This window comes from Talpa europaea (assembly GCF_964194135.1).
Source record: "Talpa europaea genome assembly, chromosome: 10".
NCBI classification, from domain to species: domain Eukaryota; kingdom Metazoa; phylum Chordata; class Mammalia; order Eulipotyphla; family Talpidae; genus Talpa; species Talpa europaea.
Genome location: NC_140077.1, coordinates 70740051 through 71018690, shown reverse-complemented (window position 1 = coordinate 71018690; position 278640 = coordinate 70740051). Strand labels below are relative to the sequence as shown.

At 62.9% G+C, this 278640-nt stretch overlaps 2 protein-coding genes across 2 annotated transcripts; both read left to right on the top strand.

The window, feature by feature from the left end:
- Positions 1-157054: 157054 nt before the first annotated feature.
- On the top strand, positions 157055-223728 carry PLXNA2 (plexin A2; the record flags this gene model as incomplete). The annotated part of the gene is made up of 31 exons (XM_084245516.1): positions 157055-158221; positions 161897-162079; positions 176744-176878; positions 192446-192546; positions 193501-193624; positions 194387-194540; positions 195100-195196; positions 196375-196489; positions 198362-198562; positions 199253-199349; positions 200238-200428; positions 206213-206364; positions 209038-209155; positions 210049-210185; positions 210782-210949; positions 211031-211124; positions 211347-211583; positions 211872-212015; positions 212201-212435; positions 213524-213666; positions 214422-214690; positions 215662-215728; positions 215819-215965; positions 216297-216456; positions 217051-217154; positions 219175-219274; positions 219650-219840; positions 220213-220382; positions 222159-222371; positions 222794-222944; positions 223447-223728. The coding sequence occupies 31 exons, from the start codon at positions 157055-157057 to the stop codon at positions 223540-223542; spliced, it is 5661 nt and encodes a 1886-aa protein (XP_084101642.1). The 3' UTR covers positions 223543-223728.
- CD34 (CD34 molecule) lies at positions 223640-268685 on the top strand (the record flags this gene model as incomplete). Its single annotated transcript, XM_084245515.1, has 11 exons — positions 223640-223739; positions 223878-224030; positions 254213-254419; positions 254591-254740; positions 261397-261597; positions 261940-262208; positions 262897-262977; positions 266648-266792; positions 266963-267015; positions 267181-267345; positions 267805-268685. 11 exons carry the CDS (start codon positions 223640-223642, stop codon positions 267988-267990), a joined length of 1710 nt encoding a protein of 569 aa, XP_084101641.1. The 3' UTR covers positions 267991-268685.
- Between the last annotated feature and the right edge of the window lie 9955 nt (positions 268686-278640).

Below are 278640 nucleotides of genomic sequence, written 5' to 3'. Positions count from 1 at the left end.
AAACATCATCTGCAGAAGTAAAGACAAGGTGGGCAGCCCCAGGTCTCCTGTGGGTCAAGGCCCCCGGTGCACTCCTGCAGACCTGCTCCGGCTCCTGCCTTGCCTGACCCAGCCCACCCAGCTTCAGCCAAGGGCCCCGCCAGCCCCACCTGTCAGGTGTGGGGGTCAGGGGCGGGAGGGACAGGGGTGGGGGCAAATGAGGGGGGCAGGTGAGGGGGTGGAAGGGGCAGGGGTAGCTGGGGAGAGCAGGAGGGCAGGTCCGGAGAGGGCAGGTACAGAGGGGTCAGGTGGGGGTCAGAGGTGCTGCCCACTCCTCATGGGACAGTCACCAGTGGGTCGGTCCACAGAACCACGAGCAGCACTATGTGGCCCGTCCATGGCCAGACTGGACACCACCCCCAGGACTTGACACCCAAACCCTCGATCCCCCAAACAGCCAAGCGCAGGATAGCCAGAGGCCTCAGGCAGCTGACCTCAGGGCTTCAGGGTAGGCTGGAAGCAGTACAGGGCTGGGCTGCGAGCTTACCACCATGTCATGGGTCATGGCTGTGGCCGTGGCTTGTGGCTTGCACACCTGTCTTGCTGTCCACACAGGAGCAAGCTCCCTACTAGTTGACACCACCTTGGACTCAGAATCCCGGATGTCCTGGCCTATCCCACGCTCACAGACAAGCCCGTGGACACATCCAGGGCAGTCCTCGGGGGCGCTCGTGACAGAACAGGTCCTCTGGGAAGACAGAGACCCGCTGATCTTCTACACACATCAGAGAAGCAGTCAGCTCCTGTGATTCAGCATCTTGGGGGCTGCGGAGACAAGGCTGTGGTGCCCCACTCCTGTTCTTCACTCCACATTATAGCCCAAATGACGGAAGCCCCCCCACCCGCCCCCCATAAATGCCACACTTCCCGGTCAGAACTCAGCAGCAGTCACATAATTCACAAGAAGCTTCAAAAAGCCACTTCTCTGCAGCACTTACTGGAAGCTCTAGCCAATTCAAAAATGCAATCAAAAGAATGAAATGATATGATTGTTGGAAAGAAACAGGAACAGTTATCTGCAGATGAAATCATTGTTTGCCAACAAAATACTAAGGATGTCTCAGACAAGCCACTCAGAACAAAGATGTCTGGGAGTTTGTTGGAAATAAGTTCAATCTATAAAACTGATTAAACGTCAGATCTTATTTAGCAATAATTGAAAAATACAAAATGCAATTTAAAATAATATCTCATTCATAACTGCATCCAAATTTGTGTGCTATCTAGAGATAAAAAACCTAACAAATGGTATTAAATAAATTTATGGAGGAAAATTATAAGCCATACAAGGTCAAGGACTGGCTTACTCACACTACCCGTTGGCACTGCAGCCAACACTGGAAACTGGCCCCAGACTGGTCCCAGACGCAATGTAAACCAGTGAGAATCCCAGTAGGTTCTTTCCTGGAAATTGGTCAGTTTATTTTTAAATTCCCATGTAGGAGCTAACGTTCAGTTGTGAGGAGCAGCAGGAGAGTGTGTTTCCAAGACAGGGAGAATAACCTGTGACAGATGCGGGGCAGCGCTGAGTTCCCCTGGCCTGAGTTTATCTGCGAGTGGGCTTAGGATGGAGGCGACTTTAGGAGTGAGAACCTGCTGGGGTAACAGACACCTGAATGAAAAGCAGAAGGAAGGAAACTCAGTGCGTCGCTTCCACATAAAAATAAATCCCAGGGAAGTGAAAGTCCTGAGTGGTTTATAAAAAGTTTTGAGATATAAGGTAGGAAGAAAACGTTACGATCCTGGGGATAAAAAGATACATAGGTACATGGAAAAGCACAAGTCATAAAAACTGGATAAATTCACAGTAAAACTTAAAACTCCTGCATGATAAAGGTGAACAAAGCCTCGAGGGGCAGCTCTGCCTGGGCAGCACCGGTGGGAGACAAGGCACCAGCCCCTAGGGGTTCGGGGCGCCTGACACTTGGCAGCACTCCCTGCTGTCAGGGCATGTTTCCACTCTTCACTACCTCAACACCTGCGCCCTCATCCCCCAGGACCCCAAAATTCCCTCAGCTCCCAGGACCCCAAAGAGCCCTCAGCCACCAGGACCCTCACAGCACCCTCAGCCCCCAATATCCTACTTTAGGGATGGAGAAGCTGGGTCTTGGAGATCTCCTAGGAGACGCAAGGCTGGTGGCCCAGGCCAGAGGCCAGTTTCAGAACAAGAACCGGACCAGAACCGAGGCCCAGAACTGGACCCGGAACTGAGACTCAGACCCACTGGCTAGCCACTAAGGACTTGCTGCTGTCCACCCCGAGCCAGACCCACTCCAGCAGCAGGAGCAGTGGCAGCAGTGGGGTCACTCAGGCTGTGGCACCCCAGGGCCCAGCAGTCTCCCTTTTATGAGTCCTTCCTGGAAGGTAGACTGGACTAATCAGGTATGAGCTATGAGCTGATTGGTGGTACATTGTCCAGTCAGCCACAGGAGTGAAAAGTGATCCAATCAGACTTGTGGGCGGGGCACCCTAAGAAGATATAAGGTAAGTCCAGAGGGGCGGGGCAGGGGACACTGTTCCAGCCTGAAAGGAAAAAGCAGTCTCAGCTGCTGACCTCCCATGGTTCCTGTTCCTCCACCCCCTGAAGGGAGCCCAGAGGCCATACCTGGTGTCTCAGTAAGCTATTTGTTGATGTCATCCAGGCTCTCAGAGAGCTGTGAACACTGGGTATCTCTGTTACCATCTCTGGGGGACCACTGGGGACCAGCAGTACTGGCCAGTGCTGCCCAGCACTCCTGGTGACTGGTGGTGATGGGGGTGACCATCACTACCTGTGCTGTCCAGCTCTGCTGAGAGGTGACCGGCACTCTGCTTCCATCTGTGCTTCTGGTGGACACTCTCTGGGTGAGGGAGCCACCACCTGTGGCCACAGTGAGCACTATGTCTCCCTGTTTATAAGATAAACCCCAGGGTGGTTGTTCCTAGAGCCCAGGATCTCTTGCAATTGTGCACAGGTGAGACCCACGGCCCTGGGCACTGCTCCTTTTCTAGTGGCTCTGGCCGACCTGACGTCTACCCACTGCTCTCCCCTGCCATGGCAGCTTCTCACCAGGTGGGCTGTGGGCAGAGGGCGCCCCATTTTAGCAGCAGGGCTGGTCCGGCGGAGGCGCTGGCCCTGGGGTGAGGGCGGCTGTGGGGGATGCCGTGGAGCCTGCTGCGTGCACCACTAAGCCAACGCCCACTGTCGCCACCCTGCCTTCTGAGGATAGTCCATCCTCTCCTCCAGAGCAGAGCGTGGCCTGGACACAGCCCCCCGCAGGCCACAGGGGCCAGGCAGGACCAACTGCCCTTCCAGAAGGTGAACCAGAGCCCACAGCAACCCAAACCACAGCAGAGTGAGGTGGTCTCCAGCCTCTGGCTTGTGTGGCCCAAGGGGCCACTCGGGCTCCTCCTCCTGCATGGGCTGGCCCACAGTCCCCATCATCCCCTGTGACCCCTGCTGTCCTTGGATCCCCTGTGCCCCATGAGGCCTGCAAGGGCCCCACTCACCCTGCTGCACTGAGGCCAGGTCCAGGGATGCGGGTCCGTGCCAGAGGCTTTGGTGCATCTGCTGCCATGCTGTCCCCTGCATCCCCAGCTGCCCCCTGGGTCCCCTGCAATCTCCTATGTCCCCTGCATCCCCATCCCCAGAGTCCTGGAGAGCCCCGTGCCAACAGCCTGACCCTCGATGTCCAGATGGACAGACAGACACGTCACCTCACCGTCCAGCTGCTGGTGGCAGAGCCAGGACTTCTGTCCTCGCCACACCAGCTGGTGCCAAACCGTGGCTGCATCTGCCAGGCAGCTGCTGTGGTCCACCTGGCCAGGCTGGGCACAGGAGGTGGTGCCGGCTGCTTCTAATGCCCCTGGCTCCCTTGGGCCAGGCCTTGGCAGCAGGCAGGAGAGTAGCAAAAGGGTGTTTCTGGGCCATTGGTGAGAACTGATGCCACCAATTATCTTCCTTCACAGAAGCAGTGGGGATGGGATATCAAGCAGCCCCTGAGGACGTCAGCCTGAAGCCGTCCCCACGCCTTGCTGCTCCCACTGTGCCAAGAACAGACTGCGCTTGGCGTCGCGGCTCTTGGGAGTGGCTGTGCCAGCCCCGCTCGGTCAGGCCCAGGCAGTGGCCCCCAGGCAGACGCCTCTCAGGCTGGTTGGGGTGGTCAGGGCTGAAAGAGGCCCAGACGGCTGAGGCGGCCTTGGCTGTGGAGACGTACGGTGTGGCAGCCAGGCTTGGGCAGGGGGGCAGCGGCACTGTCTGCATGGCCACAGGTGCGCTTCCTGGAGGAAGGGTGTTCAGTAGCATGGCCAGGGCCTCCGTGAGCTGCAGCCACAGCCGTTGTGGGGCCTCTGGCAGCCACGTGGGTGCTCAGCTGGGCCGTCTGTGGAGCCCTGGACCAGTGCCAGCAGGCCACACCAGTGCCAGCAGGCCACCCCACATCCTGCATGTGCCCCTCCTGGCAGGCTGCTCGGGGCTAGGGTCCCCTTGTCCACCCCACGGCTACTCTGGGCTGCCTGACCACAGACGAGAGTCCCGGCACCAGGGGCCATGGGTGGGGAGAGCTGCACTGCCCCTCCCTGTGGCCCTATGACCTCGTGGCCCTGTGACCTTTTGGGGCTCCCATGACCTTGTGGAGCCCCTGAGACCTCGTGGCCCCGTGACCTCAGGCCGTGTGTGCAGACTGAGGAGGTGGATGTGTGTTGGGTGAGCTGAGCTGGAGGACAGCCAGGGCCCAGTGCACAGGGCAGCGTCTGCTCAGAGGGGCCAGCTGGCGGGCATAGGCAGCCAAGGAGGACAGCACTACAGACACAACCTGGCAGATACAGCTCGGAGGGGACACATCAGGACACCATCCACAGGGACACCATGCAAGCTGCCTGGTGAACTAGGAAACTGAAAGCAAGCAGGCCACGGGCACAAGCTCAAGGGCGAGGACACCTCAGGGCAGTATATGGGGAGCACCCTCAGGGCAGTGTAGAGGGAGCACATCAGGGATGTGTAGAGGGAGCATATCAGGGCATTGAGTGGGGAGTACCCTCAGGGCAGTGCAGGGGCCATGAGGGAGCATCCTCAGGGCAGTTTGTGAGGAGCTCAGGGAAGTGTGGGGGAGCACCCTCAGGTCACTGGGAGGGAGCGTCCTAAGGTCAGTTTGGCAGGGAGTACTCTCAGGGCATGTATAGGGGAGCATCATTTGGGCAGTGTGGGGGGAGCACCCTTCAGGGCAGTGCAGGAGGGAATATCCTCAGGGCAGTGAGGGGGAGCACCCTTAGGGCAGTGTGGGGCTGTGTGCAAGTGCTGGGCAGACCATGACCCCAGAAGCCATTCCCTCACCCTTGCTCTCCTCCCCACCTTCCCAGCCATGTGCCAAGAGAAGCAAGGCCATCTCTTCTGGACAATTTCCTGGGTCTGAGTCCAGTTCCCTCCTCCTCCCCTGTCCTGTCTTCCCTGAAAGCCACGCTGAGCAGGCTCCACCCTCCCTTCCTTCTGTGCAGGGCTGGCTGGGCCTGACTCATCCCCAGACTCCAGGACATGTGGCTCCCGAGCCTTCCTGCCACCAGGGACGGCTTGTGGTGAGCAACCTTCTTCCACCATCGATGGCGTTTTGTCCAATCAGTCACCTTTCCCACGGGGTCTGGCAGCTGCTGCGGGAGCAGCCGCTCGTTCTTGTCTTTTCAGAGCCGTCACAGGGTGTGTTGGGGTCGGAGGGGCCTGCACCCCAGGCTGCCTGCGATGCGCAGCTGGGCGCCAGCACTATCTGTGGCTCCAGCCTGGCCCAGGACAGCCTGCAGCAGCCACACTCATCATGGGTGCTTCCCTTCCCCAAGTTTAGCTCAGGGCCTGCTCCTGTTTGCTGCCTGGGATTTATTTTTTCATTAAAGTAATTGACTGGGATGTCGCTTTTATTCTTTCGACCTCACTGCTCTCTGACACTCTGGGGCTGTGTGGGACCAGGCTTCGGGGGCCTGTACTGTGGCGGGTGCAGGGTGTAGGGTGCAGGCCTGAAGTTGGGCCCGAGGTCCAGCCTGCTCTATGCCCTCCCGTGCTGTGCCCTGGGCTGATCCGGCCCCTTGGGTCCCCATCCCTGACCTGCTAACGGGTCTGCACCGGCGCCTGCATGAGGCTTGTGAGGACATCTCCCCAGAGGGGAGCCCCATCACCCTGCTCCGGATGCCAGCAGTTAACCACGAATGTCTGCAGCCAGTGCCTGCTGCCGCCCACCCGCCCGCACGGCAGCATTTCCAGGTCCTTCTGCTCAAGACAACCAGACAGTCCGGTGCCACTGGCACCCTCTCTGCAGCATCAGAGGGCTCTGCACCTCCCTGGTCCTCCTCAGAGCCAGCCCTGGAGCCGGCATCCCAAGCTGGCTCCCCCCCAGCTATCACCCCTGGAGTTGCCCCCCACAAGCTAGCCCCCCTGAGCTGGCCGGCCCCCCTAAGCTGGACCCAAGAACGGGGTCCCCCAGAACTGCCCCCCACGCTGGCCTCTGCCCCCCCAGCCGGCCTCCCAGAGCCGGCCCCTACAGCTGGCCCCCACAGCCGCCCCTCCCTCTGTGCCCCCACCGCCCCCAGCCCCTGCCACTGGGCTCTTCTTGGTTCCTGACTCCTAGGGAGTGGGTGCCTCTGAGTAGCTGCTGGGTGAGAAGGTTTAAGACAAGAGGGGCGGGGGGCCACCCTTCCCTGTGGGGTCAGCCTTTTGTGGGCTTGGAGCTGGAGGCTGGCTGTTGGGGGGCCGTCTCCCCTGCCTCGCCCTCACAGTGGCCCAGGGGAGGCAGCTCTGTGCCTCACCCCAGGGGGCTGCGGTGTGTGCTGAGTGGAGCTTCATGCGGGAGCCCGTGGAGGCCGGAGCCCCTTCCGCCCGCCCTTTGCAGGCGCCATCAGCCACGAGCCTGCCCCAGCGCTCCTGCCCTGCTTGGCTCCTCCCAGCCTGGCATCCAGACCTTGGGCCAGGGCACACAGCCACAGAGGCTGCTGTTCTCTGACGGTCACTAAAAAAGGTGCTTTCCTCCTCAGATGCCACCTCTTGCCAGGACCCCAGCTCCGGCCTGCACCCAGTGTCTGTAGCCAGTGCCTGCTGCACCCAAGGCAACCAGCTCTGCGGGGCCCCTGCTGGCCCAGTACCCCCCCAACCCCATCCTGAGGCCAGTTCGTGCTCCTGCAGCCCATTCCCAGGTCAGGGAGTCCGGGGAGGGCGGGGAGGGCCATCAGCTGGGAAGGACTGACTCCAGAGGATTTGACGTCTTGCTTAAGGCTGGCAGGAAGGGCTGAGGTGGGCAGGGCCCAACTCGTAGCCTTGCTGGGTGCCCCCAAGGTCTGGCCCCCCAGCCCTGACCCCACACAGCTACTCTGGGGCTCGTGTCCGTGACTTGACCCTTTGCCAGAGGCTCCTGGGCAGGCATCTCCGGCCCACAGTGTCCCTGGTGTAGGAGCAGCTGCAGTGGCTGTGCTGTGCTGGCCCTGGCCGCCTGCGGGGATGGCGCCTATTCACTGGACTCAGGCTTCTCTGGGCCGTGCAGCCGCTGGGTGGGGTCCCTCACGAGGGGTGCTCCCCATGTGGGGTCACAGGGACAGGGAAGCCCAACCCCCAGAGCCTCAGCGCAGGTTGGGGCCTTGGCGTCTCAGGGCCAGAGCGGGCATCTGGACATGCTGGGCATGGGGTGGCCGTGGGTGGTGGCTGGAGATGGGCCAAGGGGATAAGCTCCAGTCACAGCTCCTGCGGCCTCCCGCCTGGTGGCCAGTGTGCATAAAACAGAGCAAAGTGGACACACCAGCTGTGGATGAGCCTCAAGTGGACACCGCAGGGGCTCCAGGCTCCGCCCTCCGTGCAGCGCGGCCCCAGCCTGGGGAGTCGGGGCAGGCGGTGGCCCCGGTCAGCCTCGCACCATTGCCAGGGTTCTGCATCCAGCGAGGAAGAGTCATGTTTAGAGTGCTGATGTCCTCCCTAATGGAGCGGGCAGCCCTGGGGGTCCTGGGGTGTCCAAGGGATGCCTGGGTCCATTCATGTCCACCCACTGACAGGAAACAGGAGCCACTTCCTGGGGTGGGTGGTGCGAGGCGCAGAAGGGCCCCGGCTTGTTGGCAGTAGCTCTAAGGGGCGTCCTGGGAGGCCCCAACCCCCGGCACCTGCAGGCGACTGGCGTTACAGGCCTCGGGCTGATCCAACCCGGCTAGCGCCCCGCCCAGTGTCCAGGGGCACCCCTGCTCTGCAGTGGGCACTTGGAGAGCAGTGCGAGGCATCTCTGATAGCCCATCACAGCGGGTGCCCCCACGAGCAGCGCTGTTTTCAATGGAGCCCCCAGAAGAAAGACCCACCTGTCTGTCCACACCCACGGGAGACGCCCCCATCCATGGCTCCTGCTCTCTCCAAGCCAGCACTGCCAGGACAGCCCATGTGTCCTCTGACCTCAGGCCGCACACCACGGGCTGAATCATGGTGGGGGCAAAGGGAACAGCAGGCAGGGCAGGGGCTGGGCTTAACTGCCGCGGAGGCTGCCAACGGCAGATGGACGACTTTTATCTGATTCCGGTCCAGATAACAGCTTGTGCTCACTCACACACGCACGCATAACCACGCGCACACACACACCACACACATGTTCAGACACATGTACACACACACACATGCACATCCATCATGCAGTGCACACACACCCCCCGCATGCACACTCACACATACACACACGCACATACACCCCCTCCCCCCCACACACACACATGGGGGCCTGACTCCAGAAGGGCTGGCTGGGTCCAACCGGGAGGGTCCAGGCTGCCACCCCAGGCTCTGGAGCACCCACAAGCTGCATGGTGGACGCATCCCTGAGGCGTGAGGAGGACAAATCTTTTTAATTAAAATGGGAAGAGCCAGTGAGCGGAGCGGGGGTGGCCGGGGATAAATATTTCAGGAGTGCCCAACACTGGCCGCCCAGCCCCATGGGTACGCACGTGACGGGTTGCTGGGGGCCGGGCTGAGGCTAATTCCATGTAATGAGAGGTGAGTGGGGTTCCAGGCCTCTGCAGCCACCAGAGACCCCGTTCAGAAGAGCTGCTCTTTCAGTCATTAATTTTTTATGAAGTTTAATAGGCCTGAGCCTGGAGACCTTCTACAGTGTTGATTAGCTTCATATTTCTCTCATTAATGAAGAATCTGATTAGCTCCTGTAGGAGGCTCGTCCTGGCCAGACTGGCCCGCGTGCTCTGATCCGGAGAACAGCAAATTTGAGGCCCCAGGGAGGGCGTCAGGGGGGCCGGGCCTGGCTGTGATCTCGGGCACCGGACATGCATGCTAGGCGTCTGGCGGGCAGTGCCCGAGGCCAGCAGAGCCGGGCCTGAAGCGAGGCCCAGAGGCTCAGCATCCTACCCCGGGGGCTGTTGGGTCGGGTGGGCTGTGGGCCGGCTCTTGGCTGGGTGCCCCACTTTCCTGCCTCCGCAGAAGCCCCGGCTGCCTCCCCATGGGGACATGCTCCGGGGCAGGGTCTCCAGTATCACATCTGTATAGACGCTGAGCCGAGTCAAGGACCAGCGCATGTCCAGTGTGCCATCAGAGCCCATGTCGGGGGGGATCCCCAGGATGCCACCCCTGAGCAGGGCCCCAGCAACCCAGGGCCAGCGCTGAGGAGCCCGGGCAGGAATGCTGGGCCAGGGGACCAGCCGTCGGAGCTGAACGGGCTGCAGGGAGGCGGGGAGGCCCTGCTGCCAGGCCCAGAGCCTCTGACACCCCAAAACCACAGGTGCACCCCTCATAAGCTCTCCCCCTGCACACATACCCCCAGGCACAGACCGGCGGTTCCTCTCATGGGGGACAGAGCTAATGGCTCTCCTGGGCGCCGTGTCTGACGGGAACATGGCTCTAGTCCCTGACACCGTCACCCTGATCTGGGGCTCATGCTGGGTGCTTCCCTCTTGGCCTCTGACCCCCAGACAGCCCTGCCCCCCACCCTGCTTTCAGGCTCCAAGACTGTCTCCCTGCCTGGCCCCTGCCCGTCCTTGGGGCTCCCCACAGGCTGCCGTGCTTCTCCTTTTCAACCGGCCCCATGGCTGCGCAGGGCCTCACCGTAGGCACCCCCACCGGCCTCCTGGCCAAAGGGGCCCCTGCTGCCGGGATCCCTCCAGGACCAGGAAACAGCTGGAGCAGAGGGCGTCCTCTCCCTCCCACCTCTAGGCCTCCCGCCTACCACGGAAGGGTACAGGAGCTCGGTGCGCTGGGGAGGAGCCTGACCAAGAGGCTGTACTCTGACGGCCGCTCAGGGGGATGCTGAGACCCTGAGAGTGGGGTGTCGAGGCCCAGCTTGGGGTTTAAGCTCAAGTCTGAGGACTTTCCTTCCTCCCAGCTTTGCTAAACATCCTGCTGGGCCGTGGGGCACCGTGGGGCTGAGTGAGGGGGCTTTCTGTGCCGGACTCCTGGCTCAGGCCCCTGTGCCCCGCAGGTGCTGCCCGCCTCCCTTTCTGCCCCCTCACTGCCACTGGGAAGACGTAGCACTCACCCTCACCAGTGACAGGCCGACTTCAGCTCAGGTCAGAGCAGGCCTCTGATGGCCAGGCAGTGTGCCCGCAGACTGGAGATTTGGTTGCCACGGGAATGCTCGATTAGTGGGTCAGAGGCAGCTGGAGGGGGTCAGTGGAGCCAGTGGCCCCTTAATCACGAACCTCCTGGACTTCTTCAGGCAGGGGTGGGGGAAACCCCGGACATGGACACCTGAGCTGGCCCCTGCCAGCAGAAGCGCAGCCCATGCACCCTCCAGGGCCCTCGCCACGCCAGGCCAGGGCCCCGCACCGGCGCTCCCAGCCTCCGGCCTATCCTGGGGACAGACCATCGGGGTGCTGAATGGCCAGCGGCTGCAGAGGCGAGAGGGCAGCAGGAGCGCAGGCCACCAGACAGTGCCTCCCTGCGCCCTCCCGGACATCCCCAGCGGCCGGCCAGGGTCAGGCCTGAAGGCGGGCGCCGTGTTATGTGGCTCCCGCAGCAGATCCTCTGGCCGACTCGCTAGTTGTCCTCAAGGCTGCCCTGGGTGGGTGGCAGGGTGTGGGGGAATGGAGGGGACAGGGTGCAAGTCTGGGCCGGTGGGGGTGGGGGGTGGAGGGGGTGGGGCCTGGGGAGGGCAGCAGGGGGAGGGCGGGGAATGAGAGGGCTGGGGGGTGGGGGCTGGCCACTGCAGGACCTGGGGATGACCGCAGGGGAAGGGCGGTGGGGGGGGTAGGGAGCAGGAAATGGGGGTGGAGGGGCGGGGCCTGGGGGAAGGCAGGGCCAGGGATGGGGCAGGGGAGGGCTGTGGGGCTGGGGAGGGGGTTATGGGGGTGCACGTGGGGGTACGGGGGAGGGCTGCTGCAGCCACTGGAGGTCCCGTCCCCGCACACAGCCGGCTCCGCGGTCACTGCGTGTCCGCCTTTGTGCAGCACCAGGAATGACAAGTTAATTGGGGCCGAGAGCCTGGCCAGCCCGCGTGACGCAGCTGCGTTTTCCCAACTGCAACTGGCTCTTGGGGCTAGCACCTCCTGCTGCCCGGCTCCTGGGCAGGCGCTGGCCTGTCTGGGCCCCTCCATGCTCAGCCCCGGGGGGAGCATCTGTGTGAGCAGGAGCATCTTCGCGGGAGGGAGCACTTCTGCAAGCAGAGCATCTTCGCGGGTGGGAGGCTTTAGGAAGACAGCCTGGGAGAGGACAGATGTGCTTTCCTGCCCTGGCGTCTCCCAGAGCTGGCTCACCTGGGGGTATCTGCATTTGCCCAGGGCAGCTGGGGTGGGGGTCCCTCTGTCTGCCCAGGGCAGCAGACTTCAGCTGGCCCAGTGGTGTCCAGGCCAGGGCCAGTCCCCTTTGGGTGCCTTGACTTCACTCCTGGGCCTGGGCTGGGATCTTCCCAGGTGGCTGTGCCCACCGCCCCCCCCCCCACACCCCCATTCCCCAAGAGTCTGTGAGGGCTGGTTTCCACAGCCCCGTGGAGAGGGGACCCCAGTGGCCAGGGCTCCGCCTGTCCCTGCTGTGGCCCAGGGAATTGTGGCAGAGACCCCTGGGGAGGTCCGCACCAGGAGAGGTGCCTGCTGGAGCTGTGGCCACAGGACCTCCCTGTCCTCCACCTACTGCAGGCGGGAGGACCCCCGCCCCCCACTCTCTGCAGGAGGGAGGAGCGGCCTCGGGGCCTGACAAGCTCTAATCTCTGTGATTGAATGGAATCGTGCTGGAGTACATAGTGATTGGGAAGCTGGAAATTCCCTGTCACATCCTGGCTGCAGTGGTCACGTCCCTTGATGTTCTGTCGACACTCCCACACTGTGACATTGGCAGATGGGGCAAATGGTGACACAGTGTCGGGGACAAGGGCAGAGGGGTGAGGGGCTCATTAGCAGCAACGACACTGGGGCCTGCGGACGGGGGTGGCTGTCAGAAGGTGCCGGGGGCGCCGCCTGGTAGCTCTCCTGTCTGCTGGACCTTCCTGAGTCAAGGTCATACCCAGTGAGGAGGCAGCTGGGGAACGGTCCAGTGGGAAGCACCTAGGGGGATAGTCCAGTGTGAGATGTCCAGGGGGACAGGTGTGAGGCAGGGCTTTGTGTCCACGACTGAAGAGTAGCAGCCTTGCATGTCCAGCATCTGTGTAACTTGAAGCAGCCCCAGGCCTGGACACCCAGCAGGAGTCCAGAGCTGTCCAGGGTCCCAGTTTGCTCAGGGAAGCTGTTCAGGTGTGAGGGGAGGTGGGGGCCGGCTGGCAGAGGACAGTGGGGGCTCTGGCCAGGCCAGCAGGTCATCTGTGACCTCTGCTCGGGGGTGTGCGGGGCCTGGTGACCCTGTGGCCAGGAGCACAGTACCAGGTCTCTAGGGAGGAACCACATCTGTCTCCAGGTGCATGCCATGGGGTCTGGGTGCCTTCTTAGGGCTGAGGCCGATCCAGCCAAGGAGTCACACCGGGCTAGGCAGGTTCACCCCTCAGAGCAGGCGGGCGGTACGGACGGTGCAGGGGAGCGAAGGCGAGGAAAAGACCTCGGGCAGGACACAGGGCTAGAAAGGAACTTGAGCACACAGGGATGCAGCAAGTCCCCACAGGCCTCTTTCCTGAGGTCAGGCTTGGCCCAGGGGCTCAGCTACAGCCCTGGCTGCAGGACAGAGCAGAGAGGTACAGCCAGGAGAGGCCTGGCTGGGAGCCGAGGCTCAGGTGTTTCAGAGAAGCAACAAGTACCCTCTACACACCAGTCCACAGACACGGTGAGCTGAGACCCCCCCACTCCCCCTGTGACAGCCCCCCCTCATTATCACACCCAGGGCCTGTCCTAAGCTCCTTGCGTGTGTCCAGGGTCCCAGCACATAAGTCACTTTACAGACAAAGGGCCTGGGGCCCAGGCATTTTATCTAAGTTGACTCGGTCTGTGGTCTGTGTCCCCGAGGGACACACCTGTCCACCGGCACTGCCAGGTGAGTGGAGCCGGCCAGTGTGGGGGCCTGGCCAGGGAACATAGACGCAGCTCCCCGCAGGGCAGTGCAGGGCTAGGGCAGCAGGCCCAGCCCCTCCTCCACTTCTGATATTCTCATCAGCATAGAAATGTACAAAAAATATTTTGATCTATGGTCCCTTTGTAGCTACTGTCCGTGTTTCCCTCCCTGCCCTTATAAAAGCAAAACAACTAAACAATTAAAAACAAACATACCAGCCTTGGAGTCGTGAAAGGAAATGATAAAATTAGGAATCTTAAGACATCAGGAACAAAAAGAATGTAAAGAGTGAAAACTCAGGTAAATACATTCCCCTTCTCTTGAGTTTTTGAAATAATATTTAACAATTGAAATAAAAAATTTAACAGACTAAGGTGATTCAAATATGCATAGAGGAAACACTTAAGATAATAATAATGGGGTGCAGAGAGGCCAGAAATCACACGAGGAGGCCATAGGCCACCTGACCTGCTGAGCCTGTGCACCATGCGTGCGGATCTCTCGCTTAGCACAGCTGGGTCTGCTACTAAAATGCAAAAGAGGGGCACAAAGAGAGAAAGTAAAAATGACCAAAACCGGTAGCAGTGTCAAATGTAGGTGCACATATTAAAAAAGTGCTCAAGGGCCTCCCCAGTGGCACAAGGGCCTCCCCAGTGGGTTGAGCGCAGCGTTGTGAAGCTGTTCACAGCTTCTGAAGTGTGGGTTCAATTCCCTGCCAGCGAGGGAGAGACCCACATGGTGCGGTAGATGGACAGAAAACACTTGCTAGCTGCTCTTCTCAGCAGTGTTTTCTGTCCATCTGCCTATTCTGTTCCCTGCTCTGTCTCTGGTGAATTCTCTCACCCTCCTGTGCCTCTGGCCTGTACCCCAGTTCTTGTATAAATAAATCAATCTTTTAAAAAAATAAAAATAAAAAAGTACTTGAGTAATAAAATTACATGCTTGAAATAGCAGAGAGGGCATCCATATTAGGAAGGAAGAAATAAGATGTTCCTTGTTTGCAGATGGCCCAAGGAATCTGCATTAAAAAAACCCAAACTGAGAGTGGGTTCAGCGAGGTTGGAGGACCCAAAATAAATAATGACCTGAGTGCAAAGGTGCCAGTCGCTCGGGCCTGGAGTTGGTGCCCTGAGAGTCTGGGGCAGGCCATGTGGGTGGCATACCGTGTCCATGGACACAGGACCACATGCTAGGTGGCCACTCTCCCAGCTCTGCACGGACACTGAGTGAAATTCCCAGCAAAATGAAGCAGAATATTTTGTAGAGATGAGATTATTATACAATTATATGGAAATTAAAAAGGTGTTAACTGAAACAATCTAGACATGGAGAATAAAGTGGGAGAAATCAGCTCATCTGAGGTCAAGCTCCAGTAACTAAGGGTGTGGAAGAGGGTGGGCAGATAGCTCAGGGACACAGGAGGAAACCCCAAAGCGGCCGCCAAACAGCTGGGCTTTGAGAAAGTGTGAAGGACGGTCACCAAGGGATGGGGGCGCTTTCATTAAGTAGTGCTGAGAAACTGAACAGAGGCAGGGGAAAAAAGAACCTTGACTCAAACCTCACACTTAATATAAAAATTAGCTCAAAAGCTATCACGGATTTAAAAGTTAAGCACAAAACTACAGGACTTCTAGAAACACACACACGAGAAAATGTGTGGGGTGGAGACCTGGGGAAGACCTTTTTAGACTCAGCTCCAAGGAGCAGATCCATAAACTTCTTCACAATTGCAAGGCTTTGTTCCGTGGAGACCCCATTAAGAGGACGGGGAAAGCATCTCGTCAAGGAGATGAGAAGTGCGTGCTTGGCCCAGACGCGGGGTCAGAAGAGCAGCCAGTCCCTGGGAGTGAGATGCAGCCCTTCCTGGGAGAGACAGGGACACATTTTCACAGGGAATTCATCAGAGCAGTCACAGCGGCCAGGAAACAGCCTCGTGTGTGATAAAGGAAACATAAATGAGAACAGAAGGTGTGAATTAAAACCGCGGTGAGGCTGAGTGTAGCCTGGCGTCCAAGGCAGCGGGAGTGAGGTGGGGTCTCAGGGTGGCCGGGCAGGAGCCGACGCAGGGACAGGACACTGACAGTGTCCACTGGAGAGCTGCCCCCGGCCAGGCCAGCCGTGGTGCCCGGCTACTGTGGTCTGCAGGGCAGAACCTCAGTGAGCCACGCCAGGAGACGCCCAGACTGAGCCAGGAGTCCTCCAGACTGGGCCAGGCCCTGGGACACGCAGGCACCATGTCCTCTCAGCTGGCCCCGGCTGCCTGCAGGGAGCAGCCCTGGCTGGGTCAGCAGGTGGCCAGGCTGAGAGGGCAGCCCCGGGGAGTTAGGCCACAGGCCATGGGGCCACCAGGCAAGGGTCACTGGAAAGTATGTTGAATAAAGCCATAGGCTGGCGGGACACACTTAGACATGGGCATGGCAGGTCTTCAGCGTTCCTCATCCAGCCAAAGTTTTTTCTTAATTAACAAAACCCAGAATTCTGAGCTGCTGACAGTCCACAGTGGCTGGCCTGCCCTGCGGGGGCTAAGCTGAGGTCAAGGGGGCCTTCAGGGCTGGGAGGCTGGGCTCCCATGTTGCCTTGGCAATGAGGGCCAGCGTGCTGGGTGCTGGGCAGCCCAGGAGAGGCGCAGTTGCCATCGGCCTGGCCCAGGCAACAGCATGGGGAGGCAGCCCCACGGCTCTGATCCGCCGAGCTGCTCGTCCTCCAGGACACCATGATAATCACAACAGAGCAGGAAGGAGCCAGGCCCATCCCTCTTGTAAATGCCGACAGCTTCCTTCGTTATGTTACAATCCCAATTAAAGGGAAATTCCCCACCAAGCCATAAACCTAAAATGAAAAAAACCCTATGGGGAGGCATAAGCCTCTTCCATGAGCAAATCTGCTATTTATCCTGTTTTTGTCACTGCTTATTGTGCTCAATCCTGCTGCCCGGCCCGCCCGGACGGCCCCGCAGCCGTCAGCAGCTCCTCGTAATGAGTCTCCCATGGACGCGGTTATTATTGGGGATTAATTATTAATGGTGTTTCCATCAGGAGGCCCGTGTGGGTTTCTTCCCCCAAACTCTATTTTGAACTGGAATTAAAAAATAACTAAAAGTCTCCTTCAGTTCGCAGAAGAAGAAAAGGAATGGAGAGGCCTGCCCTTGCTGGGGCAGCCCTCTGGTGGGGGCCTGGCCCAGGCCACGGCAAGTGCCCCTGAGCCCTGGACATTCTGAGCAGCGCTGGCTCCACCTCCCGTGCTGCTGAGTCCCCTGCGAAGCCGCATTGATCCATGTGGCTTTCTAAGGATCAGAGGGATATGGGGGATCAGCCTCATCTACGTTCCTCTCCTGGAGGTGGGGGGTGCTCAATGGCCAGAAACCACTGGAAGAGACAAGGTGAGAGCTGCATTTTGGACGCTCAGCCTGGACAGGGGAGGTAGATGCCAGTTCGCAGTGGGACATGATGTTGGGCTGAGCACGGGGCAGCCCCCCATGCCGCCGGCCTCGCCTGCCGGCCCAGGCCCTCCCTGGTGGCCCTGGGCAGTGGGTGGGGAGGTGGGCAATGCTGACGACCAGGCCAGGAGGCGAGTCCTATCTGCTGGGGGCTGTGGTTCCCGAGTCCCCAGGCCCCCTCTATCCTTGCTCCTCCCTCTTCTAGAAGGCAGGGTGTAGGGGCAGGAAGACCACAGTGCAGGTTTTCTATGATCCAGCAGACCGGGTAAAGGAGGAATCAGAGTCCTCAGAGGTTTTTGCAGGTCTTTTATTAGGATTTACCTGGTACACAGCAGGCAAGGGTGCTGGGGGGCCGGGAGGCTGGCAGGCCCACTCTATCTGGGTTCTCCACTCTATCTGGGTTCTCCGGCGTTCCTCCCTCAGCATTTGCTCCTCCTCTCTCGCAGCTCTTCTAGGCGCTCCCCATAGGACACTCCCCTACGCCCGCCCTCTGCCCTGATATGTGCCGTCTCAGCCCAGGTGTACCCACTCCCACCGCAGCTCACCAGGTGCTGCCTCCAGTCCTGGCCCTGCCCCCAAGCCGTCCCTGCAGTCAGAGCCGCAGGTGGTAGCCAGAGGCTGCAGCGCAAAGGCCCGAACATCTTCATCTGCCTACACTGCACGCCCACAGGGGTGCCCCCCACTAGCCCCCACGCCCATGGCGGTGCCCCCCACTGGACCCACGCCCACCGCAGGCCCCCCTGTTACAGGGCAGCCCCCATATAAAACGCGTTGGTGTATGGAATTAGCTCAGGACATCCTTTCCCTCTAACACCCCCACTCTCCCCCCATGCCCACGGAGAGCCCCCACGCTGGCGGGGGCGTGGCCATCCTCCCAGGTAACGGGGCGTCTTAGTCCAAGAGAAGGACCTCCGTGAGGCTGCGGGGTGAGGCATCTGGGCCTTCCCCAGGGAGCTCTTTGTGTCCCCTCCAGCTCCAGTCTACCAGGGGTCCCCACGGTGCACAGTTCGAAGGGTGCTGGGCAGGCATTTTTCCGTGGACTGAGACAAGAAGGACCCTCCCACTGAGCGCTCCCGATAGCTTAGGAGAGCATGTCCCTGGCTGACGGCCCTCAAGTACCCAAGGAGCCGCCTCATATTTGCTGGGTGACGGCGCTGGAGCCAAGAGACTGGCCCGGTCAGGGAGATGGGGTGCAGGCCTCGGCTGGGCGCGTCTCAGCAGAACTTGTGACCGCCCCCCTCAGGGGAAGGGTCACCCAGACTAAACACCCCCAGGACCCCGGCTCCGGACGGGGAGCCAGAGGCTCGTGCTCAGGGTGCGGGGCATCGGCAGCCCTTGGGCCAGGCTGGCGGGGGACATGCTGAGACCCCACGGTGGGCTGCGAGGGGCCAGTGCTCGGCATGTTGGGGCTCCTTCCGGCTCAGAACTGCGCGCTCAGCTTCTGGCGCACACACCGGGCTCCACGGGGCTGCTCGGAGGGGGCTGTTCAGCAGGGGCGGGGCGGGGAGCTGCTGGGGTGGGGGCTGCTCCAGGGGGCTGCTGCCGCCTGGCGGCCACCTGAAGGGGGAGCCCGTGTAGTCTGTTAGCTGCATTCTTGGCCTGAGAGGGATTTACTGGGAAACTGCCTGGATTCAAAATGCAGGATGGACAATGACCCCCAGTGAAAAGGCAGCCCAGCAGACGCAGAAAAATAACCATTTAAATGTGCTTAAAAATTCAAAGAAAAACAAGAACACGATGAGGTGGGAATGAAAGATGTGAAAATGAATCAAATGGAATTTCTGGAGCTGAATAATAAAACCTCTAGAATGAAAAATTAACTAGATGGGAGCAGTTACAGATTAGTCAGGAGAAAACACTGGTGAGATTGAAAACAACAACAGAGGGTGTGCTAATTAAAATGTAGAAAGTAAAATAGGAGAGATATTTTGGAAAAAAAATATGAACTACATTAAAATATGTAATTGGAATCTCAGGAGAAAAGAGAAGGGAAAGAAAATATGTTTGAATAAATTAATCACATATTTTCCAAAAAGCTATGAAAACTATAGGTCTCCAGATACAGAAATCGAACCAACTCCAGGATAAACACAAAGAAACCACACCTGGGGTGCTGTCGTCTCTATGAGGCACCCAAGGGGGACAGGAGACATTACTTACAAGAAAGGAAAGGAGAGACACAGACGCCTGGTCCGGGCCTAGCGCTGAGGGCAGCCCAGCAGCCACGACCCTTCAGAACCCACCAGGAATGTAGCCTTGAAGACTGGCGAGAAACTGAACCTTAACAAGACTGAAGAGGGCCGACAGTGACATCTTTATGACTAAATGCATTTTGTTTTCATTTTTTATTTAAAAGATAAGTGTCTGCGTAAAGACAAATAGAATAACAGTTACATAGAACTGCAAACACATGCAGGAGCATATCCACAGCAGTAACAGCCAGAGCTGGGGAGACAGAGTCCTCCAGAATATGTTTTTCATAGAAACAGTGATTTATTTTTTTTAAATGTAGGTTGGAATAAGGTAAAGATGTAGCTTCTAAAGTTAGTGGCCACCACTGTTTTAAAAATAAGTCAATAAAGGAGACACAACAAAATCCTAACATATTTACAAAAATCAAAGAGGACAAGAAAAAAAGAAAAAGAAATTTGTAAGATAGAATCAGTAAAACCAATCTCGACATGGCAAACTTACATCTGCATGTGTACTAAACAGTGAGTTCCAGTGAAGGGCAGGTGTTGATCATGGGTGAAGGAACAAACCTGAACTAATGTGAGCTGCAAGAGACCTCTGCAGACATGAAGACAGGGGAGGGGGGACAGGGGGGACAGGAGCGAGGGGGGCAATGGCAGAGACCCCGTGGCTGTAAGTGGATTTGAGAGCAGGAGACACTATTGTGGACAAGGGAGACATTTCACAAGAATAAGAGTGAGATAATTTGCAGTGTCATTGAGCAGCTTGACAGTCACATAATTATAGTAGGAGATTTCTATACTCCGTACTTGGCAGTGGATAGCCAGTCAAAGGGAGCGGAGCAGGGAGGGATGGAGCAGGCATGGCGGAGTCATGAGTTGCCTTATCCTGACTGGCACCCGCACACCCCAGCTGTAGGCACGGGTGGTGGTGTCATGCACACATTTGCCCAAACGGTCACGCAGGACAAACGGGACGGGCTTTATAGATTTAAATGGACTGGAGTCATTCAGGGTAAATTCTCTGACAAAAACATAAATGAGGTGGAAATAAGTGACAAAATTCTGGAAAATCCCTCGAAATCTGAAAGATACACAATAGGCCTCCAAATAACTCAGGTATTAAGGATGAAACATGAAGGGGCAGAAAATACGTCAACTTATAAACAGTGAAACTTAATATAACTTGAGGGAAGCCCTAAAGCAGTGTTGGAGAACAGTTTGAAGTTTTATATTAGGAAATAAGTCTAAAATCAATGCTTTCTATAAAAAGCTAGAAAGCAAGAACCAGTTAACCTCAAAGTCGGTGGAAGGAAGGACATAAAAATAATAGTGGAAATAAGTGAAATAGAGAACAAAAGTAGAAAACAACCCAATCTGGGTCTGTAGTAAAAGAATTAGTAGAAGTCCTGCTAGAATAACTAAGAAAAGGAATTTATAAAAACATGCTAGAATTGATAGGGAAATTCAGCAAGGTCAGGATTCAAGGTCAACAATGGAAAAGCAAGATTGAAAAAGTTAAGTTTTTACAACCACATAAAAGACATGAAATGGGGCTTCCCCTGTGGCCTAGGGGCTAAGTCTCAGCGCTAACACCCTGAAGGTCTGAGTTCGACCCCCAGCCAGGGAGCTGACCCACATGGTGCAACAGACCTCTCCTGTCTCCCCGCTGCAACCCTCAGCAGTGTATTTCAATGGATTGCTCCCACTCTGTCTCTGGTAGTTCCTCTCGCCCCTTGCACCTCTGGCCTGCACCCCAGTTCTTCTATGCATAAATAAATAAATTCTTAAAAAAAATAAAAGACATGAAATGCTTATAGATATACTTAACAAAATATGTAGAAGAGTATCCTGGAAAATTTAAAACATTGCTGAGAAAAAATAAAAGGGAGAGACATACTGTATTTATGGATTAGAGGACAATTTATTCAGATGTCAGTTCTCCCCAAAATGAACTATAAATTCATTTCAATTTTACACAAATTCCCTACCAGGTCTTTTAAATAGCATACTCTAATAATAATAACATGAATATTAAAAAACCTAGAGTATCCAAACCATTTTTGAATACATACAGTTTTAAGACTGACAGTTGGTGATTTAAGTCTCATTGTAGCATTTCGGTGAGGCAGAAATATTTATGTAAACACAGAAACACACACCAATAAAGTAGGACTAAGACCATGAAAGGCTAAAGACAAATGATGAATTTGTTTGTGAATTGATTGCCCAGGCCGATGGATGGGGGAGGGTGATGCTTTCAAAGCCTGGTGCTGGAGTAAGTTAGTCATCTCTAGACAAACACAAAGTGAAAACAATAACGAATGCTTACCTGGCCCCTAACCTGACCCTTACTTGGCCCCTGACCTCACACCACACCTAAAAATTAATTCAAAATGCACCATAGACCTTGTAGACATATTAAACCTGTAGACCTTCTAGAAAAGAAGTGCACAAACAAACACATTTGTAACTTTGGGATAGGCAAATATTTTTCAGACAAGGCACAAAAGTCTTGAAACAAAGAAAAAATTGAGAATTTGGACTCCATCAGCATTTTAAATTTCTATTCCTTAAAAAATACCATTGGGAAAATTAAGACAAGTCTCAATAGGAAGATGCATCATAGCAGCCACCTGACAAACCTTCGTCCAGCGTTGGCAAGGAGTTGCCCTTGGTGAATGTGAGCACCTGCTTCCTCACAGGGCAGAGTATTTGAGCAGACATTTTGCTAAGGAGATTCACAGCAGACGGTGAGTCGTTAAGGATGCTCAGGGCCCCCACATCTCCGGGAGGATGACTGGACCCCGTGTTCTGGCCCAGCCCTGTGTGCCATCTGGGTACTCTCTGGAGAAGCCACTCGCACACCCGCTGACTAAGCGCCATGTCCCCCCACAGTGGCCAGCTCAGGAGTGACCTCAGAGCTCGAGTGACAGAGGACGCCAGCGCTGTTCTGGGAGTATGGGTCTCCCAGGGACACACTCCCCACAGAGCAGCCTGAGGGCCCAAAGCAGGACCCGAGAGAGCAGCTGGACACGAAAGCCAGCTCCAGGTGGGCCAATTCAGAAGGAGTTCCGGACAGACCAATCACCTCTGCTGACAGACAGCAAGTCGGCGCCTGCTGGTCTCGAGGGGGCCCGGCACTGGCTGGTGCAACCTTGTGTGACGGTGCCGTGTCTTGATGGATGGAATCATCTGTCTACAGACATGTCTACCTCCCCTGAGCCGCACGCTTTAAACGGACATGCTTTATAGGCGGCAAGTGGAATCTTCCTGAGGCTGATTTTAAGGTTAATGGAAGGGAGGGGTGGACTCTTGCAGGACCGTCACCCTCACGTCCACGCGTGCTCTGGTGTGGCTCTGTAGGAGGAACTTGCACCCCTCCCTCTACAACTACAGATCTGGTGGCGCCGTGTTGAGAAAGCCAAGTCTGGCATTAAACATGCTCTTAACCCCCACCTCCACACATGGACTTCACCACCAGCCTGGCTAGACCCCAGCACCCCGGATCCTTGGAAGGGGAGCGGCAGTATAGACACCCAGCCTGGCTGACCCTAGCCCCTTCTGCCTGCCTATGCCCCCAGAGCCTGTGCACCGACTCACACGTCAACTCTGTTCTGTGGCCCTAGCCTGCAGCCCCCACTTCCCAGTGGCTCACGGGGGCAGTGGCTGCACCACAGAGGGCAGCACAGCTCTGGGGAATCTCAGGGTCTAGACGATGGGGGGCGGGGAGGTCAGGGATGGCCCTGGGACACCTGCCTGGGGCAGCGGGCTGTGTGGGACAGCCCCAGCCTACCAGGGCCACCTGCAGGCCCCCTTGCCTTTCCCGACCGGTGAAGGTCGTGCCCTGCGAGTGTGCTGGAGAGCAGCCGGGAGAGACTCAGCTCATTAGCTAGGAGAGCAGATGTAATTTCAGTAAATGGAACAAAAATGAACAAGGTTTCTATAACCAAAGGTCTCCGGTCTCGGCTGTGGGTTTGTGACAGGTCTGGCATGGAAGAAGGATGTGATATTTCCAATAACTGAGCCATTAAACTCCCCAGATATCATTAAACATTATTTAACAGAGCGCCCTGATGAGCGGTGAAGGCAGCGCCAGTGCCCGCATACCAAGCAGGCGGTGGCACACCCGGGTCTGTGGCGCGGGGCTGAGAGGGGCGGGCGGCTCCGGACCGGTGCCAGCGGGTTTCCGTCCGCCCCTCCCACTGCGCGCTACAGCCCCTGCCCTCACGTAGCTCCTACAGGTTTGCAAACGGCCAGGGCTGGCCAGCGGCATCGGGACCCGTCGCAAGGCCCGGGGGGCGGTCATCTCCTCGTGCTCAGCTCGTCCTAGGTCTCGCAGCAAAAACGCGTGTCTCTGGCGACCGCGATGCCTCCCCTTCCCGCGCCTCTGTCCAGGGCGCGAGAGGTTTGGTTCCACCTCCTATCCTGGGTGCCGAAGGCGGGGACGTCCCAGGCCCTGCCAGCTGCGGGGTCTCCTAGCTGGCCACCCCGTGCCCGCTGGGCCCCAGCACAGGCGGTTTAGAGGCCTCAGCCCGGGTTCGGGAAGCCAGCTGCTTCCCGTAGGTGGCAGCTTAGACCGCGCTCCTAGGGAGGTGGCCCGAAAACCATTTCAACATCGAAAGGGGGGACCTGTAATTTCGGAGTGGGGGGCACAGCGCCGTCTCGGGCAGAACCCCGTGGTGTTGTTGCGCCCGCCCTGTCACCTGGCGCTGACTGCGATCCGGCTCTGACTGCACCACCATCCTCCAGTGCGTGGGCCTCTCCCGGGGTCACTGGGTGGGCCCGGCTGCCTCAACCAGCCTTGCGCCCGGTGCCAGAAGCTCACCCCACAGTGGGCGGGCGCATGGCAGAACAGGAGGACAAGCACGTCAGGCGGGTCAGGCCAAGAGCCGGGCTCCTGGGCTAGCGTGTGGCCTGGACGCCTGCGCCACCGGCTCTAAGAGACCACGAAGCGGGGTGGCGCCACGAGGCTTCTCCCAGGGAAGGGGGTGTTCCCGCAAAGCACCTGCGGTGTCTCCAGCAGCAGCCCCTGTGCCTGCGAGCAGCTGCGTGCTCACCGCGGCTTGGATGGCCCCCGGTGGAGTGCCTCCTGTGGGGGCGGAGGATAGGTGAGGGGCGGGCGAGTGAGGGGCAGGGATGAGGGACAGGGTGGGCGGGGTGAGGGGGTGCTTCCTCGGGTGGGGGTGGACAGCTGGGGGAGGGCAGACTGATGTGGGGGCCGGGCGAGTGGGGCGGGCGGGCTGGTGAGCACGGGGAGCTCCACCCACCCCAGCCCTCGACTGCGGTGTCCACGAGCATGCAGGAAGCCTGGCAGGTCAACTCTGCCCTGGAAGGTCAGCTTGTCTGAGATGCACTGGGCTGTGGTCCTGCGCCTGCTCAGGGGAAGCCGCCTGCCCCACAGTTCAGCCGCAGGTGTGTGTGTCTGTGAGTGTGCGGTGAGGCATGGCTTGGACAGGCGCTCATCTGCCCCCCCCCACCTCAGATGTGGCTCCATGGGCACCTTGTCACAGCTGTGGCTCCCACCATAGCTCGTGGGCCATGTCACGGGCACACCCGCCCCTTAGGGCCCCTTGGTTTCTTCCTCAGGGGTAGCAGGGTCACCAGGCAGCCATTGGGGTGGGAACCTCCTGGGGGCCCATAGGCGGCCCCACCTGCAATCGGAGCACAGAGGCCCTGGGTCTATGGTCAGTCTCAGCATGGGTGGTGGAGCTGGCCAGGGGCTGTCCCTGACCGGCTGCCTCCTGAGCAGACGGGGCATGGGCAGGAGCAAGCCTGAAGCCTGGCTGGACACTGGTGCCCCGGGTGTGGGGGCCCAGGCGGGGTTGACAGCCGCTCATCCCAAGGGTCCTGTGGCTGATAAGGGCGGCGCTGGCCCATCACCCCCAGGTTCTGGGCCCATCTTTTAGAGTGTGCTCTCCCCAGCGTCCCCTGCTCGCACCCCTGCTGGGCCTCCTGCTGGCCTGGCCCTGCCCCTGCCAGCCCCTCTGGGAAGACAGAAGAACCAGTGACCAGGACACCCCCTTTGCCAGCCATGCCCAAGGCCTGAGGTAACTAAGCAGAACTGTCAGGGGCTGCTTTGGCTGCGGTAGGAACCACACGAGGGTCTGCATGTCGGGGTGCCTTCCTCTTGCTCATTGCGGTTGCCTGGGGAGGGGATTTCCAAGAAGCAGAACCCCCCCTCTGCTTCCCCATGGGCCCCTGGGCCTGCGGCTCCGGCACCAGGGCTGAGTTGGAGGAGGAGCATGTGTGCTGAGTAAGGACGGCAACCAAGAGATAGGCTGTCCAGCTCTGGCCTCCCCAGCCCGCAGGAAGAGGGTGCAGGAGGCAGCTTCAGACCGACGTGCCTCAAGATGCCAACCAGACTGCCCCAGCGCTCACTAGCCACCCTGTCCTGCCCACCCCAGCGGTTACCAGCCACCTGTCCTGCACCCCCAGTGGTCACCAGCCACCCATTCTGCCTGCCCCAACCCCGCCACCACCCCTATCTTGAACATTCCTGTGTCTCTGGGCAGGTGGGCGGTGGTGAGACAGGCAGTAAGACAAGCGCCAGCAGTTTTCCTCTGGCCAGAGACCCCAGGCTAAATCCAATATCAGAGGAAAACATTTGCTGACCAAGGAGAAAAACAAAAAGGAGAAAAAAGCTGGGAATGAAGCAGGAGACTGCAGCAGTGTCTGACGCAGCAGGAAGCTGAGCCCGGCTGGAAGGAATACAAAGTGGCCTGAGAACCCCCTCCTGGACACCTGTCTCTCAGGAGCTGCCCTCCTCCTTCCCCTCCCAGGCACCTGTCTCACAGGAGCTGTCCTCCACCCTCCCTGCCACTTAGCCCCGTGAATGCCCCTCACAATCCTCCTGAAACCCCCAGAACCATGTAACCCTCTTCCACATGGGGGTCACAGGGGCCACAGGGTCATGCACGGGGGTCAGGGGCCATGGGGGTCCATGCCTTGGGAGTTGGGGGGGGCCACACCACGGGGGTAGGGGGGCTGCCCCACTGGGCTCCGTCCTCCCTGTCGATGCATTGGCCTGGGCTGGGCCGGGGAGCTAGTGCATGACATGCTTCAAGCTGACCCGGTGCTGCGGGCTCAGGACCTGGCTCTGAGGGCAGGTGTGGACGTGAAGGCCACCACCCAGCTGCACTCAGGCTGCTTGGCCGGGGTGGACAGACTCCCTATTCCTCAGGGCGTGTCTCGGACCCGCCTTGGAGCCTTGGGTCTGTCGTGCATGTCTGCTGGTCTCTCCGTCTTTGGAGGCTGCCCCTTCCCACGGGGAGACGCTTGGCCTCGGAGGTCTCCAGCAGAGCTGCCAGTGGTGGGGTCTGACCCCCACTGCTCAGGGCACCTCTGCCCCTGCCTGACGCTGAGGGCATGTGGACCAGCACCAGAGTGAGAGCAGCGGAAGCAGAACCGCCCCCTGCCCCGGCTGCTCCTGGCCTCTGCTACTCCTGGGACCTGCGTCTGGTTTTTGTCAGGAGGAAGGGGAGGTGCCTGGGCCAGGGAGCATGAGGGCCTGGCCCGCAGAGGCCCTGAGGCCAGGAGATCTGTCCCAGGCCCAGCTTTTATAAGAAGTGGCTGAGGGCCACTTGCAGACCCACTGGCGCATTGACCTCAGATACCCCCTCAAGTGACCCCGGGCTAGTGCCCAGTGCTCGGCCCTCGGTGTCCGGAGCGTCTGGGCTTCCCTGGGTCCTGGGTGGTGGCTTTGCTGCTGTGGCTCGGCCAGGGCCACCCGCTGCCCCGGGTGTAAGCAACAGGCGCTGCTGTCACCGAGACTCCGCTCAGCTCTGGTCTGGTGCGCTGAGTGACAGGCGGCGTAGGGAAGCATCAGTGTGCTAACTGGTGTTACAGACACGCCACAGCCACTCGGCATGCATGCAGAAAGCACTGGGCACTAACAAGATAAAGACACTTTGCAAGGAAAGTCACTGCTATTGACACGTGCGAGTTTACAGGGCTGGGGCTGGGCTGGGCTAGGCTGGGCTGGGCCTGGGCCTGGGCTAGGGCCTGGGCTGGGCTGGGCAGGGGCTGGGCTGGTGCTGGGCTGGAACTGGGGCTGGTGCTGGGGCACACTTGGCCTCTCTGGATGAAGCTTGCTCTGGAGGAGCAGGATGCATGTCAATCACAGCCAGCACTCAAGCCAGCAACAAAGCCTTATATCCCTTCCCCCCTGCAGGTCCTCCATGCACCGTCTCTGCCCTCAAGACATCTGGTCCACAGAAAGTGGTCCATGGCTCAGCCTGTGGCCTGTCACACCGAGGTTGCCCAGGCACACTGAGACTAGGTTGCCCAGGCATTGGGTGCAGGCTCTCTCCAGCTCGGGGCTCTGAGGAGGACAGGGGTGGAGAGCCAGTGTCAGCTTGGGGCACACTGGAAGGACCCTGACTTCTTCCTGGTGAAGTATTTGCCTTTCTTGCCCCCACCCGGAGCTGCTTTCATTTCCCACATCGGCGGGGACCTATTTCAGTTTTTAATTTAAGAAACTCCCTGCGCCTCACTGGCTACCTCCCAGCACCCTGGCTCCTGTGAGGCTTCTCCTTGGAAATGTTGTTGTGGCTGATGAGGAATTTCTTCTGCCATTTTATTCTCGTAGTCGTCCATCTGAAAAGGAGAACATGGCCACAGCGCTTTAATTTCCCAGACTTTATTTCAGATCTTCCTGAAAAGCAATTCGTAGTTTCTGCTTCTGCCTCCAAACCCAAGCACGAGAGCACCCCACGGCTGGCACCCTCGGGGGCAGGTGGGCGGAGGGCACAGGATCCCAGTATAATGGCCTCCACACAGCATGGAGGGGGGGGCGGCTGGTGCTGCATCCAGTGGGGCTGGCGACACAGCTGGCCAGCAGCCACAGCCCCCAGCTCTCTGTGCTGTGCTGGTTCCTCCTGGCTCCCCCACCTCAGGGCACCCACCCTCTGCATCTGGGTAGGACCCTCCCCTGGCTGCTCACAACAGGTTGGCTGGGCCGACTCCTGGACACCCCATGTGCTCCCAGGAACCCTGACTCCAAGCCAAGTCCAGGCCTCCAGCCCCCAGGCCAAGTTGCCTAGGCCCCACCCCGGGGTTCCTGCAGGATTCTCACCCAGACACCCCCACCTCTCCTACCCTCCCTCGCCCTCGTCCTCCTCCCTCCCCCCTCCTACAGTCAACAAGGGACTCATGGGGGACATCTGGGGTCCCAGCTCAAATGCCCCAGCAGTCCTGGACGCAACCTGAGGGCGTCAATCCAGCGCGGAGTGCAGAGTCCAGGAGTTGTTACGCGGGTGTCATCCTGGACAGATATGTGGCCGGGCAAGGCCCAGGCCCCACCCTCTTGGGAGACTGTGGTGGCCTTCACTGTGCCTTAGGTGCCAACTGCACCTGCACTGTTGGGTGTGGATCAGCCACCAGAGCAGATGTCAGGGCCGGACAAGGGTCACAGCCTGAGTGGCCACTCTACTCTGCGTGTGCCCAGCCCCTGATTCTGGCAGGGATGAGCCCGTCTAACGTGTGTGGACACAGCCACCTCACCTGCTGGCCAGGGGGATGCCTGGAGCCCCATCCCGGGGTGGAGGTCACCCTGGGCGGAGCGTGTTTGGGTGTTGGGTGCTGCTTGCGTGGGCAGTGGCCTGTTCTCCCCACACCCGCAGGACTGGAGACTGTATGTCCCTGTAAGTCAGGCGGTGTCATGTCTGTCCTGTCCTTCAGCGCTCCCTGCCCAGGCCTGGGGGAGATTATGCTCTCCTGCCCATGAAGGCCCCAGGCTGGGGTGTGCCCACACAACCTCTGGACAGTTACATGCCCATGTGCATCCCCATGGGGCGGGGCCCTGCCCCACACTGACAAGCTCCCCACGGGGACCCCCTGCCCGAAGCATGGAGCCTCGGGCCTGCCTCCGATGGGTGCATTTCACAGAAGTTGGTTGGGCAATAAATTTTGAGACTTTATACTCATCTTTGAATAAAGTAATAAAAGTCTGTGGGCTTAAGAAAGCAATATTCCCGGAATTGCCACTGGGGATGATGGAGCAGCTGAGAACGGACAGTAATCTCTGAGGCCGGCCTCCAGGAGAGGGGCAGAGTGCGGCGATAAAGTAGGATTTAACACCCGCCACACTGAAGTCATTTCAGCTCTGACCAATTTCACACAAAATTGGGACATATGATTAATATCAAGGCCAGGTCCTGGGAGATGCAGGAGGGGCATATCAGAGGGACAGTGACAGAGCCGCCAGGCCTGAGGTCAGTGCCCAGCCCCCGCAGCCCTGCCCACCCTTGCATCTGACTGCTGTGCACATCGATGTGTGTAGTGGGGACCTGGGGTATGTGTGCATTGGGGAAGCCATGGGGCCTAGGGGGTCTGTGTACAGTGGCGGGGATCCGGGGGGCCTGGAGCTGTGCAGTGGGGAGTAGTGGGGGTCCTGGGGCATCTGTGTACAGTGGGGTGGGCCTGGGGAGCTGGGGTGTCTGTGTGTAGTGGGGGTTACGCAGGGGGCCTGGGCGTCTGTGTGCTGTAGGGTGGGCCCGGGGAACCTGGGGGTTTGAGGATTCCAGGGGTCTGGGAGCCCAGGGCTTGGAGGCTGGGGGTTTGGATGGACTGGGGTTCTGGGGCCAGGGCTCTTGAACACAGTACCCTGTCCCTCCCTTCCAGGGGAAGGAGCTGAGGGCCAGAGGGGTGTCTTGGATTTAAAAAGCTACAAAAAGAAAGGAAAGAGAAATGTTGTAGTTCTGTGCGGCCCTCGCCCTGACTGGATCTCCTGTCTGCTTCTAGGTAGCTAGAGTGGAGGGAGAGCCACTCGGGACAGGCTGCAGCCAGCGGCTTCCTGTTCCTCTGTGAGGTGGACACTCAGGGTGGACACCTGCTGCGCTGCTGGGGTCCAGTGTCTGTGGCACAACAGGCATCCGGCTGGTCTCAACCAGCACCTGCCTGTCCTGAGGGCCAGAAACAAACAGATAGGCCCCAAAGGCCCTTTCGCTGCCCACCTTGCCTGGATCCTGCCCCTGCCCCCTGCGGGGATGTCTGCACCCCAGCCCACCCTGGGGCCCTCTTGTGACTGGCTGCCTTGTCCCTGCCACCTGCCCCCCATGGAACTCCCTGACCCCTGCTACCTGGGGCTATGGGGGCACTGAAGCCTGGGAAGCCAGGGGCTCCCTGACTCTGCAGCCTGGGTCTCTGCAGGGAACCAGTGCCTCACCCCCAGCAAGGCCGAGTCCCAGGCCTCCTCAACAGCACCCCGCTGGGACTCTGACTGCCTGGCCGGGAAGGGCATGATGGAGACCATGTCACAGCACGGGGCACAGCCCATGCTGTGAGGCTTCTGGAAAGCACTGGCTGTCCTCTCTGTTGCTCCGCTGACCTCGCCAGGGGACCATAGCCAGTCCCCGAGGGCAGTCCTACAGGCCAGTGGGAACAGCTGTAAAGGTAGGTGGGTTGAAGGAGACGTTTTTCTGAGCTCCTTGCTGAGTTTCTGTGGCAGCTGCAGCCAGTGTCAGTTGTAGCTGGATTTTCCTAGTGGCTGCACATTTTGGGGAATCGTGCATTGGGGTGTGAAGATGAGTGTTTCTATGGGTGGGAAGCGTCTCATGAGTGATGGTCTCCATCGCTCCTTATTGCTCATAAATCCAGAAAGTTGTCTTGAACTCCGGGTTCACAAACTGCAGAATCAGGAGGAATGTGGGCCTGGGTCTGCCAGTGCCCTCGTCCATGGCCCAGGGCCACCCACGGGTGGGGCAGGAGGGAAGGTCGCCCGCAGCTGTGCCTGCCTTTATCACACACAAACAGCGCCTCCCGCACACGTCCGGGTCACTGCGGCTTGTCCAATGCCTGTGGCCAGCGCTTCCATGGCGGCAGAACTGGTGGGTGAGGGGTGCCGATCACAAGCCTCCCAGGGGCTGCTGGGCTGAAGAGCGCCGCCCCCCGCCCCCAGTCTCCCTCTCGTCCTCTGTAACTCCAGACACAAATCGCTTTTGTCCAGTGTGCCAGCCCCAGGCCTGGCTCCGCCCCCCAGCTCCCCTGGGAGCACCACTCTTGCCATGCACCCCACAGGAAGGCCCCAGGAAACTCTTGGGGTCACCTTCGTTGGGGGCTGAATGAGTCTGGCGGCTGCACTCAGGTATCTGGTCAGCCCCATCCTTTGGCTCCAGATACCTGCTGGGTGATTGAGGCTGCCCTTCCCCCGGGTCCCTCCCCTTCCATAGGGCCGGCCCACCCCTTGTCGAATGTGGCCCCGCCCCCCCACCCCCTACCCCACCCCCACCACCCACTCCCCCGGTGCCCTGCCCCACCCCACCCCACCGCAGAGGGGAGGAGCCCTGACAGGGAGACCAGGAGTGAGGGCAGGTTCGGATGCTTCTGGGTGCGGGCCCAAGGGGTGGCTGGTGGGGCTCGCAGAGTCCTGACCTCACAGACCCTGCCCTGAAGCAGGGCCCTTTGGGGCTCCTGGGGGGGGGGTCGCCCCCTGCGCCAGGGCCGGCAGGGCCTCTCCCTGCCTTTCCCAGCACACCCACCTCTCATCGCAGCCCTACCTGTCCACGACTTCCTCTCCTGGCGGAGGCAAGGTGGAGTTGAGAGAGGTTCTCCACTCACCTGGGGGGGATCCAGGACCCCCAGCAGCCCAAGCCCTAGCATCGGGTGAAACAACATCACCACTACCTGCCGCCCCCACACCCCCCACATGACCTATCTTCTCGCCTGCCCTCACCTGCCCCCACCCCCAACCCCCCCACACACCAGGTCTTCTCTCCTCCCCGCCCCTGGCCCCTGCTTCATGTCTTCAAGCCACTCAACTCTGTCCTTAAATTAAATGGAAGCTTTCTCATGGGGAAGTCCTCCTTGGGCCTTGATCAATAACAATGTCTTTTTTAAAGAAATGGGAGGCCTCGCTGGGGAGGGGAGATACCTGAGCAGAGGCTACCCGGGTTCTTCAGGGTCTGCTTCTGCCAGGTTCCAGCACCTGCCTCACGCTGGGCCATATGGGGGGGGGGGCAGGTGTGGGGGAGCACAGGTGTTGGGGGGCCCAGCGGGGAGTGCACTCACATGCTGGTGCGGGCCAGTGTTGGGGTTCCCAGTGCTGTGTGTGTCTTATCATAACTGACTGACCTGGGGCAGCTGAGAAGGGGACGCTGAGCCCCCCACGTCTGAGGCTTGACCCCTTTCCACAGTCATGGTCGTGACAGAGCCAAGCAGGATGCCTGGGCCCTCCCTGCTCCAGCAGAGGCTGCCGTGGGTAGCAAGGGTCCTCGGCCCTGGGCGGGCAGCTGCCCTCTGGACAGTGCAGCCCTGGGTGCCAACTGTCAGGGGCTGTGACCTCCGGAACCCGAGGGCAGCAGCTGTGGGTCCTGGGGATGTGGTGCTACCCGCAGGCCTGGTTCCTGGAGCAGCCCCCACTCTGGAGCCCGAGTGGCCTCTGCCTCACCCACACCCTTATGCACGCCACCTCGGGTCACCAGGCTGGACTCGGCTGCCCCAGAAGCTGCGCAGGTGTTCCCAGGAAGCCCACCCCCTCTCGCTGTTCCCCTCCTATGCAGCAAAGTCCCTCCAGGAAGGTTGCATAGGAGACTGAGGTGCCTGAGTTCCAGGCCGCTGAAGCTTCCTTCGTTCAGACAGAACAGGACATGCTCAGTGCATCCGAGGGTCATGGACTGGACATACAAGAACATCAGCACATGTGGCTGGGGTCTCATCAGAACAGAGAGCAGCCAGCTCACACCTGAGCTGGAACGGTTACTGACAGGAGCTTCCTGATGCCATGGGTGAGCCTGCCACAAGGTAGCACGAGCCAGGGCTCTGAGTGGGAGGAGGTGGCACAGGCTGGGAGCCCTCAGAGAGGAGGTAGCACAGGCTGGGCTCTGAGTGGGAGGAGGTAGCACAGGCCAGGGCTCCCGAGGGAAGCCTCTTAAGCTGAGATGTCTGCTGTGAGCAACAGCTCACCATGTGGGGGAGGGAGGAAGCCTTCCTCGAAAGAGTGGAAAGATCAGCCTCCTGGGACAGGTGCTCCCCAGAGCCCCCTCTGCTTGCTCTCCTGGGGCCCCCTCTGTTTGCTCCCCCTAAGCCCCCTTTGCTTGCTTCCCTCTCTGTCTGCCTGACCCCCAGGCGGCCACAGTGGCTCCAGTCACGACGGGTGGCAGCCTACTTGTCCCGGTGCTGGGAACTAGCACTGTGGCCAGGGTGGGCCGCAGCCAGGGTGGGCTGTGTTTGATCTGAGGTGGCTGGCAGGGCACCAACCCGAGGCTGCTCCCTTTGTTCCAAGGTCAAGTGCGGCTTTCTGAGCAGTGATGGGGACTGGGAGCCACCCTGGAGGTGCATGCCCATGGGGATGTGGGGAACGGGTGGGCGGAGCTGGGCAGAGGTCCCCCTGGTGGTGAGGAGCAGGTGGCTCCCTGGAGAGGCTGGGCCAGGCACATGTGACAAGAGCTGCACACACGGAGGCTGGGGCCCCGTCCACCCAAGGGCTGAGGACAGGGGGGTGCATCCGGGGAACAGGCCTGCAGACACCCAGGTCCATATGAGGCAGGAGAGAGGCACAGCCTCTCCCTCCCCTTTGCCCAGAGCAGGGGTCAGCGTGGATGGCATGGACGGGGGTGGGTGTCCACACAGGACTGTGCCAGTCAGCATGGACGGGCAGGGCCTCAGTAACTGCCCAGTCAGGGGGACTGGAATCAGTGTCCGCAGAGGGTTCTGTTCATGGCAGGCAGAGGTGGCCTGTGGGGCAGGATCTGGAAGCACATCCTCTCTGTCGGGGTGGACGTTCCCTGCGCGCTCTGCTGCCTTCTTGGGACCATCCTCGGAGGTCCTGTCAGAACACTGGGCTGTGCTGGGTCCAAGGCAGGACTCCAGAGAAGGACACAGCATGCAGGAGAGGGGGGCAGGGGAGGGACATGCAGGGGAGTGGGGAGCAGGGAGGCCACAGGGGAGGGGGCTGCAGGGGAGCAGGTGCAGTGGAGGGGGAGCAGGGGAGGGGGTTGCAGGGAAGGGGGAGCAGGAGATGGGGCCAGAGGGGAGGAGGAACAGGGGAGGGGGCCGCAGGGAAGGCGGTGCAGGGGATGGAGGTCATAGGAGAGGGGTTACAGGGGAGGGGCGTCGGGGAGGGGGGCACTGGGGGCATTAGGGGGGCTCCCAGCAGCTTCTGCCTGCACCAGCTTGCCCCACGTTCATCACGATTATGAATCTTGGCAGCAGCTCAGCAGCCTGTTATCCAGCTCCCCAAGGCGGCTGCTTCCTGACTCTGCAGTGAGAGGCCCCTTGGCAACAGTGCCCAGCGAGCAGTCCTAGCTGCAGCGGCTGGTCCCAGGCCTCAGCATAGCTGCAGGCTGCTGGCCAGGCTGCCCCCTTGCAGCACGGCTGCCCATGAGCTCCAGCAGAATTAGGTTGGGACGTCTGGTCCCTGGAGACCCAGGAGTGCCCCAGTGTGGGCACAGGGAGGAGGTGGGGGGGGGACACATGGCCTGGAGAGTCTGACCCACACAGAGGTCACAGTGAGTGACCTTTACAGGATTGGGCCCTGGCAAGGCAGGGGTCAGGCAGTGAAGATCACAGGTCACAGCAAGTTTGTAGGGGTGTGGGAGGAAGGCTCTGTGGGGAAACCTTGGCTTCCGGGGCTCTAGGGGGGGTGGGGGGAGGTGCTGTGGAGAGGCTTTGTGGCCCTGGGAGGGGCAGGGGGGGTGGCAATGCAGGAAAGCCCTGGGTTCCTGGGCCCTGGGGGGCGCTCGCCCTCACCGCAGGTCACTGTCCAGCCTCCGAGTCAGTCTTTTGGTTTCCTCGCTCCGAAGCCAAGACAGTGCCAGTAATTTAGGGTTTTCATCCTATCTGACAATTTTTCTATTTAAGTAAGTGCGCCTCCCACCGACAAGCCTGGAATCGCCTTCACTTGGCGGCAGTGCTCTGCGAGCGGATGGGGGAGGCTGACGCACGTGCGGGTATGGGGGACCCCAGGTTCAGTCTCCATGCCTGATTGAGCCCCAGGCTGGGCCAGGCCACCAAGGAGGGTCTCGCAGCGGGAGGGCCAGGCCGCCCCCTGCCGCAGCGCGTGTGGACTGGGTTGACAGGAGGCAGGCGGCGGTCCAGCGCCGGCAGGGCAGGGGGCAGGCAGGGACAGGTGGAGGCCCTTGGTGGGGTGAGAACAGTGGGTGCAGGATGCAGGTGGTCTCCACACGGGGAGGGGCTGGGCCCTGCCAGGTGGCCAGAGGACCTGGCAGCCCAGGGCCGGCATCTCTGCCTTGTTCCAAGCAAGCGGCTCCGTTCCCAGATGTCAGTGGACCAGGCATGGCTTGCCTTGAGGCCCTGACCATCCTCTTGAGGAGGCAGAGAGGCCTGGAGAAGAGGGGGGGTTGGCGCTGACTGGCAGGTCAGCGCGGGCGGCCCTGTAAGCAGAGTGTGGTCACAGCATAGCCCATATGCTACTCCCAAATCAGCCACTGACGTCTGGCTAAGGGCTGCCGGTCCCCTGTAGGGTCTGGCCCTGGGCTGCAGCCTAGTTGGGCACTGAGAGCTTGGCCTGTGCTTGGACCAGGGTTGCTGTTGCCGGAGGCCTGGCTTGGGGTCACCCCGGCAGACCCGCTAAGGGTCTGGGCAGTGTGGACGGTACTTGGGACAGGTGAGGCACTGATTTGGAGAATGTGCTGTTCCACCCACAGCAGTCTTCTGGACATGAAACCCAGGCTCCCCGCAGAAGCCCTTCAGAAGATCCAGACTGGCAAGGAGGTGGGGGTCTCTCCCGCGGGGCAGCCCACTGGGCTTCGGTTAGACCCTGGGTTTTAGAGGCTGAGCAGGGGAGGGAGCCATGGCCTAGTCAGCAGTTGGGAAGAGGGCGTCGGCCTGCTGAGGCCCACCCATCCTCTCCCATGTCTGGGCTGGGCCCCGGTGCCACCCACTGCAGGAGGGACAGAGGGAGGCCTCTGCCTCAGAGCGATGCAGCTGTAGGCCCTGAGCAGGGCGTGAGCTCCATGACAGTCGTGCTGGCCACGTCTGACCTCCATCTGCCCTGCTCATGCTTACATCTCAATTTGCCTAGCCCTCAGCAGGCTAGGAGCCCCCTGGACCTTCCACCAAGAGCACCTGGCCACAGAGGCAGGCCTCCCCAGGTGCTCCATGCACCCCCAGCCCCACCTCCCACCCCGGTGCGCTGGCGCTGTTTGCAGGAGGTTTATGTGTGAGACACAGGACTCCAGGTAACATGAGATGAAATAGGTGTTTTCATTGCACGACTTGGAGCCTTGAAGCCCTGTGAATTTTATTTTTTTATTTTTTTAATTTTTTTCTTTCTTTCTTTATTTTTTTTAAAGATTTATTTATTTATTTATTCATACAAACACGGTACAGTCAGAAGCGCGGGAGGGTGAGAGAATTCACCAGAGCCAGAGCGGGGAGCAGAGCAGGCAGAAGGACCGAAGTACACTGCTGAGGGGAGCAGCGGGCGGCAGGAGAGGTCTGCGCGACATGTGGGACCCTCTTCTGGTGGCCGGGGAGCAGCCGGGGATCGAACTGGCGCCGCAGAGGCTGAGGGCAGCTTCGGAACCCAGCGCTCAATCACTGCGCCACCGGGGAGGCCCAGCCCTGTGAATTTTAATGGAGAAATCATTATTTATCATTTATCAAGCACATGTATACTGGAAAGACCTTTTTTCCCTTCTAGAATCCTACTAGGTTAATGTCCCAAGGAGCGCGTTTAGGGAAATACCAAGTAAGTCCATAAACAGTGTTGGTCAACTGGCAATTTACAGAGGAAAAAGCAAAATAGACAGGCAGTCCCACCTGTGCAGCAAGCAGAGGTAAACTACAGATGGATTTTAGAAGTTAGGCATAAAAATAGAAAGTATTGGTGAGCAGGACATTCTAGAACAGGGAAAACTTTCCAAATGTAGCACAGGAATAGCTAGCCAGAACAGCTGACTTGGCTTCTTCGTCACCAAACATTTATACCAGTAACCGCAGTCAAACAGATGGCAGTTGTGGGACAGTGAGCCCCAGCAGCCAACTGCAGGGATGGGGGGTCCTCGAACTGGCCCTCCCCAGGGTGAAAGTACAGTGACGGTGACAGTGACATGAGTCTCTTCCCTGATTCTCTGAGCTTTCCGTAGCATTCTGCATTGTTGGCTCTGGAATGTCAATTACCAGATAAAAGTTTTCTGGGGAGCAAATTGACAATTTATTCCAAAGTCTTTAAAATGCACATGATTTTTGACTCAGAAACTTCACCTCCAGAAATTTATTACAAAGAGATGATCATAGATGCCTGGAAAGACTCACAGTCACGCAGAAGCCCACTGATCGTTGCTTATACTAACAAGGCGGAAAGCTCCCTCTCACCCCCTAATGAGCAGGGCGTGGTCCCATGTTGGAGTACTACGCAGCCATTAACAGTCGTGTTGTACAAGAGCATTAATGATGCGAAGAGATGATGATGACGGAGTAAGTGGAAAAGCCTGTTTTAATGCCAGAAGTGCAATTAACCTCATCTCACTGAAACATGTGTCCAACAACCCAGCTTGCTGTTACACTGTGACAATATTGCCATCTGGGTGTGTCAGCCCCAAGGCTCCACAGCTGGGGCCCAGCACCCCCAAGCTGCCGCAGCGGGGCTCTGCCGTGTCCTCTGGCCTTTTGGATGGCTGTGGGCTGGGTAGTCAGCCAGGCAGTCAGCTGTCCTCCCCAGGGACATGTCACTTTCTGATATGAGCAGACCCACTGATGCAGACTGCCCAGTATTCCCGAGACCCAGACTTGCTGTTGGTTCAGCCAGAGCTGTCCCCAGCTCCCCAGAGGAAAAGGCCCATGGTCCTGGGTCTCCCCACAGCCATGTGCAACTTCCTTGGGGCCTGGGGAAAGGGCTGGCAGAGAGGACTGGGGATGAGCGTTAGAGCCTGTGGTGACATTGAGGGGCCTGGGTGGTGTCCGGACCACTGCCTGGCCCAGAGGGCAACCCTCCCACGGAGTGCCCCTGGCGGCCTCGCTTCTGGCCAGCTCTTCCCAAGCACGTCTGTGGAATTAGAGGCACAAGCTAACGGGAGGCGCCAAATGCTCAGATCAATTCTTCAATCACTGCACTTTCTTAGCTGTGATTAAAGACATGTGTCCCCTAATTAAGCTAATGAGAAATTGTTAATTGGCACGAAGCCCCCTGTGTGCACCAGTTAATGTCACCCTCGCTTTGACAGGCAGAAGGAACAGAGTCAGGAGGGGTCTGAAGTGACTTCTGCTCTGGATCAGTGGGCAGCGGCTTGCGGGAGGGGCTGCCCCCCACCCCCGGCAGGGAGCAGGCTCATGTCTGGGGGGGACGTCCAGGGCCCCCTGCTGGGGGCTGCCTACTGGCCTATGCTTGTGGGAGTGTGTCCAGTGCTGAACTGAAGCCGGGGGAGTGGCCCTCCCCTGGCTGCAGACTCTGCTGGGCTGGGGGCTGTGCTAGGCAGGGCTGCGCTGGAGCGGGGCCGTCCTGGGGCAGGTGGGGCCTGTCTTCTCACCCAGAACTTGGCGGTCTCCTCCTCTGGACTTCTCCCAGAGCCCTTGCCAGCCGACACAGTGCGTCTTAAGCTGCAGGAGCCTCTGTACATGAGCAAGGCCTGTGCCCAGGGAGGGTGGAGCACATGGGGGTCCTCTTGGGCTGGGGGTGTTGACTAGAGGGGGCAGGAAGCCTGCCCAGCCTCCTAGGACAGGGACGTGGGCCCAGTCCTGCCCAGCAGGGCTTTCCCTTCCCCCTCCCTGCCCACCCTGTGCAGAGCCCTGCCCCTGGTCCGCGAGCCTGGCCCTCTCCATGAGGGAGCCTCACCCCCCATTCCTCCGCCCTCCCAGCTCCTCCCTCCTCACAGGTTCAGTGTCCTCCCAGTGCTACACTCATTACCACACCTGGCATCCTCAGCGTCCATCCTGGGGCAGTGGCAGCCCAGCTGTCACAGAACCGCCTCTGGACCTGTGATGGAGGAAGCCAGAAAGCAGGGCCTGCTGGGCACCGGTGCCCACACCCGCCTTGGCCTCAGCTCCCGCCGGGGTCACCCAGCAGCGGGGAGGGACACGGGCCCAGAGGGACAGGCTGGTCCCAGCCCCAGCAGACCACTATGGCCATGTGGTTCTATTTCCTGCCTTCCTGCAGGGCTGGGGGACTGTGTGCTCCCCGCGGGTGGGAGGCTGACCAGGGTGCCTCTGGGGCGGTCCAGCAGGGAGGAAACAGGACCCGGTGAAGGACCTTCCCGCTGCTCCCTGCGTGGGCCAGGCCCAGTTCTGGGGGTGAGGGGGGGAAGGAGCCGTGGCCTGAGCCGCCCAGGATCCCTCAGCGCGCCCTCCACTCAGGCAGGCAGGGTTCAGGGTGCCTGGCAAGGCAGGAGAAGCTCCACAAAGTGTCTCCTAGCCTCAGCCCCACGTCGGCCTGGGAGGCAAGGGACCTTCCCAATCCCCCAGTCAGCACCCTGGTCCTAGCCTCCTGGGGCATGCGTGGTCTCCCCATCCCCAGAGAGGGTGGCCACTAGGGCTCTGCCTACCATCCCCACCCTCACCGCCGGCCCAGACAGCTCGGCACCAGCGCTCAGACAGATGCTGGGAGCTTGGCTGCAACGCCCCCAGAAATGCTCCCAAGACCCGGGGTTCAGCGCTGAGCTGGGCCCAGCCTGTCCTGGGGAGGCCACCCACGCAGAACCTCACTACAATTTCTGGTGTGTCTAGCAGCAACCACTCCCCTTTGTCCTCACAGGCCACAGATCAGCCCCGGACCCCAGTGCTGTGCTCCCCGAGGCCCGTGGCTGGGGTGATCGGAGTGTGCCGTTCCTCGGGTGGTGTCAATGTCGCCCTTAAATGGTGGTTTGTTTTCTGAGCTTTTCCCCATCGCTCAGAGGCACCTGCACCTCGCCCAGCTCCCACTGGGTCCCCAAAGTTCTCCTCAAAGGAGTCTGACCTGGGGGCATTTTATTTTCCTTCAAAACTGCGTTTCTCCATCTGGACCCTCTTTGCTGCCACCACCCCTTGTCCACCGGCCCCTCCTCCTCCCTCCCAGCCCAGGTGCCTGGCGCCCCACCCCCACGACACTCAGGGCCCCTCCAGATGTGCACGGCCACCCAGCTTCCCACTCTGACCCCTTGGCTGTCCTCAGAGAGCAGCTCTGCCGCGGAGGCCCTGTGGGGCCCAGCTATGGGCTCAGGCTTGCAACCACTTCCCTACCTGCGTCCTCTCCTCCAGGAGCAAAAGTTGTGGCTGCTGGGCACCGGCGGCTCAGCGGCCACCAAGGACAGCATCCGCCTGCCTGGGCCCTCAGGGTATGGGAGTCTGGCAGGCTGGGCTGGTCAGGGGCCACCTCCACTGCAGGGCCCCTCACTGGCTGTCCAGGCACAGCTTTGCCCCAATGGCTGCCCATTGGGGTCATGTCTTAGGCTCCTGCAGCCCTGGCCATGGGCACGATGCCTCGGCCACCTACCCTTTGGGGTCTCTGCCCGCCCCACTGCCCGATCAGACTCAGGTGCGCCTGGGAGAGGAGCCGTGGCCAACACCTCCTGCAACACTGCTGCCCTCCTGAGCCGGGACAGGCAGGGCAGGGCCAGAGTGGCTGGGGAAGTGGCAGCCTGCAGGCCCCACAGGGAGGCAGACAGAGGTGCAGGGAGGTGGCGGTGTCCAGCCCAGGGGAGATGTCAGCCTCGTCCACCCTGCTCATCCCGCCCCAGCACAGACTTGCTTCTGTGCGTCTAGACACCGGGTCTTCCCACCTGTGTGTGCGGCTTCCTTGAGGGAAGGCCAGCAGAAGCTGGGACTTCCCCTGCTCCTGCCAGGACACCCCCACACAAAGGTGCCCCTCTACCCCACCAGGGTGTCCCCCACACCAGGGCACCCCTACACCAGGGCAACCTCCACAGTAGGCCACCACCACGCCAGGGCGTCCCCCATGCCAGAGCACCTCCCATACCCCACCAGGGCATCCCCACACCAGAGCACCCCCACACCCTGCCTGGGTGCCCCACCACACCTTCCAAGCAAGGCTGTTGTGACCCTGTGTGCACTTCTCTTTTCTCACCCCCCTTCCTTCCTTCCTGTATCACCAACAAGCAAGGAGGAAGAGCTGCTGGTGGGGCCCTCGCTGCCTCCCAAGAGGTTTTAGGCACAACGTGGCATTGCCAAGTCCGGTGAGGCGGGAGCACAGGGCCCCGCGAGCCTCTGTCCCTTATCCCCCACCTGGCATCCCTGGCCATCCGCAGGCTCGCGGGGAGGGACAAGTCCAGCAGGACCTCTGCACCCGCCGAGCCTGCTCCCTCCGCCAGCGCACGGCCCAGATGCAGCCCCAAGCCTGGCCCTGTGTGCAGCTACGCATACCTGAACCTGCACCCTGGGGCCCTGCACCAGGAGACTGGTGAGAGGGCCGCGCTCTGCAGAGCCACCTTCCTGTGCTGCCCCAACTGCACGCTCTGTTCCTCCCTCTTTGGCTGAGGAAGCTGCCAAGTCCCCAGCGCCCCCCCTCCCCACACCCGGTGGTCACCGCTGCCGCTGGCCCTGGCCCCCTGGACACCTGCCAGGAGCGCTGTGCAGAGTCACCAGCCCTGTGACACGCGGGAGGGCTCTGCCTATGCTGTCACTAAATGGTGTTTATTTTCCACAAGGAGCTGACTCCAGCAGAGCGAGCGGCGTGGGCCAGCCCTGGGCTCCAGGATGCAGGCTGATGGGTGGCGAGGCCTCCCTGACTCCCAGGAGCCTGGACCCTCCCACTGGATGGGACAAAGCAGGAGGCTCTGTGTGTGGTCAAGTCCTGGCCGGTGACACCTCCAGGACGGCCGGGCAAGGGGGTGGCCACCGGCCTGATGACAAGGTCGGGAGTGCCAGGCTGAGGCCGCAGTGAGCACAGTGATGAGCCATGGAACATCATTCAGATCTCCGTGCTGAGCAGACCGAGCATTTAATCATCATCCCTCACCACACGCCCAGACATGGCAGCACCGGGCCTGTCAGGACTACAGCCGTAATTCAGGAATTCACCGAATCCCTGCTCCAGCGAGCAGGCGACAGGCCGCTGTGTAACATTTCTATTCACACGGGCTTCGGAGGCGGCCATAAATCCCCTCGCAGTATTTCCTGCGTCAGAACATAAAGACAGCTTTACTGCGCTGATAAAATAGAAATTACTTTCTCTCTGAGGTCTTGCTGGAATTTTAATGTCTGTTTTGCAATAAAGCAGCTCCTACACAATTTGATTTGAGGGAAAGAAAACAAACGGTCTAATTTAGTTACAATAATGACTCTCCTCTGCTGCCGGCCTCTAGCTGGCTCTGGCGCAGGGCTTGGAGGGGAGCAGGGGGTGATGTTTATGAGAATATTAAAATGGGTGCTTTATTATTTAAAGATACATTGTCTCCATCCACCTCTCCACAGCCACTAAAAAGAGGTTTTTAAAGGAAATTGAGAGAGAAGGAAATAAAGCCGGACCTCGAGTGTCTGTGAGATCAGTGCCCGGATGGCAAGCGCCAGGCCCGGACCAGTGGCCTCATGAGTCCCTTTCCCACATGCTGCTGTCCATGGGCCTCGGGCTGAGCAGAGCCTTCTCCCGTGACGGGGCTGGGAAAGAGAGGAGCTGGGGTTTGCTGGACACTGGAGCTGGTTGGCAGACATGTGCCTGGGTTGGGAAGGGGCTGTATCCCCAGACTTCCCACAGGGTCAGGCTGGAAAGAGGGTCATTGGGCTCTGGGCCCCAGTGCCTCATCCCTACACTGGGAAAGGACCCCTCCCTCCTTGGAACACCGGGACGCCGTAATTTCTCCCACTATCCTTGGAGGCAGACGCCCTAGCAGAGCCCCAGTTCTCACCCATGGCCAGCCCCTTGCATGCACACCTGCTCCCCAGGCTTACAGGGGAGCCCATTCCACTGGGCCCTGGATGGCCAGCTGGGCCCTGGATAGCCAGGTCCCTCACCTAGGCCCGCCCCTACCCCGAGCTTCCTGACTCCGGAGCCCCGGCTCTGTGCAGCTCAGGGCTCCGATCACACCAGTGAGGTGTCAGGGCAAAGGGGCTGCCCTGCTGTCCCCGTCATGGGCACAACCCTGTTCCCTGTGCTCTGCATGCTTCCCTCAGAGGCCCCGGTATTCCCTGCCCAGGAGCCAGGGCTGAGCCCTGCATGAGCACGTGACCGATCTGTCACCTACTGACTTAGGAGGGACTCCAGCCTTTTCAGAGGTATCCTGCTATTTCAAAATTACGGACAATGTTTAAAAATGTAGACAATATTTTTTTAAAAGATTTATTTATTTATGCATACAGGAACTGGGGTACAGGCCAGAGGTGCGGGGGGTGAGCGGATTCATCAGAGGCAGAGTGGGGAACAGAACAGGCAGATTGACTGAAATGCACTGCTAAGGGGAGCAACAGGGAGACAGGAGAGGTCTGCTGTGCCTTGTGTGTCACCTCCCTGGCTGGGAATCGAGCTCAGCCGCAGTGGCTGCGGACAGCTTCACAGTGCTGTGCTTAACCCCTTGTGTCCCCAGGGAGGCCCTAAACAATATTTTCTGGCAGATGCAAAAATCCTCAACAAGATATTAGCAAGCTGAATCCAAGAACACAGTAAAAGGATTACACACTCGACTGAGTGGAGTTTATTCCAGGGATGCAAAGATGCCTCAGCCTCCCCAAAATGGCGGTGACATGCACATTAACAAGGAGAGGGCAGGGTCACAAGACTCTCAGTCCATGGAGAACATCACGTGGCAAAGTTCAGTACCCACTCACAGCAAAGCCCTGGGCAGAGGAGCAGTGCAGCATGTTAAAGGGCTGGCTCAGCCACCCACAGCTGGAAGCAAACTGACAGCCTGTAAGGCATCTCTGCACGCTTGGGAACGAGATAAAGATGCCCACGCTGCCATGCCACTGACAGCATTATTGGAGCCCAATCAGAGCAATTAGACAAGACAAAGAAATAGATTCATATAAAGTGAACAGGAAGAAGAAAACCACTTGCAGATGATGTGATATTATATTAAAAAATGACTCCAGTGACTCCATCAAACATTGTCAGAACCGATAAGCAAGATCAGCAAAGTGCAGGACACAAAATCAATAAACAAAAGTCTGATGTGCATCTGCACATCACGGCCGAGCAGTCAGGGGGAGGAGCTGAGGGCAGGTCCCCTGTGCAGCTGCATCAAAAAGGACAAAATCCCTGGGAAGAAACCAAATAAGTGAGAGACCTTCATGCTGGAAATTATAAGATGCTGATGAAAGAAATTCAAGATACAAAATAATGGAAAGATATTCTATGCTCATACATTGAAAAGATTAATATTATTAAAATGTTCAAACCAACCTAAACAGCCCACAGACTCAATGCCATTCACATCAAAACCCCAGTGACATTGTGTACAGAGATAGAATAAACAATAGCTAATTTTGTTTGAAACAACACAAAGACCCCAAATAACAAAAGCAATCTTGAGAAAGAGGAACAAAGCTGGAGGCACCACATGTCTTGATTTTGGACTATATTACAAAGCTGTAGTAATCAAAACAGTGTGGTATTGGCATAAAAGCAAGTGTGTCGATCAAAAGAATTGAATAGGGTGGGCCCTTGCTCCTCCCCCATGGCGTTTGCGGCCTGTTGTCCCCAGCATGGAAGTGTTTTGAGGACTCTGCATCTGTCAGCCACCCTGCCACAGTCTCCGCCCTCTGAACCCCTCCCCTGATATGGACTGGACAGTGTCCTGGGCACTCAGGACAGTCAGGTTCTCCTTGCCCGCTCACAGATGGGCCCAGGGCCACGGCCACCCACTAGGGCCATGGCCTTCCAAGGCCACAGCCCCCCAGCCCCCCAGGTCCCCAGAGTTAGGAGGAGGGAGGAGGAGGGAGAAAGAGGAGGGAGTGGGGAGGGAGAAGAAGGAAGGGAGGAGTAGGAAGCAAGGGGGAGGAAGGGGGAGGGGAGGAGAAAGGTGGAGGGAGAAGGGAGGAGGGGGAAAGGAGGAAGGGGGAGAATGGAGGAAACAAAAAATAACAGAACCTCTGGGGTCAGTCCCTGGGGTCTCTGGGGCCTCTGGGGTCCTGTCTGGGGTTGGGGGCCCTGTGCACCCCTCCCCTCCCTCAGCCTCAGACAGCAGGACCCACTGAGCAGCATGCTCGACCATGGCTGTCCTGCTCAGGAGCCCACCGGGCATCCTCTAGTGAGGCCCCTGCTGTCCATCTCGTTAGGAGGCCCTACAGCCTTGGGGCGCTGGCCAGGAACACTGAGGGGTGTGCTCTGGCCTTCTTCAATCCTCATCCTGGTGCTGGACGCCCTAGCTACTGCTGGAGGGCCGCGGCTCCTGCTCAGAGGCTTCTCCAGCCTCACTTCCTTCATCCTCCTTCCTCACTAGGCCTGCCCCGGGGGATGCTTCTCAGAGACCTACGCGGAGCCCAGCTCTCAGGACCCACCTGACAAGGCAGAGGGTCAAGGGGCCCAGCCTGGCTAGGGGTGTGAGGGGGCCCTGAATCCCCAGCCCCCCATGTCTCCCTGACCCCACTTTCCTCTGCCCTCATGTTCCCCGCCCCCATATCTGGGGGGCCTCACACCACCGGGACCAAGCACCCCAACCACGGCTGCAAGCCAGCTCCTGTTTTCAGGGGTACCAGGGGGACCCACTCTTCTTTCGCTCTGGCTGTTCCTGGCCGTGGCACACTCACCCCGCATTCAGTGGAAGGAATTTCCAAGCAAACATGTCGCCTAAGATTCGGGGGCTCGGCAGCAGCCCGGGAGGACTGTGAGCTTAGAATAGAGCAGCCTCATGCCAGAACACGCCCTCTTGGGGTCCACCTCCATGGCAGAGTGGGAGCGTCCACCCCCGACAAAGATGATGGCCTCTGAGACTGGCTGCCTGGCTTGGTGGCTGCCTGGCAACTCAGACCCGGCAAGCACCCCGGGTGAGGGGGGCGTCCGCTGGGCATCCCTGTATGCCCATCTGGGGCACCCACTACACTCTTTCTCTCACAGAGGGGAACCCGCCACTCCACCAGTCATGAGGCCCAGAGTGGGCGCCTGAGGCCTTGCTCCTGCCCTCTCCTGCTCGCTGGCCCAGGCCTGGGCAGGACAGACGCTGCCAGACAGCAGACATGGCATGGGATTTAGACATGAGGTTCAGGGCCAGGGAGGGCCTGGAGGCTCTCAGGCCTGACCGACTGCCCAGACCCTTGTTCACATGTGTGAGGGGATGGGGTGCTGCGGGCAAGCATCCAGGTTCCGGCCCCCTCGGCCCAAGAGCACAGGGTGATGCCGTCTGGGCCTCCTCCTGCCAGCCCGCAGGGACTGCCCTCCCTGGGCATGTCCGGCCCTTAGGCATGGCTCCGTGTTCCTGGGTGTGGGGGTGTGGTTTTCCGGGCACTTGGCTGTGGCGGGGACATGGGACATTCCGGCATCCTTAGGGGACATCCTGGGAGATAGCTCTGTCCCAGAGCAGCCCATCCTGGCCGGCACCGGCCAGCCCCGGCAGCCCTGCAGCCCTCCTTGGCAGGGGGCGTGATGTGAGGGGAGAGAAGGCGCTGGGGGAGGACAAGGGGCTCATGATGCAATTCATTGATTTGTGTTTGGAAGTAGCCGTTACTGGGTGTCTGCAGCAGGCACCGGGGCCTCTCTGTGTGGCCTCGGTTGGGGGGGGGGTGTCTGGGCCCTGGGGACCTTGGGGGATATCTGGGCCCTGGGGAGTCTGGGGGGGTATCTGGGCCCTGGGGAGTTCTGGGAGGGGGTGTCTGGACCCTGGGGGGCAATCTGGGCCCTGGGGGGATCTGGGAGGGGGTGTCTAGGCCTGGAGGGTCTGGGCCCTGAGGGGTCGGGGGGTCTGGGCCCTTGGGGGGGTCTGGGAGGGGATGTCTGGGCTCTGGGGGCATCTGGGGGGGGTCTGGGCCAGGTGGGGGCAAGGGGGTTCTGGGCCCAGGGGGGTTTGTGGGGGTCTGGGCTGGAGAGCTCTGGGCCAGGGGCTGCCCATGCCCCTTGTGCAGCCCAGGCTCCTTCTCTTGGAACTTTCTGGGTGGGGTGGGCGCCCTGTGCTGGACTTGCCCGAGGGCGACAGGCCAGGCTCACCCACCAGGTGCCACCACCGGTGTCCAGGAAATCAGTGTGGTCCCAGGGACTCACTGCGCTGGTGATGATATGACTTGTGGGGTAGGGGTGGGGTGGGGGAAGGAATCAGGGGGAGCCTGTGGGGCACATGCGGCCTGAGCATCAGCCACTTGTTTCTCCCTGGAGGTCACCCCCCACAGGGGATAGTGTCCTTTGCAGGAGGCTGGCTGTTCCACTGAAACCACGAACACATGGGTTACCCCAGCGCGGGGAGCCCCAGTGTAGTACTGCGAGGTTGTCGCAGCCCCAGGGGGACCACGGAGACCAGGAACTGGCCGACCTGGGCCTCCATGTAGTCATTCGTGGCCAAGGGCCCAGACCAGGTGGCTAGGACAGGGGCCAGGTGGGGGTGGCCAGGACTGGGACCAGGGAAGGTGACAGGTTGGGGGCTCACTGGGGAGGTCCATCCTGGGGTGCCCACAGGGCCCAGCAGGAGGCCGGTCAGGGAGAATTCAAGGTGGACAGTCCAGGAGCTGCTGGGGGCCTGGGGCTCCTGAAGGAATATGGTGTCCTGGTACGGACACGGTGTCTAGCTGGGCCCCCGGCTCTCACCCCTGCACCTGCCGGGTGAGCTCTTTGTGGAGAGGAGCAGGATGGTGAGGAGATGCTGTCAGCTCAAAACCTGCCCTTGACCTGCTGTTGCCAGGTCCAGATGCTGGTGAGCAGGACAGACTCATCCACTCCCAGAATGAGGTTCATGAGTCTCGAGGCCGAGGAGTGGCTTGTGACTCTAAGGTAGGGAGGTAGAGCATACACGTGACTCAGTTTACCCTGAACCCATCTCCAGACCCCATGGAGCTTGCTTCCCCCCAGCAGGTACCAACAGGTGTCTCCCGCGGGGGCCTTCCCAGCTGTTGGCCAGATGCAGGGACAGCAGTGGGCCCAGCTCGCCCTCAGGGGAAGCCACGAGACCTGGGACCTGGGACCACAACAGGCACACCCGCAAGGGGGTGTCAACCCCTCCTGCAAAACAGGAGCCCTCAGAGAGCGTCCCCTCAGCTGGAGGGGCTCAGCTTCAGCTCCTCCCTCTGTCCTCCCTCCTCCCTCTGTCCTCTGTGGCCCATGCCCACCAGCCCGACCCTGCAGAGACTGGGAGCTCCACTCGGGCACTGGACGATGGCCTGGCACTGCCCCCGTCTGCAAGCTGCAGGGAGGGGCCTCCTTCGCCCACCCCAGGCTGTACTTCGCAGCTCTGTCCACCTAGCAGCGCAAGGGAGACTGGCAGCCACCATCAGCATACAGCATTGAAGTCCATGTTTGTAGCCAGACCTGTTCAAATGTCTTTTTTGCCTTCACTGGCATTGAAGGGGGAAGAGGTAGAGCTGGCCTGGCTGGCGGGGTGCAGAGGTGAGTCAGGGCCTGTGGCCACCACCCCTCCGTCACGGTCACTGGCCTCCACCAGGTCCATGGCCCGCGCAGCCTGGCACAGGCCGGAAGGGGCGGGAGCCTGGGGGCAGTCGAAAGAGGTCTGCCTGCCCTGCTCCTGTCCTTATTCTGAGGCCCGATGAGAAGGAGTGAGAAACACCAGGGCCTGGGCTGTGCCCCACCCACCCACCCGTGGCAGCCCCGCGCTGTACCCCACCAGCCTGTGCTACGCCCCGCTCACCCACCCACGACAGCCCCGTGCTGCAAGGACAGCGGCCGCTCACTCGGACACGGCATGGGGCAGCCTGCGGTAGCGGCAGACTCGTGCACGTAATGATTTTCTCCAGATAATGCAAACACTATATTTTCCTGCAAAGCTGAAATATGGACGTGCCACGTGGCTGCGGTGTTGGGAGACGCATAAAGGACTTTCATCTTTCCTTGTCAGGCCGCGGGATGCAGGCGGCCATCCTAGCCTGCCCAGGACTTCTAATTGAGAGGCTGCATCAATTATGCATGTGGCGCTGCTGGGGGGAGGCAGAATAAATATTTGGGGGTGTCATTAGCGGAGCATTACTTCATCTTGGTGTTGCCACGATTCCCACATTGTTGCTTTAGATTAGAACCTACGGCGGGAGGAGGATGATGAGGACAATTTGCCGAAACAGCATGGCGACGTTTCCCGCTTTATGCTGACACTGAGGTGTGAATAAAAGCAACCTCAGCGAGAAGGGAATTCAGGGGACAAGACTGGCGGCAGGTACTGGGCCGGCCCCACCGCTGCCCCTGCAGCAGGGAGCCTGGGACCTGCCGTGTCCACACCTTAGTTCCCAGAGGCTGGGACAGGACCCCGAGGAGGCATGTGCTCCTGGAGTGGCAACCCCCTGCAGCTGCCCTACCACTCCCCCAACCTTGTCATCTGCAGGCCAGGCTGAAGGTGCCCAACACATTGAGAAAGGCAGGGCTTGGGTCCTGCGGCCCAGCCACCTGGAGCATTGGGCGCCTCTGCAGGCTGCACCCCAGAAAAGTTTCTTTATCAGACTCGTGTGCGGGGCCCTGTCCCTGCACCTCAGCGCCAGAGTCATAAGCTCCTGGTCTGCAGCTGCCCAGGTGGACTAAGACAGCTGGCTTCATGTGTTTTAGCTATTACACTATTGTTACAAGATTATGATTTGATAGTTAATTGATGCTAATTATCAGGAAAAATAGAGATATGCTTTTCACCAGGTTATTCAGAAAAAGTGCAAGCATCATGGTGACCTTAAGTGAGGATGGGGGTGTGATGCCTTCAAGGAAGAGACATGAGTGAAAGTCAGCCCAACAGCTTTTCACCAGGATTCTCAGAAAAAGTGCAAGCATCATGGTGACCTTAACTGAGGATGGGGGTGTGATGCCTTCAAGGAAGAGGCAGGAGCAAAAGTCAGCCCAACAGCTCAGACGTGAGGCATTAAGGGGTGGTATGGACTGTGGCAAACTGAGAGCATATTTGCAACCTTCTGCTTCGTGGGTTTGAAAACAAATAGTAAAGTCTCCAGATACACCCTGCCTCTCTGGATGAGGACCCCCTACCCCTCAGAGGTGCCTCTCTGGGTGAGGACCCCCGCCCCACAGAGATGCCTCTCTCCACCCTCCGTGGTCTCTGCGCCCCACCCCTCCGTTGTGGGCAGAGGTGACAACTCGGCTCCTCGCAGCAGCTGTCCATGGTGCAGCCCAGCTGTTCACACTGTTTAGACTTCAGCAAAGGCGCCAAATTCAGAACCCTCCTCCCAGCCGCCCACAAAGCCTGCTATGAACTTACCGGGGAGATGCTTCCCCCACACACTGCTGGAAAGTCTGTGTCATAAACGTATTGATCCCGCCTCCTGTTCCCAAGCCAAATCTCATGTCGAGGCACTTCTTTAATCAAAAGTAAATTATGTGCGGGCCGCTGGGGTCAGCCAGCTAGCCTCACGCAAAAGGCAATCCATCATTTATTCGTGAATGTCAGTGAAATCTGGGGGTCGATATGGGCGCCAACGTGGATTATGTTTATTATTTTTCTGTAAATATCAAGCTGAGAATTATTCTGCAGGAGCCAGCAGTGCCCTGGGAAGTTGGAACTTCAGGGGGGCTGGAGCTCCCCCATCCCCGTGATGTGGAAGCCCCCAGGGTATGCAGCTCCCAGCGTGTGGAGCACCCCCATCTGTGCAGCGCCCCCCCCACCCCAGACATGCTCCCAGGTTACGGAGCTCTGCCCCAGACATGGAGTCCCTGGGACATGTAGCCCTCAGGGCAAGCTCCTAAGCTGGCAGGAGCTGGGCCATCCCTAGTTCCAGGAAGCAGGAGAGGCGCATCCTAGCGTGATGGTGATGGGGAGTCTGAGAACATTCCAGAAAGGCCCTGCCCTCCGACCCAGTTGCTTCTGCTGACTCATTAGGAAGAGTGAGCTGAAAGTGTCCCCAAGGAGCTGGCCCTGCGGAACTGGGGACAGAAGTCTGGCCTGGGCTCTGGGTCAGGAGGGCAGTGGGTGTGAGTGGACAGTCAGCAGGGGCTGGGTACAACTGTCGGGGTCCCTCTGTGGGGGTCCCAGGTGCCGTGGCGCAGGACAAAGGGTGGTATGGGTGCAGACGAGCTATGCGGAGATGGACGAGCTGCCGTAGCCCCTGGGGCCCTCGGAGAAGCCCAGCCCAGCCCAGGTGCCAGGCCAGGTGTGTCCTTGCTCTGTGGCCGCAGGCACCAAGGCCTGGGTGGTGTCACCTCGGGTGTCCTCTCAGACTGGCTAGCTCAGGGCCTGCCGAGTGGGGCCGACTGGTCTGGGGCCTGGGAGGTTTCTCTCTCCTTGCGCTCAGGGCAGAGTCCAGGGTCCTACCCGGAAGTGTGGGCGCTGGCTTCTCCTGGATTGGGGCCTTCCCCGAAGGCCTCTGAGGAAGCTCTGTCTTGCGCTGTGTCCAGAGGGGGATGTGAATCCCCTGAGAGTAGGGGTTGGAGCCACAGGGAGGGCACATGGCCCGGGGGAGGTCAGGGCCAGCAGGAATGCCCACAGGTCAGGGATCCCTGAGGTGGGGCTGGGGCTGGGCTGGGCTGGGCTGGGGCTGGGCCAGGGCTGGGGCTAGGCCAGGGCTGGGCTGGGGCTGGGCCTGGGTTGGGGTTGGGGCTGGAGCTGGGCTGGGGCTGGGCTGGGGCTGGGCTAAGGCTAGGCTGGGCTGGGCTGGGGGCTACAGTTTGGTGGCTAAAGGCTGTGGCAGGGCACCTGGTTTTGCTGCCAGGTCCCCAGCACTGAGCCTGCAGAGGGCCCCTAGGTTTCGCCCTGGGGTTGCTGGCACAGCTGGGGAGTGCACAGCTGACGTGTGAGTGGTAGAGGACACAGCCACCCAGCCCCCTCACTCCTCCCAGTCCCTCTGGTCTGGAGCCACATCCTTCTCCCTGAGGTTCCTTCCTTCCAGCCCCAGGCACAAAGCCCTAAATAATCACTTAATCCTCCAGCAAGTCTGACAGACAGCTGCTGAGTGGCATCAAGGCACCCATTGGCCGAAGACTCCCAGAGAAGGGATGCAGCCCCCAAGCCCCAGCCCTGGCCAGGGGTGCTGGCCTTCCTCCCCGGGAAGGGTCCTGATGAATGTAGGAAGGATCATGCCATCCTTCCTGGGGTGCGTTGTTGGCTAGTGTCCACGGCCCATACGCAGCCCCTGACCTCGGCCCTGCTCCTGACGTGCCGAAGGGGTGGTCCGGCTGCAGCTGGGCAGCCGGGGCTGCCAGGACTCACCATCGGTGGCTGAGCAGGAGTCCGTCCAGGCTGCACGTCCCAGGCTTTCTCAGCTCTGGGAGGTGACCGGCCAGCAGACAAGGCGCCCCGATGATCCTGCTGCCCCCAGTGACATGCGGGCTGGTCAGGTCCTGCTGCCATGGGGCCAGGCCAGCTGAATGCTCCAGGCCTGCCATCTGCTTTAGTACTTCTGCCACCGACGTGTGTCTGCTAAGGAGGCACAGTCTTGCTGGGGAGCCAGGGGCAGGGAGTTGGTCTGCGCTGCAGGGGCACAGGGGACGGGGACGTTGGCCTGGCCTGATGGGGCAGGGGGCAGGGAGACGGTCTGGCCTGCAGGGACAGGGCAGCGGGGAGATGGGACGGCCTGCTGAGGCAGGGGGGCAGGAGACGGGCTGGCCTTCTGGGGCAGGGGCAGAGAGAAAGGCTGGCCTGCTGGGGCAGGAGGGTGGGGAGACGGGCCGGCCTGCTGGGGCAGTGGGGCAGGAGATGGGCTGGCCTGCTGGGGCAGGAGCAGAGAGAAAGGCTGGCCTGCTGGGCAGGTGGGCAGGGGACGGGATGGCCTGCGTGGAGCCTCCAGGCAGCCCCTGAGAGGACTGGCCCTGTGAGGAAGGCCCACTCTGCGCACATCCCTCCTGCTGACCCTGCTGCTCTGAGCCTGACACACACAGTGGCCCCCATCAATGCCCATGGTTATCTGGCCAGACAAAGCTGAAGTCTCCGCACACTGAGAGGGGAACTGGGTAGCTGAACTCTGGGCCAGAGCGCGTTCAGGGAGGAGGGAAACCCCAGCCTGTGACCCAGTTGCGCCTGCAGGGACCTGCCCCAGCACCGGCATCTCCTGGAGTTGGATGTGTGAAGGGAGGTCAGCGACCCTGGTACCCAGTCCGTCCTCGTGGTGCCAGGAGCAGTGCGGGAGGGGGTGGTACCAGGGATCCTGAGCCCCAGGACCCCTTAGCCACAGCGGCTGTGCCTCCTTTGTGGAGCTGGAGGGTCTGGGACAGCCCTGCTGAAGCATCTACATAGAGGTGCCCGCCCCAGGGTTCCGGGCCCTCCCCGCTGTCCTTCCGATGACTCAGACCTGGGCTGTGCTCCAGGGCCCCGTGATCCCCAGGTCTGGGTACACTCCATGGAGTGGGGGGAAGGGGGGAGCCCAGAGGCCCTGGAGGCAGCCGTGAGAGTCCCGTGGTGTTCACCACCGGGAGGTGTTCACCACCGGGAGGTGTTACACAGCGGTGGCAGCTCCTTGCTTCTGGTCACCACTGTGTCCACTGTGCCTGTCATGTGTGTTACATTTGCTGTCACCAGTGATGGTGGGTGCTTGAGCTCCTGCTGTGGCTCCTCCCGTCTGGGGTGTGGCTCCAGCCTCCTCCCTAATTTCAAAGGTCTTGGGTCTTGGAAAGGGCTCAGCCTCTCGGGGATGCTGCCTATGTCAGGTCCAGACCTGTCTGCACCAACCTGTGCTCAGCTTCTACAAGGATCCACCAATGGAACAGTTTCAGGAGGCGCCACCTGGTGATAGTGGGCCTCAGTAGCAGGACAGCCTCATGGCCTCCTACTCCACCGAGCCGAAGATTCTGGAATGCTGCATGGGGTCCCATGCAGGGTCCCGTGGAGACTGTTGCTGAGTCACCACGAGCCAAGCCCCACCCTCAAGAGCTGAGCACCCTCGTAGTGCCTGTCACGTCTGACCAGCGTGGACGTGATGCTGGGACCTGCCCCAGCAGCGGGAGCGGCAGCAGCAGTGGGGTCACTCACCTACTGCCCCAGAGCAGGCCACTAAGGCTGTGGCCCCCAGGAGCCCAGCAGCCTCCCTTTTATGAGTCCCTCCTAGATATTAGACTGGGCCAATCAGGTGTGAGCTATGAGCTGATTGGTGCTAATGGTCCAGTCAGCCACAGGAGTGAAAAGTGGCCCAATCAGACTTGTGGGCAGGGCACCCTGAGAGGATATAAGGCAGGGCCTGAGAGGCTGGGGCACTGTTCCAGCCTGGGAATGAAGAAGCAGCCTCAGCAGCTGAGGAGGGAGAGGAGCCAAAGACCTTTGCAGAGATGGGGAGGTCCCATCTCTCCATGACCTGAAAGGGGCCCAGAGGGCCCGGCCTGGGGTCTCAAACAGCTGTTGTTGCTGGTGTCATCCAGTGTCTCAGAGAGCTGTGAACACTGGGTGTCTTTGACACTGCCTGTGGGGGACCAGTGGTGACCATCCCCACTGGCCACTGCTGGCCAGCACCCCTGGTAACCATCACTACCCATGCTCTGCTGAGAGGTGACTGGCATTCTGCTTCCATGGACTCTCTGGGTGAGGCAGCCACCACCTGTGGCCACAGTCAGCTCTTTGTCTCCCCTGTTTATAAGATAAACCCCAGGATGGTTGTTCCTGGAGTGTGAGGTCTCTTGCAATTGTGCACAGGTGAGACCCCAGACAGTGACCGTCCCCCATGGCCTGTCCCACTAGCCGCAGCCCCTGGTTTGCAGGTGCTGTTCTGGCCCTTGGCTTGGGTTTTTTGCTGCTCTTGTCTTGGGGGGCATCAGGCCTCCTGGCCCTGTTTCAGGTAATCCTCTCTAAGGGGAGGCCAGGAGGCCCCATACCTCACAGGTGTCTCCCCCAGGTGTGCTCTGGCCAGATCCCTGCCCACAAGGCAACTGGGCATCCAGCCCGGATAAGGGGGCCCTTGTTCCTGCACCCGGACCCCCACAGTTCGGGTCAGTGTTGGAGCCCATTTGTGTAAAATTCTGGAATTAGAAGGGGGTTCATCTACTGCAGACTGCCCCAAACCTCCCACATGCAGGAGTGGCCTTGGGGCAGAGGCAGCCTGTGCTGGGCTGGGAGACCTGGGCCTGGGAGGCCAGTCCTGTCCCTGGCTCCCCCTCCTCAGCTCCCCCCTGAGACCGGGCAAGACCCGCCCCCCACATCGCAGATGCCCAGAACCCCCGGACTCCCTCCCCACCTGCCCCTGCCAACAGACAGCAGCCCTCTCAGCTCAGGGAAGGGGTGCTGCTGAGCAGCTGTGAATGTCCACATCTTGGCCAGTCTCAGGACACAGCCGTCTCTGAGGGCGCCGTGGTGACCAAGGCACTGGAGCCCAAAGACTTCCCACAATGGACCTTGGCAGGTGGGTTCTCTGATCCCCGGAGATTGGCGGGTCTCCCGCCGTACAGACCAAGGTGGGCGCTGACCACTGTGGGGTCAGCAAGCGTCCCCGTTCCCACCCCAATTGACGTAGCAGGTGGCTGCTGCTACTGCCTGTGCCACGTGTGGGCAGTCCCCGCCGCTGGCAGCCGGGGAGGCTCACGGGGAGCTCAGCTGAGCCCCACCCACCGCTGGGCCTGGGTGAGCTGGGCCAGGGCTCTCATGAGCAAAAGGCTCACGGGGGCAATTGGAGACTGGAGAAGCCGCGTGGGGGATATGCAGGGGCACGCAGGGGGCAGGTGGGGCAGGCGGGTTCACACAAAGACTGGGGGAACCAAGCAGGAGCAATCAGGGGGTATGCAGGGGCACACGGGGGCAGGCAAGGGCACTGCTCCCCATGCAGCAGATTTCCCTGAACTGGGGTCCAAGCCCCTGCTGTGGCCCGGGGGGCCTGGGAGCCGACTGTGCTGTCAGGTGACCTGCCGCACGTGAGTGGTCAGCAGCCTCTGGGTGGGGTTGGGCAGCTTGATGGTGGGACACACTAGGTCACAGGGGGCACAGGGACATCTGGGCACCCGCCCTGGATGGGGAAGCAGCATGGAGGGAGAACTGAGGGGCCTCACCTGAGCGCCAGGCAGGATCTGGTGGATGCAGGCCTCATTGCTGCCAGAGGCGGTAGATGGGCCTGCTGGGAGTGCCAATTGGGTACACCGGAGAATGGACCGTGACCTCGTATCTTCATGCTGCCCTGGGCACATGGAGGTGGATGGGAGCTGCCTGAACAGGCAGCCCTGAGGGGATGGTGGGGGGCGCACAGCCTCCAGGGAGGGGGACTAGGCGCTGGCCGCTGGCCGCTGTCTGGGCCTGACTGGCTGTGGAAAACGAGCTAATTCAGAAGAGGCACATTTAAATAAATATAATGCACAGGCATAATGGCACGAGATAATAGTTTTGAATGGGAAATTCTAATGACTTCAAGTGCATTTTGCAGGGCAATTAATACACATGCGATGTTGCCTCGTTCAGCAGGAGGGAGGAGAAGCCGGCAAGCGGGAGACGGCGGCGGCTGATAAAAAAGGATCTGATTTTCTTTACAGAAGGAGTAATGCTTACAAATATAATAAAAGAGAAAAATAAGTGTGTCAGGTTTTATAATTCAGCTTGTAAAATTCAGAATGATTAGTTTTTGAAGAGGACAATTAGTCCTCCTTTGCATATTCATGAGGCTCTAATGAGATGGGGTGGGGCTCCTTCCCTGCTGTTAGGTTACCCCTTCCTCCCCCTTCCCCATCCACAAACTAAAAATAATCTGAATCCACCAAACTGAGGCCCACCATCCAGAGGGTTTCTTCTCTGGTACCTGCTAACGCCCAGGGTCACCTCTGAGAAATGTTCATCTGCCCTGCTTCTGTCCTGAGTTAACAGAAGAGGCTGTGTCTCTTTTAGAGGCTGAGGGAGGACCTTTGGTGAAGGCAAGGGGGAGGTGGCACAGGCTAGGGGGAAGTGGCACAGGCAAGGGGGAGGTGGCACAGGCACAGGAAGTTGGCACAGGTAGGGGGAGGTGGCACAGGCAAGAGAGAGTTGGCACAGGCAGGGGGAGGTGGCAGAGGCAGGGGGCGGTGGCACAGGCAGGGGGAGGTGGCAGAGGCAGGGGGCGGTGGCACAGGGAGGGGGAGGTGGCACAAGCAGGGGGAGGTGGCACAGGCAAGAGAGAGTCGGCAGAGGCAGGGGGTGGTGGCACAGGCAGGGAGAGGTGGCACAGGCAGGGGCTGGGCCCTGGCACAATGAGAGGGCACCATGTGCATCTACTTCTTTGTTGCTGTGGGAGGGGTGGGGGTGGAGAGAGGGAGAGGGGTGGGGAGAGGAAAAAGTGAAGAACCGGGAGAGAAAGAAAGGAGCAGATGGCAAGGGAAGGAAGAGGGTGGAAGCAAGAAACAAAGTGTGAGGACATCGGCCCCTGGGCTCTTGACTGCTGGCGCCTGGAGGGTAATTTCAAGGCAACCAGCAAGAACCTCTTCTTTCCTCTCCCTGTTTTGTATATGTTCATTTCAAGCATCGCTTAGAGCAAACAAAACTGGAAACAAGGAACAAACAGACACCAAATCCACAGCAGTGGAAGCCCCTCCAGGCCACCCTCCGCAGCCACAGCCGGCCTGGCCTGGCCGCCCTTCCCGCCATGCTCAGCCACCAGCTCCTGGAGCTCAGCCTCCCTCCCGTGCCCGCCTCAGTACCCCCACCTCAGTACCCCCAGGCTCTTAGCCCATGCTAGCCCCTCTGGGCCGCCCCATGCTCACTCAGGGGAATGGGCATGGCCAGCCAAGGTCCTGCTGCTGGAGGAACGTGGGCCATGGTCAGCCCGTGGTGTCCGAAGCCCCTCCCTGGTCCCAGGTCACAGAGCCGTGCGGCTGGCCTTGGGGCCTCAGTCTGGCCTCCCTCCATGTTGCCAGGCCCCTGCTCCCACTGCGGGTCCTAAGGGTAGAGGGGGAGACTGTTGCACGCTCCCTGAAACCCTTTGACATCCCTCGCCTGGGCAACCTCTGGGTGATGCCTGGGTATGTCCTGAGCTTGGGCCCTGTCTGCCCGGGGATGGCCATCCTGCAGAAACATCCTGAGCTGCTCCCTGCAGGCTCCCGCATCCAGCCGGCTGGCCCCCTCCCCCGCATGCACCAGCCTCCCTCCGCCCCCATCTCCTGTGTCCTCTGTGTCCTTCAACTGGCTGGACAGGGCCATCAGGCCCCATGGGTGCTGGGCTCTCAGGGCATACCAGGCCTCACCTGGGGTTTCCAGCCCCAGGGCCAGGCAAGGGCAGTAGCCTGGACAAAGCTCTAAGAAGCGGGTGTCTGCCACCTCCAGGGCAGCCAAGCTCTCCATGCACTTGGGGCTCTGGCCCAGGAAACCCTGAGCAAGGGTTCAGGACTGGGTTCAGGGCCGGGCACAGGAACGCTGCATGTGTGGGGTGGGAGGGTGGGCAGACTTCAGTGACTACAGGTGCTGGTCTGAAAACCATGGCTGCGACTGGGGCTCAGGCAACTCAGCAGCAGATTCTGGATAACAGCTGCAGGGAGCCAACCTGGGGGCCAGGCCCACCCTGTCCCCACCCCTGCCCCACAGTCCTGGCCCCCTCCCTCCAGGGCCTCACCCCCCCCACCTCTCCCCTCCCCCACAGTCCCTGCTTCCCCTCAGCCCCACCCCACCCCGCCTCAGCTGCCCCCAACAAGTGCACACCGCCCCTGGACCCAGCCTGTGTGGTCCCGCCCGACCCCGGCCTCTGGGGCCACTTTGCGAGCCTGTAGGCCCTGGCCCAGGGGAGGACGGAGGACTCAGTTCCTGGCTAATTCATACATGAGTGTGACCTGTGCCCCACGGGTCATCAGCCTGCTGTTATGGCAATCAGTGTTCCAGCCAATTAAAGACCTTCCCAAGACCTTAAAATATGTCAGTGGTGGAAGGATGAATCTGTGAATGCAGCAGCCTCTGTGCTGGAGGAGGAGGGAGAGAGAGGAGGGAGCAGGGGATGAGGAGGAAGCAGGAGAGTAGGGAAGAGGGAGAAGCGGGGGAGGATGAGGGAGCAGGGGAGGCAGGAGCTGGCTTGAGCAAGTATGGGTCAAGGCAGCGTCCCAGCAGCCTGGGGGCAGAGGTGAGGCTCCAAGGCAGGCCATGTTCACTCACCTCTGACCCGCAGCCTGCACCCCTGCTCCAGAGGGCACTCAGCAGGCAGGGGAGTGTGCTGAGGCCACCGGACGGGTCAAGGCCCAGCACCCCCAGCTGTCCCTGGGTCTTCACGGATACCTGGAGTCCCTTCTGACACTGCAGGGCAGGTCAGGTCACCCGCAATCACACCCTGACGTGGTCTCCAAGTTGGTGGCTGCGAGGCCAGTGGGCAGCAGGGACGGGCCAGGCCCGGGTCTGGGGTTCCCGATTCTCTGGCTGCCAAGAGGCCTGGCCCAGCTCCCAGGACCCCCAGCAGTGTGGACCCCCAGGATCTGCTGCTGCTGTGGTAGCAGGAGACAGCGAGGGAGAGGAAGCACAAAAATAACTCCAATCAGAGCAGATGATTTTAATGAGGGCTGGGACAGGAACAAAGGACCGAATTAGCGTCACCACGTCTGCAGGTCTGCGCCTGAGTCAGCAGCCAATGCTGCTCCCAGCCGAGCACCACCCTCCCAGCATCTCCAACTCCATGCCCCCCCCCCAGGAATGCGCTCCTGGGGAAGCCCCAGCTCTGCGGGGGCCCTGGCGGGGCGGTCCAGGTTCTGCACAGCCAGCTAGAGCCACAGGAAGGGCCCAGCAGTCCCTCAATTGCAGCTGTGGGTGCCCGGCCTCGGGCAGGGCCAGGTGGCCCGGCCGGTAAGCACTGCCGCTGGGGAACCATTTCCTGCTTGAAGGAAGAAACCCCGTGCATGGGCAGCCACCAGGGAAGAGGGGTCATGCCTGAGTCTGGGGTTGCCACGAAGAGGAAAACTGGGTGAGAATTTGACGTGGGGTGAAGATGCTAGACAGACAGCGCGGGGAGTGAGTCCTGGCTTCTCCCACCACTCTGCCCCTCACCACCTGGCCTCCTTGGACGCCTCCTCCTGAGCAGACAGCGCAGCCTCGGCAGGCACATCCATCCCGGCTCCAGTGTGGCTCCTCACACACGGGCGTCCAGGCTTCCAACCCCCAGCAACCGGCTTTCCATGTGGGCCCTGGAGATGGCTGGGCTGGGCCGGGGCACCACGACAGAGGCAGCGTCCAGAGGGAAGGAGGCCTGGGGCAGGGCCTGGGGTGACCGAGCTGCACACACTTGCTGGAGACCTCTCACACCGGTGGGTGTCAGGGGACATGGGCGGTGGTCTGGGTGCCCGTCTGCTGGCCCCAGCCTGGGTTCGAGGGGCAGGTTCTCCAGAGAAGGAGTGGGCTCCGCTCACGCTCCCGGGGCTGCATTGCCTACCTGGGCTGGCTGCTGTCTGGCCACCAGCTTGGGGTCCCAAGACGAGGTCGTCATAGGCCAGCGCAACCCCCTCACCTCACACCTGTCCCAAACTTGGCAGAGTCTGCCCTGACGGATGGTCAGGGCAGGAGGATCCCCGGGATGGAGGTGCCCTGGCCACCCACTCCCCCATCCACCACGCGGCCCAGGGCCCCTGTGGCCTCTGCCTCGGAGAGCATGTGGCAGACGGGGCCGGGAGGCGTCCAGGAGCTCCTGGCTTAGCTTCTGCCAGCCCCGGTCCCAGCTGTTGCCAGAACTTGCAATGCAGGGAGTGGGGGCTGGGCCAGGACCCAAGGCCAGCAGCACATGAGGCCCCACCGCTGCAGGCAAGGGGCATCTGGGGCCCACCTAATGCTGCTTGCCCTGCCGACTGCTTTGCCGGCTGTGGCCCACCCCACTACACTGCTGTGCCCCCTGGACGGCAAAGGAAGGGCAGCAACGCCTGGGGACTCAATCTGCCTGGGTCTCCTCTTGGCTTGGCAGTGGAGAGCCCCTTCTGCTGGGGCCAGAGGACCATCAGGCACAAGGGATTGGGAGCAATATTTCCTAAGCACTCCTCTGAGCTCACAGGAGCCAGCTAAATAGAGGACTGGCCCCAGGGGATGCCCCAAACACTGAGCCCATCCCCTCCTGCTGTGGGGCCTCCAGCCAGTCATCCAGCAGCACCCCCATAGCCCATGCCCACACCCCCCATGGCCTGCAGTGGCTGGAAGGCTTAGTAGGGCTGTCTCTGTAGGTGCACAATGACGGGGAGCCTCCATCTTGTGCCCATAGAGCTCACCCAGGCCTCCTTGGGGCCCAGCTCCCAGGACCCCCAGTGCCTCTAGCTCTCACACCAGCTCAGACAGTATGTCCTGGCCATGGCCTGGGCTGTTCCTCAACACACAGCCCAGGCCACCCAGCCCCAGTCCAGCGCAGCCCAGCCCAGTCCCAGCCCAGCCCAGCCCCAGCCCAGCCCAGTCCAGCCCAGTACCAGCCCAGCCCCAGCCCAGCCCAGCCCCAGCCCAGCCAAGTCCCAGGACCAGCCCAGCCCCAGCCCAGCCCCAGCCCAGCCCCAGCCCAGCCCCAGCCCCTGACCCAGTCCAGCCCCTCCCAGAGCCCTTTAAATTCCCGTGGGCATGTCCTAAGTTGGAGCTGTAACTCATCAGCAGTGGATCTGGGGTCCAGTGGGGCCTGCGCTCAGGGGCTGGGCTCCAGGGAGGTGGCCCCCAAGGTGCAGGCCATGTCCATCTGTCTGGGGATCGGTTGGGGGTCGGGATCTCGAGCAAGTTCCGCCGCAGTGGCAACGCTGTGGCCTTCACGTGCCTCCAGAGCGTGAGGCTGTCTGGTCTTGAGGACGGCCGGGAGACACCCATCCTCCACAGGGTCTGGGACCTTGGCCTCAGATATGCATGAGTGTGTGCTCTCCCTGCCCCGGCCTGGGGTGTGTGTGTGGGTGCACCCCTATGTGTCCACGCACACTCACCTATGCATGCCATCTATCCTGATGTTGAACCACCACTGACCCCTTCCCTTCCCCAGCCCTGACTGTGACCGCAGAGATGGTGGCGTCGTAGACCGCAGCAGGAGCAGAGGGTCCCGGTGCCGCCTCCAGCTCACCAGTGTGGTGGAGACTGTCCCTGTCAGTGAAGAATTGGCTCATTTACAATTCCTTTGTTTTTGTTTAAGAAAGAACTGGGAAGGAAGAGGAAATGGAAAGGGGAGAACAAGTGGCTTCCAAGAAGGCTCGGCCTGCACCAGGGCCCCACAGAGGCCCAGCCACCCTCCCTGCCTCCCCTGGCGCGTAGCCCACAGGGCTGCTCTGGAGGGACAGAGGGACCCCACCCGGCTTGGGGCAGCACCCAGGACAGGCCTGCTGGCTGGGGAGGTCGCAGGTCAGAGGCCCAGCAACCAGAGAGGGCCTGAGGGTCGGCATCCTGGTCCTGAGGCCCCGTGCCAGGCAGACTGCTGGCAAGGGGTGGTAGACCGGGTCACAGTGCTGGGCCTGGACAGCAGGTACCCCTGCCTGCTTGGTCTGGTCTCTGCCAGGCAGGGCCAGGTGTCCAGGAGCACTGAAGGATGAAGAGAGCTGCTAAGAAGGTTCTAGATGAGTTTTCCAGGGACAGAGACCCGGCCCTGGTCAGCCCTCCAGGTCCAAAGGCTGGGGCCGGACATGGGTGTCTGCTGCTCCTCATGTGGCAGAGCCTGACGCTTGAAGTTGGCCATTTTCTCAGGAGGTGCCTTCACAAACTCTTGCGGGCTGGAAAGCTTCTTGTGTGCCTGGCCCTGGGCCCTGCAGGTCACTGGGTGGGAATTTCAGCGACGTCGAGACAATAAACAATGAAGCAGCCAGATGGGGGGACCAAAGGGAGTGAGCTGGGGGAGACTGGGTTTTCACCCATTCCCTTAGCACAGTCTACGCGGTTTGAAAGCTCCTCTTCCAACTTAAGTTATTTGCTTATTTTTAGTTTCACTGTTTAATGTTGATCCAATGATATTATGTCAGTGTTCTGTGGTTCAGTCTCACACAGACTGAGCTGCGAGCTGGAATTTCAGATGCTGTCCTGGTGGGGGCTCAGCCGCTGTGAGCACAGGGCTTGCACCCTGCAGTCCACGGGCAGCGTTGGCCTGGGGCCAGCGTGAGGCCTCCCTGCCCACGGCCACCCAGGCAGCCTAGCCACATGGGATTGATCACGGCTGCAGGGCCCCCCCCCCGCCTTCCGTACTCTTGCTCCTCTCCCCCCTCCCCTCTCTCCTTCCTGCCCCTTCCCCTCCTCAGCTCAGAAGACAGAGTCCTCTGGAGAGTGGACACAGCAGTCAGCGAGTGGAGCTGAGCACACCTGCCTAGCTGCTTAAGGATAGAGAAAATGGGCACATCTGATGAGTCCTTGGTCCGGAGAGGGGGATAGGCCTCCTCTCGGTGGGCAGCGGAGGTGGCTGTCCCACTCAGAGTCGCGAATAATGAATTAAGCTCAGACTGGGGCAGGCAAGGTGGGCAGGGACCCTCCTCACCTTGGCTGCCCTCAGCGCCCCCACTAGGCACCCGCCCCGCTGTGAGCTGCAGGAACAACGCGGGCGGACAGCACTGAGGTCCAGGGCAACTGCCCAGGCCAGCGTCTGGCCTCGAGACTCACACCCTCTGCAGCCACTCCCTGGTGCTGATCTCGGGTCACCTCTTCTAGCCACTTCACCCCCAGACTTCAGGCCGCAATGCACTGCTGCCCGCGGGTGTGAGTAACAGGAGAGCAGCGTGGGAGGAGCAGGCAGGGGAGGTGGAGGCAAGGTCTCTGGGAGGCCTGCAGACTCTGCCAACCAACACCTGGGCTGGGCTAGACCAGCTGCCACCCCAAGGTGGTGCCCCCACTCCCTGGAACTCAAACCCCTCCCCCCTGGGCTGGTCTGTCAGCCATGAGCCCTGAAACTACCCCCACCCCCAGAGCCCTCCCCTGGAGGCTGGCTGTGCTGCCCCAGCAGACAATACCCCCTGATGTCCCCAGCCAAGGCCACATGGGTGGCTGAGGCCTCTTGCCCAGTGCCAGGGGCCATGGCCTCTGTCCCCAGCCACTGTCCCCAGCCACTGCCCACAGCCATTGCCCCCAGCCACTGCCCCTGGCAGCAGGGCAGCCCCAGCAGCCACAGAAGAAGGAGTGATGGTTTTTTAAAATTGAGGTGAAGGAAGAGTGAGCTGGAGATTGAAATTTGGAGCCTCTCACCTTCATCTGTGAAACCCCCAAAGCTGTGGTGTCTGGGGGTCTCTGGGAGGTGAGGGGGGCTGTGGAAGCACCCCCAGGGACCCCAGAGCCCCAGTCTGTGCTGGAAGTGAGCCAAGGCTACACCTGCCTGCTGCAGCCCCCGAATTCAGGGAGTACACGGTCCCGTGGCCCGGGGTGAGCTGCCAGGAAAAAGGGGCACAAGGGCTGGGCCCAGCCACTTCTGCCTGAGGGAGGTGCCATCATCTGACCCCTTTGGGGTGCACCACTGTCTCTCCAGCTCATGGGCACTGGGGGGCTGCGGGGCCCTGGCAAGCATGATGGTGGGTGGCAGGTAGTGGGCAGGGGAAGACCAGGGCACCCCAGCATGGGCTGGCTGCTTCAGTGTGGGTGCTGACAGCCAGCAACCTGGCCCTGACAGCTCCACAGTCCTGGTGTGAGTGTGAGGGGATCCTGGGGAAGGTGAAAGAGCAGCAGCTGGGCCAGCGGCTGTGGTGTGGGGTAAACTGACATCTCAGGGTGAGGTCACCATGATGGCTGCAGGCCCACGCACGCCCGTTCACACTTCAGTGGGGCCAGCTGCCTCCCCCACACCCAGCCACAGGGTCCGATCCCATAAACTCTGGTCCAGGAGCAGGGGCTGCGGTTCCAGGAGCCCTCTGCCCACACCGTGTGTTGGGAGGGGTCTCTAGGGGTTGCTGCCCACCGATGAGATCTGGGGGCAAAGGGAGCAGATTCTAAACCTCAAAGCCCATCTCAGCCCTGCCTGGCCTCTCCCTTGGACCAGCTCAACCTTGTTCCAGACTGAAGCTCCTGCTCCAAGACATCGCCCGTAGCAACTGTGTGGTCAGCCTGGGGTCTAATTTGGTTAGTGAGACATGAAGAGTGACCAACTGCAGGACCCCTGGCTGATGACTTGGGCAGAGACACCCCTCCTGGCTGATGACTCAGGGAGGTGCACCCCTTCTGGCTGACCTGCCCCCACTCTCGGTTGTGGAGCACCTTCTGGCAGCTGGGTTTTCCACCAACATCTTGAATCATTTAGAGGGACTTCAGATTCAATTTAGTACTATAAATATTTACTGAACTTCTGCAGAGCTGATGCTGAAATGGGGCCAGAGGGTCACAGAATGGGGAGATGCCCCCTGCACCAGGGTGCAAGGTCAGGACGCGTGGAGGAGGAGCACACCCTGGCCAGGCAGAGGGGCTGGGGAGGACGGCAGCCCTGGGCTCTGTGGGAGCTGGTAGTCCAGGGTGGAGACAGGAGATCTGAGAGCACCTGCCTCCCATGGGGCCGGATGGGCAGACCGGGGTGTTGGATGCACTGGGTGCACGTCCACAGAGGAGGGCTTGGTGGCCAGCTCTGGCTGAGGCTCTAAGTCTGGACTCCACAAAGCATCAAGACCTTCAGTCTTCCCGCCCCCTGCCCCCCCCCCTCTAGCAGCATCAGTGAGGGTCCAGGACAGTGCTGCCACCCCCAAGGGCCTGGAGGCTCTGGGGGCTCCCCTCGCTGGTGGGCAAGATGCTCTTGAAGGACTCTAGATCATAAAGGGGGGGTTGTGACACAAAGGGCCTGATCCAAGAAGCATTCCTTTAAAAATTCCCCGCGAAAGATATTTCCAGAGAAACAGATAGGAAACAAAAGAAGCCGCTTCTTTTATTTTTATTTACTTTTTTAGCAAACTTGCCTTTGTCTGCCTCTTTGTAGACGTTGTTGACAACAGAGAAGGGAGAACCCAAACAACAGGTGAGCCACTGCCCACGTGCTCTTAGACTTTTGGTGAAAGAAGAACCAAAACAGAGTCATTGAGCAAACACAAAGCCTCTTCTCTATCCTTCCCCAGGCAGAAAGCTGCACCCTAGCCCCAGGCCTCCCCCTCGGCTTCCCCTCCGGGAGGCGCGGGGGCTGTCCGCGGTGCTGACGCAGCCGATGTCTCTGTCCTTGGTGCTGACGCCCTGTACGGCCGCGGCGCGTGGCTGTCTGTGGCGCTGTCCGTGGTTCTGACACGTTGGCCCACGGCTGGGTTGCGGCGTGGCGCTCTCCCTGTGGCCATTGCTGAGGCTGTCCGTGGCGCTGTCCGTGGTTCTGACGCTCTGCCCAGAGGGCCAGGTTGTTTTTCATCCACCAGCCAGTTCTGCAGTCTCACAGGTTTTGAATTCAGGAAACAGGCTGGGGCAGGTGCTTTATTTGTAGATCATGGAAGCTACCTATGGACCCCCGGGAGAGAGGGGGTGCTAGGTCCCTAGAAAGCAGTGGCACTGCCATGACCAGTCCCTGAACTGCCTTGACTCAGGGCTCTAGGGTCCCTCCAAGCAGAGCTGGGCAGAGCCCTCGGGGGTGCTTGCTGGCAGATCTGTCTGAGAGGCATTTCTCTGGGCTTAGTAAATGGTGCCCCTGAGCGATCAGTGATTCTAGACTTCAAGCTTCTTTGCCAAGGACACCCTGACCATGCTGTGGAAATGCCAAGGACTCTGAGCAGAAGAGCATGAGGGCTAAATCCTGAAGTGGCCACTCAGTAGCTGGGTCCAGCTTCTTCCCTGCACATGCAGAGCCATGCCCACCCTCACGGGGTAAGGGGTCTTAAAACGGCTGTGGAGGGAACCTGAAAGTGCAGATGATTTGCTATTTGGCTCCGCTTTGCTCCTTCGGCCCTTGAACAAAATGTTGTACCAACAAGGTGGATTTGTGTTGACATAAGCAGGTCCAAGATAGGCACCCATGCCAGGCGTCTGTGTCACCGTGAGTCCTAGGCTTGAGCAGAGAAGGAGAGGTGAGGATACTCCACAGAGGTGGTGGAGCACAGATGAGCCACTGAGAGGCCTGGTTCAGCCAGTGGTCAGCTGTGGGTTTTCATCAGTACTTAAAACAAGCATCATGGGTTTCTTTGGTGCTGTCTGAAGATCCAGAGCCCATGGGTGCCTGAGGGGATGGCACTATCTGATGGGGAGACCGAGTCCTGCCTGTCTCACTTTTGCGAGCCCTGGGGTGCCAGGTCTGGAGCCATGGAAACACAAGGTGAAGCATCTGGGAGGGACTCAGTGTGGGCTGTCCAGTGTGATGCCTCCCTATGCAGGGGACAGAGCCAGACCCTGGAGGGCAGCTGGGGAAGCTCTGCATGACCTGACTCCCCCTGTGGCCCCGCTGGGGGGTGAGAAGTCTCCTGGCCCCTTCAGAGGAGCACTGAGGCTTGGCAGCTCAGTCCAGCCTGTGAAGACAGCAACAAGCCATTGATAGCATGTGCATCACGAACACCCCAGTGGCAGCAGAGAGCAGCAAGGGGTGGCTTGATTGCCCTCAGAGGTGGCACCTGTGCCCCCAGGCCCACTGTCTCCGCACACAGCTGCAGTTCCTCATTCTCATACATGGATGTGGACTTGACTTGCATGAATGTGTTCATCTGAAGCCCCACACCACTGCCCAGGAGTGGGCACTGACTGTCAGGAGGGAGAGAGGCAGGGAGGACCAGAGGAAACAGAGGACGACCCGCAGGGCTGGAGCTTCCTGCTGTGCGGAGGAGGGGCCTGCCCAGTCTACCAGACATGCATCTGTGCTCACACTCAGGTTCTGGAATAACAAGTCTTGCTTTCTCATCCTCAGCCCAAAATAAAGCTTAGCCTCTCACTTCCTGATCTCTTCTGGTGAGAGGCTGCAGCATCCTGCCCACACCTGGCAGATTCCAGGACCCACCCCCCTCACACCACCCCCTGCCCAGAAGCGCTTCAGGAGCTTCTGACGCTCGCTTGGCAGCACACGCATGTCACATGCTACTGCAGCGCCCACACATTTGGATCCCCAAAGCCTGTGATGTCAGCTTGGAACTGCTGTGTGGGGCCCAGGCTGTGCCCTGACGGTTTGACTCCAGGCCTGACAGGAACTGGCAGCAGGGACCCCTGGCCACGTGGCCTTCCCCTCCCCTCAGGTCTCACTCCCTGTGTGTCTCGCTGGAGTTCCCTGTCCATGGGCAGGTGGCCGGGTCAGGGGTTGGCAGGGGGCCGGGTTGGGGGTCAGGGTTGGTCAGGGGTCAGCAGGGTCCTGCAGAGCAGAGGGGCCTCCTTCTCAGTCAGGCTATACTACGCCAGCTCCACGGACAGCGTCCGCCAGAAGGTCCAGGCAAAGGCCATGGGGCAGGGCCTGGAAGCTCCACATCACGTGCCCACAGAGGAAGCACAGGCCTCTGGGGCGCAGACAGTACCGGGGCCCCTACAGACACCCTGCCCCACATTGAGGACGCCTAGGAGCCTCACCCTGTGGGGCTGCATGGCAGCCTCTGCCCACACCCCACACTGGCAGCCTTGAGGACCTTGTGCCAGATGCTAGAGCAAACGGCATTGGAAAGAGCAAAACGAAGCCACGTTTTCCCCTTAACTAGATGGATGTGGCCAGTGGGGCCAGACACACACCAGCAGGATGCAGTGAGCTGCAGGAGGCTCTGGGCCCTAGGAGGGGCTTCAGGAGCCCCCTCTCATGTGCACTGCCTTGGTGGGAGCCAGCCACCCCCTCCGTGTGCCCCTGCAAGCCTATGAGGCATGCGGCTGGCTGTCTGGAGCCCTGGCTGGGTGACGCTGCCTCTGCCACCCACAGTGGTGGGTCTCCAGTGGCCCCAACACTCTCTGGGTCTGCGGGCCCATCTCTGCCCAAGGAGGGCAGCTTCTCTGGCCAGGGGCACGGCCCCCGCATCTGCTGGCTGGGCTCTGCGGAGAGTTCCTGCCAGCTAGCCTCACCATCCAGGCATCCGTGGAGATGAGCAGTGTGGACAGGAGGACCTGGGAGAAAGCATGGCCTGGCCTCCAGGGAGCCACACGGCCATCCTAGGCAATGCCCCAGGAAGACATGGCACAGGATGCTCGGGGGTGGGGGGCTCCGACGGCCAAGAAGGACGCGGACCTGGCTGCAGAGACCCAGCCCAGCGCGGCCCTGGTGGCGCATGCCTGCTGGGCACCACAGCCATGTCGGTCCCACCTGCATCACCGTGGCGGCTGCTCTGCATGCTGGTGACAAAGGAGAAAAGAAAAGGAAAAGTTTCCGCTCTCCCCAGCCCAGCGCCGTAGCCCCTGGAGCATGTGGGCCCAGCTCTGCAGCTCCCCATGTAGGAGACTCGGGCCTGGGGGCAGGCACTGTCCAAAAGCCTGCCTGCCCTGGAACACGGGGAGCCCCCACCCCGGCAGGGAGGCCCAGCTGCTGCCTGGCACCCCATGAGCCAGGAGCCCTGCAGGCACCCCCTGCACAGGAGCCCCAGGACACAGGTGGTGCCCCATGGGGTCTGCTGAGAGTGAAGCCAGAACTCAGGTGGGGGATGGGCCCCCAATGAAAGTGCTGGCCGGACCCAGAGCCCCAGGACCCAGGCACTGGACCAGCTAGCCACAGCGAGTCTCTGGCGGGACCCAGAGAGGAGAGGGGCAGTGGGGGCCGCCCTGTGAATCTGGCTATTGCCCTGGACTCACCTCGTCTCCAGGGTCCAGCTGCCCCAGCAGGTCGGTCGAGACTGCCCCACACCATCAGCAGTGGAGGCCCTGCCCACCCACCTGAGCTGCTGTCTGGCCTTCCCAGGCTTCCACCTCTGTCCCACCAGGCCCAGCTTCTGCAGCGGGCCCTCCATTCCATGCACAGCCCGCGGGGCCTCTTCCTGGGCCCCAGGCTCTGAGATGCATCAAGGGTCAGTGGCGTGGGCAGGGGCCAGGCAGTCAGTCTGGCATTCTACATGCTAGTGTCAGCTCCAGGAGGCTCTGCAGGGCCCAGACCTGTGGTCCTGTCTCAGGCTTTGATTTGACAATTTCAGCTGCAAAGGTCCTTCTTAGCTCAACAGTGAGGACACCAGGCGGAGGCCAGCTTGGCTCGCTGCAGTGTGCAGTCCCTGGCCAGCCAAGGGGTGTCCTTAGGCAGGAGATGTCACAGAGGGGAGCAACCTGCTGAGGACAGGCCCCAGGGAGGTGCTGGAGGGCACTGCTGGCCAAGCCTCTGGAGGGGGCCAGCCACACCCAGCTGATCGCACCCCCAGTTGGCCCGAGCTGGTTCTGAGGACACAGACCCTGGTCAGCCGGGCTCGCGAGAGTCCCAGTGAGGCAGCCAGGTCCATGGGTGCTCTGGCTAGCTGCCCTGGGGCCACCCAACAAGGCCTGCCTGTCAGGACTAGAGCAGGGCCTGCCAGGCTGCTCCCGTGGTGGTAACAAGAGTTTCCCTCCCTGTCTGCTGCTGACTTTCTGAAGCGCGAGGAAGCACAGACTCTGGGGGGGTCTTGCCACCCGCTCTCATCACCGTGGGGTCCCTCCAGCTGGCCCCAAACAGGCCCTGGCACCACCAGCTCAGATGGGGGTCCAGCCAGCCCCTGCAGCCCTGCCTGGCTCTGGTGTTGGGGCTGGACCTGCCAGACGATGGGCAAAGGTACCGTCTCTTTCCTTGGAGGACTGACCCACGCCAAGCTGCGGAACCAGCATGTGCAGGCAGCAAAAAAAAAAAAAACAGCAACTCAGGGTACTCGGCAGAGGCGCCATGTGGGTCATCAGGCTGCGTAAGCGACACGGACACTGGAGTCGCTGTGTCGCTGTCGAGCAACATGGACACCGGAGCTGCAATGTTTGCGGGCAGCACTCCCAGGGACAGGTGCTGCTGGGGACAGGTGCTGCCCAGCACTGTGGTGAAGAGCCTGTTCCAGTCGAGGCCTGTGCAGGTCCTGGCAAGTTCAGAGGGGAAGCAGAGGGGACACTGGCGCAGTGGGGTATGGGGGACAGGCCAGCGGGAGGTGGCTGCCCACCCCACAGCTCCCCCAGCCAGCAGGAGGCAGCTTCCCGCCCCGTGACTTCACCCGGGGACCCCAAGTCCTCCTGCAAGCCTCACTGCCCAATGCATCCTCTGAGGACCAGTGGACATTCACCAGAAATCATTGAGCTGGGACTGGCCCAGACCTGTGGGCCGAGGCAAGGCTGCTGGTCAGTAGGGCCCAGAGGCGCTGGCGCCATGAGCAGTGGGAGAGCTGGCCTGGGTGTCCTGTCGGTGCTTGTGTGAGGCCGTCAGCTGCAGAGGAGCTGCTTGGTGGTTGGGGGCCTGCTGTCTGTGTGCCCCAACCCCACGATAGGGGTCCCCCACCGCGCCTGCTCCTTCCCCCACCCTGTAGTTCTCCAGCAGCCTCAACCCACTGGCCTGACAGTGGGATAAACAAGCATCTCTCTCTGCTCACCGCAAATGTCAGCGTTCCCGGCTGGGGATGTGTCAAGAAGAAGGAATTATCTTTGTTGTTAAATATAGACTCTCCCTCCCTACTCCGGCCGAGTCAGAGCTCGCAGGACTGAGGAGTCTCGCCTTTTCAGACTGGAAGGCATCGGTTGGGCAGAGCAGGGAGGGAAACAGAAACAAAACAGGAGAGAACGTGGGTGAAGAAGGCTCAGGGCTCCACGACCCGGGCTGGGGCCAGGAGGGCCTGCGGGGGAGGGGGGTCTGGCAGCGAGGGTGTGAACGAGCCCTGGGGGAGCTCCTGGCGCTTATGAGGGAGATGCAGGCGTGGGCGGCAGACGTGTGCCTGGGGGTCTCCAGGCAGGGGTCCATGTCCGGGGGTGCTCCCAGGCTGGTTTGCAGTGCCCCGGGGGTAGCCCTGTGATCCCTTTGTCCCTGTGGGCATGAGGTAGGAGTGTCCAGGGATCCACTCATACCCCCCGGATGCCCAGCGCTGACTTGCTCCTCCTTGGCCCAGATGCCCCTTGGACCCCGTGTCAAGCTGAGGTCTTGGACCCTCTGCAGCTCCTTCTCAGCTGTTTCTCAGAAGCCTGAGAGCACAGAGCCTGGCCTGCGGAGCCTCCGCGGGGAGCGTGAATCTCAGTGTTGACAGGGCCCATGGGGCCAGGCCTCTTGCCCAACCAGGAGGAGACAGACATGGAGAGAGGCCCGCAGGAGTGACCATGGCAGCCTGTCCCTGGACTTGGGCTTGGATTTTGGTCCTTCCCTCCCAGATGTGCCTGGGCCCTCTGCCCTTCCCTGTGGCCCCCCAGGAGGCACCCTGGACATGACAGGCTCTGGGGCCTCAGGGCCCTGCTTGGGCCACGCTGGTGGTTGGGCTGGGCCTTTGCCCAGAGGGGACGGTGACTGTAGGTGCTTCATGTGGAAAGTATTTTAACTCTGTTCTTTCTCTTCTCTCTGTGGCACACCAAGAGGATTAAAGTCCTTTTCTATGAAGGTCTCAGCACTGGAGTGTCTGCTCGATGCAGCGGGCACAGACCCATCCCAAGCCGGCAGGTTTGGGGCCCCGGGCACCCCCCTCCCACACTGCAAGACCTGTCGCATCTGACCACCCCAAGCGTCATCTGGTAATACTCCCCAGCAGTGGCCTCCAGGGCCTTGGAGGGCAGTGGGGGGGCAGAAGGCGACCTGGGGTGCTCGGACACCTGGCTCCTTCACCCCAACACCTCCCGCTGGGAGCTCTCTGCCCAGAGTCGCCCAGAACTGAAGGCTGCAGTCCCGGCTTGGGCCCGACCCTGAGCAGGGCCTGGAGGCAGGAGATGACTCGGGCCAGTGGCCTGGCCTGATGTGCCCTGGGATTCCAGGGGAGCCGCTGGCAGATGGGCGGCCAGTCTCCAGGGCTCCCAGCCAGAGGTGGGGCCTTGAGCTTTAAGGCGTGTCCCACGGGGCTGGGGGTGGGGGCAGGTGGCAGTTGTCACTCACCAGCAGCTGAGTCTTGGCCACTGCGGAGTGGGCTTTCCCACATGCCCCAGTGGGGCCCGTGCTGCATCACCAGAGGCCGGCCCATGTGTCCTCGCACCGCCTGGACCTGGGCCTGGGCCCACTGGGTCCGCCCACACTTGGCCTCACTGTTGCCTGCATCAGATTTCGCTTTTTACCTTTCTTTGAAAACCTGTGGAGCCACTCTGGGTGGGGCTCCTTCTCTGTCCTCCCTTCCTGTCCTGCAGCACGTGGGCTCCTTAGCTTCCCCCAGAAGCCACCAGGGCTGGGCTGCCAGTCCAGCAGCCCCAGCACCTTGGGCTGCCTACCCTGGGAAGCCCCTCCCTCCCCAAACTTCCCGGGCCACCCCCTGGCACTGCGCAGGGAGGGGGAGGGCAGAGCGGGACCCCAGAGGGCAGAGGCCGGCGGCCCCCCATACCTGGCCGCATGGCCTCCCCAGAGCAGGATGGCATGAGCAGTCCAGTAGGAAGGAGCCCTGGTCTTGAGGGGTGGGGGGGTACAGCCCCAGCACCCTGAACTGCATGTTGGCTTATCACTGGGGCATGACACGGAAGCAGAAGCCTGGCCCGGGTGAGGCCCGACACCACAGTGGGGCTTGCTGGAGCCTGGCTGCGGAGAACAGGTACTTCCCGGCCTGTGCCTCCATAAATTGGAACCGACAGAATTACCATTGATACAAATTAAAAACAAATAAAAAGGTACACAGACCTGGTTCTGCAACTCAGACTCCATTACCGGCTGATTTACTGGGCAGTGACCTATGGGGGGTGGGGGGAGGCGGGAGCCCATCAGCCCCTTGCTGCCCGCACACCGGTCAATAAGTCATTTAATTTAATAGGACGGTATTGACGGCCAGGATGCACCTGGAGAAGCTGCAGCTGCACAGAGCAGATAAGGCTCGTCCCGCCCTTGGTGCCCACAGACCTTCAGAGGCCCTAGGCTTGGGGGACTGGGCCTGAGGGTTAGCCCTGGGGGTCGGGAGCACCACCAGTGCCACGTCCATCTTGGGTTGTCATGACTTGGGGTGCCGCCAGCATCTGGCATCCCGGGAGAGGCCAGGGCAGTCACTGACCTGCCTGCCGTGCAGGGCGCAAGCTTTAAAAGAAAGCCAGCAGGAGCTGCAAGGGCAGCTGCGGCCCAGGAGCTGGCCTGAGGGTCAGGCCCGTGCTAGGGACAGGGAAGGGGGCTAGCGGTGGGCCACTGCCCACCCCAGCCCTGATGCTGCCTGGCGTTGGGGGCTGAATGCCAGATACCCCTGGAGCCCGAGCGCAGGTGGCCCCCTGGTCTGCAGTGCCAGTGGGGAGCCGCGGGGGCCCGTCCTCACAATGTCCAGTGCTGGATGACCCATCCCTTCGGGCTGGTGGCAGGCCACTGCTCGGAGCCAGGGCCAGGGGTGGGGCAGGGACCCCGAGGGCTGTCTGGCCACGCGGCCCTGCAGACATCTCTGTGGCAAAAGGCAGCGCCTGAGAGAAGCCAGTCTGCAACCAACACCTGGTCTCTTAGAGATGGGCCAGGAGGAGGGTGCAGTTGGGCAGTGCGTACTGGGCGTCCCACAGGACATCGTCCAGGAAATAGCTATGAGGCCTCCTGGCAGGGAGTGAGGGCACAGAGTGAAGACAGGCTGCAGGCCCTGAGGCCGCCCCTGTTGAGGGCACCTCCGCCCAGGTTCCCGGCTCCGCCTGACCCCACCATATGTGACCTTCCACAGAGAAGCCTGGGGCCCACCTGGCTACAGGCCTGGTTGGAGGCTGGATGTGGCTGGTAGAGAGGCCAAAGGAGGAGGAGGACTGGGGGGGGAGGGCCAGGGGCAAGGAAGGATGGGAGGGTGGGGATGGGGGCGTTTGCTAGGGAAGGCAGGGGCAGGGGAGGGCCAAGGGTAGGCAAGGAGGGTGTGAGGTGGGGGTCAGGTGAGGTCGGAGCTGGGGAGGGTGAGGGCAGAGAGGGCCTGGGTGGGGGAGGGCAGGGGGAGGGGTGGGCAGGAGAGGGGCAGGTGAGGCAGGTGTGGGGGGAGGACAGGGGGCGGGGGCAGGTGGGGGCTGGGGAGGGCCAGGCTCAGGCCCCCATTGTGCCAGAGTCAGGGGGACAGCAGTGAGCTCCCTCCCAGCAGCCAAGCGCAAAGCCAGCACAGGGGGAGAGAGGCCCCGCCGGCCGGCACAGCCGCATCCCTGCCCGCAGCCCTCTCTGTCCACTCCTCTGGGCAGCACATCACACACACAGGCCTCAGGGGAAGCAGGCCTGACCCCCTCTTACCTTAAAATCCTCAAGATGATGGACGCAGGTCCAGTCAGCGGGTCTGGCCCCTGGTGGGCGGCCCTTTCAGCGCCTGGCTTTGCCATCCTCCGTCCCCGGGACCCTGCCAGCCACTGGGGACACTTGGGTCTTTTCACAGGGCAGGAGGATGCTGGTTCCGCAGAGGCGAGGTCCAGACGGGGCTGGCCCCATGCCCCAGCTAAACACGCCTGCTTGGCCCCTGTCCCAACTCAGGCTCCTGTGGGGAGGGGGCTCCCAGCTCAGGGCCAAAGGGTGGGAGGTGTCCATTTAGCAGCTCACACACAGCCGTCAGACCCCAGCTCCACCCCACGTGCAGACAAGCCCCGCCCCTGCGCTGACACCCACCTAGAGGGCCCCTGACCGCTGCTGACAGGTCTGTGGGATCCCAGGGTGGAGACCCTCCACCCTCACTCCTCATCCCCCACCCCTACCCCCACCCGTTCATTGCCCACCTACCACCCCTCACCCCTGTACCACCTACCACTCGCTGCCCACCCATGCACCCCCACCCCTCACCCCCACCCATGCACCCCCACCCTCACTCCCACCCCTCCCCCCCACTCCTCCCCCCACCCCATATCCCTGCACCGCCCACCACTCCACCACCCACCCCTGCATCCCTCACCCCACCCCCACCTGTCCACTGCCCACCCCCACCCCTTACCTCCACCCCTCCACTCCCACCCCTCACCCCTGCACCGCCCACCATTCCATGGCCTATCCCTCCACCCCCACTCCTCACCCCCACCTGTCCACTACCACCCCCACCCCTCACCTTCCACCCCTGCACTGCCCACCACTCCACCCCTCACCCCCACCCTTCTACCCCTACCCGTTACCCCTCTACTCCCACCCCTCACTCCCACCCACAGCCCCCACTCCCTACCCCTTCACCCTTACCCCTCCACCCCTACCCTCATCCCCCACCCCCCACACCTCCAACCCCCATCCCTCCACCCCCCACCCCTGTACTGCCCACCCCTCCATCTCCACCCATCACCTCTCCACCTCAAGTCCTGGGAAGGGGGTGCCATCCCCACTTCCAACCTGCAGTGTGCAGCTATGGCCAACCCCTCCTGTTGCTCTTCTGCCCCCAGTGCCCCAAGGTGTTGCACCTGCAGAGGTGAGTGGCCACCTGCCACCAAGGATGTGGCGCTTGGCCCTGTCCTGGGCACATTTGCCTTCTGGGGGCAGCTTTGTTGGCTGGGTCCCCTGGCAGCAGGCTCTGGGGCATGCAGGGACAGGAGCCTATGAGACACTGCGGGTGGAAGCCTGTGAGATGCTGGGGCTGGAGCCCATGAGATTCTGGGAGCTGGAGCCTGTGAGATTCTGGGGGCTGGAGCCCATGAGACGCTGGGGCTGCTGCACAGATCTGAGTCCGCATCATCCTCACTCCCTGTGGGACAGGCCTTGGGGATGGTCCCCATCTGCCCCGCGGGACCCACATCATGGTCCCAGGGGAGAGGCTGGAAGAATGAGGCTGGGAGCAGGTGGGTGCCTGTACCCCTAGCTCCACCTCACAGAGGAGGGAACTGAGCCACGGAGGCGGCCCTGCCCTACCAGCCACCCGGCGCCCAGAGCCCCGCAGTGGGCATCTGCTCCCCTCCTGCCTCTGAGGCCTCCGTCCACTAGGTGGCCCCGGCGGGGGGGCAGTGGGCAGCGCTCCCTCCCCCACAGCTGTGTCCTGAACTTGTAATGAAAGCATGTTTTGATTGTGTCCATGCGGTTTCCCATTTACTCCAAAATGCCAGAATTTCCCTAGAAATGGAGGGTCACACTCCTGGGTTCCCGCTCCCCAAGTGTCACTAGTGGCCTCCTGCTGTGCCATGGGAGCCTCTCAGGAGGGGCGCAGTCCCCAGTACCAGCTGCCAGTGGGTGAGGCAGCCAGGGGGGCGGGCGAAGGGAGGGCACGCTGGGAGGCCCCACAATGCAAAAAGCAGGCTGGGCCAGGTCCCTGGGCCCCTGTGGGTGGAACAGGGGCGACCTCTTCTTGGGGTGCCAGGGGGCTCGCTCAGTCCCACCTGCAGCCTGAGCCCCGGGATCCCCTGCAGGCCTCTGACTGCTTGGGCGTGTCCACACCAGTCTGCTGAGATGGCATCACTGCCAGGCCGAGAGGGAGAGATCAGGACAGGTCTCAGGACCCCGGCCAGGCCTGCAGAGAAGGCAGGGCCCACAGGGCAGCGGTCGAGGCAGCAGAGAGGGGGGTGTGGGGGGGTGGACCAGCTCACCTGAGCTCTCGCCTCCAGGGGATGCCACGGCTGTGGGATGATCTCAAGGTGGCTCGGGCAAGGGCTTAAAGCCTCAGGCACTGATACTTGCTGCCCGTGCTGCCTCAGGGTGCTGGCCTGGGACCCACTGGGCCAGGAGGCAGATGCGTGAGTCGTCCATCTGTCCCGAGGCTGCCACTGGCACAGGCTGCCCGCAAAGTCCAGCCACAGCCAGCCAGCTGCGTGCAGAGCCGGGCTGAGCGCAAGGAAGCCGCTGACTGGTGCAGTGCCGGTCTGACTCCGGAGAGGGAGATAAGGCCTCCACCCAGGGGCCTCCTGCAGCGGCTGGGGCTCTGCCACGACAGGCCGATGGCCCTAGCAGACCAGGAGTACAGGGCTGACGAGACAGGAGAGGGTAGGACCCTGGTGGGAGACAAGGGGTGTCTCACCTCTTGGCTGACCTCTGGCCCGTGCCCTCCCTCTGTCCCCCACTGGCTTCCAAGCTCTGTGTGAGGCCTGTCCCCTTGTTAGGCTCTGGCCTCACTGCAGGCAGCATCCCCTGCTCCTGGCTGGGCACATCCACCAGCCAGTCACTACTCTGCCCACTGGCCGCCCCTGGTGTGTCTGTGGAGGTCAGGCCATTGGCCGGATGGACACATGCCTGAGACTGAATCCATGGCAGGCCGCAGAGAAAGCCATGCACCCACTCTCCCTGGATGGACCCTGTGCCGCATGGAGTCTGCAGAGCGGCCAGCACCCACCCCTGGATGGACCCCTGTCCCGACTCTGCCCAGGGGTCCCATGTCCACTGGGGCTCACGGTCAGTTGGAGCCATGGGGCCAGCAGGCAGCTCTAGCCCCTCTCCCACGTCCATGCAGGCCAGCCCCATGCTGGACCCCACATGGGTGTCATCTTAAGGACGTCCACTAAGGTGTTGAAAGGGCAAGCTGAGCCCTGCATGGGGCAGTGCCGGCAGCTGAGGTTGTGTGGGCATGGGGCTCGGATGGAGCTGCCTCGCATGGGTGTGGGAGCTGATGGTCTCAGGGCTGGGCCTGCCTGTACCACCCACCGTCCCCTGGTAATGTGGACAGAGGTGTCATGGCTCCGCAGCTCCACATGGATTCTGATGCACCCAGCGCTCCTGAAGAGGGGTGCTTATGGGCATCACAGCTGGGGCAGTGCCCGGCGGCAGTGCAGGAAGTGCCTCTGCAGAGCCTGGAGCTGGAGCTATGCGGCCGCCGAGTCGATCGACTTCTACTTGAACGATGTCTGTGATCAATATTTAAACAGGATTGACCGAGGCTGCAGCAGCGCCCCCACCCCTCCAGCTGCTCGTGAAAGATAAAATATTTACTCAGGACCGGGGGTTTACAAGAGTTTGAAACCAAGGGGGGCTGGGGTGCAGCATGGGCTGAGGGGCCCCCCGGGCTAGAGGGTTTTGTGCAGGCACCTTGGGGACGGCGGTGAAGGGGGGAAGGGTCTGGTCCTGGTGCTCTGGGAGCCGGAGAAGGAGAGGCTTTATGCATGGGAGCCTGCGTCCTTGATAGAGCCGCTACTGAAACCCACCCACAGTGAGGTGCTGAGGCAGGTTCTGGGCTTCCCTGCTCAGGGCAGCCCCAACGCCCCTGCTGCCTGTAAGCTGCCCCGTGACGCTGCTAAAACACCTGCAGCAGGAGGAGTGGAGGAAATAGGCAAGGGTGGGCATCGTGGGCCTGCACTGGGATTTCAAACAGCACGACTCCAGGGAGGAACTATTCCTGTTCGCGCACAGCACCGTCCAGTGGGGGAGAGGCTGGAGTTCGGGGGAAGTGGGTGTAGGAGAGTGGACAGTCTTACTGAAAGGCAAACAGGACAGCAGAGCATCCGTGCCTGCTAACCCCAGGTCTCGTGCCCCCTGAGCAGGAGCCTGATGCACTGGGAGAGCCAGTGCACTTCTGGGGGCAGCAGTCAGGGCTACTGGGCACCAACCAGGGCCTCTTGGTGCTGGCCCTGGACCTGACTCTCAGCTCCGGGAATTCTCTGTGGGCAAGGTGGCCAAGGTCCTCTTGAGACTCTGACTTGTCTTAGGACATTTTAAGACACAGAAGTGACCCAAAACCCCCAAGTGCTGATGGGGCGCCTGTCTCCCTACATCCCATCCCACTGGCCACGAGCAAGGCACTGAACTCTGGGTGGTGGTGTCTGGCTCCTGAGGATGCCCATGTCCCAGAGACAGCAAGTGGGACTCCCACCCCGCGGGGAGCTCTCAGCCTGAGGCACCTGAGGGGAGCGGCCTCCAGGGGAAGCAAGGGGTCCAGGTGAGTGTCCCTGGGGATTACCGCTCCAGGAGGCCTCTCCCTGCCCTTTCCTCTGTGGCTGCCCTCCTCCATTTTCCTACCCAGAGTTCTCATGTCTCCTCTTTCTCACTCCCCTTCTCCCCTCCCCCCTGCTTATCTCCTGGCCAAGCTCCCAAGGTCCATTTACCCAGATGCGCTTGGCAGGAGGCACCCAGCGCTGCGGCCCTCCAACGTGCAGGCGGGGATCCAAAAGGCCCCTTAGTTCGTCCCCCTCCAAATAAGGTCTTCTCTGGTTTGGGGGGGGAACGCTGGTGGGGGTGTTGTCTGCCCTCAGGGCCTTGGAGGACCAGGTGCTGGGCACCCACCCAGAGAGCTGGCACTGGCCACGAGCCCCCTGGTCAGCCCTTGGGCTCCAGCCTCATGACCCTGGGGGGCCGTGCAGAGGGGGCAGGGGGGACGGGGGAGGGGGGAAGAGGGGGCGAGGCTCTGGCCTTGCCTCCATGAGCAGCAGACACTAAAGGAGCCCCATAGTCGGGAGGGCTGAAAAGAAGCTCAGTCTCCATACAGATGCGCTTCTGCGGGGTCGGCTGGGTCTCCTCAGGCCACAAGCATGTGGGTGCGGAATGCTCCCCAAATCTGAACTGCGGTTGTCCCCCTGCGCCCCGGCACCAGGTCCGCCTCCCCACTCCTAGGGTGGGAGTGCGGTCTCTGCCTCTCCGCCTCCCTGGCTAGCTGGGCCTTGAGCGGGCTGCAGGCTTCTCAGCTTCCTGTGAGGTGGAGGCATCCTGCGAGGGGCTGGCACCAGGCCTACACCCCACACCGAGCGCCCCCACCAGTGCCCCGCCCCCTGCTCTCCCCAGTGCACCCCCTGTGTCCTGCCCAGAGCACCCGGCTGAGTGCATCCCACTGCCCCTGCCCCGCAGCGCATATGCGTGTGTGCAAACTGAGAGAACGTGTCACCGTGCACCACATGGCGCCGTGGGTGTGCGCCCCGTGCCCTGCTGCCACCCACGCGGGCTCCCCACCCCACCGCGACCCGCTCCCGCGGCCCCCCGGCCCCTCCCCCACAGCCCCGCCCCACAGCCCCGCCCCCGCCCCTTCCTCGGCTCCACCCCACGGCCCCTCCCCACGGTCCTTCCCCACCTCAAGTCACGGGGGTCCAATCCCGCCTGCCCCATCTCCTGGCCTTGCTCAGCTGTGTCCCTGTGGCTGTGACGGCACCTTCATTTCCTGACGCTGCTCAGTGCTGGGGGGCGCGGGACTGAGGCTCCCCTGCTCCCCAGATGCTCAGAGCTCCCCAGCACTCTCCAGCAGTGGCCTGCAGGCCCCTCCAATCTCTAGCCCCTGTGCTACACCTCAATTTCCACCCCCACACAGGGTTTTAACCGAAATTTGCCCCCAAATCACTGTCTAAAATGGGGTTCTCCTTACAGCTGACCGCGCATCCTCACTTCTCCGGCCATGTTTGCCCCGGTCCCACCAAGTCTTGCGCGCCAAGCTGCACACGACCTGCGGGGTGTCCCCGGGACCCCCTGGGGCTTCTCCCCCGGGCCCTCCTGCACTGGCCACAGGTTCTGGTGTCCGCCCTCCTGTCCACGTCCACTCACCCCAAGGTCTGCAGAGCAGGCCCGCCCTGGCCACGCCCTGGCCACGCCCTGACCATGCCCTGGCCACGCCCTGGCCACGCCCTGGCCACGCCCCTGACCCCCCTCCGCCCAGGGTCTGGCCTAAGCGCTGGGCACCAGCTTGGGCCTGGGCGAGAGGTTTAGGACGAGGCAGGAATTTCCCTCCTACCTGGTGGTTTCAGGGTAGAAGGAATGTGGGCGCTGGCATCAGTGGCAGCAGGTGGCTGTGGGAAGGGCGCCCCCCTTGCCACCCTGTCCTCTGGGAGGGAAGCAGTCGGGGATTCACCTCAGGGGGACGCAGGCGGACCCAGGGGAGACGCCGCCAGGGGCACGCTGGGACTGGCGAGGGGGCTGGGCGGGCCGGCGGCAAACTCCCCGAGAGGTGAGGGCGTGCAGGCAGCTGCGAGGACAGCCCGGCTCGCCTGTCAGGCTCACCTGCTGCTGGGGGGGCTCTGGCCTGGGCAGAACTCCATGCGCCCGCCCTCCCCTGGACCCCTCTCCCTTCCTGCTTCAGGGCAGAAAGGGGCCGTCAGCGAGGGCAGAAAGGCCGTGCGTGTCCAGACCCCAGCAGCAGAAGCGGCAAGGATCGAAGGCGACCCCCTGGAGGTGCTCCCAGGGGCGGGGCTCCTTGTGGGCCAGAGATGGCTGCCCCCGAGCCTGTGGAAGGAAGCAGCTGGGGGGGCCATCTCACCTGAGGGTCAGCGCTGGGACGGGCGGGTGAGGGTTGGAGGCTGCTCCCTGCAGCCCCAGCTCTGCGGAGCTCCCCGTGGGCGAAGCCCCCGGCTTTGAAAGAGGAGACAAAACCTGAGCGTCTCCTCCTCCTGGACAGCCTGAGCGAGGGCACTTCCTAACATGCACCTGCCCACTCCACTGCCTCCCATCTCAAGAGAGCCTGGCAGGAGGTCCACTGCCTGGGGGCACCTCAGACCCCGGGGTGGCCAGTCACCCGCGTTTCAGGGCTCTTCTCTGCAGCTGTGTGTGCCTCTTCCTGGCACTGCACGTGGATCCCTGAAGCTCAGGGAGGAGAGTTGGGTCCCGCCTGCAGGCTCCCCTGCCCGGTCACAGTGCAGGTGCTAGGACCTGGCCTAGGCAGCAGGTAGGTTGCCACCTACAGACGGCATCACAGCATCCAAGGAAGGCCCTTGTCAAGGACTGGCAGAGGGCAGCACTGGAGACCTCACCCCAAATCAAAGCAGAACTATTCTGGAGGCCCCAAACCCTGCCCCCAGTTTCAGCCCCTGCCCAGCCCCTGACCCCTGCCCACACCCCTGGCCCCTGCCCCAGCCACCTGATCCCCACGTGTTTGCTGTCCTTAGCTAACTAGAGGAGCCTCGTGGACCATCTTCCTCACCAGGGCTGCGGCAGCTCATGCACACATCCCAGACTTGGGTGAGTGTAGAGGTTGTGCGGGGAGGGGGCGGCACCCTGCCCATGGGCTCTGGTTGATGCGTTGGGCCAGGCCTGCCCGCAGCGGCCCCCGCAGTGCATGCAGCTCCCATGCCACCTGCACTCGTGATGGGCCTCATACTCAGTCCCGGCCCCCGCTCTTCCTGTCTATCGCCGTCACCCTTGGGTGCCACATGCTCTGTTGACAGAGCCCTGAGTCCTCTGCCTCGAAAGCCAGGGCATGGGCAGTGGGAGGGCTCGGGAATCTGGCCGCTGAGCACTGCCCCTCACACCCTGAGCCCGAGCCCGACTTCCTCTGTGGGCCAGGAAAGGTGGCCCAGCCAGCATGGCACCAAAAAGAACCAATGAAAGAAACGTTATCGTTCCCAGAAAGACACCGCAAGGGTCAGCTGGCAGCCAGACAAGGCAAGTTCTCACCACCAGAAAAAGCCCCTGCCAGGTCCTCGGTTGGGGACACCGCGGCCTTTTCAGTGAAAACCGTTTCCCTTCCCCACGGGTCCCTGAATGCTCCCTCCCACCTCCCTCCAGTCTTTCACCAGGAGCACTCCCCTCCTACCCCTGGCCAGGCCCACTCCCATCTCCATGACCCAGCATGGTGAGCCCCAGCTCCCCACAGACCCCAGGGTGGCTGCAGGCCTGGCTGCTCTCAGGAGCCAGAGGCCGGTACCATGCCCCTCCAGCCACTGCCACACTGCCCCCTTGTGTCTGCATGTGGACAAGCTGCCCCACGCGTGGGGAGAGTCCGCACCCATGCTGAGGGTAGACGAGAGGAGCCCCTAGCCGGCAAGTGGCCGTCCAGAGTCCTGCTCATCTGTCCTCCTGTCCAGAACAAGTCCTTTGGCGACTTTAAGGCTAAAAATCCTGTTTCCTGAAAAAGGAAAGGCTGTTTGATTAGAGCAGAGAATTGCAGTGGTTTGTGGGCTCTGGGTAGGTGGGGGCGGATGGGCTCCAAGAAGCCCATGAGAGATACTGGGTCCAGGCAAAGCAGGGGGGTTCCCAGAAGAAGAGCGGGGGACACATGGGTGAACATGGGGGTGGAGACCAGCTGCAGCAGCCCTGGCTGCAGGACTGGCTCCCAAGCACCCCTCAGGGGACCCTGCCCTGGCCCCGGCGCCAGGGCCCCTCATACCGTGAGGACCCACCACGTCTGCCCATGTCCATGCAGCCAGCCTCATGCAGGCGCACACCCATGTGCGCCCACGCACACCCACACATGCCCATGCATCTCCACACATGCCCTGTGGTACCCTGCCTGCAGGCGGAAGGCACAGATGGGATCCTCCCAGGTGGGGCAGCTGAACAAGATGGAGACACTGTGTTTCCTGGGGTGCACTTGGGGGCCCCCGTAGGCCTCGACCCCTTGGGCAGTGAGGGACTGGTGGACCTCACCCCTTCCAGCCCCACCCCCTTAGGAGCCCATGGTCTGTGCTGGCCGGTGTGTCACCTGGACGGCAACTGGGTGGTCCAGGGAGTGGCTGCCACCCACCCCTCATGCTCTCTTGCCATTATGTGATTTCCAGTTTCTCCTCATCACAAACAGGACTGTGAAAATCTCCTTTAATATTAATCCCTGGTGAAGTTTTTAATGATTTCAAGATGTTCCTAGAGGTGGCAACTCTGAATTGTAGGTATAAACCATTCAAGACTCTTTATAAACAGGGCCTCCCTGGGAGTGCAAGGGCCAAGTCACCAGGCTATGAAGCTATTAGTGGCCGCGGCAGCCTGAGTCCATCCCTGGCCAGGGAGCTACCCACACAGTATAGCAGACCTCTCCTGTATCCTGCTGCTTCCTTCAGCAGTGGATTCCAGTGGATCTGCTTGTTCTGCTCCCCACTGTTTCTGGTGAGTCCCCTAACCCCCTGCACCTCTGGCCTGCACCCCAGTTGTTATATACATAAATAGATAAATCTTAAACATAAAAGACTCTATAATTGAAAGGTTCTCAATTGTACCCAGAAACACCCAGAATTGGGAGAAGGAATAATAAATAAGTGTTGGTTTTTCTTAAAACCGTCTCCAACAGTCCCGTGCTCACGTGTCTCTATTTCCAGTGAGTTTTCCTCACAGACATATCAGTCTTCAGACATCCCTGGGTGATTTATGGAAGTTCTAAAGCTTCAAGGAGCTTATTTTATTTGTTTATTTATTTATTTATTTATTTATACAAGCACTGGGTACAGTCAGAAGCGCGGGAGGGTGAGAGAATTCACCAGAGCCAGAGGGGGGATCAGAACAGGCAGACTGACGAAGTGCACTGCTGAGGGGAGCAGCAGGCGGCAGGAGAGGTCTGCGCGCCATGTGGGACCCTCCTCCGGTAGCCGGGGAGCAGCCTGGGATCGAACCGGCGCTGCAGAGGCTGCGGGCCGCTTTGCAACCCAGCACTCAATCGCTGCACCACTGGGGAGGCCCTCAAGGAGCTTGTTAAGCCCTCCTGACAGCAGCTAGTGGGAGGGAACAGTGGATGCCCTGTGGGGCCTTCCCACTCCTCACTCCTGAGTCTCTCTGCACCCCTGGCGCCAGCCCCACTGCAACGGGTCTCAGTGGTTGCTCCCTGAGCCGACTGCGGTCAGCTGGGGGCATGCGGGCCCTGCAGTGCTCCTGAGCTGGCTGCGGGCTTCCCTCTGCTCCTTTGCTCTTTTATTCCTCTGCCCATGGTGGCCCCCCAGGCTGGGTCAGTGCCCCCCTCCTGCCCGTGGGTTTGCAGCGGCCTCTCCTTTAGGGCTTTCATGGATAGAGACGTGGCAAAGCCTTCTCCATGATGGGCAAGTCAGGGGAGCGACTCTCCTAGCAAGGAGCCACCTCTGGGGTGCTGGAGTGGAGGTCGAGCTTCCAGCCGGCCTGGGCGACTTAGGGACGCGGAGTTTGCAGTTGCCGTCCCTTCCACATCTAAACAGCAGCCTGAGTGCTCCTCCCCCCTCTGTGGGAGCCCTCTCTCAGCCCTCAGCCTGCTACTAGGGAGTCCTAAGCTAGAGCGTAAACCCCCTAAGATAGTGAACAAAAGGACATTTTAAAAATTGTATGATGATGCCAAGAAAAGCAATAACTTCAGTGAGCAGATAAGAAATCACTCTGCCAGGCAGAGCGGCTTCAGCCCTTTGTTTTCCAAAAAGTCAAGCTTTCAGCTGCCAGATTATTAAAAATAACTTCTAGTGATGGAATCGTCAATCATACATCACCAGGTGGATGGCTGCAGCTGCAGTGATTCGGGCCTGGTGGTGTTGCTCAGTGGAGCTTCGTCCTCTGGTCTCGCACACAGGATTCTCTCTCCAGACAGCAAACAGGCATAAAGGCCGCTGTCTTCAGCCTCATTCTAGCTGTAAGTAACACTTACCCTGCAACCGTAAATAGTATTTACTATTGTCCTTACCAAACCAATGGGAAACTATTCATTTCATTAAGGTATATTTCCAATGAAACCCCTACGAAATTTTAGCTTCCACAATTAGCCATTTAATAAAATTTGTGTCCATGCTACTGTACCCAAGTATGTGTCACAGTGGCTGTAAGGATGACCATTGAGGAAGGTACTGGACGCTTGCAGCCTGTGGTCATCCAGAAAACCCCGAAGGATTCAACTTTCAGGTAAATCCCTGCTCTGGCCTGGCTAGTGGAGGAGGCAGTAAAGGTGTTCAAACGTGAAACTATAATAAGTGACAAAGGGAGGAGGTGCGGGGAAACAGGTCTAGGGAGCAAAGGAGAACTTTAAATTTAAAGTCGACATGCGGGAAATTATACTTGTTTCCTACATTAAATGCACTGTGAAAAGTTTATTTTAAAAATCTTTTCTTCGTGGTGGTTACAACACTGTGTGTGGTTTACAACACTGAGCCCCCAAACCACCCCCAAACCCCCAAACCACACCCACCTCAGGACGCCAAAAATCCTCTGCCCAGGGCCTCCGGTTCCCTCCGCATCTGCTCCTCCCGCTCTGGCAGCCCAGCCTACAGCAGACGTTAGGGTTTGGTTCAGTCCATCTGTTCTTCTGCTGTTCTGCAGTCCACAGATGCCTGAAGCCACACAGCGTCCATCCTTCTCCTGATGACTTTGCTCAGTACTGTGCCCTCTGGTCCAGCCGCTGTCACATGTGGCAAGAGCTCACCTTTTGTATAGCTGAGTAGTACTCCATCATGTGTCCTCTTAATCCACGGCTCTGGCTTTGGGTACTGAGGTTGTCTCCATAACCAGGGGAGTGTAAGTGCTGTTACACTGAACACAAGGAGCAGCCCGCGTTTCACAGACGGGTGCCTAGGTGACTTCTTGCGTCCTGCAGATGGGTATCTGGGGGGAAATCACTGAGTCATGTGGTGGATCTGCTTTCATATTTTGGGACACCCCACACTGTCCTGTCCCCCATTTGATGCAGCGCCTCATCTCACCGCCCGTCCAGCCCCCCACCTCTGCTTTCTGGTCCGGACTCCGCTGGCATTGTCAGGGCGTCGGGCTATGGCTGGGCCCGCTGGCACCCCAGTGCCCCAGTGAAGAGTTATCAGTTACTGTCCGCTTGTGTATCTTCATGCCATCATTGCTGTTGAGGTTGCATGTGTAATGCTGTGTGACCTCGATGCGTGTCCTCACAGCTAGCACCGCAGTCCCAGGAGAGGCCCCTGGCCCCTTCACACATGGCTGACCCCCCTTGCCCCTCCAGCAGAATGCAGGTGTGTGTGTGGCTGCCCCAAGTCCCCGCCCAGATGTGCGGTCAGGTGTGTGCATGGCCCGGTTCACCTGGCAACGGCTGCACCCATGGGACCAGAGAGTGCCAGCGCATCCCAAACTCTGAGGATTGCCAAAGTTTTTCGTTTTGCCAAGTCAGTGGGTATAAAATGGCATTTCATTGTGGTCTTAATTTGCATTTTCCCAATTTAATGAGGTTGAGCATATTTTCATATGTTTATTGGCATGCCTGTGACTGTTATTTATTTTTAAGCTTTGCTAATTTGATTTAGAAAAAGTGATGCCTCATTTGCATTTCTTTGATAACTAACAGGGTTAATAGTTTTTCATATGCTTATTAGCCGTTTTTATTTCTTATGTGAATTGTCCATTCATACCCTGCCCATTTTTCTATTGGGATTTTAGGAGCTTTCTTATGAATCCAAATGAGTTCTATGAAGGTCTAAGTCTTTGCTTGTCATATTTTTGTGCTGCAGTCGTGGGACAAACCCCACTTCTTAATGCTACCTTAGTTCTGGGAGACTGTGAGCGAGACCGGCTGGTCTTCAGTGCTGGGTTCTGTGTCAGTATCTAGGGGGTGGCTCTGTGGGCTCTGTCCTGTTCTGGGGTGGCTCATCGAGCCTCAGTGCCCTGCGGACCCTGCTTCCTAACACGACTTTCTCCTGGATGGACAAACCAGGCTCACACCGTGGAGCGGCTGCTCAGGCAGGATGGCCATGACTGCAGAGCCTCTGCGGCTGGTCTCCTCTGCAGTGGGGGTTCCCACTGCAGTTATTAGGGCTCCTTTCCTTTCCAACAAATTCCTGTGTCTTTTTTCCAGCATGTCATTGGTGCCATTAAGAGCTGCAAGTTTATTGCCATTCATAAGTGTAGTCTAGCTTATGGATTTTAAAATAGTTCATATTCTTCTTCTCATTGCAAATCATTTTTTTTTCAAAAAGATTTACTTATTTATGCATACAAGAGCTGGGTGCAGGCCAGAGATGCAGGGATGAGAGGACTCACAAGAGACAGAGTGGGGAGCAGAACAGGCAGATTGACTGAAATACACTGCTGAGGGGAGCAGCGGGCGAGACAGGAGAAGTCTGTTGCACCCTATGGGTCACTCCCTGGCCGGGTATCGAACTCGTGCTACAGTGGCTGCTGATAGCTTCATGGTGCAATGCTTAACGCCTGGTGCCACCAGGCAGACCCCGCATTTGCTCAACTGCAAATCTTGAAATAAATTGTACTTTTTATCCCTTACTTTAAAATTGCCAAAGATTTTTAAATTTGTTTTTTTCAAGACCTATTTCTGGAGTGCTTGTAACTATTGTTTATGTCATTTATGATGTATTGATTCCTCTTTTATCTCTAATTTTTCCCTTTTAATTAGCTTTGTTTCCACTCTTCTGATCACTCACCCTCTTCAGCTGCCACTGGACACTCCTCCTTAGGGTGTCCTCCCAGGGGTCAGTGTTCCTACTTCCTGTAAAGTACTCCCCCTCCAGGGGTCCTACCAGTTGCCGATGGCCGGCAGGCCAGCTCTCTCCACCACCAGGTGCCCTGTTCTGGAACACAGAGCCTGCCACTCCTTCCGAGTGGTATTGGCAGCGTCCCAGCACTGCGGCCCTGGGATTCCCATCTCACAGGGACGGATGGAAACACGCACCAGCCTGTCACTCGGCCATGCAGGCAGTGTGTCCCCTCACAACCCCACCCTACTCAACCGGGCTGGCAGACCCCGCAACCTCTGCCTCGCTGCTCAACGCGAGCTCCGCTCTGAAGGTCCCCCTCCCACCACACCCACCCCAACTGCCCGGACTCCGGGACTCATGTCTGGACAGCATTTGCTCCTGGGGGCCTCCCGTGGCTGCCAGCTTGGCTCCCGGGGCTGTCCCGAGGGTGCGAGCTCAACTCAGTCTCCCTTGGGCTCTGTGTCCGCTGCCCGGTCTCTCCCAGCCTGTGGGCGGCCAGGCCTCAGTGAGCCGAGGGCCCAGTGTGGCAGCCCTTCCTCCGCCCACTGGCCTGGTGTAGCTCTGCCACCCGCCCTGCTGTCCCGGCCCCACCCCAGCGTGGACAGCCTGCCCTGTTCCCAGGAGCACGTCCGATCATACAAGGGGGTCGGAGGCTGGTGAGGGGAAGGCTGCATCCCTGCTTCAGAGCCCCTGTACCTCATTCTCCCGCCCACCCAGCTGGCTCATGGCTAAGGCTGGACGGAGGGTCACTGTGGGGTGACCTGTTGCTGGTGCCCACCGGGCACCCTGATCCATGCCCAGAAAGGTGGCCTGTCCTCCATGCTCCACGGAGCTGTAAAGCAGCTGAGTGGAGGGGGAGGGGGGTGGGGGGCAGGGCAGGGCCTGCAAGGTTAAGGTGGGGGGGAGGCTGCAGCTGCATCCCCTCTTAGAACAGGGTCTGGACAGCTTCACCTGCCCAGGAAGTGCTCCCGAGTCCCCCACTGAAAGCAGATGCCTGTCTCCCCATGTCCAGTACAGCATGGAGCCCCTGCCATGCAGCAGGGCCAGCACCCTGACAGAGGAGCACAGCAGAGACCTATCCTCCTTGGCTGCTGGTGGCCCCCCAGGAAACCACTCCCTAGGAGTCAGCTCTGCCCAGGAGTCAGCCCAAGGAGCCAGTCCCCCCAGGAACCAGGATCCCAGGGGCTCAGGAGCCAGCCCCCCAGGAGCCAGGCTCCACAATTAGCCCCCCACCAGGAGCCAGGACCCTGGTGTTTGCGTAACTGACTAGCCAGGAAGAAAGCTTGTTAGGCCTAGTTCCCCAGCATATCCCTGCAGGGACAGCAGCCTTTTCATGGATTTCGTAGCTGCTCCTGGGAAGCTGAAATTGGAGACTTGAATAAAAGGGGAATGTGAGCAGGAGATTATGGATTGGTTAAAATTTGACCTGGGAGGAGCCGAGGGGTGAGTTAGGCTGTGTCTGAGTCCAGTGTCCTGATGGGTGAGCCAGCCCCCTTGCCTCCAGCCTCCACCCCTCAGTACCCCCCTCCCCCTCCCAGGCCTTGGGCAGGGAAGGCCCGTGTGATGGGCAGACTTGGTCTCCCTGACTCTTGCAGCAGGTCCTAAACATCCCTGAGTCTCAAGAGAAGTGTTGGGAGCTGTGGCATGGCCCATCAGCCCTTCTGCCTGATGCTCTGAGGCGTCCTGCATGCCAGGCTGGGGCCAGGCCAGTGGAGGCAGCTCTGGAGGGACCCGTGACTCCCACCCCATGGCAGGTGCAGGGAGTGGTGGGCCCTGCAGTCCAGGAAGGTGGGTACACAGGTGCCCACGGAGCCCTGGACAGCAGGCAAGGCCAGTCCCGCCTCAGAACAGCGGGAGGCTAGGGAGCATACCCCCAAGGCAGGCCTGGACCTCCTGGCAGGACCTTTAGTGGCCTGGTCACTGGCCCGGGTAGCGCCACCTGTGACCTTGGTGGCAGAGCAATACCCAGACCACGGAGTGGCCCAGGGAGCCAGGAGCCCCACCTCTGCCCCAGGATGCCACAGTCCAGCCCCCTCTGTGCAGCCAGAGGGCGCTGACCAGAGCCCACACAGCCACATCGGGCAGCGTCCACACCTCAGGCCAGACAAGTCCCATCTATGTGCCACCTTGGAGGATGCACCAGTGCCCCTAGGCAGTGGTGAGAGTGTCTGGGCACCTGCGGGCCCACCTTCGGGCTGGGCTGGGCTGGGCTGAGCTCCCTCCCAGATGTGACTCCCGCCCGCTGGATGTCTCCCTGCCTGTCAACTCAATGCTTTTCAAAGCCTGAATGAGACGTGAAGCAGACGTCTCCCCTCTCCCAGGGAGCAGAGAATAGAGCAGGCACGTTTCCCCCTTTTATTTCCGTCAGCAATTTTCTCCCCCCATAATTGCTGCCCTGGCACCAACTCCCTTCCCTGTGCTGGGGGGGTGCGTTGCTCCAGAGTGGAGGCCCTGCGGGGTAGGAGGCACCCATCTGCGGGTCCTGGCTGCGCCTGCCTGGCCCTGACCTTGCCCTCGGGCCTGAGTTGCAGCTGGGACTGAGGGTGCAGAGCCCGGCTCCGCCACCCTAGAGCCTTTGGGGCAGCGGGCGGTCCTGGGGCCCCCTCCTCCTCAGGAGAGAAAAAGGAAAAGAAAACAAAGCCCAACAAGATGACTACAAAGTAACGAATCGCCCTCTCCACAGCTGGACTGTCAGTGGGCAGTGCCACTAAGTGACCCATGGCCAAGGGGCCCCAGGCCCCCCTGGGGCTGGGTAAGCCGGGGGAGTGGCAACCAGGGTGCTGCCCCAGGGGGTAGGCATTCCGCAGAGTGGCCAGGGTGAGCAACCAAGCACCCAGTCCCCCCAGGGAGCCGTGCCCACGTGCCCCTCGGCTCTCGAGGCTGTCTCCCCACCTGCTCCCACAGGGGACCCGGGGCTCCCAGGACACAGGCCAGGCCCTGTCATGGGCACCCTCCCCTGGCCCTGTCCTCAGGCACCGACAGGGCACAGCCTTGTAGCTACGGCCGCCGGGCAGCTGCCCGAGCCCAGGGCTGGCCCCCCACAGAGACAGCCACCCTGATGCTCCCGGAGTGAGGGGTGCGCGCAGGAAACAGATGATGCTGTGACAGTAAGTGGCTCTTAGAGACAGCCCCGCCGCCAGCCTTTCAGGGACCCGCGGCTGCCAATCACCCCTCCCCACACAGTCACTTAAACGTTTCTTTCTAAATTAACAAAGGGAAGAGCAGAGCTGCCTCTGGGCCCCCCCCCCCCCCCGGCAACCTGTGGACCTCTCAGCAGTCTGTGTGAATGAGGGCCCACGCAGGCTCCTGATAGCTTGACAGCTGACATGGGCGGGCAGGGGGGAGGCGAGAGGGGAAGGGGCGGATCCGGAAGGCTGGGGGGCTGGAGGTGGGAGGGGAGGCTAGGGGACCAGAGGGGAAGAGAGGGTGAGGAGTCTGCGGGGAGGATGGGGGGCAAGGGGGGGAAGGGAGGGGGATTGCAGGAGGGGGGGAGGGCTGGGGTGGGAGGAGTGAAGGGAGGAGGAGGGGAGGGGAGGGGGAGAGAGGGACTGAAAATGGGGATGGCAGGAGGTGGATGGGAGGTGGGGAGAGGCTGGAGGGTGAGGCTGGTGGGGGCTGGGGGTGGGAGGTAGGAGGTAGGGGGCAGCCTTAGGCAGGATGGGCGCCCACCTTCCTGTTTGGGACCTCACTCTTCTTTTGATTTTGTGACACGTTTTTGTCACTTTCCCCTGAAGCTTTGTGGAGTGTCCACTGCCCTGGAGTGGGGAGGAAGGGCCAGCAGATGACCGCTGACCTGCACGGGAAGAGGCTGCTGAGCTCTGGGTCCTGTGGAGCACCTGCCTCCATGCAGAGGCGCCATGGGGGCGGGGCGGTGCAGAGCAGGCCTGCAGTGGTGCCCAGGTTGCTGTCTGTGGTTCAGGCCACGCAGGACACTGCTGGCTTTAAAGGGATAGAGCCTGGAGTGCGCAGGAGCCGTCACCAAAGTCGCCGGAGCGCTGGGGCCGGCGTTCGGGTGCCGCAGGCCCACCTGCCCATGGGCCTGGCACTGTTCGTGAGCACATGCTGACTCGTCCTCAATGGGTGATCCCAAGGGCCTCCCGACTGGCTCGGGCGTGCGACCCTGCCTCCCCACCACAGAGCGCCCCTGGCATGCCGCCCCCGCCGTGCCCACACGGCCCACCAGCCTGGGTGCATGTCTCTGCCCCACATGCCTGTGTTCCAGGCACCGGGGCCGCCTGTGACGAGGGCCCAGCTGTGTCCCGTCTCACAGCCAGAGAGCTCGTGGGGCTCCCGACTGTCCAGGCCCTGTGGGCCAAGAGCTGCAGTGTCCTGGCTGCGTCTAGACTCCCTGGAGCCGGCCGGCTCTGCCCGGAGCCCTTCAGAAGCACTGTGGGCTGAGCTCAGGGCCCACACTGGACACGCAGGACCCACAAGGTGCAGCCCCCAGTTCCTCTGAGCCTACTGGGACAGCCTGCAGGAGCGGGGTGCTGGCAGGACATCGAGGCCTGGCCCCACAGGCCCTGGGGCCCCGGGATCCTGCGGCTCCCCCCACCCCCCTTCCTATCCCCCAGCCTCCCACCTCCTCTCCTGGCCTCACCCCTTGCAGAACTTTAGCTTTAACGCAAAGCCGTCAAAGTTCTTTGAAGCCCTAAATCTTTCCTACAGCTGGTCAGGGATATTGGCATATTAATCTATTTAGTAATTATGCGAACAAGCTCGGGCCATGTGTTATCGAAAATTAAACTATCAAAATGTGTCCAGTCAAATCGCTCAATTTCTCAATCCCATCAGCCATTAGACTCAGCACCAAGATTAATTAGGATGCCGGGGCGAGGCCCCTAGATGCAGCCCCTGGGTTGGGTTGTCGGCCTCCTGCAGTGGCTCTGCCCCTCCCTCCAGCATCCAGGACCAGGTCCAGCGTCTGGGCTGCTGGCCCTGCCGGCTGCGCCAGTCTGCAGACAGCGGGAGACCAGGCAACCCATGGCGGGAGCCCCACATGGCTCTACCCAGCTGGCCATCCCCTGCATGGCTTCCATCCTCCGTCTCTACAGCCAGATGGCACCACCCACTATGCATACCCAGAGGTCAGGGCCTGTCCCTGCAAGGACCAGGCCCAGCCTCCCTGAGCTCATGGCAGACCGGGTCAAGGGCGCCTGCCTGCTCCCAGCCCTCAGGGCAGGCAGAGCTGCTGCCTGTGGAGAGCCACGGGGTCCACCAGCCCCAAGGCCCTCTTTATCTATAAATGGAGGTGACTATGGTTCATCTCAGGGTTGGGGTTCAGCTCCTGACTCAGGAAAGGCAGTGGGGTGCCTGGTCAGGAGGCGCACATGAGTGCAGCCAGACCTGCAGCTACCTGTCTGGTGGCAGGGAGGGGTCAGCGGGGAACAGCCGGCTTCTTCTGTCTTCCTCTGCTGCCCATACCTCCTGGCCACAGGCTTCCTTAAGATCCCTCGGGGCATGTGGCAGCCTTAGTGAGAGACGCACCATCCTGACAGGAACAGCAACAGGTCTGGCCCACTGACCATGTTCCTACAGCTGTGGGCGCTGACCTGGGGCCTGTGATCAGCCCTCTGGCACGAGTGCTGTGAGCAGCTGGGGTGGGGTTGGGGGTGGGGGGCAGACGGGCCAGGTGGGGCCAGGGTGAAGTGGGAGGGGCAGAGCCGAGCTGGGGGCAGCTGCCTAGATGGGGGTGATCCCCAGACTGCTCCCTGGGCTCAGGGTGAAGGAGCCTCAGAGAGGAGGCACAGAGCACTCCAGATGCAGCCTCAGGGAAGTGGCCCGGCCAGGTCACAGCCTACTGCAGGAGTGGGAGACAAGGAGCTTGCCCCACGGGCAGCCCGGAACCCCAGAGAGCGCGGCTGTGCTCTGACATGGGGCAGCCAGCCTGGGAGAGGCCACCCTTGGGGTAGAGCGAGCAGAGACCGTCTGAAAGATGCTGTCCGCGGGAGCAGGAACCAGCCTGCGAGGGGGGCCAAGGGGCCTGGGGGGGTGAGGAGGATGAGCCAAAGCACAGGCAGTTCTGAGGCTCCAAACTAGGGCAGGGGGGTGAGGCAGCAGGGCCCCCAAACTGGCCGCGGCCTGTGCTCTCCCTGCTGCGCTGGTGCATGCAAGGACACCGGCAGGCATGGCCACGAGGAAGGAGGGCAGGGCACAGAGGCTGAACGCAGAAGCAATGGCCACAGGACTCAGGGAGGGCGGCCGGGAGGTCAGTGGGTCAGGGGCAGGTGGCTTCCTGAGCACAGGGAAGATATCGCAGCGTCGGGGGTGGACGTCACCTGTCTGGGGTGGAAAGCCACCTAGATGGGCTGTCCGCAGGCAGACCAGAGAGAAGAACCCGCGAATATGACAATGACGGGAATTATTTGAAGTGATGCTTAGAGAAAAACAGGGTGTTAAAGAGTCCAGCGGCAGGAGTGCAGGGCATGCACAGAGGACAGCAGTGTGCTTGGGACCCAGTAGCCAGTGGAGAGGAGAGGCGGAAGAGACATCTGTAAGAGGGGGCATCCCCAGAGGGCAGTGGGCCCCGCCCAGCCCCATCGAGACCGCATGCTGCCCGCTGCCCATGGGAGTGGGGAAGAGCTCATCTGTGGGGGCCAGAGCTGTGACCAGGAGGGCGCTGAGCACCAGGCAGCCACGGAAGCCAGGGAGAGCACGGAAGCCAGGGAGAGAGGCTTGGGCAGTGCAGGACACCAACCCCACAGCTGCGCATGAGAGTGGACGTCAAATGCTTAGGGAAACGTCCTGGCATGCCCCAGCCCTGCCTGGCGGAGAGGGGAGGCCTAAGCAAGCTAGAGATGGCCGGGAAGCTATAGCCTGGCCTGCCCTTAGGACAGATGCAGCGAGAGTCGGGGGCTGAGAGCAGCTTGGACCCAGCCAAGCCTGGGCCCAGGATGTGGGCATCTGACTCCCAACTCTTACTGACTGAGGCAGAGCCCTGACCACTGCGCCATTTCCCTGCCTCAGAGGGAAGGGTCTGGAGAGCCCCCTCAGGTCTGGAGAGGGATTGGCGGGTCTGGGCAGGCTAGAGGACAGGGCGGGAGGCCTGCAGGGCTCTGCGCAGCTGGGCAGCACCTGTCCCGAGGTTTGGCCGCTGACTGTCCACAGGGCGGTGACCAGAGATACTGGGTCAGAGTTTGGGGTGACCCTGTCTGCAGAGGCACATGCCATGAGCCAGGAAGCGGGTCCCCTGCCCTGTGCCCGTCGCCGAGAAACCACCCACCCAGCTGCCCGCCCGGCCTGCCTCAGCCAGTCAGGGCCAGCCCCTGGGGATACACACTGTCCAACTGCCTGGGACTGGTATCCACAGGCTCCGCCAAGGTGTGATGCTGCCTGTGGCCCCACATGTGAGTGGCATGTGGGCCTCTCCCCCACATCTTGGGGCCGCTTCTCCTTCCTGGCTGGGCCCTGCTGCTGGCCCAGCCCTCGCTGGGGATAGGCTCCTTGTAGGCCTCAGGCTGGTGGCATGGGGCCCGGGCCTGCTTCTTTGTGAAGTGCATGCAGGCGGGCAGCAGTGGGCAGGAAGGGTGGCCCTCGTTGGTGGGTGGTACAGTGGACAGTGTGGTGGGCAGTGTGGTGGATAGTGGGGGTGAACAATCTGGTGGGCAGTGCAGGCAGGCAGTGCAGTGGATAGTGGGTGTAGGCAGTGCGGGCGGGCAATGTGGTGGACAGCGCGGTGGGCAGTTCGGTGGGCAGTGGGGCAGGCAGTGTGGCCCCTGGTGAAGCCAGCAGCAGATCGATGGCTGTGAATGCACTAAATGGCCCAATTGATCACCAGGTGTGATCTGACTCCTGATTAATAGAGTCTTTATCACAGCGGGAAACCGTCTCCAGGAGAAGGAAGCGCCACCGTTGCCCACTGGTGCTCAGTCGCGAGGGGCGGTGGTCCCCGCCCCCTGCAGCTCTGTGCTGCCCCACCACCAGGGGGCACAGTAAAGCGTTGGCATCGCCCTCAGGGTCCGCGGGCCCAGTGCAGACCCGCCTCTGGGGTCCCGGGAAGCCCCTCCTGGCCCAGGCCTTGGCCGCAGATACATCCTCCAAGGGCCAGGTTCCAGGCTTAACCGTTCGCACACGCCCGAGCCTGCCCAGGGTCTCGGAATGGCGACGGCGGAGTCAGCCGGGGGCTGTGGCCTGTGTCATCGTGCGTGAGCCGCGTCCAGGCAAAACACAGCCTCAGCCCCGGAGGACATGGACTGAGGTCCGCCCGAGGAAGACATGCTGCTGTCCTCCTTCCTTGGGCACACATCTCGCGTCCATCAGACCTCAGCCAAGACATGGTCAGCTGTTCCGGGGGGCCAGAATCTAAGCAGGCCTGTTCCCCTCATGCCTCCCCAGTGGCTTCTGCCAGAGCCTTCCGGGAACTGCTTGTTCATGCTGGACCTCCCCCTTCTCCCCTCACCCCACTCCTCCCTCTTCCCCACTCCTCCCCCTCCCCCTCCTCTCCTGGCAGCTGCTTGAGCCCTCCCTGGGCCATCTCAGCAGGGCCCACGTGTCCTTCCCTCGCGGGGCAACGAGCTTCCGCAGGAGGCCACTGAGTGCTGGGTCTGGGTTCCTGGGTTCCTGGGGCTGGGCTCCCTGCCTCAATGCTCCACACCCCATGCTCCCCCTTGGTCCCCCCCACCCCTGTGCTCCCCCATCTAGTCCTCCCCCATGGTCCCCTGCCTCTGTGGTCCCCTACCCCCATGTTCCCCAATGTTTGAGCTCCCCCCTCCTCCGGTGGACAGTGGTGCCACCTGTATGCCTGTGGCTTCGTTGCCGGGAGCACCTCTTAGGAGCTGCTTTTCCAAAGCTGCCTAGGCTATCTGTGACTCAGTTTACCCTGTTCCTAAAATACTGCAGCTGGAATGCTCAGTGCGATGGAGCTGAGTTTACAGATGGAGATAAAGTGGGCGCCTGCCCCCATGCCCCGCGGTGGACTGAGCCATGAGCAGCCCCAGCTGAGGAGCCCCTGGGCCTCAGCGCAAGGCTGGGAGCAAAGGCAGCGCCAAGTCTCCTCTGAGGTCAGGTGGAGCTCCTGGACGCAGGGGGTCAGCCGACACCTAGCAACAGCAGCGCCCATTGGCGTAGGCCCGGCCTCCCCAGGAGGTATGTACAGCCTGCCATGTTCCTGGCCAACGGGCCTGGTCTGTGGCCAGCCCCTGTGGCCCCAGCCTCTGGGCAGCCTCCGGAGGAGGCCCGGCCCGAGCAGCCGTGGAATGTTCACCATGAGGTGGACACTGAAAAGTGAGGTGCTCAGGAACGGTACCTGAGGTGCCTGCTGATGCCCCAAAATAAACTTGACAGAGGCACCACCCAGGACCAGGAGGCTGCACCCGTGAGGCCGCACATGTCCCCAGAAAGTGGACTGCAGGTCAGGAGCGGTGCTCTGGGACCTCGGCTGAAGCAGCAAGAGTGTGTTTTGTGACACGAGATCCTTAAAGAGATGTTTGCAGGAGCTGCACACCATGCAGACTGGACAAATCGGCGGCCAAGAGGACAGATGCAAAGCGGCCGTCAGCTCCAGTGAGGACGGCCAGGTCTCCTGAGGCCTCACAGCCCCTGGCGCACGTGTCTTCAGTGGGCAGTGGGCAGCGGGCAGTGGACAACCCTGGGCAGCAGTGATGCAGGCAGCAGGTGGTCTGGCATGTGGGAGGCCTTCGCTGAGCGGGCAGGTGGTGTGGGAGGTGTGAGTACTCCTAGTCTAGTGGGTGAGGCCAGGCGGGAGAAGCTGCCGTTCAGATGGAGCATCGGGGTGCCGGGAGGAAGAGCTAGCACCCAGGAGAGGAAGCTGGGCAGGGCATCCAGGCCCTGGGGGCAACAGGCTGCAAGGTGGCATCCCTGTGGGGCGATCCTCGCCCCACCACAGCCTGGGCAGGAGACGTTCCCTGGCAGGTGCTAGAGAGGGGCCTGGGCGAACCCCAGAGGTTCCACGGATTACGTCTCTGGGACGAGGACTGTATCTAGAGCTGCCTGGCTGTGGGGACAGTGCAAGCACAGTGGCCTCAGTTCCGTGAGCCCAGCCAGGACCAGCCGCCGACCCTCGGGAGCCAGGGCCTCATGGGCGGCGTGCTCTGGGGCAAGGCTGCAGTGCTGACCAAGTCACTGCTGCCCATGGAGCTGGGTCTGCCCGCCACTGCCCATCTCCCACCTGTCCCTGGAGGCCTCACAGGCCCCCACCCTGCTCACGCAAATCCTGCGGACTTGAGCACTGGCCCTGCTACCCCCCCTGCGGCAGCCATCTGTGGGCCACAGTGCGTCCAGCTCCAGTGACCCCGGTGTCTCAAAAGTGGTCTGGGGTGGGCGTCCCCCACGCGGCCCCTCCCTGGCGCGTGAGACCTGCATTGGGGCTGGAGGTGGGAGGGCCTGGGGGACTGTTCCTCTGGGGGTGCCGCCCTTGATACCCCATACGCACCGGGGACTCTGCCCTCCTCTGCTCTGCCCCGAAGACCCTGGCCTCGGCGCCCCGCCCCCACCTCTGTCCTTGATCTCCAGCTCATCAGCCTCACATAGGGTGGAGGCGAGAGGCCTGCAGCCACACTGCGACCAAGGAGTGTCGGGCCAGCTCCTGGGAGGACGCCCCAAGCTGGGGCCCAGTTCCTGATGCCGCGGCCACTGGGCCAGGATGCACGGCCAAGGATGAAAGCGGGGCGCTGGCCTCCCGTGGCTCCAGCTTGACCCTCTCTTCTGACTAAACGCTGCTAATTTTTCTCCCAGCATGTAATTTTTTAATTATAATATGTTTGAAGAGTATCCCAATCACTCCCTGTTTGCGCGGTTGTTGACAGCAGAACCCACCCCTGTGCTCAGGGGTAGGGAGCACACATGGGTGCCCAGGGAGCTACACCTGCCACTTGGAGGGGTAGGCGCGGCCCCCACCACAACCCCTCAACCACTGGCCGCCCTCCCAGCCCCAACCCCAGCCCCCGCCTCTGCCTCAGCCCCTGCCCCAGCCTCTGTCCCTGCCCCTGTCCCTGCCCTAGCCTCTACCCCTGCCCCTGTCCCTGCCCCTGGTTGGCCTGCTGGCAGCTGGCTTCCTGCCAGGATGGGAGGCTTTCAAGGGAGATATCACTTAAGAGAAGAGTCTGTTTAGGAAATAATTCCTTGGCACAGTTAAACTCATCTTAACTGAATAAAGGATGCTTCCTGGACAAAAAAAAAAAAAAAAACCTAAACAAATAAGTGGGGGAAAAGCCAATATTTTCTGGAAGGATGAAATGAAGGGTGGGAGAAGAAGGAGACCAGGACGAGGCCAGGCCACCACCTGGGGTCCAAGGCTGCCCCAATTTCTGCCCTGGGAGCCCTGACCCCTCGGCCGCTTGTGTCCCCAGAGATTTCTGTTGGAACCAGACTCCCCCTCCCCCTGGTAGAGCAGCTCAACCTGGCTGGGCCTGCCCTGCTGAGAGGGAGGAGACAGGAGGGCCACTGCCCTCTGCTGGGAAGTAGACATCTGCCAGTCCAGCCACCTCCCCCCCCCCCCCCGCCCCCTCCACAACTTCCCATGAGCCCATCCTGGTGCCCTGTTTGCTGGAGTCAATATGTGAACCTCAGAACCAAAAGGGTGCTGGATTCCCGGCTCAACTGACCACAACCCAGGAGCCTGGGCACCTGGCCACCCTGATCACGGCTGGCCAGATACACCCCAACTGGGTCATGCCCCAGCACCAAGGAGAGGGTGCAGCTCCCAGAACACCAAGGACTCTGCTCCCTGCTGCAGGCGGCCCAGCACCCCCACCCCCGCAGCTGACAACCTCAGCTGACCCCTCACAGCTGCCCCCCCAGACCACATCACTGTCCCTGGGGCCTCTCCATCTGTACCTGGCTTGACCCAGGGGTGGTGAAGCTGAGGCCCCATCACAGCACATGTCCCTGTCCTGGCACTGCCCCCGGGGGACCCAACGCCAGGACCTGGGGCATCCTAGGCTCTGCTTCCACCCCAGGGACGGGCAGGATCAGAGCAGGATGGTGCAGGCCCTTCCCTCGCTCCCAGGTACCTCTGGTCAGCGGCTGCACATGGGGCCTGGCCAGCAGACTCGTGTGAGCTCCTGGGGTCACAGGCGGATGCTGCCTCTGGGCCTAGTTCACACTGGATGTCTAGGGCTGCAGGGACCGCCTCTCACCGGGAAGCCCCAGCACCCCTGAATGTGGAGACAGCTGGAAGCACAGCGGGGAGGGGCCATCCCCGACGCCCAGGGGTCTCGCCCAGGCTCCGGGCCGTGGTGCGGGTGGACGTGGCTCAGGAATACTGGGAGGCCGTCATATCTGTGGGTGTAATTCCTGATGTCCATCAGGGCCGGGAGCCCAAGGGGAGGGACACTCCTGCAGAAGGCCCTGAGGTATGTGCGTGATGTTGGAGCAGCACCGGCAGCGGGACTGGACAGTCTTACTAGGAGGGATCCCAAGGATACCAGGAGGTGGCCAGCCAGGACCTGGGGCTGCTCGAGTGGGTCATGGCCACTGGACACGGCAAAGGCAGGTGCTCCATTGTCCCACTGGGAAACCCCATACCAACCTCTGCACAGGCTGTGGCCACTGCCCAGCTGCTCCAGCCCCTGTCATGGCCCAGGTGACCACACTTGTGTGGCAGCATGCTCAGGTCTAGTCCCCACAGTGCCCTCGTTGGCCTCTGTTCCAGGGGATCCCCAGGCTTGGGTGCCCATTACAGCCCTTTCTGGATTTCCTAGCTGCCACACCGGAGGCAGAGCCTGGGCATCTGGCCGCAGTCTAAGGGGGAGCCCATAGCAGGCAGGTAAACATGGCACATCCCCCCACGATGATCTTAAATTAGAAGCCAGAGTGCATGGCGGTGTGAGGGCAGCACTGGTCAGTGGCCACCTCTGGCACAGGTCCTGGGAGGAGGGCAAGCATTGAACATACGACAGAGGCCACGTCCTAGTGCTGTGAGCCCCCCACTGGACAGCGAGTGTGTGTTAGCACAGGGTGCCCGGGGCAGGCTCAGATGTGCAGGCGCAGGGGAGTCCACAACCAGCTCCTTTGCAACTGCGAGCACTGGACACACCTCTGAGCCAACTCGGGGCCTGGGGTCAGGCCATGGTTTCCTGGCTTTGCAGCACACAGGGACTCTCCAGGCACCCCCTGACCTCAGTGTGCTGGCTGTGCTGTGGACGACGTGGAGGCCCAGACCCGAGGCCGTGGCCCGGACATGGGTGGCCTCGTCCCCTGGCTTCAGTCTCTGTGTGGGAAGCCCTGTCCCTGTCAGCACCTCCTGGCGTCGGGCCCAGGACAGCAGCTGTGGCACCCTTGGGGCAAGGACAGGTCAGGCCCAGTGGAGGTGGCCAGGCCAGCCAAGCAGGATGCAGGGGTCGCTGTGCGTGCTCCAGATGTATGGTCATTGCTCGGCGCTGGGTCCAGTAGGTGGCTCACTGGGGACCTTCCCTGAGGCTCTGCTCTGTAACTGAGGGAAGACCTGTCCTCAGAGGTGGGCAGCAAAGTGGACGCATGAGGCATTGGCCGGCTGGGCAGCAGGTCCACAGCCAAGTGACCAATGACAGGGCAGTGAGGATGGTACAGCCGAGGCCACGGGCCTTGCCCAGAGCTGCTGGGAGCCTGGTCAGTGTGTCCAGCAGACAGGGCACATCCCAGTGAGGCCCTCGGCTGGCAGGTGGTCAGGGAGGGTGTCCTGGCCAGGGAGCATCTGCCCGCAAGGGCCCTAATCCAGAGCACCCCGTCTGTCCAGCAGCAGGGGCTGGGCTCTGCTCCTGGAGAACACACACTTGGCGGGGAAGAGGCTGGACTTTGCAGATCTGAGCCTGCCCTGAGCCGAGCCTCCACTGGCTGGTCCCATGCAGCCTGGCCAGCGTGAGGTTGGGGGGCAGCACAGACTGTGCACTGGCCAGCACCAGCCCCCGCGCCTGCCAAGTAGGCTCAGGCAGAGGGAACACAGGCCTGCCAAGTAGGCTCAGGCAGAGGGAGCACAGGCCGGGGTCAGGGGGCACTGGGCGCCCTGCCCTGCACCCCCTTTCTCCCAGGAAACGCTTTTGCTGAGCCTGCTTCACCACACCCCTGGGGGCGCTTTGTCCAGAGCAAGCTTGTCTAGACAGGGCAGGCAGGCGGGGGGTGGGGGGGGCCCAGGCTCATGGCTTGCCCCTCCACCAGTCCCTGCCTCTGAGGACTGGGCTGGGCTGCAGCCATGTGTCCACTGGCCCCTGCCTCTGAGGACCGTCTCAGCTCCCAAAGATGAAATGTTGCGTAAATGTACAAATGACTTTATGGCTTTGATTCGACAACTTCTGAGCGGAGATGGCGGAGATGTGAGGGAGACCAAAGGTGCTGGGATGAGAGGGGGCTTTGAAATCTGCTTTCGAACTGGAGGGTCACGATCTGAGGGCTGAGCCTGATGAAAGCGGGGCGCCTGCACAAAGATATTGGCTGGCTGCTGGCCCTCATACCTTTAAAGTCTGCTCATTAACATGCACAGAGCAGGAGGATGGCTAGAACATTGCAGAGCCTGGTGTGATGAGCCGGGCGGAGGCTGAGGGGGATGAGGCACGCCCTGAGTGCCTGGCTTTCCAGTTTGTCCTCCAAGCTCCTCTGGGGTGGGTGGCCCTTGCTCTGGGGACTGAGCCCCACCCAGATGGCAGCGGTGGAGGCCATACCTGAGTCTGGGAAAACCCTTGGGGAACATCTCTGGACGTCCCCTGGACATGAGGCACGGCCCACCCCCAGGCCCGGCCCAGTGGGCTCTTGGCCACTCCCTCCTGGCGAGGGGCAGGAGGGAGTCTAGACATCGGGGCACCAGGGCCGCTGCCGGGCACCCTCCAGACAGGGGATGAGAGGCTGGTGGGGCTTGGGGCTTCCCAGGGGCATGGCAGTCCCACGCTCTGGACAACGCCCCCCACAGGGACGTGTTCTAGGTGCAGCTGCTGGAGTGAAGCTGAGATGGCATTTTATTTAGTCTCCTCATTTAAGTGTGGGCAACTGGCTTCCTGTCCACGGCACGCAGTCGAGCATGCTGCGGAGGGCTGGAGCCAAGGGCGGGCAGCTGCCTGGACAGCATGCGGACAGGGCAGGGCAGTGCTCTGCCAGGGGAGCCCCATGGGCTGGGGTGACAGGGGGCCCTGCCGGGGACGCCCCACAGACAGAGCGTGGGCTGCCCCTGCTCAGCCGCTGCGAAGGACAGGAGGGCAGTGCCAAGCAGCGTCTTTCCTGGCGAGTAAGCAGGGGCTGCTTTCCCGGATGGTGTATGGCTGCAACGAGCCTCTCCAGGGGCAGGAGCACAGGGATGCCACAGGGGTGTGACAAGCTGCACTTCAGGGCCCAGGAATTATGTAACCAGCGATTCCCATAAATATTTAACAATGAGCAGACACATGAAGACAAAGGGCTGGGGACTCACTCCTCACGCAGCCCAAGAATGCGGACGCTATTGGCCACCCTCCATGCACACTGTCGGATGCCTGGGCAGCCAGACCCGCTCGGCTGAGGCAGCTAATGCTGGCCATGCTCTGGAGGGGTCGACCCAGAGGCTGATGGCCTCGCCTACCAGGCCCGGTCCAGCCTGTGGAGATGCTCGGGCCCTTGGTTGAGATGGGCCTGTCAGGCACAGGAGTGAGGTGTCAGCCCAAGCCTGGATGCAGAGTCCAGGACCTTGGCCAGAACAAGCAGCTCTGGGCCCAGGAACCTCCTGGGGAAACGCCCTCCAGGCCTCTTTTGGCCAGGTCTCGGCCTGCCCGACCCTGCCTGAGCCGCAGGGCTGAGTACCCACCCCAAGGCTCACACCCGTCTGGCCCTGCTGGGCACCTGCTCTGGCCCTGCAGATCTCAGCCTGTTACCCCCACCGAGCGCTTGGCCCCTGCCCTGCACCCAGGACCTGCACCCCTCCATCTTGGGCCAGACCCCTTATCTCATACCCCAGGCCCCTCCCCCTCTCCCTGGGGCCACACCCCTCCACCTGGTGCTAGACCCCGACACCGTTCCCTGGACCCCACACCCTGGGCCCCGCACCCCTCCGTCTTGGGCTGGACCCCGCACGCCGGGACCCACCCCTTCTCCTTGGGGCCATACCCCTTTACCTGGTGCTGGACCCAAGACCCCACTCCCTGGACCCCACACCCTGCCCCTTGTGTCCAGACCCCACACCCAGCACCCCGGGCCCTGCACCCCGCTGTCTTGGGCCAGACCCCAGATCCCGAGAGCGTGAGCCAAAGACCACCTGGTTTCAAGGCAGAGGCCACTCTGGTGAGGCCCTGAGAGCCCCAGCGACCCTGGCCTGAGGGTGTCACCCACAGCACAGCAGATTCGGGCAGCCCTAGGCAGGAGCCAGGGTCAGAGAGCTCAGCACAGACGGCCGGGGCTCAACGGGAGGGCAGGAGGTGGAGGGAGGGGCCCCGCGGCCCACAAAACAAGGAGGGCTGGCGGGTGCCTGTGTGCAGGGGGGACAGCTGGCTGGAGCTGCACTCCTCGCCTTGGGACCATTTGAAGAGAAACACAGAGGAAGGGGGCTGCCTGTGCAGTCAGGGGCCAGTGGTCCAGACCTCAGCTGAGGACACCTCTCCTGGTCCTGCCAGGTGGATGCTCCTCCTGCAGGGTGGACACCCCTTCTGGGGGTGGACACCCCTCCTCTGGGGTGGACACCCCTCTGTAAGCAGGGGTCCTGTGCACTCAGGGGGCCACGGCCGGGGCCTTACCTCGCAGCCCTGCCAGCCTTTCCTGCAGTCTCATCTGGTTTCCGGCCCCTGGCTGCTTGGGGTCCCCATGCTGGTGAGTGGAGAGGGTGGTTTCTGCTCCAGGCAGGCACATCTCCACGGCAAGCACACTCAGTTCTGCCCGGGTGCCTGAGTGTGCAAGCTTGCAAGGGGGCGTTGGGAGTGGGGGTCCCCACTTCCAGGGTAGACAGGCAGGGCTGGGGACGGCACCATCTCAGCCCCACCTCTGCCCCACCTCAACCCCTGGGGTCTTGTGGCCCCATCCCTGAGGGTCCCCTGCAGACTGGCAACCCCCGCACCCCATCAGGTGGCACAGCAGCCCCCAGGCCCATGGCTTGGTGGCTGGCATTTAGAAGAGATGGTTCTCCTGCGCCACCCCCGTCACGGGACTTCCCAGCCCTGCAGCTGCAGCCTTTCATTCAGGACCCCAGTGACCCGGAGAAGCACACAGTGCGGAGATATCAAAGTCGACTTCCCCCTCCCCTCTCCATGCCACTGCCTGGGGACTTCACGATTGATTGTTACTGGTTCAGGTTCAGCTTCCAGGATGCTCACGTCTTAATCCAGTCAATCCCTTCTGAGAGCCCACTCCAGCCGCGTAATTGTGTTTTCCACCTGGAGAGCGAGAGGTTTGTCATCCCTGCCTGGAGGAGGGGATGGGTCTCGGCCTCCACCTCCAGGCTCCACCACCCTCACACTGGGGAGGGAATAGGCCTTGGGGATCTCAGGAAACCTCCACCTGAGGCCCAGGGAGTGAGGTGCAGGCGAAAGCTAACCAAGCATGAGGGCGCCCTGGTGGGGGCCCCTGCCAGTCTGGCCTGGCTTTCACTGGATGGCGCCAGAGGCCTGACACAGCAAGGCTGGCCCTGCCCAGGGCAATGCACTTGGCTCCCGCCGAGCCCCAAGTCCCAGCCATCTGGGGGTCGCTGATGTGCAACATGCTCCCTGGAGGACACGGGGCCCTCGCAGCACCCGCACGCTGGGGTGTGGGTGGGTCTTGGTGCTTCCCGCTGACACTGCTTAGCCCAGGAGCCAGTTCCAGCCCCAGGCTGCAAGTCTCCCTCCTCCAGCGTGGCCATTTCTGCCCGCCTGCTTCCTCTGCTCGTTCCTCGGTGCTGGCGTGGCCGAGACCCGAGGGCACCTCACCGAGGCCGGCGCTGTGCCCTGCAGGGGCTACAAAAAACTGGCTCCGCTGCTGCCCACCTGGTGCCCGCCTGCTGGACTGGCCCCCAAGGGCTCAGCTGCAACCTGGGCCTGCTATGACCCAGTTTCACCCACTGCTTTTTACCCGGGGGCTCAGAACTGTGTTGATGCTCTTGCGGCACAGCTGGTAATATTTCCTCCCAGGCAGCACACGCCAGCCATGGGAACCTTCTGGCCATGGGAATCTGCTGGCCACAGGGACCTACTGGCCACAGGAACCTGCTGAATTGCTGATGGCAGCATGGGCCAGCCCAGGCTCACGGCCTGCACTACGCAGGGGCCACGTGGGAGACGCCCAGGCCATGCTGTGCCCTCAGGGCCCAGCCTCCCAGCGGGGTGCGGCTGCCAGGTGGAGGGGGCAGGGAGGATGCCATCCAGAGCAGGACGAGGCATGCAACGTGTCCTGGCCATCTACGCCCTGAACACCCATTCATCCCTGTCTGTCTGTCTGTCTGCAAGCACAGATGCGCAGGTGCCCAGCTGGGCCTCCCTGTGTGCCGCATGGGTCCTGCCCCGGCCTGAGAGGCAGCAAGCGATGAGGAGATGGTCTCCCACCAGCACACCTGGCTGCCAGGTGTGTGCAGGGCCGAGCGTGCAGGGCTGAGTGTGCCAGGCCGAGTGCATCAGCACACGTGTGCAGGGCTGAGTGTGCAAGGCTGAATGTGCCCGTGCATATGTGCACACCTACCTAGGCAAGGGTCCCGGCTGGGCTGGGCTGGGGCCAGGGTTGTGGTCACATGGGGCATGAACCCCTCTCCCAGCTGCACAGCCCAGGGGCACCTACCCCTGCCCTGTACCCCTGCCCCCAGCCCTGCCCCACCCCCTCCGCCTTGGATGCAGAGTCCCTTCTCTCTCATGCTCTCCCTGCACTGGCCCAGTGCTGGACCTCGTCTGTGCCACTGCAGGGCGTTCCCCTCCTCCAAGGCCTCACTCCCGCCGCCCATGGGCTCAGGTGCCCGCAGGTGCCCCAGTCGGCTGCTCAGAGCACGTTCCTCGCCTGCAGAAATGGAGTCAGGATTCGCCGAACACCCAACACATGAATAGCAAGGTCCCACACTCGGGGTGGACTGCCAAGCTGCCCCCAGTCAGGAGCACAGGGTGGTTGGGGTCCCCAGTGGACAGGCCAGCCAGCAAGCTCCGCCATATGTTGCCCACTGCTGGAACAGGGCTGCCCAGTGAGCGCAGGCAGAAAGCTCTCTCCATTGTTCTCCCCCCTCTGCTCCTGCAACATTATTTCTAAATTGTCACAAAAATGTTGCCAGAAATCTGGACATTTAGACACATGCTCATTTTTCTTGTGGACAGAATGGAGCTTGGTGGCATCTGCAGATCGCTCAGCTTAAAGGCAAAGGGCAAGCTGGAACTGGGGGCCCTGCCCACGGACACTGCCCGGGGGAGCCCTGGCGGTCAGCGCTTGTCCACCTGTCTGGGCGCAGGGGCGCTGCGGTCTTGGACGGCTCTGCCCCAGTGGTACTGGATTCTTGCTCGGGCCAGGTGCGGGTACTGGGCACTGGACTGGAGCGTGCACCCCCCACGCTGCCAGGCTCACCAGGGGGACAGCGGGGCTCCTGGCCATGGAGCGGGCCTGTCCCCCCTGTGCTGTACCAGATGCAGGCAGAAGAGCAGGATCTGCCGGTCACTCCTGCCACAGGGCTCCTGCTGAGTCAGCCCCATAGCGCGGTGAGGGGAGGGGACAGAGACCGGACACCAGACCAGAGCCCGGCAGCGCCCCAGGCTCCTCTGCGGACCGCTAGCATCTTCCCAGGCTGGGGGTGCGGGTGCGTCTCCCTGCATGTGTCCCGCCAGGGGCTCCTGCTTGTGCTGAGGCAGCCACGAGGCCACATGCGGGTCCCAGTGAGCAGACCAGGCCAGTGAGGTCAGCAAGGGTCCTGACAGGGAGCCCGTGCCCCGTCCTTGGGGCAGAACTGCCTGTCCACCCCACGTCATCTCCACCTCTCCACCTGAGTCCTGAGCCTCTGAGGGTCCTGGCCAGCGACCCCTTTGGGTGGTGGGGGGATACTGGGGGATGCCCACTGTATGTGAGGTGCGGACATGGGGGCTCCAGAGCAATGCACCTCCCGGCACACTCCCAGAGAGATTGTCTGCCTCCCTGAGATGGACTTTCTCTGTCCTGCTGTGACTTTCAGGGACCTCACAGGTTGACAGCACTGGCGTCCCCAGAGTGCCCACCTCCTGCCCAGCCAGATGAACCCTAAGTGTCCAGCGAGCTGGGGAGCCGGGCAGGTGCTGCATGGGTGATGGCCCGGGAGGGCCCTGCTCTTGGGGACTCACCCTTCCCGCGGGGAACTGTGCTCAGCAAGGCAGACGTCGCCCGGAGAAAAGGCTGGATGTGTACAATCTGCTCTGTATTTAAAAAACGAAAAAGAGATGGGAAAAAAACACAACTTCTCCCTTTCTGCGCCATGAAGACAAACACCCCCCCTTCCAGTGACAGCTCAGCATGCAGGCCCCTCCAGAAATCACACGTCCCATCAGAAACACGTCCAATTTGTCTCCGAGGCAGATCAAATTGCATTCTGTTTTGAAAGAATCGAAAGCACACTTGTTAATATAATAAATGCCTTCCGTTCGTTCGAGAACTGGTCTTTGTTAGCACATAATTCAAGAATTATCTATTATGGTGAAAAAAAGCTGGAGCCCTGGGCCTGGGTTAGTGTCTGGCTACGCTTCCTGGGGCCCCTCGTCCGTCCTTCGTGGGAGAGCTCAGCCCAGTCTGTGCTTCCTCGGGGACCATCGCTCTCCAGGATCGATGGAGCAACAAAAGGCATTTTCTTGATTTTCATACATTACGCGAACAGTCCGGTGATGACAGGCCATTAAAACTCAGCAAGTCAGATGCTTAAGCCATGGAGCTTTATGTCCTATATATCACTTTTACAAAGCAACTTTCTTCCCTCCTCCAACTTTCTGTGGAATCTTTTATCAATAGGAAGGACAGGAAAAATGCTTATTTACCACATATTTGCTGAGCCACATCCATTCGCAATGCATCTTGGCTGACGGTGTAGGAGAGGAAGTGCCATCACGCCGCCGCCCATCTGGAAGTGGGAAGTGCCTGGACAGCGGCCTTCTTGCCCGAGGGACCTGGCTTCTCCCCAGGTGCCCCCGCAGTGCATCTCCTTGCAACCCCAGCTTCTGTGGGAGCCTGAGGGTCAGGTGAGGCCGGGAGAGGACTGCAGAACAGGGTCCCCCCAGGGGAAGGGGCTTCTCTGCAGGAAGGTCCCCCTGGCCCAGGTCTGCTGGCCTGCAGCTGGGCTCAGCCTGTACCTGTCCCGGCTGCGCTGGCAGCTGGAGTGCTGGCCAGGGGCCCGGGTAGTCCTTCGGAAGGAGGACTGGCTGCTCAGCCATGCGGAGAGGCCTGAGGGCTATTCCTGGACAACAGGTGCCTGAGAAGTGGCCGGCATGTTGGGCTGGTCTCCAGTCAGAGCTGGTGGTCTGAGCACCCAATGGTCTGGTCTGCAGATGGCCCCCTGGGCCCTGGCTGTGGGGCTGCAGTGGGGAGGGCCAGGGAGGTGCCCACCGTCTCCAGGAGCCTAGTACCACCAGCCAGCAGGCCAGGATGCGGGCCCAGTGCCACGCTGTGTCCAGGCCCAGGGTGGCAGGGGCCTGGGGTATCTGGCCCTTGGGAGGGCCCTGGCCAGCGGCCTGCCCCAGGCTCTCGCCCTCTCCTAAAAGTGGCCACAGGCACCTGGCCGGGCAGCCCCGCACTGCAGCCCCATCCACCACCCCTGCCCCAGCCTGGCTGACTCCCAGGCCTATCCCCCCCGGCTCAGAGTCATCCAGGGGCAGTCTGGTGTGCTAGGGCCACACGCCCAGCTGCTCTTACATACCTGCCTGGAGCAGGGTCATTCTTGGTGACAGCTGTGGGGCTGTGGGGACTCCCGAAGCCTCCACCCTCCTGCCTGGTTCTGACTCGGCCGAAGAAAGACCACGCAGCAGGAAGGGGTGCCGGGGGCCCTGCAGTCCCGTCCTCACAGACTGCGCAGTGGGCTCTTTGCCCAGACGGAATCCCGGAATCCCATCGCAGAGTCCCTGCATGGGCGGGTGGCCCCGTGCTCAGCCTGCAGGGGCTCCTCCTCTGTAAGAGGCAGCATGAGGACCAGGGCCTGGTGTGGAGGACAGAGGGCGGAGGCTGGGCAATGAGGGGGCATGAAGGCCAGGGCAGGCTTGGCAGACCCTGGGGGGCCCTGTCCTGGGACACGCCCCCCAAGTCCTTGCCCTCTGCAGCCTCCTGGGTGCTCTGGGCTGGGGGGCCCATCCCTGCCTGTGCCCTGTCTGCCCTGCCGCCATCTCTGTCCCCATTGTCCACGGGTGGGGACACCAGTCATCACATGAGCTCACACCGCAGCCCCACATTCACTGTGTCACCCCTGGGCCCCACAGCAGCCCATTCTCACGCCCTGGGAGGCTTCAACACTCTCTGGGGGCTCAGTCCAGCTTGGAGCAAGGCACCTCGAATCAGTCCAGTTCCCCATGGCAGCCAGAGCCCGGGGTTCCTTGAGGCCCCTGGGGAATCTCCAGCATGGCCCAGGACTTCAACATGGGCAGAGGCTACTATGTGCGTGGGGCGTGGTTCCTACCTGCTCCGTAGCTCCTGTAGACACTGTTCTCTGCAGTCCTTGTTTAAATGGTGTCTCTGTTCAGAGACTCCCCATAGTCCAGACTTTTAACCCCCCACTGCTACCCTGTATATAGATTTGTAATTCTGGCATTTGCTTTACTTTAGATTTTTAAATTCATTTTTTTAATTTAAATTTTAAATTCATTTTTTAAATTTAAAGCACGTGTATGTGTTTGCACATTTATCTCTTTTCCAAAACAGTGTGCCAATGACTCCCGCCCACGCTGTCCTCCCACCCAGCTAGCAGTGCTGTCCTCCCACCCAGCCATGCTTTCTCCTGAGCTGGGGTTCCCTGCCCGAGCAGGCAAGCACCAAGGCGGGAGCCGCATGGGGACCAGGAGGGTAAGGGCCTCCTGTGGGCAACAGGCGGTGCATTCCTAGCCCCAAGACCAGCCTTCCTGCCCCTCCAGGAGATGATAACCCTGGGGAGGCTGCTAAGTGCTTGGGAGGCCACTGAGCTCCAAACTCCCGCAAGGTGGCCACACACTGGGAGGGTCGCTCAGCACCAAGGAGGCCAGGGCTGCAGTTACGGTAATGCCCACGCAGGCGCCAGACTCCTCTGTTCCGGGAGGCTGGTGTGAGGCCCCGCACCCAGGACCAGTTTGGGGCAGAGGCGGGGCTGAGTCAGATCGCCTCATCCTGCCAGGGAGAGGCGGTCTGAAGGGCTGGAGTTTGGCTACCTGCACCTGCTCTAAACCCTCTAGACCACTCCAGACACTCCCGAGGATTAGTCAGGCGCCCATGGACGTCATGGCTTCACACTGGGGAGGACACATGTGGGTGCTTCCCCAGCACAGAAAATGTGGGAACTGGGCCTCCCCGGTGGCATAGCGGTTGAGCGCTGGGTTGCGAAGCTGCCCGCAGCCTCTGCAGCGCTGGTTCGATCCCCGGCTGCTCCCCGGCCACTGGAGGAGGGTCCCACATGGCGCGCAGACCTCTCCTGCCGCCCGCTGCTCCCCTCAGCAGTGTACTTCGGTCCTTCTGCCTGCTCTGCTCCCCGCTCTGGCTCTGGTGAATTCTCTCACTCTCCCGCGCTTCTGGCTGTACCCAGTGCTTGTATAAATAAATAAATAAATCTTTAAAAAAAAAAAAAAAAAGAAAATGTGGGAACCTCTTTAAGAACAATGAAATCACCCCCCCCCCCCCCGCCCCGCTCCCGCAGCATCCACAGCCCAGCCCTGTTCTGAGGCCAGGTGTTGCTACAGCACCACTGGGTATTTCCTGCACAGTGTCCAGTCTGTAAACTAATCACACAGCCTGGTTGGATCTTCTGGCCAGTGTGTGGGTTCACCACTAAGACCCCACGCTTAGACACCTGCCTCCAGGTGCTCCCCAAGGTGGCTACCCAGCGGCGCCAGGCACTGGGCAAGTCAGGGTGCCTTCCCCAGGCCCCCGGGGAGCTGGCCTGCAGGGACAGGGCCCACGGCCTGCTCCTCCTACCTGGACCAGGCCCTCCCTCAATCTCACCTCCTGCCTGCATTTTCTTGTGCCTGACGCTCCCATGATTCTGTTTCAGCAAGGCCATTCGGGGTTTCTGACCTTGCCTGGCTGCACCAACGCTGATCCAGCAAGCAGAGTTGCCAAGAAGATGAAGCTATGTAGGCATGAGGCAGCAGCTGGGGCGCCAGTGAGCTGGTCCTGAGGAAGGGCCCCACACTCCTCCTCTGACACTGGGCAGAGAGGGGCACCGAACGACCTCGCGGCTCCCCCCCCTGCACCAACCAAGGTGAACCTGGAGCAGGTTCGGCACATGGCAGGAGGCTACTCCCAGGTGCTGCCGGTGAGCTTGTGCGAAGGGCACTTCACTGGCTGCGAAATCACTGCACGCAGCAGGGGCTTGTCTCTGCACGCAGTTCCAGTACCGCCCGGCCATAATGAATTCTGGAGCAAAATTAATGTACAGTGAACGGTGATTAGGTAATTAGCAGGCACAGAGGAATTTAACCATCCCAGAGATGGAGAGCCAGGCCCTGCCGACACCATGCGCTCCGCAAATGATGAATATTCTCAGTGCCAGCCCATCTCCACTGCTCATCAGGAGAAAAGGAGCCTGTCCCCAGCAGTCACCCCCCGCCCCTGTGCCTGGAGCCCGCCCCACCCCCTGCGCCTCTCCTGTTGGGTGGCCTTGGCCTCTGCAATTTGACTCCATGGAGGCCTTACTTGGTGGCGGTGTCTTCAGGCCATCGCAGCAGGGGAACACCTGTCACCCCAGATGCCCCCAGGCAGTGCCAGAGCCACCCAGCCTTGTTTTCAGCGGCGGCCACCAGGGTCTGCACCCCACAGCCCCGCACTGCTCTCATTCCACTCCAGAGAGTGTGCGTGCAGGTACACTGGGTGTGTGTGCATGTAGGTGTGTGTGCACATGTGTGTACGTGGGCTTGTGTGCACATGGGTATGTGCACGTGGAAGCCGCCTCATGTCCTATTGTGTCTACCCCAACCTGCAGTCTGGCCCCACCGCAAAGGCTGTTCCAGTGCCCCCCGCCACTGGCTGAGCACCTATGCTGCCAGGCCCTAAAGGACCACATGCTCCGGGGGTCAGAGCAGCGTGGGCAGGACATTGTCCACTTCTCCAGCCCCCAGAAACCCCCCAGACAAGGGGGGGCTCCCCAGGGTCCCCACCTGCAGTAGGTTCCTGACTCCGCCAACCCCTCCAGGGGCACCACAGTGAGCCCTTTCCCGTACCGCTCCCAGGGTATATAGGTGCCACCACTCGCCAGCCCTGTGAGGGATGCTCGGGGGCCACTGCCCCTCTGGCTGTCAAGAGGAGGCACCTCCTGGCAGCCCAGCCAGCAGAAGGAGGCACCTGTGCGCTCAGGGGCCAGGCGGGTGTGTCTGCAGGAGAGCTCTAGCATCTGCGATAGTCAGAGGGTGGAGGGGTCTCATGTCTGCCAATGGGTCCACTGCCCTCTCCTCCTGGCCAGGGCTCGGCAGGTGTTCAGCCCAAAGACACGGCCCCTAGGGCTCTGGCCGCGCATCCTGGCAGCCATGGGCACAGCGGCACACTCAGGGTGGGGCGGGGCCAAGGGTATGGGGCTTCCCCGGCGAGTGCTGGATGGATGAGCTCGGGCCTCAGGCTGTCTGGCCAGGGTGATGAGTGGACATGAGAACAGCTGGGGTGGGGGCTGCCATGGGACCCTCACTGTCCACAGAGACGGCTCTGTGGAGACTCCACAGAGAGGGCACTGTCCACAGAGAAGGCTCTGGGGGGGCTGCTGACCCTCACCCTGGGGCCATGCTTGCAGCTCCCATGGCCACCTGGTGTGCGTGGGGCCCATAGTCCTCGCCGTCCGCCTCCCGGCTGCCCCGGCTGGCTCACCTTCCAGTGCCCTTTTCCGCCTCTGCTTGACCCTGTGTCCTGGGAGTATCCACGTTGGTATGGCCAGTGGAGGAGGGAGCTGCCCAGCACAGCCAAGGGCCTTGGTTGCTGCTATGGTTGTGGCCCAGGCTGGTCCTGCTGCTCAGGCCGCCGCCTAGGGTGGCCCAGGGGCCGGGGCTGCATCTGCATCCCTCTGTCTCTGTCCCTGTCTCTTACAGGCCACCTGTAAGTGGGGTGCGGGGTACCATTCAGCTGCTCTGCATGGGACCCACCTCCACCCGCGCCCCTTGGCCTGAGCCCTCCCAGTGAGTGTCCCTCCTGGGGACATCTATCAGCAGAGTTGGCCTGACGTCAAGGCCTGATGCTTCACTCCACTGAGCAGCACCCTGGTGCCCGTGCTGGGGGCTCCTCTGTCACTCTCACTCTTTCCTCTCACTTGATGGCGTCCACTTCAGGGGTCCTCTGGGCTGAGGGGTGTCCTCTTTTCGGGAGCCACTGGGCGGGAGGTGACTCTGGGCAGGAGGTGGCCTCTGGGTGGGGAGTGGCCTCTGGGTGGGGTGGGGGCCTCAGGTCAGGGAGGGACAGGTGTGGTGTGAAGACACTGGGCAGCGGTGGTGGTGGACAGCCCTAGCCAGGCTCCCTCTGCGTCTCAGGCCTGCCTGTGCCTGCATCTGCACTGGGGGTAGGGAGGACGAGGGAGCATCGCCGTGCCTCCCACAGGCTGGGGCCTGCCGCTGCCAGGAGTGACCTTGGAAAGAGGAAGAGGAGCTGGGTCTGCCCTACACCCTGTCCAGCAGGCAGGTGGCGAGGGATGTGGGGGCAGAGGAGGGCTCTGGGGTAACACTGGGGATGTGTGACAGTCTTGGGGGAGGTGAGCTGACCAGTGGGCTGGGGTGCGGTGTGGTCCCGGGGGGTGGGGCGCCTGGCTGCTGCTGACTTTGGACAGGACCCAGCCCAAAGGTGGCCCCTGGGAGGATGGCAACCATAAGAGGACCCAGGCTGACCCACGGGGAGGATGGGGGGACCCCACGGAGCCGGGTGAATTCTGGGCCACAGCCTCAGGTGAGGAATAAGCCCCCCAGCAAGGCCTGGCTGAGGGTCTGGGTGCAGCTGCAGGAAGCAGTGCCCACAGGGCCAGGGATACCCCAGGGGGCTCAGCCCAGCCCCGCTGCCTGCTGACACGGGACACCTGAGACCATGAGTCTGGGCCAGGCCCCGGCACCCCACGGCACTATGCGGAGGTCCAAGTCTGGGGGTCAGAACTGGGCACCCCGCAGAGGTGGGCAGGCTAGGGGCAGGTCCAGGCAGCATAGCCCCTCGGCTCGTCCCTTCCCACGTGGTGCCGGCTCCATCAACAAGTGTGAGTGGGCAAGGCCGGCCTGAGTCTCACCCCTGATCCAGGGAGCGCATTCGGCCTTGGGGTTGGTCTGTCGCAGCCTGTCAGAGGAAGACCATCTTTCCTAGGGGCAAGTGCCCCATCCCAGCCATCCCCATCCCAGGCCCAGAACCTGCTCGACCCTGAGGGGCTCAGCTCCTGGGGCTGACCCTGTGCTCCAGCTCAGCCTGTTGCATCTTGTTGGGCTGATTCAACTATAACCTGTTTAGGCGCCCAGCTCGCCTGCCCCATGGCCCTCAGCCCCTCCTGGTCTCTGCCTCACCTGAAACCAACACACCCCTTCTCCAGCTCTGCTCAGCCCTCTGAGCAGCTGCCCTCACCTGCAGTGGAGCCGTGGGGCGCTGCACCAACCCCTCCCAGCACACCCACGTCAAGCACAGGATGGAGGAGTCAGGGTGAGCCTGCTGAGACCCGGCGCCCCAGAGCCCAGGTTGCCCCCACCCTCCCACGCCACACGCCTGCCCCCGGAGCGAGACCTGCAGATTTTCCTGGCATGGGTGTCGGGCAACATTGCACCCCATATCTGTCCTGTGCCTCCAGATCATATAGGGTCTCAGACAACGAGGTGCAAGCTATGTGTTCCCAACACCCCCAAGCCCTGCACCCCCACCTGAGCCCTGCACCCTCAGGCCCGAGCCCTGTACCCCCAGCCCATAGCCTTGCACCCCAGCCCCATACCCCTAGACCTTGAGCCCCACATCCCCAGCCCTGCACCCCTACCTGCCCAGCCCCATATCCCCAGTCCCCGAGCCCTGCACCCCTGGCCGGAGCCTGCATGCCTAGCCTCTCAGTCCCACACCCCAGCCCCCGAGCCCTGCACTCCCAGCCCCCAGCCCTGCACCTTCCACTCTTCAGCCCTGAGCCCTCTACCCTTCAGCCCTGCAGCCTCACCCCTGAGCTCTGCACCGCCACCCCTCAGTGCACCCTCACTGGCCAAGGGCTCCTCTCTTACCAGGTCTGCCTGGCCCCCAGGTGTCCAGGTGGGGTTTTATGGTTCAGAGAGGTGAAAAGACTTGCACGGGGTAGGGGGGCAGTCACACCAACATCCGCCTGGGGGCTGCCCCAGTACCACACCACGCCCACGCCCGCCCCATCCTGCCAGCTCTCTGCACCCTGCACACTGTACGGCTGTGAGCCCCAGTCCCCACTGCGTCAGCGCTGGCACTTTGTGATGTGCCAGCCAGAGTCAGCCCAGCTGTGCATGCCTGGCTCTGGGGCATGGGGCACCAGGCATGCCCCCATAATCACCTTGGGCTGACAGGCCTTCGTCAGCAGCGCCACCCTGCTCCCGCATGCCCACAGCATCCTGGTCCTCCTGCGTCCATCTCTGAGCTGACAGCTGACTCCCTGTCACCCACCTGCTAATGTGCTGAGCTGGGACAAGCCGGCCCGACCCACTTCTGCCCCCCATGCTGGGCTGGGCCGGCTGGGCCAGCCAGATGAGGAGGGGCGCGTCCAGCCGCTGCCCACACCCAGGGCAGCCGCTGGCTGCAGCCTCAGCGCGGCCTCCCCTCACAGAGACCCGCGGAGGGGAAGGGGCAATTGGCTGCATTATTAGGACAGAGACTGGTGGGAACAGGGACAGGGACAAGCCATAAAGCTCCACACGGCCCACACCGTGAAGGGGAGGGGGGCTGCTTCCTGGCACAGCTCACACTCTGTGCCCGCGATGCCACTATGCAGCTAGCTCCGCAAGGAAGATGGGCCACATCCATGTGCTCCCCAACCACCCCTCTGGAACCCACAGAGGCCTTGGGCATTTGATCTGCTAAGCACTTTATGCTGAAAATAGCCCTTATTAAAATGGCTTCATTATCCCTAGTGCTCCCCGCTGCCCTGGGGCCGTGGCACCTCTGGTTCTAACTTGGAGCAGGAAGCCAGGTCTGCACACGTGGCAGCAGAGAGCCAAGCTTCCAGAAGCTTCCCAGTCACACAGGGTCGGCATGGCTCCTCCTGCTACCCCACACCCCTCTCGAAATAGCCAAGGAGGCACAGACTAGCAGATGCAGCTCTGACCCCAGCGCCTGCCCATGGGAGACATGAGAGCTTGGGCTTCCTGCCAGGCACCCAATGGCCCAGGCACCTGCTCTGCCCCCCACTGTGCTGCCCACACTGCTTGGGACCCTGGGGTTGGAGGGCACCCCGGGGTACGCTGGGAGGGCTGCCTGCCCTGCTCAGTGTTGACTGCACTGCCTCGTCCTGTGACAGAGGCCACCGGGGCACTGGCCCTGCACACACCTGGCCCTGCAGCAGAGCACACGTGGTGGGACTGGGGGTGCCAGAGCCTGAGGGCACACAGACACTCCTTCCCTGCCCCCAGGACGGCATGGCCTCACCTGCTGCCCGCCGTACTTCATGCCTGAGTCATAGGCCATGTGGGATGCCCTCGGCACGACCTCCTTCCCGTGGACCCCCCACCGGGACGCAACCCTCCCCAGTACCTGAGAAGCACACGTGGGGGGCGCCAGGGCTGCTCATTTCCGCAGCAAGGCCACCCTGGCCTGACCAGTACCCTAACGCCCCCAGCAGAAGAGGAGGGCGGGTCATGTCTTGTCTTGGCCATGTCAGCGGGGCAGTGACTGTGGGTGGAATCAGGGGGTGCTCGGCACGGGAGCTGAGGCTTCTGGCGACAACAGGAAACCCTCATTTAGCCAGAACCGCAGAAGGAGCTGGTGAGAGATGGGGCGAGCACCCTTGTATTACTGCAAAGCACTCATCTCGGCCCTGTCGCCCGGGGCGCGCATGACCCGTCCTCCTGGGGGCCGAAGGGCCAGCACCGTGTCTTCTGCTTCCCTGCACTTTTATTATGGTGCTGGCCCTGATGCCAGAGCCCATCAGCACCTCTGCTCAGTGGCTCGAAGTGGGCTGAATTGTAGCTGGTGGCAGGGGGTGATAAATGTGGCGTGAGCCGCCTTTCCCCAGCAAGCTGCAAATCGCCCGAGCAGCACAGCCCACAAAAGGTTCCCGTGGAGAGAATTTATCTTGCATTGTCGAGTGGAGAGGGGAGTGGAGAGCCCGGCTTTCCATTTCTGCAAAGTCACATTCGATCTCGTGCGACGTGCAGTCCACATATCTTGAAAGGGGCTCCAGCGGAAGTGAGATGGGGCCAGAGTGGACAGCAGGAAAGGGGTCACCCGAGGTGCAGGCCGATCCTGAGCTTTCAATTCCCAGCCCTGGCTCCTGAATGACCACCCGCGTGGCCCTCGCCCTGCCGGGAATGCAGGATGGAGACGCTTGGCTGCCCCCCAGAACCCTAAGCCCCCTGCAGGGCAGCTGTGCTCCCAGGCCAGGGCCCCCTGTCACTGCACCTTGTCTAACACTGGCAGATTATCTGCCTCCAGGCAGAGCCTTAGCCCTGCACCTCCCTGTCAAAGCATCCGCCCGTTTTGGAATTCTCCGGAATGTTGGATGATCTGGGGAACCGCGGGGTGTGGTGGATGTCCTGACACCTCATGCAGGGTGAGGGCTTGGGGGTGCAGGGTCCCCCCTGCTGGACAGCCATGATAGTGACAGCCTTTCTCGAGACAGGCCTACCTGGCCTAGCCCCCGCCCCTACTCTGCCTCTCCTGGTGCTCAGCCGCGTGGGGGAGGCGGGGGACGGTGTCTGTTCTCCTTGACTAGGGCAGACCCCATCATTCCCACTCTTCCATACCCGCTCTCTTGGACTCACTCCAGCGCGGGGGCCCCAAATTGCCCCTCCCCAGTGTGAGCACCGCCTCAGCCCACGGCCCCGCCCTCACAGCCCCGCCCCTTGTCCTGGCTCCTTCCCACCCCTGTGGTCCCGCCTCCCGGTCCTGGCCCCGCCTCTGTCCCTGAGCACTGTGGGTCTTGTCCTGGAGGGGCCCCTCCCATCTTCCACAGCTGCTTGGGTGCCCCACGGCTGGACGGGGTCCCCCTCCTGACCTTGTCCAGGCCTCTGCCAGCCTGGTGGCTGGGGGCACACTGCGCCAACCTGGCTGGGCCGAGGGATGCCCGCAGCGGACCCTGGATGTGGATGTGGGGCCTGGCGATGGGGCAGAGGTCCCCAAAAGGAGCAGGGGATCCCTCAGACGGGTGGTGGATTCCCAGGACACTGGAAGCGGGGTAGCTTGTTTGCTGGGTCACCCGCAGAGGCACTGCAGTGGGTTTCTCAGCCTGGCCCAATCTGCTTGGCCCCTGGAGCCAGCTCTGCAGGTAGACTTTTCATGCACGCTGCTGTCCAGTAGGGGGACGAGGGGCCGGCCCCCCCACCCGCTCCCAGGACCTTGAGCTGCAGCCTTGTTCCACCCAGGAGTGGACGGCCCGTCCTTGCCTGACCCACGGACTCTCCAAGCTGGACGCACGCCTCCCTGCAGGCTTAGCTGCCCAGGACCAGCAGCTCCGTGTCCACACATGGCCCCGCAGTAGCCCCCAGGACAAGCTGAACACCTGCACCCTGAGGTCTGTGCTCCCCTGTGAGGGCTGCAGCCCAAATCCTGAGGAACTAATCTCAGCAAGTAGTTCATGAGAGGCCCGTGGCCACCTACACTGTGTCAGAGGGAGGTGTCAACCCTGAACCTGCCCTGAGCCCGGGCCTGGGCCTGACCCTGAGCCTGGGCCTGAACCTGGACCCTGAGCCTGGGACTGAGCCTGGACCCTGAGTCTGCCCTGAGCCTGGGCCAATTCTTAGACTCACCCCTCTTTTCCTGGGGCACCACCCTGAGACCCAGTGGCCACCTTAGCTCTGTCCCTGGGCCTCGGGTTGCACATCTGTCTGGCCCAGCCTCCCTGCCCCTCTCCCCAGGCTGTTTCATTCCAGCAAATTAAAGGGACATGGAACATGAAAGCAACACAGTCACTGGATAGGCACAGGGGACACCACCCCATGGAGACCAGGCTCGGAGCTGGGGGACCAAGAGCTAAGGGGCTGTGAACTCAGGGACAGGGTGGTCGGGGGCAGGCAACATGGCCTGGAGACATCTGTGGGGTCTGCCTGGGGCAATGCGGCCTGGGCTGTGAGCTGGACCCTCCCCTCACCACCCCCCCCCCCCCCGCCACTGCCTCCCACCTCCTTCCTCTCTCCTCTCCCCACAGCCTCCCCTGCCTCTCCTCCACTGCCTCCCCCTCTCCTTCACTGCTCTCCTCCCCTTTCGCCACCCCCCTCCCCTCTCCCCTGCTCTGCACAACCACTGGCAGCACTAAGAGGCTCAGGCCACCTGGCTGCAGAGTGCCAGGCAGGCACAGAGAGGATGGTCCAGGTCAGGATCAGGGTTACCTTCCTCAGCACCCTGCCCTCGGAGCACAGACAAGCAGGAAGCCCTGACTGAAACAGGTTGGTAGTGCGCCCCAGCTCCTGCTCCGGTCTGGGCAGTGGTGGTGGGACATGCACCTGGTGAGGATTCTCACTGAGCCAACCCCCGGGGCCACAGACCCATCTTGCCACAGCCATGAAGCTGAAGCCACCACAGGGAGCCCCGCCTCCCTCGCACCACCCCCCACCATGAATGGAATTCAGACGGGGTCACCTCTGTCCGGCTGTGGGTCCAGGTGTGGTGGGAGGGACAGGGCGCGGGTGAGGGGTCAGTCCAACAGCAGAAAGGAGGACAGGAAGGAAAACAAAACCCAAAATGTGAACGTCAGCAGAGGACATCAGCCCAGCCCGCTGTCCCGCACAGAGGCAGACGGCACCGTGGATGCAGCACACAGAGTGTGGTCCAGTACCGCCCCAGCTGGGTCAGCCCATCGGGGTCAGCCCAGTCCGGGTCAGTCCATCAGGGTCAACTCAGCTGGGGTCAGTCCATTGGGGTCAACCCAACTGGGGTCGGCCCTTCAGGGTCAGCCAGCCAGGGTCAGCCCAGCCCAGGTCGGCCCATCGGGGTCAGCCCACGTGCCACGTAGCTCTCTTGCTAATGCCCTCGAGGGGTCCTGTAGAGTGACCAGCATGCCTGCATGAGGGGACAGTCATGGGCAGTCACTTCCCAGCATCCTCTGCACCTGGCAGGTTGCGTTTGTGGAATGACGGATAAATGCCCAACCCCACACAGGAAGGACTCGGCCCAGCCCCGGAAGGACGCGGCTGAAGGCCACGCCACAGAGATACTGGCTCCAGCACACGGGATCAACCAGTCTTGTCATGTGGCAGATGGGGAAATTGAAGCAGGGAGTGGGGGAAGCTGCCCATGGTGGGCCAAAGACTCCCGGGCGTCCAGGCCTGGGCTGAAGGCCAGACACCACCATGGCCCTGTTTTGCAGAGCCACTGCTGGACACACCTCATGTTCTCTCATTGACTTTTCAACACAGTCAGGAGTGGACGAACTCTCCATTTCAGAGGTAGAAAACTGAGGGCACCCCACTGGGGCCAACAGGGGATGGAGCTCCCTGTGTCTGCCCCTGGGCCCCCGGGTGTCACTCTGCCTGGCACAGCAAGGGTCCAGCATGGCCGTGGAGGGCAGGACTGCAGCTGCCAACACTGCTCAGGCTGGCGTTGTCAGAACTGGCCTGGCCTCCAGGGGGTCTTCTCTGAGAGGACCCACCAGCACTGCCTGGCTCAGGTGCTCCCCACCCAGCACCCGCAGTGCTAGGGCTTGGACAGCCCTTTCTGGGTCCTGGCGGGCGCCCTATAGCCAAGTTGATGCAGTGGATGGCTAGTGACACTGGAGTGATGTGAAGGCACCAAGGCACGCAGCTGTCCTGTTGCAGGAGCAAAGCAGTCACCGGTGCCTGCACCACCTCCCGACTCAGAGCCTCTTCTCTCTCTCTGCACCCCAGACCTCCCCCCAGAACACCCTGCTGCAGCCCCGTGGGGGGGGCTGCCACCCCAGCCAGCAGCAACAGAAGGGCGGGGGCACGGAGTGGCCCCAGAACCCCTCCGACCCCATGACAGGCTGGTGGGGTACAGGGCAGCCCCAGAACCCCTCTGTCCCCCATGACAGGTGGGAGGGGGCACGGGGCAGCCCTAGGACCCCTCTGTTCCCATGAGGGGGGGCACAGAGCAGCCCCTGGACCCCTTCTTCCCCCATGACAAGAGTCTAACTTGAGAAGAGGCCTGTCCCTGTGGTGCTGAGTGTGACCCACTGGTCACTGCCTGCCAGGGGAGACCGCTTCTGAGTGTTTCCCACCAGAAGGGAAGCCATTAGCCGGCCGGAGGGCACCCCAGTTTTCATCTGGCTCCCACTCATACCTCAGGGCACACAGCAAGCACCCCAATGGGGAATCTTCCACCGTATGGCGCTGTGTGTGGAGCCCCATCCCTTGTCTACCCACCTCCCCCTGGGTTTGTGAGCTGTGTAACCCCCAGTCCCAGCCCCTGGGAAGGCCATGCCTCCTCCTCTGAGGGCCCCCGAGGTCAGCCCTTCCTCCGCCCCCCACGGCCACGCATCCCCGCACCTCCCCAAAGTCATGCCTTCCCCAGCCCCCACAGCATGCCTCCCCACAACCCCCACGACCTCCCCATGCTTCCCTTTCTGGGGTGTGTCCCTGGCATGGGTTTGGAATCACATCTGGGAGAAACTGGAGAAGGGAAAGGCACCAGGTGGCCCCGTCACGGACGTCAGGCCTGGTGTCCCTGCTTCCACCCCCTTGTCCACACCTACGGCAGCTGGACACGCAGGGGAGCCCACTGGAGGCCCCCTCGGCTGTGGCCATGGCCCCCGGCTGTGGTTCAAAGGTGCAGATAGCCACAGGGTGTGGCCCCCACAAAGCCAGGACAGGCGGAAACAGGGAGGTGCCGGGTCACCCTGGGCAGCAGCGCCTGGACAGAGGGGACTTGCCCCCCCCCGAGTGGATGGCTGGCGGTGGCCTTGGAGCTTGTGCGGACAGAGGGGACCCAGAAAGTGGGGCCCATCCTCCTCGGGTGCGGGTGGGGAAACTGAGGCAGCGCCTCATCTAAGACCAAAGAGCATGGGGGTTCACCTGGCGTACCCACTCTGTGGCCAAGAAGTGACCATACTATCTCAGGAGGGGAGCAGGAGAGAAAGGGAGAAAATGAACTGACGCCAAAGAAAATCTTGGAAAAGGAGGAGGAGGAAGAGGAAGCGGGAAGGGAAGGAGAGGGGGAGGGGAAGGGAGCCGCCCAGGGCCGCTGCGAACTCTGGAGGTAAAGTCACCTGAAGCTAGTGTGGCTGACAGCAGTGGTGGGGTCCAGGGCGTCGGTGTGGGGGGATTGGGGCATGGAGTGGGGTCACAGGGATTACAGAGCTATGGTGTGGGGGGGTCCTGGGGTGGCGGGGACTGGGGGCTTGGGGAAGCGAGGGTGGAGGAAGGGGGGGTGGGGGAGGGGGAACCGAGGCAGCAGGGAGGGGGGGATGCAAGTGGGAGTGGGCGAGGGGGGTATGGGAGGGGCAGTGGAAGGGGTTGGAGCGGTGGGAGGGGTTGGAGTCCCAGCTGCTGTGGTGGGGCAGGGCCAATGCCTGAGAGGTGCGCCCTGCCAGCATCCTGGGGTCCGGCAGCCGCCTCCAGGCACTGGGCTGTGTCTCCTGGGTCCCACCACTTGGCCTCTGGGTTCTGGTCCCAGGTGACGACCCAGCCATGAGGGATGCCCCATGCCCGCCAAGGCCCCTCGCCCCTGTGAGAACCTGGAGGAGGGAGTTGCGGTGAGAACTGCGGGGTTTCACGCAGGGAGGCCGAGCAGAGGGCCCTGTTTTCCCAGCTGCCCCACAGCAATGGCCAATGGGACTCCCTGGAGGAGCTGTCCTGGGAGGAGAGGGCCCTGGACTGTGAGGCAGCGCCTGCAGGGTTGGGGCTGTGCCGGGATGCACCCCAGGTTCCCTGTCTGTGACGCACACACAGGACTGTCCTTGCACCCTGAGAAGGGGCAACCGTGGACATTGGTGCCCACGTGGGTTAGCCAGGGGGAGTGGGGCTAACCGGTATGGATGAATTGGAGGTGACAGGGAGGGAGGCACAGCCAAAGGAGCAAAGGTGGGGGCAGCAGGAGGGTGGGGCCTTGACCCCAAGGAGCATCATCTGTTGGGGCAGCATCCTTAGACACTGCCCTCCTCCCTGGGGCGTGAACAACCTTCACTTTCCAGCTCAGATGCCTGCTGGACTCTTGACCCCACAGCTCCTGGTAGCACCTGCTGCCCAGGACAGGCCAGAAGAGTGGGCAGGAAGAATGGCCGGCCGGCAGAGCAGCGCAGTTATGTCTCCAAGTGTGTTGGGGGTGGGGCTGCTGTGGGGCAGGGGTCGCGCCAGGAGGCCCAGTGCACCCATCCCACTGGTCACTCCCTGGGCCCAGGAGGGCAAGGACCTGCCAGCAGACAGCCAGGGACAGAGCTGCGGACCCCCGCCAGGCAGAGGACCCTGATGACGTCACAGGTTGGGGATGGCAGGTGTGGTGGGCAGACACGAGGCTCGAGGCAAGAGTCAGACCTGTGATGGATGGAGAGACTTTTCCGACAGAAGGGATGTAAATGAACAGAGAAACCCCTGGTTAGGGAAGTTATTCTAGCAAGTGGCTATATAAATGTCTTTATATTGTTATTTCCAATATTAGTTTGTTGTTCCTCCATGAAAGCTGATTTATTTGAAATGTTATTACTAGAAACACCCTCATCTTTGGCTAATAACTCATACGCTGGAAGATTACCTCTGGAAGGCGGCCTGGCACTGTCTGCAATCCTATTTATGGATTAAAGGATTTGAGCAGTATTGCAAGCGAGATCTCTAAAGAGCAGGATAACGCAAACCTGGTTCCATATAAAGACCTTCCCCGGCCCCAGTAACCCCATTGAGTCAGGACTTTCCCCCCGAGCCGTGCTGGCCTCGAGCGTGGGTCCAGCCGCTTCCCTTGGCTCCCACAGGCCCAGCCGATGCTGTCCCTTCCCCAGGACAGGCTGAATGAGCCATGGGCTGTGGGGGCCAGCAGGGACCCAGGAAGGTGGCGGCCAGGCCAAGGGTGCGCCCACAGTGGGCAGAGGGCCCGTGCTGCCAGCCCAGGGTGCCTCTGGGGCTGCAGCTGCCCCTTCACAACACTCAGCCCACCTGGTGCCTCTTCCTCGGCCATGTTGCTCCTTAACCTATAAGCCCTGGGCCCTGCCCTGGGGGGTGGGATGGCAGGAGGGGAGCAGGAGGCAAGGGCAGCCTCCCCTCCCAGTGGGAAGGTGGGCAGGGAAGTGAAGGCCAACACCGAGGTCCCACTCAGCCATGTGTTCAAGGCCCGCTTGACGTAGCACCTGGCCTCCACTGGATTTCAGGGTTGAGACATTTCTAGAGAAAGTGAGTGTCCCCATCTGAGCGGCAATCACACCACACCCTTTCTGTGAAGTGGGCGCCCACTGGGGTGTGGGCGTTGATGTTTCCTTGGGGAGCTGTCTCCTGTTTCACCAGTCATGTCTCCCATGATTCAGTCACTGGTCAGGAGGCAGCTGCCAGCCTGAAGCTTTTGTCTGCCTGCACAACCTCAGCCCGGAGCTGCTGTCTGCTTGCACAACTTTGGCCAACCGGGCATCAGTGCCACAAACACAGTTGCTTAAGGTGCTGGGATGTCTTCAAGAAAGTCTGTCTGCTGTGTTTTCCTTGTAAAACAAATGCTGCCTCCGAGTGAGTGTTTCACTTAAAGTGCTTCCACAGGGCACTTTCCAGAACCTTCTCAGGAATAAGATCTCAGGAGAATGCCACACGCTTGGCCAAAGTAAAGGAAGCAGGTTTAGTGGGGGTGGAGATACTGGGCACAAGAACTGGGGCCCCACAGCTGGGGGGCCCGCTAGTCTGGTGGCGCCGGGGCCGTGGAACGCAGAAGACGGGCAGCCACGTCCAGCACACACTCCCTACAGCTCGCCCCATCAGTCTGGACTCTACTCCTTCCCTTTGGGTCCTTTGAAACAAGTTTGCACATGGCCCTGTGCCTCTGTCCCAGCTGAGACCAATGAGCTAAAAGCCCATTTGCATGGGGGTAAGTCAGAGTAGCCGCCTTGTGCACCGAGCGGCCAGCACGATGAATCATACAACGCTCATCACAGGCAGCAAGAAGCAGATAAGGGACGGCAGCCCTTAGCACTGATGCTGGAAGACCTCTGGTGGTAAATAAGCGACATCATCACATGCGATATTAGAAGGCATATCATCGGAGCAGAGGCACGCCTTCCAGGAGGAGACGGGCGGCCCCCGGCCTGCCGTGGACACCACTCTGGGGACTGTCCTCTGCCTGTCAGAGCTGGCCAGGTGCACCACGCCCTCAGCCTTCTGGGCCATGCCCTCAGGAAGGGGCTGGGAAGGTGCTGACTGAGGGATGCGGCCGGCTGGAGTGCCCGGGACAGGGTGACCGGAGACTCTATCTCCATTCCCTCTGAACTGGCCACTGCTGAGGGGCTCCTGCCAGTGGCATGGGCCAGCCTGGACCCCTGGACCAAGGTGGTCAGCCACAACCCATCACACAGCTGGGAGCACCACGGGCTTCCTTCAAAGAAAGGCCTGCTCACACCAAGCCTGTTCCCGCGGCACCACTCTGTCCCCTGCCCATTCCTTGTCACGACACCTGGCCCTCCTTCCCGGGACAAGTGGGCTCTGGCAATGCAGCTCCGCCCATGCTCACTTGTTGCCCAGGTGGCCATGGGGCAGGAGGCCAGAGGAAGCACCCTGGGGGTGCCAGAGGAGCCAGACATGCCTGTCAGCGGTGCCAGGAGCACCAAGACCCAAAGTGCGGGGAAATGCCTGAGACACACAGGCACTGCCTCTGTTCCAGGGCCACGCTGCCGTCACGGACACCCCAGCTGGGCAGGAGCAGCCCCTCACCTGCAGCAGATGGCCACAGTCAAGGTGGGGTCCAGGCAACCCCCCCACCGCCGCACCTGCCCTCTCGTGGGCCCTGGCCTGGCCGCCTCGCACACCTGTCTGCTCCCACCCGTCCCTCCTGTGGGGTTAGAGCCCACTGGCCATGTCGCCTTCATCTCCCCAACCCTGATACAGGGCTGGAAGGGCCCCATCTCCAGATATAACCCTGTCCTGAGGTCCTGGGGTTCGGACCAGCCCAGGGGACAGTGGACAGCCTGGCAGCGGGTGGGAGCCAGACAGCTGAGGGGCTAGGGCGACAGCAGCCTCACCTGCCATCTGGCAGGAGCGGAGGGGCCCAGGTGGGCGGTTGGTCTCAGGGCAGCTCCAGCGGCTGGCGGGTCTTCCAGGTGCATTAGGTGCTAAAGGCAGAGCAGAGCCCGCCCCCAGGGCTCTGAGGAGGGAGATACCAGCAGCAGCCCCATGTGGGCTGCAGTCTCCCAGCTAGGAGGCACCAGGAACCAGCTCCAAGACAGCCACACCTGAGCAAGCAACACTGCGGAGGGCGGAGGAGGGCCATCTACACCTGCGTGCCGGGAGCTTGGAGCTGGACACTGGTTGCAGGATGGATGATCTACGAGCTGCTTGGATCGAGAGCTGTCTCACCACTCTGGGGTCATGGCTGAAAACTTGGGTTCGGGGTGGGAGGCCCCAGAGTGACATTGTCCTCGAAGGAAAAGGAGGGGCCATGCCACTGTCCCCAATAATTAGGCCCCCACCTGCGCCATCTCCCCACCTGCTCCATCTCCCCCATCAGTGCCATCATCCCCACCTGCGCCGTCACCCCTACCTGCTCCATCTCCCCTATCTGGGCCACCTTCCCCATCTGACAGAGTCCCCCTCCATCATCGCATCAGCAGAGGCAGAAGGGCCACCACAGCCCGTGATCAGCAGTTGGGTCTGGTTGGGTCTGTGCCACCACATGCAGCGTCAGTGTCCCCAGTCTACAGGCCCTTCACTGCGAACGGCTGGCTCTGGAGCCTCCCCTCTCCTGTATGCTGGGGAGCCCCACCTGCCACCCTCCACCCATGACTTCCCCGCCTGCCCACAGTTCTGCCCCCCAGGGCCTCTGTCAGGCCGTCAGACCCCCAAGGGCCGGCCTGGGTCCCCCCGCCCCTCAACCGGCCCACAGGCTGCTGGTGCCTCCCCCAAGCCCACTTCTCAGTATCGTGTTCCCCCAAAGGTGAGCAGGCTGAGGCCGAGGCCGTCCTGTGGGCCGTGTGCTGCCCGCCGTGCACGTCTCCCTGCTAGAGTGGACACCAGGACACAGGCTCAGGTGCCGTCCCCTGTGGGCCCTGCCCCTCCTGCCCAGACACGTGCCCATGAAGGACATCAGTCCCTGCTGTTTGTGGCCACGGAGCCCCCAGGATGAGGTGCTGAGGGGAAGAGGCACCGTGTGGCCTGACCCTGGCCTCGGGGAGCCCAGGTCACAGGGACCATGCAGGAGACTGTTGGGCTCATGGGGGAGGCCCCTGGCACCTGCTACACTCAGAGAGTGTGCCTAGAGCTGTGCCCCCACCCACACCACGGTGTTGGGCAGCACTGGTTGCAATGAGCATTCAGTCAGCCCATGTGGGTGTACAGGCGAGGAGTGGATGCCCCCACATGTACAGGACATGAAATGGGTCCTGAGAGACCCTTGGGCCCTTGGCACAGCCATCTCTGGAGCCTGGCCCTTCAGTCCCTGGACCAAGTCCCGGGGCTGCCCCAGCCACCCCAACCCGGGCAAATGTGTGTCCTGCCTGCTGAGGGCGCGTCCACTCACATGCCCAAGCCCCACAGGCCAAGCCTGAGCTGACTGCAGCCGCTGTCCGCAGTTGGTCCCTCTGTCCCTGTGCTGCCCATGCTGACTTGGGGTCCAGTGGCTTTCACCGCTAGCCCTCTGGAGTGGCTCAGGCTGGGCCCTGTTGGACTGGACAGTCCCGAGCACCTGATGGACCAGGCCAGTCACCCGGGCCCCGGACCAGCCTCCTGCCTGCGTCCACCAGTCAGCCCCACCCCCAGCGATGCTGCTGCAGGAGTCTCTGAACAAATCAATTAAGATTTAATTAATAGTCTACAATTACTCCAGAATAATTATTGAGATCTTTTAATTAAGGATTGATTTGGGGAAAAAGTGAAAATCCTGGACTGCTGACTGCCTTCTTCCTGGAGGCTTCACTGCTGTCTGCAGGACACGGGTGTCTGCAGGACACTGATGGTCTTGTGGGACCACAGACTCAGCCATTCCAGGGCCCATGCTGTCCCGTCCATGGGGGCCCAGGCTGTGGAGGGCGACTGCCATGACCCAGGATGTGCTTGTTCTCGGCCCTGCCCAGCAGCTCCTCCCTTGTCCACTGAGCCTGCCTTGGGGGATGCCAAGTGGGCAGCAGCTTCCTCAGTCAGCATCAGCGAGGTGGCCACCCACAGGATGCTGTAGCCCCACTGGGTGCAGCCCAGGGCTGGCCCAGAGCACCCTCACTCTGGGCCGAAGCTAGCAGAGGCGCCCTTGTCCTTGGGGCCCTCCGCTTTCCACTACTCGTGGTCAGGCCCACCCCGCCCTGGTATCCCTTGTGGAACATGGTTGGTCTTGTGCCCAAGACTCCTCCACAGGCCTGAGCTGCGTTTTGTCCCCATGTGACCCCTCTGAATGCGTTGCCAGCAGCCTCCATCAGCCTCCTGCTGGCAGGACACCCGGATGCCGGGCAGTCAGTGTCCCTCACGGCGATGCCCAGAGCTGTCCACGCTGTCCTTGGTCTCTGCAGGGAGGAGCAGAGCCCACAGCTGCCCCGGGGAGCCCGCCCCATCCTGACCTGGATCCTGCATGGCCCAACCCCCCAGGAAATCAGCTCTCCTCACACCCAAGCCAAGACTCCACCTTGGTCCTTGCGCCATGTATCCTGTCTGCGTCAGCTTGTCCCTCCACCCATCTCACGGAGCAGGGGTCCATCACCTGTGTGATCGCAGGGCTCTGAGCACTGCCCGCTCACTGGGCCCAAGGTCACCAGACATGGATGAGATGGGCCAGGGCCTGGATGCCCCGGGCACCTCCCAGAGCTGCTGAACCTACGCCACACCCACAAGCCAACCATCCAGGCCCGGAAGGGTCCACAACACACCCCTGCTCCCCGCCCAGCCCCCGCCCACTGGCAACCATCCAGCCTGCTGCCCAAGGACCTCAGGAAGTCACAGCACACCCCCAAGGATACACCCCACCCCACAGGCAAACACACATATACCCCTTACACACACCCTTTACACACGCACCCCCACACATGCTTCCCACACACTCACCCACACACACGCAACCTCCACACACGCTCCCCGCACACATGCACCCCACACACACACTCATCCCACACACATGCACCCAGTGCTGCCACTACAATGAAGACCACGGCGAGGCTGAGAGTGCATAGCAGAGCGCTGGGGGCGGGGCCTGCAGAGCCTCCCCTGTCCTCCATCAGGGATCTGGGGGTCAGTGCCAGAGGCTCCTCATCCTCGTGGCTGTGCTGGGGTGCCCTTCCCTCCACACCTGCCGGTCCCACACCCAGAGTCTGCAGGCACCTAGGCCCCCTACCTGCCATGCAAGAGTGCCCGCCTGGAGCCCACCGGAGCCTCCGCCCATGGCCAACAAGCTCTTGGCTGCTGCAGCCCCAAGACCCAGGCCCCTGCCTGGACACTACCCCTCGCACCCCTGCAGAGACTGCTGGGCCCCTGAAACCATGTTCCGCACCAGTCAGCACCCTCAGGGTCCTCTACTGCCCCGCCAGCAAGCCTGGGTCTCTCAGCCTGTGTCCTCCAGGGCACCGGGGACCCTGAGCTTCTTGCCTGCCGTGGCCGTGTCTACTCTGGTGCATGAGGCCCGGCTGGGGCAGCAGGAGACACTCAGCTGGCTCCCGGAAGGCTCAGGTTGGCTTTCCAAGCACCTGAGTGTATGGGGTGGCCACACAGAGGCATAGACAGACAGATAACGGTCGGGGTGGGGCACATGGCCCTGTCAGCCCTTCCTCCTACCTGCTCGTCTGGCAGCTGCATGGCCGTTGACAAAGCCAGTCCTGTGTGTTCCCCCCCTGCCCAGCCTTTGTCCCTCCATCTGGCCTGGCTGAGGTGGCTGCTGCCTCACACAGCAGAGTAGTGCAGGGTCCTGCTCGGTGCTGCCATGAGGTCGAGACAAGGAGGGACCGCAGGCGGCAGCACACGCTGTCCCCAACACTGCCCGTGGCCAGGGGTGCTGCAGGAGGCATGACCAAGACCAGTGCCCTCCTCAGGGACTGCAGAAGCCCCCAGGCCCACCACCTCTCCCCAGGGGTTTGGGGAGAAGGGCAGGGAGAGCAGTTTGCAGTCTGGACTGGCCCAAGCCTGGGCTTCAGCTGCTGGCTGGCACCCCCGGGCCAACACTAGCAGGGGATGGACAGCAAGAGGAGACGGGAAGTGGCGGGGAGGACAGCAGGGTTGGGAGCCATTCAGATGTTTTAGGGATGTGCCCTGGCCCTCCCTGTGCCATGCCTGGCCTGGCCTCGCACACACGTGCTGAGGCTGGAGAAAGGGCTCACAGAGGCTGGGGCAGCAGGTTTACGCAGGAGTGGGGTCCCGTCCGGGTAAGTGGGGCACGTAGCAGAGCACGGGGTGTGGGAGGCCAGGCTGCCCATCCCCGCAGGCTCCTGGGACGGTGTCACTGAGGAGTTGGTAGGGTCACCAGACTCTCCACTGGAGGGCGAGCCTACACACTGCTCTTGCGCAGGTAGCGGGCAGGGGCAGCACTGCCAGAATGGGCTCGAGCTTATGGCTCTCCAGAGTAGTCTGCAGGGTGGGCCCCAGGAGGCCTCTTGGGAGGGGATAGACTGGTCAGGCCTCGGCCGCCTGCCTGAGACCTATGTCCTATGCCCAGGGAGCCACCACATGTCCTTCCCATTGTAAGAGGAGTCTGTGCCCGCTGGGCCACCAGGGGCCAGAAACCAGGCCTTAGCACACCCCCCTGGGCCAACGTTCACTGCCCCAGGCTCACCTAGACCATAGTGCTGACCTGGGAGTCCCAGGTGAGCACAGGTGACAGGTAAGCACAGGTGACGGGTGAGCCCCAGGGTGAGCACAGGGAGGAAGTGCCTGTCAAGAAGTGACAGAGCAGAGCCCCTGGCCAGAGAAACCTGGGAGCCATCTCAGGGCACCCTGTCCAGGGAGGGGCAGCACTGTTCCCAAGGCACTCCTGAGGGCTCGGGGGCCTGATTCAGTGCCCTGGAGACCAGGACAAAGCCCAGATTTCCTGAGCACTTGGGAGCTCTTTTCCTCTTATCTGCAAAACCCAAGGTTAGTCTGATTCACCCCAGTTCAGACACGCGCTCACACACACACTCATGCATGCTCACAAGACGCAGATGCACATGTGTGTGCACACGGCACGGAGTGTGGGTACATGCTCACGTGTGTGGGCACACAGGGGCGCAGCTCCCTTGCACTCAGGCATGGCAGGCACATGCGGACGGCGTGGGCTCCATTTGGTGAGCTCAGGGAGGGGCAGACAGGCAAATTGGCAGAGCTCACCAGATGAGCCTCGGCCTGGAACTTCACACCTGTCTCCTGCCAGCCCAAGAGCCATCTGCTGCTGTGGAGCGCCAGGAACGCGCCTCGCCTGGGAGGGGGGCGGCAGGCACTGTGACTGCTCAGCTGCGCGGAACCCCAAGGAAAGGCCTTGGCAGGGTTTGCACAGACCTCTGGGGTCGAGCCTGCACGTGGGAGTGGCAGCCTGAGGGAGTTCTCTCAGGAGCAGGGCTGTGTGTGCTCACCAGGTCCACGACCAGAGGATCCTGTGACTCCTCAAGCCTGTCCCCCCCCAACCCCACCCCCACTCCTGTGACCTCGATTCCTGCTGCCCCTGCAGCAGGGCTCAGTCAGGGAGGAGCGGGAGGGAGCTCAGTGGCTGAGAGCAGTGGGGCAGAGCCTCCGAGGGAGCCAGGGAGCCATAAGGGAGCCAGGGGAGAACCGAAGGGAGCAGGGGGAGAGCCGGGGAGGAGCCGGGGATGGGGGGTGGGGAGCCGGGGGCATTCTGGGTTGGGGGGAGCCAGGGGGAAGCTGGCCCTCGGTGGCACCGCATGGGACAGACAGGTTGGCAAGGGCAGCACATGGACATCCTGGTCCAGAAGGGCCTTTGTGCTGCGCAGCCTTTGTGGCCCTGGGTCAGCCGCTCCCCGACAGCACGGTGATGTCCAGACCCCAGGGCGTTCCTGGGGCATAGGCCCCTCTTGAGGACAGCTGAGCTATGAGCGCTGGGCCCTGAGGGAGGACAATGGCCAGAGCCTGGGCTCCACACTCAGGAGGGCCCCCTGCTGGGCGGCCTTTGTTGGGACCAGCCGTGTCCACGTGTCCACGCGGCTGCGACTCCAGGCGGCCGGGGGCGCCACCGGCAGGACAGCACGTCTGTCCCTCAGCCCCGCTCACTCAGCCCTCTCTGGGTCTGTGAGTCGGGGGGTCAAGGTGTGGGAGTTTCAGAAAACTAATAAAATAAATGACTAAATAAATGGAACCTCTTGTCTAGAACATAGAGATAAGATAAATCATTTCGAGTCCTGGGAAAATTATCTCCACCATCCCGCCCTGGTCTCTCCGTTCAGCCAGAAAACACTTTAATTTATCTTGTGAAATTTTTCATCTGCTGGACGAACATTAAGTATTTCCTTCTTCCTTCTCCTTTCTTGAATATTCCTTCTCTGCGAGGCGATTGGCTCCCAGCTCACTGGAATAGACACCCGCTGGCCAGTGCACAGAGCTGCTGGCTCAGCCAGGCCGGGCTGGGTCGTGGCAGGATGCAGGGCCCCCAGTTGCGTGCCGGGGCTGGTGAGATGTGCGGGTGCGACTCGCTGGGGGACCCTGTCGGCCTCCGCCCTGAACTGACCACGGCTGATGGGAGAGGGCCTCCCGGAGTCTGTGGGGCACATCCCTGCCCCTCAACCCACAACTCCTGCACCCCTGATCTCTGCAAACACCCAGATCCTCCTGCCGCCCATGCCCAGCCCCCCCACCCCCCAGCCCTTGCCCCTACAGCAGAGGTGGCCGTGAAGCAGGCTCCACCTCGAGGGCTGCAGCACTCCAGGGAGTCCCCAGCATTGGCACCGGCTGGACACCAGGTAGGAGGGTGGCATGTGGTGAGCAGCATAGGCACCAACAGAGGAAAGCGATTCCCTCTGCTAAGTCACCAGCCCCCAAATTCAAACCACAGCTCTGTTCTCGGGACTTCCTTCTGGGCTGCAGCCTCCCCACCTGCCTCGTTTGTTCACCCATGGTCTCCTGGGCCCTTCCCTTCCCCCAGGTTCTTCCCTCCCCTCCCCCTGGACCTTCCCTACCCCCAATCCCCCTACCTCCCCCCAGGCACCCTGCAGCCCCCCAGAGGGCAGCAGCTGCCCTTGTGGGCAATGTGTGGGGCCTCCAGGGCAGATCCTGCCTTGGAGAGGGAGCAGGCCCGGGCGCTGGGGCTGGACGTGGGCTCTGGGAGGGCCGTGGCCAGGAGGCAGCTTGCATCCGCCTGCAGAGCAGCCTGGCAACCCTGTCCGCAGGGCTCAGTGCTGGCGGCACCTCTAGGCAGAGATGCGGTTTCAGGCATGTACTGCCATGACAAAGGTACCAGGCCCTCCAGCCACTCTGTGTCTATGTGGCCACGGGTGAGCCAGGCCTGCCCTGGCTGCTGCTTGGGCCTGTGGGGCTGCCAGACGGCCAGGATGCCTCCAGCCCAGTGAGCCACCGCCGTCAGCAGATGGGGGGTCCCCTGACAGCCACATCATGGCTGGGTCTCGGACTAGGAAGGAGGTGGGGGAGCTGCCAGCCCAGGTCTCCGGGGCTTCTTATAAGCCAGCCTGCCCTGGGAGAGGCCACCCCCACTGACCTGATGGCCGCGGTGTCCAGGTGGTGGTGACATGCAGCACCAGGCTGCCTCGCCGAGCTCGAGGGGGTCCCAGGAGGGTCTTGTACTCGAGCATCTTACCTTCCTGCACACCCATCCCCAACACACACGGAGCAGCTGGGGAAATCGAGACAGGCCGAGCCCTGCCTGTCCATGTGAGGCCTGGCCTGGGAGTCCCTGCCTGCGCCACGCCACGGAGGTCGCCAGTGTCCTTGGACGTGACCATTAACTCTTGCATTGTCTGGTCACCGGTCACAGGGTCCAGCACTGGGCTGGGCACGCTCCTCTGTGGGGCTGGATGAGGGAGGGACCGCAGCCTTGCTGCTTGACGCACAGGCTCCTGCCATGCGCTGCGGTTCCCCGAGAGCATGGGCAACAGGGACCTCTGGGGCTCCTGGCCTGACTGCGGTGCTGAGCTGGCCCTCACAGGTGAGGGGGTTGGGGCCTGGCTCTGTGGGGGGCAGCAGAGCCAAAGCCTGCTCTGTCCACGGTGCAGGGCCCGGCCAGGCCGGTTCAGCCATCCACATCCTCGGCGGGTCAGCGGGGCCGAGGATGTCCTTTGAGCTGGGGGCAAGCCTGCACCCTTGGGCTGGCCATCTGCCCTCAGCAGGGGCAGGAACGGGGACCCCAGCAGGGACGGGAAAGGCCCCCAGGTCCCGAGTCCTGCGGTTGGCTCTGCACAGCCTCCGCCTGCTAGCCTGAAGTCCCACCACGCTCTCTGCAGCCACCCCCATCCCGGCTGCTCCCCTTTGCTGGTGACTGGCTCAATGCCCACGGGAGTCCAGCACCCACCCGTGGAGCCCCAGGCCTCTCCAGAGCGCAGAGTGCCAACTCCAGACCTCTCTGCGGCACGGCCGGGCCTGTCTCGGTGGGGCCATCTGCCGGCCAGGCCGCCGTGATGGGGCATCTGCACCGTGGGCCTCTCCAGCCAAGACACACGTCCTGCCAAGGAAAACTCTCCCCTGAAGCCTCGTCCCATCCAAACGCAGAGCTGGAACCGGCTCTTGGCAGCTCCAAGACAGAGCTAAGTTATGGAAAACAGGGCGTCTGTGCCAGCCAGTCTCGATATGCCGTCTGCAGCGCAGAGCCGTGCCCGCACGCCCTCTTCTTCCCTGCACGCCATGAGGCTGGTGCAGCTGTCCCCACACAGAGCTGCCTGGCAGGCACCCAGCCACGCACAGGGCAGGCCACGCACAGGGAAGACCGTGCACTGGGCACGCTGCGCTCGGGGCAGGCCATGTACGGTGCAGCACCAGAGCCCAGCAGTGGCAGCTGCCCCGCAGTTAGGGGAGGGACAGACCCAGCTCCAGGCGTGCTGCATGGTCCAAAGCCCAGGTCTGTGGAGTGGACACCACCTTCTGCGCTCTGCCGTCTCTGGCACAGTGTCTTCATGGAGGGAACCGATGGGCCAAGAGGCGTTTTGCAGATTCAGACCTCTGTGTGGTCTCCGTGGGCCAGGGTCATCCTCCGTGGGAAGGGTTGCACTGACCGCCCCAGCTGCCCCCCCCCCCCCCGCTTGCTGGCCCAGCTCCTGAGGCAAAGCTCAGGTCTCCCACGGGATGGCTGTGCATGGGGTGGGGGCGCCTGAAGTTGGAGGAGGCACATGTGGCCGACGCCTCTGCACAGCCCCCGTGGCCGCGGCCTCCCAAGCCCTGCCCTGCACCACTCGCCTCCGAGGAAGGAAGGGAGGATGATGGTCACACCCTGGGCTGCGGGAGGCGAGGACAGGCTGGAGTGAGTGACTCCGGGGCCTGGCCACCCTGGATGGTCTTGTACTCACCCCCAGAGCTAGTCATGCTGGGGGGAGTACGGGATCGGACCAGCAAGGCAGCTGCCTGACCAGGCCCAGGCCCACGCCCATGCCCCAGTCCCCCAAGACCCCCATGCTCCGTGGTCTGCAGCAGGTGGTACCTGTCCCCAGGCACATCAGCTCCTGTTGCTCCAGAGGGGACCCGAAAACTCCCAGCCACAAAGCCTGACTCCCCGCAAATGTAAACCATAAATATCATTCTGTTATCCCATGCCTGCTGCCCCGAAGTGACCGAAAGCAGCATCCGCCCTGCCCATGCCCCTGCGGGCTCTGTCAGGACCCAGGCTCAGTTGCCCTCCATGGACATCTCCAGCCGCGCAGCCTCCCCCTGCAAGCTGCGGTGGGTGTCCTGGCCTCAGGGCACGTCCTGGCTCCATGGACCTGCCCTCAAGCTGCCCAGTGGAATGTAGACACTCGGCGTGTGGCCTTCTGGGACAGGATGGAGGCTCCAGTGCGAGGTCCCCACACACTCACCCTAACGGTTATTTGCTCTTTATTTAAATTCACATCCAGCTGGGGTGTGGCCTTTATTGATTGGCTTCCAAACAGGCTGCAGGCAGGACACGTCTGGCCTTCTCTACCCTGAGCTGCTGCATCTTTGCGGGGTGCCTCCTAGTGGGAGTCCTAGGGCCCCTGCTGGCAGTGTTCCAGGGCCCTCACAGCGGGTGTCCCAGGCCCCTTGGCAGGTTGTGCATCGCAGGCCACGGGGCTCATCCTCTGGTCAGCCTGGGCCCCTGGCTGCAGCAGCCTCCCCTGCTCTCTCCTCGGGTCTGCTTTCTGCCCTGGAGGCCCTGCCTGTGGCCTCTGAGCTCCTGGCGCTGCAGCTTGGCATGATTGGGCTCCACGTGGGTATGCATTTAATTGCTCTTTCCCTTTCATTTTACTTTCTAAAATTTTAGAAGTTGCTTTTTGTAGTTTGTTGTAAAATTATGTAAAAATATTTACATAGTTCCAAGGCAAATCGATGAAACTTGGAGCATCTGAAGTGGTGGGCGCTCGACTTGCTTCTCAGCAGCCGGTGCCCCCTGGGGAGCTGCCAGGATGTGGGGGATGGGCTGGCTCTCCCCTTGACCTCCCTGCGAGCGTGGCCAGGGCCATCTGTGCAAGGGCCCAAAGAAGTGTCAGCATCGCCCAGAAGCTTCTCAGCTTTTTTAAAAGAAGAGACGGCTGAGCTCCCAGGCCCCGAATCCAGATGTCCCTGTGGGTCTCCTGACCCATCCTTAGGGACAGGGCTCGACCCCACACCAGTGTGGCTGAGGACGGGATGCAGCCGGCCATCTAGAGTAGGTGGGAGGCACAGTCAGCCCACCCCACTCAGATGGGCCCACAACATCCACCTGCAGAACATCGCCGCCCTGCCACATGCCTCCAGGGCTCCCCAGAAAGGCCCCCAAGTGGCCCTAGGGCTCAAGAGCACCCCAAGGTGTAGCCAGAGTCAGAGGCCTCAAAAAGCAGCTCGGGCTGCGCCTGCCAGGCCCCAGCCCAGGTGCGGCAGCTGACGCCAGGTGCCGCCGGTGTGACATGAGACTGGCCATGAGGCACCATCCTTCTCCATGCACCACGGGGGGTAGCAGACCCTGCACCACCCTAGCCAGGTGCCACCACCATCAGACCCCTGCTGGCTTCCTGCCTGCACCAGGAGGGTGACAAGAGAGAGAAGAGTGTCCCGCCCTGGCATCCCAGGGTGCCCTTCCCCATCACTTGGCCCTGAGAGGGGCATGGACGCTTGGGGCAGCCTTCTCCTGGCTCATGGCCTGGGGGGAGGTATCTGTGCCCTGCGGGGCCAGGACAGGCTCCCCAGCACCTGCTTCCAGCATTGCCCCGCTGCAGCCTGCACGCAGCAGGGTGCGGCCTCAGCCTTCGGCTCTTCTCAGGGGTCACCTCAGAATGAAGCCATCACTGAAACCCAAGAAAGCATCCAGCCACAGGTAGCTCACACACAGGCACAGATACCACTGCACACGCAAACACCATGCCGTGCACATATGTGCACACGCCGTGCACACACTGGTGCAGACAGCAGCACATGCACAAACACCACACTGCACATGTACACACACATGCACTGCACATTCAACACACACATGTGCACACACAAAATCAGCCACATGGATGCACATATGTGTGCATGCACACACTGCAGTGCACACATGTGTGCTGCCATACTGTGTGCACCCTTCTGTGCCCTGAGCCATGTGTGTACCTGTGTGCACACTCCACATGCACACACAAGGTTTCTGCACAGAGGGGCACATAATTGTACACCTGTGGACACATAGGCATGCACGGCCAGCAGCCCTGTGTGCTCTGGGGCTTGCTCTGGTCTCCCTGGCTCCCGTGTGGGAGGAGGGAAAACTCTGCTCAGGCGAAGGCTGAGCTGGGTGCGGGGAGCAAGGGCTGGGCTGGTATGAGCTGGGGTGCGGGCGGCCATGAGTTGGGATGCGGGCAGCCCATAGGGTGCGGGCAGTGCCCCTCGGGGTCTCCTCCCTCGACGGGCTGTATGCGGAGCTGTGTGGGGCAGGCACCTCAGTTGCTCACTCACCTGCTTTGCAAAGAGGCGGCAGGGGGAGGAGCCGCTTGCCGGGCTGTGGGAGAATACCCTGGCCCTGGATGGGGTTCACAGGGGATTCAGGCTGGAGACCGAGAACTTTTCCAGCTGGAGGTACTGATGCATCTCCGCACCAGGAGCTCTGGAGGCATCTTCCGGCCCCAGAGGGTTTAAATGCCTGCTCAGAGCCGGATACGAGAGACAAGGATGACCCCTCACCAGGGGCGGGATGCAAAGGGGGTTATGCCACAGACACTGTGTTCAAGCAGGCAGGCTCCCTGCAGGCTCTGTGTACCCAGAGCCCTGCACCCACTGTGGGGCCTCTGGAGGACCACACACTGACCAGTGTGGGTCACACTGGAGCCACAGGGCCTGAGCAGCTGCGCTTCTGGGCCCAAGGAGGTCCTGACTCCTCTGGCCAGTCACCAGAGACCCCTTGGGCAGGAGGGAGCGCCTGCCATGGGGAGAAGGCCCCTTCAGCATCACCTGCTCCTGGCTGGGCCCTGTGACCAGGAACCTGCAGCCGCAGAGTTGGAGGGGGAGGAGGCCTGAGGTGTCCCTGGGTGTGAGGGTGGCCTGCGTTGGCTGAGTTCACAGGGGTGGCAACTGTACCTCTGGCCACCCCCACCGCCCCCACCTGCCTGGCTGGAGGCCCCAGTGCTCGGCTCTGCCCAGCAGGACACAGGCTACCCACAAGCAGCTGGCTCCATCACCCGTGTCCAGGGAGCGCCTGGCACGGAGCTGGGCATTGGGAAGTGGGCAGAGGGGGTACCGGGAGGCCCCCTCTATTGACTCCCCATTGCCCTGTCGCCTGCTCCCCCACAAGGAGGCCGTGTGGGCTCAGCTCTGGGGTTCAGGGCACTGTACGGCCAGGAGAGGCTCTAGGCAAGGACATGCAGGGGCTGGGTGGTATGCACAGCCCAGCAAACCCACCCCCCTCCCCAAGGGCCACAGTGGGGGGGGGCGGGGCAGAGAGTGGGTGTAGGAGTCTCCCTGCACAGGGGCCACGTTCCTGACACCCCGTGGATGCTGCAGGGCCTGCCAGGGCCTCTGCTTGGGCTCCCTCGCTGGCCATAGCGGCCGAGACATGACAGAGTCCGGTGCCTCCCGTCCTGGCACCCAGACCCTCGTTTTCTCCCTCTCAGAAGAGGACAGAACACGGATGTCAGGTAGACATCGTCTCCAGGCGACCATGTTGCTGACCACCTGTGACCTTGGGCTGCTGGGGTGGGGAGTCAGACTGTCCTTGGGAGGTCAGTCATGGAGGACTGGATTGAAATGAGTGTGCCACTGCCCAGGGGCCAGCCCTGACCCCGTGTCCACAAGCACACCCTCAGGGGAAGCGCAGTCCCGCTTCCCAGAGGCCCCCGCCCTGTGCTCGGGGCTCGAAGGAGCAAGGCACCCCCTGCCTAGCTCACCCTGTGCTGGAAGGGCCTGCTCAGCACCCGTGAGACCCAGTTCTTCAGCGGATCAGGGCAAAGTGGCTGGAGCCCTTCACCGCTCTCCCTATCACCCCAGCTCTGTGCTAGTGTCCACATGTGTGATGGTCATAGCAGAAACCCGTCTCACAGATGGGCACGCTGGGCTCAGGGAGTGCAGGGGCTCGGCAGCCCGGGGCCAGGTGGCGGGGTGAGAGGTGCCACGGGGGCCCCCTCAGACCTCGCAGAGGGTCACCCTGCCTGTGTCTCCCCACAGGTCCCTCCCTTTATTTGGGGAGGGAGGCACAGGTGAGTGGGGGACCCTGCTTCCTTTCTTCCTTCCATGATTCCCTTCTGGCCAGGGCTGGGGAGAGGTATTAGACTCACTGTGTTACCCCGAGGTAGCTTCTCTGAAGGCCCAGCCAGGGACGTGACCCCAAGGCCTGCGAGGGCCTCCGGCATGATCAGTCAGCTGTTTGCAAAGCTTCTGCCCTGCCTGATGGGCAGCAGCCAGGTCCAGACCCACAAAGCTGGCAGCTTCTTCCAATCACCCTCCTTCATAAACTGAGGCTTGGATTTGGTGTGTTGAGATAAGAGGGGAGACAGGGCTGCCTGGATGGGGGTCAGATCCACCTGCAGAGAGAGGATAGCCATGGGCACTTGTGGGAATTGACTGCAGGGGCCGGCAATGAGCAGGGAGGCCAGCAGGGAGGCGGGGGGGGGGGGTGGGGGGCAGTGTGGCAGAGCCCCAGCCCCCAGGGCACAATGCTGCACTACAAGGGTGAAAGCAGCAGGGATGTCCCTTCGGCAGACAGAGCTCCCCAGGAGGACACGTTTCTGTGGGTGGAGTGCAACCTGGGTCTTCTCGTGTTCCCCCTTTTTCCAAGACCTGTCAGCCCCAGCTCTGGGAGGCCAGAGCGGCAGCCTCTCTGCAGGGCCAGGGCTGTGGCCGCCAGAGGGCAGTGCGGAGAGGCAGCCTGGGATGCACCTGAGCAGGCCTCCTCTAAGGGCCCTGGGGCACCCGCCAGTACCCCACCTCCCCAGAGCCTGTGCCCAGGGGCAGAGACACAGACCCTCCGCGTGGGGAGGCGAGGCAGGAGGCCTGCCAGCACCAGAACTCCCCCTGGGTTGTGTGGATAAGGTATGGAGGGCCACCTCTGGCCCCCCAGGGCTCCTGGGTCTGGATGAAGGGGTGCCTCAGGTGCCCACACTTCCCGGAGGCCGCAGAGGGGCTGCGGAGATCCCAGCAAGGCCCAGGTCTGAGACGTAAACAATCAGTGAGAGCACCAAACCTCAGCTTCCCGGCTTTGTGGGATCCACTACAGAGGAAACGGTCCCCACCAATTCCGGGTCCCCATCTCAGACCTCGCAGGCAGGCAGCCTCCTCTGCGCTAGGCTCCGGAGGAAGAGGGCTGCGCGGCCGGCTCGTGACAGGTGATGCTGGGGAGGGGCGCCGCGCCCCACCCTCAGCGCCGGCCCGCCCCCAGCCCCTGCCCGGCGCAGCGCGCCCCTGGCCGCGACCCGGATCCCAGGCCAGCCCCGCGCCCCGGCCCGAAGGCGGCTGTCGGGCAGCCGCTCGGCGGCCGCCCCCTCCGTCGCCGCCCCTTTGTTGACAGCTGGCGGGGAGGTCCCGGGGCGGGGCGGGGCGGGGCGGGGCGGGCGCGGGCCGGCAGCGCGGGGGTTAAGCGCGGCTCCATGATAATGAGGCGCCGCTGAGCGGCGGGGAGCGGGTGGGGGGGGGGGGCGGCGCGCAGTCGCCGGGAAGCTGCGGCCGGAGGCGGGCGCGGGAGTCGGACCGCGGGCGCCCAGCGCCGAGCCGCGAAGACCGAGCCGGGGCTCCCGGAGGAAATGGCCCCGTGAGCGCGCCGGCGGCGGGCGCCGACGGAAGGAAGCCGATCCCGCGGCGGGGCCGGGAAGTCGCGCCGGGAACGGAGCCCGCGCTCGGCTGCGCCGGAGGGACCGGCCGCCCCGCGCCCCGGCGCCCCGCTGCTGCCCGCCAGCCGGCCGGAGACCGAGCTGGGAGCGCGGCGCGGGCGCAGGCCGAGGGCCCGCGGCACCGGGCCAGCGCGGGCGGCCTGCGGGACCTGGATGCGGCGGGGCTCCCTGTGGATCGCTCGGCCCGGTGACCGCGCGCGGCGGACGCCGGAGCCCGGCGCGGACGGGGAAGGCTGCACGGAGCGCGCCGCCGAGCCTGGTAAGTGGCAGCGCCCTCGCCCTCGCGCGCCGCGACCCCGGCGCCCCCTGCCCGCGCCCCGCGCGGCCCCTTGGGTGGCGGCCCCGGCGGCGGGGTCCCCGCCGGCCGGCTCGGCCACTTCGCGGGGGCCCTCGGCGGGTGCCAGCGCCTCAGAGCCGCCGCCGCCGGCCGTGCTGCCGGCCCGCTGGTCGGCCCCGGGCTCCTGGCCTCAGCCGCCCACCCGGCTCCCGCTGCGGACACGCTCTCCTCCCGCCGCCGCGCACCTGCCGCCGGTCTGAGGCTTCGGCGTGGGGCGCCAGGGCCGCTGTCCGGAGAGCTGGAGCCTGAAGCGGCCTCCGTGTCAGCCGCGAACCGCGGGCCGGGGTGGCAGGCGCCCGAGTAGGGGCTTTCTCTGAGCGGAGGCCCTGGCGGCCGCAGCCGGCGGCCCGGGAGCAGGTCCTGGTAATGGAGGGATGGCGCGGAGAGAGGGTCCCAGCTCAGGGGGCTGCGTGGGCGAGCACCCTGCCCCGCCCCCGTGTTGCTCCTGGGAGCTCCCCAGGCTCCCTGCCCTGGCGTGGGGCAGGAAAGGGGGACTGAAGTAGGGCCTGTGGGGTCAGAGGCTCCCACAAGCCCTCTGAGGAGACACCCTCCATGTCCTCCTCTCGCCCCCCCCCAGCCATGTGGGATCCTGGAAAATTCTAGCTCTTTCATCCCCCCAGGGGCCTCCCACGTGGCTGATGGCTGGACAGCGGGGCAGTCCCCCAACTGCTGACCCGGGCCCTGCAGATGTCCGAACAGGTGTTGGTGCGGGGCCTGGTCTCAAACTGGCTCCAGTGGTGGACGTCTCTGGGGGGGCCCAGGGCAGGGTTTCCAGAGAGGGGGCGGGTACGCCAGCACCCCCCCAACTTTGCCCTGCCTCCAGCAGGCAGCTGGTCCCCAGCCCAAGGAGAGGCTGGCGGGAGGATTCGGTGACCCCGTAGATGCACAGCTTCCCCATGGCCCGGAAGCTGCAGGGCTGCTGGCCGCCCTCTGCCCCCCCCCCACCTTCCCCACCCCAGACCTCCCAGCAGAGGGGAGAGCTGACTGCCCCTCTCCACCTCCCCCCCACCCCAGACAGACTTGCCCTCTGCTTGGCCCAGGGAGGGGGAGGAGCGGTGGGAATAGGCTGGAATGTGCGCTTGGCCGCCTGGGCCTGTCGTGTCTCCCCGCTCCTTCCACCTGGTCTCTCGGTATTTCCCCCTCAGCCTCATTCCAGACCTGTGGGCCTGCACCCCTGCTTCCCCTGGGTTCCCAGCCCTCCCCTGGGCCGGCCCCCAGCACCATCATTAGGGGCCAGTGGTAAAGAGGTAAGGCCGCCTGCCCCCCTGGCCCCCTCCCCCGCCTCCAGCAAACCGCATCACCCAGGGCAGATGCCTTGCTGGGCAGTTCAGTGGAAGCGACAGCTGGAGCTGCTGCCCAGGCGGGGGGTCCCACTTGGCAGGACTGGGCAGGGATGGCTCCTCTCTCAGGGCCCGAGGGCCGGCCGCCCTCGGGTAGGGCCGCACTGGGCTGGTGGCCCCCAGGGAGCAGCCCTTGCTGGCAGAGGCTCCCCATCTGGACCCTGTCCTGGGCTGCAGCAGCTGTGCCCAACGGACACTGGGGGCTGCCTCTCTGGGCACAGGAGAAGCTGCAGGGCAGAGGGGCAGCTTCTGGTAGCCATGGCCTGTGGTGGCTCAGGATGTGCCAGGTCTGTCAGGGCTGCCTTTGGGGGTTAAAGCTCCAGAGGCCCAGGCCCCCACCTGGTGGCAGACTTGTGGCTGGGGGGCAGTCCTCTCTCTAGGCAGTCTCCCCGGAGAGGCGGCTGGGGGAGGTGAGTCCCGTCTCCGGCACACTCCCCCACCCAGCTGTCCCTGCACTCTGGCCGGCCAGCTCCTGTACGCCCCGCAGATAGATCCCCCGCCCCCGTGAGGCCTGGCTCACGGCCCGCCGGTACACTCCAGATCACTGGCCTGGCCAGGGCCGTGGGCGGAGCGTGGGCCGTGGGCGAGGGCCATGGGGCCAGGGCTGGGGCTGAAGGGGTGCTGGGGACAGTGCTGAGCGCCCAGCCTCCCCACGGCCCATGCATTGTCCCCTCTGCCGGCATCGCATGTGTCCCCTGCTGGCCTGCTGAATGGCGAGACCCGTGTGGGAAACCGTTTTTTCACTTAGTTACAAAGATTTCATGGCTGATTAGAACAAGCAAGGGCGTGTGTCCAGTCTGTCCTGCAGTGTCCGGAGGGGCCCGTGGGACAGGAGAGGTCCCTCCTGAGGGCTGGGGCGGTGCCCTCTCCTCGCCCGTGGCCTGGCCCCACTCCCTGGCACTCTGCGCCGCCTCCGGCACCTCGAGCTCCATCTGGAGCTCCAGGCAGAGCCCAGGCGAGAAAGTTCTTTGTTGGGAGCGGGGCCCCGCGGGTGAGAGCGTGATGGGGAGGGCAAGGGGGCGCGGGCTTGGGCAAGCCTGCGGCCCCTGCTCTGGTCACCCTCTGACCCCGACCAGCTGTTCTGGCCTGTCCCCGAGTGAAGGGCACCACCGTGCCCCGGAGGCACCCGTCCCCCTTGGGCCTGGCTGGTGCTGGCCAGGCGGGATGGGGCCTGAGTGAGTGAAAAGGACCCCAGTGGAGCCAAGCTCAGGCCCCGGCTCTGCCTGTGGCCCAGCATTCGGGCCGAGGCAGGAGGAGGCCGAGTCCTCCGTTCCCGGTGCTGGTCCCAAGCTGAGGGCTCCAGGGCACCGGGGCTGCTCCCGCTCCTCCGGCAGAGGAGACTAAGAGCCCCAGTGCAGAGCGGAGGCCCTGGTGGCCCTGGTGGCCCATACCCTGCGGAGGCTTGGAGGCCAGAGCGGGTCCAGACCTGGGAGGAGGCGGCCCAAGAGGTGACCGCAGGCGGGTGAAGTTGCAGGTGGTCCCCACTAGAGGGGACTCACAGAGCCAGGCTGGGCCCCAAACTGTGGCTTTTGTGCTGTTTTTTGCCTTTTTTTTTAAAGAAGAAAAAAATAGATGAGACATATTAGACGCCCCAGCTGTCGTGTGCAGAGGCCATGCTGTCTGTCCTGCTGCCAGCGCCGGGCTGTCTGGGGCTGCTGCATGAGGGGCTGGTGGGGTGTGCCCCAAGCAGGGGGCGGGCGGGCCCGAGGAGGGTCTGCCCGGACGGCAGGCAGAGGGAGGAGGCTGGCTAGACAGTGCAGGAGAGGACCATCTTCTCCAGCAGCAGGAGGGCCGGCCTGGTCCCAGGCCGCCTCCCACAGCACCTGTTCAGCCCTTGCGCCCAATGCACCCCAGGGCCCCCTGCAGAGGGAGGGCAGGGAGGCAGCGGCTGTACCTGTGGTCCCCACCAGGGCACTGCCAATTGCTGCCCCTCACCCGCCCCAGCTCCTGAGAGACGATCCCAGGCAGGGATGGGCAGCAGCGGGAGCATGGCCTAGGCCCCCCGGGCTCCCCTCTCCTCAGCCCACCTGGGTGGGGACGGTCAAGTCTCCACACGGACACCCACCTACCTGGCTCACCCCAGGGGATGGTGAGGACAGAGGCGGCCCTGAGCACTCCTGGCTGCCAGAGAGGGCCCCTGTAGCCAAGGGGTCAGCGAGCCCAACACACACACAGCCACACCACAAACACGTCACACACGTGTGCTGCACATGTACATCCCACAACCAATACACATGCATGCAACACATGCTCCGCATGTGATGCGTGCACATGCCATGAATATGTGTGCATACCTCACAGAAGACACACGCATGCCAGTGAGACTGCACACACACATCACATGAAACACGTGCACGCTCCACATGCTACACATATGCATGCCACATGGTGCATACATATGTCTCACATACAACATAAAAGACACGTGTACACATAAGACACAACATGCATCTCATGAATGCATGCCACACACAACACATTCACAGCTGACATGCATGTGCCACAATAGCATGTGTGAGCACATGAATGTACACACATGCACGGCACAGTGCACACACAATGCATGCACCCGCCACACACATCATGCCACACACATGCTTTGGTACACAGCACATGTCTGCACACGTGCACACATGCACAACACACTGTCATGCACAACACATGAATGCATGTGTCAGTGCATGCAAATAACATGTGGCACACGTGTATACAGTGCATGTCGCACAGGACACTCACACATGTGCACATGCCAGTCTCACATACACATGTAACACAACTCTTGTGCACTGATGCACACATACCACACACATACAACTTGAGCTCACAATGCACACATGCATACAATACACCACACGCCACACAGTGCACCACACACGTGCAGATGCCTACTTGCATGCACAATGCAGGGCAGAGCCACACGTGCACGGTGCACACAGCATGCTCATGAGGGTGCACACGCCTGGACATGGCCACACATCCCATGCACCATAACACACCCCAGCATGGTGCACGCCCTCTCGCTTCCTGCCCAGTACACACAGCGAGAGGAGGTGTGTGCAGTGGAGCTGGCGGTGCCTCCTCCTCCTCCTCTTCCTGGTGTGGGCGGGGGGTGGGTTCCCCAGCACCTGGAGCTGCCCCTCCTCGTGCTGTGGCGCAGGAGGCCCCAAATCAGGGATTGGGCCTGTTTGTGCTTCGACAAGCAGAAGAGTCACGATGTCACGAGGGTCACAGAAGCTTCTAGAACAGAAGACACAGGGAAAGTGCCACCTCCAAAGGCTTGCCCCTCCCCCGGGAGCTCAGAAGTGGGAGCTCCCAAAGATGTCAGTCAGTGAGCAGGCAGGGAGGTCCGGTATCCAGTCCAGCTGCAACCCCCCATCTGCCCTGACCACGGCTTTCTGGCCCGGTCCCTGTGGGCTCCTGGCGTGTCCCTCGGCCCTGGTGCTGGCCACCACCCCACGAGGTGCTGGGGCTGCCGGTTGTGGCATCCACACATGGCTCTTCATGCCCCTGCCCACTGCTCCTGGCCGGGTTTCAGGGTGCGGGGTCTGGATGCTGCCTGCCTCCGAGTTTGTCCCTCTTGTGGCACCTGGCTGAAGGGCACCTGGCTGAAGGCTGGAGGCCCTGGGCTGGAGCGCCACCCGCCCATCTCCCAAGCTTGGTGCAGGGCATGCAAAGCCCAGTGCTGGATGTGCAGCGACCAGGACCTGAGCGGGCCCCGCGGTGGGGAGCCCCTGTTGCCCTGGGCCTGTGGGTGGCAGTCGAGGCACCTGACCTGAGTCTAGGTGGCAGGGTCTCCCTGCGGGCGAGAGGCTGGGCAGGGGTCGGGCTCAGTCTCGGGGCTCTGAGTGGCATCCTGCCTCCTCCTGCTAGGAAAGGGCTCCTGGGGCCTCTGACCTCCCACCTCCCGGGCCACCCACCTCCCCACCAGCAGCAAAGCTGCCTCTGAATGTGGGATCCTTGTGGAGTCACTGGGGCTCCGGGTCCCCGACCGACGAGACCATCTGCCCCCCGGCCCCACCCAGGCCCTCCTGCATGCAGGCCACCCTCGCATCTGGCTCCAGCAGAGGGGCGGGGGCCTGTGGAAGGCACTGTAGCATCTTCCCTCAGAACGTGTCACACAGACAGGGTGGAGGTGGCAGCCTCGGGGCTTGGGTGGTGGTGCTGGCCCCCACCTCGTGGTCCTGTCCCTGCCTGCTGGCCTGGCAGACCAGCCTGCACCCCGCCCACAGCTGGGCTCTGAGCATGCTCAGCCAGGGCCCCCGGCTTCCCCAGCCACAGGCAGCGGCCTCCTTTCGTGTGGGCTCAGCTCCCATGTCGTGACGGCGCAGGAGCAGTGACTGCAGCAGCGCCATGGACAGGGCTTGGGGCTGCTGGAGCAGGGCGAGTGGGTGGACACACACCAGGGAACTGGCTGCCCCAGAGGGAGGAGCAGCTGGGCCCAAGAACCTGGCAGGCTACCTGGTCAGCTCTGCTGCTTGCCCACCTACCCTGCTAGGCTTCCCCAGGTCGGAGGCCCCGGGAACAGGAAGAAAGGCTGGGGCCTGGCACCGGGACACGAAGAGGCAGAGCCCTGGTCCAGGATGAGAACCTTCCCTGCAAGGCTGCCGAGGTGGGGGAGGGGCGGTGCAGGCAGTAGGGGAGTGTAAAGGTGGGAGAGGGGTGGCGACAGGTTGCATACCTGGTTGAGAGCGCCTTGAAACCTGCCCTTCCAGGCCTCTCAGGAGGGGCTGTCAACACCCTGCTCTAGGGGCGCTCAGCTGCGCTCAGCTGCGGGCACCTGGCACAGTGGTGGCTCCGCTGGGATATGAGCACCGCCAAGGACAGGGGTCAGGGCCTCCCACCAGGCCCTCTAGGTGGGGACGAGCCCCTGTCCCGGGAGCCAGGCAGAGTTGGAGGCGACGGGAGTGAAGTGCTCCCTGCTGCCAGGGTGGGTCCATGCGGGAAGGCCCTCCTGGCATGCCAGCCCCGGCTGGCCCTGTCTGTTCCCGCTCTCGCCACCCAGCCCGGCCCAGACCAGCCTGGCCTCTGCACGGCCAGGGGAGGGCCTGGGAGCCGGTCAGCTCCTCGGCGGGGAGCACCGTCACTCAGGCCGGGAGGCAGCTGTGCACGCCAGTCTATTATCAGCTTGGCTGGAGACAGAGAAATTTAAATGACAGTAAGATGCTTAGCAAAGAAGCGCACGTCGGTGTTAAAAATAAAGGAAACAAGACAGCTTGTTTCATCGAAGCCGAAGGTTATTAAACAGCCCTGCATTAATCAGGAGCCCGCGGGTGGGGTGCAGGCTGGGGCTGGCGGGGGTGGGGGGTGGCACAGGCTGTGCTGGGCCCCGGATGAGAGCCACTGGTTGTGGTGAGGGCCAGGGGTGCCCCGTGGACTCTCCCAAGCCCTGCTCTGACGTGGCCAGCGCGTCTGCCTCCACCCCCACAAGCCCACCCTGGGGGACCTGAGCCAGCTGGAGGATGCATGGCCTGAGTGCCCACCTGGCCTCCCTGATGGCCCCCAAACTCTGCTGGATGGAGTTCCCCCGCCCCCACTGTGCAAGCACAGCTGGGACCGTGCACCCCAGTTCTGTCCCCGCCTCATCGGCCTGGCACGGGAGCCCTGGATGCCCAGAGGGTAGCCCAGGCCTCCCTGCTCCTCTGGGACCTGGTCCCAGGCCCCATGTCCCAGCCCCACAAGTCCCAGCCCCCCCGTGTCCCAGGCCCCATGTCCCAGCCCCATGTGTCCCAGGCCCCGTGTCCCAGCCCCCCGAGTCCTAGCCCCATGTGTCCCAGCCCCGAGTCCCAGCCCCATGTGTCCTCCACGTGTCCTCGCGGGGGCCCGAGGTGGCTGGGCTGTGCGGGTGGGCCGGGCACCCAGGAGCCCCTCAGGACAGCAGTGCTGGGCAGCGCAGGCTGGACTGGGCTTTGGCCTGGGCAGTGGCTGGGGGGGCACACATGTGTACAGCCTGCAGCCGGCATGCGGGGCTGCACCCCCTGCTCCGGAGCTGTCTGTGCACCTGGACTCCGAGACCTCAGCTGCCGCTCACCCTCCAGCCACATGTCCTGACCAGCACACCAGGCACTGTCACTGCACTGCAGGGCCCTGCCCCAGCTGTGCCCACACACCCTGGCGGGCCACCGGGCTCAGGCTGGGCAGCATCCACCGTCCTTCCTGATGGGGCCCCTCCCCTCTTCAGCACCCCAAGGCCGCCCCAAGGAGTGGTCCCAGGTGGGAATTCAAACCTTGACTCGACAGGTCGCAGAGCAGTCGACCCCCAAGCCAGCCCCTGCCCCCCACCCTCTGGGATCCTGACCACCGGGTCCCAGGCCGACACCTCCCAGCCCTCATGGGGTGTGAAGGGCCCAGCCAGTGTCCCGCTGCCTCTGGCAGGGGGGAAATAGACAGGTATACAAAACAGCTGTTTTGAACTGATGTTGGGGAGCCAGAGACTGGCAGGGCGTGGGCCCCAGGCATGGTGGCTGGAGCCTGCCAGCACAGGAGGGCCACCCCTGGGCCTGTGGGGACGTGGCCAGATGCTCATGAGGGCAGGAGCGCAGCAGCCTGTGCTGGGTGGCAGGTGGTTCCGCTGCTGCCCTAGGACCATGCTCTGACATCGGCCCTCATTTCTGACTGGGCCCTGCTGGCCCTGACCAGCCCTCACGCCTCCCCTGCCCCGTGGCCACACAGGCCAGCCAGGCCTGTGTCTCCAGCAACCTCAGGGCATGTCTTCCTGGGCAGAACGGGCCCCTCACACTGACCACTGGGCCCAACCCCTGGGCCCCTCCTTTCCCCTCAGGGAGAGGACAAGGTACTGGGCAGCAGGGTCAGTCTGGGCTGGCCTGGGACCGAGTGCGGCCTTTGTTGGTGGGCACCATCTGGCCCAGCCCTGAGCCCACCCGGGGCCCAGCTCCGGCCAGGGAGGACAGGGCACACGGGCCCTCCAGGCCCCTCCCAGCAGACCTTGGGCCACGTTTCCAGAAAAGAGCAGGCCTTACACCGACCTCGGGGAGGAGGGCCATGTCTTGCTCAGTGCCTGCGTCACCCGGGCTGTGACTAGGCTAGGCTGGGCAATGCTGTGGACATCCACGCAGAGCGCCCGGAAAGCGCGGCTTCCTGAGCCTGCTGGCCCGGCTCACCTTCCTGGGATTGTGCTGTGTCCATGGGGTGGGGGTGGGGGCCTCCTCCCTTCTGTGCACAGGCCCAGTGCAGCCATCACAGAGGAGCCAGACCCCTTGGGGAGCTGCTGGGGCAGACCCACGACCCTGCTTTGGAGGAGTAGGCCCCTTTCCTGCCCTGCGACCAGCCCTACGGGCATAGCCCTGCCACCTGCCATTGGGAGATGCGGGTGACCCGGTCAGTGTGACGTGGGTCTGGGACACCGCAGGGCCCCCACACCCGGGGTGGGGTGCAGTGGACAGAGGGCAGGTGGCTGCTGGGGACTGATGGCCACTGTGGCTGTTCCCACCCTGGGCTGCCTTTGCCTGCCAGGTGACCTCAGCTGATGAGGGGGTTCTGGGAGACTCCGGCAGACTGGGGCTTCTGGGCAGGGCCGCAGGTCAGTGGTACGTCTCCGTGCTGCCGGCCCTGCATGAATCTCATCTGCCAGGCGGCCGGCCTGCCCCAGGGAGGACACCCACCTGGTGGCCCTGCTGAACCTCCCTGCAGCTTTGTAACTCAGGGGACAGCGCCGGACTTGGCCAAGCATGGAGGATAGACTCCAGGAGAGCCCGGGGGCCTGGGAACCGGCCAGCCACGCCGCCTGCATGTCAGGACCTGGGCAGCGGGCAGGAGGGCACACAGGAGCCGTCGGTTCTGACTATGCAGCACCCGGCCTGTGACTGCCACGCACACCCCTGCTGATGGCCGGGCACCCTGACACTGGCACTTGCATGTGCACAGTGTGTGTGTGCACAGTGTGCGTACCCGTCCCTGGCAGAAGGTGGCTGTGTGCAGGACTGAGCCCTCCCGCTCCGCGCCCAGCAGGGATTCAGCCTGAACCTGGAGACAGGAAGTCCTGGGTCTGGCAAGGCCTGGGGGGCTGCCTGGGTGCCCTATGTTGGTGTGGAGGTGACACTTCTCCCTGGGTCTTCATCCTGCCCCTGTGCAAGTTCCCCCTTTGTCAGGACACCGCTTTTGGGTGAGGGCCACCCTCCAGGCACAGCCCGAGAGGCTGGGCACAGGCTCTAGTGGCTGGATCCAGGGTGCTCAATCTGCCACACCTGCCCTTGCCCTTGTGGGTGCTCATGGGCTGGGCCCCTGCCAGCCGAGCCCCCAGCTCCACGCGCAGCTCTGGCCTCAACGGAGACTGGCAGGCTCTCAGCTCCGTGGGCCGTGTGGGATCTATCCAGTGTGGTGGGAGTGGAGTTGTGAGGACAGGTGGGGTGCTGCTGCTCCCAGAGGCTCACCCAGACTGGCCCTGACACCCGGGTTGGCCCTGCCGGGCTCTGCCCCACCTCCCTCAGCCCGGAGGCCACTTAGCGTCACATAACAGCACATGCTCGGGAAAATGACATGCGATTAATGAAGCAGATGCAGCTGGTGCCGCATTGACATCTAAATTGTTCCTCTGGTCCTGTTATTTTCCGTGGGAACCCCCAGCGCGTGTGCATAAAATACGCGCAGCGATCGGTGTCTGAGCTGAGTGGCAGCTGCGGCCAGGGACGGGCGCCCGCCCCGCCCCATCCCCGCCCCCACCCAAGCCCATGCCCCACCCCGCGCCTGGCGCCGCCCCTGGCCACGCTCCTGCCCTCCCTGGCTCTTTCAGGGAGAATCACGGGCATTTGAATAATAATATTATAGACAGCGTCAGGGTGACAGTGGGGAGAAATCAGCGCAAACCCATGATTACTCCTTCCTTCTAATAATTATTTAAATACCAGATAGCTCCTTTCACGGTAATTGAGGCCTTGCGCTGTCAGCCTGGCGGGGCCTCCACGCCCTCCCCCTCACCTTGGCGTCCCGACGTGCCTGGACTACCCTTGAGGGCCAGGTGGAGGGACATGGGCTCTCCAGTGCCTGGTTGCGCCCCGGCCACCTGGTGATGTGCTGGCCACCTCAGGGCCCCTGGGCCAGGTTGTGTCCATGGGACCTGGCCCCAGCACATACTCCTCCCGCCTTGGGCGCCTCCCACCGGTCGTGGGTGCCAGGCTGCAGGTCAGAACCCCCTCACCGCCACACCCCCCCCCCCAGCTCTTGGGAGCGGCTGGGTCCTCTCGGGCCCTCCCGAGAGAGGGTGCCCATTGCCCGGGAGATGCTGGGGAGACCCACAGTCCTGGCCTGGCGAGGATGTCTCCCCACAGCCCTGCCCCTGCTGCCCGCCCCAGGCCCTCTGGCCATGGAGGTCGCGCTGCAGGGTCAGTGTGGGCTATGGTGTCATAGCCACAGGAGCTCAGCCACAGGTCAGCAGGACATAGGCTGAGCTCCGCTGAGTGGGTGCAGGCCTTGGGGGTGCCTGGAGACCCTCGCGCCCCTACCTGGCCCCCTGTTGCCCAACAGGATGGTGCCCTGATGCTGTGCCCACAGGCAGGCACTGAGGGGGCTGTGCTGGGTAGTCCCAGCCCCCGCTGGGCCCCATCCGCCTGGCCCGCCCCCCACCTGCAAGCCCACTCCCTGGGGACCTTGGGAGGGCTGGCCCTGGCCACCATCTGCCCAAGCCTCAGTTCCAGCCCCACATCTGGCCTCAGGTGGGCGCTGCCCTCACTTAGGACAGGGGCAGCTGGCTGTAGACTGGCTGGGCCTGGGCAGAGGATCCCCCACCCCCAGCCCCATTCCCTGCAGAGGTGGCCCTGCCAGGCATGGCACGGCGGGAGCCTTGAGCCTGTGGGGGCCTGGCCCACGTGAGCCCCGGGTGGTCAGCAGGGCCTGGGGGGAGGCACTGATACAGCAGGGCCAGAGCCCAGTCCAGGTCCTGGCCGGCGGTGGCTCTGTGACTGTGACTCCAAGCCTGGTGAGGGGCAAGGGGCGTTCTCCTGAGAGGAGGTCCCGGCACCTGTCATTTTCAGACCCAGAAAGAGGCTCTGGGCGCCCCTTAGGCTGCAGGCTGGTGGGTTCCAGGCCTTGCCCTTCTCCCCACCCCCCCCCCCAGCTGCTGGGGCCCACTGAGGCCACACCAGCGGGAGGACCTGTGTGAGCCGGCTCAGATGCCACTTCCCTGGCCATGTTCCACTGTGGGACGTCAGCCCCTGGAAAGGCAGGGGGCAGTGTGGCAGTCGGGGCTCAGGGCCCCACGTGCAACTTTGGGGGTCACCCTGTGTGAGGACAGAGCAGGCAAGCTCTGCTCCCACCCCCACAGGAGAGAGTGGCCAGCATGTCCACCAGGGAGGGAGGGGTCACTGGCCTTGCCCAAGGGCCGAGCTGTTCCCCATTTCTGTGCAGTGAAGACACTCACTGTTCACTCCCACCGCATCTTCTGGGTAGGCAGGGAGGAGGAACAGGCCTAGACTCGGACCCTGGGGAGGAGGGACCCTGGGGAAGAGGGACAGGGTCTAACCTCAGATGCTGGGGAGGAAGAAGCCTTGGGAGAAGGGAGTCTAGGGAGGAGGGACTCCAGAGAGGACAGAAGGGGTCTAACCTCAGACCCTGGGGAGGAAGGACCCTGGGGAGAAGGGATCCTGGGGAGGAGAGAACCTGAGGAGGAAGAATTCCAGGAGGAGGGATGAGGCCTAGACTCAGATCCTGGGTAAAAGGGACCCCGGGGAGGTGGAGCTGCAGGGAGGAGGGACCCCAAGGAGGAGGGACTTTGGGGAGGACAGACAGGGTTGGTCTAACCTTGACCCTGGAGAGGAGGAACCCTGGGGAGGAGGGAGCATGGGAGGAGGGACTGCAGGGAGGAGGGATGGGATTGAGACTCAGACTTTGTGCCTGGGTGTCAACAGCTACCAGGGCCAGCTTGCGCCCCGGGACGTGTGCGCACACGCCTGGATGCAAGGTGTGCTACTGCATGTGTGCTACCCAGTGGGTGGAGGGCTCAGCACCGGCTCAGGCTGGCCCTGTGGGGATGTGCTGAGTGCCTGCCGGCTGGGGGCACGAGGGCTGTTATTTCCTTTCCACGGCTACTCTTGAGGAGCTCACGTCCTGCCTTGGCCAGGACACGCTAAAAATAACTTCCAGATTTCAAACCAAAAACTGGGTCCTTGGAGGCCTTGGGTGCGTGTGGGGCCGGAAGGGCTGAGAGGTCAGCCCTGCTACACCTTCCTCTTTGCAAGGAAGATGCCTGAGTCATGGCAGCCCTGGAGCAGGGGGGCAACACTCCCTGGACACCCTGGCAGCTGTGGGGACCCTGAGTCAGGAGAGCGGTTAGAGCCCCCAGAGAGGCGGGTTCTGGTTCTTGTCCTGCCATTTGACCAGACTAGGGGGAGACAGGACCCCACTGCTGGGAGCACTCTTTGCCCAGGCTCCCCTGTGCCATCCCACTGCCCTGCTGGAGAGCTGCCCCGGCTTGTCTGAGAGCTGCTGGAAAGCGTGTCCTGGGGCCCTCTGCCTCCTGCTGCTGCCTGCAGCCCCTCCCAGGGGTCAGGAGCATTGGAACATCAGGGCACCCCCCACAGCCGGGGTCCAAACTCCAGGCCCCCACCTTGAGTCAGGATCTGTGGGGCTGGGGGAGGGCCAGAGCCTGGGGTGTGATCCCAGTGGCTGGAAGAGGCTGGGCTGCCCCACCCTGCTCCTCCAGTCTTGCAGCAGGAGCTGCCGCCCAGGCGGCCCCTCTGGCCTAGGTGGCCAGTGCCCCTGCCTGACACTCCCTGGGCTCCCTGCAGAGGTCGCGGTTCCGAAGGCCCGAGTGCCCTAGCAGCTCTGGTACTGCGTCCGTGGTCACGGCCAGCACCCTGCTCCAAGAGTGTGGCTGGGCCGTCCATCAGGGCCTCCTGGAGCAGGGCCGGGCGAGGCTGCCCCATGAGGGCAGGCGGGCTGCAAAGCAGGGGCGAGGGTGCACAGGCAGGACCCAGCAACCCAGGTGCTGTGGTGGGTGAGCCAGCGCCACCCAAGGAAGGTCCCCAGGGCAAGGGCAGCCTGCCCGCTGGCCGGCCAGACAGGGAGTCCTGGCGGCACCGCCGCTCCACCTGTCTGGGAGCGAACCCCATGTCGTGGCGGACAGAAATAGAGATGCTTTGTAAAGTAAAAATGTACTTTACAGAGAAAAGGCTGGAGCCCAGAATAGACAGTAGGATTCCCCGAGCATCCCACACGGGAGCCTGCGTTAAAAATAGAAAAACCAAACAGGGAAGGAAGAGCGAGGGGGGAGCGGTGGGCAGCCCGTCGCCCGCCAACCCGCCCCTCTGACCGTCCGCTTGTGTTTTCCAGAGCCATGTGAGGGCAGGCCCAGATCACGGAGTGGGTGAGCGCCAGCAACTGGCCCGCGTGTGTGCCCTCGCAATGGAGAGGCCGGAGCCCACCAGCCGACCAGCCCTGCTGCTATGGACGCTATGGGCGCTGCTGGTGCCCCCCGCCACCGCCCCACCACCGGCAGTCAGCTTCCATTCCGAAAACCGAGACTGGACCTTCAACCACCTGACGGTGCACCGCGGCACGGGGGCGGTGTATGTGGGTGCCACCAACCGCGTGTACAAGCTGACGGGCAACCTGACGGTGCAGGTGGCGCACAAGACTGGCCCTGAGGAGGACAACAAGGCCTGCTACCCGCCACTGATCGTGCAGCCCTGCGGGGAGGCACTTGCACTCACCAACAACGTCAACAAGCTGCTGCTCATCGACTACCCCGAGAACCGGCTACTGGCCTGTGGCAGCCTGTACCAGGGCGTGTGCAAGCTGCTGCGCCTGGACGACCTCTTCACGCTGGGCGAGCCCTCGCACAAGAAGGAGCACTACCTGTCCAGCGTGAACCAGACAGGCACCATGTTCGGGGTGATCGTGCGCGCCCAGGGCCGTGATGGCACGCTCTTCATCGGCACGGCTGTGGACGGCAAGCAGGACTACTTTCCCACGCTGTCCAGCCGTAAGCTGCCGCGAGACCCTGAGTCCTCCGCCATGCTGGACTACGAGCTGCACAGCGACTTCGTGTCCTCGCTCATCAAGATCCCCTCGGACACGCTGGCCCTCGTGGCACACTTCGACATCTTCTACATCTACGGCTTTGCCAGCGGCGGCTTCGTTTACTTCCTCACGGTGCAGCCCGAGACGCCTGAGGGTGGGGCACTCAACGCAGCTGGGGACCTGTTCTACACGTCCCGTGTGGTGCGCCTGTGCCAGGATGACCCCAAGTTCCACTCCTACGTGTCTCTGCCGCTGGGCTGCACGCGTGCTGGTGTGGAGTACCGCCTGCTGCAGGCTGCCGCGCTGGCCCGGCCAGGGGACACGCTGGCCAGCGCACTCAATGTCAGTGGCCGTGATGACGTGCTCTTTGCCATCTTCTCCAAGGGGCAGAAGCAGTACCACCACCCGCCCGAGGACTCGGCCCTGTGTGCCTTCCCCATCCGCAGCGTCAACCTGCGCATCAAGGAGCGCCTGCGCTCCTGCTACCAGGGCGAGGGCCACCTGGAGCTCACCTGGCTGCTGGGCAAGGATGTGCAGTGCACAAAGGCGGTGAGTGTCCCTGCACCCCACTGCTCTGCTCCGTCCCACCCCACCCCACCCAGCCTCCTCCCCTGCCCCACCCTGCTCCCCGGCAGTGCTCCCCCTGCTCCTACTCCCTGTTCTCTTACCCTGCTCCTCCTCCTTCCTTCCCATCCCTCCTCCTCCCGCCCTTTCCCTCCTCCCTCCTGCCTCCCCTTCCTCCTATATCCAGACCACATGGGCTGAAGGGAGAGAGGGCTTCAGGACTGGGTGGAGGTGGGTGGCACCCGGGCAGCAGTGTCCGCACTGGGCACTCACTCTGCAGAGCCCTGAGTGGCCTCACCCGCATGTGCTGGGGGGGGGGGCGCTGCTGGCTTTAGCCTCGACCCACTCAGCGAGTCTCTGCCTCATGGGGCTGGCACAGACCCTGGAGCCTGTCCACTGGTAAAATTGTTGCAGAGCGAGTCAGTTGGGAAGGGGGCTGGTGCCCCAGAGGGTCTCTGAGGAAAGGGAGTCTGAGCAAAGCCTGGTGAGGTGGGCAGGGAGAGAGTGGGTGTCCAAGGACTTGTAGAGGAGGGGACGCAGGGCACAGCTCTGGGCACGCAGGAGGGGCGGGGCAGCAGGAGACCGCCATAGCCCATCACCTGGGTGAGAGGGGGCAAGAAGTGAGGCTAGTCTGGTCAGAGGTAGTGGGGACTGGGTGGGGTCCCAGCAGGGCCTTGGTGGCTACTGTGAGCAACACCAGGACCCAAGTAGGCAGGTGGCTTGTTAGCGGTGGAGAGGGATGGGCATGGGGCTTGGCTGTGAGGCTGGACCTGGGGAGAGGAGTCAGGAATGTGGGCAAGGGGAAGCGGGCGGGAGGGAGAGCTGGAGCTCCAGACCTGAAGAGGGCAGAGACAGAATGTGGTGGATAGTTTGTCCTGTAGGGTCAGCACGCTGTGTCCAGGTGGTCACCATGGCCTGCCTGTCCAGCCACCCACCATCCACCCACCCCTCCATCCATCCATCCTCCATCCATCAGTCCTCTCAGCCACACATCCACCAACTGTCCACACCCACATCTGTCCATCCTCCATCCAACCATTCACCTACCCGTCCACACTTCCGTCCTTCCGTTATCCAGTCACTCACCCACCACTCCACCTGCCACTCCTTCAAGCTACCTTCAAGTTACCTTCATCCATCCACCTGTCTACCCATCATCCACCCATCCATCATCCATCCAACCATCCGTTGTCCATCTGTCCATCATCCACCCATCCATCGTCCATCCATCCATTGTCCATCCATCCATCCATCCATCCATCTATCATCCATCCATCCATCCCCCATTCACCCCTCCATCCATGTAACAATAGGATACTGAGGATTCTGAGTGTTCACGCTGTTCTGGGTGGGGAAGACACTGATGCAAAAAGGCAGAGTCCCTGCTCATGCACTGTTTGTTCTAGAGGGAGGAAGCTCAGCACCTGCTGGCAGTGTGATATGGGGCTGAGTGTGGGGTCCACACTTGCCTGGGCTGTGCTGCTGCCCTTCCTGCTGTCTGCCTGGGGCTGGTGGTCATAGCTGGAACACAGGTGCGGAGCCCGAGGCTCTGTGGCTAACAGCCTGCTCTACCACCACAGCTGTGTGCCTCGGCCCAGACCCACCACAGGTCTGAGTTGCACTGACTTCTGGGGGGTGACACCCTCTTTTTCCTGGTGATCATGAAGACCAGACAGAAACATGTATGAATCTCAGCACCACACCTGGCATCAAAAGGCAGTGGACAGCAGCTGCTACAGCCACTGTCCCCACTGTCCTGGCTCCAGAGCCAGGAGTCGGCCTGGACCCTTCAGGCTTTCCCAAACTGTGGGTGCCCTCATGCCCTGCAGCCCCACTGGAGCTAGTGGGGAGGTTGACCCACAGGCTCTGCGGGTTCTGTGGGCTCCCAGGTCCAGGGGCCTTGTCAGGAGGAAACTGCCGTTCCTGTAGCCTCAGGCCAGAGGGGAGAGGAAGCAACACCCTCCTAGCTGCAGTGGCTGGTGCAGAGCCAGTCGGCCAGAGACCAAGGCCTTCAGAGACTCGCCCCGCCAGCCCCCAGGATCCTGCTCTCTCCTGGGGCAGCCTGGAGCTGGGGTAGCGGGCACCCCTCAGAGTCCTGTCAGCCCAGGCCTGAGGGCCCAAAGGCCCTGGCGACCTCGAGAGGTCAGGGGAGTGGGAAGCACAGCATGGGGGTCTGGGGCTCACAGGCACTCTTGGACAAGGGGCTTGAGTCTGCCCTGGAAGCGCGAGGAGGCCCGCACCTCAGCAGGGCTCCCTGCTGGCCCTTCTGGGCAGGTTAAGGGTGCATTTGTCCCATCTGCACTAGACCAGGAGAGCCAGGGCCTCGGCTACAGCAGGGAGGCCCAGTCTCAGCACAGCGCCTCGGTCCATGTGACCAAGGATGAGGCAGAGCTGGCCTGGGCTGTGCCCCTGCAACCCGCACTGACCCCTCTGGCAGTCTGACTACTCTCAGTGGGGCACTTGCCAAGCACCCCTAAGCAGAGGAAAAGGCAGCCATGTTTGGGGAACACCCCGCAGTTTAGAGATGGGGGAGAAGTGCCAGCCCCTCCCGAGGGCTTGGCTGGGAGCTAACGCATCCCCACAGCATGGTAGTCAGGATTGCGGGGAGGGAGTGAGCTTCTGCATGTGCTTGTATTCCCCAGAGCTGGCGTCTGCTTTGCCTGTGCCTAACTCTGCAGCCTTACCTGCCCTGGAGAGGTGGCAGATACTGAAATTACAAGCAGGCAGAACTGAAAAGGAATGTTGGTGACCAGGGTCTTCCTTTCACTTTTCTGTGGAGGGCAGAGAAAACCAAGGCTCAGACAGCATAGGAGTCAGGGCTCAGTCAAGATTCGAGTCCACTGGGTACCACTGCCTGCTGTGCCAGGATGAGAGGGGGCATCAGGAAAAGGCCCAGGAGCCTTTGCAGAAGCTAGAAGCATGCCTGGGCTCCGGGGCATGCGAGGAGCACCGGAGGGGCTGTTAGAAGTCTGCACTCCATGGCCAGCATCCCATACCGCACTCAGCCCCGCGATGTCCCTGCCCCGCCCAGGGACCTGCCTCCCCCTCTGACTTCCCCCAGAGTTCAAGGTCATCTTGGAGGTAAAAGTGCATTCCTCATCCCAAGAACACACCCACCCACACATCCCCACGTTCTCACTGGTGTGCACACGCACATGCTTGCACAGTTCACACTTGTGCCTACCCTCACCTCATACAGCACACTCTCACCCATGCACACTCAGGCTGACTCATCCACTTCCCCATACACCACACTCAGCCACACGGGCAGGGGGGTGGGAGGCTGACCCCAGCTGCATGGACAACTGGGGCCTCCAGGAAGGAGTGTCCTGCCTGGGTGTGGGCAGGGCAGGGCCGCCCTGGTTCATGACCAGCCACTCCAGGACATGGGGTGACCGGCTTTACTTGGTGGGGCAATGGGAGCAGCATCCCGGGGATAGAGGTGTGGTGACGGCTGCCTCACCCTGCGTAGGGTGTGGGAACTGAGAATCCTGGTGTCCCAAGGGATGGGAGCAGTACCCAGGGCCACCTTGCCTCCGCGGGAGTGGGGTGGGGAGAGGGGGCCCTCGCCGACACCTGCCCGTGTAGGGAGGAGCCTGCCCCCATGGCCAGGCTGGGTCACCGCCCGAGCCCAACCCACTCACGGCCCTGCCTCCTCAGCCTGTGCCCATCGAGGATGACTTCTGTGGCCTGGACATCAACCAGCCGCTGGGGGGCTCGACGCCGGTGGAGGGCCTAGCGCTGCACACCACCAGCCGGGACCGCATGACCTCCGTGGCTGCCTACGTCTACAACGGCGACAGTGTGGTCTTCGTGGGGACCAGGAGCGGCAAGCTGAAGAAGGTGGGTGGGCACCTGCCTCGCCCCGGCCTGCCTGGGCCCGTGGGGTGGCTGGTGCAGAGCCACAGGCAACTCTGCTTTCTGAGGGACTGGGGGGGTTGGAGGGGCTGGGGGCCGTGGCTGTCTCTGCGCTGCCTCCACCACTATCCGCCGGCATCCAGGGAAGGCAGATGTGTTTCAGTGTCACCTGGACATCAGGGCCTACCTCTGCCCAAGGTCGGGAGCTGCCCTTCATTTCCAACCAGGGGACCATGGCTTCTTATCCTCACTGGGGACCCCTCCCCAAGCTGCTCTCTGCTGACTATGCCCGCCAGAGTGGTCAGGTCCAGAGGCCGAAGCCCAGGCCTGCCCCCGGCTTGTGCGACTGAGGTCTGCCTGCTTTTCCTGCCTTCCCGGTATCCCCACCCTCGCCCAGCCTGCTGCCTGGGAGGAAGTGACAGCTCCCTGCCACAAAGCATGCCTGTCTGGGCCCCGGAGCCTCCCTGGCCAGAAGCCTGTACCTGCTTATGGGGGTTGTGGGGCTTGCGCTACTGCAGCTGCACTCCCACCGGGCCAGCTACCCCCTGCCCAGCCCCCGCCTACCCCCACCTCCTGGGCCAGGGCACCAGGACCAGGCACTGGCCTTTGAAGTTGGCAAGTCTGAGGTCTTCCCGATGGCCTGAGCCCCTGGGAGAACCAGCCCCCCTGCAGGGCGTGGGCGGCAGGGAGGGGCCAGGAGGAATTTCCGTGCTCTGTTTGCTCTGTTTGCTCTGAGCTGCTGCCAGAGGAGGTGAGAAAGGCTGGCCTGGGTTTGTGTGAGGTGAGGACTGTGCAGATGCTGAGCCTGCAGCCCTGCTGGCCCTCATGTCCTGCCAGGCTGGCCCTGCATGGAGGGCTGTTGAGTCCTCATGGAGGTGGCTGTGGCCTCCGTGTGGACTGCCCCAGCAGCTCGGGCAGCCGGGCTGGGCTGTACCCTGCTCAGTGGTGCCCCTGAGGGGCCCTACCACGGGTTCATCTGTTGGGGCAATCCCTGGGGGCCAGGGCCAGCTGCCTAGCCCTCTACCACTGGTCTCTGCGTGGCAGCCACGCTAAGTCCCTGACCTCCGGAGCGCAGGGCAGGTCACGCCATGTGCATGGCTGTCGTCTCCTCTCCATGCTCCTCATCCGGGGTCCACACAGTGTAGCCCCAGCTCTTCTGAAAAGTGGGCCCCCTCCCTCCAGGGCCTCAGTGACCACGTAGCCCAACTCAGGGCAGGAACACTGAGGCCGGTCCACACACAGGATGGGACAAGCCGCCTCCTGCCCAGCTGCCTGCTGGCAGCAGGGAGCCAGCACCGGGTAACCAGAGCCTTCGGGTCCCAGCTTGCTCCAGAACTCAGCCAGGAGCCGTGGTGCCTCAGCTCTGGCAGCATTGGGATGTCGCGTGGGGCGAGGCCGCTGGCTGGGGGGAGCAGGACCAGCACTGGCACCCGCTCTAGGAGCCCCACGTCTGGATAGCCCCACCTCCAGACAGCCCCACCTCCGGCTCGTGTGTCCAGGATGGCCGGGTGTGGCTGCCCTGCTAGTTCTGACCTGCAGGCCCGCTGGTCTCCCTTGCTGGCCCCTCGTGTCTCTGTGAGCTCATCGCACCCCTTCCTTCCGGCCCAGGCTCCCTGGCCACCCAGCCTCCCTACCACCTGCCGTGGCCCTGCAGGGATGGCCTTCAGGAATCCTAGGAATGACCCAGGAAGCCCCCAGGCTGGCCACGGCTCCTCAACACAGGAAGGAAGATCATGATGAAAATAGCTGAGACTTGGGGGGGCGGGGCATGCGTCATTGCCTGGCCCAGCCTGGAGGACCGCTCAGCCTGGGGGACTGCCCAGCCTGGCATGACTACAGGACAGGATGTCCCGCTCCGCTTGGCCTGAAGGGGGCGGGCACCTGAGGCCACGTCACAGCCCTGCTGCCTGGAGCCCCAGGCCCCACAGGACGGGTGAGGACGCCTGGGCCCAGCACTGGCCAGTGGGTGCTCCCAATAGGCAGCACAGGCCCAGCTGGGCCAGCCCAGGGCGCTCATCGGAGCGTGCGCATGTCTGCAGGAGGTGACCGAGACAAGGGTTGACCCGCGGGGACAGACTAAGTCCCTGGCTCCTGCTGCCTTGGGAGGGGCTCACGGGCGCCAAGGAGCAGACACATCCTGTCTATAGGCCCACGGCCATCAGCAGGGTGTCCGGCTACCCAGAGTGGGCCCCCTGGTCCAGGGATAACACGCAGCTGGTCACCTTGCCCGTCGCCCATGGGCCTGGTGGTTTCGCTCCTTCATGCGGAGGAGGGAGCAGTTTGTGGACTGGGTGGGAATGCAGGGGCAGGAGAGGTGCCATGACCTGTGGCCTGCAGCGTGGACAAGCAAGAGCCATGCTGTGGGCAGCCTGCCCCATGGCCCTGCAGGCTCCCCATTTGGGGGCTCCCAGGACCAGGGCAGGCACTGCTGGGAGAATAGGTCTGCCCTGCCAACCATGGAGGCAGGGCCTGTGTTGGGACCACAGGAGCCGTGGACCTCCCAGACCCAGCACCGGGGACCTGGGAGGACTGGGGGCACCTGCGCCTGGCACAGCACTGACAGGGTAGGGGACATGCACCCATTTAGGGCTGACAGGTCTGTCTGGTGGTACCTGGTCCATCGGCTCTGCGGGCTGGGCAAGGATTGGCTGCGGCATGGACCCAGGCCGCCCGGGCCCTGAGTGCATAAGGATGTGGCCTGACCTATCCCCGTGGGAGTGGCCTCTGGGGCTCGGCCTGCCTGCTCTGGGACGTGCTAGTGTGACCGTGAGTCCCGGATGCTTGTCCGGGGCCAGAGAGGCCTGGCAGCGGCGGGGACACCCTCCCACAGGCATGGGCAGCTCCGGTCCCAGTTGTTGCACTCACTGCCTGGCTGGGTGCGCCCTCAAAGGGGCAGTTGGGCCTAGACACTGGACCCGCCTTCCTTCCTTCCTTCCTTGCGGGTGTGAGCAGAAGGGCGGCCCCTCACCCCCCACCCCACCCCCAACTTCACTCCCCCCACCCCTGGCCTGGATGCAGGAGCCAACCTGGTGGGGTCCTGGGTGGGGCCCTGGTGCTCCCTGCGGGGGCAGAGGGGTGGGAGGGTGAAGGGGGGTGGGGAGTGGGGGGAGGCAACCCCCCTACCGAGGGAGACCTCATTCATGCCGACATGTGCACCCTGGATCCTGTCTCCCAGAGATCCCGTTGGGGCCTGGCCTGTCACCAGCTGGGCCCCCCTCCTTGTGCCTTTGACCTTCACTCTGAAAACACTCTCCAGACCACTGGGGTCAAACCAAGACCCCTGACCTTCTGGTTTTCAGAGGCATGGTGCTGGGTGTGCCCTGGGGCATGGCTGGGCTCTGGGCATTACCTAGGCGTCACTGTGGACTGGCTGTGTCCACCGGGGGTCAGTGATCATAGGAGGCTGCATAGCAGGCTGCAGAGGGATTCTGCTGGCCAGGCCCCAGGTGACCAGAGCTGGCGGCCGGTGCCCAGGACAGACGTGAGACCACTATCTCTTGTCCACCTCCTCAGGGAGGAGCCCGTGGCTTGTTTCCCCCAGGCCCTGAAGGCAGATGGACTCTGGCCTCTGCCGCTGCTGGTGGTTGCTTTTCCTCTTTCTTCTCGGTGGACCGGTCAGCTCTTGGCCCCTGCCCAGGCTCCACACTCAGTGGCAGGGAGGCTTCCCCAGGGGAGGACAGGCTGGGTCTCAGCCGCACCCACGGGTTTCACCACTCTGCCTCGGCACGCCCAGCAGCGCAGTGCTCTGTGGAGTGTTATGTTGGGGACAGTGCATGGACGTCTGGCCAGGCCAGCGGCCACAGAGGTGGTGCCCTCCTAGAAGCCCCAGGCAGCATGCAGGCAAGGCTGGCGCTGCCCGTTCTGCTGACCCAGACAAGCGTTTCCTCCGGGGGCCTGGGGTGCGTGGGCAGCCCCGCCCATTAACTAGTCCCGTTTGTGCTGGGAGCAGGCTGACGCTGCAAGCACGAGGCGCTGGCCCATGCAGGGCACACCCCGCAAATTACCCGCGCCCACTCCTTCCCTGCCACCGGCGAGGTCTCAGATAAATGAGCAGACAGTGTGGGGTACCCCAGGAGGCACGTGGCGCCTCAGACCGTCCTGCTCCGCCTTCTGCGGTCTGCGGCTCTGGAGGCCACTAGATGCCCAAAGGGCAAAGGTGGTGTCCCCAGAGGACCAGAGGGCTGTCCCTGCAGGCCTCCTGCCGTCGTCCAAACCCTGCAGGCCCTGGGTGGGGCTGCGTGGGCAGCGTTTAGTCCCGTACACTTTAGCACTCACCTGGGGACTGCTCCCTTCATGGCTGTCCTTGCTGGGAAGATTTTGGGCCCGCTGCCGGCTCTCCCTCACACCCCCACTCTCCAGGGGCTGTGCATAGGCAGCTGGTCCTGGGCCATAAACGTGGGGTCCACCAGCACCCGCAGCATGCATCCCGGCCAGGGGCTTCCCACAGGGGCCGCAGCAGGTGCCTCCTGCAAAGGGGCTGCGGGACTGGGTGGGTGCTGGGGTGGGGGGACGCAAAGCTGCAGGACACCAGCTACCATCCAGCCCCGGGAGCTGCCCAGGGGACCCCAGGGCATGACTCAGTCACCCTTCAGGTTTCAGGCTGCTCAGCGGCCCTCGCTCCAGCCTTCGCCACTTCCCCCACGAGCAGCCAGTGGCCTTCCTCTCCCACCGCACCCGTGCGGCACTCCAAGACCAAGGCGGACCCCAACTCCCTCTGCCTCATCAGCTGCCCGGCAGCCCCTCAGCCAGCCCCCCGAGGGGCCTCCCGGGACAGCAGCAGGAGGGGTCTGGGTGACACAGCCGCAGACCCCAGCAGGCCATGGGTGGGGGAGCCCCAGGAGAGGGGCTTCTGGTGCCGCCCACCCAGGGGCGCCTCCCTGTTTGCTTTGGCCGCTCTTGAGCGGACAGTGCGGCACAGTCAGCGCAGACAGGGCCCGAGTGCTCTGCACTGAGCTGCTCAATTATTTATCCAGCGCCGGCTTTAATCTCCTAAACCTGCCTGCGGGCTGCTGCACCGCGTGGGAGCACACAGGCTGCCGTTTCCGGGGTCCCCCGCCCCTCCTCTCCCAAGGTCCTGCCCCTCCTCTCAGGGGTCCCTCCTGGCCCCTCCTCTCCCAGGGCCCCCCACCCCCTCTTCCGAGGTCCCTGTGCCCCTCGTCTCCCAGGATCCCCGGCCCTCCTCTTGGGGCTGCTCCTCAGCAGGGAGCATGCCGACTGCAGGAAGGACCTTGGTGTGCGTCCACCAACCAGGAGGTGGACTTGCACACCTGACCACCATGCCCGGCTTGAGTCCCACTACCAGGGCCGCCGTGGGGAGAGGCTGTTGGTGCGTCTGGCACGGGGCTGTCTTCTGGGGTGTGCGTGGGCTCTGGGGGCGTGCTGCGGCAGAGCATGTGTTCATTCACTAGGGATGCAAGTGAGCAGCGGCACAGGGCGGGAGGTGCTGGGTAGCGCCCGCGGGGCCCTGTGGTCGAGAGGGCATTGCACCGCCCCTCCTGGGCACGCCTGGCACCCTGGGTTGGCGCAGCGAGAGGTAGGGCCACGTGTGGCGTGGGTGCGGGTCCAAGGTTTCCCGACACGGGGTTCCCTGCAGGGGCTCCCAGGGACCCACAGGTGCGCGTGTGTCTGTGTCTGTGCACACGTGCTCGCGTCTGTGTGGTGTGCGCACACCTGCAGCTCCTCCCCGTGGCCCAGGGCTGGGCAGAGCAGCGGTGGGACAGGGCGGCTGCTTCCCTCTCCCTCTGCCAGCACCTCCCGCTGGCGCCAGCCCCCACCTCCCAGCCTGCGCCCCACCCGAGCCGGTGAGGATAAATGGCTGAGGATGTCGCACCCACCCCACAGGAGCCCTGGGACACCTTCTGGCTTCCGGATGGGGCAGAGCGGGTGGGATGGGGCGTGGCAGAGCAGGAAACCTGCTCCGCAAGGCCCTGCCCGAGCCCCAGTGCTCCCCCGCCCCGCCCCCACCTTGGCCCCCCTCCCTGCCCTATCCCCCACAGGCACCCTCCCTGTCCTGCACCCCATGGGTGCTTCTCCACCCCGCCCCCTCCCTGCCCCATCCCCCATGGGCGCCCTCCCTGTCTAGACCAACTCTGGGTGCCACCCTCTCTGGTCGCCCTCCCTGCCCCCTCCAGGGCTGTCCACAGCCCCTCCAGCCACTGGCAGGCCAGCAGTGGAAACTGCCGTACCAGCCCACAGGGCCCAATTGAGAGGGCCAGTGAGCCGCCTGCCCCGCTGGCCTCCTCCGTCCCTGTCTGTGGACAGCTGCTCCTGGCTGCTGCTCCCTGCGCCCTCCATGCCCTCCCCACACTGGGGGGTGAGGCAAAACCTAGTGACAGTCAGGAAGGCACCACCCTCATTCCAGGAGGACCTGAACCCTGTGGCAGGCCAGGGGCATGGGGCCCAGGGCCGCCCACCCAGGCCCATTTTCATCAGTGTCCCCCTGGCCTCACCCATGGGGGATCTTCCCAGAGGAACAGACCTCCTCCTGGGTGGCAGGAGGCCCTAGGTGCAGGTGGTCAGAGCTCTCCATCTGCCCATTTCCAGGCTGGGTCAGAGGGAAGCCTTCCTCCTTAGGGCCCTGAGCCCAGGCCTCTGCGGTCCTGGCTGGGCTGCTGGCCCCTTGAAGTTGCTGACTCTCTGTCGACCACCCCAACCACCTCCCGGGGGTCCTGGACACAGATGCCGGCCCCACCTGGCCAGTAACCAGAGGAACTTTGTTTGGCTACAGGCCAGGAGAGAGATGGTAAGGAGTCTCCGTCCTGTGCAGGACCCAGGCTCAGTCCTCCAGGCCTGAGGTCCCAGGCCTGTGAACCCCAAAGCCCCAAGGGGAGCTCCCCAGCCCCTGCCTCAGTGTCTGGCTGGTGTGCCGCAGGAGGGACAGGCCAGTCCCAGGTCCCTTAGTGGGCTGGAGCACGGGCGTGGGGGGCTGGAAGGGACAGGCCAGACCCCGGCCCCTTAGAGAGTTGGAGAGGGGCACGGGGCCAGGAGCTCCATAGCTCTGGCAGTGCTGGGGGAGGGTGCCCACCAAGTGGACTGCAGGGGACACATCATGCTTGTGTCTCGAAAGCTGCCAACCTCCCCGGCCCCCGTGTCTGGCCCCTCTCCTCCCCAGGCCTGGTCTGCAGATGGTGGAGGGGGAAGGGGAGATCCTGCCCAGTCGCTCTCTGACCTCTGCCCTTTGCAGCTTTTTTGCCAGTGACCCCTGAGTGCAGAGCTGTCTCAGGGCGTTGGGGGAGCAGACTGCAGAGGAAGTATGAGCTGGGGCCAGGGGTCATTTCACAGTGTGTTTTGGCAGAGGCCGGGGAGCAGCCATGGGCAGCCTTTCATCGCAGATCTGCCCTGTTGAGAGCAGAGCTGCCCCCAGCGTGGCCTGGATGGGCCTGGACGGGCCTCTCTCATCATCCCCCCACCCCTCGCCGGATCTGGGGATGTCAGCTGCAGACCTAGACCTGCTGCCTCTCCCCAGCCTGGCCGGGGGCACCAGGGGCCAGGCCGCCCCTGGGGTGCTGGGTAGAATGGGAGGTGGGTCTCCCAAGCCATGGTGCACTGTCTCTCTAGGGCTCTTTTCCCACCGAGTGGGTACAGGTGGGCTGGGCCTGGGGGCAGTGGCCAAGGGACCAGTTCTGCCTTCCACACACCCTGCCCCCTGGCACCTTGGCACCCTCCCTGACTGCCTTGGGGCAGCCAGCCCTCCCTGCCACTGAACCCACACAAGGAGCCGTGGTGGGGGCAGCGTCTTCTTTGGGTCTCCTGGGTCCACCCACTCTCTGGCTGTGGTGGGGGGAGCTCTGTGGTGGGGGTCCCTGGCCCCTGCCAGGGAAGCAAGGCCAGGGCCGCTCCAGGGCCTCAAGGCCCCTCTGTCTGCCCCCCACCCCGTGTCCTGAACACTCACTGCCCCACATGCATGACATCCCCCCTCCCCCACCGCCCTGGGCCCAGCCGCCAGAGGCCAGAGGCACATCCCCAGTGACAGCCTGCAGACAGGCTGTTTCTCTTCTGCCCTAACGACTTTAGCACACACGGCCTGTCCACGTGGGAGCTGCAGGGTGGCAGGAGACCACATGGGGTTCAGTCCCGGCCAAGGCCTCTGTGGCCGGCAGCCCTGGGGGCCAGGGCTGGAGCAGGGGCCAGTGGGGGCCTGGAGGGACTCTGGGTGCCTGGGCAGTGTCCACCTGCCCAGCAGGAACTGCGGAACGTTGTGTGTGTGTGTGTCTGTGTGTGTGCACAGTGTGGAAGTCTGTGAAGGCAAGTGTGTCTGTGTGTGTGCCTGGGGTGTCTGCGTGTGTGCATGGTATGTCTGTGCCGCACCCGTGTCCTGCAAGGCTCGGCTTCGTGAGGCTGAGCGTGGGGCGGGGCGGGCGCAGCTGTGCTGGCTCGGCCCATCCTCCGCGCTCAAGTCAGCGCTGGTGGGGGGACTGGCCGTGCTGCTGCCCGTGTGCTACAGATGCGGCTCAGCTGCTGATATTCCTTGGCAAGGCCACCTGCCAGGCTGGCTCGGAGGGCGGAGCAGGCCCGGTCTGCGTGGGCCTGCGCTGGGGTCAACCTGGTCTTGGCCAGACAGGAAACTCCCTGCCTTGTGGGCTGGCCCATGAGGCCTGCTGCCCTCACACTCACCCTGTGCCCTGGACATTCACTGGCCCTGTTCTCAGGGGGAGGCAGCCTGGGGCTCTCAGGACCTGTTGACTGAAGGGACGGAACAGTCATAGCCTGTGGGTTAAGGCCCCATCATGGCCTCCGGAGCCCCCGGCCCATCCCCTGTATCCCACTCCTATGCCAGGTGGGGGGCCTGGCCGACCCCTCACCAACGCAGAGCCAAGGCCACACGCCTGAGAGTCACATGGCTCCCCAAGGCTGAGCAGCAAGCTGTGCTCCCCAGGTCCCCACTGCCCTGGAAGAGCCCACACTGTCTGGGTGCAAGTGCCCTGGTGACCCTCAGGCCCCGCTCGGTGCTCCCTGAGCACCCACTCTGTGCATGCTGTTTTGTGCTCCCCCTGCACTGTGCTCCTCCTGCTTCATGCTCCCCTTGCTTTGTGCTCCCCCTGCTCTGTGCTCCCTCTGCACTGTGCCTCCTCTGCACTGTGACTGCCCCTGTACTGTGCTTGCTCCACCTTCACTGAGCTTCCTCTGCTCTGTGCTCCCCTTACTCTATGCTCCCCTGCACTGTGCTCCCCCGTCTCATGCTCCCCTTGTTCTGTACTCCCCCGCTCTGTGCTCCCTCCGCACAGTGCCCCCCCCTGCACCATGATCCCCCTGTACCATGCTCCCCCTGCTCTACGCTCCCCCTGCAGCGTGCTCATGCCCTCAGCCAGGGGACCCGCCACTGGGCCCACTTACCTCACCAACCTTCAGTCCTCACAGGAGCTGTGCTCAGACATCAAGTTTGGTGACTTCTGCCAGTTCCTCTGAGTCAGGCTGTTACCCTACCTCTAAATGGGGATCACCCTCACAATTTCATTTTGAGACAAAATATAGCACGGCTGTAACCGTTAGAGTGGTGCCAGGCCTTGTGTGCCCAAAAAGCCGGCTGTCACTGTACCCCCCTGCCCCTGCCCAGCTGCCCCGGGACCCTGAGCCTCACCGTCCTGTAAGCCAAAACCAGGCAGTGCCCACATGTGTCATCCTGCACCACCTTCTGGGTGCAAGGGAGGGGACACAGGCTCGGTCCTGGGGGGCAGTGAAGGTGTGCAGACAAGGTGCTAGGGGTGAGGCATGTGGGCACAGTGCTCTTAGAGCATGCAAGTCTGACCCAGCTGGTTGTGGTGTGTTGGGCAAGGCTTTGCCCTCTGAGCCAGCCACCTCTTCAGCTGCCCCAGAGCCAGGGTGAGGACAACGGACAAAGGCCACACAGCCAATACCCCTCTAGGCCACTCTCGGTCCAGAGCGTCTGCCCCAGACTGGAACCTGCAGGATCCTGTACGGCCCACTGCCAGTCCTCTTCCTGTCAGGCGTCCTTATCAGCCATGGCCTTGTGGGGGATGAGAGGGCCAGAGGTGTGCGGTGTCCCCTCTCAGCACTGAGGGTCATGGGCCGGCTTCACGGTCTCTGGGCAGGGGAGTGTCCAGGTTCGGACATGCAGTGGCCTGCTGGGGCCAGAGACATAGGCGATGTCTGTGTGCGGGTCTGGGCATGTGTGGCCCAGGCAGGGAGCTCAGCAGGGCACTGGTTTGGGGGCCAATAACCCCAATTTGTATTAAGCAAAACACAGTCATTACGTGTCACATGTCGCTGCTGTGCTGAGACCGTGGGGACAGCAGGGCTGCAGCGACCCTGCCCTCAGGCCCCATGCATGCTGGGGTGGGAAGGGGGCCTCGGGGCGGGGTCGGCGGGGTCAGGCCCCAGCTTGCCACAACCGCCAGCCAGGTGTGCCCCTCCCCGGAGGGTGCCCGGTGCCCCCAACCACCCTCGCTATGTGCCCCGCTGTTGCAGGAGCCACAGGAAGCGCTCAGCTGCCAGCGTGGTGTGGGTAGGGCTCCGCCTCTGCGAGTAGGAGGTGACATGTGGGCCCTTTGTCTGTTGCCACCGACCTGTCACCCACAGCTGACGCTCCCACATGGCCCCGAGCTGTGCTCTCGGGGTGCGACGCCCCATGTGCAGACAGTGGCTGAGCGCATTGGGCAAAGGGGTGGTGCAGGGAGCCCGCCAGGGCAGGAGCCAGCACAGTGCAGCCTCAGGGCCACTTGCCCCTGCAGGGCCACCGCTGGCCCTTGCCCTGTCCTCCCTGGCCCAGCCCTCACCCTCTTGACCTGTGCAGACCCTATGGGGGGCTCAGGGCACCTGCCAGCTGGTGCCCCTACCCAGCCTGGCAGCAGATCCGTGCGAGGCCTGTGCTGGCCCTTCTTCTGGGCCCCGTGGGCCAGCAGCCTTGTCCTCGTGGCCTTTGGGGGTGGGGGCAACAGCTCTGGGCCTACAGTGGCCCCTGAGGTGCCCCGGGTCCCTGGCCAGGGGCCCGGCATGCCCAGTGGCCGTGGTGTGGGAACATGCTTCAGAAGCAGTGATGTGGCCTTAATGCAGGGCGTGGCCATTCCTTCCCAGTGGACACAGCCCTTCAGGGTAAAGGGTAAGCTTGGGCCACCAGCCCCGCAAGGATGCACTGTCCAGGGCTCACTGAAGGCGGAGTCTGCAGACTCATGTCCAGCTTGGAGGAGAAAGAGGGGCTGTCCCTTGGGGTCCACTCATGCTCTACCATCCTGAAGCTTGGTCACTGCAGCCCCCACAGGTGCCCTCTCTCTGCTAACAGTCTCTGGCCGGCCCCACCTCCCACTCTGCTGACAGCCCCTCCGGACACCAACAGCTGCCACCCCAGGCCCAGACGCAGGAGCAAGAGCGGGTAGACGGACTTTCAGGGGTTGGTCCCTGACGGCAAGCAGGCCTGCGGTGCTGTGTCTGCTTTGGGGGGGCCTGTCCTGGGGGACCAGCCACAGAGGCCACCTCGGAGCAAGGGGCCTGCCTGACAAGGGCGTGGGCCACAGGGCGGGACTGACCAGGGTCTGCTCTCTGAGCCCTGGAGGAGATATAGCGCCTCGAGTTGGGGCCTCGAGAAGTCCTGCACCGCACGTGGGCCTGCGGTGGGGCCTGGGTCCCCCACCTCTGCCTGCGCAGGTGGGCTCAGCTGGCTCTGAGTCCCCTCCCCCAGCCAGGACCCTCAGCTGAGACCCCATGGGACTGATGGACACATGACCATCTCCCCACTGACCACAGCACCTGCCATCCTGTCACAGCCCAACAGGCCAAGGGTGAGGCTTGGCCTCTGGGACCCCGCTGGCTGCAGAGGGTGCCCTGGGCCTCCCATCCTCACTGGCACTGGCCAGGGCAGGTGTGTCTGCGGGAAGTCTTGCTGCAGCAGAGCTGCCAGTACTGGATGGCATGGCCCCGCGGCCCTGTAGTCTCCGAGAGGTGGTGACTCGGGCCAGGCCTGGCAGGCAGCTAGGACCTGGGGTGGGCAGTGCCTCCTGCCTTCAGGTGGACAGTGGGGAGAAGGCCCAGCCAGAGGCAGGCGCTGGTGTCCGCCACTGCAGAGGTGCAGCTCGGGGGAGGAGATTACAGATGCCGGAGCTTGGGGTTTTGCACACAGAGAAGCAGGATCAAGTGTTCTAAGGGGGCTAATCCGCCGAGTCTTCTACCAGATTAGCGAGAATCTGTCCAAGGTGGAGCCCCTCGGGTTACTGGGGAGCACAGATAAGTGTGTGGAGACTCAGACCCAGCTCTCAGACCAGGACTAGGTAGTGATTTTGGGGAGGCCCCTGCCCAGGGAGGCCCTGCCCAGGGAGGCCCTGCCCAGGGCCCACGCTAGGCCCAATAGCTGTGCTCCTCAGCTCCTGCATTTCCAGATGCCACCTCCGAGCTTCAAGCCAGCCAAGGCCCTCTGCAGGGGCAAGGCTGGGCGGGTGGGCCAGCACAGGGCAGGGCGGCCCCGTTGCCAGTGGAGGGTGGTCAGCCATGCAGGGCCAGGTGCCTGGGGGTCCTAGCAGGCCTGGCTTTTTTGTCTGACTCCAGGTACCAGGCCCAGGGGGTGGAGGCAGCTGCACAGCAGGGGGCAGGGTCAGCTGCTGTCTGAGCAGAGATGCTCAGGGGCTCCTGCGCCTCTGCCTGTGTGCCCCAGTCAGTAACACTCCGCTGTGCTGAGAGAAAGTAGGAGGGTCAGTGGGGGTCGCTGTGGCCGGAACCCCCAGAACTTCCTGGAGTGGCGGTGGTGGGGCCCAGCCTGACGTGAGCAGGCCCGCTTGTTCCACTGCGGTCCCTGGCCCAGCGAGGAGGCCGTGCCCCAGGAAGGCGGGGGCTAAGCGGCAGCTGGCAGAGCAGTCCCAACCCCAGCGCCAGAGCTGGAGGGAGAGGCAGCTGGGCAGAGATGCCGCATGCAGGAGAGCCAGGCAGACAGGGCAGGTGGTAGGGCGTGCCGCCCTTTCCCCTCCCGCAGCCTGGCCTGTGACGTGTCGGCGCCCCACCAGGGGGCGGGGGTGCACACCTCTGCACCCCCGTTTAACATTAGGGCAGGTTCCCAGTTTGCACAGGACAGTCATTGGGCCTGGGAGTGCCAGACTCAGGGCTCCACTGCCCTGTGCGCGAGACTCCCTGGGGTCGGTGCTGGAGCGCATGTGCGTCTGCGGGAGAGGGGAGAAGATGCCCAGAGACGGACCTCCCAGGGAGCCCAACCTGTAAACTGCAGGTCCCACGACTCTGTAGGAATAGCTTCCCCCGGAATCCACCCCACGCCCACAGCGCAGCCTGGACACTGTGTTTCACTTGCGCCCTGGGCAGCCCAAGCAGCCCAGGCCCCACCTCACTCTAGCGGTACATGCAGCACTGTGAGCACGTGCACACGTGTGTACACACCACATAAATATGTGACTGTGTTGTGCACACGTGTGTGCACACACCCGCCTATACATGCCTCCACTTGCATACCCAGGCATGCACACACGTGTGCAGGCTTATACACACCCACACCCCTGCACTTGTGCACATGTCTTCACACACACGTCTCTACACATTTTGCACGCTAACATATGTGTGTGCACACATGCACACAGATATGCCCACATGCACACACGTTTGTGCCACACACGGCCATAGCCCTGAGGGGAGGGTCCAGCCACGGAGCACCTGGTCCAGCCCAGGTGCATTTGGGGGCCGCCACGGCAGTCGTCCTCAGCTCCGGCCAGCCCAGGCTTCCGCTGCAGCTCCCCCTCACACCACCTCCAGGGTGGCTCAACTCCACACTCCCCAGCTCCACACATGTCCCCTAGGAGGCCACCACAGGGCCCCTGCAGGCCTGTAGGGGCTGTCCCCAGACCCCTGTTGGCTCCTGCCTTGGGGCATCGGTGACTGTGTCCAAATCAACCCCCTTCCTCCCTCCCCATGATCCCCCTCCTTCCGGCCCAGCGCAGGCCTGGCTGCTGGAGGCGTGGATGGAGCTGTGAGGGCAGTGGCGGGGGGAGGGGGGGAACTGCAGCTCTAACCCCCCTGGAGCTGCACAGTCAGTCCCACAGTGGGACCAGCGCCCGCTAGACACCAGCCGACTCTGTGCGTAACGAGGGCCCAGGCCAGTCTGCCTGCTGGGAGGCGGGGCGATTCCAGACCCATGTCCTCGAAGTCCCAGCAGTCACAGCAGCACAGCCCCCGGCTGCTGCTGGAGGCACAGAAGAGGAACTCCTGGCACAGCCTCTGGAGTGGCTCCCTGGGGAGGCAGGGCACAGGACAGGCTGGGTGGATGGGCCCCAAGACGGGGAACGGACATGTGCCTGGGCCAGGCGCTCTGTCCCTTCTGTCCATCCAGCCCTGCATCTGGTTCTGGGGGCTCGGATGGTTCCTGTGGTAGGGATGTCTGGGAGGACGTCCTGGTTCTCACTGCTGGGGATGTGTCACTGGGGATGTCTGGGGGCTTTGGACATCTGAGTCCTGAACCTGATGGGATGGGTGACAGAGACTCAGCCCAGACCCCGTGGGTGCGACACCCACCCCCACGCACACCCCACCTGAAGTGTGGGGTCCCTGAGGGGACTGACTCACACAGAACTGGCCCGCTCGCGGGGCCCCATTGGGAACCTGCTCAAGGAGACCCCAGCCGGGCCCCTATGTGCAGCCTGGCCTGCTCAGTGCCGGGGGCGGGACCAGCTGCATCCAGAGGCTGAGCACAACCTGTTTCTCCTGCAGATTCGGGCTGACGGCCCTCCACATGGCGGGGTCCAGTACGAGGTGGTGTCCGTGTTCAAGGACGGGAGCCCCATCCTCCGGGACATGGCCTTCTCTGTGGACCAGCGCTACCTGTACGTCATGTCTGAGCGACAGGTAGGTATGCGCCTCCGCTCAGAGCTGCACCCCAGGAGGCCGTGCCAGGAACAGGGAGCTGGGGGCTGCGGCCCAGAGACCCCTCTCCTGGCCGGGCCCTGCCTCACACGTGATGGATGACCCTCCAGGCAGCCGACGTCCTGCAGCAGCAGCTGCTGTGATCAGGAGGCAGATTTACCGCGCTGGGCCCAGAGGCTGCAGTGCTGGGTGACAGGCCCTCAGCTGGTACCTCAGTCTGGTAGTGTGTGCCACACAGCAGGGGGACTGGCCGGGCTGGGGGGGTGGGGGATTCTGAGCCCTGGGGGAGGTAGCGGGGCCCTGAGTGCCCCAATGCCCTCGATGGAGCTGTGTCCCGACTACTCTGAGTGTTAGCAGAGAGGGGCAGATATGGGAGCTGGGGCAGGGGCGCGGGGGTTGGGGGTGCAGGGGGCAGAGCCGGTCTTGGCCTCTCCCGGAACCACCCAGTCCAGTCTGGGGCCCTTCCCAGTGTCTCCTGGGAAGAGGATCAGCCTGGACCAGCTGCAGAGTCCTGCACCCCACAGGCCCAGCTGCTCCTGCCTCTCTCCTGCCTCCTGGGCAGAGGGGCGGAAGGGCTTGTGGGGGCGTCCCGGGGCTGGGGGCTCACCTGTGTGCTGGCTCACCCTCCGGCCACAGCACAGGGGCCCTCAGAGCTGGGGCCACCCCGTCCCTTGCTCACAAGGCATGGCTGCTGCTTGAACATCAGGTCATCCCCCGTTCCACCGACACCCAAACCCTGTCCCCGAGCAGCCCCCCAGCCTGTGAGCCTGAGCCCCTTCTGCAGCAGCAGGGCAGGTGGGAGTGAGGGTCACACCTGTGCTGCTGGCCAGAAGCCCTAGGGCTCATGCCAACCCTCCAGGCCGTGGACAGGCCATGGGCTAGCAGGGTCCCTGGGCGCCCAGTCACTGAGTGCCCGCCCAGACCCTGGTGTGGACCCACACTGGAGTCTCCTCCCAATGGAGCTAGGTCAGCTGCCACAACAGGGCTCTGTACCTGCGCTCTACCCTGCTTCTCCACCCCCGCTTCTCCTCCCCTGCTCCTCCTGCTCCTCCTCTCCTGCTCCTCCTCCGCCTGCTCTTCCTCCCCAACCGCTCCTCATTCTGCTCCTCCACCCCCACTTCCTCCTGCTCCTCCTCCCACTCCCACTCCCCCTCCTCCTGCTTCTCCTTCTCCTGCACATCATCCTTCTGCTCCTCCTGCTCCTCCTCCTTCTGCTCCTCCTCCTGCTCCTCCTTGCTCTCACTCTCGCTTGCTCTCTCTGCTAATTACTTGTAATTAAGAAACAGGACTAGTTGGAAGTGTTGGTTGTGAGTGACTCACCTAACAAGTCCCGTTAATTGTGTTAATGGTTGAGGCGGTGTCCCGGGGGCGGGTGGGCCCCACTCCTGCTGACAAGGCTCCACACTCCGGTGCCGTCACCCTGTGTGCCTCTTGGGACCTCAGCCCCTGCCGTGGGGTGTGCTGGGAGGCAGCAGAGGCCGGGGATGGGAACGCTGTACCTCCTCTCCCCGCACTGGCCCCACACTCACAGAGAGGAAGGGATGGAAGCAATTATTCTATTTTATACTTTAATTAGTTTAAATTAGCAGAGGGAATAGAGGTATAAAATGACCCAGCAGAGGGTGAAATGGAGATGGGGAGCCAGTGGCGGCTGCAGGGGTGTGAGCCCAGAGGAATGCCGGAGGCGGGTGCGGGCGGGGGTGCCAGGCCTGCGTCAGATCCTCGCTCTGTCTGCAGTTGCGCAGTGTCCCCCCCCTCCATCTCTCCTCCAGTCATGGGACTGCAACTGAGGACCCCACAGTCACTCAGGTGGAGCCACCACAGTCACGTTGAGGGGGCCCAGGAGCCTCAGCCCCTCTGCTGTCACCAGTGCTGAACAGTTCCCAGGTGGCTGCTTCTCTGTCCCGCCACCCCCCAGGGGACACGCGGCCTCTGGCTTCGACAGCTTGGACTGGCGCATGACCCGTATTTATTTAAAAATCCTGGAATGTGGCCAGCAGACTAAACAGTCTCCTCTCCTTCACACAGTAGAGGCGGCCAGGCCGTGCGGGGCCATGTGGGGCCGAGAGGGCTGTGTGGGCCCATGTGTGGCCATGTGGAGCCATGGGGGGCCTATGCGGGGCCATGTGAGGGTGTGAGGGCCCGTGTGGGCCTGTGTGGGCCCGTGTGGGGCCATGTAAGCCCATGGGATCCATGAGGGGGCCGTGGGGGGCTGTAGGGGCCATGGGGTATGGTGGGGGCCAGGACTGCAGTGTCTATGAGAGATGGGGGTGGCTGGGTCACCCTGAGCCCTGGGGTCCTGCCTGCCTGGCCCAAGTGCATGGGCTCTAAGGCCCCACACGCCCCCCATCCCATTTGCGGCTGTGGCCTGCTGGGAAATCACTGCCACATGGACACCCACTTTAACACGTCCCTCCACACTGGGACAGGGAATGGGCCAGAGCCCCCACAGGCCCTGCTCTTCTCTCCCTCTGTGGCCTCTCTGGGCTGGCCCACAGGGCTCCAGGGCTGGGGTGGACCTTCTGAAAGCTTCTGGAATCTTCTCTCACAGGGCAGCAGCTGGGCCGAGGCTGGCCCCGGGCATGTGGGTGAGTGGTGCTGGCCCCGGCATCCTCCTGGTAGTTCTGGCCCCCTAGCCAGAACCTCCCTCTCTCTAGCCAGCCCGGAGGCAGCTGCCCTGCTCCTCCCGGAGCTGTCGCCCAGGGTGGGTATGTGGCCTGTGGCCACTCTGGAGCAGAGGCTTCCTGCCTCGCAGCTGTGGCAAAGTGTGTCTGGAGGGAGCCCGAGGCCACGGCACCCCCTAGCCCCCCATGAATGCCCCCTGCCGCAGACCAGCACAGCAGTAGACGATGAGGCCACCTCAGGGTTGAGAGAAGCGTGCAGGGTGGTCAGGGAGTCGGTGAAAGAAATGACAAACAGACACACTTCAAGAGTGAAAATCTGAGTGTAATTTTCTCTAAATTTGTGACCAGTATATATATGTTTTCCAAAAGCACAGGAATGAATATCAAGGAAATTAGCTTGCTCATGGGCTCAGTCTATCACTATCAGGGAGGTGATCTACATAATAAGCAATGACCATTATAGAAGAAAGAAGGAAGTTTAGAAAGACAAATAAGGGATTAAAGTTTGTAGTTCTAGGAAGAGGGATAAGATTTTTAGCATTCTTGTAGTGGTTCCTGGTGGTTGTCTTTTGATAAGCTTCTGCCTTCCGCTGCACTTCCTCTGCTTCAGGCTGTTCCCTCTCCCCCCCCCCCCCCCCCCCCCCCCCCCGCGCTGGTTGCCCAGCCGGATCTAGGGACCATGGCGAAAGCCATTCCTAAAGATCACTGCGGGGGGGAGGTGCAGCAGGTAGGGTTTTGCTGTTCTCCCCCTGCGCGCTGAGCCGGACCTAGGGACGGTTAGCCCTAAAGGTCACTGCAGGGGGAGGTGCAGCAGCCCCCACCAACTTGGGCTCCCAGCTCCTTTGTTGCTGGGGTGCTCCCAGCTGCAGCCCTGGCCTGGTGGGTGATGGGCGCCCACTTTGGCGTCTAGGCCTCAGGCAACTCAGGTCCCCTGGAGACTGGCCTCATCTCTCCCCATGCAGGTCCAGCGCTGACTTGGCCTCAGACCAGCACGAAGGCCCATCCCTCAACTGCTCACCTGCTGGCCTGGCGCCATGTTCAGGGCCGAAGGGAGGCAGGAGGGAAGGCCTGCTGGTGAGCAGTTGGGGGACGGGCCCTTTCCTGGCCAGGGCAGGGCGGCCTGGGCCATGTCCACCCTCCACGCCCGCGTGTGCCCGGGGCATGCATCTCAAAACAGTTGTGTGTGTGGCCACTGCTGCTATAGCGAGAGGCTGGGCAGTCAGTGCTCTGCAGGACTCCTGGTGGGGGATGCTGAGGGCTGGACCTGCACCCCAGCCTCTAGGGTTGAGACACCCAGAAATGCAGTCCCCAGGCCCCAGGCCCCAGCCTCCCAGGCTGCCAGGCCCCTATACCCCCAGTACCCTATTCTCCCAGTTCCCTAGGCCCCAGACATCAGTCCCTAGCCCCCAGCCCCCTGTACCCCCATCCCTCCAACTTCCCAATCCCTCTGGCCCCCAGGCACCAGCTCTCCAGCCTTCCAGCCTCTCAGCCCCCTCCCACCCCACCCCCAGCTCCGCCTTTTGAAGGTCTGCCCCCAGGTCCTGTTTCTCTGATTCTAGTCTCCAGGCAAGACCTCAGGGTCTCAGGAGATGAATGTGCTGGCTCCGCCTTAAGCTCAGACAAGAATACGGAGGTGCAGGTGCTGGAAGACAGCCCCAGGCCAGCACGCAGCCAGGCCAGCCTCACCCTGGCCTCCCAGGGCCCCTGCCCTCCGCTCCCAGGCAAAGGTGTCTGAGCAGGCCTGGCTTCGGGCGGCACACGATGCAGCTGTCACCAGGGTGACAGGACAGGGTGCCTGGCATGGGTGTGGGGGCACGCGGCCTTGGGAACATCGTGTGTGGCCGAAAGGGGCTGGCCCTCCCTGCGTGTCTCCTGTGCCCCCAGTGCCTAGCAAGGTTAGAGGAGCTCAGCTCCAGGCGAATCACAGGGCGTCACCACAGAGGGATCAGGGCAGGGCGAAGTGAGGGGCCTGTGGGGCCCCCAGGGATCCAGTGGGTGGGGACACGCCCCCGCAGAGACCTGGCTGGCAGAGGAAAGGGCGTGGTCTTGACCTGGGCTCGACTCCAGGGCTAAGCAGGCCTCTGCCCCCTGGGTCCTGGCTCTGAAAGCCCCATGCCCCTCAGCCTCAGCCAGAGCAGGGCCTCTGTCCCCAGGGTCGTTGTCCACAGAGGCCCAGCCAGCAGCGCTGGTCCTGAGGACACAGTCCTGCGAGCAGAGGAGACGGGGTGGGGGTCATGGGGTCACAGGAGCGTCTAATGAAACACTACCACCACGTCCTCGGTGCGGCAGGGCTGGTGTGCTCACAGGGCCCCCCAAGATCTGGAGTGTGGGATGAGTGGGGTGGGAGCAAGGAGGACTTCCTGGAGGATGTGGCACCTGGGTGTGTCATTGGCCCTATGTGCATGTGCGAGGAGAGCAGCTGTGAGGGGAGCTCGGAGGCAGGCAGGGAGGCAGGCAGGCTCTGCGTGTTCAGAAAGGCACCCCAAACATGGAGGCAGTCCCCGAGGAATCTCCAAGGCACAGGGGCAGGGCCCAGGGCTGGGTCAAGGCCTGTGAGGTCCCCGCCTTCAGGCCCCCCTGCCTGGCTATGGACGGATGTGAACAGCAGTCAAGAAAGGCCCCTCAGCAGCTGGCCCCTGGCCCTCTGGACCACGCCTCGCTGCCTGGGCACGCTTCTCACCCCACTGGGGATGGCCACCGGGGCCGACCCCAGTCATGTCTTGCCCTGTCTCCCGGGTGTGGGCCAGTGTGTGCTGGCCTGGGCCAGGTGCCCTCCGGAGGCCAGGGGAGAGGGTCAGGGCCAAGGCTGCGTGGTCAGGCACTACATGGGGCAGGGAGGCCTGGACTGGACCTGACCTTGCCTTCCCTGCCGGCAGCTCCCATGCTGCCTCAGTGTCCCTCCCATACGCAGGGTAATGGCCCTCCTGGTCTTGGTGGGACACAGGACACAGGAGCCTCCCCAGGTTCTCCCCCAGCCCCTGGGGACTCTGCCCCTGCCCCTGCTGGCTGGCACTCCTCTCGGGTGTCTGCCCCACGTTTCTGCATGGCGTCAGCCCCCGTGGCCCTCTCGCTGCACCCAAGTCTCTGTGACCTTTGCTCGCTGCCAGTGGAGGCAGCTCTTGGCGCAGCCACCTTCCCACCTGCCCTTCGTGAGGCCCTCCAGCTCCTGTCTCCACCACAGGCTCCATCCTGGCCCTCCTCTGCCTCCTCCAACCCAGCAGCGGGAAAACATGCTAGTCTGGACACCAGGGCTGACACACCCCCACCCCCCTACCCCCACCCCCCCCACCCGGGCCAGGAGCGCAGAGCAGCCCTCTGGGCAGGGCCGGCCCCAGGCTGCCCGGCCCTACCCTTGCCCCGCCCTGGCCCCGCCTGGTGGCCTCTGTGGCCAGCGGCTACTTCTGCTGTCCCCCCTCTTCCTTGGCCCAGTGTGCCTTCACTGAGCCCCACTGAGCCCAGGCTGAGGCGCAAGGTGGCATGGACAGCAGGTGAAGATGGGCGCTGGCCTGTGGCAGCTGATGGAGCCACCGCCAGCCAGAGCCCGGGCCCTGCATCTCACTGGCTGCCTGGAGGCGGGTGCGTAGCATGGGCCTGCGTGTACAGCATGTGCAGCATGTGCGTGTATGTGTGTGTGCAGTGTTCTGTGTGCAGGATGTGTGTGTGCAGTGTGTGTGGTGTGTACATGTATTCATACATACACACACGTCTTCGCGCCTTTGCCGGCGTCTAGGCACTAAGGTCTGGCCTGTCCCCGGCCCCCTGCTCCCAGCCCCCCATGTGGCCTCCTCCCGGCCCCACTCTGTCTGCGTCTGTTTCCTGCAGGGAGTGATTTGACCTTCCTTAATGTGAGCTCTCTTCTCCCTCAACGTCGTTGGTGAGATTTATGACAGTGCTGATTGGAAGGTCACCTGTCCCTAGCCCAGGACACCAGTGCCCGCCCATGCTGGAGCCCTCAGGAGAGCCGGGGATGGAGCTGCGGCCATGGGGGGCCGGGGAGCAGAGCTGCAGTTGTGTGGGGATGGGGAGTGGAGCTGCAGCTGTGGGGGCCTGGCGCCAGGGTCTGTGGGCCGTGGGGGCTGGTGGCTCCAGCGGGATCTTTGCAGCCCCTCTGTCCCTGGCTGACTCCCTTAGCTTCCAGAGTGACTGGCCAGGCACAGAATGAACATGGATAGCTCATGGGCAGCAGCCCTAGGAAGTGTGCTGTGGACACAGGTGTGGGGGTGTCTGTGGCCGGCCCCTACCAGCCCCTGTCTGCCCTGGTTGCAGGCTTCTCCCGCGCCCTTGGTCAAGCTCATCAGTATCAGGGTGCAGGGAGGCTGCCCCACCTCACTGGGCCAGTGCTGAGTATCCTCCCCTAGCTTGGCCCCAGGCGCCCAGGGCAGCATCACGTGGGGCTGGCCCAGGGCCTGCCTGGGCCTGTCTAGTCTCTGGGCTCATCTGCAGACCCCAGGCCCACACCCAGGGATGCCGCCCTGTGGGCTGACCAGGGCGAAGGCGTCTGGCCGGTCCTTCCCATCAGACAGGCCTCCCCATCCCATGACTGGACATGCAGGGCACATGGGGGCACATGGGGGCACATGCACAGCCACAGGGGGACACAGGGCACACCCATGGCCAGGGGCACAGGGGGGCTGCGGCCGAGCTGGAGCCAGCAGGGTGTTGGGTGGGGCGCAGACTGCTGTCCTCCTGCATGTCCCTAGAGGAGCTGGCCTCGCTTCTGTGCAGTGTCTCTCACACACCATTGACCCCCAACAGGCCAGGCCACGCGTGGTGTCGGTCAGGCCAGCATGGATGCGCACGCTGGCAGCAGACTGGGGGCAGGGGTCCAGGGTGCTCCCCGGCTCAGTGGACGTGGGGCCCAGGCTGAGAACATGGGCACAGGGACAGGCCCAGCGGGGGGGGACAGTTGTTCCCCCACAAGGCTCCTCCTCTGTCCCCCCCATCCTCCTCTGTCCCCCTCCTCCCTCCTCCCCACTGATCCCTGCCCATGGGATCTCCTTGACCAGAGAGCTGAGGAGGGACCAGAGATTACTGAGAATTAATTGTAACTGTAATGATAAATTGTTGGAGTTATTATAAGTGATTATGATCCCGTTAGGAGGGTGCTAACCCACATTTTATAGAGGAGGCTGAGGCTGAGCCTGGCGCAAGCCCGCGGGGTGAGGCTGGGATGGTACTGGGTCGCGACCCCAGCCTGGCCAGGCCCCAAGCGCTGCTAACTGGCCCCTACTGAGGAACAGCCGTCCCTTGGGGCTGGGTGCAGCCTCCGGAGCGGGCTATGGGCACCGCCTTGGGCGAGGCCTCTGTTGCTCCTGTCTGTGAGTCCATCGAGGTCTCGTGGCGCCGCCGGCGCGGCCCCGCTGCTCTGCCCTTCAGCTGTTCTCTTCTTGGTGCAGCCTGAGCAACCTATAATTCCCATGGCCATGGCGCCTCCAAGGCCTGTGGGGACCTGTGGTGTCCGTAAGGTCACGGCCATGTCGGGGCCCGTGTCCCCACCCACAGCGTCCCCTCCCCTCATGGTGCACTTCTTGACCCTTTGTCTCGAGGTGCAAGGCCGCCCTGGGCCCCCCGGGGCTGGGGGTGCAGTTGGGATTCGGAACCAGAAAGCCCCTCCCCAAGATGGCCTTGGAGTCAGGGCTGAGGGGCGTCAGGGTTGCTGGGCTGGGATGGGCGCCTTCTCTGCGCCGTGGCCCCAGAGGAACCCTGGTGGCTGCCCCTTGCCAACCCTCCTGTTCTGGTTGCTCCCAGGGTTCAGCAACAAGGGGAACAGCAGCAGGGCCCCTATGCCGTCTCCACTGCTCTGCCCAGAGTCCTCACCCCCTGCCCCCCCCCCCAGCAGGGCCTCGCTATACCCCAGCTCGCCCCCGACAAAGCTTTTGTGGGGCACCGCATCTCACACCGCCTCTGGCTTGCCTGGCTGAGCCTGGGGATGCTGCAGCATCCTGGGTCCAGGTCAGGTGCAGCTTCCAGGCGCCCCACAGGTGGGCGGCTGGCTTCCGGGCTGAAGTGGCGTCCTTGGCCCTAGAAGGTGTCTTCTCCAGCTGCACCACATGCCAGGGCCAGCCAGACGGGTAGCCGAGGGGCCTACAGAGCATCGCCACATCAGCCCTCGGGCCCTGGCGCCTTAAGGGCCCGCAGAGCCTCGCTCCTAACCTATGGTCGGCACCCACCCTCCGCTCCGTCCCAGCTCTCAAGGGCAAAGGGCGCTGCTTGTGCTCAGCTTTGGGCCACATTTGTGACCCATGGGTGCTGGGGAGGTTGGGAAGGTCCTCGGCCCCTACTCCTGGGCCACCCGCTCGGCACGCCCCGGCCACTGCTCCTGGGGCCACCGCTCACCACTGGGCCCCCAGCCCTGGGCCTAACTGCTGCATGTCCCCAGGGACCAGTGGGCCGAGCGGCTGGCCATGTTGGGCCTCCAGGGCTGCCCTTTGGGCAGTGGGTGGCCCCACGCGTGGGCCCCATGCTGCCAGCTGTGGCCTGTGGGGCCGAGGGTCACTGCCTGTGACGTCCAGCAGACCCGAGGATCAGTAGCCCTGCCTGACCTCCTGAAGGCCTGGCCAGCCCCTCGCCACCATTCAGCCCCCGCCCTCCTGCTGGCCAATGGCCATGTGCCTGGGGCCCGAGTCCGGGACTAGGGGAGCCGGGATGCAGCCATGGTGGTGACCGTCGGCGACATCCTGATTAAAACAGTGGTTTTCATAAGCTCAGCTCCGTGCTCAGTGTGCCCGAGCGCCTGATTGCGTCACTTATAACTCCAGAATTATTTAAAATTCCCCTTTCTCAGCAGACCCGCGTGCACCCAGCGAAACAGATGAGCAGGTGATGCTTTGCTCTAATTAACTCCTCAGCAGCTACATAAGGGGGACCCTTTTGTCTCCCAGCCCCCTCTGCCCTGCCTGTCCCCAGCCACTCAGGACAACACCCACATTTGAGGCTGCCACTGAAGGGTGCCCTGAGGGGAAGTAGGGGGAGAGGGACCCCATGGTCCCAACCCCCAGTCTGTAGCCACAGAGCTGATATCTCCGGCTAATGGTCGGGACCCTGGGGGCACAGGCTCCAGGACCCCCGCCAGGACCCAGAGCCCACAGGCGCCAGGTGAGGCCAGCCTCCCAGGCCATGTTCACGCCCCACCCTCCCCCGGCATGCGGGCCCACCGGGGTGCTGTCCAGGGTTCCTCTCCCGTCAGCCACTTGAGGGGAAGAGCCCCCGGGGTGGGGGATGTCCAGACTCAATGAGCAAGGCCCGAGTAGGGGCTGTCCCAGAAGTCCTTAAAAATAAGTCCTGTTGTCAGCAAGTTGTCAGTCTGTGCCCAGCGGGGGCTCCAGCAGCTGGGCAGGCCTGGGACCCCGTAGGGCAGGCAGCCCGGGGCAGCATGTAGCCCGCTGTGGCCTCGCTAAGCTCTGGGGAGCCTGCCAGGCCCCATACCCAGCCCCAGTGCCGCAGCCCCCCATGTCTGGCCCCCCATGCCGCAATCCCCTGCGCCTGGCCCTCCCTGCTGCAGCCCCTGCGCCTGGCCCCCACACCAAGCCCAGTCCCGCTGCCGAGCCCTCATGTGGTACCAGGTGAGGCCCCCCCCCCCCCCCCCCCCGCCTCAGGGGTCCCGCAGAAGGCCCTCCCCACCTGGGAACCTCCCTGGTTCTTCCTGTGTTTACTTAAGGAGCTTAAAATAAACCCTGATGGTAGGCAGGTGTGATTAGTTTCTCAGCAGGTGTTTACAGACCTACTTCATGTCGGAAACTAAAATTGGAGGATGCTGGGCTAGCACCAATGAAGAAATAAAAAGCAGGGCCAGGAGTAACCTAAAAAGACAGGCAGTTTACGAAGTGGCTTTTGCTCTGCTGATGAGCAGAGCGTGAGAGAGGCTTCTGAGGTCAATCCAGGAGGGCTGCTTGGAGGAGGGCCCCAGCAGGGTTCAGCTGCCTCATCAGGAGTTTGGGGCCAAGGGGAGCTGAGATGCAGACTTGGGGTGGGCCTGTGACAGACGGGGAGGGGCAGGTCTCACTGCTAAGGTGTCCAGCATCGGGCAAGCCTCAGGCTGTCCAGGTGGTATCTGTGGGTCCCTTCACTCCAGGCCCCTGGGGCCCGAAAGTAGGGGTGCACCTGGTCATCCCCAGCCACCCCGTGGAGGAGGCATAGACAGTGACCTCTCACACACACACATCCACTCCTAGCTGGCAGGGGCTGAGCGACAAGGCCTTGGGGAGTGGGGGAGCAGGAAGCGGGCTGGAAATAACCAGCATAGACCCTTACCCAAGCCAGGCGCCTGGGCCTACCAGGTCTCACAAGCTCCTAGGCTGCACCCACTTGTCCTGGGATGTGGCATGGGGTGAGGTGGGAGTGAGCTCTTCGCATGCTGGGGAGGGCCCGTGGCCACGTGGTTGGGATGGTGAGTAGCCAGAGGCACAAACTGGCATGGGCCTGGGGCCTGGCTGTAAGCTGGCCAGCTGGCCATCCCTCCTGCCTCAGGTGGGCGCCCCAGAGGCAGTCTGGGAGCCCACAATGTGCCATGGCGGGGTCCACACGCCCCAAGCCTGCACCCGCTGGAGGGCTGAGGCCAGTGGGGGCCTGGGCACACCACCCTCCCCGGAAGACCAGCAAGTGCCACCTGGGGGGGCCCCAGGCATCCGGCTTGGGTGAGGGTCTGTGTGTGTTACTCCAGCCCTTTCCCGCTCCCTGTTCCACTTCTGAGGACATTAGGGTTGTCATGGAGATCAGGGTCAGCACCCTGCTATGCAGACCCTTCCAGAACCCAGACTGGAGGCCACAGCACCCCCCACACCGGCCCTTGGCACCATGTTTGGAGTCTGCTCGCCTCCCAGCCCCATGCTGTGCCCCAGGGACGTCATCTTCCCAGGCCCTGCTACCCCTCAATCCAGGAGCCCGCCACCCTGTGCTCTTGGGCCCTGCGCCCTCCCCCAGAGAGGCTGGCGGCCTGCTTGAGGGCCCTGCGTGGGGTGGGGGGACTGCCCGGGGTGGGTGCCTACGCAGGGCTGCCCCAAGCAGTCCCCTCCAGCCTGGGGCCCAGCCCACAGGCAGCTGGCTCAGGCAGTGTCCTCAGCAAGCAGGTGATCTGCCAGGGCCTGGGGAGGGTGGGCCTGCGGCCCTGCTGCCCGGGGGTGGGGAGGGCTGGTGTGGAGGCCCAGCGGCACAAAACAAGGAGGGGCCAGGCCAGTTGTGCCTCAGCTGCTGCGCTCCACCCAGCCGGGACCAGCTGTGTACCCCATCCCACCAGGGTCTGCGTCTCTCCTGTGCCAGGAGGCGGCACGTTTGGGGACAGGTGCTCCATCTGGGGCATCAGGTTCCAGGAGTTGGGGATGAAATGCTGGGTCCCGGCCCCTTCCCCCCCGGTCACTGATGGCCTCTCAAAGCTCCTGAGCCCACCCCCGGCTTCACTGCGCGGGCGGGCGAGATCTCATGCCCGTGTCCAGGCGGCTTCACCCCTGCCGTGTCCTTAGCAAGCCAGCGCTCGGAGGGCAGAGGCGGGTGCAGCTGCCCAAGGCAGGAGCCCACTGCCCCAGCAGGCCCGGCCCCAGCTGGGGGTGCAGTCTGGTTCCTTGCCCATTCACACAGGGCCCAGCCTGGAGCTCTTCTCTTGAGGAACCTGGTGGGGCCCGCCCCAGGGCCTGTGTCTTAAGGCTGGGCCCACCCTACACAGCCCACTCCCTGGCATGCCGTGTTCCAGACCACCAGAGCAGGCCAGACCCCACGGCCAGTGTCCATGTACTCCATCCCTCCTGTGCCAACCTCGCTGGGTGGCCGCCCCTGTGCAGAGGGGAGCAGGGCAGGCCCCTCACATCTGTACCCACATGCCAGGAGGCCCCAGACACAACCACAGAGCCAAGAACACAGCATGAGTCACCTTTAATTAAGAGCGTTTCTTAAGCAAATGACTTAATAGGACAGTTCTATTCATTAGAGGTGTAATTACCAGACGCTAGAGCAAGCGGAGAAGAATGTGAGCGTGCCAGCCCTCGGAGCGCGGGGGCAGTGCTGCCGGGTTCTCATGGCTGTGGTTACGGCCACCCTTAGCCCCCAGCCGTGTGCAGGACAACGACCACATAAGTGCAGGAGCGCAACAAGCGCGTCTGGCCGCGCTGAGTCAGCCCACGGAGCCGACCGACGAGGACACACCCAGGAGAGAGCCGGTGGCAGCGGACCTGGAGGAGCAGGGCCAGCAGCAGGCCCCTGATCCCTGCCGCCCCCACCAGTGTCCTGGCCACACCCAGCTGATGCCCCGCCCACCCCTGGCTGATGTGACGCCCCGCCCCACCAGTGCCCCGCCCATACCCCAGCCGATGCCCCGCCCCTGGCTGATGCTCCGCCCACCCCTGGCTTAGGGTTGGGTCACCAGAGGCCTCCACCAGCTCCAAGCTACCCCTCTCGTCAGAAAGGATGCCTTCCCCTACTCCTGGGCCTTCCAGAGCCCCAAGGCCGAGTTGTAGCCCTTTTCTCCCAGCCCAGGCATGGTCTGTGGTCTGTGGTCCGTGGTCTGTGGTCTGGGACTGTCAGATTTGGGGTAGGAAGCAGCCTGCAGTGGCTCTGCTCCAGGCCGCCCTGGGGTGCCACATCCCCTCAGCTTGCAGGAAGTGTCCAGGTCCTGGGGCCCCCCCTATGCCCCAGCCCCCACGGGAGCCCTCTATTCTGGGCATGTCCGGAGTGTGTGGCACTGTCTCCCCAGCTGGGACTGTCCCGGGTTGCAGGGGACCCCAAGACCCTCTCGGGGTTTGTGCCGGTGGCCCCCCACCCCAGGCGATTTTCCTGAGGCAGCTCTGCCCTTGGTGTTCTTTGTCCGGACCCTCTCCATGAGCAGACATGTCCTTGCCAGGGTCCCGGCCCCTCCTGGCCCGGGCTCCACCCGCAGCAGCTGTCCCGCGTCCCTGCTGGTGGAGTGGCATAGCTGCCTCTTTGGCATGTCAGGAGAGCTGTCTACGGTGCACTGAGCCTGACACCACGGCACCCTGCGGCAGGCGGAGTGGATGCCAGCTCAGCATCCATGCGGCAGGTCCCTGTCTCAGGCCGCAGGCCGCTCTCGGCTCCAACATTCTTCCTGCCCTTCAGGCCTCTCCAGGCCCGCCTCACGCTTGGTGCTGGTCTGTTAGCAGCTCAAAGCTGACCGCTGTGTTTTAACACTGCCCCTAAAGGGCCGGCTGCGGCCTGTCTGTGGGCCACGGGGTGGACGTGGCTCGTGAACATGCAGGCACATGAGACGGCAAAGGGGCTTGGGCCCCAGGCTGGGCCCCTCCAGCTTTGCTGGCCCTGCCTCTGGCCCCTGCATGGCTGTTAGATCCCAGACAGACTCATTCAAGTGTACTCCCCCACCCCATAAGTTTCCTGTTTCACTTCGCTCTTCAACTTCATGCGTTAAAAAAAATTCCCACCAGGAGGGCCCAGGAAACAGGACAGATAACTGTGCTGTTGGCCCGTGTGTGGAGGAGAACAGGGCCCCCACTATCTTAGGCACTTGGCGTGAAAGTGGGCTTTGTGGCCAGGGACACAGCCCCCATTCAGCGCCTCTGCCCAGCTGCTGAGAGCGGGCTGTGTTTTGACAGACGGGCCGAGCGCAATGCGTACAGTTGTTCTAACTTCCAGCCAGATGCAGACATCACTCAGAGGCCTGGCGCAGAGGGCGGGCCAGGCTGGGCCAGGCTGGCAGGCGACCCAGGCCCTGAGAGTTGAGCTGCACACCTGAGTGAGGTGTTTCCGCAGGAAACCAGCCTTGCCTGGGCTGGGGCTGCCCCGGCCGCATCATCCGGGTGCCCGTGGCTGGACAGCCGGGTCTCCAGGAGGTGGGAGGTGCTGTGGGGTGGGGTCCCAAATGTCCCACTCTGCGGCTGCACACATCTCAGAGGGGATGGACGGGGCTGCCAGCCTGCCCCTCAGCACAGGCAGCTTGTCTCAGACTCAGGCCCAACCCCATCCTTTGGCTGGAGCGGCATCCTTTGCCTGGCCGTGACCTCCTGACCAGCCCGAACCTCCCCCCCAGGGAGGATCCCCAGCAGGGTCCTGGGCCATGACCCCTTCCAGACCCTGCACGTGGGGCAGCCCCCTGTCCCTGCCCAGGACCCCACCCTCCATGGAAAGTGCTGGTTTTCAAGCAGAGTCGCAGGGCTCCCGTGGCCCTTCCTACTGGCCATACTGTTGTCACAAGAGGGAGGCCGGGGGTGAAGCTCAGGGCCTGGCATTGCATCTGGCAAGGGTGAAGGGACCAAGACCTCCAGCCTCTCCTCACCATACTTCAGCCCCTCCTCTGCAACCTTCCACTGCCAGTGCCCCCACAGGCAGCACAGGCAGTGCCCACTGTGCCCCAAGAAGGCCAGCATGGCCAGCCACGGCTCACAGATGAGCCCTGCGGGGCCGGATCTGCCCTACCGCTGTTGCTCTGATCTGGGGGCAGACGTCCATGCCTGGGGGGCAGGTCAGGTGCACCAGTCTCCCCACAGCACAGGCCAAGAGGTCCTCTGTCCCCACAAAGGGCCCTGTCCTCACTCAGTCCACATGTTCAGCAGGGGGCGGGTGGCCTCTATGCCCCACAGCTGTCCCTGTCAGCCCGGCAGCCTCCTGCCCAGCCGGCCACAAGACCAGAATCTGCCGACCCTTGCCCCAGCTGGCCTGCTGTCCGAGTGTGGTGGCCACGCGCGGTCATGGACATAAACATCAGCAGGTGTGGTAGATGCAGGTGGGGCCTCCAGCATGAGGCACGGGCCGACTGGAGCTGTGCCGGGAGTACTGGCCACTCTGCTGGGTGCTGGTGGGCACTGCCCTCACTGGCACCTGGGCCCCCGCTCCGTGCTCGGCGCCTGTGAGCACAGCAGGCTCTCGGGTACCCCCTGACCACTGCTGCCTCTCGCCTGCACCCTGGCAGTGCATTCTGGCTGGGCCTGCTGACTGCCACCGCAGTAACACACTCTCCCTGCTCTCCCCCCAGGTCACCCGGGTGCCTGTGGAGGCATGCGAGCAGTACAGCACCTGTGGAGAGTGCCTGAGCTCGGGGGACCCGCACTGCGGCTGGTGTGCCCTGCATAGCATGTAAGTCCACTGCCTGGGCCAAACCTGGTGGCCAGCAGGGGCCAGGCAGAGCCCTGCCTCATCCTCCTCTCCAGCCTGCAGGACCACATGGCCCCTGGGGGCTCATGCAGAGTCAGAGGCCTCGGGCATCCGTGCCATCACTACAGGCGCCCCACACCAGGCTGCGTGGGGAGCGCAGTCCATTCAGCCACGCAGACACAGCCCAGCAGTCACTGCCTCCGGCCCTGCCCCACACCAGGCCAGGTCTGCCTGGTGCGCCATGTGCACAGAAAGGCAAAGTCACGCTGACGTTAGCTCGAAGCTGCAGGCAGAGGAGGGTGAAGCCCCAGGTGTGCTGGGCCCTGGCGGGCCACAGGAAGCCTGGGGGTGTGCCCGTCCGTGTCTGGGGGCCCACTGTGGCCCTCTGCCCAGCACTCACCTGGGTGCTGTGAGATGGGGCCCGGCAAGATGGGGCCGGGGCAAAACGGCCATGGTGAGATGGGGCTGGGGCGAGATGGGGGGGCCCCATGGATAAGACAGGTCCTGCTCCAAGGGCCGCAGCCAGGCCTGCTCTGTGTCTCAGTCCCACAGAGGATGGTGGTGACCATCATCACAGTGTTGCTGAATGGTCACGTGGCCGTCGCCAGGGACTGGCCACTCATCCTTACACTAGCCCTGCCAAGTAAAGGCTGGGGAAACCAAGGCAGAGAGCGATGCAGTTGTTGCCTGGCAAAGTCGTGGCAGCAGGTCGGGGGACGTGGACAGGCGTGCCCCATGGTGCTGTCTCCCATGCCGGCCTCGGCACCTGGACCTGAATGGCACTGACACCACAGCCAGTCCCTGAGCTGGGCGCTGCCCTCTTCCGCCAGGCACCTGCTGAGAGCTGGCCCTGCAGGGTCACACTGCAGCTTCCCAGCAGTGGCACCCAGGCCCAACTACCATTTCTCATGGCCCAACTACCATTTCTCTGCACAGGTGCTCCCGCAGGGACAGGTGTCCGCGGGCCTGGGAGCCCCACCGCTTCGCCGCCAGCATTGGCCAGTGTGTGGGCCTGCGGGTGCAGCCCAGCAGCGTGTCTGTGTCCGAGCACAGCCGGCTGGTGAGTGCCCCCCACCGCCCACCTGCCGGGGCAGCCAGGGACCAGCCACCCACCTGCACAGGGCACTTTTAGGACAGTGCTGCGGGTGGTCCCACCGTCGCCCTGCAGCCTGAGTCGCGTGGCTGTGAGCCCTTTGGTGCAGGGGCTGCCTTGGGGCCCCTGGTGCAACACGTGCACATGCAGGGCCCGGCTATGGCTCCCAGCGTGGAGGTCCCGGTGCCTCCGCTGGGCACCCTCCCCACCGCCGGGCAGGCGTGCTCCACACCAGACTGACCATGCTGTGCTGCGGAGCTGGTGGACTGTTCCTGGGACTGTGGTGGTTCTGGGGTGGGGCCAGGAAGTGCCCCCAGCAGGACAGGCTGACACACGCAGGCCAGGGCAGGCACCCTTCCTCCCCTGCTCTGACCCCAGCACCCCTGGCCTCGGCCCTGCTCTTGCAGCCTCCTTAGCAGGAGGTGGGTGCAGGGGAGCCCGGGCCCTGCCGCTGGGCCCTGCAGCACACCCCCAGGAGATGGGCTGGGTCCTGTGGCTTGTGCTGCTGGTGACCCTCCAGTGGGCACTCACTCCGAGGACTGAAGTGGGTCCCCGTGCTCCCTCTGTGCCCCTATGTGCCTCCTCTGTGCTCCCGCCCATCACCTCCTGCTGCTGGTGGGGCAGAAAGGTGCAGGGCAGGACAGGAGAATCCCTGGCCGCAGGCAGTGCTGGCTTGGCCGCGTCCTTCCAGGGGTCCTGCACCCACCTACTGAGCCTCTCTGCCCGCAGCTCAGCCTGGTGGTAAGCGATGCTCCCGACCTCTCTGCCGGCATCGCTTGTGCCTTCGGGAACCTGACAGAGGTGGAGGGACAGGTGTCCGGGAGCCAGGTCGTCTGTGTCTCGCCGGGGCCCAAGGAGGTCCCCGTCATCCCTCTGGACCGAGGTGAGAAGCGCCTGCTCGGGCTGCCCACCAGGCTACAGGCCGGGGACACAGCGGCACCCCGGCAGAGCTTGCTGTGTGAGCTGAAAACCAATGACCAGCCTGGAAGTGGTCAGGAACCAGGAGGCTCATGGGCACGGATAGTGTCCACCATGTCCCCCAGAAGGCAAGCACCATGCCAAACTTGCAGGGCCTCCCCAGGCCTGGCCTGCCTAGCTCTGCCCCAGCCTTGGGACTGAACACTGACTGGTGGGTGCTCTGGGCATCGGCTAGGGCTTCCTCCTAATTGGGTGGCAGGCAGCCGGCCTGGACAGGGCTGGGGGGCAGTGACGCAGGGCCAGAGGAGCTCTGGGGGGAGAGATGATTCAGGCAGGCCTCACCTACCCTCTCATGAGGTGATGCAGGCAGGCTCCATCCCCTCTGTGCTGAGATGATACAGGTAGGCTCAGCCACCCCCTCTGTGCTGAGGTGATACAGGCAGGCTCAGCCACCCTCTGTGCCTGATAGCCTCCAGGTGGCTCATGACCTACCCCAGTTGTCACTCTCTTTGTTCCTTTTCCAGACTGGTTTGGGCTCGAGCTGCAGCTGAGGTCCAAGGAGACAGGGAAGATATTCGTGAGCACGGAGTTCAAGTTCTACAACTGCAGTGCCCACCAACTGTGAGCTGGAGGGCTGGGTGGGCAGGGCTGGACGCAGGCATCCCTCTACCCTGGCAGCAGAGGGCACAGCTGTCTGAGCACCCCCTACAGGCCAGGCTTGGCATGTACCTTCAGTGTGTTTTAGCACTTTCCATTTCATCGGTGGTTTTAGCCTCAATGGCACTCACACCACAGCCTCTGACTTCATTCATGCTCCTGACCCCCACTACGCTGAACCACACTTCTCAAGTGAAACAGTGAGGAGGATTCTGAATTGAAAGCAGGGACTGGGAGCTGTGTACAGGAGCCCCGGAGGGCCCAGCCCCACAGGGAGCAGGGCAGGGCTGAGCCACCCACCGGTGGTGCTTTCTGACCTCTAGAGCAGGGGTGGGGCCCCACACCCAGGAGCTGTGCATGGCCTGCGAGAGGAAGGCTGGGCCTCTGGGACAGCACTGCAGGCCAGTATGGCCCAGAGGCTGCCCGGCCTCCAGCCAGGGCCCCGACTCCAGGCTTGGGGCGGGACACAGGGCAGCAACGTGGGCTTCCAAGCTTTGAGCTCACTGGGCCTGGCTGAGGGCAGGGCTGGTGGTCAGCTGGGGAGGGGTCTGCTGCTGGTGGGACTGGTGGTCAGCTGGGGTGGGGGTCTGCTGTGGGCGGGGCTGGCAGTCAGCTCGGGAGAGTCCTGGGACCTTCGGCCCCTCTGAGGCTGCAGAGGAGGTAGCCGTTGCCAGCCCACAGAGCAGAGCCCGGGCTGGAGAGAGGGCAGAGAAGCTGCTGAGTGCTCTTTATGTTCCAAAACCAGCACCAGGCATCCTGAGCCCTCTCTGAGCACACAAATGTGGTTTCAGGCCTTAAAGTAACAGGTGATTCGGCTCTTGCAAATAACGCTCAACTTCGCGCTATCCTCCCCTAGCCCAGTTCCCACGCTCTCGTCTGACATAGCTGGGGGGACAGCAAACTCTCCATGCTGGCAGGCAGGGGCACCCTGCCAAAGGCCAGGGGAGCTGCCTAGCACCTGGAGGGGTTGACACCGGGGGGCCCCTGGCTTTCTCCCCGGGAGGGGTCCCTACCCATGTGCCTAGCCCCCGTTGCCCCCAGCACAGACATTCCTGGTCCCCCGGGCCCATGTGCTGGATGCCTGCCTGGGAGCCCTGGAGTGGGGCCAGCTGAGGCCGGGCCTGACCGCTGGGTCCTTGCAGGTGCCTGTCCTGCGTGAATAGTGCTTTCCGCTGCCACTGGTGCAAGTACCGCAACCTGTGCACGCATGACCCCTCCACCTGCTCCTTCCAGGAGGGCCGCATCAACACCTCTGAGGTAGGCCGGCCCCTGCTCCATTCCCCCTGCTCCTGGCCTCCTCTCCTGGGAGCCAGCCTGCGCTTGCTGCTATAAAGCCTGAACAGGCGGCGGTGCTGCGGCCAGAGCACTGTGTGTCTAGGCACCGTGTCCAGGCTCCAGAGCCCAGGACACTGGGGGCCTGAACTACAGCCTGGGGGCTGCACCTTGACTGCTGGGGACACGTCCACTCAGCCGTCCTTCTGTCCCCCTCTCCTAGCCTCAGCTCTGACTGCTATGGAGCTGGCGGGTGGCCTGAGGACAGTGGGAGTGGAGCACCACCACCAGGGTTCCCGCCCCAAGCCCCTACTGTCCACAGCCAGAGCTTGCATGCCGGCCTTCTTTCCACTGCTCCCCACTGTCCCCCAGTGGGGGGCGTCCCGTGGCCAGTGTTCCATGCCCAGTGTGGCCAGCTGGCAGGTCTGGACCGCATACGGCCTGGTGTGTTCCTGCACACAGGTGTGCCTGCGTTCCCTCAAGGTCACACAGAGGGTCTGGAGGTGGCAGCAGGGGCTCACAGACCACCGGACAGCAGCGCCGCCCCTCCTGGCCAGGGCCCGGGTCTGGACGCAGGCAAAGGGGTAGTGAGCGTGGCTGACAGCCTGGGGCGGGGCTGCGAGCGCTGCTGCCTGGGGCTGCTGCAGGGTGTTAGCTGACGGCGCTGGTGCCGCAGGAGCACGACCCCGGCTCTGGGCAGATGGGCGGCGGCAGACCTGGGTGTGTGCAGTGCCAAGTGGACCAAGCATGCCAGGTAAAGCTGAAAAATGAGAATTTTAACTTAAAAGAATGTTGAAAATCTTAAAAGAGAGTGGGCATAAAGGCACCCGACGCAGACCCTGCCGGGGACTTGCCTCCCCTGGAGTGGGGACCTCAGTTGGGGGGCCTCAGCCAGGGTGTCACCTTAGCCCAAGGGGGGCCTCAGTGGAGGGGCTGCTGCTGATGGAGGCCCCACACCAGGGGCCTCACACCTGGGCCTTCCCGCCCCCAGGGGTCTGCCAGAGCCCTGCTGGCCCAGGGGCCGCTCATGCCTAGACAGGAGGGTGTGCACCGAGTGTGCCTGCACGTGCCTGGGCGAGTCGGGCCTTAGGGGAGGCTGCCGCAAGACATGGGCCCTGGGACCCATGGTACCTCCTAGACAGCTCCCCACAGGAAGTGTCCCTGGGCTCACTTTGTAGAAAGCCTTGGCATCCTTCGGAGACAGGACCTGGCAATTTAGTGGTCATGGGACCCTAGAAACACCGGTCATTCCTGCCTGCCCAGCTGACGGGAATAAAGAAGCAATAGCTGTCCCTTCACCCTTCCACAGAGGCCAGGGTCCACTTCATGTGGGCAGAGGGGGCACTGGGGGGAAGTTGGGGTACAGCGTCGGTAGCAGCGAGGGGCACCGCTGCCCATAGCCTCTCCGTCCCGCAGGCGCCCACCACTCCCACCCCAACTCCCGCCCCTGGACGGGCTCTCAAGCTGTTTTCCCCAGTCCAGGTGGCCTGATGAGGAACAGGTTGGCCGCAGAGCAGTTTTAAGGGCGAGTACTGCGAGGGTTGGTGGTCGCCAGGCAGGCTGCCGGGCAGGAACATGGATGGCCGCTGGACGGGGCATCTGGGCAGGGGGACTGGAGCCGCTGAACAGGACCACATGAAGCCCTGGAGTTCCAGGCGGGGAGCCTCGGAGCCCCTTTGTCCTGTGTCTCCGTCTCAGGGGCCAATGCTCAGCTGCCCGGCAGGGCTGGGAGATGCACTCCAAGCTCTAAGGGCATGTCTGGGTGTGGGCCACCCCTGGGCTGGGGCAGCAGCCAGACGGAGGGCCGCTTGGAGGCAATGGTGCCAGAACCAGCCTCATACTACCCTGCTGCCCCAGGACTGCCCCCAGCTGGTTCCCACGGCCGAGATCCTGATCCCGGTCGGCGAGGTCAAGCCCATCACCCTGAAGGCCCGGAACCTGCCGCAGCCGCAGTCCGGCCAGCGAGGCTACGAGTGCGTCCTCAGCATCCAGGGCGCTGTCCACCGCGTGCCCGCCCTGCGCTTCAACAGCTCCAGTGTGCAGTGCCAGAACAGCTCGGTGAGGGGCATGGCCGCCCCCGCCCACCCGTCACCCCCACCCGGCCCACGGCCTGCACCCCTCACTGTGCCTGGCCCCCGCCTACCTGGCCCCCCAGTCCCCTACCCCTCCTGGCCCCTGGCCTGCACCCCTCCACACCTGCCCAGCCCCCACCCATGCCCCCCATGCCCACTCCACCTTGGCATAGGGCATGTGGGAGCCCCAGAACCCCTGCCAGCAGGCCCAGGGGATGGAGGGATAGGGGCACTGGGCCCAAGACTGAGCTCAGGAGCCCCCTTGGCCTCGGGAGGCTGCAGTGAGCCCTACCCCACCCCAGGGGTGCTGACGGGGGCAGAGAAGGAATTGGCTGGCAAGGGGTGGGGTGCGGGGGCAGGAATTGTGCATCTGGAGCATCGAGGGTCAACCCTCCCAGCTCAGTGATAACCCCAGGCCAGGTGTCCTTTGCGCTCTCTGTGGGAGCCAGCAGGGATGGGGGCGCATGATGAGAGCCAGCTCTTATCAGGCAGCTATCCGGGGCCGGTAACAGCCCCAGGACAGGAGGGATGGCAGGGGAGAGCCGGGCTGGGCCACCCCTCAGGATGAGGAGGGCGGAGGGGCTATGTCCAGCTGAGAGAGCTGGGCCTCTGGGTCCACTGGGAGGGGAGTCTGCCCCTGGCCGTGCCCGGCCTCAGTGCCTGCCTCCTCCCACAGTACCAGTATGATGGGGTGGACACCAGCAACCTGGCCGTGGACTTCGCTGTGGTCTGGAATGGCAACTTCATCATTGACAACCCGCAAGGCCTGCAAGGTGAGGCGCGTGGTGGGTGTGGGCGGGGCATGGGCGGAGTGCAAGGCGGGCGTGGCCAGGGCCCGGGCGGGGACTGCTGACCCAGCGGGCACTGGTCAGGGCGCCAAGAGTCCTGGCTGTCCGAAGCTGGCTTATGCTCCCACAGGCCTGTGGGGTCCCAGTACCAGTGTCCCCACCTGACCCCTGACAGTAGTGGGGCGGGGAGAGGCCCCTGAAGGTTTGCAGAGCTGCCCGAGGCCCTGGCCTGGGAGCCAGCTGACCCTCTGGGGCACGTGGCCTGCTGCCTGCACCCCAGGCCTGCAGCCTGCCCCAGCTCTGGGCCTGGCCCCCCAAGCTCCCAAGGCCCCTTCCCACATGTTTCGTTTTGGCCTGGAGTGAGGGCTGAGCCCTGACCTGGCGATGGAACCCCACATGAGCACAGGTTGTGGCAGAGATCAGAGCCAGGGGATGAGCAGGACCAGCGAGCAGGCCTGCTGCAGACGGCCACCCGCCTGCCCGGCCCTCCACCCACATCCCAGCTTGCACTCGCCCCTGCCCGCACCCTCACCCCAGCCCCTGCCCGCACACCCACACCCGCCTCTGCAGGGCGCTGGGTGGGCAGGAGCCAGGCGGAGAGGTGGGGGTCACCTCTTCCACGCCCAATTGGAAGCAGTGGAGCCATGATTAAAGCCCTGTCCACTGGGTCCAGAGCCGGGACTCTTCCCAAGCTGTTTTGCCCTTAGCCCCTCCTGGGGCCAGCTCTGTCCGCTCCCTGCAGTGACAGCCTTGGTCTTGTGAGGGCTGGCCTGATCCAAGCTCTGCCATCATGGGCCCGGTGGGGCAGCTCCCGGCGTGCCTGGGAGTTGGGGGGGCCGTGCGGACCCCTGAGTCCCGCACCTCTCCCTGCAGTCCACCTGTATAAGTGCGCTGCCCAGCGGGAGAGCTGCGGCCTCTGCCTCAAGGCCGACCGCAAGTTCCAGTGTGGCTGGTGTGGTGGGGAGCGCAGGTGCACCCTGCGACCGCATTGCCCTGGACCCTCGGGGCCCTGGCTCGACTGGTCCAGCCGCGACGTCAAGTGTTCCCACCCCCAGATCACAGAGGTAAGCTGGGGGGCCCAGGGCAGGTGGGGGTGTGTGGAGCACCCTGGAATAGCACCATCTTCTATGGGATGCAGCCCGGTGGAGGGATGGGGCCAGGCATGGGGACAAGGCCAGTTGGAGCATCCTAGGGGCAGAGCCAGGTCGCCATGGGGCATCCCCGGAGCAGGACGAGGGTTGGCTCCATGTGAGTGGACACTTCTGGGTGGCTGAGTGTTCCTGGCAGGTCTGGGGCCCAGGGGCTGCGATGACCCTGGCTGCAAAGCGGGGAGAGGGGTGACCGCGCTGCCCTCAGGGCGCCTCTGCCCTTGTGGTCACAGGAAGAAGCATAAGAGCATGTCTGCTGAAGCACAGGCCACTGAGCACGATGGGCAGCCAGGGGACAGCTGCAGGCACTGACGCTGGGGCCCCGAGGCCACTCAGCGCCGGTCACGCCTGCTGCCCTGTCACCAACGGCCTCTAGGGCCTGGGCAGTTGCGGGGATGTGGTGTAAAGCTGCCCCCCACACCTTCCCTCTGGCTTTGGCCGTCCCTGGCTGGGTAACTTAGGGAGTGTCCTGAGCCCACAGGAGGAGACCCTGGAGGTGGCCCAAGGGGAGGCGGGTGCCCTCAGTGGGAGAGTGGCCAACCTTCCAGACAGCAGACCCGGCGGAGTCCCGCAGGGACAGGCCCACACCCACTCATGCGCAGCAGCCACACCGGGTTTGCACTCAGACGACCACCTGCTACCCTGGAACCCGGGGCCCTGCTGCAACCAGCGGGCAGAGGACTGGGGGGCGGATGAGCCTGCTGCGCACAGGGCAGGGCAGCATGGACAGCGCCAAGCTGGCTGTGGGGCCGCCGGGTGGGCTGTGGGGTGCTAGGCAGGCAGTGGGGTGCCGAGTGGGCTGTGGGGTGTGGGGGTGCCAGGTGAGCGGTGGGAGCACTGGGTGGGCAGTGGGGATGCTGGGCGGGCTTTGAGGCATGGGGGTGCTGGGTGGACAGTGGGGCATGAGGGCCGACACTGCCCCGAAGTCGGGCCACCCCTCCCGCAAGCCCGGCTGTGCCCCACGCCCGGCGCCTAGGCAGGAGGCTGCGACCTGCCCGCCGGTGCTGGTCCTACTGCTCCATCAGTCCTGCCTGGAACCTTCTCTGGCTTTCTTGCCACAGCTCTGCTGCTGTGGACAGGTGCTGAAACCAGTCTCCATCTGTGCCTGCTCAGGTAGCCTGGCCCCTACCCTGCCGGCCCCACCCAGGGGCTTGGGCTGGCTGCCGGCTGGCCAGCCTGGGCCCATGGCTGCTGGTGTGGGACCCAGCTTCATGGTGCATCTGCACCCCTGAGGTGTTGGGGAAAATCAGGGGGGTCCACTGTCACTGCTTTTCCGGAGAGGCTTGGGGTGAAAGTGGGTTCAGGGGGGCAACTCTGTGCCAGTCCAGGTGGCCGAGGTCCAGCGGGACAGGCGAGGGGGCTGCGGGTCCTCCTGCAGAAGTGGGGTGTCCTGCAGACTGTGGGGCCTGCCCCTGCTCCCCTCCCATCTCCGCAACATCCTTTCCAGTCTTTTAAACTTTTTATTGCTGAATTAATTGCAGACTTAGAAAAAGGTACAAAAATAGTACAAAGAACTTTCATATCCCCTTCACCCAGGTCCTCCAAAATTAGCTTCTTACACAACGTAGCACTGTTATGAAACCAGGCGTCACGTGGCCCTGGCAGTGACTGAGCCCTTCGCCACCAGTGATGCCCGTCCAGGTGGACACGGCGTGGTGGACCCACCCTGGTCCGGCCCCGCGGTCCCGGCTGGGCTGTGCTGGGCAGGTCATGGGTCTCAGTGGCCCCAGCAGTTCTTCTTGCCGTGGCCAGTTGGGCAGCAGTGCCGTGGCCACAGCCGGTGCGTGTCGGGGGCCAGGCCGGGGCAGCTGAGCTGGGAAGTGGACCCTGAGGAGCCCAGACTGTCCCTGAAGAATAACTGAGAACCTCGGCTGTCGTTGACCAGACAGAGATGCAGCAGGCAGGGAGGGGACGGTGTCTTTGCACTCCGGCCCCCTTCATCATGGGGCTCCCCCTGACCGGCGCCACCCCTCAGGGTGAGGGGCCCCACGGACCGACAGCCACCCTGGCCTCCACACCCTAGGCGGCTCACAATGGCTCTGGCCGAGCTGACTGTGTCGGGTGCCCCCGTGGGGCGCCAAGGCGCGTATGCACAGTGTCCCGCTGGTGCTGGGTGGAGCCGGTGAGGGCTAGGCCTCCTGCTATGTGCCTGCATTTCTGCCGGCCCCATGAGGCGTCACTGGAGGTGCTCGATGGCCACGCAGCTGGGCTCCACCTCCCCGCCAGCCTGAGAGCCAGATCAGCCACCCCACGGGCGAGGACAGGGGAGTGGTGCCCTTGGTGGCCCGCAGGAGACCCTGTGTGTGCACAAGGCCGCCTTCCCCAGCTCTGTCCGCCCTGTCACCTCCACTCGTCCTCACCTGCCGCCAGTTGCGGGCCCGAGTCTTCACGATCAGGGGAAGGAACCCGCTGATCGACCGCAGCTATCAGAGGGGAGCAGGAGGGGTGCAGGGGTGCAGACGGTGTGGGGGCGGCCCGTGGGCCCAGAGCCTCCCTGCTGCTTTCACTGGACCAGCAGAGACCTCCCTCCATGTCCTTGAGCCGCCAGTGCTGGGAAGCTGCCCAGGACAAACCCGTGCTCGTCGGGCGGCCAAGCTGACCCACAGGAAAGACCGCTGGACCCTGCCCAGGGCCAGGGCCTAGGCCCCAACCTATGGGCAGAGGATTCGGCCAGCCTTGGGGGGGGAAGGTTGGTGTGTGCCCTGCGCCCGCTGGTTTGTTTACAGCCTCGTTAGCGGGACGTCAATGCACAAGTGACCAGGTCAGGAGGGAGAGCAGCGTGTTGTGTTGCACCTGGAGCTGGACAGATGCTGCTGTGGAGAGCCCTGCCCCTGCCTTGTCCCTGCCCCTGCCCACCAGGGCCACCGCTGCCACTGCCGCCCACCCGTGCAAGCTGCTACATGCCTGCACATGCACACACCTACACACACACATACCCACATGGGGACATGCACACATGTGCACACACACATAAATGTGCATGCACCTGCACCTGCACACATGCCCACCAGCGCACACGCCTACATGTGGACAGACCCACACACTGCACACACCTGCACGTGCACACTGCACATGCCCGCACACACATGCCTGCACAGGGATACACCTGCACACATGCACAACCCGTACATGCATGTACACACACTTGCACACACATACCTGTGCACACCCATGCACACATGCCTGCACATGGACACCCACACACCCACACATGCTTGTACACACCCACAGATGCCTGCGCACACACCTGCACACACCTGCACGCACGGATGCATCCACACCCCCGTGTGCACACACAGGCATGCATATGCACATGCATGTGCACTCCCAGTGCATAGGCTCACTTGTGTTCACAAGCTCACGCAGAAGGGAAGGGACGCTGCCCATCCTGGGCTCTGGGCCCCTGACCAGCGTGGGCGCAGGCAGCAGAACTGCAGGCAGGACTTGGCTTTGCCCGTGGCGTGGGAGGTGGGGCAGTTGCCATCTCCTCAAAGTGCTTCTGCCTGGCGGGTCCCGCTGGGGGCTGCTGGGGAGACCTCAGGTCCTTCCCGTAGAAGGTGTGACCCTCAGGGCTACCAGCAGACCCAGGCTATCTGGTGGCTCTTAGGACCCCTTTCCCGGCTGTGAGCCTCTGGGGTGCTGATAGCTGGTCAGAGAGGCCCACCCACCTCCCTGAAAGCCAGCCCCAGGTGGCCCTGCCTGGGTCTGGGAGCGGGGCCACCCAAAGGACTGAGGACTGGCCGCCCTCCTGGGCAAGGCTCTGCGTGGAGATAGCGCAGGCGGGAGGCTCGCTACTGGCCCACATGGCCCAATGGGGTTAGCCTGGCCACTGTCCCCTACGGTGGCTCAGCGGGCAATGCCAGCGGGAGGGCTGGCTGCAGCACATGCCCCAGTATCTCCCTGCAGCCCGCGGGGCCTGAGTGGCGGGCATGGTCCCTGTGACCGTAACGGCCAGGCAGCTGGGGCCTCTACGCCCCATGACATCTGGGGCCCCCTTCACTCCGAGATGGTGAGAGGTTTTCCTCCTTAGAATGGCAGGTGGCACCAAGAGCGCTCCCTGGCCTGCCGGCCTCTGGAGCAACCCCTTGAGCCCACAGCAGCGGCAGAGGGGCAGGAATCTGCGACTCACAGCGATAGGAACCTGCAGGCTCCGTCCCCGCGCCCCCCCCCCCACTTACCGGCCCCCGCTACCTGCAAGACAAAGTATTTTTAGGCTTTCCAGAAAGATTTCATTTCACAGTTTTTCTGAAAGGTTGTAATTAACTGTAGTGAGTGCGAGAATGTGGCTTTAAAAATAAAAGGGGGGAAGAGAGCGAGCCAGGGCCCGAGGCACCAGAGCCCTGAGGTCCTATAGTAGGCGGCTGGGGGCACCCAGGCCCTGCTTCTGCTCAACCAGGATCCCAGAGCCCGGAGGTTACCGGGGGCTTGGGGGGGCACAGGGGAGTGGTCATCTCAGAACCCCGGACCAGGACAGCTGGGCCAGCCACTCCCTCCTCTCTGGCCCGCAGCCTCCCCTGAGTACATAAGCCCCTCAGCTGCCCACCTAGATTAGTTCCATGAATGTTGTTAATTTTTATTCATTGAGGGACATTTCACTCCCAGAAAAGGGAATCAACCCCAGCCAGGTGACCGGGGTGAAGTGAGCCAGCTGAGCAGACCCGGGAGGGGAGAGGAGGGGGGCAGGAAAATGGGAGAGTGGAGAGGGCCCCCAGGCCCGCAGCAGAGGGTAGGAAGCCAAGAGCTTGGGGAGGCCTGGCTGGGCCGCCCACTCCCTGAGCCGGGACCCGTCCCCATCTATCCTTACCCACAGTTTGGGGGGACTCCTGACCCGTAACGAGGACAGGTGGGGTCTCCAGATCAGCAGTCCTGCAGGCCTGTGTGGAGTGCTGGGGTCTCGGCAGGGCGGCTCCACTCCCCACCTCTCCATTCTTGTGGCCGAGAGCAGGCATGTGCCCTTCCTTTCAGGGGCCGCGCTGTGCTGCACCTGAGGGACGGCCGTGGGCCCTGAGCCCACCCACTCCAAGAGGTGGCCTAAGCTCTACCTTCCCTGCCCGTGTCCAGCCCCGGGTGGCACTTCCATGCCCTAGGCTGGGTTGGAGTATCCTGGGGCCTGACTCGGCCTTTCCTAGCCTCCGCACCCTGCGTAAAGAAATTAAAAGATAAAAGGTCTTTGCTGACCAGAGCCTGCGAGTACACAGCTGTGTCTGCCTGGCTCAGCAGACCTGCGGGCAGTTTTGCAGAACAAGGCCAAGAACAGGGCCGGCCCCTTTCATCCCGCAGCAACCTAATCACAACCCCTGGCCAGGGCCCTGGCCCCCACCCTCAGTCTGCACCCCATTCCCTGCCCTGGGGGCCCAGTCCAGGCTCCTCTAAGTCCAGATTCCCAAGTTGTCCTGATTTCCCCGCCCACCTGCTCACGCCTCTGCCGTCCGCCCTTCGTGTGGTGGCCCCATGAGAACAGGGCTGAGCCCAGCCGTGGGGCTGTCCCATCTCAGGGTCTGGGGTGGTTGGGGAGGCTGCGTGGGCCTGGGCCCTGTGTCTGCTCGGCCCAGTGCCGGCCATGCTGCACACACAGGTGTCCAGTGTGGCCAGACAGGGGGCAGGCTGTGGGGAGAGCTGGCCATGTAGATGCCCGCTGGGGCCGCATGCTCGCACACAACCTGGGGTGTGAGCTGGATGCTGACTCTCTCTCTCCCTCAGATTCTAACAGTGTCGGGGCCGCCAGAAGGAGGGACGCGCGTGACCATCCGCGGTGTGAACCTCGGCCTGGCCTTCGCCGAGATTGCCCAGCATGTGCAGGTGGCCGGGGTGCCCTGCACACCCCTGCCCGGGGACTATGTCGTGGCCGAGCGGTGAGTCGCCACCCCAGGCCTGCAGCCCAGCCCACGCTGGTCTCCGCCTGCCGCGGCCGGCCCCTCCCCTCATCCCGCGGTGTGCACACTGCTGCGGGCAGCGATTTGTTTGGCTCCTGGGACTCTGATGGCAGCTTAATCCAGCAGGGCCTCTACCGGCACAAATCTATTTATCTCACCGAGGGAGACATCGCTGCAAGTTAGAGGCAGGCGCGGAGCGTGGGCTGCAGGCGGGCTTGTGACATATGTTCCAATTTGGGGTGTTCATCTGGCTGCCATGGAGCTGCCAGTGGGCAGGAGGACGGGGACTGGAGAGGAGCCAGTAGCCAGCCCCCTTCCTCGTCCTGAGCTTGGCGACCTCCACTGAGGACAGCTGGGCCAGGCTGGCCGCAGGCTCCGGCCCCTCTGCCCGCAAGCGGCTGCCCTTTGTGCCCCTCGCACTTTCTATCCACCCGTGACCTCGTCTCTGATCATAAGACCCAGTCGACACTGGCCGCTGTCTCTGTGGCAACTGCCGGTGGGGCTGGACAGGCTCAGATGCCAAGGGCTGACCCAGCTCTCAGGGTAGAGGAACCAGAATCAGCCCTGGGGAGGTGGGCAGGCCCTAGCACCAGAGATCCCATGTCCCCAGCGTGTGCTGGGTGGCTGGCCAGAGGGACAGCCCTGGGCCAAAGGCAGGTGGAGGAGGTGGCACTGGCCCAGCCTCAGGCCCCAGGTCCTGACTGCCTCGGCAGGGAGTCCCGAGGACCAGCCTGGCTCCCAGAAGAGGAGGAGCTAGACGCTGCAGGGAGGGGTCACCTGCAGTTCTCACAGCCCCACGGCCAAGTTGGGGGGCCATTTGGGAGATGGACAGTGGAAATAGCGTGAGGCCCTTGGAGTCTAGTGTAGACGCTTGTCCCAGGCTACGGGGAGCAATGGGCTGGGGAGACCAGACTCGAGGCTGGGAAAGGAGCGAGGGTATCCCCAGGACAGCATGGCACCCCAGACACGCCCTGGCCCCCACGAGCCAGGCGCATGTCCCTGAGTCAGTGACCTCAGTGACCACAGGGCCTCTACCTCGCCCCAAGCTCAGGTGCCACCTCGCGGGACCCCCACACCATGGCTGCGGCTCGCCGCCCTCCCCACCATCCACCTTGGTCCAGGTGGTGGTGAGGCCCTCTGGACACGGGCTCTGCGTGGGCATCCAGTGTCCCACACATCTGCACCACTGACCTCGGCCATGCCAGGCACAACGTGCTGGACAGCAGGCTGGAGCGTGGACAGTGCGGGCTGGTGTGGCTCTGTTCTCAGATACCGCCTGGGGGTAGATGGGGTTGGGAGCACATCACAGTCTCTCAGAGTCTTGGGGCCAAAGTGCAGAACGCAGCCTGGGAGCTTTTTGGGTCACCAGCGTGTCCAGAAGCCCTCTGACCAGGCCAAGCTGAGCCATGGACATCAGAGCTGCACCACCTCATGCAGCAGGGGATGTGGCTGGCCATAGCCTCCTGGGCACTGTGGGGAGAAGGGGGAGCCCAGAGACAGACCCAGAAGTCACCCTGCATGAACTGCCCTGGGCCCCGGGGCCCCGTCCTCTTCCCCAGGTTGCTGCCAAGCCCCTGCTCAGGCCCCATCCCAGGACATGGAGTGCTCCCCTGCCCCAGAGGAGCAAGGGGACACTGGCCGCGGAGAGGTGACAGCACCCAACTGTCTCTGCAGCCGTCCCCCCACAAGCCCAGCCTCGGTCCTGACTTGGTGCCCGTGGGGGGTGCCTCAGTGCCCGTGGGGGGCGGGTCTGGGGTCTATCCTGGCGGCCCAGGGCCGCCTCCTGCTGAGCATAGTGGCCTCTGCTCCCTGTCCCTGAGTGCCAGGAGAGCCCCAGAGTCTGGAGGACTCGCTGCCAGGGATGCCTGGGATGGGGTTGTCCGCAGGGAGGCCAACCCGACCTCAGATGCCCGCTCGCGAGCTCCAGGGGCATCACTGTGTCTCCCCCAGATTGCGATTAACTCGCGTGCCCATGGAGCAGAGGATGCAGGCTCCGTGGGCGTGGGAACCCCTGGGCCCTCACTGCAGCCCCTGCGCCACAAGTAGATCCCACGGCTGGGGTGCTTGTCGGATCCGCCACTTGGAGGCGTTGGCTGTGGAGCTGCCCGGGAAGCCAGAGGGCCAGTGGGGTTTTCTCAAGGCCTGATGACAGGAGCAGGTCTGTGCCTGCCCCTGCCTGCCTGGGGTCCGGGCTGCCTGCTGGGGAGGGCAGCGCCCCTGCCCACCCAGCCTCTTTTGCCTCTGGAGGCTCTGTGGCAGGTGGCCCCAGCTGGGCATCCATTCTCACTGTGGGGTGCGGGTCCCTCCCCTGCAGGGCTTGCTGAGAGGCATCCGGCCTCCGTCGTGGGTCCCGTGACCCCATCGGAGTCCAGGAGTACACATTCCCTGCCCCCTTTTCTTGTGCCCTCTTTAAACTCCTGGAATGAGCACGGAACCCCAAGGTCCCAGCCAGGGTGCTGCCACCACCTGTCCTCGGCCCCGGACCCCTAGCCGGCACCTGCCCAGGCGGCCCTGCACTGGGCTCCAGCCAGGGGCAGGGGCTTGTCCACTCTGGGGGAGTGGCTGAAGCCAGGCAGGGACAGCCCCTTTCACTGTCACCCCATGAGGGCCCCCCCCCACCACCTCTGCTCAGGCCCCTGCTTTGCACACTAGGATCGTCTGCGAGATGAGCCATGCCCCGGGGGGCACCAGCGCAGGGCCTGTGCACCTGTGTGTCGGCGAGTGCAAGCCCGAGTTCACAGCCAGGTCCCACCAGCAGTTCTCCTTTGTGGTGAGTGGTGGCCGGGCAAGCCCCGCTGTGGGGGTTGACAGGCAGAGCCGGCAGCAGCCCCACGGGAGAGGAGGCCCCATGTGCCTAGGGGACATGCAGTCATGTTTCCCCAGGGACGTGGTGGGGGTGGCTCACTCTGCAGTGGCCCTGGCCTGTGGTCCAACTGCCCCCGCTGCCCTGCCTCCTGCAGGTGGAAGCTGCCAGTGGCCGTGGGCGCTGGGGAGTAGGAGGCTGAGGCCCCCAGGCCCAGTGCACGCAGCCGCCCTGGAGGGCCAGAGGCAGGGCCTCCGAGGTGGGGCCTTCCGAGGCAGGATGGGGCTTGCACATCAGCCAGGGTCCTGGCAGGGGATGCGGCCCAGCCTCAGGCCTCAGGGGGCTGCCTGCCACGGGGAGGGCCTGTTCATAATGACAGACAGCAGCCTTCCGGAGGCCCATCTGGAGGGAACGCCGGATTCAGTCCTATCGATTTTGTGTCAAAAAAAATCAGTGCAGCCTGTATGGAGAGGTGTTTTCAAATTGCTCTCAATTTGTAAACTAATTGATAGATTAGTCAGTGTCGCCATGGCCCTCCCACCAGCTGAGACACCAGACTCCCTGGGGAGGCCGTGAATTCCACTCAAACATGCCCTCCCGGCCACCTCCTGTCCACTGGGCAGCCACCTGTGGGGCTCAGTTCCAGGGCAGACAAGCCTGGCAGCAAGGGGCGGGGTGTCCTGGGGCGGGGTCTATAGTCTTATGGAGGGGATAGTGGTAGGTGTGACAGGCCGGGGTGGGGGTGTCAGGGATGGGGGATGGAGTTGGGGCGGGAGGGCACCTGGACCAAGGCAAGAAGCCCTCCCCCTGCAGCCAGGCCCACCCCAGCCGGCCCGGCCGACCCGTCTCTGTGCCCCCAGACCCCGTCCGTTCTCTCACTTGCCCCCATTCGCGGGCCAGAGTCTGGCGGCACCATGGTCACCATCACTGGGCACTACCTGGGGGCCGGGAGCAGCGTGGCCGTGCACCTGGGCAACCAGACCTGCGAATTCTATGGGTGAGTGTGCACGTACGTATAGTGCGTGTGCACATGCGTGTGTGCATGTGCTCGTGTGTGTGTGCACGCATGCGGGGCACCAGGTTGCGTGTGTACAGCTCACTCACACTCCCCTTGGGCCAGTGCCCGCCCCGGCCACCTGTCATCTTGGTGCAGGGTCTTGGGCTGGACTCGTATGTAGCAGAATCTGGGCTGAGAGACCCTGGGGCCCCAGACAGACATCACTGCTGGGCTATCACCACGTCAGGGCCTGTCACCACGTTGGGGACCCCCTTGTCACCACGTCAGGCCCCCCCTCACAGCGTTGGGCCCCCTCACCGCTTTGGGCCCCCATCACATCAGGGCCCTGTGGATCTTCCTGCAGTGGTCACCTGACACTTTTCACTAAGCAGACTCCAAGCTAAAGTCATATTCTAGAGACTGCCAGAGGGCTCCCCAAAGCCCAGGGCCTGCTCCCCCAGCTCAGCGGGGACTCAGTGCACCTGCAGGGGTTGACCGGGCTGGGAATCTGAGGGCAGGGCACTCTGGGCCCACCCCGGACCCCCTCAAGCTCCCCTTGGCCACACTCCCTCACCAGCTCCTGCTCCCCCCGTCAGGCGGTCAATGAGCGAGATCGTGTGCGTCTCGCCCCCGTCGGCCATAGGCCTGGGCGCCGTGTCTGTGTCCGTGAGCGTAGACCGCGCCCGCGTGGACAGCAGCCTGCAGTTCGAGTACATTGATGACCCGCGGGTGCAGCGGGTGGAGCCAGAGTGGAGCATCGCCAGGTGAGGCCGCCCCGCACCAGGGCTGGTGTCCCCAGTTACCCCAGGTTAGGGTGGCCCTGACCCGGCCTCTTCTTGTCCCAGCGGACACACACCCCTGACTATCACCGGCTTCAACCTGGATATCATCCAGGAGCCCAGGATCCGCGTGAAGTTCAATGGCAGGGAGTCTGTCAACGTGAGTACCCTCCCGGGGCTGCACCATGGTGACAGCAGCCTCAGCCCTGTGGCCGGTCCCTGCTGCCCTGCCTGGGCTGCCTGGCCACCAGGAGCCCCACCCTGGCTCACCATCAGCAAGGACCCCAGGCAGTGGCCAGGGCTGGGAGGGGTGGGGTTCCCAGGGTCAGCAGGAGGGTTGGGGCACCTGGGGCCAGTGGGAGCCCTGATCCTGGCCCTCCAGGTCTGCAGGGTTGTAAACACCACCACCCTGACCTGCCTGGCACCCTCCCTGACTACGGACCACCGGGCTGGCTTGGATGCTGTGGAGCCCGAGGAGTTTGGCTTTGTGTTCAACAACGTTCAGTCCCTGCTCGTGTACAACGGCACCAAGTTCATCTACTACCCCAACCCCACCTTCGAGCTGCTCAGCCCAACGGGCGTGCTGGATCAGAAGCCAGGGTCCCCCATCATCCTGAAGGTGGGTGCTGCCAGGGCCCTCTCTTGGCCATCTGTGCACATGGCTCCCAAGGCCCTGCTGGCCCCTACTCACCCCCCGGCCTGGTGTGGCCTGGACCCTCGGTGGCACTTGCCCCCTGCCGGCCCCTTCCCCAGTGTCCATGTGGCACCTGTCCCCCTGGCCCGCTTCCCCCTGCCTTCCTCTCCCCCTTCCTGTGCCCTCTCTGCCTGTGGGGACTGGCTGAAGGCTCCCCAAAGCTCGCCCAGCATCTCCTCCGGGCCCTCCAGTCACCCCACTCCATGTCCCCAGGGCAAGAACCTCTGCCCGCCAGCCACCGGGGGTGCCAAGCTTAACTACACTGTGCTGGTCGGGGACACACCCTGCACTGTCACCGTGTCTGAGACTCAGCTGCTCTGCGAGCCCCCCAGCCTCACCGGGCAGCACAAGGTCATGGTGAGCACCCTGGCCCTGCGGGGGGCTCAGGTGCCGTGGGGAGCTCAAGCAGTGGGGGTGCTCACTAAGCATGGGGGTCTGAGGGGCTACAGGGGGCTCAGGTGCCTGGGGAGTGTGCTGTGGCGGGGGCGGGGTCTCAGGCGCAGTGCAGGCAGTGCCCATCCTGAGTCTTGGCTGTGCCGCAGGTGCACGTGGGTGGCTTGGTGTTCTCGCCTGGCTCCGTGAGCGTGGCCCCCGACAGCCTGCTGACGCTGCCTGCCATCGTGAGCATTGCTGCCGGCGGCAGCCTCCTGCTGGTCATAGTTGTGCTGGTCCTCATCGCCTACAAGCGCAAGTCCCGGGAGAATGACCTCACGCTGAAGCGGCTGCAGATGCAGATGGACAGCCTAGAGTCCCGCGTGGCCCTGGAGTGCAAGGAGGGTGAGCGTGCCCTGCCCCGCCCCAGATGGCCCCGCTGTGGCAGCAGCCGACTATTCTGAAGGCCCCTGCCAGCCAGCGTCCTTGTCCAGGATGGAATGGGGACTCCTGCCTCCCACAAAACCATGGCCGCTAGGAGATAGGTGTGCCTGTGCCCCTTCAGCGGTAGGCCGTGGGGCCCTCGGGGTACACATCTCAGTCAGGACCCCGTGTCGCTCAGCTGCAAATGTGCGGCTGGGTGGCCCATGAGGACAGTGAGGGGCCCACTGGGTGGGCTGTGCCCAGGGACACGGCCATCAGCTCAGAGCCCTGGCTCTGTGCTCAGTTCTGTCCCACTCGTGTGAAACACCCAGACCTCGGGCTCCTCACCCAGGGCCTTCCTCAGGGAGCGGCACTGAGTCTGCTCAGACCCCCTGCAGCCACCACAGCCCATCCACTCCAGAGCTGCTGCCCGCCCCCATCCACTCCAGAGCTGCTGCCCGCCCCCATCCATTCCAGAGTTGCTGCCCGCCTGCCGCGGCGGGCTCTGTCCTTATGGAGCAGTGGCCCCACCCCTCATGGCCAGCTGCTGCGGCTGATCCGCTGTTGAGGCCAAGCCGAGAAGACGACTGGCCTCTGCCCTTTGCTGTCCTCTCTGAGCCTGAGTCCACCAGGTCACCCCACTGCGGCAGATGTCAAGGCCCCCTTCGTAGGGCTGAGTAATGTCCTGTTGTTGGGATGGCCCCACTGTGCTGCTTCGGCCACCGCAGTTGACCTCACACCAGGGGCGGCGCCTGACTCTGTTCCTGCTGTCCCTCCCTCAGGGACACCCATGTGGCCAGTGGGTGGCCAGCGGCCCTCGGGTCCCACACAGTGCCCAGGCCGCCCCATCCCCCTCCCCCAGTGCCTGCGCCTTGACCACGGCATCCCCAGGCCACCTTCCCCTCCCTGTGCCTTGACCACAGTGTTCCCAGGCCGAGTGGCACCCACGGGGTTGGTCCCATGTCCCCGAGGCATATGCACAGGACTGGACTCCTCCTCGGGAGGGCGTCTGACCCCCCCAGATCCCCTCTGCCCCACGCCCGCTGACCACCTGCCCTCCTCACTCCCAGCCTTTGCCGAGCTCCAGACAGACATCAATGAGCTGACCAGCGACCTGGACCGTGCCGGCATCCCCTACCTGGAGTACCGCACCTACGCCATGCGCGTGCTCTTCCCGGGCATCGAGGACCACCCGGTGCTGCGGGAGCTGGAGGTCAGTTGCTGCTGTGCCTGCAGGGGGGCCCGCAGTCCTGGTCAGGACGCCCCTCAGGCTCACAGGCACCCCTGACCCCGAGGAACTCTGGGCCGAACCACAGCGCTAATTAGCAAGCTCTGTCCCTTCTTCGTGGGGCGGGCAGGCGGAGGCGGCTCTGAGAGCACTGGGGGGTGTCAGGGCACAGGGCGGCGGTGGTGGGCCCAGCAGGTCCCTGGGGTCTCCTACTGGGCATGGCAATGAGCCCCTATGGCTCCTGTGAGGAGCAGAGCCCCATCCTCCTTACCACAGTGGGGGCAGGAGGGACCAGCCTCCCTGGAAGGTGCTATAGTGGATATCCTGTCAGGGACCCAGGTGGGGTGCGGGCCAAGCACCGGGCCCCCAGGGTGCAGGGGGTGCAGCAGGCATTGGCTCAGGCACAGGGGTAGAGGCCATGTGGGTCCCATCTCAGGTGGGCTGGGGTGCAAGGCGGGGCTGTGGCCTGTGGAGTGGGGTGGGGGGGGCTGGTGCAGGGGAGGGTGCCTGTTGTCCCATTGTAGGGACAGAGCTTGGGCCTGCAGGGTGGGGGGGCTGAACACAGGGGTAGGGCTGTGTTGGGGCTGCAGTCTGAGGGGGTTAGGATCAGGGGCAGGGCCTGCAGGTCACTGTGTAAGGCTGGGCTGAGGCCTATAGGGGGCCAGGGGCGGGGCTGCGTCCTGCAGGGGGTCGGGCCAGGGGCGGGGCCTGCACTATGACGTCCTGCCCTCTGTCCCCAGGTGCAGGGGAACGGACAGCCACATGTGGAGAAGGCTCTGAAGCTCTTTGCACAGCTGGTCAACAACAAGGTGTTCCTGCTGACCTTCATTCGCACGCTGGAGCTGCAGCGCAGCTTCTCCATGCGCGACCGTGGCAACGTGGCCTCGCTCATCATGACTGGCCTGCAGGGCCGCTTAGAGTATGCCACGGATGTGCTCAAGCAGCTGCTGGCTGACCTTATTGACAAGAACCTGGAGAACAGGAACCACCCGAAGCTGTTGCTCAGGAGGTGCAGGGGAGCACAGGGGCGGGGCTGGGAGGGGGGAAGCGGGGTCAAGCGGGGAGTGAAGGTGGTGGGATAGGCTCCCTGATGCTCCCACCTGTGTCCACACGCTCGGAGCGGGCGGATCCCTGCTGCTGGTGGGCTGGACCCAGCGCTCCTCCATCCGTTGTGACCTTGGGCCCGCCGGGTGGCCCGTCCAGCTGGTAGCCCCACACCCCTCAGTGAGATGAAATGTGGGGGAGGACCCAGTCTAGCCCCATACACTGGACCCCTTGAAAGACCCTAGTATGTTGGATGTGCTGGGATTTGTGGGGTTTCCTGTCTGTGCCCCTTCCTGTCAGTGACTCACCAGACCCTTGCAGACGCCCCAGCCCCTCCTGCGACCCCTCCCTGAGCTGAGCCCCACCGCCAGCCCCCCATCCCTTGGAAGCAACCCAGGCCATCGCTGCTGCTCCCAGGAGCTCGCAGGCCCCAGGCCCTTGTGGTTGTGCATGGAGGGAGGAGGGCCTGGCTCCTGGCCCCATCCCACCGGACAGTGTGGATGCTCCTGCAGTGCCCAGTGTCTGACCTGGAGCTGAGCGGGACGCCCAGCACAGAGAGGGGCTGGGGCTGGAGAACCCCAGTCCCTTCTCCTGTCACCCTCCTGGCGACTACCATGCAAGGGTGTCCACCCCTCTGGGCATCCCATCCATGTGTGGGGGACGGTGCCATCAGACAGGGTGGGACATCCCGAGCCCGGGGGTCAGACATCCTGCCCAAGATCACAGCCCCGTGCCAGCTCCACCATGATAGGGCACCAGGGCATTGGGGGCAGGGACAGGTATGTCCTGGACACAGCGCCCCGGACACCCCAAGGGCCATAGGGAGTAATGAGGCAGCCCCACCTGGCCCTGCATGAGGGGTAGAGGGCACCCCACCTTGGCAGGCAGGAACTGCCTCAGCCCTGGATGCCTCCATGCAGCCCCTCCCTCCCCCAGGACAGAGTCTGTGGCTGAGAAGATGCTCACCAACTGGTTCGCCTTCCTCCTGCACAAGTTCCTGAAGGTCAGTGGGGGCAGGAGGAGCCTGGCAGGGGATGGACGAGCAAGTGGGAGGCACCAAGCTCCAGGCTCACACGCCCCCGCCTGCATGCAGGAGTGCGCCGGGGAGCCACTGTTCATGCTGCACTGCGCCATCAAGCAGCAGATGGAGAAGGGCCCCATCGACGCCATTACGGGTGAGGCCCGCTACTCGCTGAGTGAGGACAAGCTCATCCGCCAGCAGATTGACTACAAGACACTGGTGAGCACAAGTGCAGGCCCCACCCTGGCCGATCACCCGCCCTGGGCCCACAGCGTGCGTCCACGGGGCAGGGCCAAGGGCATGTGCTCCCCTCCCATCTCCCCAGGGAGCCCAGAGGGCACCCTGTGCCTCAGTTTACCACAAGCAATGCTGGGCAGAGGAGGGTGCACCCCTGTACGTCTGAACAACTTAGCAGGAAGGCAGGGTCCGCCCAGCACCCTCCCTCATCCACCCACCCAGGGCACCCTGCTGGGCCTGGGGACAGGGTAGCTTCTGCGTAGGCTGTGGGCAGCTGGCGGCAGGCCCAGCCGTCAGCGCTGTCCCCCTGCAGATCCTGAACTGCGTCAACCCTGACAATGAGAACAGCCCTGAGGTCCCAGTGAAGGTGCTGAACTGCGACACCATCACGCAGGCCAAGGAAAAGATCCTGGACGCCGTCTACAAGAATGTGCCCCACTCCCAGCGGCCCCGCGCCGTGGACATGGACCTGGGTAGGTGCCCGGCTGGGCATGGCTGGGGGTGGTCGGGGTGGAGACCCTACTGCCTGCATCCCACCTGGGCCCCACCTGCCCCAAGCACCCCTTCCTGGACCCTGTCTGCCCCCTCAGTGCACACTGCCTAGGCCCTGCCTGCTCCCCCATGGCCCCCACCCCCCATGCACCCTCACCTGGGCCCCGCCTGCTCCCCATGCACCCCCATCCAGACCCTGCCTGACGCCCTTGTGCTGTGCTGGTCCGCGGCACCCATGCCCCTCCACACCCCATGCACCCGTGCCTGGGTCCCCCCTGCCCCCATACCCCCCACCCCATTGTGCACCCCTACCCAGGCTCCGCCTGTCCCCCATGCCCCCAACCCAGGCCCTACCTGCCCCCATGGCCCCTACCTCCCATGCACCGTGCCCAGGCCCTGCTGCCCCCCTCCGCCCCCCACCCCACAGTGCACCCTGCCTGGGCCATGCCTGGCCCCCTTGCTCCCTACCTCCCGTGCACCCCTGCCTGGGCCCTGCCTGCACCTGAGGGGGGCTGCCTGGAGGAGGGGGGGCAGGGTGCCCTGGCTGAAGCCCCCCAACATGGCACCCCCTCCAGAGTGGCGGCAGGGCCGCATTGCCCGGGTCGTGCTGCAGGACGAGGACGTCACCACCAAGATCGAGGGTGACTGGAAGCGGCTCAACACGCTGGTGCATTACCAGGTAAGGGCCCACAGTTGCATTCCAGGTGAGGGTCCTGCCGGTGCATTACCAGGTGAAGGGCTGCAGGTGTGTTACCAGGTGAGGGCCCGCAAGTGCATTACCAGGTGAGGGGCCACAAGTGCATGCTTTACCAGGTGATGGCCTGCAGGTGTGTGTGAGGGACTGCTGGTGTGTTACCAGGTGAGGAGGGCTAACTTTGACCGCCCAGGATGTCCCCTTCCCTCCAGGGCAACTCAACCTCAGAGCCTAAAAGTGATCTCTTGCCCCTTTCCTGCCTTCAGGCCTGGAGCAGATTTTCTTGGCTGTGCTGCCCTCAGAGCCCCAGGGAGCCCCGGCCCTGCGGCCACAGCCATGGGAAAGGCCGTGCTGGGCCTGAAGGCCCAGGTAGTGGCTGGAGTCTCCCAGGGCAGAGAGGAAGCCTGCCCCCCCCCACAAGCACCCTTCCAAACTCTGCCCCCACCCCGGCCTGTACTCACATCTAACACCCGGGCCCCAGGATGGCCCGAGTGGGGGTGGGACGAGGACCTCGCTGGTGTGACCTCGCTGGTGTGACCTCGGTTAGGTCACCTGCACAGTGCGCACAGCAGCCCTGGCCACCCTCCCCTGCGCCCCCACCCCACCCCACCCCACGGTGCAGGACTGGGCAGAGACCAGCAGAGTGAGGGCCTGGGCAGGGTAGCCTCTCCCTGCTCACTGACCTGCACCACAGGTCAAGGGCCCATGGCCAACCCAGAGAAACGTGGCAGCCTTGAGGCACCACCCTGACAAGCCGCTAGCCCTTGGCCAGGACTGCGGGGATCCAGCCTGCAGTGGCCAGGCTGTGCTCATGGCTAGTGCCCTCTTCTTCCTGGAGCAGGGCTGCATCTCCCGGCTCTCAAGTAGCTGCTTGCAGGTTCGCAGCGGGGAGCTGAGATGTGCCCTGGACCTGGCCAAGGCCGGGGACCCCTGGGCCTGCAGGCTCCTTGCACTCCCCACCTCCAACCCAGGCAATGCCCTTGACCCGCCCGGGTCAGAGGCCCCTGGAGTCCCCGCAGGAGAAAATCTGCATTATCTTAATTAACAAAGATATTAAAAACCTTCCCACTCCTCAGATTTATAGGGAGAGCGAAATTAAACATGACCACGGAGCCGTTGTCGGGGAATCTCGTTAGTGCTAATGCTCATTTATGGTTTGACTTCCCAAAGTTTAATTCCTTTTTGGTGGGAGAGAGGGGCTGACAATTTAAAACCCAGAAAGATGGTTTTACGGTTCGTGCAGCTATAAATCAAACTGATAAAGTTCATAAAAATTGTTAAAGTAAAGAACGGTTTAATAGGAATGTTTTATGGCCCATAACATTATTATAGCTGCCTCATCCCTCTGTGCTGGATGTTTAATAGAATGGCCAGGAATCCGGGGTCTCCATTTGGACAGGACAGCGGGCAAGCTTACCCGGACTGGCTCCAAAGGCCTACAGCAGGGCTCCTGGTGCCAGCCTTTCCCTGTGGCCGGCGACTTCACAGGGCAGCTGACACACCCCTCTGGCCGGACAGTGGCTGCCCTTGGGGGGTTCCTCTGGTGGACCGGGGCAGCAGGCTCAGGCCGGGGTAGAGCAGCTACAGACCAGGGCGAAATGAGCTGAAGTCCCAGAAAGGCTGTCCCAGGGCAGCCGGTCCTTGTGAGAACCGGGCTCCAGCCGAGACTTGGGCTACCATGGAGACCGTCTATGTGCTCCCCTGGCGTGGGGGCCAGCGACTCTCACAGGTTGCAGGGCACTGCCTGGGACTCCAAGGCATGGGCTGGTTAGATGTTCTGGTCACACCTCAAAGGGAATCACACAGAGGAAGGCAGATGTTTAATTGACCCAATAGTTTGGAAGGAATGGCCGCCCCCACTCGGGACTAATGTGGCTGTGGCCCTGGGCCACAGGGCGAGCCGGTGTCAGTGTGTCCTAGATGCAAGCGGGGGCACCCTCCAGTCCAGGGGGTCCTGGTGAGCTCAGGGCTCTGGGTGCAGCCTCACCACCGTGTGCCCCCCCAGGTGTCAGACAGGTCCGTGGTAGCCCTGGTCCCCAAGCAGACCTCGTCCTACAACATCCCTGCCTCCGCCAGCATCTCCCGGACATCCATCAGCAGATATGGTGAGCGCCAGGACCAGGGCTGTGGTGGGCAGGGAGCGGGGGTGCCGGCGCCAGGGGTCCCCGGGAGTGTCACACACCCTACAGAACCCGGATCTGTGCTGGAGCCCTGTGACCACACTGACTGCCCTCAGCCGGAAGCATCGGGATCCCCAGGGTCCCCCGAGCTCCCAGAATTTCCAAATCTGCTTTTTATGAAAAAGCTTGATTATCCGCACGCCACCCATGGAACACTAAATGGCCCCCCCAAGGCGAGGTCCAGGGCATCCTTCCAACTGAGGCGCATCCCCCTAGTGAGCGCAGCGGGTACGGGGTGTGGGGGGGCCTAGGGCCTCCTCCCGAAGGGCGGGGCCTGCCACTCACAGCCTCGCACCCCAGACTCCTCCTTCAGGTACACGGGCAGCCCCGACAGCCTGCGCTCCCGCGCGCCCATGATCACGCCCGACCTGGACAGTGGGCTCAAGGTGTGGCACCTGGTGAAGAACCATGAGCACGGGGACCAGAAGGAGGGCGACCGGGGCAGCAAGATGGTGTCTGAGATCTACCTGACCCGACTGCTGGCCACCAAGGTAGCGCCCAGCCTGGCCGTTGTGGTCCCCACCCCAGCCATGCCCCACCCACTTTCTGGGCCCCGGGGGAGAGACCGGGGCCATGTCCCCACCCGGGAGCCCCTGCTGCCCCGGTCTCTCCCCCAAAGATGGACGTAAGCAGGGCTGCGTCGGGGCGAGCCGTCCCCCTGGGCCTGAGTGAAGGCCCTCCTGCCGGGGGCACCAGGCTTGGTCCACAGACCCCTCCCTCGTGTCTGCGGCCACCAGCCCCCCTGTGCCCTGTGGCGCGAGTGGCCAGAAGGGGCTTGTCCAGCATTGGAGCCCCCGCCGGCCCCAGACAGGCCCCAGGTGGACTTGGGCAGGTGGAGTCAGAGCCCTCACGCTTCGCCCCAGGGCACGCTGCAGAAGTTCGTGGATGACCTGTTCGAGACCCTGTTCAGCACAGTGCACCGGGGTAGTGCCCTGCCTCTGGCCATCAAGTACATGTTTGACTTCCTGGACGAGCAGGCGGATAGGCACAGCATCCATGACACCGACGTGCGGCACACCTGGAAGAGCAACTGGTGCGGGGCTGGCCCGGAGGGCGGCTGGAACAGGGGACTCACTTAGAGGGTGGCCACAACGGGGGGCTCACCTGAGGGCAGCCAGAGTGGGGGACTCGCCTGCAGTGCAGCTGCAGCAGGGGGGCTCGCCCGGAGGGTGGCTGGAACGAGGGAGGGATGCTGGCCCTGAGGGTGGCTGCAGCGGGGGGCTGGCCCACACAGTGGACAGAACAGGGTGGCAGGGGGAGGGCCTGGTCCCCATGAGGCCAGCACCCAGAGTGTGGGAGCTTTCCTGGTCTTGCACCCCTTCCCTGCACCGGGAGGCTGACTTGAGGGCCCCTACTCCTGGGTGGAGACTGTCACTTCTTGGGAAGGGGCCAGGAGCTGGGTAAAGGCCCACAGGGGGAGCCAGCAGCAGAGCCGGGGCACTGGGCCCCGGAACAGCATCCAGGGTGGGGGTGCGGGGGCGTGTCCCCAGGGACGCTGGTCATTGTGGGGGCTCAGCACAGCTGGGGGCTCAGCACAGCAGACGTCCCTCTAAGGCCTCCTCACAGGCACAGCCGGCCGCACGGGCCTCCCCCAGACCCACCGGGTCCACTGCTCCTCCCCTGGGGCTGGAACCGGACTCAGGCCAAGCCCAGGTCTGGCTTTCAGGTCAGACGGGATCGCCAGGAGCAGGAGTTCCCCCCAGGAAGCAGCGGGCAGCCAGCACCAGCTTGTGGGGTCTGCCTGCTCCAGCCAGGGCAGCCACACAGATGGGCCCAGCTGGTGTTTGGGCATCCGCAGTCCTAGCAACCAGCAAACACTTGAGAGATCCCACCAACCCCACAGTCCTCCCCGCTTGGGGCTGTGGCTGGCTCTGCCAGGTCCACAGCCCTGACCAGAGTCCTGCGCTGTGGCGGTGGGACCATCAGAGGCTGTGGACGCTGCCTGAAGAAAGGGGGGCAGAGGCCAAGCCCATCTCTCCCAAGACAGGGTACCCCGAGACAGCGGGGAGCCTGGCCCATGAACATCAGGGTGGTGGCAGGCTCCGGGCTCGCAAGACCAGTCAGGCCAGCACAGCTGGGACTCACAGCTGCCCCCACAGAGGGGCAGGTCGTCAGGTGGACAGACTCTAGTCCACCCAGCAGTGGCCTCCCACCTGCCCTGCCTGCCCGGTGGAGTAGGCCTGGCTCCCTGGCAGCTCATGGGGGTGCAGAGGGCACCCTTGTGCCCTCCCAGGGGTTGGGTCTTCCAGACAGCACCCTGGACCCCAGGCCTGGCGGATGGGCAGCCCTGAGAGAACCACAGCTGAGCCACCTGTGCGGGCACCCCATGAGGGCGTCTGTCCACTTGAGGACCGGCTGGTCAGGAATGCCCCTTCTGCAGCTCAGGGTCTGTCTTGAGGAGGCGGCCTCTCTGCTCCTGGCCATACCTGGTCCTCCCTGCAGCTGCCCGGTGCCCTGCTCTCCTGGCAGGAGGGCCCAGAGCCCCCCACTTGGTAGTGAGAGAGCGTGTCAGTGCCCCCCAGGGCCCCATGCACTCCCACAGACCTCAAGTGCCCCCCAGGGCCCTATGTACCCTCAGGACCTCAAGAACTCCCCCCAGAGCCCTGAGTGGCCCCAGACCTAGAGCACCCCAGGGTCCCATGTGCCTCCCTCCGGCCCCAGGTGCTCCCAGGACCTCCATGCACACCCCCTGGACTGGAGTGTCCCCTAGGGCCCTGAGCACCCCCAGGTGACAGTGTTCAGGCTCCAGGCCCAGGGGTCTGCAAGGGGGAGTGGGTCTGGCGGTGCCCTCAGCCTGCTTTCCCCGCAGCCTGCCCCTACGCTTCTGGGTAAATGTGATCAAGAACCCGCAGTTCGTGTTCGACATCCACAAGAGCAGCATCACAGACGCCTGCCTGTCAGTGGTGGCCCAGACCTTCATGGACTCTTGCTCCACGTCCGAGCACCGGCTGGGCAAGGACTCACCCTCCAACAAGCTGCTCTACGCCAAGGACATCCCCAGCTACAAAAGCTGGGTGGAGAGGTGAGGCCACTGCCCACCCTACCCTGCCCTGCCCGGCCCCGCCCCTCCCCGGCTGCGCGCTGGGGCGCTCACGTCCCTGCAGAAAGCTACTCTGGTTCTGCTGACCACTGACCGTTGACTGAGTGGAGCCCAGCAAGGCGGTGGCTCTGGGATGCATCTGTGTTAAGGCCTGGCCCCCTCCCCCTTACTATGAGAAAGTGACTCAGAGACGCTGAGTCACCTGCCCAAGGTCGCCCTGCAAGCAGAGGGCAGGGTGGGGCTGGCTGAATGCAGGGAGTGTCTCTCCTCCCATTCCCTGCATCCCCCCAACTACACCGCCCCCCCCCAACCCCACCCCCCCCACCCCCGCCCCTGCACTGCAGCCCAAACTGCCAAGTCCTGGGAGAGGGGCGGGGCAGGCCCTCCACAGCTGCTCCCTGCAGGTACTATGCGGACATCGCCAAGCTTCCCACCATCAGTGACCAGGACATGAACGCCTATCTGGCCGAGCAATCACGCCTGCACGCCACTGAGTTCCACATGCTCAGCGCGCTCAATGAGATCTACTCCTACGTCAGCAAGTACAGCGCAGAGGTGAGCTTGTGGTGGACACCCGTGGCCTGGCCGGAGGGCCCGACCCTGCCCCTGCCCCTGCCTCTGTCTAGCTCAAGCTCTGCCCTAGCAAGTCCTGCCCCCAGCAAGCCCCACCCCTGCTGATCCCCGCCCCCGCCTCTCCCCGCCATGTGAGCCCCACCTGCCAGCTGGTGTGGGGGCTGTGCTTCCTCACCTGCTCTAGTCACTGAGCACCAGCAGCCCCAGGGCCACCCATGGCCTGCCCCCCAGGGCAGCGGTAGGGGTGTGGTAGCGGCTGCACCCGATCGCAGGGATGGGGTGGGGACTTGTGCACACTGGCACACACACATGCACACACATGCACAGATCACAGTCTGCACGCCCACATGCACACACAGGCACACAGTTTCACATCCACATGCACACACACATGCTTGTGGCACCAGAGGCACCTGCTCCCCATGTGCTCCTAGCCTGGGTCCAGCACGGGGTGGGGTCGGTCCTGAGCGCTGTCTGCCCGCAGCTCATTGGGGCGCTGGAGCAGGATGAGCAGGCCCGGCGTCAGCGACTGGCCCACAAGGTGGAGCAGCTCATCAATGCCATGTCCTTCGAGAGCTGAGCGCGGCCGCGCCCCAGAGGACCACAGCTGTGCCAGGGGCTCGAACCGTGGCAGCGGGTCAGGCCAGCCGCTGCCCCAGGCCCTGCGGCGATGGGACATGCCAGGACAGGAAGGCAGTGGCTCAGGCTGGAGCCCCACGGTGCCCGCCCTTTGCATGAAGCTCATCCGATGTATATTGCGGAACAATAAGAACGCTAGTTAGTTTTTTTAAGAGAAAGGGGGAAAACAGAAATAAAAGGAAACAAAAGCCTCCAGGTTCTTCCCATGCAACCTCCGTTTCACTCAGACCAGCCCCTCCGACTTTCCGTCCTCCCACCATCACCTCCTGCCTACAGACGCCAACAACCGTGGAGAGGCCACGGGGGAGCCCGGGGATTTACAAAGCAAGGAGGAGCAGGAGCAGGAGCTGAAGGACCAGGAGCTGGAGGACCAGAAGGAGGATCAGGAGAACAGCACAGACCCCACCAGACACTCTGCACAGCAGCTGTGTACCCCTGGCCAGCCCAGTTGGGCGGAGCCCGAGTTCTGGGCCCTCGACAAAAGGGGTCTCAGCATGGGGAGTGGCCTGGGACCGGGCGGCTGTGCCTGTGTTCAGTGTCCTGGGTGAGTGGGCTCCACGTGGGCCTCTCCTGGGCCTGGGCACTCTGCCTGCCACTTCTTGCCGTGAAAGAGGATGCAGAGAGTCAGCACCCTTTGCCAAAGGCAATACTTGAAATGCGAGGTCAGAGAAGCCATGTCTGTCCTCATGCACTCATGCTCGCTGCCAACTGCAGAGGTGCCAGGCCTGGCCGCAGGCAGCAGCTCCCTGGTTGACCGCCCACCCCTTTGGGGGCTCTACTGTGAGTCTGTGGAAGGAGCGGCAGCCTGTCCCGCTCGCCTGCAACAGGATGGCCATGCTCCACCCTGGCCAAGCCTGAGTGAGGGCAGCAGGATAGGCGGGAGGAAGGGCAGGGGTGGCTGCCACACGTCCCTTCCACGCCTGCCCTGCGGCGTCCTTGCCTCTGGCTCACCAGGGCTGAAGGCCCGGCTTTACCTCCAAGCAAGTCCCAAAGGCCATGCTGCCCACGTTGGAGGGCAGGGGCTGGGCTGGCCTCCACCTGGCGTGCTGACGCCACCCACATGCCTCCACACTGGTGCCCATGTCCACCCGACACTCTGGCTAGCAGAAGACGGTGTGGCCCCACACTCAGGAAACGCTGCTCTGAGGCAGATCACAGCCAGCAAGCCCAGCGCTGCTCCCAGGAACCCTGCTGCCAGCTCCGCGCCGTGGCCCGAAAGGTGCCCACTCCCGCCTCTGCACTCAGCCCAAGTGCTGCCCTTCCCAGGCCCAGCGTGGTCACCTGCAGGCTGTGCCAGTGGGGGAGGAGATGGCGTGGCCAAGGGTCTGCCCCCAGAACTGCCTTCTGAGCTGAGCCTGTGGGCAGAGGCAGCCCCTGCCTGGCAAACAGAGGCCAGACATCACCGCCCTCAGCCCCTGTGCTCCAGCCAGCCCCACCCAGACAGTGCCCAGTGAGGGCTGCCGATGTGGGAAGAGCCCACCGGGGCCTGCGAGTGTGTTAGGGAGGCTGGCCGGCAGGCCCACCTGCAGCGTCCCTCAGGGAGGAAGGAAGGAAGAAGATACCTCCATCCAGCACGGGCCAGGAGTGGGCTCTCTGGGGCGCTCAGGCTCCGGGCCACCCAGCCCTTTGGGGCCCAGGCCTCCTGCATTGCCCTGAGGGTTTGCCTGGTGGAGGGCTGGCCGCCCTGTGCCGGCCATCGGGAGGGAAGGCAGGAGAAAGTCCACCTGGCTTCACCGAGATACGGCCTCCAGGGAGCCGGTGCCTGCGGAAGGATGGTAGAGGCTGGCCAGGGTCTGAGCTGGGCCATCCCGCCCCAGTCACACTGCTGCCCCACCCCGGCCTGTGGTCAGCATCCCTCCTGGACCATCCCGCCTGAGACCCAGCCTCTTCGGTCTGCCCCAAGGCCCTGTTTCCTGCAGCATCTGGCCAGAACCTCCTAGCCACCCAGGCTGGGCTCTACTCAGGGCGCTGACAGAGGCTTGGCCAGCACATTCAGCTTACTGCGGAGGGCACCACCTTCCTGCAGAGGGCACAGCCAGGTGGAGGAAGGAGCCTGCTCACCAGCTGCCTTACTAAGCCGGGGCTCACCCCACGAAGAGGCCGCTTATGTGAGCTGCCCCCACTGCCGAGCTCCTGCCTCCTGCCACCCCCGCCCCCTGCAAGGGAAACAGCAGCGGCCCGAGGGCATGGCCAGGTGGCAAGGACCCAGAGCCAGTGGGCGTGTGGGAGGCTCACTCCCGTGCCCCCCAGGAGCCTCTGGCCACACCTGCCTCCCACCTGCTACCATGACCTGGGGCAGCTGTTCCCAGGCCAGGGCTGAGTACCATCACCACCCATCCAGCCGGAGACTGTGCTGCCTGGCCCTGAGGGCAAGGAGAGGAGCCTGAGACATGGTGTAGGGGCAGGCAGGCCCTGGGGGCAGCAGGCACAGCCTGAACAGCTGCGGGGCGGCTCCTCAGACCCCAAAGCCTCCTGCCCTATTCCGTCCTTACTCCTGTTTTCCCCAAAGAATGAGGTTCAGCCTCGGGGGCCAGTGACCCCACAAAGGGAAGTGGCTTCCTGGTGCAGGGACGCCCTGGGCTGCCAGGACGCTAGTGTGGCACTGAATGGCCGCACCTGCCAGTTCTAGAAGACTGGCCCAGTGGGCAGCACCACAGCCCCTCTGGGTGCTCAGGTGGACGCGGCCCCACCTCTGCCTGCCACGCTCCTCGACACACTGGAATCTGTGTTATATATATTTTTAAGGAAATACAATGATAGCTGTCTGGTTTTGTTGTTTTACAGGTGTTGTGGAATTAAAAACTGTAAGAAAATGAAGTATTTAAGGCACCCCATGGACGGGGCTTTTGCTACCCTAATATATTACTGTGTACCTACTGTAAATATGAAACACGCCTATTTTGCAAGCCAAGGACACAATTTGTACTGTTGTTATATATAAATAAAGTTTACTGGATAAAAAGGTCCATCTCCAGCCCTTGTTCAGAGCCGCCCGGTCCTGGCAGCGGGATGGAGGCCAAGCCGGTGTTGCCTGTAAGGGCCTCTGGGTGCTTTGGGGCTTAGCTCACTGGTGTCTGCTACAGCAGTCACATCCATGCATGCATGCACATACACACGCAGCACACACCCCACATGTGACCCATGCACTTGCACGTGCATGTATGCGTCGACGCGGTTGTGTGTGGACACACATGGCCAGCAGCCCACCCGTCCGGCTGCCCCCCACCCCAGCATTCCCACATGGGCTGTGATGGAGATGGAGAAGGGCCAAGACCCCCTGAGAGCAGTGGCTGGCAGGAGGGAGCTGGCCGCACACCACCCAGGGACACGTTCGCCTCTGCCAGGCTGCGCTGCATATGTGCTGGGTCACGAGGGGGGACCCAACAGCCAGCCATGGCCCCCACCAAGGGCATGGTTGTCTTTCCCGCCAGCAGAAGGCAAGGGCAAGCCAGGGAGGTGCCTTGGAAGCAGGATGGGAATGGGTTCTGGTCAGCCTGGGGCAGCACTGACTTGGGACTGGCCATGGTCCAGAGGTGGGGTTGTTTGACCCAAGATGCCCTGCCTGCCCCCTGCCAAGCCTTCCTCCCCCAATCCTCTCTCTGCCCTGATCAGGCCAGCTCCTTGGGAGCACAGAGGAGGCTCCAGGCCCATCCTGATTTGATGAGTCAGCAGCATGGCCTGGGCCCCGAGCGCAAGTGCAGTGTCTCCTGGATAAGGGTCTGTGCCCACCCCACCTGCCTGAGCAGCCACAGGCGGCCATGAACACTTTGCATGGACATGACCGGGGGCTGCAGCCTAGGGCTGCCCCACACAAGCTGGTCAGAGGGCGCTGCCGACCCTGAGTACACAGGGGCCTGCAAGGGCGCAGAGCAGATAGGCAGCCCCAGTGGGTGGGACACCCGGGACACACCAGGGACATGCCCGGGACACACCCAGGACACACCTGGGTCATGCCCAGAATGTGGGGAGCACATCACGGGGGAGGGGGGACAGGGGGTTACCCCACAGCACAGGACAGAACCAGCGCCAGCTGGACTAAAGCCTTCAATGCTGACACATGAGCCCAAAGCCCCTGGAGTGAAAGGTGCTTGTTCCTCCCTCGCGTGGAGATGGGGTTTCCAGGTGCAAAGGCAACTGCAGAAATCACGGGAAAATGTGTTTGGCTGCATAAAACATCAATTGACACTGTTGAAAACTCAGACAGTTGAGCAAACAGCAGCACCGCCTGAGAGAAACCTACAGGGTCCTGAGGAGCCAACGGGCTTCGCCAGAAACAGCCCCGCAAGGGGCCGCACATCCCAGAGACCATGGAGGCCACAGGCTGCTGCAGAGGAGACCAGTCCCCTGGGTCTTCCTCCTGTCACGCTAACTACACCTTGACCTTGAACCCCTAAAAATAAGGCCCAAGACAGGCGCGCCTCTCTTCCATTTATAGTCAGTGGGAACAATTAAATGTGCCAAGTGTCGGAAGATTAGATTTGGCAGGTCCAGGGTGGACAGCATTGTGGGCCCAAGGTGGTCAGCACGGTAGGCTGAAGACCTGGAAGTTTCAGGAAGTGGTCTGTATGCTCGCAACCCTTGCGGGGTGGCTGGACTCTGATGCACTTGCTGACCCTGGGCCCCACCCCGGCCCAAGTTTCTAGGTGTGCAAAGGGGCCTGCCGCTTTCTCAGAGTGTCCTGTGCTCCTGCTGCTGTCCTGGAGGGGGTGTGCGCAGCACGTCCACAACCCTTCCTGCAGCCTGACTGCTTGAGGCTGCCCTCTCCGCAGCTCTGCAGGGAGCCCCCTCGGACCTCACCGCAACTGCCAGGCCAGCTCAATCCTGCTGGGGCCAGAGTCTGCTACAGTCCCAGAGTCTGTTGTCAGCGCCCAGAGCCACCTACCCTGATCCACCCTGTCTCTGAGGGGACTCGACAGAGGGCCTGGCAGAAAAGGGGGTATGCAGGCCCCTGGGGCAGAGTCCAGAGAGGACTCCACGGAGGCAGGCGCCGCAGGCCCTGGGCAGTGGGCACGGCCGCGCACACGCCAGCACCATGGACAGGACTCAGGCCTGGAGTGGGGGGGGGTGCGTCCCCACCCAGCCTTTGGCCTCTTGGCTGAGTTTTTCCAGAGGGTCAGAGACATGTGGCATGTCACGTTGTTTCCTCCTCTCTTTCCTTTGTGTCCTCTGAACCGAGGCCATCACTGGAAAAGGGCAGTGAATTAACCACACGAGCCCCTCGACAAACCAACAGCTAATTGGCTCATCTCTCCCCGGTGCAGTGTCTCTTTGGGATCTTCGGGGCAGATATAAATAAGCCGATGCTATTAATAAGACAGTGGCCAAGGGAAGAAAACACTTCCGAGACCCCGAGGGCCAGGGAGCTGCGCGAGCCGGTGAGCGAGACTTGATTACAGGAACCAGGCGCAGCTCTGCCCTCCTCCCCAGGACCCGTCCTCCGAGGCCCTCCCGGTCCCAGGCAGGAGAGGCTTTGTGAAGTCAGGAAATTATAATTTAGATAAATCTGTGCAGCCATTGGCCTGAGCGCGTCTCTGGAAAATAGCAGTTAGCAAGGTAGGGCCTGCCAGACTCCAGGCCTTTATTGTCTCCTGATAATTAAGTCCTGCTCGGAAATCCAATTACAAATGTTCTCAATCGCCCTCCAGCTAAGAGGTAACAGAAGTGGGGGAAGCGCCCGACTTAACTAACTCCGGATAAAAATTAATATCGCGGCCGTGTTGGCTAATTAAAAGTGCCGCCTCTATTAGCAGGCCTTTATGTGAATAAATGAGACTATTATTATCACATCTGACAACAGGGCCCTTATCGGGCTGCCTGTCAGCCCCGCTCTGGGACCAAGGGTTGACCGCCAGGCACGGGTCTCCTTGGGGATGGATGCCAGCCTTCGGGCTTCCCTGGATGGCACTGCGGCTGTCCTCCCACCGACCTCTGCCTGCCCTGCACTCCGGTCTCCCCTGGATGCCGCGTCTGGCCCCTGCTGGGCAAGTGAGGCTATCACCAGGTGACCTAGGTCCCGGCCTGTCCTGCAGACCTGGCGCCTTTGCCCCAGAGGGCAGGCACCGGGCTCCTGGCACCCAGGGAACAGCCAGCAGGTCCCAGAGAGGACCCAGGCCACAGAGAGGAGGGTGTTCTGGCCACTGGAGAGGCAGGGACCACACTCCTGCAAGGTTGGACATGAGCCTAGGGCCTGCTGGCAGTGGTTTGACCTGAGCCGGAGCCTGATCACAGACTACATGGCTGGAGCCTTGGTCCAGCAACGTGCACATGCCTGGTGGGGCCTCCCCTGCTTAGGAGAGTGGAACTGGCCCTTCCCGCCAGGAGCAGCTCCCCAGCCTATCCACACCGCTGATGACTATAGCCCTCAGAGCTGCAAGGCCAGGCCCAGCCTCCTTCCTCTAGGGCAGTCACCCTAAGCCCCAGTGCCCAACGGCCCCACTGCTTCAAAAAGCAACGGACTTGGTAAGGCGCCTTCAGAGCGTCTGCAGGGTGGAAGCAGGGGTCTCCCAGCGACCCAGGCTTCTGCCCCATTCACCCGCCCGGCCGTGAAGGGGTGGGGACGCGTGCCTGTGAACAGGTGAGGAGGCGGAGGGGCTCCTCCAGGAGCCTGCGCCCCTGGCCCCGGGGCCCACTGTGGACCTGAGGCCCCGCAGGCAGGGGATGCAAGGCCCAATGAGCTCTGCAGGGGGCGCCTTGCGCGTGCTGGTGTCAGCCCCACGCAGCCCTGATGGAGCAGAGCCAGCGGGGGAGGCGGATGGACCAGCGCGCCATACCATGGGAGACTCGCCATACCATTGGTCCTGCTGCCACCCTCCCCCCTAGGTCTCCCAGGTGGAGCCGGCTCGTGGCAGTCTCACCTCCAGGTGCTGCGGCCCTGGGGTTGGGGGCTTGCAGTGGGGAGGGGGGCCAGACCCTCGCGCTCAGTGGCTGCCCCGCCTTGTAGACTAACTCAGAGGAGACCGTGTGGCTCCTGGATTGCACCAGCAGCAAGTCATGGGGTCCAGCCCCCCCAGGGGAAGGCAGGTGTCCCATAGGTGCTGGGGCATGAGGGTGCCCCAGCAGTGCCCCCACACACATGGGGTCACCCAGCACGGCGTGGCAGCAGGACCCCTGAAGATCTACGGGGGCCGCCTAGGCAGTGGCGCCTCTGGTGGAAGATGCTGGAGTTCTGCTCCCTCGCCATCCCTGCTGCCCTGTTTCCTGCTGGGAAGGAGCCGTGGGGGGCTCGCCCTATGCTACTGAGAGGGGGTTTCTGGTGAAACCATCCCAGAGGGGACCAGGACTCTGCTCAGGAACCCCACAGCCCCCCAAGCCACCATCATGAGAATAAACCTTGAAAATGTGAATGACCGGGGCCTCCCCCGTGGCACAGTGGGTTGAACGCAGAGCTGTGAAGCTGTTTGCAGCCTCTGCAGTGTGGGTTCAATACCTGGCTGGCCAGGGAGATACCCACATGGTGTGGCAGACCTCTCCTGTCTCACCAGCTGCTCCCCTCAGCAGTGTACTTCATCGGTCTTCCTGTTCTTCTCCCTGCTCCATCTCTGGAGAATCCTCTCACCCTCCCACACCTCTGGCCTGTACCCCAGCTCTTGTATAAATAAATAAAAAATCTTAAAAAAAATTGTGGACCACCCAGCCCACACAAAGAGCATGGGCACTAGGCTCGCACACCCAAATGGAAATCTGAGATCCTCAAGACAGGCCCCTGGGCCCCAGAGTGGTCCTGGCACGTAAAGTGGGCCTGAGGCAAGCGGAGGGGAGGAGGTCGGCCTGCAGCCACATGGTCAGAGGCTTAGCTCTCCCGGGATGAATCCCCCTAGAGCGGGACCCCAAAGCCCTATGAGTGTGGGGGATGGCCACGAAGGGAGCTGCAGTCCTATCCGTGGTCAGAAGAGGGCACCAAAGCAGCTGGTGCAGCCGCCTGCGAATCCAGAGGGAAATGAAGGTGGCCTGGGGCTCACAGCGCCTGTCGGCACCCCAACTGTCCCTTCCCCAACTTCCTGACTTTCCTGGTGCACAGACCTCCTGCTGTGCAAAGTGCATCTTCTATTTATTTCGGGGTTTCCCTTGCTCAAACAGCCCCAGAGCTCTGCCGGGAGGGGCATTGCGATCCCGAGGCCTGCGCACCCCCGGGCCACGGGGCGGAGGAGTCAGGATGCAGAGCAGCAAGATAAGGTCTGTCCAATTTGTTCTGGTCCCTGGAAACCCGCTTATCTGCTCTCCCGTTGCTTCATCGCATCGCTGAAATGACGTCCTTAATACGTGTTTTAATTTAAGAATTCATTCCCGCTTCGAGAAAGGGGCGCGCTGTGGCCAGATAAGAACCCCATCTGCCTTCAGAGAAGGTCGGGGTTGGGGTGTCACGCAGGCTGTAATGTCTTAAATTAAGGCGCCTCTCCTGGGCACTTGCTGCCTCTTTATGAAATGATTATTCTACAGAGGTGCATTTAATATCATTAAAATAATGATTGTGCATGTTTAATACATCAATTTAAGTTATCTCTCGTGCTATAAAATGCAGGATAATTTCATAAATAATCATAAAGCATTTACAAATGGCGCCTAAATGCAAAGCATTCTGGCTAATCCTTTATCTTCCACAAACACAGAAATAACAATTAGATTCCTGGAATGAAGAGGGAGGGAATGTTCTAGAATGTGCACCTCCTGGCTGAATGCAAATGAGGAAAAGGGGAGGCCCATGGGACCCTGCGCCCTTTCTGGGAGGGAAGGTCTGGCCTGGGCCCCTGCCGCCCACGCCAGCACCACTGGGGGCACGGCCAGGTGGCGCCCCTCCAGCCCTATGCAAGAGAGAAGTGGACACAGCCCAGGGGGCTGGCCAGAGTGGGGGGCAGAGGAGGGCACTCATGCAGGGGGCTTCCCTCCCAAGAGGCGCCCTTCCAGGCGAGGCCAGCTCCCAGGCAGGCCCTGCCTAGACCCTGCCTTTCTCGGGCCATCCACTCCTCCCAACGCCCACAGCCCTGCTGGGTCTAAGGCACGGGGCTTTCCACACCACCTCCCTCACCTGTGTTGTGACCAGAGCAGGTGTTTGCAAGAGGGGGCCCCACCTGGACACCCCAACCCTCCCTCCTCAGCTTTCCTCACCAGCCCCTTCCTAGCCCAGGAGCTTCCCATCCTGGGAGCTCCCCGACCAAGGATCACCCCAGTGTTGGAGCACCTTAGCCCAGGAGTACCCTGGCCCAGGAGCACCCCAGCATAGGAGCACCCAGGCCCAGGAGCACCCAGGCCCAGGAGCACCCCAGTGCAGGAGCACCCCAGAATAGGAACACCCCGGCCCAGGAGCACCATTGTGGAGACAACTGCTCCTTCCCCCCACGTGGCGGGTGTCCAACCAGGGGCACCCCTTGGACCTGGGCACCTCGAAGACCGCCCCCCAACTGCTGGGGCCACCCTGCCTCACCTGGAGGGGCTCCGAGCAGCTGGCACCCCCAGCAGCCCTGTCACCACCAGACACGGTGGAACGAAAACAAAAGACGTGACAAATGTCTCTTTTTCTCTTTCATAATTAACTGAAATGCCGGTTGTGTAGCAGGCACAGCCGCCACTGACAGACAGGTGGGATGAAGAGGAGACACCAGGCCCCTTGCAGCCCCCAACCACAGTCACAACCCTCACCTGCCAAGGCCAGAGGAGACAGGGGGCCACGCCAGGGCACCCTAGCCACTTGCAGGCCCTCCCAGGAGGGACAAGGATCCCCCCGCCTCTCACCTCCTGCCAACCCCTGCGCCCTGTTGCCCCACCCGCGAAGAGGGGCTGGAGACCCTAAGGACTGACCACCAGGCAGGGCTGGCTGGGCCCCAGGCTCCACAGGGAGGGGCGGGGTGGGGCGGGGGCGATGGGGGGGTGGGGCTGGCCAGTCTAGTCACCTCTGTGGATGTCGCTTTCCAGAGGGGACGCCAGGTGGGACCTGGCCAGGGAGCGGGCAGACAGACATGACAGGTCCTCCGAGGTGCATGATCCCACCTGCGCCCCCTGGGGGCCCGGAACCAGGGTGTGGGCCGGTCAGGCCCAATCCCTGGGGCTGGTCAGGCTGCCTGCGGCCTCCTGTCCTCACAGCAACGCCCAGGTGGAGCAGGACCCCTGGCTAAGCCCCCCTCCCCCGGGGTGCACCTGGGCCTGGGCCAGGGGACGCATGTCCAGGCCACCCTGCCCATGAGAGCTTTGGCGTGGGGCCATGCTGTCAGGCAGCCGTCCTGTCTGCACAGGACAAACCTCTAGGGCTCCCGCTTGGGTCCGGGCAGAGAAGTGGGCCTCAGACACGCAGCCGGGAGCAGGTGCGCTCCTTGTCGGGAGCCCCGAGGCTCATCTCCAGCACCCCTTCCTGCCACCCGCCCCTCCCGGGCCCTGACCTTCGGGATCCTCCTGCTGAGGGCAAGTTTGGGGATTTGCCCCTGACCCCCTGCAGCCTGGCCCGCTCCCCAAGCTGCAGGGTGGGAGGTCAGAGCTCAGTGGCAGTGCTGGGGGTCAGTGCTGGGGGTTAGAGCTCAGGGGTAGTGTTGGGGGGCAGGAAGACAGGCCTGGGCAGTGGCCTGGCAGGGCGGGAGATGGACTCACAGGAAAGCTGAGAAACAGCCAGTGACCTGCCCTGCGTTGTCAGAGGCCAGGCCTTGGGACGAGGCCCCCCTTCAGGGCAGTGGATCCCACGAGGATAGTTGCAGCTCCAGACAACTGTCTGGGGGAACAGGAGGCCGAGCAGAGTGGCCCCAGAACCCACCAGGACTCTGTGGCTGGGGGAATGTTATGAGTACAGCCCGGGCTCTAGCACTCCCACTGTGCTCTTCCTGCACATAGGCCTGGTCCCTGGGGGTCCAGGCAAGGATGCCCTCTAGGCCTTCGCCATTGACTTCCCTTTCTCCTGCCCGTCCCCGCCTCCCTGTTCTCCTCCCTCCCCAGCCCGTCCCCCAGCACTGCAGGTCCTGTCTGGTCTTCCGGACCTTACCCGACCCCTCCCTAACCCCTGCCATGCTCCCCTGCAGCCATCCCAGCCACGGGACCCCCAGGGCGACCCAAGCCTCTGATGGCGTTCTGGGAAGGGGGCATCATCACTGAGTCAGGAGGGGACAGTGGTCCTGGGTGCGGTTCCTGCAGGAGCCCCACCGCCTCAAAGAGGAGTCTGTAGGCGATGTCCTCTGGCCTGCAGGGAAGCTTCTGGAACAGGGGAGGTTGGAGGGGGTATGCAGAGCCACAAAGTCACAGAGCAAGGGAGAGAGCAGGAAGTGGTAATAGCACCCCTAACCCCCACAGCGGCCAGGGCCACTGAACTCTGGCCTCCCCAGCAAGGCTAGCCTTGGGGGGAGGAGGGGGTCAAGCCTCCTGGCCGGGCAGGGGGGACCAGCACCCCTGGAGAGATAGCAGAGCCCACTGGCCTCACATCTGTCGCAGCCAGGTGGCAGCAGTGCTGCTAGGCTACAAGGAAGAGCTGTCGTCTCCCCCGTATTCATGCTGTGCAGGATTAACCTCCTGGAACCTATTACCTGTCAGCTCCCCAACACGGGCTGGCCGACCTCTGGGTTGACGCAACCGCCTTGGCAGCGCCCCAACCCAACATTCCCTTCACTGGCCTTGGCAGGGCTGCTCTGAGCCCTGGGACATGCAAAGCCCAGAGGGAGGCAGCCCAGGAGGAGCTGCCGGCAGGAGGGGGCAGCAGGTCAGGCCTGCTGGTGGCCCTGACCATCTCCTCCCTCACCGGGCCGGCGTCGGGGACAGGACCAGCTGCCCCATGGGGAGCCTCTGTGAGGCCAAGCTGCTCGAGCTGGGGCTGGATCCACGCGCCAACACACAGAGAGATGGTCAGAGCCTGGTGCTGCTGGGCTGGCCAGGAACCCCACAAGGTGCACACCTGGTCGCTGTCCCAGAGTCCCCTCTGCAGCTTCAGCCCCCTCCCCTGTGACCAGTCACTTCCTCACCACACACAAGCCCCCACTACAAGCCCCCCACCCGCTCGGGCAGAGGAGACATGTGGGCCCTGGGCACACACACATCCTTCACACGCAAACATATGTGCTCACACCCAAGTAGTCTCACACTCACATATACACGCAGTCTCACACGCACACACCTGCACTCACACACGTGCTCACACATACACCCATGTGCGCCCACGGGCACTCTCTCGCACTTGCAGGGAGCAGGTGGGGGCTGGGGCTGTTGGGAGCCCTGGGATCCTCTGTGCTGTGATGGACACCCCAGCACCTACAGCACCCCCACCAAGCCCCTGCTCCAGCCGCACATGCTGCCCGAGGCACAGACACGAGCAACTTCCGCAGCCTCCAAGACACAACTCCTGGCAATTCACCCTGAAACCATGGCTCTCGGGGAGTGGAGGGGTGCCCGACCTCTCCAGGTTCACCTGAGTTGGGGATCCCAGGCAGCTTGAGGGCGGCTGCACAGTGGCTCTGCCCCTGGAGGAGCTGGGGGGCCCCCTGGAGGCCCCATTTCCTGCTTCCCAGACACGCAGCTCATCAGACAGGAAGACACAGGTCCAGACTCTAGAGAAGAGGGCACTGCGGCCAGGGGCCAGAGCTGTTTGAACCAGGGGTCCTGTGCCCCTGGGGTCAGCCTCCCCACCCTTCCCCCAGGATGAGCGCCCCAGGCCCCCCAAATCACAGGCTCCAGGGATACCAGCGCGCAACTCCCGCCTCCCTGCAGTGCGAGCGGTGGCCACCAGAGGGCAGGCGCGGGCCGCGCTCCTCCCTGCAGCCCACCGCGCCTGCGCACAGCCATGCCCGACCGCCGCGCCGGCCCCGCCCCTTGCTGGGCTCTGCGGACCGGGAGGAAGCCCTCTAGAGCTGGTACCTGTGCGGCTGCCGTCCTGCTCCCGTGCTGCCCGCTGCCCTGCCCACAGCCTCCTCCGGGCCCTGCTCCCCTCCGCTGCTCCCCACTCCCGGATTCCCTCCCTTCCCCACCCCCTGCTCCGCTCCTTACCCGTGTCACCCGCCCCTGCTCCCCGCCCCTGCTCACTTTCCCTTCCTTCCTCCCCTCCCCGGCCTCCTGCCCAGCCCTCCTCTGCACTCCCTTGTCCGTCTGTCTCCACTTTGATCAAGGTCCCTTATTTTCAGAGTTGCACTGACCCAGGCAGCCAGGAATGGGTGGGCCCCGGGAACACCCGGGTCACAGGGGCTGGGAGGGTCAGGGCTGTGTCTCTGCTTGGAGAGTTTCAAGGCCAGGCAGGATGGGGAAGCAGGGCTGAGGACAGGGAGGCAGGGTCTGCTGCCACGGGGGCATCTGTCCCCCAGACCCCGGACCCTGGTGCCTGCTGCCCTCTGCCCAGTTCTCAGCACCAGCTGGCCAGGTCAACGCACTCAGCTGGATCTGCACTCGGTCGTGCCCACCAGCCCTGCGGCCTCCTGCCCAGCCTGTCTTCAGGCAGCCACTCTGCAAGCTCTGCCTCCCTGCCAGGGGCAAGGACTGTGGAGGGAACCACCAGCCGGGCCCAGACCCATCTCCAGGGGTCTCTCCTTTCCACAGCTGGAATCACAGCTTGGGCTGGCTCAGGGGAGGCCTCACCTGGGAATGAAAGCCAGGCCTTGGGGTGTCTACCGCACATAGTGTCCTCAGTGGGTCCTCGCTAAGGGCCCTTGAGTCCCTTCACTCAGGGGCAGCCTCACGGGACAACTCTGCAGCCCTGGCCACAGCCAGACTCAGTGCGGGTCCGTGCCCTCCCCAGTAGCGGCCCTGGTCATGTGTGAGGCTGCAGCTGTGGGAGAGCAGGCTTCTCCCCGTGTGGCTGCAGGGGGCTGTTTACGGTCACTCTCTGCTGCTGCTCCCCTGCTGGCAGGAGTGTCCCAACACATACAGGGAGGTGTTTTTTCAGGATTTGTCACCTTTATAGAAAGAGTCTCAATTGAAGAGGAGGTGGTGTCAAGCCTTCTACTCTTCTCCTTTAAAATCCTGGACTGGAGCTGTCGACGGCTTTCTCTTTAAGTGACCACAGCTGGGTGCTGGGGCCTGCCACAGGGCACATGCTGGCCAGGGGCTTCCCATGTGCTGTGCTGTGGGGTCTCCAGGAGGTGAGCTAGAGCCCCTAAGGGCCTCGTGTATCCACAGGGTCCCGGTAGCCAGTGGAGAGAGGGTCCAATGGACACGAGTGTCGAGTGGGCACGAGGGAGCAGCCCCATGTGCTTATGGAGGTGGAGCAGGCCGGGGAAGTGGGGGCAGGGCCAGGCCCAGGGGCGCAGGCGCTGGCAGGTGGAAGTGCCTCGGGAGGTCCCCGTTACAGCAGCAATGGGGAGCTGACACCCTGAGGGAAAACAGGACCTGAGGGAGACCCCCACCATGGGAGTTCCTGGGTAGGAGTGGAGTGGAGAGTGTGGGTATCCATCTGTCCTTGCAGTTTCGGGAACAACTTGTATTAGGCAGAGCTGTGCTCCCAGCCTAGAGCCTGCTCACACCACCGTGAGCTGGCGCTGACCTGCGGGCCCCCTGCCTCCAGGGCCAGGCATGAAAACCACCTCCATGTTCTTCCCACAGGCCCTGGCAGCAGCCCCGCCTCATTTTGCAGGAGCCCCTGGCCTGCTCCACACCCCAGCATTCTCCACACTCCATAAACCTGCAGGGGAGACCATGGAGGCACCAAGTCTCCCCAGGACTGGCCTGGGCTGTTGTGGGACCTCCCTGAGAGTATTGCCGCCAAAGGGGAGATTCTCCCAGAGTGGCTGTGATGTAGGAGAGAACAGAAAACCTAAAGGAAACATCACAAGGCTCCTGACTCACACAGGAGGTAGAGGAGAGGGGTTAACGTGACCATTAACCCACCTATGGACATCAAGACCCTTAGGGCCACTGCCTTATCACAGGAGTAAGGCCCAAGCAGAATCAGATGCTGTAGGGAGAGTCCAGAGAACAAACCTAGGGTAAAGATACAGATATAGGGCCTGTTCCTGGAATCTCCAGTCTCTTTTGAAATCTCCTTATTATCCAAAATCAGCAGCAAACAGGCCACCCCACAAAGGAGTGACCCCTACCAAAGAGAAGAGGACTACATCTGTACAGTCTCTGCCCTGGTGCGGGGCAACACTCACTCTGCCCACTTGTGACTATGCAGGGGCCCCTTTTCGCCAACACTCCCTCCACAGGGCAGCAGCCTCCTGGCTGCCCGTGACCTGTACCTGCTGGGACGTCTCCTCACTGACCTTCCTCAGTGGAAGCAGCTCTCCTCAAGACCCCGCCTACAACCATGCAGGCCTCTCCCAGCAAACCTCCCTCTCCCTCTTGGGGAAGCTCTTCCTGCCCACTGGTATCTATGCGAGTGTCCTTCATTCTTCCGTCCCTTCCCTAATAAACCTGCCCTTTAACTATAACCAATATCCCTGTCTTGTGGAGAAATTCACTTGGGAAACTCGTCCTGTATTGCTGAAAGGGGAGCTCTGGGGAAACCTTTCCTAGAGTGAACCCAAGGACCCCGCATTCCAAACCCACTGACTCCAAAAAAGCGACATCAGCTATGAGGGAAACTGGAGCAGCCCAATCCCACCTTCAGGGCCAGGACTCCCAGCAATGGGCCTGGGGGGCAGAGAAGGCTGAGGTGGGAGGGGCAGGCCAGGGGCCTCAGAGCTCCTCTTCCTGTGCCCACACCCTGTGGCACCCAGCCAGTGGGAGGACCGGACCCCAGCACAGGGCTCCAGCTCTGTTAGCCCCTGAAATGGGCCCCTCCCTGCACTGTGACCTGGATCCAGTGGGGCGACATTGGCCATGGCTTTGCCTGTGGGAGATCCCACCTTGTCTGCATATAAAGTAATGGCTGTGAATGTCTTGTGGGGAGGGAGCCTGAGGACAGCTCTTATCCACAGCCCCGAAGCAGAGGCACTGGGCAGCTGGAAAACAGAACCCCATCCTCAACCATGTCCTCACTCTCCTGTTTAAAGGCCCTTCACCCCCAGAGTCTCTGGGGCCAGGGCTCCTTCCCAAAGATTCCAGGCCTCTGGCATCAGGAGTTCAGGGCGCTCCAGGTCGGGCGCCCCGCCCTGAGCCACGGGAGCCCGCACAGCTGAGCACATCTGGATCCATGTGGAGCCAGAGCTGCGCACAGAAACCTCCGCGCTGAGGACCCTGGGGCACTGGGCCCCCTCCCTGCCCCAGGGTCCCTCCCACCCCAGGCGAGGAGCCTAGAGGCCCTGGTCAGGGTGGCCCAGGCGTCCTGCACCTTCTGCCTGTCCGGGAGCTCCTCCCCGCTCTTCTGGGGCTGGTGCTTCCCACAGGGCAGTGGCCTGGAGAACAGGGCAGCCAGCTCTGCCTGCGGTGGCACAAGGCTCTGGGGCTCCTGGGGCGCCGGGGAGGGCCTAGAGTTCTGGGCTGTGGCCTCCTGGCCCGCGGCCCTCAGGGTTCAGGCGCGGCCAAGGCCTCCGGAGCCATGGACTCTGCCAGGGTCCTGAGCCAAGGCTGACGTGGGGGCTGAATAATTTTTGGGTGGGGGAGGTGGGGGAGGGTGTGCAGGGACCGCAGGGTGGGGAGGGAGTGCCTTTGGGCTCTAGAGTGGGGGAGGGGAACGGGGGGCTGGAAATACTGGTCCCTCCCCAGATCCTCCCCTTGGGTGCCCACAGCCTGAGAACGGGGTGGTGAGTGGACAGTGGCTGGAAAGGAGACACCCTTTTTCTTGTGACACCCCCCTCCCATGCTCCCAGGCAGAAGTCCGGGCACAGCCCCCCCCCCATAGTGGGGGGTGGGCAGGGAGAAGAGGGCTCAGAGACATGGCTGTGACCCCAGAGCTGCTGTGGGGGCGGGCTGCTGTTTTCCAGGTGGAAGCACAGAGCTTGAAAGGCTGCTGTCCCGGGGGCCAGTCCCCCTGCCAGCAGCACAGCAGAGGCCCCTCTTTCTGGGCAGATGCCCTGGGAAGGGGCTTTGGGGGACCAGTGTACCACCACAGGAGGATTTTGGGGGGACTCTTCATTCTGCTCCTCAGTTGGGTGAAGAGGGCTCTCCCAGACAATGCCTGCTTGGCCTCTCTGGCCAGCAGCTGAGCCCCTCTGCCTCCAGCTGCTCCCAGACCTGGGGCAGAAGTCCATCCAGAAGCCCCCTCTAAAGGCGCCCCCAGTGGAACCCATACTACCCAGCCTGAGGGCCCATTCTGAGTGTAAGGGCAGGCCACAGAAGGCGCCCCTGCCCAAGGCCCGGAGGCAGGCATGGGGTACAGCGGGCAGCCCTGATGACTGGCCAGCATGTCCCAGTCTGCCACACAGGGGGGCATGTCCAGCCTGCAGCCCTCCAGGAGTGCCCCACAGCCCACAGGGAGCCACATGCAGGGCCTCTATGGCCGGCACTGTGCTGCAGGAGGCGGGTCTGGCTTCTGGGTCCTTGGCCCTCAGCAGTCTTAGGGTGCTGAGGTGGCCAGCAGGGGCCTGCCCCAGCTAGAGCTGCCCCAGCACGGCCCTATTGGCCATGGCTGAATGGCAGGCATCCTCCAGAGGAGGTACGGGAGCATAGTGAGGTACCCCACTAGCTCTGCACCCCAGCACTGCCCCAGCTTCCTGGGATACACCTATTCCCGGTTCACCTGGGTGCTGTGACTTGGATATAGCAGGAGCCCCGAGAACACGCCAGCGCCAGGGGTCACGCGCCCATGTCGCAGGCCCAGGTAACAGGCCCTCCCTGCTGGATGCCTGTGACAGTGGCCCTCACTGACGGGTGACCCCGGGTCTATGTGTCCATCACTGGGGCTCCGTGTCACAGCACTGGCGCCAGGGCTGGGGAGGCATCAGGAGCGGGTTCCTGGAGCCACCTCAGCTGCTGCACCTTCAGGCTTGGACCAATCCCTCCTCAGCTCCTCAGGCCATCTCCTGGCAGTCCCATTCAGGGGGTCTTCGCCACCCCTTCACCCAGGGAGAGGAGGCTTCCGAGCTGTCAGTGAGAGGGGGGCCACTGACGGGGCCTCAGATTTGGGAGCCCCAAAGTCTTTGGTTCCGCCCCTCATTGAGCGTCTGAAGTGGGCACGGCCAGGCTGAGCAGAGCAGGGCAGCGGTTTCCGCAGGAGGGCCGTGGACACCCTGGGGGGGGACAGGACTGAGGCAGCAGTCCCTCCCAGTGCCTCGCAAGATGTCAGGGGACACGTCAGATTGGGGAACAGCTCTGTTGGCTCTTCCAGCTTCCAAGGAAGGGCCTCCTCTGTGTCCCTGGGGTCTGATGGGGGGCACCGGCCCCAGAGGGAAGCCCCACAGCCTGGCGGTCGGGGGGGAGCAGGTGAGCCAGAAGCCCAGCCCTAGCTCTCCACCATGACCCGACCCCTTCCATCCCCATGGTGACTGATGGACACGGCAGCAAACTTTCCTGGCTTGGGGTGCTCAACCCTTGGGGGACCAGGAACAAACCGGCCAGCATGGGCCTGTCAGACCAGGGCCAGGGACAGCTGGGGTCTGGCCCTGCTCTACCTGTGCTGCTCTGCGCTGCCCCATTGTTAGTGGGGTCACATCACAGCCTGCCAGCCCTGGGTCAGCACCCCCCCATCCCCAGGAGCCAGTGCAGAGCAGTGGCCACACCGTGGGTTAGCATCTCTTTACGGTGACAAGTTACGCGGAGCTGTCAGGCGATGAGAGGGGCTCCCAGGATGGCCTGGGGCCGCCTCCCTTCTCCCGGGGTTACCAGCCTGCTAGTCCCACAAGAGGCCAGTCTGACGTGTCTGCAACCCCCTGGGAATGGCCTGGCACCCCAGAAAAACCCGGCACCCAGGAAAAACCTGGCCCCGAGGATCAGCCTGCTTCCCGGGGTTTGGAATATGCTGAGCAGGCACAAGAGTTAGTCACACCTGCACAAGCCCTGACTTGTCATTAAATGTGAAATCTTCTTATTGCAATGTCATCAAATTATTTTTCTAGTTAAAAAATAAATATGGGCAACATTTTTCATTGAAAATGAAGACTTACATTTTTCAGTGAAGACAGAGGTGGGGGGCAGCGCTGTGGGGGGTTTGGCTCTGCTGGGCAGGCTTGGGGGCCATGGAGGTGCCGATGTGCCCTGTGTGGTGCGGAGCAGGGAAGCAGGAGCATTTGCAAGAGGTAGGGGAGTTGCCACAGGCGGAGACTCAGATGCAGAGCCTGTTGGGGTCCCCTGATCAAGAGCTGATTCGGTCCTTAAGTTAGAATTAATACTAAGAAAACACTTCTCCTCCTCTCACCTTTGGACAAGCTCCTTCCTTTTTTTCCTGGGGCTCCCGAGGAAGAAGGCTGAGCCCTCGGGGCTCCCAGGGTGCCCGCATCTCAGTGCTGAGCCTGCCCGGGCTCCTGTGTCCCACGCCAGTTCCCGACACATCTGCCCTCCCAGGCCCATGGAGCACCCCAGGGAAGGCCCATGTGGTCGGGTGTCCAGCGGCACCCCAGCTCCTCCACTCCCTTGTGGCCTCCCACAGGGTAGCCAGGCCAGCCCAGCACCCTCACATCAGGGCCCCTGTTACTGCCGACTCCCAGCCCAGGCCCCATCCAGGAAGCTGCAGACTCTGCAGGCCTGATCTTGGCAGCTGCCAGATGTGGGACTGCGGGATCCCCTTATGCCCCTGTGCCCTCGATGGTCATGACCGCCGTGCCCTCGATGGACGTAATCCTGTGCCCTCGATAGACATGGTCCCCAAGCCCTCGATGAATGTGACCCCCCCCCGCACCCTCAGTGGAGACGTGACCCCCGTTCCCTCAATGGACGTGACGCCTGCTCCCTCGATGGAGAGGTGGCGAAAGTTGCATCATTTCAGCTACAGGGAATTTGTCTGAAAGGCGTGAGGAAAGACTGAAAAAGAGATTCACACATGTGAGACACCAGTGTGGGGAGGAAGCGTGGGGCACGCGGCTCCGGGGCCAGAGCAGCGAGGCAGAGTCCAGCCATGTCCGGGCAGCATCTGGGCAGCGTCTGGAGCGCGGAGGAGGTGTTGTTGTCCTTGTAGAGTCTTTGGCTTCAGATAAGTCACAGGGTCCGAGGAGCCGCCTGCTTGGGACGTGGGCCGACCCGTCTCCAGGGCTCGCAAGTTCATGAGGAAACAGTGTCCATTCAGCGCCTCAACGCCAGACTCGGTTGAGGCATTTCTCAGTATCTTACATCTGTCAAGGAAGAATTTTGGCAAAATATAAAAAATTAGTTTCTAACACAACAAATAGTTTTCCAGCTACGTTAGGTCAAAAAGCCTGATTTATTGGATTTTTTTTTAAAGAAACTGAGGCGTCTCTTCTCCATCCTGGTGGTGTATGCCCTGCAGTCATGCATGCCCGGGAGGCCCAGCATTTGTGGCCAGTCCTCGGGGAACCCACCAGGTGCCCTCACAGACCCCAGGGACCCGGCCCGGCTTCGCAGCTGCTGTACCAGGTTGGTCTGCTGAGTCACGGTGAGTTTTACAAAGTTTTGCTGTAGTGTTTTACAAAGATTTTTACAAAGATGTGTAAAAGTGAGTTTTACAAAGATTTGCTGTACTGTTAATGCCAACTCCAGATTTTGAAAATAAAGGGCAATTTGCCAAATACTCAATAGCCAGAGACCAAACATGGCCTCGGGTCACGTGGCCTCACATGGCTGTCAGTGAGCTGCGAGATGTGTCTGCGCTCCAAGGAAGGGACAAGCGTGGCAGCCTTGACAGGGCAGGGACGGCCACCCCGTCGGGGGCTGCAGGGTCCAGGCTGATGACCACGTCAGCCGAGTCCGTGCTGGCTCCCTTACGGCATCGACCAACCCCGTTGGCTTTGAAATGAAAGTAGTTATTTCAGAAAGGCTGGAACAGTGTCATGACCGTGACTGCAAGATGGGGGGACACGAACGGCTCAGTGGGGGACGGAGACAGCACCTCGCTGTGCTTCCCTGATGTGTGGGCCGGTGCGCGACGTGCTCAGTTCCATGGAGTGTCATTAAAATAACGTCCTGCTCCATGGTTGCATGTGGCCCCAGGAAGCATGTGTCCCCTCCGGCAGACAGGTGGTCCGAGGACATTCCCCGGGCAGAGGCTGTGTGGGGCAGGTTCTGTCCGCGGTCCGGAGAGTATCTTCAAGCTTCCATTGTCGTCCTCCTCTGTTCTGCCATAGCCACAGGACACAGGACGAAGAAGGAGCCCTTGGGAGACAAGTGCCCTAACGGCTCACTGGCCCAGCATGGGCAGCTGCCCAGGCCGTCTGTCCAGCACTGCCCAGACGCAGGCAGGAGACCCGCTCCTGGAAGACGTCTGGCAGGCGCCCCTGGCCGCTGCTCCAATGTGAGGCCGTTTGCACAGCAGGAGGATGCAGTTGGCTCCAGAGTCAAAGATGGACGGGGCAGGATGTATAACTAGCCCTCGTGTGTTTGTGCTTCTTTCTGTTTTTCTCTCCAGCACATGAGAGTCAGGATGTGTGGCCAGTCCTGGCCTGACAGTCCATGCTCATGGTCACCCGCCCTGGGCGTGGATGGCTGGGCTGGTGCCCCGTGGAGGGCGGCTCCACCGGTTGGGGGAGCAGCTTGGGGAGCAGCTGGGGAGCAGCCTAGGTAGTGTCTGGGGCTGGGGAGAAGGCAGGGCAGCCTGCGGAGCAGCTGGGCTTAGGCAGTTGGGGGCCTGCCCCGTGGGCGGTGGTGCTTGCTGGACTGAGTCGCAAAGTGAGATCATTTCCACGAGCACGTTTGCTGTCTGGTCAAAGGACAAGGAGACCGTAGGAACTCGACAGGACTTCCGTGGGGGGTGGGGGGGGCCGGGTTTGATACTGCATCAGTTCTTCCATCATAAAGGCCTGTTCTAGTGTTTCCGTTTGTTTCAGAAAACACAGTGGGTTTCCAGAGCACCATCCCCTACCTCACCACCTGGACACTGCCTGCCTCTCCCCCAGGGGCTTCCATCCTGCGGGTGTTGTCCTGTCTGAACTTGTATCACCTCCCTCCTGCCACTTGTCGGGCAGTGAAAACGGAGTCTGAGAAAGTGGAACAGCCTGTGGAGAGCAGGCCTGAGGGACAGGGCGCAGGCCCTGCAAGAGCCCTGGGAAGTCAGGCCGTGAGGGAGGAGGGTGAATAAAATCAGGGTAAGGGGGAATCTCTCAAGGCTCACAGGCCTCCCGGTCGCTGCAGCGATGTCTTGGGTGTCGGGTGAATGAAGGGAAAGGGCTGGGGTTCTGGAGACGTGTGTCCACCTGAAAGCAACACCACACAGGCTCAAGCTACCTGACATTTCAGTATCTGGAAGCTCAGGATGGAAGGGCTGCAGGCAGTCAGGGTTTGAGGCTGAGTGGGGGGTGCAGACGGTCTTCAGCGTCCTCCTAGACGCTGCCAGACACCATGTGGCTTCGCATCTCTGGTCACTTTGAGGCGTTTGGCAGCCACACAAGTCTAGATAATGTTTCTTTACAGAGCTTCAAAGCAGTCCTGTGATGTGGGAATGAAGCTGGAATCCTCAATGAAAATTTAAAAAGCACACACATTTGAAATTTTGGGGATCTTTATAAACATTTCTCCCCCCAGAAAAACAGTGTGGATGCCAAGCGGGTGTGTGGCCAGTTGCTTCCCTCGGCCCCAGCCTGTTGCCTGGCCCCCCCAGGTCCCCTCCCCACTCTCCATCCCCTCCCATCCCTGCTCAGCACAAATCTCTCCAGATTTCCTGATGAAACGCCGCTCGGACACACTAGTGTCTGGTTTGGGAAATACCACTCCTGTCTCGTTCTGTGTCAGGCTGGAATGAATCCCGGGGGTCGAGGTCATGGGGTCCCCATCTTGTGGACAGTCACCCTGCCAGGTCTGTGACATGTTCACACCTCCCAGCTGGCCAACCCCATTGCTTAGAGTTTCTGTTCTGTCCAGCCCCTGGGCCCGGGTGGTGGATACACGTCAGCTGAGGTGACTTTGGTGGAGTGGCCACCTTCACGCAGAGATGAGGGTCTGGAGGGCTCCCTAGCACAGGGCCCAGGCTCCCCTTGTCACTGGCTGTTGACAGGGAAGACATGGAGCCAGCTTGGGGGACTGGAGGACAGGAGCACCCGCCGGACCTGGGGCCAGGCCGGTGGGGACAGGTGAGGGTCCCGCTTTCTGTGTCCTCAACTGTCCCAAGGAAAGTAGAGCAAAGAGCTTCCAACGAGGACAAAGAAGGACAGAGAGAACCCAGCATGTGAAAGAGCTGAACCCCAGAAACACATGGCAAGGCCCGCATGAGACCTTAGTGCAGGCCCAAGCTCAGGCAGGACAGTCACTCCCCCTGCCCAGGGACTGCTCCAGAGATCCTGGCCCTGGGCCCCAGCTGGGGCCTCCCGCTCTCCTCCTACCCTGTCCACTCCGGACCCTCTTCTGCCCATCCCTGTCTGTGAGCGTCCCCGGCCTGCCCTCCCCCCAGGGACACAGAGAGCACCTGCTTCCTCTGCCATGGTGTGGCTGTCACCAGCTTTTCAAATCTGCAGAGTAAATTTCAGGGAAAACTGCCTCTTGTTGAAACTTTGCCCCATCTAGACCTGTCCCCAAACATTTCTGGAAATTTTTTAAATTCTGAAGCCTGGGAGTATCCAGCCTGGTGATTCTCACTCACTCTGCCTGGGGGCGGCTTCTTCAGACACCCCTGTCTCCCCGCATAAGCTTTTTCCCTTCTCGGGCACACTCTCGGCACATGCATCTCCCCACAGGTGTCACTGACCTTCTGCCACTCCTTCAACTTGGCTCCACGACCCACGCACAGAGCGGCCTCTACCTTCTTGCAGAGGCCCAGCCAGCAGGCTGGGGTTGGTGGCCACGGGCCACCACTGAGACCCCAGCAGTAAGACCCCAGCCCAGGCCACCTGAGCCCAGTCAGCTCCTTGCACTGCTGAACTTGCCCACAGTGACCACTGCTCAGTCAGAGGCTCAGTGGACTTTGAGGGGTATATGTGCACTTTCAGACACCTCAGGTGTTATGAGCTTCATAGCAAGTAACATGCACTACCTGTGAGGGGGCTGAGACGAGCTTGCGGTTCTCAGCACTGCCCTTGTACTTTCTTGCTCTGAATAGAGAGGTCAGTAGCGTCTGCGTCACCCCTGTGGGCACCACCTCAACGTATCCACCGACAGCCACCCAGACCCTTGGTCAGGCCTCAGGAAGGGCCTGTCCTCTCCCCTACCTGGTCTGCGGTCCCAGTTGCTAAAGTGGGAGGCAGGCCCTCTCCTGTCCCCCCAGCCCCCACCTGGGCAGCTGCTCAGGGAGGAGGTACCTAGCGCCCCAGGGACTTGTCCTGGCACATGGCCTCTGAGGTCCAGGAGGGCAGGGCTGGGGGCCAGGAGGGCAGATGCAAGGGATAGATTGGGGTGGGGGGGGACAGGAGGGCAGGTCCAAGGAGGGTGGGGTGATCCTGGGGGCGGGTCCAGGGGGCAGGTCCAGAGGGTCCACAGGGTCTGCGGGGCGGGTCCAGGAGGTGGGGTCCTTCCTGGCATCTTCAGTAGCATGCAGCCTTAGGTCCCAGGTGTGGCCCCAGGTGGGATCAGCCACTCACTCCAAGCAGGCCCTCTCCCCTTCTGCCCCCATGCGGGCAGTGACCCAATGGGGCCACCCAGCAGCAGGGGCCGTCATGGCTACCCAGGCCACAGCCCCACGGCAGGCGAAGCACTGGGACACTCAGTGCTGGCCTCCAGAGGGGAGGGATACATGACTTGGGGGCCAGGTCTAACACCCAGAAAGGTGATACACGTCTGTTTGGTCACATCTGCTGTCGTCACAACGCCCTCCCCCTGTGCAGTTTCTGTGGCTTCTCAGGGCATCGGGGCGCTGGGGAGAGACAACTGTCTCTGGCAGCCCTGCCCCACACCAGGACCAGTGGGCTGGAGCAGAGCCGGCCCCCCCACTGTCCCTTCCCACCACCCTGCCGTGCTGCCCTGGCTGGAGCCTGTGCCGAGCAACCCTGGGTGACCAGGAGCTCCCCTCCCCTCAGAGTTGTGGGGCAGGCACTCGCCCAAGGCTGGCTGCCCCGTGTCCTGTGCCACCTGGTCTGATCGCTGAGCTTCCATGCCTGGACACACTCAGGGCTGGGCGCCCTCCCCCACTTGTCAAAAGCCCAGAGCGCCCGGCCCATCCCTCAGAGCCAGAACCTGCCCTTAACCCATTCCACAGAGTGCTGGGTGCCGGTTCAGGCACGCTGCTCAGGGACTGGCCGCCACGTCCTCTCAGGATCTCCTGGACAGGGTCTGCCTAGGCCTGCCAATGCCAACCACTCAGGGGCTCCCCAAGAACATGCTTCCTCTAGCTGGGGTGCTCACTTCTCAGCCCCTCACTCACCAGGAAGGCAGGCCAGGGACGCTTCCATTTCTCAGCCCCTTCCCTGCCATCCTGGCGCAGAGATGCCCAATGTCTGGGTCACCGGAGGTGAGGGGTCCCCAGCCGCCAGGAGCCGGGGGGGGGGGGGCCTTGCCCTCGCAGCTCCCACCCTGGACAGGATGCTGCCTGGGGCCGGGGGTGCCTTCGGGCAGATGGCCAGTAGCACAGAGCAGATGATCAGTGGCATCCGGCCCCCGCGGCCTGCCACTCATAGCCAGGCCTCCCCTTGAACCCCAGTAACCTCTGTCGTCTTACCTCTGGGCACCCAGTACTGGCAGGGCCAGAGCCTCCAGCCCAGCTGCCTCCAGCGGAGGCCAGAGCCGCCCCCACCCTCCCACGCGTTGTCAGCCCATGGCCAGGTGCCCCTTTGATCCCAGCGCGGAGGAGTCCAGCCGGAAGGGCCACCGCCCCTGGACAGCCAGCTCTTGGGCTATTTCAGCAGCCGCTGAGCCCTGAGGGCAGAGGTGGGGTTGGCCACCACTATGAGGTCAGCCCCTCCCTGCTGTACTCACAGGCAGTGACCACACAGCCGCCAGCAGGGGGACGTCGCGACTACCCGGGTTGCAGCAGTGTCCCGACTCACAGGTGTGGGCCACAGGAGGGCTTGCCCTGTCCCTGGCTGGTGGGGTGGGGGTGGCACTCTATGGGAGTCGGGCAAGGTCCCAGACACAGGCTTGCACTGAGGCAGGCTTCGGAGGGGAGGGCAACACGGCCCAGGAAGGCCGTGCCCTGGACCTTCGTCTGGGATTTGCTGCTGGCAAGTCTGGTCTGCCATGCGGGAGTCCTCGGGCACATGGGGCCCCCAGCTCCTCACCATGATGACGCCAGATGGCATGGCCAAGAGTCAGACCGGCCACCTGCTGCCCAGGGGATGCTGTCACACTCGGGGTACACTCACGGTGACACACGGGGATGTGCTCAGGGGACACACAGGACTCTCAGGTAACATTCTCATGCATGCACACATATGTGTGCACACTCACAGATATGGCTCCCACGCACGCTCAGCTGCACACTCACACCGCATGGGCTGACCCAGACTAGACAGGGGCTGCCATGTCCCTGCCCAGCCAGCCTCGCCTCGCCGGTTCCATCGGCCACAGATGGGTCCCGCCACCAGCCTTTCTGGGCGAGTCCCGTCCCTCCTGCCCCTGCCCTCCTCCCAGCCGCCGGGCGGGGCCTTGGGGACACACATCTGGGGCGCAGCTGCTGAGGCTTTCACAGCCCCTCCCGTCTAGGGGCGGCCGGATAGAGAGGCAGCGTGGATGTGGGACACTGAGTGTGTCCCAGCCACTGAGCTCCGCATCGGGCGCCACCCAGCGCTTGGACGCAGCCTTGGCAGACGCCAGACTCCTACCGGCCCTGCGGACAGATATGCCCCAGATGTGTGCCATCTGCTGGCCCCCTGGGCGCCACCGTCTGGAGTTTGGGCAAGCTCTCCAGTCTGGGACACCTCTGGACGGCTCTGCACTCCGGGGCTCCCAGCACGCTCCGAGGTGTTCCACAGATGCGACCCTAGCCCTCCGCCCTCCTCCACACCCCAAGCTCTAGCACCCCGAGTCCCATGCTGGGGCGGCCGGAGGGCTCTGCCTCTCTGGCCTGGTAGGAGAGGGGATTCCACTCCAGGCACCTCCATCACCCCATGCACCCTCGACCCATGGCCTCACAGCTCCTGCAATGGGGGCCTCACCTATGGCTCTGGTGGCCTCTGCCCCGAGGCACCCCGTCTCCATTCAGCCTCCCTCCCGCCACAGCCTCTCTCAGTGAGAAACAAAAACCACCTCTCAGGATCCTGGTCTTGGTCTAAAAACAGAGGAGGAGAGAGGGGCTGGGGGCTGTTTCAGTCACTTTTCCAAGACAAGAACAGGGGCCCCGGCGACTCCTCCTTCCTCCTCCGGCCACCAAGGCCATGTGCAGCGCTACTGGGCCTGGGCACCCGGCTGCGGCCCCAGCCAGCCCCACGGACCCCTGGCAGCTCAGGAATGGGGGCAGGAAGCTGCTGTCCCAGGGTCAGGGCTTGTGTCCCCAGCTCCAGTCGGGTACTCCAGGTGGGCGTGCCGGGAGGAAGAGGCCTCCCTGCTGCCCGGCAGCCGGGAATGAGAGGAGCCCCCGGCCCCCAGCTGAGTCCCATGCCCTGGGCAGGGATGTGCATTTGCAGTATGCAGCCCGCCAGGGTGGGGCCTCTTGGAAGAAGATGCTGGACAAGGAGGCTCAGAGAGCTCCCGGGAACTGGACGGCCGGAGGCCCCGCCCGCTGCCTGGGTGTTCTCCAGGCTGGCCTCGAGAGCCAGGCAGGGGCTCTGCCTTCCTCTGGGGCCACAAGGGCCCACCGCCTCACTCCATTGTTAACGTTGATGGTTTCAAGACACAGCAGACCTCTCCACGCCCCTGGGGGCAGGAGCTGGGGCCAATGCTTCCTTCCCAGCCATGTTTTCCTGCCCCGAGTTAAAAATAGCTGCCTGTTAGCATCCTACGTAGTCTTCGGTGCAGCTGCCACTGAGTTTCCTGAGACGATGATGACCCACAGGCCCTGAGCCTGGCCAGGCAGGGCTGGAGGGGGAGACCCAGCACGTTGAGGGGGGTGGGTCTGGGCCCCCAAGGGTGTCAGGAGAATCATGCCAGGGTCTGTTAGGTGCCTCCAGTTGCCACCCCGGGGAAGGACAGTTATCCACATGGGGTGGCAACGGTTCCCCAAATAAGTGTTTCATCTTAAAACTTTCTTGACACAACTGTACCCTGGCCCCAGGCAGCCAGGAAGAGCTTTGACACAAAGGGCTGCTGTAGCCCTTGGGGCTCAGCCTGCTGTGACCCCCGTCTCTGAGCCCCCAGGCGGGCCCAGCTGGCAGCCCCAGAAAGGACCGCGCTATTAATAATGGCCACGCCTCTTCCTCTCCAACATGAAAATAACTTTATTTATGATTTTGTTTGTAAAAGCAGCATCCGCTTATTGTAAAGAGTAAGCGTGGTGCTGCCTGCCCAGGTGAAGAAGGGATGGGCGTGGGGCAGGGGAATGGGCGCGGGGGCGGGTGGGGCGGCATCCCTGCCACCAGCCTTGGGCATCTCTGTGCAGGGCCAGGGGCACACGGGGAGGTGTGCCCGCTGCCCCAGCACCAGCTCTCCCCTCCAGGAGCTGGGCCAGGGTGAGAACAGCGCCACGCGGGTCTACGCACCTCTCAAAACACCCACAGGAACAGTAAGAACAGTACTTTGGACTGTACGGACAGTCCGAAGGCACCTCATTCACGGGGTTATAGCAGGGCCCCCCTGGGCTGCAGGGGAGAGTCTCACACTATTGAGCTATGGGCAGCCACTGTAGCCTGAGTCCATTGCCAGCCAGGGAGTGACCCACAGGGCACCGCAGACCTCTCCTGTTTCCCTGCTGCTCCCCTTAACAGTGTATTTCAGTTAACCCACCTGCTATTCTCCCTACTCTGTCTCTGTTGAGTCCTCTCACTCTGGCACCTCTGGCCTGCACCCTAGCTCTTGTAGCATAATAAATAAATCTTTAAAAAATACAAAAATAAACATTTGTAACAAATTAATACAGATTGTTCACAAACACATTGCCACACGGATGGGGGAGGGCGGGAGAGCAGCCACATCCTGCTGACCCACAGGGTGAGGCGCCCACTAGCACCAGCAAGGCTGAGAGACAATTTCCCAGGAAAATAACAAAATGTCCCCAAGAGGAAACTCAAATGCTGAGAGCTCTCCTCACAGTTCCAGAAAGGGACATGCCTTTCTGCACAGCCCTGCACTAAGTGCCAGGCCCAAATGATTCTCAAAGGAACCTTTGCAGCAGCGCCCCCCAAACTCATAGAACTCGCTGAGAAACAATGAAAGGAAACTCTCCCTGTTCTTGTAGTAAGACTGCATCCCGCACCCTGAGCCAGCAGCAGCACGATGGGGGCAGGCCTTCCCCCAACCCTGTGGATGTGTGGGGCAGCCAAGCCGTTGCTGGGGCGAGGTCAGCACCTCTGTCCCTCCTTAAGTGACGCGGCCAGAACCTGGATGAAGCCAGGTCCGTGGGACGGCCACACCCGCCCAGGCAAGAAGCTGTCTCTCAGAAGAACCAGCTCAGCGTTTCAAACACCACCAGAAGTTTATGAAGGGAGGAAGCCTTCGGCAAATTGGGAACAGCCTGGACGTGGTGACGAGCACATGTGAAAGCTAAGCTGTGTGCAGCCCAAGTGGAGAAACAGGGGCTCCAGCCATTGAGTTCAGAACAGGCAAGGCCACAGGGTCCTGCCAGGACACTGACTTAAACCAGAAGAAGACAGATTGGAAGGAAAATGCAGGATTTCCACTATTTTCAGTTGACATGATGATTTACCAAAAAACCCAAAGAATCTACGAATACTAAGGATGGGGCTGAGCAGGCATCCTGGCCCCAGAGGAAACGATGACCCATGTCTTCCGCAGCGGCAGCAGATAACCGCAAGGGGACGCTGTCTGCGGCCAGCCAGAGGCCTGCCTGCCCAGCAGTAGCCGACAGCAGGTAGACTCAGCCTGCGCCAGGCTCGCATCCTGAAATTTGTTTATCCCCAGAGTCATCTCCAAGGAGATTCTGAGCAGACTCCCCAGGGCCCCGGGGGTCCTGCAGAGCAGACTGTGGTTTGAGGGACAATCAAGCGCTGTGAGGCAGCTGGGCGCTTAGCAGCCCACCCCACTGGGACCAGCTGCAGCCCAGCGGCCAGGGAGGCGAGGGTCAGTCCAATGGAGAGGGCACCCAGAGGTGGGACATCGGCAATGGAGACAGGCCCCGGGCCAAGGGCAGTGGCAGAGTGGAGGAGGGGGCAGCTACTCCAGGACTGACTGGACACGATGTGCCACACACCCCACGGGCACACCTGGTCATCAGCCGTGACCCCGCCGGCCCCTGGGGCTTGCCTGTCCCTGGGGTGGGACCGCACATGGGCTCCTGGGGTGAGGACATTTGGACCAGACAGAGGACAGAAGCAGGTGCAGCAGGGGAAGCTCAGGGAGGCATGAGTATGGATGGCAGGCAAGGGGGACAGCCAGCGGCGTGTCCTCTGTGTGACACTGAAAGTGCAGAAGCCGGAATGTGAACCAGTCAGAGAGAGGGAGGGGTGGGCCAAGGCATTCGTCCGCATGCTACACTCTGCCCCACTGTACCCAGCTCACCCCTGCTGCCCGCCTACTGGGGGTGCAACCTGGCTGTCTGCTCTGCCCCGGAGGGGGCAGCCGGCACCCTGGGGCATCCCTAGCCCCCACAGGGACACGCTGGTTCTGGGCATTCCCCTACTAGGCCCTCATCTCTGGCCCTGGACCCTGTTCCTGCACACTGGGGCCTTATCCCCTCAGGGAGCACAGTCCCTGGCAGTGCGGCCCATCTTAGGGGCTCCCTGCCCCGCCGGATCTGGACCAGGCCTCCTCTGAGCATGCCTTGCCTCCAGTCTCCTCAGCAGGCCCCGAGGTGCCCAACGGGGTGGTATTCCGGGACCTGGGTAGTCACACCATGGTCCCCAGGTCCAGCTGGGTCTGCTCAGGGAGGCGCTGGAGGCTGAAAGATGGAGAGGAGGGGCTCCTTGGGTCCCAGCCGGAGAATCTGAACCACAAAGGCCTGCTTCTGCCCGACGGTCAGCGAGCCTGGGGCTTCCAAGGTAGCGGCAGGTCTGTGGCGTGGGCTGGGGACTGGTTCCCAACAGGAAGCTGGGAGCCCAAGGCAGGAGGCAGCATCAGAGTGGAGCTCACAGTGCAGCCGCAGTTGCAGGCCAGCCCGGGAAGGCATCTTCAGGGGGGCCGAGCCTGTCTTCACCACTGTTGCTGACCAGTGCGGATGTGGCCGAGCCGGGCAGGGCTGGCCAAGGGGCCGGCCACCTTCCTCCCAGGGCAGGTGCTCAGTGAAGTGCCCTCTCGTGCCGGTGACAGGAAGCAGGTGAGCGAGGTCACCTGCCTGGTCTCTCCCGGGGGTCAGGCACCAGGTAAGCTAAGGGTGGGGGCAACCTCTGCTCTGCACCTGGTCATACCCACTGGTCAGGCAGGACGCCCTCCTGGTGCTGCTGGCCATCGGGCGCCATCCTCACAGGGCCTGGTTTCTGCATCTCTGCCCGGATGCTTGCAGAGAGAGTTCTTTAACAGTTTTGAAGTTTTAGGTAGCAAGCCTGAATTACAAGAAAAAATGAATTTATATTAAAACTCAAAATATTACACCCACTTTCTCACTTTTTTACACTGAAGGCGCTGCATCTGACGTGAGACCTGGCTTGAGTGAAGTGCTGTGTGGGGTGCCCGAAGTCACCAGCCCCGGGGAGCGTTCTCCCAGGGAGCACTCTCCCAGGGATCATACTCTGGGGGAGCATACTCCTGGGGAGCACTTCTTGAGCACAGCACCTGCTCTCAGTGGCTAGGTGAGGTGTGCAGAGTGAGGACTCCTACTGGAAAATGCAGGGAGCAGCTGGTGACCCAGCGTCCCATGGGCCAGGATCTCATGCCTGCTGGGAGTGCAGGAAAGGGTCGGCAGCCCCTGCTCCGCTACGCTGCACCCCAGACCTTTCTTCAGCCAGCAGTCTCCCGCTGGCCCTGGCCTCCGAGCAGGCAAGCTGGGACGGTGGCTCCAGAGCCTTCCACTGCCCCCGCAGTGGGGAAGCAGGCAAGTCCTCTCCTGCCTCTTGCAGCCTGGCCAGGAGCAAAGGCATGAAGGAGCCAGAGGGAATTGGGGGGGGGCAGCCCTGGCCTCCACACCGCTCAGGGGAGCCTGAGCCGCCACTCCCCTCACTGCCTTTGGGAGCCCCGAGGGCCCCAGGATAGAGGCTACGGCAGGATGGTGTGTGGCCGGCGGGCACACACACCACGGTCAATCCTGGCTCAAGCCTTCGGTTCTGTGATGTCGTGAAAATGGTCCCTAAGTAAAGGAAGTTCAGTGACGAGGTCAGAATAAGAAGTTTGGGGCTAGTTTCAGACCAGAATCCTCCTCTTGGCTGCCCCACCCAAGAGGCCTGGGGATCCCAGGGCAGCGAGTGGGAGAGATGGGGTGCAGAGCCCCTCTTCCTCCCTCTGTGGGCCAGGACCCACCCCAGTACAAGACTGCTTTGTCGTGGGGAGACCAGGGGGCCTGAGAGCACCGCCCACCCTCAGCTCACCCTCTCCCCAGGCCCCCTCCCCGCAGCACCCCCTCCCAGGCCCTCCTGAGACTGGCAGATGGAAGGGGGGGACCCCTGTGCTGGGGCCCGGGGCTGTAGAAGGTGAAGGGGGAAGCGGGCGCAGGCGGGTTTGTCCCCTGTGTCTGAGGATCCAAGCAGCAGGGAGCTTTCAGGTAGCAGCACAGTGGGGCAGGGCGTGAATCACCAGGCGCTGTGGGCTGTCCGGGGCCTGCGAACCTTAACCCTAGCCCTGCCCCGGAGACCAGTGCCTGCATGTGGTCTGTACCTGGTCAGGGAACAATGGCTAGCACTTGTAAATGGCCCCACAGAGAGTCCCCTGCAGGATCTCTCTCAGCTTCCTCACAAAGAAAGAGCAACAAAAGGGGAAGGCGAACAAGTCAGAGGGCCTGAGCCACCGGGGGGCGCTCCCTCCAGAAAGGGGTTCAAGTCAGTGGGCGTCCTGCGGAAGCGGCAGCGGGCCTCTGGAGAAAGCCGAGCAGGCGCGCTCAAACCTCCACCTCTTTTGGCCAGCTCCCCTGCTCTCCACCAAGGGACTGGGGGGGCTGCCCTAGCAGCGGCCAAGCAGGCGGTCCTGCCAGCTCTGAGGAGGAGGGAGGAGGGGAAAGCGGCTCGCCCACCCCCAGCGGCAGGGAGGCGGCCCGTCCCAGCGCAGTCGGCCCAGTGCAGTGCAGGCGGGAGGATGCCGGGGCTCAGGGGCACAAGCGCAGGGCGCAGGATGCCACGGGCCTGGATGGCGCTCTGCCTGCTGGCGCTGCTGCGTGAGTAGGGGCACCTCAGGGTCAGCGCGGCGGGTCGGACCCACCCTGCGCCATCCAGCGGGCCACCCTGAGTCCAGCCGGATGGTGCTCACCTGGGCACCCAGCGCGTTGTTGTGGGGGGGGGATGCTGAAAGAGCCAGGTGCAGGAGCAGAACGCAGCCAGGTGGCCACAGATGCTGTGCCTGGAGGGGGCTGCTGCAAGCCAGGAGGGGAGGGCCAGGAAGGTCCTGCGCTGGATGGGTCCAGAGGCCGGGGAGCACTTTTGGGGGGGTGTGCGAGCTTGCCCACCTCGGGACCAGGAAGCCAGATTATTTGTGGCAGGGAAGGGCGGGCAGCTGGAGGGGGCAAGGCCCCCACCAAGGACCAGGAGGCAGGCAGCGGCTTAGAGTTAGGAATGAGGAGTCCCTGAAACTTTTTGCATCTAAGATGGGAGGTGGAGGCGCTGAGCCCCCTGACCCACACCCAGCTTCAGAGGCGCTGCCCTCCCCTGTCCCCACTCCCAGACAGAGGCCAGGTGGCTACCCGTGCCTCCTCCCTGCCCTCTGAGTTCTAAGCTGTGGACAGCACAGCTGGGCCCTGACTTCCTAAGCTTGGGCCCTGGTGAGGACCAGTCCTGGGGCCCTCATTTGGGGCAGCCATCCAACCCTGGGAGGGCTCAGCGGGGAGCTGCTCCTCTGCAAGTCTGTGCCCGCCCCAGGGCTGGCTCCCTGCTCTTCTGCCGATGGGTTCCACTTGGTCCAAGAGGCTGGGCTGGAGGACTGCTGGGTTCCAGCAGCCCAGGGTGGCCGCGGGGTGGCCAGACCCACCCTTTGGGGTTCATCCCGGGTGGAGTGGGTGCGCCTTGGGGCAGATACTCGCTGGCCGTTGGCTTCCGCCGGCCTGGCCCTGGTCAAGGAGGGGTCCCCTTTCCTTTGCTCCTCCGCGGCCAGGCTGGGCCTCGCCTTGGCCTGGGGTGGGCCTGGTGGGGAGAACCTGAGTGTGGCCACCTGGGCTGAGGCCCCTTTTCACGCCCTGCTGGCCCTTGAACTGGTCGGTGGTTGAGTTGCCCGAGGCACTCCTGGGGGCTGCTAAATTTTCCTGGTGGGGGGGCGCTCCTTCGGGGACTTCTGTGGTGCTGCAGGAGGGGCCTGTGCTGGGCCATGGGCTGGGTGACTCCCCAGGACTCCAGAGATTTTTATTCCAGGTAGTCCCTCCTTTGTCCCAGCGAGAGCCTACAGGGCAGGCACACCAGCAGCCAGCACCAAAAGCTCCGCAGAGGGCCAGGGGCCGCCAGGTAGCTTGTCCCCCGTGGCTGTGGCCGCGCCTCCGACGGATATCAGCCCCCTTGAGCCTCCACCAGGCCTTCCGCCCGCATCCCCCCCCTCCCCCCGCATTCCTCTTCTTCCTCTGGGTCCTCATGCTGCTGACCCCACACCCATATCCTGTCTGGGGCCACATGTAAGAGGGGAAAAAAGAAAAGGAAAAGGATTTTATCAGATATTTTCCAGGGAGCGAGGTCCCCACCCTTTGACTCTCTGCCATGGCGACGGAGGAGGCTGCGGCCCGTGACTGACTCAGGGGCCAACTGTGGCCGCGCCAACTGGCCACCCTCCTCTGGGCTCATGCTGGACAGGGTGGACGCTGTTCTCACGGACTCGGCTCCTCCCGGGGCCCCTGGATGTGTCCTTTTCTTCTCCGAGTCTGTGTCTCCGGAGCCCGGGGAGACTGGGGAGCCCCATGGACAGACTTGGGGCCGCGCATGATCAGGGCCAGGACAATGGGTATCTCGAGGCCTGGGCGACAGTGGGCAGGGGTTCTGGGGACACACCCGGGCAGCTTCCCTTGCTAGCTCTGCTCCATGTGGTGGCAGAGTGGAGGGCACTGATGGGCAGGCGTGGGGAAAACGCAGCACTCCCTCCTCGAGAAAGCCTCGTTGGGACGGAGGCATGTTTCCTGCCTCTGTCCTCTCGGCAAGAACTTCCTCTTCCCTCCCGGGCTAGAGAGAAAACAGCCACTGAGGACGCCACCTCAGGGCCAGCTGGGGGCCGGAGCGGGTGACAGCGCCCCATGGGCGAGGGCCCCCACGTTCCTAGGGTGTACCCCACCTTTGCAGGAGCCCTGCTGCACGAGTACACTGCAGTGGGGGCTCGGGCCCGGGCTCCCCTCTGTGGGGTGTCTGCACCATCCTGACTTGGGGAAACAGAGAAGAAGCGGGGACTGTCGCTGACGTACACTATCCAGGTCTCCCGGGGTTGCGGATCCTTCGGCGGCCTCCCTGCCTGGTGAGCACGTGGCTCACAGGAAACAAGACTCACCTGTACAGTGGGACGGGACTCCCCACAGAGCCCCCCAGGTCCAGCAGGCAGTGGCCGGAAAGGGTCCAACAGCCACACTGAGTCCCTGCCCCAATGGGGCCTGGGGCCTGCTCTGCTCTAAGTCACGATTTTAAGCATGGGACACTCTTTCTAGCTACAGCCTCCGAGCCGGTGCCCATGGGCAGTAGTGGTGCCCACCCTGGGGGAGATGAAAGGACACAGCTGGCTCCCCAAGACGCAGCTGTCTTGGTTTTCAGAACGCTCCGAATTCTGGTTTGTGCACCCCCCCAGCTGTGGTGCCTAGGAAGCTGTCCCTAAGAGGCTGGCGTGGGGGCACCCACATGTGGCCGGTGCTTGTTCTGACCCAGAGCATACTCCGGGTGCCTGGGGAAGGCTGACACGCCTAAGAAGGTTCTGGAAGGCAAGCGTCTACAGCCTGGCGGGTGTAATGAGGCCTCGAAATGGCAGGTGTGACCAGAGGCCGTGGCCCCGGAGATGGGTGTTGGGGCCCAAGCAGGTGGGGAGGGGCCTGGCCCTCAGCACTCCCACAGCCCTGCAAGCCTCAAACAACGGCAAGAGCTGCTTTGTCCTGATGGATGAGGTTTGGGGACCAAAGGAGCCCCAGCCCACCCCACTGGCACGTGCGGGTGCCGGGAGCCTGGCATAACACCTGGACCTGCACAGCTGCCGTCCAAATGGTATGCAGGCGTGGACTCAGGGGCCCTCGCCAAGATGAGGAGCTGAGACACCAGGGCTGCTTCGAGAGCCCCTGTGGCTGCGTCTGGAATCCAAGGCAGGCAGGCTGGGGTGGCCAGCGAGCAACAGCACAGCAGAAACCCAGGGTCAGCAGGCTTGACGCCGCCCGTGGTAGGCGGCTGCCTGCGGTGGGCAGCCGCCTGAGTCTGGACTCCAAGGTGTGGGCAGCTGAGTTCTCTGGGGCTTTGGGACACAGGGGCCCCGTGGAGATGATGCTGTAGATTTGCTGATGGCAGGGCAGCCACAGCTGTGCCCGGCGCACAGGGCTGCCTACTGGATGTGGGGCCATGCAGGGTCTGCTGGTTGTTGGCTCCTGCCAAGGGCCGGGCCGTGTAGCCGCCCTCGCATCTGCTGCTATTTCTCAGCTGTGACCGGGGCTTCTTCTGCATTCTTCTCTCGCCTTCCTCGGGCCACTCCAGCCGCGTCCAGTGTGGCGCTGTCGCTGGTGGGTGGTCACTGCAGCCAGTGCCGGCCACGCGTGGGGCGAGTATGGTGCCTCCACGTGTCTGGCCTCCTGAAGACTTGGCCCCTCCCAGGCTGCACACTGCGGGGGCAGGTGCTGTGCACCCCAGGGCAGGCCCCGAGGAAGGGGGGCCCACGCGGCGGAGATGAGCGCCGCCCCAGGAGTCGGACTGGTATAGGCTGGACGGGGCAGCCCTCGGTGTAGGCGGTGCGTGGAGGTTATGTCCGTGAGCTTCTGATGCCCCTGCAGAGTTGGGGTCAGTACTCGTGCGAGGAAGGTCACATCTGGGCCACGGCCTTGGACGGGTGGGGCGGAGATGGCAAAGGGGCGCCCAGCCAGGCCCCTGCCTCCAGGGGCGAGAGAAGGATGAGGGAGAAGCCCAGCCACAGCTGAGAAACAGCAAGAGTAGCCCCAGTCCCTCGGGCTCCTGAACAGGGTCACTCCAGGGCACCCGGGACCAGCTTCATGCTTCCTGCCACCCCTGGACCCGCAGGGGCCCCTCCACCTGGGACCCACAGAGGAGCCTGGGGGATCATGTCCGTGTGAGCCGCCTGGGCCCCATGTTGGCTGGATTCTGTCCCCACCTTCCGAAAGAAGCCTGAGGCCGTGGGCCCTGGTGAAGGAGGGTGGACCACGAGCCAGAGAGATGGCACTTTGAGGGAAGGCCTTGAAGCAGGAGGATCTTCATGGGGCTGAAGAGAAACAGCCTGTGCTGGTGGAGAAAGGGCCACGAGAGGGGGACAGAGGAGGACGCAGCTCCCCTCCCTCTCCCGCTCTGCCGTCCCCCCTCTCCTGCTCCACTCTCCTCCCTCTCCCACTCCATCGTCCTCCCTGGCGGGCTTGATCCTCCTTCTTCTGCTCCATCCTCCCCCCCTCCCGCTCCATCATCCTCCCTCTCTCGCTGCATCATCTTCCCTGGTAGGCTCCATCCTCCGCCCTCTCCTGCTTCTTCCTCCCCCTCTCCTGCTCCATCCTCCCCTCTCTTCCACTACACTGTCCTCCCTGGCAGACTCTGCCCTCTCAGCACTGCTCAAATATGGCCCTGCCTGTGGCTCCACGTGGCTGGAGCAGGCTGGTCTGATGCTGGCGCCTATGTGGGCCAGCCCCGTCCTCCCAGCCAGTGACCCTGGAGCCCAGGGAGTGGGACAGGTGCTGTCATGGGGCTGCGGCCAACGCAGGTCTAACCTTTCCTCCCCGGTCCTGCAGCCTCCGGGATCGCGAACACGGAGCCTCCCACCCCCACCACCATGGAGTCCACAGTGTCCACAGATCTTCCTCCCCCAGGGGGGTCTTCAGCTGCCCCAACGAACATGTCCCACCAGGAAAGCGCACTCCCGAATGCCCCTGGAAGCACCAGCACCCCCGCCACCCCCCAGAGCAGCAGCGGGGCCACGGACCCTGGCCAAGGTGAGGACCTCCCAGCCCGCGCTGGTGCCAGGGCTTCAGGTGCAAGGTTGGGGGGGGGCTGTCCCTGGTGGAGGGGCAGGTCGGGGGGCCTGTGTCCCCAGTGGAGGGCAGGCGAGGTCTTGGGCTTCTGCAGGGCCCACCTCTGGTCAGCCTGCATGTGCATGGCAGCACCAGAACCAGCTGCATGCATGGCATTGGGAGGGTGGGCTGTGGACGCGGGGCTCAGCCAGGCCAGCTCCGGCCCCGGGGTGTCCAGGGCCACCCTGTCCTCTGCGTGTGGTGGTAAGCATGTGAGTGTGCGCGTGCATGTACACCAGCACACGTGTGCCATGTTCACTTCAGAGCCCTCCGTCCACCTGACGACAGCCATCCCTGAGACCACTGCCATGCCCATGCCCAGGGCCTCCACAGTGCAGGCGCAGACCTCTGCCACGGGCCCCACGCCCACCGCCTTGCCCAGCACCCAGGTCAGCGTCTTCGACCCAGTGGTGACCCCGGGGCCCAGCACACCAGCGGGGAGCACTTTCAAGCACCCTCAGGACAGCACCAGAGCTGGGATGGCTCCCACAGGGCCCCTCACATCAGGGCCGCCTACCCCAGGCGCCAGCAAGGTGGGTAAGCACCATGAGGGGGCTGCACCCTGGCCTCTGTGCAGCCCACGGGATGCAGTCCTAGAGGGTGCTCTGGCAGAACCAGCCGTGACCGTTAGGGCTAGAGGGAGCAGTGCGGGGGTGGGGGGGTGGGGGGGTGAGGGGGAGGGTGGAAGGAGCAGCTGGGGGACCACCCTGGTGATCAGGGCCTCCTCTGTTCCTCCCTCCCCTTGGGCACCTTTAGAGACAGCCTGGGGCTGTCTCTCCTGCTGCCCTCCAGACCAAGGCAGGTCCTCTGGAGTGCAGGAAGGGACTGCAGTGGGCAGCAATGGATGGGCAGGGGGCTCAGCCATGCCCACGGCCCCAGAGGCAGAACAGGAAGGTGAGGGTGAGCCTCCGGCAGCCTGACTTCTGCTCTCAAGGAGTCAGATTAGGGACCCAGAGTGCCTTGCCCCCCAGAATTTGCGAGGTGTGACTCCCGGATGGGAGAGGGCCTGAGAAGAGGAGGGGCCTGTCTCTGCACTCCAGCTCCTCAGGTGTCCCAGGGGCCACCAGGCACCCCTTGGGCACAGGCAGCAGGGATGGAGGGGATCACACACCATTGTGAAGTCCAGCCTCCCAGAAACGCGGACCTTTCCTTTCCGCCCAAACCTCCCCGGAGAGAAGAAGGGGGAAGACCCAATGATTCACCTGCTCTCATTCCACTCAGGGGAAGATCACCTGTTCCCAAGTCAAAGAAGTGAGGTTGACCAGAGGCATCTGCCTGGAGCTGAATGAGACCTCAAGCTGTGTAAGTGCCCCCCTCCACGCCCCCCTCAAACCCCACCCTCTCTCTGGGCCGCCAGGCCCCTGACCAACCCGCCAGCCTCTGGCCCTGCTTGTCTGCTCTGTCCTGGCTCTGGGCTCAGGGAGTAAGGGCGCCCTCTGGTGGACGGACGGGAGAGACACCCAAGGGCTGCGCTAGTGTTTGTGTTGTCAGGTTCAAGTTTGCCTTGGCGGGGGAGGGAGTCCTCCGAAAATTGTAAGGTCATCATTGGCGCAGCTGCTAGTCCCTCCAGCATTTGCCCCGGTCCCTAGTGCTTGCCACAGTCTTGTCTGCTTTTGCTCTCCCCTCTGGCCCCAGCGCCGCAGCCTCCTGCAGTGTCTGCGTCCTCCTCCGGGCACCTGTCCTCCGGGCACCTTTCTTTCTGTTTTAAGTTTTGTTAATTTTATGCTTTTGCATTTGATTGGATGTTTTTACAATGAGGCGGGATGTCTTTCCTCCTTACACTCTAAAAGATATTTTTGGTCTATTCCTTTAGAAAAACTTTAGAAACAGCTGGTCAAGAAGCCCCCCGCCGCCCAAATCACTTGTAATCACAGCTACTCTAAAGCCCCCCCCACCCCCGTTCCCCAATCGTCCCCGTGAGGGTGGCATCTTGGTTTTTCACCTTAATTTTTCTCCCGCGGGTCTGTGTGTGGCTGAGTTTGCTGGACACGGGGACTGCTGTGTTCTGGGGCTGCTGGTGGTGGAGCCGCAGCGTGAGCTCAGTGCTTCGGTTGCACCAGTCATGGCTCTTCCCGCAGCCGGGGAGACCTCCGGCTTCAGCAGCGGTGGCTCTGCACATGCCTCCCTCCTTCTTGGAGAGTCCGCTGAGCCCAGGGCCCTGGCCCAGGACCAGGAGGTTGTGCTGGTGCACAGCAGCCTCCTGGCTAGCATCAGTGACCGCATGTGTGTACCCGGCCTGGGCGGGCAGCTGAGCACCCCTGTGAGGGCCCCACATTCGGGTGCCCTAGAGCATGACCAGGTCTGGTGGACCTGGTCACTCTTCCAACCATCCCTGTGGTGACAAGTGACTCAACTTGCAGGTCTTTTAAAATTGCACCCCCGAAAATTCTCTCACCTTTAACAACAGCACTGTGAAGTCAGCTCCCAAGGCGCGCCCAGACGGGATGGGCAGGAGGCAGTGTCCAGGTGGCATCCAGAGACCTGAGTGTCCTGGCTCATGCGCGGGTAGCAGAGGACTTGGGCTGGCTGCACTGTGGGACCCGTGCCTGGTGGAGCTACTGGAGCGCTGCAGGATCATGCTCAGGAGGGTCATCCTGGCCCTCACTTGCAGGGTCACCCCGACAATGCCTTGCTCCCTCACTTGCCAGACTCTGCTGTTGCTGCCATCTTGTGCCAGGTCTGTGGGCACAGGAGGATATAAATGGGGACGTAGGAAGGGACAGTGGGGCTGCTGGAGAGCCCCATTTCTGAGGGCGCCTGTCCTATGCCCCAGCAGCAACACCCACGGGTGATCTTCCTCGTCAGCACCCCTTGTCTTGGGTTTTTAGCACAGCTTCATCCCATGGGATCCCCCACCCCAGCCTACCCACATGTGTCTGAAGGTCAGCCCTTCCTAAGGCTGAGGGGGTCAGCCCTGTTTTGGGGTTTGGTTTGGGGGTGTCAGAGGCCTTAAGGCATGGGTTCTCACCCACGAAATCAGGCCCTACCCCGGCGGAAGAAAAGCGGCCCCCAGCCTGCTTCCTGAGATCTAGGTACTGTGGCCTGGCTCACCTGCGGACCCTGGAAGAAAACGCCCTTGCACTGCAGGAGCGTGGGGGGAGAGGGAGGCGCATGGGGGCAGGGGAGGGCATGCACCAGGGATAAGGGTGGGGGTGCATGAAGGGAGCACACGGGGGAGGGGTGATGGGGCCAGGGAGGGCATGCAGGAGGGGTGGGGGAGCTTGCACGGGGGAGGGGGCACACAGGGCTGATGTGGGGGGATTCTGCCGTGAGGGGCGGCATCTCAGCTCCTGCCCCCAGGTAATTTCCAAAAGTGCTTTATTCTCTCAGATTCCACTCATTTGTGCAGGGGAATACACCAGAAAAAAAAGTTACTGGCAGTAAAATACAATGGGGGCATTTCTGAGCTAGGGCTGGGGTGCCGCTGGTTTCTGGGGGCCGCCACCTCGGAGCCCCTGGGTGCAGCTCCCCTGGGGAGCTCTAGAGAGATTCACAGGACTCCCCATTTCCTGGTCAACCAGCTCATTTCTCAGAGACAGGTTGGGGGGCTCCACATAGCTGGGGCAGGTCTCTGGCCTTTTCCAAGTACAGACCGCTGTGTCCCCCTGCACTGCCATAGGCCCTGGACTTGCTCCTCTCAGCCCTGTGAATCTGGGGGCTCCTGGTTTCGTTTCTTTTGGTGTCTACTCAGAAGTGGCCTTGCTGAGCCCTTGGTGAGGCCAGTGGACACTCTGGGGACCCGGTCCTGCCTCCCATGCTGTGCCCGGCGCCAGGCAGGTACCCGGGCTGATCGCATTCAGTCTGCTGCTGTGGTCTTAGGGTGGCCGCCATGTTGGGGGGAGTGACTCCCCACCACGGGCCTTCCAGTGCCTTCTCTGACTTCCTGCCCCATGGGGTGTGGGGAGCAGCCTCGCTTCGCCCTCTGCCTCCCCATTTATTCTCGGGTCTACCCCGGCTCCATCCACAGTGGGAGCCGGCGCAGTCAGGGCGCGGCTGCAGCGGGGGTCTGCACCTCCACTGGCTTGGAGCCTCCAGTCCAGGCGGCACCTCCTTCCTTTGTGACCTGCACCTCTAACCATGTCCATGCCGGTGACCATCCCTCAGAGGTCCCTCTGAAGAAGGGCCAGGGCGCTGCCAGCCTTGACCTCAACTGGAGAGGAGCTGCTTTCCAGGGACCCATCACGGGGACCCTGCCTAAGCCGGGGAGGCAGTGTCTGCCAAGCAGGCACCTGCTCGCAGCACCAGGGAGTGGTCAGAGCTGGCCAAGCTGCCCGACACTGCCTGGGGTCAGGCAGTGTGCAGGAGCCCCGTGGGGCTGCCGGGAGCTCTGGCAGGTGTGAGCATAGGGCAGCATCGCGGGCGCGGCTTTTTGGCCCAGCCAGAAAAAGGGCCTTGGCCCCATGGGACGGGCTCTGAGGGGAAGAGGGTGGAAGCCTGAGGCTGAGGTCCGCCCCGGGTGGGGGTGGGGGGGCAGCCCCTGGGGATGGGGCCTGAGGTGGTGGGCAGGCCCTGGGGGAGGGCAGGGGGTGGGGGCAGGACAGAGCAGCCCATGGTGTGGGTGGAGGAGGGGATTAGACAGTCCATGCAGAGGGGGCAGGGGTGGGGGTGGGGGGCACACCCAGAGGTGCTCACAGGCGTGGGTGCACTTCCCACCTGGAAACCAGCACCATCTCGCGGCTGCCACCCTGCTTGCCACCAAGGGCTGCTTTGCCCAGGATCAGCGGGGCATCCAGGGGCTTCCCTTCAGTAAGACAGCCAGCAGGTCGTGCCCCCTGGTAGCTCCGGGCCCACTGGCTGGTCCCTGGCGCCCTTGGGTGTGGCTCTTACTGCTTGCGGAGGGGCTGGAAGTGACTTTCTAGCTAGACTTGCAGGACGAGAGGACCTTGCATGGAGGGTGCCATGTGACCTTGGTCAGCGCTGCGCTACCTCTGTGGGCCTGGTCACTCACCCCCGCTCGCCTCTGTGTCCCCAGGAGGACTTCATGAAGGACAGCGGCGAGGAGCTGGCACGGGTCCTGTGCCAGTCGGAGCCGGCAGGGGCAGGGCCGTGCTCCTGGCTTCTCACCCAGTCTGAGGTCAGGCCTCACTGCCTGCTGCTGGTCATGGCCAACAGCACAGGTGAGGGGGCAGGGCGGGGCGGGGCGGGCCACCGGCCAGGCCAGGTGTTTGTTGGAGAGTGCAGCGCTGGGGAGGGTGGCCACCTGAGACAGTGTCCACCTGCTGTTGCAACATCTAGTGTAAGTGGCTGGCCCCGCCTCTAGATTCCTAGCCCCTGTTTCTCATTCTAGAACTTTCCAGCAAGCTCCAGTTCTTGAGAAAGCACCAGTCTGAACTGAGAAAGGTGGGTTCTCTAGGTGCGGGGTCTAGAGCCCCTGGTCATGTCCTCTCCATGCTCCCCCTTCCCCTTCCCACTCGCGGTAGCAGAGGAGGCCCAGCTGCATGGGTAGCTGACTGGCTAGGTCCCTCAACATGGGTGGGCAGTGACCACAGCCTGGTCTCCCTCCAGCTGGGGATCCACAGCCTCTCCGAGGAGGACGTGGGTCACCACCAGAGCTACTCCCGCAAGACCCTGATAGCACTGGTCACCTCGGGGATCCTGCTGGCTGTCCTGGGCATCACGGGCTACTTCCTGATGAACCGCCGCAGCTGGAGCCCCAGCGGGGAGAGGCTGGTCAGTCTTGGGTCCAGGGCGAGGGAGCTGAGCACGCGGTGGTGTCGGGGCCAGGACACAGGGCAGGGGAAGCAGGATAAAGGGGCTACCTGGGGACGCACTGGGGCCACCATGGGGCAGGTGGGGAGGGTGGGAGGCCTGTTGCCTGTGGGAGCCCGTGGTGCATGGGCCTTCAGGGTTCTCTTTAGGAGAGCTCAGCTGGGCCTGGAGCAGCGACTGGGTCACTGCACTCTGGGCCAGGCACATGCAGGCAGGGGCTGGTGGGGTGGGAGGCAGCAGGCAGGCTGGACTCCACTCTGGGAGGCCAGAACAGAGCTGCTGCTGCAGGTGTGGTGCGTCCTTTGTGCTTTCTCCCCCAGGAGCTGGAACCCTGAGGACGCACAGGAGCAGGTGACTCCCCTGCCGCCCGAGCCTCGCCCCTGCTCACAGATAATGCCCCTCTATTTGTGCTCCGTCTAGGACGAAGACCCTTACTACACGGAGCACGGCGGGGGCCAGGGCTCTAGTGCAGGCCCCAAGACCTCCCCGGAGGCCCAGGGAAAGGCCAGCGTGACCCGAGGGGCTCAGGAGAACGGGACCAGCCAGGCCACGTCCAGAAACGGCCACTCATCGAGGCAACACGTGGTGGCTGACACTGAACTGTGATGGCCGCAGCAGGGCGGGGGGATCCTCCAGGTCTGGTCTCTGCCTGGAGCCCGCCCGCCCACCCACCCACAGCCGCCCCCCAGGCACCTGCAGTCCCGACCCAGACTCTGGCCTCCGTGAGGCAGGGTGTGAAGGGTGAAGCCCAGGAGCAGGAGCCAGGCGACTTGCGCCCTTCGGAGCCCTGGGGCGAGCGGGTTGTTCTGGGCCATGGCTACTCCCAGGGGGCCTTGCCTTTTCTTGCCGCCACTGACACTCCCTGTCTACCCGCAGCCCGGTTTCACCAGCCCAGGCCTGGAGCATCCCTGCGCCCCACCAGCATGCTGCCCCCCTACCACCTGCAGAGCCTGCCATGCTCTGGCTCTGCCTGGGCTGGGCACGCAGACACAAGTGTCACATGGCAAGGGGCGAGCAGGCTGCTTGGGCCTAGTCAAAGGAGTGCTTCTGCCTGGGGGTTAGAGTGGACCTTGGGCCAGGCCCACATGCTGAGAACTCTGGCTACCCGGCCAGGCACTGCCTTCTCCTCCGACCCCCACCCCCCACCTCCCACCTGACCCCTGGGCTGAGCTGCGGCGGCAGACCCCAGCAGACCCCCATCACTGCCTGCCCCTGGACACCCTAGACACCCAGCCACCTCCTCTCCTCCCTGAGGGGTGAGCAGGGGTCCTGGTGTCAACGACGGTTGGAAATAGAACTTTCCGGAGATGGAAAGACTGGGCGTGCTTTCTTTGGAATAAAGCTGGTGTGTGCACCTCCCGCGAGCACAGGGCCTGCAACCCGCTGGGGACCCACAGTCCCCTCAGCCCTGGCGTACATGCACCGTGGGGAGATGCCAGCGGAGGGGCCCTCTCATGCTTACCCAGATACTGCCCTCCTGGCAGCTGCTGGAGAGGAGCGGGAGGGTGGGGTCTTTGGAATGGAGGGGCATGCTGGGGACCCTTCTTGAACATCTCCTGGGAACACCAGCATGAGTGGGCATCTGCAAATATGCAAAGCGGTGACCCCAAGAACTGTGCACCCCCAGCACTACTGCTCCCCCACCCCTGCAGACAGAGGTCGACATGGGTGCTACTTCAGCTTGCGCAGTGAGGGGAGCCGGGGGCCAGGCCACAGGAAGGGGGAGGAAGCGGGTCACTGTGGAAGCTTCAGGGGCCCCACCGCACCCTGTCTGTGCAGCCCCCACTGCCCCGGCCTTGCTGCAGCCACATCACCCAGTGCCTCAGCCAGATCCGAGCTTTGCTAGAGGGGCTGGGGCTGCAGAGGGGAGTGGCCGCCTGGAGGGCGAGGTCATGCTGGCATGGCTCCTCATGCACCCAGGGGGCCACAGAGCTCTGGCTGCAAGGCCCAACCCTGGCAAGAGGAGGGGAGCAGAGGCCAACTCATGGAGGGTGAGCTGGGAGGGTGAGCGTATGTGAGCGTGCGCACACACAGTGTGCATGCCTATGTGAGCATGTGTAAGTGTGTGGTGAGTGCATGCACATGTGTGTGAGAGTGTGCACGTGTTGGGGAGCAGCTGCCCTAGAAGACTCCCCCTTTCTGGAAGTGACTCCTGAGTCCTGAGCCCCTGGTGTAGGCAGTCCCCGCCAGGTGTGGACCCGAGCTCAGCACACATGGGTGAGGCTGTGCAGGGGTGCCCACGGGACACCCCAAATGCTGGTCTGGTTGGTGTCACACACGAAGCTCCTGTGACTGTGGAAAGTCGCCCCCCATTGGACGTCAAGACAGTCAACCTCCCTTCCTGGCCCTGGGAAGGTCAGCCGGGCCCAAGAGTGGACAGGTCAGCCCCATCGCCCAGCTCCTGGAGTCCTCTCACCAGAAACCCCACTCTGTGGCATGGGGTTCCTTCTCCTGGATGTCACAAAACTGGCGAGGCCATGGGACAGTCCTGGGCTTCACCCCTGGGCTTCTAAGCAGCAGGAGCCCTGTCCCCTAAATCCCCCCTCCCCCCCTACCCTGTCTTGGTCTTGCAGACCACAGGGGACCAGGCAGGGGTGTGAGGGCTGGGATGCCGAGGGGAGGGTGCACGTGCACGTGGGGAGGCAGCCATGCAGAGGGTACACTTACTTATCTCTCCTGTGACCTGCCCTGTGCCCCCAGGCGGGTGACCATGGTGTCAGCACCATCTCCCCAGACCTGCAGGACTCCCAAGCCAAGAGGCCAGGCGCCCACCCTCACACCTTGCCTCCTGCGTGCCAGTGCCGCCGCCAATCTCACCGGGGTGGGGGGGACTTTGCCACACTCGGCTATTAAAGGCCTGTGGTGCTAATTAGCCTATGAACTGGACTGTCTGTCCATCCACACGTCCCAGAGGGAGCGCCGCCCGGGGCCGCAGACAGAAACCAGCAAGGCCAGCGGGAGTCTGAGATCCCAAGGGGAGGCTCTGCTGGGAACTGGGGCTGTGGTCTCTATGGAGTGGAGCAGAGCAGTTGCACCTGCCCACGGAAAGCCAGGCCCAGCAGTGGGGTCTGCAGAGGGCCGCCCGGCATAAGACATCCCAGAGGACGCCTGCTCGGACCCATCTGGGAGCCTCCCCCTTCAGGCTCAGAGCACCTACAGGGTGACTTCCTGACCTTTCTAAGGACTGGGATAGCTTGGGGAGCGGCCCAGAAGCTGAAGGGCCTGCGTGTTGTGACCCTGAGGCCATGGCCAGGCCGGGACCCCACCCCTGCTCCAAGGCTTCCACCCAGCCCTGCTGCTCAGGGCAGTGGGCCCTGTGTCCACCATACCTCACGACCTGGGGGATCCAGTGGTGGCACAATGACCTCAGCCCTTCTTTTTCACAGCCCCGCTGCCCTCAGCCCCCCTGAGTGCCGACTGGCACCACCACGCCTACGTGAAGACTGCACAGGCTGTCAGTCCTCTGGGCCCCTCCAGGACCTCGCACACCCCTGCTGTAGGCCGCCGCCTGGCCAGTTGTCCCAGACCAAGGCACTCCACAGCAAGAGCTCCATGGGGTCTGTCACCAGACAGACTTCAGACGTGGGGGAACAGGAGATCTCCATTCCCCAGACTGAGACCCCCCCAGACCCACAGCACAGTGAAGGGGTCCACCGAGGAGATAACCCCCCTCGGGAGGCCAGGAAGGGATCTCCTTAGGAGATAACCCCCTGGTGGGCCAGGAAGGGGTCTCCAGGGGAAATAGCCCCTGGGGGACAAGGGCCGGGGTGCCTGGGCAGCCCCAAGTTCAGCTGCTCCACACCCCCCTTCTGCCCCAACACTGTGGTTGATATTGTTCACTTTCCAGCAATAGTCCTTAGACAGCCTTGGGGATGAGGCATAGACACACCGGGCGGCCAGGCCTGAGACACTCAGGGTGGGACACCCAGCTCCCCGCAAGGGCAGGTAGCACACTGTCCACCTCCAGGTTCCCCACACGGTGGTGAGTGTCTGCTCCTGCCTGGACATGAGCCGGGGGCCCCTGCAGGCTAGAGGCCAGGGCTACAGTTATCCCCAGCACCTCCACCCCCAGCCAGGGTCCTGGTCACAGGGGCTCTACTTCCTGGGCAGAGCTGAGTGGTGCTGGCAGGGCCAACTGTGTCTGGCCCCCGCCAGCGTTTGTGAGGGGATCCAGGGCCTCCTCTGATGCTGGCCAGGTCATGCTTAGCATGAGTGACCAAAGGGCAGAGGGAGGCGAGGGCTGGGCCGTTAGGCTGCCGGGCTGTTGGGCCTCATCCTGGGCACAAGGTACAGGAACCCCAGGGGGTGGGGCAGGGGTACGGAGGTGTCTGGAAGATACGCTGGCAGGACGTGGTCGCTGGGTCTGAGTCCGGCGAGACGAGAGGCCGCGGTCATCTGAGACAGACACTGCAAATGCAGCCAGAAATGGCGGTGGCCTGAGTGCCAGCCAGCCCCGGGTGGGGAGGAAGGGCCCTCGAAACCGCCATAGGAAGTGGGTTGGCATCGGCAGAGGGCAGTGAGGGCAGAGTGAGCAGCACCTGGCAGTGCCCCTGACTGGCCGAGGTACCCCAGGCATAGGTCTGCTGTAGGGCAGGTCTAGCCCACACCGCCGGGTCTCTGCTGTGACCAGGGGCACTCTTGGGGGAGCCCTGGTGCCAGGGCTGGGCATGCACACGAAGGGCAGCGTGGGTCATCGGAGTCTCCTGAACTAAAACATTGCCCTGGCATCCTGGCCCCTCTACCCACCGCTGTGGTTACTGACTTGCATCCCACCTAAGAGCAGGAGTCGTTGCAGGCGGGAAACCGAGCTTAGCAGCTCTTAATCTAGAAGGAGCAATGAGACGGCAAGACACAGAAATGGGCTGCACTGTGCAGAGTGTCCCTGGCATGGTGGATGCGGGGCTCCCAGAGGCGTGGGTCACACCGGCCCTGCAGGCAGAAACCCTGAACAAAGGGCCCCAGGGCACCCCCTGCCTGCCTTGTTACGGGGGCTGGGGTCTCAAGAGCTCCTTTCCTGTGCACAGTGTGCTCTGTGAGCCAGGCCCTTTTCTGGAAGGAGGATTCACAGTCTTGCCCAGTTTCACAAGGGCCTAGAGCTGAGAGAGGCTGACAGCAGCACGCAAGTCCCGGTCAGAAAGGGCCGCTGGGCCAGCACCTGTGTGTGCTTTTTCAAACAAGCCGGGCTGCAAGCGAAGGTCCCTGCCCTCCCTCTGAGGTCAGAGGCACAAGGAAGCCTCCCCTGGCAGCCCTTGGCCAGCCCACCCCGTTAGCCTGTGGGGCCGCAGCAGGCGGGCGAGGGGCTCAGGGGTCTGGCCAGGACATTGTGCCGGCGCGGGCGCACGGGCCAAAGCGTGACATTTCCCACCCCAAGGAAACCCGCCTCAAGTTCTGGGAATCTGCGAGCGAGCACAGGAGCAGGCGCAGGTCTCTCTCGCGCTGCCGGCCTTGGCCGCGGGGTGGCGCGGCGCGGGGGCGTGGGGAGCGGTGCGCGCGGCAGAGCAGGGCGTGCTTCCAGGCGGCTGCGCATCTGAGAGCCTCCAGCTTCTAGGGGTTCCTCCGCAGGCCAGGCGCTTGGGAGTGCTGGGCGGTGACTGCGCAGCGCTGCGGGGAGACGGTCCAGGAGGTGAGAGTGGCCCACGCTGGTGGGGTGGGGGCACAGGCCCTGGTGGAGGCAGAGCCGCGGGGATGATGCTGGAGTGGAGTGCTGTGCCGAGGGTGGGGGCGACGGCAGCCAGGGTTGGAGGCCAGGCCCCACCACCCCTCTCCACCCTGGCTACTGCCTGGAGCTGCTGCCTGGGCGGGGTGGGGCACAAAGCCTCCAGCGGCCCAGGACTGGCCACCTCAGAAGGTACCCGCTCCCGCTAGCACACCCTGGAGGGGGGGGGGCAGTGGGGGGGGGAAGGGGGCGCAGCCCTTGCTGCAGAGGGCCCAGAGGGCCAGCTGGGGGAGGGTGGCAGGGACAGGTGGTTGGGGCGAGGGTGGCGCCTGGCTCTGGCTCGTGATGCCTGCACTGCTGTCTCCCCCTTCCGCCTCTGAGAGGGGGGTGAGGTGCCCTGTGCGGGCGGAGCTGGGAGGGGGCTGGCACCCGGTGCCACAGAGCGCCCGCTGCTGCATAGCTCGCCACCCAGATGAATAAGGTGGCTGCGCTGTGGCTGGTGAACAGTTTGCAGACCTGACCTGGCAGTGCCAAGGGGCTATGACAGGCACATCTGAGGGGCAGCGGGAGCCCGGGAGCCGGAGCCGTTGTGAGGGGGAGGGTGCGGGGGTGGGAGGGCTGGGGAAGCGGCTCCGCAGCAGAGGCGGCTTCAGAGGCAGGGGCTGAGGGCAGCGCAGGAGTCCAGGCCTGGGCAGGCTCTGGTGGTTGGCCAGGGTCTGGCGAGTCCCTCCTCCCCCTCAGCCTTGTTTGCAGCCAAGGACCAGAATTTGGGATCTGGCATTTCCCAAATGAGCTTGTTTTTTCCCCTTTCGGTTTGTTTTGTTTTTTAGAGCAGCAGCAAATGACAGCGCAGAGGGGCAGGGCCGGCAGCCGGAGCCAGTCGCCCGGCCTCTGCAGCGTCTGCTTGGCAAGCAGCTCTGGTGCAGGACATGGGCGGCGGCCGTGGCCCTCCTGCCTCGGGCCCCTCGCGCACCCGCGGGCAGGGCCGGGCAGCGGCGAGGCCTCCGCGGCAGGTGGACGGCGCAGCCCCTGCCAGCCGGCTGGCGCGGGAGGAGAACGCAGCCAGGTCAGTGCCGCCCTGGGGCGGGGGCAGGTGCGGGCAGGCGGGGCAGCGGTCGGCCGGGACTGGCGGCGGTGTGAAGGGTCGGGGCCAGCGGCCGGCCCGGAGTGGCCGGCCCGGACTCGGCTGCGGCTCGTGCTCACACTGCCCCAGTTACGTAACGCTTATGTAACGTCCCGGGGAGCGCGGCCCGGCAGGTCACGCAGACGCGCCGTGTGGGAGGCGGCCCGGAGCTGTGGGTGGACCCTCGCGCCCACCTCAGCCTGCGCCCGCTCTGGCACCGGAGGGGCGGGAGAGGCCATGCCCACCGGCTGTGCGGGGCTGGAAGGGGAGGGCGGCGCCTCCCTCCCCGCTGTCCCGGGGCTCCGGCCCTGTGCGCCCTGACTGCCTGGGTCTGGGGGCCGGCGTGGTGCCGGGTGGGTGGGATGCCCCAGGAGGCGCCAGGGAAGAGCGGGGTGCGCAGGGTGTGGCAGAGGGCAGCCGTCTCGTGGGGGCGGGGCGGGTGGCGCGCGGCGCCGCCAGGGGCAGGGCGGTCAGGGAAGTGGCCGGCGGCGGAGGCAGACACGGTGTTCTTCGCTGTAGTCTCCGCTGGGCTGTCCCTGGTTACCAGGGCAACAGAAGCAGTGATGAAAATCGTGCTTTTCCTTCAGTGGAAAATTCTGGCTCCTCCTCCCGCCTCCTCTTCTCTGATCGCCATGACCCAGAAGGTGACGAAGGGCCGAGACCCCTGCCGTCCTGCTGCCCACCACGCCCGCGTATCCCCTGCCCCCTCATCGGCTCCGCAGCGGGCAGGTGCGTGGGCGTCAGGTGGGGGCAGGGCGGCCGTCACGCAGGCAGGGAGAGCGGGCGTGGGAGGAGATGGGCTGGGAACCGCTGGCGGAGGGCCGGCGCCCATCGCCTTCGGGAGCTGGTTCCGCGGGTGCTGGGCAGGAGCTGGGAGGAGGTGGCGGAGCCTGGGGTGGGGGCGCCTGAGGGGGCCCGCGTTGGCGGCTGGGGGAGCTGCGGCCCATCAGCCCTGCACTGCCAGGCGCTGGCCGCGTGGGTCAGCTCTGGGAGAGGACGTCCAGGTCAGTTGGACTGAGCCTTGGCGGGGCTCAGGGGGAGCTGGTGCTGCTCCAGACAGGAGGTGCGGAGCAGGCAGGGACCCTGGGGTCCAGAGGGAGAGATGGTTGGGGCCACGGTTCAGGACTGGGCACTGGGAGGGGAAGGTGCTTTCAGTCCGTTATCAGCAGCAGAGGGGTGAGAGTTTAGGCCTGTTTGGGGGATACCCAGGACCTCCAGGCAGGAATGTGTCCAGTTGCTGTGGAAGTGGCCCTGGGAGGTGGGGAGCAGCCCCACCCCAAGCCCCAGAGTCCAGATCCCTGGGCTTGGGGGCCACCCTGTCCGCAGGGCCCTGGGCCTTCAGCGTGCCTCTCCCCAGCTGCGTCCAGCCAGCACCAGCCTCCAAGCCCCAGCCCACGTTCTGCTGGCAGAGCCTCAGCCTCCAGGGCAGCTGTTTGAACCCTTGCCCTAGAGCAGGTGTGCAGAATGGAGGGACACCAGCTGCCTGGCGGCCAACGTTAGGCTGGTCCAGCTCAGGGGCCTTCAGCAACATCCATGGCTCTGGCCGTGGCCAGTCTCCGTGCAGCTGCCTTCCTCCGGGCAGGGTGGCTTGGGCGCCTATGGGAGGTGGTCAGCCTGGCCCAGGCTGGAGTGAAGGCTATTCTGGGGCCGCGAGGGCAGCGTGGTGGGTCAGTCGGTCGCCCGCGTGTCACTGTGCAGGTGGCCATGGCATGCGGCCCCCTGCTGGCCTGGGGTCTGCTCTTCCCACTGCTGTCTGGCTGGCCCCTGGGTGCTAGATGCCCTGCACAGGCCTCCCTAGGCCGGGCCCTGCTCAGGCCACAGCACAGGCCCTGGCCTCATGTTCCTCGGTGCCTGGTGTTGGTGCCCTGGGAGGGTAGTGTGGGGCTCCGTGCCTGCCCCTGGACGGTGCCGGGGCTCAGCATCCTGCAGTATGGGGCTCGTGCATGGTATTGGTCACATGCCTGCAGGGAGCAGGGCTGCAGGCCGGGTCTCGGCTCCAGACAAGGGCATTAGGCAGCGCGGGCGGGACGGTGGCAGCTGCAGGGAGAGGCTGAGTGGGGGAGGGACTGTGCCAAAGGAGTGGCAGGGGCGGGGCCCTCCATGCCAAGGGGCAGTGTGTGGATACGGGCGTGGGTCCTGCCTCAGGTCTGCCACCCTGCATCCACATGGCTGGGTTCCGACCGTCCTCCCCAAAGGGACGAAGAAAGGCCCAGGAGCCAGCTACACACCACCCTCCGTGGGCTTGGGCCACACACGTGGGGCAATGCCGGCTGGCATTGTGCTGACCGTTGTGCTTGCCCAGGCAGCAGGGGTGGAGGAGTGAAGACATGGTGGTTTGTTCAGCCGCCTTGGTCCTCATTGAGCTGTTCAAGGTCAACCTCGGCATGGCAGCCTTGCAGGCACTTTCCCGGCTGACCCGTCCTTTGTGGTCTGCCCTGGGAGGGCCAGGTCTGGGTTTGTCTGGTGGACGAGGTCTGTGATGCAGGAGGCTGAGGGGTGCCACTGGGCTGGGCCCTGCGCTGGACCTGAGGCAGCAGTGTTGCCGGGTGAGGGGCCGAGCAGAGGGCGGACAGCTGGGATGGGAGGTCAGCCCCGTGGGGGAGGGAGTGGGGGCATGGAGCCAGGCAGGGCCATCCAGAGGACAGTGGGGATGGCAGCCTGGGGGGCACCCAGTGGCCTCACCAGGACAGGGCAGGGGTGCCCAGTGGCCTTCCCTGTGGTGGGTAGGTGCAGGGAAACCATCCCCTGCGGTCACAGTCACCCTCTGGCAAGTCTTTGTGCAGGAAGGTCCGCATGAGGGGAGGTGGGCAGCAGGACATGTGGCCCCATGGCCTGGTATCAGCAGCATCCTCATGTGGCCCCCACTCGCCTGTGCCACCACACCCGCATCTCAGGGATCACATCCCATCTGTCCTCTGCCTTGCCTCCCGTCCTGTGCCTGCTTGCTCTCCGTGGCTGGTTGTTTGAAGGCGTCACCACAAGCTGGCTCCCACCCAGGCTGGGGTTTGCCTAGAGGCACCTCAGGGCTGGGTGCATGGAGGCTGACTGCCCGGCGGCAGCTGGCCTCCTGTCCTGTGCAAATGTGGCAAGGGACAGGCGCCTCGGGCTGCTGCTGCGTGGGGTAGCCATGGTCTGGTCTGCAGTGTTGGTGAGCGGCGCCCCTGCAGTTGGAGGGGCCCGGGGCTGCGGAGGGCTCAGCCACCAGCACTGACCTCCTGGCGCGACAGGGGTGGCAGGGCTAGCCAGGTGCCAGGAGCCCTGCGTGAGGCCTGGGGCAGGTTGGAGTCTGCAGTGCCACAGCTGCGGCCCAGAGTTCACAGTCTCGATCTATTGTCCCTGGCTGGAGAGCAGGTTTTGGGGTGCCAGGCGGCCCCAGCGGCTGCCCCCAAGGGTGCTGGCAGGCTGGCTTGCTAACCAGACCTGGAGGTGATTAAGCACCTCTGAGCATGCCATCAGCTCCTGAGGCCCAGCCCAGGGGAGACATGCGCCCTGTGGCTCACACTAGACCATGGCCCGGCTGGCCAGAGCCGCTGAGTCTCTGCACGCACCTCAGTGAGTGCAGTGGGCAGAGCCTGGATACGAAGATGTGGGAGCGTGGCTGCCGCCGGCTCTGAGCCGTGAACAGGGCAACCTCCAGCACTGCCTGCATAACCTCTGCCCGCTGTGCCCCCCAGCCAAGTGTCCTCTTGTGTGCCCGTGGTGGCTCAAGCGTGTGTGTGTGTGTGTACGCGTGCACACTTGTGACTCACTGTTGGCTTACTCAGACTCTGTTTACATCATAAGGCGAGATCATTGCTGCTGCTGCTGGCCAGCTCCATGGGGCCTCTGTGGCCCTGCCCAGAACCCCTGCTGGACCTAGTGGTCACAGGGCCCTGCTGCCCACCTTCTGCGCTGTTGTCTTCCTCCTCTGAACAGACCCCCGGCCGCCCCCATACCTGTGGCCTGGACTTCCCTGCCACACCGTCCTATCTGCACCTCCCCGGGGCTGCCGGGAGAGCGCCTACAGCCTTAGGACCTCTGTCTGGGGTCACTCTGGAGGGAGCTGCAGGCTGGGCGGGCACTGGGCCCCCACGCCCAGGAGTCCCTGCCGTGTGTCTTGGCTCCACGCCTTGGGCCGCATATCCCAGACACCTTCTTGCGCGTGGGCTCCGGGTCTGTGACCTGAGCCCTGCCAACCGGGATGTGACTGCCAGAAGCCTGGGGCGTCCGGGGCTGGCCATTGGGGGTTGGGCTCGGGCCTTGGCCACTGGGTGAAGCTGCGTGAGCGTGCCCAGTGGCTCTCTCCAGTCGTCTGCGCCTGGCGCTCTGCACAAGGAAGAGGGGAGCAGGCCTCCAGGGCAGGGGACCCCGGTGCCCAAGCCATCTCCTGGAGGAGGCCCAAGTGTCTGCCCACCTGCTGGCATCCGCCCAACACCCCCATCCTGGTATGGGGCTCCTGGGTTATGCCTCCTGCTCTGTCCCCTCCCCCAGCAGCGCC